This window comes from Homo sapiens, chromosome X (genome assembly GCF_000001405.40).
Source record: "Homo sapiens chromosome X, GRCh38.p14 Primary Assembly".
NCBI lineage: Eukaryota > Metazoa > Chordata > Mammalia > Primates > Hominidae > Homo > Homo sapiens.
In genome coordinates this window covers 154565239-154809031 of record NC_000023.11, presented here as the reverse complement: position 1 = coordinate 154809031, position 243793 = coordinate 154565239, and the positions used below count along the sequence as shown (strand labels likewise).

Below are 243793 nucleotides of genomic sequence, written 5' to 3'. Positions count from 1 at the left end.
GAGAATTGTCTATTCATTCCTTTGCCCACTTTTTGATGGGGTTATTTTTTTCTTGCTGATTTGTTTGAGTTCCTTGTAGATTCTGGATATTAGTCCTTTGTCATCAGATGCATGGTTTGCAAATATTTTCTCTCATTCTGTGGGTTGTCTGTTTACTCTGCTGATTATTTCTTTTGCTGTGCAGAGGCTTTTCAGTTTAATCAGGTCCCACCTATTTATTTTTGTTTTTGTTGCATTTGCTTTTGGGTTCTTGGTCACGAACTCTTTGCCTAAGCCAATGTCTAGAATAGCTTTGCCAGTGTTATCTCCTAGAATTTTTATGGTTTCAGGTGTTAGATTTAAATCTTAGATCCATCTGGAGTTGATTTTTGTACAAGGCGAGGGATGAGGATCCAGTTTCAATTATCTACATGTGGCGTGCCAATTTTCCCAGCACCATTCGTTGAACAGGGTGTCCTTTCCCCATTTTATGTTTTTGTTTGTTATGTCAAAGATCAGTTGTTTGTATTTGGCTTTATTTCTGTGTTCTGTATTTTGTTCCATTGGTCTACATGCCTATTTTTATACCAGTACCACGCTGTTTTGGTAACTACGGCCTTGTAGTATAGTTTGAAGTCGGGTAATGTGACCTTAGATTGTCTATTTGTGCTGTTTTAGACTTTTTGATATGGGCATTTAATGCTATGAATCTTCCTCTTAGCACCACTTTTGCTGTATCCCAGAAGTTTTGATAAGTTGTGTCACTATTATCATTCAGCTCAAAGAAATTTTTGATTTCCATCTTGATTTCATTGTTGACCCAAATACCATTCAAGAGCAGATTATTTAATGTCCATGTATTTGTATAGCAAAAGTCCTATCCTGAGGGTCTGTTTTCTGAGGCCACCCCATTTCTGACACCTGTTTTCTTAGCCTATGTTTGGTAGAAAGCAAAGCCTGGAGCAAAACATATGTGGTAAATCTTTAGTGAAGGATGCAATCCCATGGGTGTAAGAGTGAGGGAATAAATGAAGTGAGGTAGGGAAGGATGGAAACAAAATATACTTTGGTGTGCTACTGAGTTCGCCACTGTTACTCAAGAAAACACAGCTTATCTCACAGTCTTCCTGAATGCTTCCAGAAGAGTTGTATAGAATCACACCATCTTGAAATGGTTGAGGAAAGGAATTGATCTGCCTACGGGTGTTTGTCTCATTTCTGTCAGTGGTCAAAGTTCACCCTATTAGGTGTTTGTTAGTTTCCTCACACCTCTGAGTTGTGTTACCTTGGTCCTGGTAGTCAGTAGGAAAGCCAGATCCCACACACCACAGTTCAATCCTGAATCCAAAAGTGGTAGGAGTCATCAGAGCCTCCATGGATCTGGTCAGGATGAGCTTGAGTGCAGAAGCTCCTGCTGCAGTGAGTGCAGTAGAGGTCATTTCAGAACCTAGCCCTCACTTTAGAAAAGTGAAGGAGTCAGAAGTGTCAGGAGATGTGAAAACGTCAGTGGCAGTCAGGGATTTCCATTGATCAAGTGCCTGATCGCCTGGGAAGTAGATAAGGCTGAGAAAATATGGAAGGAGTATAAATTGGAGCAAGGCCATCCATACTATGGTTTTCGTACCTGGACAAACAAGGCAACTCTAGTCCTGAATATTTTGCAGATGCACAGAGGGAGACCTGGAAGGTTACAGACCAAACTGGGAATAGTTGTTCCCTCTAGGAGCAGAATTGCTGGCTCAGAGGGTAGATGTATGTTCAACTGTAAGAGATAATGGAAACCCGTTTTCCTTACAACTGGTACCAATTTAGACTCCCACCAGCAATATTCAATAAATCATATGGATTCACATCCTCCCCAACACTTGGTACTGTTAGACTTTTAAATTTTTGACAACTGAATGGGTGAACAGTGGTATTTCATTGTAGTTTTGCTTTGCATTTTCCTGATCACTAATGATGTCGAACATCTCTTTATATGTATGTTTATTGGCCATATGCGTCTCTCTGTTGGTGAAATGCCTATTCATGTGTTTTGCCCACTTCTTTACTGGATTGTGTTTTTCTTAATAATTTGTAGTCCTTTATATATTCGCAATTGGAATTCCTTGCCACTTATCTGTATTGAAAATATTTTCTCCCAATGCACAGCTGTGTTTTTTGCTCTTTATGGTGTCTTCATAAATTAAAATTCTTAAAGTCAAAGTTACCACTATTCCATTCTATGGTCAATGGTTTGTCTACATTGTTTAGAAATCTGTATCCCAAAGTCTAAAAGTTCCTTGCCTATGTTTCCTGTCAAGAGCTTTAAGGGTATGTTTTTGACATTTAATTCCTTAATCCATCTGGAATAGATTATTATTATTTTCCATATCACATGAATGAGGATTCCAATTTCATCTTTTCCAATATAAATAACCATTTTCCAGCGTCAGTTAATAAAATGTCCCTGTTTACTTACCTAACATGCCACTTCTATCATATACCACATTTCTATACTTGCATGGTTGCGTTTCGGGGTTCTCTATTCTATGCCATTGCTCAATTAATCTATCCATGCCTCAATATCACAGTCTTAATTTCAATCTCTCCCCCCCCACCCCACCCCCCCCTCCCCCCCCGTTCGTTTAGAGTGATCTTGAGGAAGGGAACCGTCATTCACATGAGTTCGGCCTCTTGGTAGAGAAAACTGGGCAATGCAGCTCTAAACTGTTGCCCTTGGATTTTCTCCTCTTGGCTATGAGCTCCTCCTTCCCAGGAAGCTTTGAGGAAGGTCAGAATAAGATTACATGTAGTGATGAACTGCTTCTAATACTGTGAGGCTACTAGCTTGGGGTAGGGGACCAAGAGCCGTACAAGCCCATTAAATGTTTGTTTTGTTCAGAAAGCCTTCCATCGCTGTGACTGGTGTTTGAATGTCTCCAATGCGTTAGGATGCTAAGGAATCCTCCTCTAGGGTTACTAAGGAATGTTTGCTGCCTTTGCTTTCGCTGAGCCGGAAAAATTTTGTGGCATTTACAGCAGGAGATCTGCCCTAAGTAAAAACAGTTTGGTTTTGAAGGCAATAAGATGTTTCATCATCAAACAGCACACAACAATTAAATGACAGGGTGCAGCAGCACAGCAGCCTTAAAGGCATTTTCGCAATGTCCAGATCTCAAAGGGTAATGCTGCGCCCGCATCAATTTATGGGAAGAGTCTAGAGTTCACCTACATCTTTTGAACTCCACTAAGCCGGCCGATTCTGATTTCCCTTGTTGCCTCCCTGCAATCCCCACGAATTTGGCCAGGGCACCCGGGCGGCTCAGGCCCAACGGGGCGTGGGCCGTGTGCTCAACCACCCAGAAGCTGGGGGCCCCCTCCCCTTTCTTATCTTTCTGGCATTCATCTCACGCGGCCACCTACAGCTACGACTTCCTCAGGCCCTTTAAGGGCCGCTTCTCGGAGCGCAGGGAGCCGCGGAGTCCGGGGCGTGGGAGACTTCCATGGGCGGAGCGAGGGCAGGAGTGGGCGGGCCGTAGGCGGAGCTCCGTCCGCGCCCTCCCGGCGCACCGCCTGCGGGGCGGTGACTGGCCCAGCCGCACCGCGTCTCCCGCCTTCTCCGCAGCCCCGCAGGCCCCGGGCCCTGTCATTCCCAGCGCTGCCCTGTCTTGCGTTCCAGTGTTCCAGCTTCTGCGAGATGACCCTCAAGGCGAGCGAGGGCGAGAGTGGGGGCAGCATGCACACGGCGCTCTCCGACCTCTACCTGGAGCATTTGCTGCAGAAGCGTAGTCGGCCAGAGGTGAGCGGGCCCCGCTAGTCCCAAGGGCGCTGGGCCGGGGCTCGGCCATTCATCTCGGGACTTTCCCTGTCCCGGTCCCTGTCCCCGGGGGGCCTGTCCTTGCGGGTCCTGGCCATAGGTCGGAGACCGCGATAGCCGGCGGGGTGAGGACAAGGCCAGCGCGCGGCCGGGTTCGTACCGGGCTGCTGGTGCAGTGGATCCTTGCCCCCAGCAGTCCTTCCAGTTGGAAATCAGGAGAGGCAGCGGCCTGGACAGTGCGCTTATTAAGGGCAAGGAAAACTTCCTCGTGGACGGAAGTCAGAGTAACAGAAAGTCTTTAAGGAACACATCAAGGAGTAGGTCTGCCTGGTTGTTGTTGAAGTGCTTGTGTTTGGGTCAGCAGAAATGATTGTAAAAGCCAGCTTCTGGTTCTAAAGAGCTCACTCACTGTTCCTCTTCATTTAGGCAGGTCCCCTTGTGCTATGGTGCAAAGAGGGTGGCCAGTGTATATTTGCGGGTGGAACAAGGAATCCAGATTCCAGGGATGGATGGCTGGTAAATAGCTATTAACCTCCGTCCTCAAAGATGCCCTAAGGGTAGGTTGTGCTTATCTGTTACTGGCAAATCTCTCCCAAACTCGCTGGTTTACAACACTGAGCATTTTCTTGTCTCTCATATTTCGTTTTGATTGGGCCCAGCAAGGTGGTCGTCACTCAGGGTCTGTCAGGTGGGGACACGGCTCACTTACTCATTTGGAGCCATGAGCCATGAGCCAGAAAATCAACCAGCAGCCTCTCCCTGTGGCTTGGTCTTCCTCACAGCATGCTGGCCAGGTCCCAAGGGGAAAATGTCCAGAGAGAACCAGAGAGCCAGGCAGAAGCTCAGAAGTCACAGCATGAACCTCCTTCCTAGACTGCAAGGTCTTCTAGGGCAGGGCCGTGTCATACTCACTTCTTTAAGTGCCCAATAAGTGGGTCCTCAGAAATGTTTGCTAAATTAATAAATGACTGAAGAGATGGACATTTGGGATTTACAGTAACCCTCCGATTTCACAGATGAAAAAACTGAAGGTCCCTGCAACATAAGGCAAGCAGTAGAGCTGTAGACTCTTTGGGCTAAGTGGCATTAACTCAAGGAAACAAGTAATGGGCATCAGAACTGAGGCTAGATTTTGTGTCTGCTGCACCGCATTGCCTTACCCTTTATATTCCACTCGAGTGAGGCATTCACACCTGCCTGTCATTTCAAATCAGGATTGCAACAGCCTGAGTTTAAATGAGTGCAGAAATAATACAGGCATGAAAGATGCTATTGTTATACAGATGATGAGACAAAATTACAAGTTCTGTTACCTGATTCCCCATAAACTTGGACTTGTGATTTTTTTCTTCCCCACAATCAGTACTCACTTGGCTGAGCCTCAACTATTTTTAAAAAATCTATTTATTTCTGGAAGTCTTATTGAGGTACACTTAGCATACAGTAGAATTCATGAAATTTAATTGTGTAGTTTGATGACATTTGACAGATGTATATAGTCATGTAACGACAACCACAATCATGACAAAGAATAAACATTTTCAAGGTTCCAGGAAGTTCCCCTGTGACCCTTGGCAGTCAGTCACCTTCCTCCACCTGGAACATGGCAACCACTGATCTGTCACTATAGATTTGCCTTTTCTGGAATTTTATATAAATAGAATCCTACAGTATGATGTATTTTGTGTCGGGGTTCTTATGTAAACCTATGTGTTCCCTTATGGGCATGCTTGAAAGACTGTGCCTTTTTGAAAAGAGGCCCTGTCACCACCAGTGTTATGTTGTGGGCACAACCTCTGAGTAAACAGCACGTTTTGTGGGGCTGTGAGTTTATACTGTAATATTGGAGATAGTCTACCAGTTAGCTAATTTGTTTGGTTTTTACTAACGGATTTGAAGAAGATCAAATAAGAAAACTTACTGAATCCCTGAATGAAATAGTATCCAGCTGTGCCAAAGTGAGCATCTGAGGGAGACTCTTCACACGATGAAGTGTGGCTTGACTCCACAACCTGCGGATTCTTATTTCTTTAGGTTCACCTTCCCTTTGGGGCTCTTACCAGTCTTTGCTGCAGCAGCAAGCTCTGCCTTTCACTTGCTGCATGGTTTTGGGCAAGCTGCTGAAGCTCTCTGTGCCTTAGGTTTCTCTCCTTTATGAAACTGGCAAGTTTGGAAGGTTGTGGCAACATTTACATGAGATAATGCTTGACAAGGACCTTGAGCCACACTGGGACATCCAGGGTAATGACCCAGTATCTCCCTAGGAGCTGCCTGCCCAGTAGTAGCAGTCAGAAAGTTTTCCTATAATGGCAAGATTTGAAGCAGGAAAACCTGTGAGGAAGTTGTTGGCTTCAATAGAAATTATAAAATTATTTTGCTGAAAGTTTCATTTAAAGGTGTCACTTTATGGAAAAAGGCTACCGATTCAAAACAAAGTTTCACTTCCAATTATAATCCACATTTAATACTGAAAGAATATTGTCTAAAGGTAATTTTGCAATAGGTTTGAATGTAGCCTATCTCCCCTATTTAAGTATATCTCCTTCCTTGGATAAACTAATTTTTTTTTTCTTTTCAATGTGGTCTAGGCAGGTTAATGGAGAAACTAATTTTATTAGCTCTCTCTGGCCTTGTTCTTCACAGCAGTATCCATTAATGCACATAAAAGTAGTTGTAAAATTCCCAATACTGCTTTTCTCTTCGGGCCTGTTTGAAGCAACACTTTCCCCAGGACCTGAAGCAATTGGTTGAGAATCCCTGAAAATTCTCTTGGGCCTATCCCACATCAAAAAAAAATCACCTAACAGATAAGTCAGGCTCCAGGCAAATTTCCACCAAGAAAACCTGTTTCTTGGTTCTTAGGCCATCACATGCAGCATTACTCCCCGCTGGTGGTCACTGAGTGTGACGCAGTGTTGTTTGTTGCCTACTCCAGGTCTGCTGCTGGAACTAAGAGGCAAATAAGGAAGGACGCAGACATGGAAACAAATACAGTAGTGTGGTGGTGATGTGATAGAAGCAGCTGTGGAGCGCTGTGGAGCAAGGAGGGGCACCCAGCACAGTGGGCTCTTGCATTTCGCAGTACCTAGGCTGTAACTGGCAGGTGGTACCTGGGCAGAGGGAACAGCCTGTGCACGGACACCAAGGTGCATGCCGAGTGCGGCACCTTCTGCGATGGCAGGAGGTTGAGTCTACGGTGTGCATGATCACTGACTCTGCTTCTGACTAGTTATAATTTCACCTGAGAAAGAACTTTCGCTGCAGACTTGGATCTTGCTGTTTCCTTTGCAAAGGAAATGGTTCCGTTCAAGGCTTTTCTTTTCACAGAACTGATACTAGAAAGTAAAGTGTAATTTTCAAATTATTTAGTCCTCTGCCCAATTTCCCCAGTATGTGGTGTGGTCTCAGCCAGTCTGCCTTTCCTGTCCTTCACTTCCAGGAACTTCATGACTTTTTTCTGTTTTTTGTTTTTTTTTTTTTTTTTTTTTTTTTTTTGAGACAGAGTTTTGCTCTGTCACCCAGGCTGGAGTGTAGGGGTGTGGTCTTGGCTCACTGCAACCTCTGCCTCCTAGGTTCAAGCGATTCTCCTGCCTCAGTCTCCCAGCTAGCTGGGATTACAGGCGCCTGCCAACACGCCTGGCTAATTTTTGTATTTTTGATAGAGACAGGTTTTCGCCATGTTGGCCGGGCTGGTCTCGAACTCCTGATCTCAGGTGATCCGCCTGCCTCGGCCTCCCAAAGTGCTGGGATTACAGGTATGATCCAGCGCCCTGGGCCTTTCATGACTTTTTTTTCAAAACTGGAAGGGCTTAGGATACCTTGCAGATAAGAATCTGCTTTTATTGTGGCTAAGCAGATTTGAGTTTCATCATGAACGTTCTATTCTTTTCTAACTCATTTGTTCTCCCTACACAAGACACTGAAGTATAATAGAATACCAGGAACAGATATTTCAGGTTAAGATCAATTCCCTTAAATTGGAGTTTGCCAACCTGGGCACTGTTAACACTTTGGGTCTGATAATTCTGTTGTAAAAAGTAATACCTCGCCGCTAAGTTGTGACAATCAATAATGTCCTGAGACAGTGTCAAGAGGGGAGACAAAATTAGTTGATGCAGAGATTTTTCTCCTAAGCAGTGAGTTGTCTCTAACCTTTCAGTGTTGCTAAAAAAGAACTCTGGGTGTGGAGTGTAGAAAGGCAAGACTAAATAGCCATATTTCCAAAATTGGCTGGGGTAGGGGAAGTGACGCCAGAGGAGGGGAAGAGGAACTTTCGTAACATAGTCTTGCTTTTCTTTTTTTCTTTCATATGAAGAAATATACATGAACAAAACACATAATAGGTTTTCCCTCAAAAGTTATCTTCCTTGCGAGGCCTTTTCTGCTTTATTTTCCTCCTTAGCACCTGCCATCATCTCTGAATATTCTGCACAGTGCAGAGGCAGCCTTTATGTGAGGGACACAGCACCTGCATTCTCTCCATGTACCTGCACAAACTCCAAAGTCCATGCTTATAGTTTAACTTCTGGAGTCTGAGGCTTACTCATCCTTTAAGCTCAGACAGGTTTCTGAACCATTTCATGTCTTCAAATATTGACCACAGAATGGGGATGAGCATTTGATTTAACGAGTGTTGTTATTTGCACACAGCTCCGGCACTGGTTTAATGGCAGTGTGGGGACTCAGTGCCAGGTATCTGCAGCCCTGTGTTTCTGCTGTGTGGAACGGTGCTACTTGAGTTTCCTGTTGTTTTTTTTCCCCAGTGGAAGCAAAAGCCTTTGCATGTGTACTGAGAGCATGGGGTAGAAAAAGCTCGTTGGGAAGGGATCTCTAGAGACTTGGCCTTTAGGTTGATGTATGTGTTCCCAGATGGATTTAGTACCTGAGAAGCAAAGCACCTGGTTAATGTATGATTTTAAGACAGTACCTGCCAGAATATCCTGGCTCTTAGGCCTTCCTCTCTCCCTAGTTCCTGTCATTTGTGGTTAAACAGTGCTAATCTCTTTCTAATACTTCAGAATACCCTTGGCTTTCTCAGTTTCTCTTGTTTTTTCCCAAAGTGGAATAGGATACTGCCCATGCAAAGAGAGGGAATTTGCGAGCACCTGGGGCCAGGGCTTGCTGGGCAGCTGTCTGGCATCATCTCGCCTTCTTGGACTTGGCTTTCTAAGTCTCCACGTGGGAGCAGTTGGCAAAGAGCCTAACAGTAGGCTGAGCAAATATTTGTTCTTTCCTATGTTCACTGTCACTTAATCTAATTGTTTGGATTAGAAAGCCAACTTCAGTTGCCCCTGCTCTATTCACCCCCGCCACCGCCCGCCCCCCGCCAAGTTTGTTTTTCATCTCTTTTTAAATTCCAGCTTCCTTTGAGCAACTGCCTCTGCCCTTTGAACCCTGCTGCAGATGTTTCCTCTGAAGGGGCTTTCAGAGCGGCAGGCATTGCCACTCCAGCACTTTGTCTGATTAAAGGCCAGAGGCTGCAGAACAAAGGCCAGACATGGAGTCCTGGGTGAGTGTTTATTCCCTGGCTCCTCCTGAATCCCAGCAGTCATCCTTAACAGAGCCACTTCCGCCCTGCCTTGTCACTGGTCAGGGGCAGGCCTGCCATAGCTCTGTGGCCTCCTATATCCACTACAGATGATGGTGGCTGCTTTGAGAGGATGATGTGGAGGTTGTGAACTGAACTCTGAGAAATAGAATCTAGTACCTTTGACCTTTATTATTTGTTCAGCATTACTCATGTCACTGACAGTATATGTCTGCATATCTTTTCTCCTATGATGTGTCAGTAATGAGGAGACATGGGGACTAGTTGAAGGAGTTCTGTAAGATGAGGTCACAGAGAGCTGACCCTCCCTTTCTGAGAGTCTCATGAAGACAGGGTGGCTCAGGGACAAGTTCACGGTGGAGAAAATTGTGCTTTGCTTTTGGAAAACTTACTGTTGCAAGTGTGTACTTTAGTTACCACGTTGGAAGTTTCCGTTTTTCTTAGTCATCATTTGCAACTTCTGGGTAAGCGTGATAGTGACTCTTAGTCATCGTAAAGAGGAACGTCTTGTTGGATAAGCACATCTGAAAGACCAACCTTTGGGATGGCAACTCTTGAACTTTTCCAGCTGGAATGGTTCTGCCTCTAGTAAGCTTTGCTGAGTCTTTAATTTAAAGGCTGACATGTAAAAAGCAATCACTGTAATAAAGCTGGATAAGAAGAATATGACATAGCTAGGCATGGTGGCTCACACCTGTAATCCCAGCACTTTGGGAGGCCGAGGCGGGCGGATCACCTGAGGTTGGGAGTTCAAGACCAGCCTGGCCAATGCGGAGAAACCCCATCTCTACAAAAAATACAAAATTAGCCGGGCGTGGTGGTGCATGCCTGTAATCTCAGCTACTCGGGAGGCTGAGGCAGGAGAATCGCTTGAATCCAGGAGGCGGAAGTTGTGGTGAGCCGAGATCGTGCCATTGCACTCCAGCCTGGGCAATAAGAGTGAAAGTCTGTCTCAAAAAAATAAAATAAATAAAATAAAATAAAATTCCTCTAGCCACCACCACAATGAAGATAGAGAACTGTTCCATCCCCACAAAGGCCTCTCTCCTGCTGTCGCTTTATAGTCACACTTGTCTTCCTCCCTACCCCATCCCCGCAACTCCTTGCAGTCACTACTCTGTTCAATGTCTCTATGATTTTGTCATTTTAGGAATGTTATATAAGTGGAATCATATAGTATGTGATGTTTTGAAATAGATTAGCTTTCTTTCAGTCAGGATAATGCCTTTGAGCTGGATCCCAAGTTGTTTTAGTATCAATAGTGTTTTTTGTTTTAATTGCTGAGAAGTGTTCCATGGTATGGATGTACCACGCTTTAACTGTTCACCTGTATTTTGGTTCTTTATAGATTTTGGCTGTTATAAATAAAGCTGTTATGAGCATTCATGTACAGGCTTTTGAGTGAACATAAATTTCCATTTCTCTAGGTGAATATCCAGGAGTGTCATCCCTGGGTTTTATGGTAGTTGTGTGTTTGGTTTTTTAATAAAGTGTTCAACTATTTTCTATGGAAGCCATATCACTTACATTCCCACCAGCAATGTATGAGATGCCCAATTTTCCCTCAGCTTCACCAGTTATGAGTATTGTCACTATTTTTTTATTTCAGCTATTCTGATAGATGTGTAGTGATATATCATTGTTGTTTTAATTTGCATTTCTCCCTGATGGCTAATGATGTTGAATATCTTTTTATATCCTCATTTGCCATCTTTATATATCCTCTTTGGTGAAATATCTGTTCATGTTTTTTGCCCATTTTCTAATTAGATTGTTCGTTTTTACTGTTGAGTATTGAGCACTCTCTTTTTATATTCTATATACCAGTCTTTTATTGGATATGTGGTTTGTAAATGTTTCTCCCGGTCTGTAGCTTGTATTTTCACAATCTTCATGTGGGCTTTCACAGAACAAGAGTTTTTCATTTTGATGAGGTCCAATTTACCAATTTTTCCTTTAATGGATTCTGCTTTTGATGTCATGTATAGGAACTTTTTGCCTAGCTCTAGATCCTGACAAGTTTCTTCTATTTTTTTCAAATATATTTTCTAGTTTTGCACTTTACATGTAAGTCCATATCCATTTTAGAAGGTAAGGTTCAGGTCAGCATTTCCCTTTTTGGTGATGAGTTTCCAATTGCTGCAGCACCATTGAGTTGCTTTTGCATCTTTGTTAAAAATCAACTGGGCATATCTCTGTGGGTCTGTTTCTGGGTTCCCTATCCTGTTCCCTTGATCTGCATGTCTATACCACATAGTCTTTACTGAGACTATACTACAGTAAGTTTTGAAACTGTGCAGACTGAGTCTTCCTACTCTCTTGTTTTTCAAAATTATTTTAGCTTTTCATGGGTCTGTACCTTTCCATCATGTATACGTGCTTTTAGTGTAACCTACATGGACCAAGTGAGTGAAAGCACTCGTGTATGAGAAAAATAACACCCCAGATATAGGGTGATCGGTAGCCAACACTGGCTTCTGGCTGAGGCATCAGTAAGGAATGTGAGAGCTGGGGCCACCTGGAGAGCGATGCCAGATCTTCTGATACTTTAAAAAGAAGTTGGAGTCCCCTGATTTTTACTAAACAAAACAGAGACATGTGGTCGAAATAAAACAGTTTGCAACTTCTGCTTTGGAGATTTTTTCTTTTCTTTTTCCAGAGATAGAGTCTCGCTCTGTTGCCCAGGCTAGAGTACAGTGGTGCTATCATAGCTCACTGCAGCCTTGACCTCCTGGGCTCAAATGATCCTCCTGCCTCAGCCTCACGAGTAGCTAGGACTACAGGCACATGCCACCACACCTGGCTTGGAACTTTATGTAATGCATTCACTCCTTCATTTATTGTCCAACCAATGCAGATCCTACTTCTTGACTCCCCACTTTGTAACAGAACAAGATTACAGGCCTCTTCCTTTCGATTTTTCTCCCCTTTTTACCTGCCAACTTCCTATCATGGACATGTGTACCTTAATATTGTCATGGTGCTGATATTTACAGTCTGTTATTTGTTTCATGATTTGTTTCTAAGTGAGTTCTAAAAAGTAAAAATCAATAAGTGGTTTTTAGATTATTATAACTGGTTGCCAATCCAACATCCCACTTCTCACTTACATATCCCTGATCTTGTTTGGGATGGCAAGATGCTCAACTAAACTAATCTTCCCAGCCTCTTTGGCTGGTGCCTCCTGTATGCACATTCTAGGCTCTAGCTGTCTCAACTCTCCTTGGTCATTCCTCCATCTGCTTTCTGTCTTCTGGAAAGCTATTGAAATCTTGGCCGGGCATGGTGGCTCATGCCTGTAATCCCAGCAGATTTGGGAGGCCGAGGCAGGTGGATCACTTGCGGTCAGGAGTTCCAGACCAGTCTGGCCAACATGGTAAAACCCCGTCTCTACTAAAAATACAAAAATTAGCCAGGTGTGGTGGCGCTTGCCTGTAATCCCAGCTACTCGGGAGGCTGAGGCAGGAGAATCGCTTGAACCCAGGAGGCGGAGGTTGCAGTGAGCCGAGATCACGCCACTGCACTCTAGACTGGGTGACAGAGTGAGACTCTTTCTCAAAAAAAGAAAAAAGAAAAGAAAAGAAAAGGAAAAAAAACAAAGAGAAAGAAATCCTTCAACCCTGATGACTTTTTGTGGGTTTCTATTTCCCTCCTCCCGTTTACTCTTACTTAAACAGGGTCAAGGTTGAGGCAGGACAAGATCCACACAAGTACTTGAACCTGAGTCCCAATCACTTTGGAAAATTCTTTTACTAATTTATTTTATTAAAGTAACACAAGCACATAATACATAATTTAAAAGGTATAACTTGATACACAGTGAAAACAATTTCCTTCTCACCCCATCTTATAGCCACCCAGTTCCTCTCCCTAGAAGCAACCACTGTTTCTTATGTCTCCTTCCAGACATAGTTTATGTATTTTCATTTATTTTATTTTTTGAGACAGGGTCTCACTCTGTCACCCAGGCTAGAGTGCAGTGGTGTAATCACAACTCACTGCAGCCTTGACCTCCCGGGCTCAAGCAATCCTTCTGCCTCAGCTTCCCGAGTAGCTAGGATTACAGGTGCACGCCACCATGCCCGGCTAATTTTTTTATTTTTTGTAGAGACGAGGTTTTACTATGTTGCCTAGGCTGGTCTCGAACCCCTGACCTCAGGTGATCCTCCCACCTCAGCCTCCCAAAGTGCTGGGATTACAGGTGTGAGCCACTGAACCTGGCCAGTTTATGGATTTTTAAGCAAATATGAATATAATCATTCTTTCACTGTTTATGATGAAGCTAGTATACCCTTCATCACATTATTATTATTTTTTGCTTAACAATAAATCTTCAAGATCACCCTCAGAACCTCCTTTTCCTACCTACATGGTGTATCCCGGGTATCATAAGTCAATTTTTTAAATATAAGCCTATCTTAGACAATTTTGTTATAACAGCAATGCCATATGACTTGGTGTCATGTGAGTTTTTTGAAGTTCTAGTTGCTAGAGAAGGCAGTTTCTCTTTCTCAGTACTTCCCTCATTTGAGGTCACCTGATAGCGAATACTACTTCAAACCTCACCATGTTTTTTGTTTGTTTGTTTGTTTGTTTGTTTTTCTGAGACAGGGTCTTCCTCTGTTGCCCAGGTTGGAGTGTAGTGGTGTGATCATGGCTCACTGCTGCCTCCAACTCCTGAGCTCAAGCAATCCCCCTGCCTCAGCCTCCTGAGTAGCTGGGACCACAGGCTTGCACCACCACACTCAGCTAATTTTAAAATTTCTTACAGAGGCAGGAGTTTCACCATGTTGCCCAGGCTGGTCTCAAACTCCTGGGCTTAAGCGATCTCCCCACCTTGGCCTCCCAAAGTGCTGGGATTACAGGTGTTAGCCACTGCACCTGGCCCAAACCTCACCATCTTATCAAAGTTTCTACTTAGAAATCAGAGTCCCTTAGAAATGATGTAAGCCTCTACTCCAGACTTCCTTCTCTCTCATCTTCTAGTCCTTTTCTAGGCCTTGGGCAGGCCAGTGGACACTGCTCAGGCATACCATCTATTCCCATCTAGGGACCCTTCTCCTTCCCCACACAGTGAATGGCACACTCCTCACAGTTCTGCCTATTGGGAAGATCTTCCCTCCCTACTGTCTTTGAGGGTCACCTCTGGGTGTGACTGGAATGCAGCTATCCCCTATTTTCAGCAGACCCTTCCATAAGCCCACTTCAGGCCTATTCCTCCTCCTCGTCCTCCTCCTCCTCCTCCAGGTGGCTATATCATTTTTGATTTAATATTTTATCTGGGGTGGGCAGGGAGCATTTTCAGAGGTTTCCATAGTTTTTCCCCATTGTGATTGCTCTTACCCAGATCAGTAAGATGAGGAAAGAACAGCAAAGCAAACTGAGAAGGAGCATTTTAAGGAGAAGAGAGTGATCACCTGTGAGACTGATCCACAGGTGATCTACCATGGAGTGGTGTAGCAGTAGCCATTCATTGCCATTGATGTAGGGTATCCACTTGGATATGCTTCAGTTTATCCATTCTACTGTTGATGGACTTTTGGGCTATTTTCAGGTTTGGGCTTTTAAGAGTAGTGTTGTTCTGGAAAGGGCACACCACTACTTTCCTGGAATTCCTGCCAAAAATGCAAAATCCCAGTCTAATCTTGAAAAAACATCAGATGATAACCCCAAACTGAGAGACATCTACAAAATAACAGGTGTGTACTCTTCAAGAATGTCAAGGTCATGAAAGAAGAAAAAGAAAGGCTGAGGAAATTTTCCAAATTAAGGAAGAGTAAGGAAATGTGAAATGCATGATTGGATTCTGGTCTTAGATTGGATTCTGGGACCAAAAAGTCCTAGGTTGGATTCTGGACTGGGGAAGAAATATATAGCTATAAAGGACATTCTTGAAAGGGTTGGCAGATGACAATATTGTGTCAATGTTAAATTTTCAGTTTTGAAAATGCTCGTTCCTAACATATAGAGACATCTATGGGTAAAGGAGAATGAAGTCTTCAGATTACTCTCAAATGGTTCAAAAATTAAATTTTATAATATTTTTTAAAGAGTACTGGCTGCTCTTGGAATGGCGCCAAAAAGATGAAAGAATTTTATAGTGACACCCATATAGCCACACCTCCTAGATTCTACAGTTAACATGTTGCTGTGTTTGCTTTATCACATTTCTATCCAAAAACTGCCCATCTATCCACCTTCTTTTTCCTGGTATTTCAAAATAAGTTTCAGATATCAGAGCACTTTACCCCTGAAAGCTTCAGCATGCATATCATTGGCTCAAGTTCAGGATTTGTTTATGGTTCTTTTCATCCTGTTATTAAATTGTAAGAGTTCTTTATATGTTCTGGATACAAATCCTTTGTCAGATGTAAATATTGCAAATGTTTATTCTCAGGCTGTGTCATACCTGTCTAGTTTCTTATGTAAGATGTTTGAATTTGATGAAGTCAGTTGTTTGCTTGTATGATGATTGCTCCGTGTCTCGTCTACTAAATCTATGCTTATCTCAGTGGAGTTTTTTGATGAATAGACTTCTTACTTTTAAAGTGTTTGTCTTTTTAGTTTTCATTTTATACTCGGGACCTTTTATGACATTTATCGTGCAGACCATTTTTCCCCGCTGCACTGCAGTGTCACCTGACTATAAATGTGTGGCTCTGTTTTTGCACTCTCTGTTCCATTACATGGGTCGTTTGTCTTTCTTCTTACCACAGTGCCTTAAATTACTTTAGATTTATAATAAAGAGGCCTTGCTGCCTGGTAGAGTAACTCATTTAGCTTTGCTGTCTTTGAGATCAGGGGAAGAAGTCACAGTGGCAATGTATTATTGTTATCACCGCGGTTCGGGGCCCAGTCCTAAGTGCCTAATTCTACAGGTAGAAGTTCTTTGTAGCCTAAGGGGTGATTCATGAGAAACTGATGCTAACCTGAATTACCTTTATTGCTGTGTGACCGAGAGCATCAGGTTGTTCAAGGAAATACAAAGGAGAAGAGAACATGCCAGAAACCCTTGGAGCCTGAGGTGCCGCAGGATTCAGAATCTTTCTAATTTTGTTATATATTATGTAATACCCCAAGCAGGATCCAGGAGAGCACCATGTAAATCAAGGCACATTAATATTTCTGCAGCAACCTAGATAAACATGTCTATTTTATTTATTTTTAGAGACAGGGTCTCACTCTGTTGCCCTGGGACTGTAGCTGGGACTACAGGTGCACACCACCACACTTGGCTGACATGTCTATTAAGTTGGAGAAATAAAGCTTACAAACAGCTTCATGTCAATTCAAATAAGAATGAGGCCAAACTTATGAAATAAGTTTTCAGAGCCTCTTGAATGTTAGAATTGCAGATTGTGGACTGGCTGTGGGCCTTGCTCCTGATTTCATACGTTGCTTTGTTGTTTTGGCTTGGCAGGCTGTATCGCATCCATTGAATACTGTGACCGAGGACATGTACACCAACGGGTCTCCTGCCCCAGGTAGCCCTGCCCAGGTCAAGGGACAGGAGGTGCGGAAAGTGCGACTCATACAGTTTGAGAAGGTCACAGAAGAGCCCATGGTAATCCCCCGTCATATTGTCGCCCACCAGTTACTCTCTGCCCCATGAGTCACTGGGCCAGAAGAGTCAATGCAAGAGGCTGCTCATGGAGTTAGGGAATTGGCCAACCCCAAAATTGTCTTTTCATTCTTATCTCAAATTCCTCCTCAAAGCAGGCTTCATGCCTGTTCTAGTTGAGGACTATCCTGGGTATAAATGGAAAATATTTTCCTGAGAAATTACCGTAAGTTCTTTCTAAAATAACCTCAGAAAGAGCTTAAAATAAAGCTTATTGTGCCGTCGCCTTTATTTCAGGGAATCACGCTGAAGCTGAATGAAAAACAGTCCTGTACGGTGGCCAGAATTCTTCATGGTGGCATGATCCATAGACAAGGTACTCTGTGGGAGCTCTGGGTGGGGTTTGATTCAGGGATTAATAATTTACTCCCTGTTCAGTGGTGTGGGGCATGAAGCTTATAATCCTCCAAACTGGTAGCATTTTTGTGAGTGTGCCAAGAGACTTTTTGTGGCTTAATAACTGGCTCTGTAGAATCAGTACATGATAAGATCTCTATGTGAATTGCCCAGTGCCACCATCTCCCTATCTGAGCCTTCTTTCACACCTATTTATACCAATATTTTTCTAGTAAGTTAATATTTGAGCAATTGCCACATGCCACCCATTGCATTAGACTTGGAAAGGACAGCAGTACCACTTGGTAGCATTTTGGGGTTTGAGCTAAACAACAAAGAAACATGGAGCTTGCTGGTGAAAGAGGAGTACTGAGTTCTTTGCCTTGCTTTGTTATTCTTTTTAGTGTATACATCTGTGTCATAGTCTGGAGTCAGTAGCCACTCTAGTTCCAGGAATTTGAGGACAAGGTGTTTTATTGTGCTGTTGGACTACTGAGGCCAAGGAGGATGAGACCATCTTAAACTGTCAAGTCAAATGTTTTCAATCCTGAGTATTTGACACAATCTGTTTCATAACATGCTGTAAATCCTGGTTTCTCTTCTATGGTATCTTGAGTTACATTGACAGCTCCTGTTTGAACTTTTGTTCTTTTGTGGATTGATTTTTCATTTCATGGCAGGCTCCCTTCACGTGGGGGATGAGATCCTAGAAATCAATGGCACAAATGTGACAAATCATTCAGTGGATCAGCTGCAGAAGGCGATGGTGGGTATTTTCTATGCTAGATGAAGACCTTCCATTGTCTCCATAAGTGTTGATCCACATTGGTATCAGTGACCTCATCTCTCTGTCAAAGTATTTGTACCTTCTTGAGGGGGCTCTTTTCACTGCTAGTCTTTAATCTGTGTAAGAAATGATAATTTTCTGCCTTTATTTAGTAAAATTCTAAAGCAGGGCAAATAACCCAGAGCATCAATCTGGTGTTCCATGAAGTAATGCCAAATGAAGTAAAGCAAGCTATAACGTATATAGTAGAATCCCATTTTTGTTAAAAACAAACAATACATATGTATGCATAATGTATGTAAATATTTGTAATGCTTTTGTTGGTATGGGGAAAGGCGTGGATATATATGCGCCATAGTTCATTTTTAGGAACTTCTTCAGGACTTTTTGGGGTAAAGAATGGGGAAGAAAAGTCTTTTTTTTTTTTTTTTGAGATGGAGTTTCGCTCTGTCACCCAGGCTGGAGTACAATGGCGTGATCTCGGCTCACTGCAACCTCCGCCTCCTGGGTTCAAGCGATTCTCCTGCCTCAACCTCCCAAGTAGCTGGGATTACAGGTACCCACCATCACGCTGGCTAATTTTTGTATTTTTAGTAGAGACAGGGTTTCACCATGTTGGCCAGGCTAGTCTTGAACTCCTGACCTCAGACGATGCGCCCACCTCAGCCTCCCAAAGAGCTGGGATTACAACAGGCGTGAGCCACCGTGCCCAGCTCGGAAAAGTCTTTAGTTAGCTTTTCTTTGTTACTCTTTGCATGTCTTCATATTGTTATGCTGATTTATGGGGCACATGACACTTTTGTATTAAAGGAGGAATTGTCCTACAAAATCTCAAAATGTAAAGATGGTTGTTGGGGAAAAAAACCTGGGACTTTGAATGAATGATCACATCATTCAACTTAGTTTTCTGTACAATTTTATGTCCATTTTTTTTAATAGAAAGAAACCAAAGGAATGATCTCATTAAAAGTAATTCCCAACCAGCAAAGCCGTCTTCCTGCACTACAGGTGGGTGGCACCATTTTCTCTGTTGTCATGATGGCAGGAGTCGGGCCATGTTGTCTTATATTCTTTGAAATTTGATTATAAGGGATGTGAGTCTAACTTTAAGTTCTAAGTATCTCGCAAGTGTGTAGCTGCTTGGCTCAGGGTCCCATTATTCCCTGCCTGGTATAAAATACAGGAGCTCATTCCCCTTTCCTCAATGGAGAACATAGTGACGACAGGAGTAGAGAATGAATGAGCCTTTGCTGCTAGTGGTCAGGTAGGAAGGGAGAGGGTAATTTTATTCTACAGATGGTAAGGAATCAATACAGCTCCAAGAGGAAAATGGGTAAAGGGAATGAAGAGATCATTCACAGGAGGAAAACTACAAATGAGCATTGAACATATGAAAAAATATTTTATCTTACCGATCATCAAAGAAATGCAAATTAAAATATGCATGAGACACCAGTTTTCACCAAGCAAATTGGCAAATACTTTTTAAAATAGCAATAATAAAGCCCCGTGATTGATAGTGGCAAAGTAAAGAAAGAAACAAAAGATAGATAGAATCTGTTGAGCACTTATTCACAATTTATTGAGGGTCTACCATGTACAAAGTACTGTGCTAGAACATGGAGGTGATATAAAGAGAAATGGTTCCCAGTTCACACATAGCTCATCAGCCAGTAGAGGAATAGATTGGACAGGGCCATGGCAAGTCAATGTGGAAGAAGGAGATATTTAAAAGAATAAATCTGAAGTTTCTATTGCAGGTTACTTGTAGTGTGACGGTATAATTTTCTTAAGTAAACTTTTAAATTGCAGTTTTGGCATATATGGGCATATATTCAACAAAGGGCACAAATCACAAGTATAAAACTGGATGAATTTTCACAAACTGAGTACACCCATGCCTAAGACCGCCGCCCCCTCACCATGCGTGTTTCCTCAAGGCCCACCATAACCCTGACTTCTAACAGCAGGGATGAGTTTTGCCCCCTTTTGAAATGTATTAACGTTGAATTATACAGTATGAATTCTTTGGTGTCTTATTTTATTCGCTCAGTATTATGTTTATGGGAATCATCTATATTGCTTCATTCTCATTCATTCATTGTATGAACATGCTACAATTTAATCTATTCTGTCAGCTTTTTTGGTCTTACATTGAATGGCTGCCATTCACCAAACAGGATCTAATTCAGCAATATGAGAAGATTTACTGCCTGAAGGGCAATAAATTCACCACGTTAACAGAAAAATGGAGAAAAATCATATGATTTTTGTGCATGTGTTTTGTGGATACATCTATGCCTTTCTTTTGAGAGTAGAATTGCCAGGTTGTAGGATATATGTGTCTTCATCTTTAGGTGATATTGCCAAATAGTATTCCAAAGTTGGTGAACCATGTTACATCCCCAACTGCACAGTATGACAGTTCTGGTTGTTCTGTATTCTCACCAATACTTAGCATTGTCTGATTTGTTGGGTTTTTTTTCACCCTTTGGCCATCCTGATGGTGGTATCACATTGTGATTCTAAAAATTCTCTAATGACTAATGAGGGTAAACTCCTTTTTATATGTTTTTTTCCACTTGGATATCCTCTTTTGTAAGATACCAATTCAAGGCTTTTCTTACTGATTTGTAGCAGTTCCTCATATATTCTGGATAAGAGTCCTTTGTCATATGCATCCCAAGTATGTTCTCTTCTTCTGTGGCTTATTTTCTTCATGGTTCCTGTTAATGACTAGAAACTCTTAATTTTAATGAAATCCAATCTACCACTTTTTTCTGATTAGCACTTTTTATGTCTTGTTTTAAAAGTTTTTACTTACCACAAGGTCAACAAGATATTCTCCTGTGTTTTCTTCTAAATGCTTACTTGTTTGATTTTTCACATTTGGATCCACAACCCATCTGGGATTGATTGTTATATACATTGTAAGGTAAGAGGTCAAGATTCCAGTTTTTCCATATGGATACCAATTGAACCAGTATCATTTACTGTACACTGTCACTTTTGTCATGGTAATATTTACAGGTCTATTTTGGAACTTTTTATTCTTTTCTTTTGGACTGTTTGTTTATCCCTGTGTCAAACCTACATATCAGTTTGGATAAAAGAGGCATCTTCACAGTATCCCAGTGGAAGTGATGATAGCAGACATCTTTGTTTATTTTTCCATCTTAAAGGGAAAGCTGGCCAGGTGTGGTGGCATGCGCCTGTAATCCTAGCACTTTGGGAGGCCGAGGCGGGTGGATTGCTTGAGCCCAGGAGTTCGAGACCAACCTGGGTAACATAGCAAGACCCATGTCCTTTGAAAAAGGCAGGGAAAGCTTTTAATCTTTCACTGAGAAGTATGACGTTGGATGTAGGGTTTCTGTAGGTATTCTTTCTCACAGTAAAGAACCTCCCTTCTATTCCAAGTTTGCTAAGAATTTTAATCTTGAATGGGTTTTGAATGTTATCACAGGCTTTTTCTGCATCTATTGAGGGGATCATATGATCTTTTTCCATTTTTATGTTAACGTGGTGAATTTATTGCCCTTCAGGTAGTAAACCTTCTTATATTGCTGAACTAGATCCTGTTTGGTTGTGATTTATTATACTTTTTATACATAACTAAATTTGACTTGCTGATATTTTGTTTGGGGTTTTTACATCTCTGTTGCAGAGAGAAATTATAAGATTCTTGTCAGATTTGGGTATCATGCTTATAATGAGTTGGGAAGTGCCATCATTTTCTATAATCTGTTTTCGTATGAGATTAGCCTTCTTTCTTCAAATGATGCTTGGAAAATTTGTCAATGAAGTAATGAGGTAGGTGTGTGTGTGTGTGTGTGTGTGTGTGTGTGTGTGTGTGTGTGTGTTTGGGAGCAGGAGAGGAGAATTTTCAATAATAAATTCAAGTTCTTTGATAGATATGAGTGTCCATATTTTCAATTGTGAAAACAGTTGTTCAAAGAGTAGCTGCCCTGTACTGAGACAGACGACCCAGATCCAGCAGTAACTGTGGACACGTTGACGTGGAAAGATATCTCATGCCTTCTTTTTTTTTTTTTTTTTTTTTTTTTTTGAGACGGAGTCTCACTCTGTCGCCCAGGCTGGAGTGCAGTGGCACAATCTCGGCTCACTGCAAGCTCCACCTCCCGGGTTCAAGCGATTCTCCCGCCTCAGCCTCCCGAGTAGCTGGGACTACAGGTGCACGCCACCACACCCAGCTAATTTTTGTATTTTTAGTAGAGACGGAGTTTCACCATGTTAGCCAGGCTGGTCTCCAACTCCTAGCCTCATGTGTTCCACCCGCCTCGGCCTCCCAAAGTGCTGGGATTACAGGCGTGAGCCACTGCGCCTGGCTTCTCATGCCTTCTTGTTAAAGGGATTCATTCTGACCCCTCCGCAAACACAATCACTTCAGCGTTTCAATTTCTCTTTCTTGGGTGCTCCCCCACCATTCTTACCTCCCTGTTGTTCATTCCATCCTGACCCCATTTGTCTACAGCAGGACATGCTCTGATGCTGGTGTTTCTTTTGAAGCTGCCGCCTGCAGTTCCTTTTACCTTCTTTTTAGATGTTCATGAGAGCGCAGTTTGACTATGATCCCAAAAAGGACAATCTGATCCCTTGCAAGGAGGCGGGACTGAAGTTTGCTACTGGGGACATTATCCAGATTATCAACAAGGATGACAGCAATTGGTGGCAGGGACGGGTGGAAGGCTCCTCCAAGGAGTCAGCAGGATTGATCCCTTCCCCTGAGCTGCAGGAATGGTGAGCCATTTTTGTGCAGGTGGAAGGGCCATGTGCCTGCCACAAATAACTTAGCTTCAGAAAATCTGTCATTTTGTTTGTAGTTTCTGTTTCTCAACCAAGGAGACCTCCTAGATTTCCTGGCATAATGGGTGGGGGAGGGTTAACCATGCGTTGATAAGCTGGACTGAGAGGCAACCACAGGCAAGGGAGCCCAAATAGCTCTTCATTCTTATGTGGGCCTCTTGCTTCCTTAAACGTTTTCCCCATAGTTACCAAGCACGTGACAGTGCTGGGACTGAGCCCTCCCTGGTCTCCTGTTTCCCAAGCTAGTGCGCTTCTACCAGCCATGCTGTTTCTGGGATTTCCTTGGAGTCCTGCAGAAAACAGTCGCATTTAAGTATGTGTCCTTTAGGCACATTCCTGGTACATGGAAGAAATAATTCCTGTCCCCGAGTCAGATTGCTCACTTAGTCCTGGTTACATCATAGGAATGGCAGAAAAATTCACAAAACAGTTCCAACTGATAAGACATCCAACACTGAGCCTCCCTCTGCCTGTGCAAACTTACCCCAGTGTAAAGATTACAACCATTGTGGGGTTGACACTGAATAGAAATATTAGAATATATTACATGTAGTAATACAAGTTATTGTTTTGTGAAGCAGTTGTTTTAGATATATATGTGGGGTGTGTGTATGTGTTTTGTTTATAGATGTATGTGCAATAATGGCTTGCAATGTACAGTGTATTTCTTAGAGTGAGGTAGGGTCATAAAGGTTTGAGACCTTTATGGTCTAGACCAAAGAAAGAGAGTTGTTTGTGGGTTGTGTCCAGAATGTGCTGACAGGTACTAGATGACACAGACTCAAGGAGCCAGGTCCCTGACTGAGGGCAGGGCACAGTGCAAGATGCACCAAACAGTGTATGGGGTGCTTTGCACACATTATCTCCCACTGTAATGGACACTCAGAGAGTGAAGGGGGTGCCATTAGAGACTGAGTGGCTGGGGGGGGTATGAGGGGAGGGGGAGGAAAGCTGACCCCTTGATTGTCTTTTCCTACCAGGCGAGTGGCAAGTATGGCTCAGTCAGCTCCTAGCGAAGCCCCGAGCTGCAGTCCCTTTGGGAAGAAGAAGAAGTACAAAGACAAATATCTGGCCAAGCACAGCTCGAGTAAGCTTTCTGAGCCTTCTTGCCCCAGGTTCCTGGCAGCATTCACGTGTTTCCCAGTCTCTGTAACCAGCAGAAAAGGGGAGGTGGTGCAGTGCGCAGCAGAAGGCGCATTCTACAGAAAGCATGTCATTTCTTCTGGTTTCTTTTTATTGAATCCATCTTCACAAGCTTGCTGCAGTCAGGCCAGTGGATGTAAAGGAGGACTAGTGGTGAGCCCACACCTGCTCATCACCCCACCCCTCACACAGAAGTAGATGTGGTGGGAGAGGGGAAGTGAGGCAAGAACACAGGCCAGAGGGAGAGGCCAGGGCCAGGTCATAGGGAGCTTCGTGCACCCTCCCTAGCGTTTTAAATTTTGCACTATAGACTGTGGAGCTGGTGAAGGGTTTTGAGCAGAGAATTCGCACGGTCAGCTTTCCATCTGCATTTCTCTTTTCTGAGACGTCACGTGCACACCACCAGCCAGGGAATGATCGTGGCAGTCTTGGGTTGTAGGCAGGTAAGGGGGTGGAGAGTCAGGATGACACCAGGTCTCTATCTTGAGCAGCTGGGTCAATAGCACCACCATCTTCTAAGATAAGGGACATTCAGGCAGAACCGAGATAGCATTGGCATTCTTCAGCTCTAAGTGCCAAGGGAACATCTGATACTGAAACTATGGAGAAGAGATGAGGACAGGAGACAAGAAAAGTTGGCTCAGAGAGATAGGGCAAGGAGGAAGAGAGGGTGCAAAAGTTAGATAAACTCCCTTGCTCAAAATTCCCTCACCACACTAAAAATACAGTCCAAAGTCCTTCCTCCACACCAACCTCCCTCGTCTCATCTCTAGTCACTTCCTCCCTGCTTGTTGAGATGTCGCGAGGCTGTTTCCCATTTCAGAGTGTGGACCACTGTTCTCCCTAGCTCTGGAAATGAACACTGCTTGGTTTTCTTTGTCTCTAGTTTTTGATCAGTTGGATGTTGTTTCCTACGAGGAAGTCGTTCGGCTCCCTGCATTCAAGAGGAAGACCCTGGTGCTGATCGGTATCTTCTCATTGCCCCATTTGCACATTTCTGTCTTTGTTTTCCTGCCTGCATCACGTGCCCACCCCCAAAAAAGGCAGTGAGGAAGAAAAGAACTGAGGTCTCTTGGGTTCTCCATATAGAGCAGGTGTAAGGAATTTTCTGAATCCTCACGTGCACCCCACCTGGGTCCACCTCACAAATGAAACTAAACCTTACAAGTTTCTCTACTATTTAGCAACGAATTATTTTTGGTTAGGTTTCATGCTGTCTGCTGGCAGTGATACGCTTTGTAAATCTCCCTTCCCCCAAGCAGTGACTCTGACCTGAAACAGAGTAAGTCCTTGCTTCAAACCCAGGTATGTAGGCTTTGCCTCTGGCGGACTGCTCACCTTCCTGTCTTTAGAGTTGACCCCAGCCCAGATGCAACCCCAACTCATGTTCACCTGTTGGCAGTTTTGAGTGCCGAGAGAGGAAAATCCGTATCTTATCCTCGCTCCTCTCCCCCCTTTCCAAAAGATGTTCTTCTCTCTCTACACAGGAGCCAGTGGGGTGGGTCGCAGCCACATTAAGAATGCCCTGCTCAGCCAGAATCCGGAGAAGTTTGTGTACCCTGTCCCATGTAAGTAGCTCTTAGGCACCTTGGAGGGGAGGTGACAGGCTGGTACCACTCGCCATCTGAAATACCATAGTGTTATTTTATTATTTTTTAAATTATTTTATTTTAAATGATTATTAAAACTAAACAAAATATGGAAAGATAAAAATTTGTGCCCACAATTCCTCCACCTAACAGAATAACTGTTTTCTTATTGTTATTCGTGCTGTTTGTCTACATAACAGAAGCTATAGTAAACATTTTGATACTGCCTTAAAAATTACTAAGTATTAAAGTTTATACATATAACTTTGTCATTTTACTTTTTAAACATTTTCTCATGTTCCTCTGCAATTTGCCTAATTCTCTTTGAGAACTATCCCACTCTTGATGTTCAGGCTGCCTCTCATTTTCATGGAATGTCTTCTAAATCAAAGCAGTGCCTAGGAAAGGCCCAAACGATCTCAACAGCAGTCCTAGATATGGAGAAGAGTAGCGCCAGTGATCAGGTGGAGAATTTGATAACTCTTCCATTCCCAGAAGTGATGCTGCATGGTATAGTTGTGTATGTTCCCAGAAAGAAATACGGTGATTCCTCACTTAATATTGTCAATAGGCTCTTCGAAGACTGTGACTTTAAGTGAAATGACATATAACAAGAACCAGTTTTTTTACTCATCAACAATACAATGAAATGAAGTTGAACTAAACCATGTTAGTCAACGACCAGCTGCATGTGATTTCACTTAAAGTCACATTTTCTAAGAACCTACTGATAATAATATTAAGTGAGGAATTACTGTACTGCTAAGCAAAATAGAAAACCAGATTCTAAACCTCATATTACTATTTTTTAATTCTTTCTTCATTTTGCTTTTTTACACATGGATCATTGAGAGTTGTCTCGTTGCTGGAGGGACATAAGAGTTATTCCAGTGTCACATTAGGAGCAGAAAGAGATGGCCCCAGGAGTGAGTGGGGAAGCAGAAATAACCAGTACAGGCTCCTCCTTCAAGAGAATCACATGTGGTTGTAGATTGAGGGGAAGGGGCCAGTTGAGAGACAAGTGTGATCCGGAAGGCAAAGGAGACAGTCAATGGAAGATGGAAAGAGGGGAGGTTGGGAGGATTGTGTTTCAAGCTACAATATCTGGAGCATATTTTACTGATTAGACAATTTATATGAGTAATAGAAAATAGTCCAACTTTTAACAACATGAGCTGAAACTAAACCAAAGTACTCTTCTTTCCAAGTCATGAAAAGGAAACCTTAAATATATTTCCAAGAAATCCTGACCATAGTCTGTAGATCTGTTTTTAAAATATTTTCCGCTATCTTCATTTCTAAGTTTCAATATTCCTAGATTTGGTAGTTTGAGAGATGTAACTTCATTTAGGGAAAATGATAATAGGAATTTTCTATGTTAGGCTTTGCCCCTTAAAAATTAAATGTGTCCTGGGCAGATGGAGGGATTTCCTGGTGTGCATCACTTTCTAGCATCAGCTCTTCAGGAGCCCACGGGAGGAACCCCTGTATTAAAGTCAATGCACCAAAGGCAGCTAGGGTTTCCATACAGACACCATGGTCCAAGCCCTCATGAAAGGGTGAGGACCTGGAGTTTGTCGGGGATTTGGGTTCTTGTACACAGATACAACACGGCCGCCAAGGAAGAGTGAGGAAGATGGGAAGGAGTACCACTTTATCTCAACGGAGGAGATGACGAGGAACATCTCTGCCAATGAGTTCTTGGAGTTTGGCAGCTACCAAGGCAACATGTTTGGCACCAAATTTGAAACAGTGCACCAGATCCATAAGCAGAACAAGATTGCCATCCTTGACATTGAGCCCCAGGTGGGTAGGCATGGAAGGGCAGGGACAGATGGGCTCAGCCACACAAGGGATGGCGAAGACAGTGCTCCTTGGGAATCTTCTGGGGGCTCAGGATTGCTTCAGCCTTTTAATGGGGTCAGCCTGGAACAAGAACAGTAGTACTGGGAATGATGGAAAGTTGTATTGGGGTAAAGCTCAAAGCTGCTTATTAGAAGGAATCCATTATGACAGCTATGTAGGTTTTTTTTTTTCACTTTCCTTTTCTTCCTTCCCCCCCCTCCCCGCCGCCCTTCTTTTTTTTTTCTAGACCCTGAAAATTGTTCGGACAGCAGAACTTTCGCCTTTCATTGTGTTCATTGCACCTACTGACCAGGGCACTCAGGTGAGGAGAGGTTGTGCGCGATGGGTAGTTCACTTTCTCCGGGCCTGCCCATACTGGGACCTCAGTCCAGGTCATTGGCCAGAGTGCTGGCTGGAGGTCACAGCTCCAGCTGGGCTTCTTCCTCCAGGGCCAAGAAGCCAAAGGGTATGCACATTCGTTCCAGCTCTTAAGCCACTAGCTAGGCCAGTGCCCATGCTACCTAACAGGGACAAAACAAACCAGACCCAGTCATCGTCCTGGAGGCACACAGTTCCAGGGGCAGAGATGGACAGTTGAGCAGATCCTGATACTGGTGGGATGCAGGCTCTGGCAGGGGAAGCTGTGATGGACAGAGGTGGCACTGAACCCGCCCTGGGGTGCAGTATGGCTGTGGGGAAAGACAGAGAGGCCAGGAATATATCAAAAAGCCTACCCTGCTCCTCTGCCCAGCCCTACCCATGCACTTTGCTGCACTGTGCTTTTGCATTGAACAATGGACACCTTTCCCTATCAGGGTGTGAGGAACTCTTTTTCTCTATAGCTGCTTGGTCTTCTGCTGCATGCATGTGTAATACTGCAGTCAATAGCCCTGTGCATATAGCACATGTGTGCAAATATATCTGTAGGAAAAACTCCAAGTAGGATCACTGGGTCCAAGAGCACACACACTTAGAATTTGGACAGGGACCGCCAACCACCTGTGAGACTGCTTGTTTCTCTTTGCCTGCAGCATGTTGTCAAAATTTTCTTTTTTTGCCAGTCTACTGGAGGGAAAAATAGTATCTCATATTTCTTTTTTACTAAAAGAGATGATCAGGTACTTTTTCATATGAAGAGCAATTTGTATTGCCTTTTCTGAGAATTATCTGGTCATACCCTTAGCTCATTTTTCTGCTGAGTTATTGACCTTTGATTTATAGGAAGTCTATATTAGGGTAATTAGCCCTTTGTAATATCAGCTGCAATTTTTTTCCAATTTGGCATGTCTTTTTGCTATGCAGACATTTTTACTTTTATGTAGTTACATGATTTGTCTTTCATGGCTGCTTGGTTTTAGGTCAAAGACAGAGTCCTGAGATATATATACACACACATTTTTAAATTTTGTTTTTTGTAGAAATGGGGTCTCACTGTGTTGCCAGGCTGGTCTTGAACTCCTGTGCTCAAGCAATCATCCTGCCTTGGCCTTCCAAAGTGCTGGGATTACAGGTGTGATCTGGGATTAGAAGTCACCTTTATCTGACTGGGTGCAGTGGCTCACACCTGTAATCCCAGCACTTTGAGAGGCCGAGGCGGGCGGATCACCTGAGGTCTAAAGTTCCAGACCAGCCTGGCCAACATGGCAAAACCCTGTCTCTACTAAAAATACAAAAATTAGCCAGATGTGGTGGCGCATGCCTGTAATCCCAGCTACTCGGGAGGCTGAGACACGAGAATTGCTTGAACCCGGGAGGCGGAGGTTGCAGTGAGCCGAGATTGTGCCACTGCACTCCAGCCTGGGCCACAGAGCAAGACACTGTCTCAAAACAAAACAAAACAACAAAATCACCTTTATCTTCGTTTTAGGATTGCAGCTCTGGTGGTTGTTGAAATGGCTCTTCCATGTTCAAAGGGCATTAAGTGGGAGATGCTGGTGAAGTCCATGCTGTCTCTGCATAGCTATTGGTCCTCCAGAGGACTCTGATTAGTCAGGGTTAGCTTGAGATCCTCTGAGAATTGCCATGGTCTTTTGAGATTGCCTCTTCATGCCCTACATTAACATTCTTTCACAATGTCTTCTGAATTTGACTCGTCAAGTATGATGCACAGCTGAGCAACGCTAACAATTGCTGTTTAAAATCTGTCACTGGCCTCTCTGGGCTGGGGGTGGTGCAGCTTGCTTCATCTGTGGCTTTCTTCTTTGCAGACAGAAGCCCTGCAGCAGCTGCAGAAGGACTCTGAGGCCATCCGCAGCCAGTACGCTCACTACTTTGACCTCTCACTGGTCAATAATGGTGTTGATGAAACCCTTAAGAAATTACAAGAAGCCTTCGACCAAGCGTGCAGTTCTCCACAGTGGGTGCCTGTCTCCTGGGTTTACTAAGCTTGTAGAATGGGGGAACCCACTGTATGCCCCTCTCCAGCATTTGGAATTCCACCCGCCTTGCTTTAAGACAAACAGGGCTGCTCCAACTAGTTTTGTGTCAGCTTCCAGCTCTCTGCAGCTATCCTAATTCAGCCAGTAAGGTTCAGTCTTCTTGCTCAGGCTCCTGAAGGGTTGATTCTCCTGATAGATGGGGCCCCACTGATCTGGATTTGAAAAGGATTTCTAGAAATTGGGGGTAAGAAGTACTACCAAAATGTAACTGCTAATCAAGGGTGATGCACAGCAAAAGCAATGGACCCCATCCCTCTAAAGCCTGCCCTCCTTTGCCTTCAACTGTATATGCTGGGTATTTCATTTGTCTTTTTATTTTGGAGAAAGCGTTTTTAACTGCAACTTTCTATAATGCCAAAATGACACATCTGTGCAATAGAATGATGTCTGCTCTAGGGAAACCTTCAAAAGCAATAAAAATGCTGTGTTGAAATGCCAATGACCTTGTAACTCTGGGTTTCCACACAAAAAGAAATGTGGCCCATTTCACTTAAGCTCCTGGACAACAGCATTAACACAAGATGCCTCTCTTGTGTTCAGATGATAAACACTGGTGCCCTGGAAGAGTCCCCATTCTCTGCCCCCACTGCAGGGCTCTACTGGCTAGTGCCCATGTAGAAAAACACCCTTAAGGTTGTTGTAGCTAGTGGAGCGCTCATTGTGGGCACATATTTAGAACGAGAGAAAATCCAAGCCTGGGGTCCCGTGGTACAGTGGAGGCCGGTCGCTGAGCCAGGGCTGGGGCCCACCCTGCATGCCTGGCTCATGATATGGCTACAGCTCAGGGCCTCGCCTCGCTGCATCCAAGAGCGCTTTTTTTTTTTTTTTTTTTTTTTTTTTTTTGAGACAGTCTGTTTTGCCAGGCTGGAGTGCAGTGGCAGGATCTCGGCTCACTGCAACCTCCACCTCCCAGGTTCCAGGGGATTCTCCTGCCTCAGCCTCCCGAGTAGCTGGGATTACAGGCACACGCCACCACACCTGGCTAATTTTTGTATTTGTAGTAGAGATGGGTTTTGCCATGTTGGCCCAGGCTGGTCTCAGACTCCTGACCTCGGGTGATCTGCCCGCCTCAGCCTCCCAAAGCACTGGGATTATAGGTGTGAGCCATTGCACCCGGCCTCTTTCTTGGTTCTTAATACCAAATCGGAAGCAACCCTAGACCTTTCTTCCACTAATCTGTCACCAAGGCCTTCAGATTCCTGCATGTCCCCACCCTCAGCTTCGTTCTCCCGACTCACCCTGCCCCCCGCTCCTGCCAGGCCCACTATGTATAAATACATTAACCCTCTCCTTCTCTGTTCTTCTAGAGATCAGTGGTTTTGTGGTAATCACTGCCTCTGAGTACTTGATCTCACATCAGATGACAGGGCCCAAGGTGGATTGTGTAAGATACAGAACAAAAATGTAAAAACCAGAAAACAAACATAAAAGCATCACATTTCAAATAGGACATAAAGGTCCCTAGATTTTTAATCAAAATATTTTACAATTTTTGCTCTGCTAGCATGAGATCAACAAGAAAACCCAACAGGAATACATAAAAAACTTAACAAGTTGACTTTAATAAGTAAAAATTACAACATTCTTCTCCCAGCAATGAACAATTTCATTTTTTAAAAGTAAACGAGGCCTAAAACAAGAGGGCACAGGAACAAGTAGTCAGATGGATTTAGGTGAGCACTGTACACAAGCTTTGAGGAAGTGCAAAGGACTGACCTCTAGGCCAGAACAAGATGGAAAACTACCAGGCCCATCAGGCCTATAACCCAGACACCAGCATGGACAAAACTCAGTTATACTGAATTCAGAGACAAAATTCAGTGACACTCTTCTACCACTTATTTAGGGTTCTACAGCATTTCACTGAGCAGACTTAGTTTTTTGTTTTTGTTTTACAAACCTTTTAAACAGAGGGGATTTAAAAAATGCAAACTAGGACTACGATGTTAAGACAACCACTAGCAGACAGCTGCGGACAGTTACTGGGTCTGAAGGTGAGGCTTCCCAACTCAAACAGAGAAGTCATTGGGATAAACTCTGCCTCTTTCATCTTTCACCACCCATATCCTTAAAACAGGACAAGATGGGATGACCACACCAGGTAACATCACCGAGGTCTCAAAGTAGCAGCTAAAATGTGCCAGAACTCTTCACCCTGTCTAGGACCTATGTTCCACTCTCTCAGCAACAAAAGGATCTATAACATGTTTTCTCAATAAGGCTTTAGTTTCTCCTCCAGCTTCAAGTGGCCTTCACTACTCAGAAACCAATTCTACCTCTTTTGCTTTCTTCTTCTTCTTCTTCTTCTTGGTGGTATCACTGTCCTAGAAAGAAAGAGAATGAAAGCTCACAGATACCATCCACTAACAAAGCTATGACTCTCCCAGAAGGAAATCTGGTAAAGGTCCACAGTCAAGCAAGCCTTTTTCAGGACCTGTAAGGATATTTTGGGTTAAATGCTGCATGTGACACAAAGTTCTGTAAACCTTTCAGTGACACCCTAGTGGTCTACTTTTGGAAGTGGAAACATTCAGATCACCATCCTACACATCCTCTCCACCCACCATCAATAGAGCTCTAAGTATAAGTGGTAGAGGTCGGGTGCCTCTATCTGTCCATTCCACAGGGAGGGCAAAAGCACTCCAGGAACATGGGGAAGCACTAAAGGCACTCGGTGGCATCCCACCCCCAGGCCACAGCTCCTCCAAGAAGAGTAACAAAGCTGGTACCACCTGGGTAATTCTTTCCCCACGCAGGGACTAAGCCAGCCCAAGGAACCTGAACGTGTTTCCACACACCCCATCTCCAGGCTCGGCCCCGCTCTCCAGACCAGCTTTGGCCTTCTTGTCCTTCTTACTCTTCTTCTTTTCCTTCTTGATCAACTGAGGAGCTGCTGGAGGAGTCTCGTCACTTTCACTCTCACTCTCTCGCTTCCGCTGAGATGAAAGCAATTGGTTAAGTGTTAGATCTTGGGCAATAATGGACAAGAAAGGTTCAGTGAGTCAAAAGGTAGCAAGGCACCAAGAAAGATCCCAACTGAATCTAACAGGACGTTTTCTGACTACAAACCCGGACAGGGCCTTAGTTTACTGAGGATTTGAAGACAGTCTCATCCCCCAAATCCAAGAAGCCTTGAGGCAGGCACAAGAGAAGGAGCACAGCAGCAGCACGGGGCTTGGGGTGGAAAGGCCCGGAGGAGCTGTTTCTCTCATGACTGCAAGGACCTCTCACAGAAAGCAGGCAAAGCAGGAATTCACATCTGACAAGTCAGAAGCTCCTCCCACACAGCCTGTGCAGGATACTCAGTACCGCCCCCGGTTTCTGAGTGCAGACCTGTCATTCTGTGCTCTAATGCCAGCAGCTCCATGGGGTGGAGTTGCCAACCCATGCTTGACTGACTCTTTCAACACTGGGTGGTGCCAGGTTAAGATGCAATTCTGCTCTCTGCTGAATTTTGTATGGCCTCGAATGTCCAACAGCCATGGCCTCTGATTTCAACACATCTGTCCTACCATTTGACCCAGGGCGGGGGCCAGAATTGACACACACACCACCACCCATTCCATCACTGTGTTGCTGCCATAGCTGAGGTAGGAGTCGAGGCCCATCTGATTCCTGAGCCCACATTCCTCCTCCCAGCAGATAGGACAGAGAATACAAATCAGAGGAGCCTGCAGAGCCCAAACAAGCACCCCAGGGTATGAGGCAGCATTACCTGTGTATGCGCTGCACCTCTGATGCTAGCGTATATGGCTGGACTGCGGACAGTCACAAAGTAAGACGAATGCCAGTGCCTCTTAGGATTATCTCCCTAAGCACATTCCAAACTGAGGACAGCATGCCACTCACCTTCGCAGTTTTTGCTGCTTCGGCAACTACCTGCGGGGCTTTTACCACTTCAGCAACCACCTCTTTTTTGGCAGACTCACTGAAAAAGAGGTAGCAATAGGTCAAATTCACTGAATGGCTTTCCAGGGCAGTACTGATGTTATGTAGTGTTATCTGGCAAGTCTAAAGCCACCATCAAAATACTGACGCTGGACAGAAGAACTCACCACTTACTGTTGCAGACTGACTCCCTCTAGAGTCCCACGAGCCAGACTAGAAAGGGATAACTGTCTGCCGTGCAGGCCCACACCCCTAACTGGCCTGGGCAGCCAAAATCTCACGGGAGCTGAAGAGCTGGTTCCTGTGGTCCTGCATTTAGCAAGTTTGCCCCAAACCAAGTGACTCCCCCTCCCCTGGGCTCTACAACCTCCATGCTCACCTGTTCCTCACCTGTTGTCCATGTACTCCTGCGTCCAGATGGCAAGTGGGCTCTACCTTCCCATCCTCACCTGTTGTTGACATACTCCTGCATCAAGGCAGCAAGTGTGCCGTCTCTACCCACCCCGGCTCTGAAACATCCTGCCCTCACCTGTAGTCAACATACTCCTGCTTCCAGGTGGCAGGTGTGCTGTCTGTGGGCTTCCCATGCTTGTCCAGAAGGCCCTGCTTGATCATCAGCTTCTTCTGACTTGCCTGGTGGAACATCAAGGTGTCAACATTAGAATGGTGTCAATGCTGGAAGCGGGCATGGTGACTACAAAGAATAGAACAAGGTTCCTCCCTGGTGTATTCTCAGCAGGGCCTCAAACTCCTCTCCAGAGCATTCAGAATTTGCCCACTAACTCCAACACACACAGGACTTGTTGAAGATCACAAAGCTTATTAGTGAGAGCCTCTGCAGACATAACGTCCCCACCGCAGCCACTCTACTTTTTTGCCTTTGCACATGCTGCTTGCTCCCAATGCCCTGAACTCTCCCCTCCCCTCTTCACTTCACCAACACCTAACCCACTCTTCACACCGGTGTGGCTTAACAGACAATCCCTTGACCAGACTCCTTGACCACTGTGGACACTCCAGGTGACAGACACCTCTCTGCACTCCTTGGTAGCCACTAACGTGCATGAAATTCGCCATTCCACTGTGTGATTACGTGAGTAATGCCCAACTGTTTCCCCTCATTAGACTGAAATCTCTAAGGCCCAAGACAGGGCCTGTTTCCACTCATCGACAACCCAGAGCCCAGCACAATACAAGGCTGTGGTGGTGAAACACACCAAGAGCTGCCCAAGTATTCAACAATGCCAAACAAAAGAACCTGGCAGGAGCCGCCCCATCCGGGAGGGAGGTGGGGGGGGGTCAGCCCCCCCGCCCGGCCAGCCGCCCCGTCCGGGAGGTGAGGGGCGCCTCTGCCCGGCCGCCCCTACTGGGAAGTGAGGAGCCCCTCTGCCCGGCCGCCACCCCGTCTGGGAGGTGTGCCCAACAGCTCATTGAGAACGGGCCAGGATGGCAATGGCGGTTTTGTGGAATAGAAAGGCGGGAAAGGTGGGGAAAAGATTGAGAAATCGGATGGTTGCCGTGTCTGTGTGGAGAGAAGTAGACATGGGAGACTTTTCATTTTGTTCTGCACTAAGAAAAACTCTTCTGCCTTGGGATCCTGTTGATCTGTGACCTTACCCCCAACCCTGTGCTCTCTGAAACATGTGCTGTGTCCACTCAGGGTTAAATGGATTAAGGGCGGTGCAAGATGTGCTTTGTTAAACAGATGCTTGAAGGCAGCATGCTCCTTAAGAGTCATCACCACTCCCTAATCTCAAGTAATCAGGGACACAGACACTGCGGAAGGCCGCAGGGTCCTCTGCCTAGGAAAACCAGAGACCTTTGTTCACTTGTTTATCTGCTGACCTTCCCTCCACTATTGTCCCATGACCCTGCCAAATCCCCCTCTGTGAGAAACACCCAAGAATTATCAATAAAAAAATAAATTTAAAAAAAAAAAAAAAAAAAAAAGAACCTGGCAGGGCACGCAACCCAGTACCACTTACCTTTGGACCTAAACCCCACTTCCGAGGGTAAGTGTCTCTCTCCATGATCACTCTCTTGATCTTGGCTACTATACCATGGTCGCAGGTAGAGATGACCGCTGTGGTCATTAATGCAATAGCTACAGGCATTGAATAAAGAAAAGAATTATTTGAAGGGTGAAAGAATTGATAATTGATGAGCCCCAATTCTACTGTTGTATGCCACTTTAAAACTTTTAAAACTCTGAGCTACTACTTTAATTGGGGTTACCTTTGCTCAGGATGTGCATATGGAGGAAATACTCCATTATGAGAAGGAGGCCTTTGAAATGACGTTAAACTTCTGAAGTTAAAAAACACCTAACCAAAGCACCTAACGATACACATAACAGGCTTGCAGCTCAAGACGTCTATAAGAACGGCATGCACACTCCCTTTGGGGCCACAGAACCTTTGAAGTTTTAAGGATTCCTTTTCTGCTGCTGTCCATAAGCCGTGGCTGCCTTGCCTGCTCACAGAGCTAAGGAATCCTGATGACATGCTTACTTCTGGTACAAATTAGACCCATTAAATGAATAGCTCTAAGGTTCATTCACTAAGAGGGTGCGCAGAGCATTTAAAGTCTTAAGAGACAATCCAACAGTAGCTAAGCTTTCACAAGTTAAAAAACACTGGTACTTTACATGGAACCACAAAAGACTCAAAATAGCCAAAGCTATCCTAAGCAAAAAGAACAAACCTGGAGGAATCACATTACCTGACTTCAAATTATAGTATAGAGCTACAGTAACCAAAACAGTATGGTACTGGCATAAAAACAGGCACATAAACCAATGGAACAGAATAAGGAACCCAGAAACAAATGCACACACCTACATTTAACTCATTTTTGACAAAGGTGCCAAGAACATACACTGGGTAAAAACCAGTCTCTTCAATAAATGGTGCTGGGAAAACTAGATATCCATATGCATAAGAATGGGAGAAAATATCCGCAAACTACCCATCTGACAAGGGATTAATAACCAGAATATATAAGGAACTCAGCACTATAGGAAAAAAAATCTAATAATCTGATCAAAAAACAGGCAAAAGATTTGAACAGACACTTCTCAAAAGAAGACAAATAAATGGCAAACAGGCATATGAAAAAGTGCTCAATGCTGATCACGAGAGAAATGCAAATCAAAACTACAATGAAATATCATTTCACTCCAGTTAAAATGGTTTATATCCAAAAGACAGGCAATGACAAGTGCTGGCAAGGATGTGGAGAAAAGGGAACCTTTGTACACTGTTGATGGGAATGTAAATTAGTATAACCACTATGAAGAACAGTTTGGAGGTTCCTCGAAAAACTAAATTGAGCTACCATAGGATCCAGCAATCCCACTGCTGGGTATATACCCCAAATAAAGGAAATCAGTGTTATCAAAGAGATCACAGTAGCCAAGATTTGGAAGCAACCGAAGTGCCCATCGACAGATAAATGGATAAAGAAAATGTGGTACATATACACGATGGATTACTATTCAGCCTTAAAAAAGAATGAGATCCTGTCATTTCCAACAACATGGATGGAACTGAAGATCGTTATATTAAGTGTAATCGGCCAGTCACAGAAAGACAAACATTGCATGTTCTCACTTATTTGTGGGAGCTAAGAATCGAAACAATTGAACTCATGGACAGAGAAGAGTAAAAGAATGGTTACCAGAGACTGGGAGGGTAGTGGGGGGCTGGCAGGGAGGTAGGGATGGTTAATGGGTACAAAAAAAAAAAAAATCAGGCCCGGCATGGTGGCTCACACCTGTAATCCCAGCACTTTGGGAGGGCAGATCACCTGAGGTCAGAAGTTCGAGACCAGCCTGACCAACATGACAAAACCCTGTCTCTACTAAAAATACAAAAAATTAGCCAGGTGTCATGGTGTGCACCTGTAATCCTAGCTACTCGGAAGGCTGAGGCACGAGAATCGCTTGAACCTGGGAAGCAGAAGTTGCAGTGAGCCGAGGTCACGTCTCTGCACTGCAGTCTGGGTGAAAAGAGCAAGACTGTCTCAAAAAAAAAAAAAAAAAAAAAACACCACCACCAAAAAACCAAAAGAATGAACAAGAAGAGTGAGACTATTTAATAGCACAACGGGGTGACTATAATCAATAATAACTTAAGTGTATATTTTAAAATAACTAAGGTGATAAATAACTAACAGTAAAATAGGATTGTTTGTAACACAAAGGATAAATGCTTAAGATGGATGCCCCATTCTCCATGATGTGATTATTATGTATTGCATGCCTGTATCAAAACATCTCATGAACCCCATAAATATATACACCTAGTATGTAACCACAAACATTTAGAATTTAAAAAATAAACATCCCCTCTTACCCATGCAGATTGCTTCTCCTTTGGTGGTGATAACCACAATCTCCTGATTGACCTCAATGCCGTCCTCATATCGAAGAACACCTGGAAGCATAATCTTGGCCCCATAGCAGATGGCATTTACCTGCAGAGATGGCACCAAGTGTAAGGGGCCCAGCTGCTGCCCTCCACCCCACTCCCACACCAGAGTAAAGGAGGACAACAAGGGAGTGGGGCCTGACACCAGGAAACAGGGATGACACTTATAGCCCACTAGCTGCAAGGGGCATGAGTGGTACTCAGAAGAGCCACCTCACTGTGCTATAGGTACCACTCTCCGCACATTACACACGACTCAAAAGTAGTAAAGAAGACTTTCAGGTTTTCAGGTTCTAGAGACTCACAAGTATTTTCTTTTTTTTTTTTTTTTTTTTTTAATTTTCAGGCAGAACCTCCCTCTGTTGTCCAGGGTGGAGTGCAGTGGCACATTCTCGGCTCACTGCAACCTCCATCTCCCAAGTTCAAGTGATTCTCAGCCTCCCAAGGAGCTGGGATTACAGGCACGTGCCACCACGCCCAGCTAATTTTTGTATTTTTAATAGAGACAGGGTTTCACCATATTGCCCAGGCTGGTCTCAAACTCCTGAGCTCAAGCAATTTGCCTGGCCCGGCCTCCCAAAGTGCTGGGATTATGGGTGTGAGCCACCGCACGTGGTCCATATTTTCATTTGAAACATAAAAATAGCCTTGGCATTCCTTAATTACTCCTCTCTCCTCCTTATGAGGAGAAAGAACAGATTTACTGGAGATCCAGGCAATAACAGGCTCTTAAAGAACTTGAAAACAAGATTACTGAGCCCTGTTGAACCAATCACACAAAAGTCTTGGTGCAGAATTTATAGGTCAGTGGGTACAAGTTAAGGCTACCTCTCCAGAGGTTCAATGGTACCCAATGCACCCATCTGCCTCATACCATCTCCACTCACCTAGACCTCTTTTGATCACATTCTCCCCTCCCTTTACATTCACCCAGAAGCCAATGGTTTGATAAGGAGAGGACATCACATTTATGTTGTCCACTGTTTTGTGACTGAGTTTTTTCAACTATTATGGTGCCATCTTTCAGTATTTATTACAGCCTATACACATACAAAAAATGTGAACATCTATACAAGATTTGAATATAAATAATTACCAACTACAAACATTTTAAATATCCAGAAATTTTTATCCCTCAAGTTAGAGAAAAAGACAATGTTTTAATTTATAAAAGGCCAACTCTCTGATCATCATAAAAACACAGCTCACAGCCTTGATCTCCTGGGCTCAAGCTGGTCTCAAACTCCTTCCTGGACTCAAGTGATCCTCTTGCCTCAGCCTGCCAAAGTGCTAGGATTATAGGCATCAGCCACTGTGCCTGGCCTAATGTGCCTTATTTTTAAGTATGCCTACCATTAAACTTTTACTTTAAATTAATATACTTGGTTTGGACTTGAAAAAAATAAAATAAAACCCAAGGAAAACAATAAAAAGAGCAAGCCTCATCTTTGGAGTACGTTCTTTCCAAATATAAACTCCTAACCCGGAACTTACTGCACTGTCTTTCATAACCAGCCGTTTATGAGATGTCAACAGCTTTTCCAAAGGGTAAACAACTCGCCGCAGGTAACTCTCATCCTTGTGGTTATCATACAGCCACTGAGCATCAAGCACATCATGCATTGTCACCATGTGGTCCTGAAAAGCAGCCATGTATGAAAATAATTCAGTTTATTTGTATCTCAGCCCATCAGACCCCAAACTTCCTAAAACTGAATGTCACTTGTTTACTAGTCCAAGCTCATTATGTCTTCAGCCTCTTCAGTCCTGGCTCTTCCAGGCATCTTTTTTTTTTTTTTTTTTTTTTTTTTGAGACGGAGTCTCGCTCTGTCGCCCAGGTGGGACTGCGGACTGCAGTGGCGCAATCTCGGCTCACTGCAAGCTCCGCTTCCCGGGTTCACGCCATTCTCCTGCCTCAGCCTCCCGAGTAGCTGGGACTACAGGCGCCCGCCACCGCGCCCGGCTAATTTTTTTTGTATTTTTAGTAGAGACGGGGTTTCACCTTGTTAGCCAGGATGGTCTCGATCTCCTGACCTCATGATCCACCCGCCTCGGCCTCCCAAAGTGCTGGGATTACAGGCGTGAGCCACCGCGCCCTCTTCCAGGCATCTTTAACCGTTGAAGTATTAGACCCCAAGCAGGCATTTTTGTAGGCTGGGAGGCAAATGAATAGAATAATACTTTCTACCCAATCATCTCCCTTAGCCCATTTTAATGTCCCAAAGTTTAATTAACAGAACAGGGAAGCTGCCCTGGACTGAACTCAACACTTTGGAAAGCATCTTTCCCACGACATGAAGCAAGTGGAGTGCCATCAAAGGCTGGCAGATGGTAAGAACCAGCTCTAAAACTTCTAGCCCCGTAACACATACCTTTTCACTCATGACTCCAGAACGAACCCTCCGAAGCTCCTGCATCTGACCACCAACTCCCAATAACAAACCAAGGTGCACACATAATGTCCGAATGTAGGTGCCAGCCTCACAACTCACCCAAAAGATTCCTAAGATACACACACACAAAAGAAAAGCAGCACCTACTGTAAATACATCACTGGTTGAGAAATGCAGTTATCCTTCATCTGAGCCACCAAGACTAGAGGTGACAGACACACTTCTTAAAATATAAGCATTTGCTGTAAAGATCTGTAATTCTGGCCAGGCACGGTGGCTCACGCCTGTAATTCCAGCACTTTGGGAGGCAGAGGCGGGTGGATCACGACGTCAGGAGATCAAGACCATCCTGGCTAACATGGTGAAACCCCGTCTCTACTAAATGTACAAAAAATTAGCCGGGCATGATGGCGGGCGCCTATAGTCCCAGCTACTTGGGAGGCTGAGGCAGGAAAATGGTGTGAACCCGGGAGACAGAGTTTGCAGTGAGCCGAGATCATGCCACCGCACTCCAGCCTGGGCGACAGAGCGAGACTCCGTCTCAAAAAAAAAAAAAAAAAAAAAAAAAGATCTGTAATTCTGATATTAGCAGAATTTTTAACACTTAAGTTGCAGGTATATTCAGCATGGTATGTTTCATGGATGGGAGGAAAATTGGCATTGTCTTAAATTTACTTCTGACAACAGAAACTTCTAAGCAGTCAAAATTGCAACAAATAAAAAACACATGCAAAACATACTTTGGTGAAAACACTTACCTTTGAACAAAGCACCGAACTACACAAATGCAGAATGAAAACATTTCAACTCCAGCAGAAGCAGTCATCATAAAAGGTGTAAAAGCCATCTCACTTTACTAGGCACTGTTCACTTTTTCAACAAAAGATAACAAAAACTATCGCCCACAGACAATATCCCAGCTGTAGGGCAGGTTTTAGAAAGTCTTCAACTTCAAGGGCATCTACTTTTAATAAGAGAACAGAATCCTGAAGAATGTGTTCATACCCACTCACAGGCCTAATGACTCACCTAATCTTCTTTCAGGATCGTATTCAATCATTTTGCTCTCGTAGATGGTCCTCACTCGGAGCTGCCTCTTTACTGCAGCAATAAGTGGGGGTCGCTGGAATAAGGCACCTGTCAGAGTTTCTAGGGCCTAAGAACAAACACAAATGAAAACAAACACCTCATCAGAATGTACATGTGCAGTCACTGGTCCAGGCTGGCTGCAGCAGCCGACTGAAAAGGGGACAAAAGGAGTCAGTCAGGACAGCTAACCCATCTCCAGATGTTTAGGGGCTCAGAGATCCAAGTCAACAAAGGGTGTCCTCCCTACAATTGCAGACTTACCCTAGAAAGCTGGGTCCCCCCTTCAATAGCATTGTGCAGCCGGACAATCCCCACATACTCTTTGCCTGAAAAATGACAAAAGAGTAGTCAGGTGTGGCCACTGAGTTTTCTGTTTTCCATATTTCTTATATGCTCAGTCACTCCCATTTTGCACAGCAGGAAAAGCGGCAGTTTGACCTTGTGTTTCTATAAAATTTGCATTAAGAGAGATTTCATGGTGATGATGTGGGAAAGAATGAAGACACTTTCTCACTGGGAATTCAATGTACTAACAGGGACAGTTGGGAGTACTCAGTGTAGAAGCTGCGTGGAAAAAGCCTTGCAAGATAAGCAGGCTTTTCTCAGATAAAAATGAACGAAGGATACTTTAGGCAGAAGCGGTAGCACAGAGTGAGAAGCCTGGAGTGACAAGCTGAGAGCTGAACCCGGACAAATGGATCCAGTCAGCTTGATGAATACATGCTTAGTATGTGGAATTCCAAAAAGCGCGGACCACCAAGATCTGGCAGGGGACAGAACGTACACAGAAACCAAAACAATATCCTTGCTTTAGGATTTTTTTTTTTCTTAATGAAGAAATAGTTTCCAGCAGACAAAACATAGAAGGGAAATACAGAAAGCTTTTCACTCTAGCCAGTCCTTCCCTCCCTCTCCCACATACCTGCACTCTGTTGTGACTTCACCAAGCGAGTGGCTCGTTCTATGCACACGATTAAACAACCAGTCACCTTGGGATCCAGCGTACCACTGTGCCCTGTCTTCTCCACCCGAAGTATCCGTCGAATCCAGGCTACCACCTCATGGGAAGAGGGGTTAGAGGGCTTGTCAAGATTAATGAAACCTGTCCTGGAATGGAAAAAAAAAAAATTAATGTATCACCCACTCTTAATGCTCCAGTGAAACAACAAATCTGAAAAGTTAAAAAGAAAAATAATTCACTGCGGGTACAGGTTATATATTCAAGACAAAGCTATTCTGGCATGCCACTGCCTTCCTGAATAGCTGATGTGAAAGCATTTTCAAAAGAAAGTAAGTTTGCACAGTGCCTCCTCCCAACACTTACCTGATATAGTCCCCAATCTCTCTCTTCAGAGGATTTGAACCACATGCAAGAGGTGTATAGTGTGTTGTCCTTACATTCAGCTTATCAAAATTCTACAAAGCAACGACACAACACAAAACAAAATACCATGTCGTGAGCACATGTAAAAAAAGAGTCAGTACCACTATGTGGCCCACAAACTGGCATAGGTCTGCAAGATGGACTAAGTACAAAAACTGAGAACTGTTGACAAACTCAGCAATTTAACATTGTGGGGACATGTGTTCTACAACAGTGTTGAGTGCACTGCCAATTTTTTAAAAACTTGGTTCTCATTTCAGATACCTTAAGGAATCCTGCTTTAAACTGTATCAGTGGGCACTTCCCAAAGTCAAGGATGCCAGCAGTAAGCATTCTCAATCAATTGTTTAACACTTGGAAATAACGTAAAAGCAGGCATTCATCTGATGCACGATTTTAACCACATACCTTTAGCAAAAGGGGCCACTGAGACGTGTCCAACTTAGCAACTTTGGATTCAGGTTTGATAAGAAATTCTTCAGCGTGTTGTATTTCCTTCGACAGGACAGAAATATAACCTATTAAACTTCCCACCCGATTTTGAACAATTCCATTACTGCCATGGAAATGTATGCCTTTTAAACAGAAAACAAGGCTTCCTATGCCTTTTCACTGGGACCTCCAAGGGAAAGAGAGAGAAGAAATGAACCAGGAGTACAGAGGGGAAGTGAAATGTCACTAAGATGGGTCCAAACATTTAAAGAGAAAGGGGGATGGCGGGTCTGTGGGTGGCATAAGGAAGACAAATTCAGAGACAGCAGTTGGTAAGGCCAGCACCATTTAGTAAGCTATGCCTGAAGGACACTTGGACTGTCTGGGGCTGTGTCATTTCAGTGCTTTTTCGAATCTACACAATGACTACCAATGCTGGCCCATTCCTTGGAAACCTTTAAAAACACTTCTTTCCTTTAGTTTGTTATTTAAGTAAACTTTCTTTTTAGTCAAAGTGAAGTCAAACACATTACTACTCACGGCTACATCTTCTTCTGGCAATGACTTCCGCTCCTTTTTCTTCTTATGTTTCTTTGGCAAAATAATTACTAAAAAAACAAACACAGGATTTGGGAATTTTCCCCAAGAATAAATGAAACAAGGGTTTAAAATAAAGACCGAAATTAGGGCAGGTAGGAAATGGATTTTAGGTCTACAATTACAGTCACATGCCACATAATGTTTTGCAAGTACAGACTGCGTATGTGATGGTGGCCCCCATAAGATTATAACAGAGCTGAAAAATTCCTATCTCCTAGTGATGTCTTGATGATCCTGACCCTGTGTAGGTCAAGGCTACTGTGTGTGCTGTGTTTGTGTCTTAGTTAACAAAAAAAAATTTTTTAAGAAAAAAATTAAAAAATTTTAAAATAGAAAACTTATAAATAAGGAGATAAGCAGAGAAAATATTTACGTACAGCTAAATAATGTGTTTGTTTTAAGCTAAGTATTATTACAACAGTCGAAGTAAAAAGTTTATAAAGTTACAGTAAGCTAAGGTTGATTTATTCTGAAGAAAAATATATTTTTATAAATTTAGTGTAGCCTAGGTGTACAGATTATAAAGTCTCCAGTAGTGTAATGTCTGAGGCCTTCACATTCAGTCACCGACTCAACCAGGGCAACTTCCAGCTCAGCAAGCTCCATTCATGGTAAGTGCCCTCCTCTACGGGTGCACCACTTATAACCTTGTGTACTATATATATATAATATACATACATATAATACATACATATATAATATACATATATACACACACATATTTATATATATATATAATTTTTTTTTTTTGAGACGGTCACACTCTTTCCCCAGGCTGGAGTGCAGTGGCAGAAACTCGGCTCACTGCAACCTCCTTCTCCAGGTTCAAGCAATTCTCCTGCCTCAGCCTCCCGAGTAGCTGGGATTACAGGCGTATACCACCACGCCCACCTAAATTTTTTGTATTTTTAGTAGAGACGGGGTTTCACCATGTTGGCCAGGCTGGTCTTGAACTCCTGACCGCAGGTGATCCGCCAGCCTGGGCTGGGATCACAGGCCTGAGCCACCGCGCCCGGCCCTGTGCTATATTTTTACTGTCCTTTTTCTGCTTAGACATGTTTAAGTACACAAACTCTCGACGCTGTGTCCCAACTGCCTACAGCATTCCGCACAATACCATGCTGTCCAGGTTTGAAGCCTAGGAGCCATACGCTACACCATATACAGCCTAGGTGTGTAGTAGCCTATGCCACCTAGGTTTGTGTAAGAGCCCTCTGATGTTCACACAATGATGAAATCGCCTAACGACCCATTTCTTAGAACGTATATCCGTAGGTAAGCGAGAAAACAAGGTGTGTAAGGCCAAATGTATGGGTCCCATGGCTGGGTAACTGACTGTAGGCTACTGCACGTGTCGGCTTCCCTTCCGGTTCACCACGTGGCTATGGCAGAGCTTAAACATCCCACAGAAGCGCTCACGCAGGGGGCCGGAAAGTTCCATAAGCGACCACTCGACTGTCCCCGCGGGCTTGTGGCCTCTAGAACTTTCTTGCAACTCGGAGCTCTATCCCTGCTCCGGGGTCCCTCCGCTCCTTTTCTTCTCGGCCCGTTTCCACTACCCTTGCTCCCCTAGTCGCATGGAGCTGTAACGGCGGCGTCCGGGCTGGCAGCAGCACAGACACTGCCACGTCCCACGCCACCGCGGGGTGGGCAGCACGGCAGATGTCTTTCGACGGCGACCCGGACCCCAGGGAGGTGAGAGGGCCGAGCCCCATCATGCCAAGTCACCGCGAGGGGCTCCCACTCTCGCGCCCTTGCCACGGAGCCAGGGCCGAGAGACAAGGCCGGCTTAAGGCCGGGCGGTGAAGAGGCCGACACGCCGGCGGGAACCAGAGGGAGGCGTGCGCGGGCCCCGATACCATCCCCCCACCCCCGTTCCCCGAGTCGCCCGGAGTTAGCACGGCCCGGAAGCCTGCAGCCCTTACCTTCCGCATCCGCCATGTTACCCTGCACCGCGTGCGTGCCGCCCGGTCCACAGCCGAGGGAACGACCGCAGACTCCCGCCGCCTTGGTCCCGTCAGGCCGCGCTGCTAGGACCCACCCACCCGCGCACTGCCCTGTGCGTGCCTTGCCGCGGGGCGGGAGGAGGCGGGGCCATCCCGGGGGCGGAATCCGAGGCGCCCGCTGGTCGTCTGCGCAATGCGATTTGCTGGCTCGGCCAGTACGGAGGGCGAGACCGCGCATGCGCTTCGAGCCTCAAGCAGCCTGGTTGGCCCAGGCTGGAAGCGCGAGTGCCGCCCGCCCCGACAGCCCGGAGTCTGTGGGCGTGGCCCCAGCTGTAGTTGCTTCACCTCCGGGTTTAGCTCCGCGCCTGCGCCTGGGCTCACGGCTGAACGCTCCGTAAACAGTACCTCTTTCTTTGCTTTCTCACACCGACCCTTTCAGGTTGCTGTTGGATCAGTCCTGATGCATAAGTGAACATGTTGAAGCTCGGAGAGGTTGAAAGGCCTTTGCTGCTTGCAGTTCCCATCCAGCTAGAGCAGATGGCCAATAGGAGTAGTGTGCGTGCCACATGTTGACTTTTAAATTTTCCAGCAGCAACATGAAAGAAGAGTAAAAAGAAAAAGGTGAAAATGATTTATAATGAATTTTTTTAACCCAGCGTATCCGAAATATTATCATTTCCACATATAGGCAAAACACAACAGTATGAATGGGGTATTTTACATTGGTTTTTTTTTTTTGTCCCCGCAAAGACTTTCCGGTGTGTGCGTTTATGCTCACAGCACACCTCAATTTGAACTCTACGACCGGGCTTCACGCCAAACAGCAGAGACAAAGCACTGGCACTAAATCTCATAGAAACAGGATGAGCCTGGGTATCATGATAGGCAGCAGGGCTGGAAGCTGGAACCAAACTGATTTCTCCCCAGGGATCTTTGGTGGTGTCTAATTGATCACAGTGTCCTGTAGTAAGCCATCATGATCTGTATAACCCCGGTAACTCTAGGTCTGGCTAAAGGCATTCTGCCTTGAATCACCACAATGGAAAATCATGGTGCCTCATCTAATTCCCAGATCTAGTCAGTCCACAGGCCAGAGCCCGTGAGGTGAGCCTGTAAAGGTGAGGCCAGGCACATGTAACGCTACAAGTGTGTACTTTCAGCCTGCCTCCTCCCTTCTCGTGGGACCCGTGGCCATTTACCAGGGGCTTGCACTAGCCCGTGTGAATCACTGGGGAAGTAGAATGCCACTTGGTCCAATGGTCAGAAGTGGAGTCAGCCCACGTCCCTTTCACTATCAGCCACCCTGTGGCTCTTTCCCCGGTTCTTGAATCCATACTTGTAATAAACACAATTGGTAGCTGGATAAATTCCCAGAGGGGCTTCCTGACTCAAGGACTGAGGGTGATAATGGAAGGAAAGAACAAAGGAAGCCTCTGGCACATTATCATAATTGAGTCCCTGGGAACTGATTTGATCATCTCACTGTACCCCAAGACATCATGCTGAGTGGACCTGATGCATAGGAAGTGGCAAATATTTCACCACAAGGTGAGAGAGAAGCCCCTTGAAAATTCAGGGAGGTGATACCTCAGTGAACTTCCTGGGCATGCAGTGGGCTGAGGCATGTTGAGACGGTCCCTCCAAAGAGAAAGACAAGTTGCCTTACTTGGAACCCTCTGCTTGCTAAAAAAGAAGCATGACACTCAGTGGGCCATTTTCTGGAGATGGCATACCCCATTAGGATGCTACACAGAGCCTTTTCCAAGCTTTAATAAGAGACTCACAGTTCAGCCCTCTGGAATTTGAAATAAACTTAAAGCTAAGACCTCCACACACAAAAAATAATAATTTGCCAGGAGGAAAAGCTCCTGGCTTGCTGTAATTATTTACTGAAACGGAATGACTGTGATACATGTGGTCTTAAGACCTGACCTGCCCATGATAAACTGGGTGTTGTCTGACCAAACCATGAGTACCATCAAGTACAATGATGCAGCCACTTTAGAAAATGGTCTGGCAATTCCTTGAAAGGTTAAACACAGAGTTACCATATGACTCACCAATTCTACTCCTAGGTATAGACCCAAGAGAATCGAAAATGGATTTTTAGATAGATGGTTGTACACATATGTTCATAGAAGAACTGTTCACAATAGCCAAAAGGTAGAAACAACCAAAATGAACAGATGAATAGATAAACAAAATGTGGTCTATTCATACAATGGAGCCGTAAAAAGGGATGAAGTACTGATCCATGCTACAACATGGATACAACATTGAAAGCATTATGCTGAGTGAAAGAAGCCATTCACCAAAGGCCACATTTTGTGTGATTCCATTTATAGGAAATATCCAGACTAGGCAAATCTAGAGACAAAAAGCAGATTAGTGGTAGCCTTGGCCTAGGAATTTAGGGGAACATGGGGAATGACTGCTAATGGGCACAGAGTTTCTTTTTGAGGTGATAAAAAAAGGTTCTAAAATTACATTTTGGTGATGGTTGCACAGGATTTCAAGAATTGTGGGATAGGATGGCCACTCATGATGGTTTGGGATCATCTAAATGACAGCCAAATTCCTCGAATTTTTGGTTTGGGTCACAGAGGGAATTTCTATAACAATGCTTAAGGAATTACTTATCTTTTACAGGCACAAGAATAAAACAACTAAAAACCAAACTTTAAAATTTTGACCCATCACCTTTCCAAATTACAAAACTCAGTGAGTTCGCAGCCTTCTCAGTTCTCTTAGTAAAGGTTGGGGCCACGATCAGAAAAGCATAGAACACTGGGATTTGAAATGGGAGTAAATTGGAGAATTGGGAGTCCCCAGAATCCCCAACTCTTACTGAGCCTCCATTGTTAAACAACCCCCACGTTTATCTGATTGCAGGTTCCCTTACTGTCTCATGAGGGAATTAGCAGGGAAGCAAAGGCACTTCCCTCCTACTCTCCCACCCCAATGTCTCCAGGCCTGTAACTAGAGTTAACCTCTACATTGCCTCAACTGAACAATTTAAGTCATGCAGCAGGAGAAAGCTTGCATATGAAAACAGTAGTAGGAGTTTGCAAACATGTACCAGGAAACAGGTAATATTTATGTAAATGATATGTGAAGGTTCTTGACCCAAAAAGAGAGAAGATCATTTTAAATCAGGCTGATTTCTTGGTATAGACGCTGGAATAGAGGTTCATGTGGAGGTGATGCCTGGACCAAGAAGCCTATCCCAGAGCTTTAACTGCAATGGACGATAGAGTTCAGGTGAGAGTGTACAAGGATTGAAGGAGGTGTTTTGCTAATAAATGCTGTAAGCTACTAGATTCCCATCCCAGATTATTTTTCACCACATTGTTTTCACCACATCTAGCCAGGTAACCAAAACAAAATTCTTGCATTTGTCTGAATGCAAGACTCATGGAAGACTTTGCTTCTAGTACCAAATCTTGTGCCACTTAGAAATGTTTTGTTTGGAAGTACAAGAAACAGACTGTTATTATTGGAAGGGTATTATAGACTGTGGGACTCAATAAAGAACAGGTTTAAAGAGTGGGGTGAGTGAACATTAAGGGTAGGCCTCAAAATTGTTTATGTCTCATCTCTCACCTTCACAGCACCACACCACACCAAGTTATACCATTAAATAAGACTTTAGTGGATGTTGGCAGAGGTAAAAACTGAAAATCACATTTAAAGAAAGGCATGTGAAACAATAGCTCTAAATATCTTTTTGTACTCTAAGAGAAAAGCCCCTAACAATGCCCTGCATGGATGCTCTTTAGTTCCCAGCCTGCTCTCCTGCCCTCAGGTCCTGTAGGGTTATACTGCTTCTAAAACGTTTCACTAGGTCATGTGTGGTAAGCACTGTTAGTTGGCTGCCTAACAGACATCCCTTTCCTCTTCTTTCTCCATAACAGAGCCCCAGTTTTGGCCAGGACAGCACTGTGCCCAGCAGCAGGGCAAGCATCACAGTCGCTCTAAGCCAGTCAGATCCTTTGTCACATCATTTACTGGCCTCTCTTGCAGTTAGGGTGGCCATGCGGCACAATTCTGGGCAACGAGTTGTAACTGGAAGTCAGCTGGAGAGGGGAGGATTGGGTAATGGCAATGAGGAGCCAGAAGTGGCCAAGTGGCTCTGTTTGCAAGTTAGTGGAGCGATTCTCATAAGTGGAAGCATGTTTTTCTTGGGTACTAGAATCTAAACCAGCCAGGTACAAAGTCATGAGGTTGAGAAGCAAAAATTCTGAAGGCAGATTATTCAGCATGTCTGTGAGATATGCCATTCCCCACCTCAACTCTGTTTTCCAGACCTCTTATATTCTGACCATGAGAAAAACTGCACCATTTAATGGTTTCTAGTTCAGCGTATGGTCCAGATCCTCACAAGAGTGTTGTGTCCCAACTAGGAACACAGCAGAATCTTCAACAGGCCATTTTATCATTGGCCAGATCAACGGCTGCCTACAGAATGTTGGAAGAGGTATGGAATTGTTTTAGCAAATAGATCACACCTGTAACCGTAGCAGCACTTGAAATAACCACCTGATTATGCTTTCAGTAATCCACAGTCGTTTAATGTCCACAGTTTAGGTTTCTACTGCTGCATAACAAACCATCCCCAAACTTAGTGCCATTAAACAGCCATTTCATTGTGCTGACAGGTTCTTCAGGTGAGAAATCAAGACAGGACACAGTGAGAATGGTTTCTCTTTGCTCTGTAATGTCTGAGGTCTTGGCTGAGATGACTTGATGGATAGGGGTGACAGGATGGCTGGAGGCTATAATCTTCTGGAAGCTTCTTCACTAACATGCCTGTTGCCTATACTAGGATGGCTGGAAGGCTGGGTTCCACTGGAACTTGAGCACCTACTACACACAGCCTCTCTTTATGGCGTGGCAGCCTTAGACTAGCTGGAGTCTGTACTTGGTGGCTCAGGACCTCCAAAGCAAGGGTTAGAGTGAAAAAGGCAAAAAGCTGCATCACCTTTTATGACTCGGCCTTGGAAGTCTCATCATGCCATTTTTGTTGCAGTCTATGGTTGAAGCAGCCACAAGCCTGCTCAGGTTCAGGGGGAGGGAACATTAACCCCACCTCTCAGTGGGAGGAGTGTTAAGAATTCTGGAGTCCTGGTTTAAAACTGCCACGTTGGCCGGGCGCGGTGGCTCACGCCTGTAATCCCAGCACTTTGGGAGGCCGAGGCGGGCGGATCACGAGGTCAGGAGATCGAGACCATCCTGGCTAACACGGTGAAACCCCGTCTCTACTAAAAATACAAAAAATTAGCCGGGCGTGGTGGCGGGCGCCTGTAGTCCCAGCTACTCGGGAGGCTGAGGCAGGAGAATGGCGTGAACCTGGGAGGCGGAGCTTGCAGTGAGCCGAGATCGCGCCACTGCAGTCCGCAGTCCGGCCTGGGCGACAGAGCGAGACTCCGTCTCAAAAAAAAAAAAAAAAAAAAAAAAAAAACTGCCACGTTCACCAAGACCTAACCACCTGCTGTGCAGGCCAAACGGATGAATTAAATGAGGGTGTGATAGGAATTTCCTTCCCTGCATTTTTCAAGTCTTTGATGAGGGAACTAATTTCTGAAATTGCTCCTAAGTATGTGGTATTATTTGTTTTGATTTACACTTTGTGAGAAGGGGAAACTCTAGGGGTTTCCACTTGGGCCTTTCTGTCATGATGGCCTCATTCTGTAGGTCAGGAAATCATTGTGGGAATTTTGTTTTGTTTTCTTTTGAGACAGAGTCTCACACTCTGTCAGTGCATTGGTGTGATCACATCTCACTGCAGCCTCAACCTACTGGGCTCAAGTCATCTTCCCATGTCAGCCTCCCAAGTAGCTGAGACTACAGGCATGCACCATCATGCCCAGCAAATTTTTGGGTTTTGTGTAGATACACGGTCTCAATATGTTGCCCAAGCTGATCTTGAGCTCCTAGGTTCAAGCAATCCTTCTGCCCTGGCCTCCCAAAGTGCTAGGATTACAGGCATGAAGCCACCGTGGCTGGCCCAATGTGGGGATTTTGCTGACTTTTTTTTTTTTTTTTTGAGACAGAGTCTTGCTGTGTCACCCAGGCTGGAGTGCAATGGCTCAATCTTGGCTCACTGCAACCTCCACCTCCCAGGTTCAAGTGATTCTCCTGCCTCAGCCTCCCTATTAGCTGGGATTACAGGCACGCACCACCACGCCTGGCTAATTTTTGTATTTTTAGTAGAGACAGGGTTTCACCATGTTGGCCAGGTTGGTCTCAAACTCCTGACCTCAGGTGATCTGCCTGCCTCAGCCTCCCAACATGCTGGGATTACAGGCTTGAGCCACTGTGCCCGGCCAGCTGACTTTTTTTTTTTTTTTTTGCCATTTAGATGAGTAGGTAGTGGTGGTTTTAATATGCACTTCTCTAATAGCTAATGATGCTGAACCTCTTTCTATGGGCTTATTTGATACCTGTATATCCTCTTCAGTGAAATATCTCTTCATATCTTTTGTTTATTTTCTATTTGGATTTTTTTTACTGTTTATTTTTGGTAATTCTTTATATATTCTTGATATGAGTCCTTTGTTAGATCCATGATTTGTAAATATTTTCTCCCAGTCTGTAGCTTGTCTTTTTATACTTTTTTTTTTTTTTTTTTTTAGACAGAGTTCCAGTTTTGTTGCCCAGGCTTGAGTGCAGTGGCATGATCTGGGCTCACTGCAACCTCTGTCTCTGTCTCTGTCTCCCAGGTTCAAGCAATTCTCTTGCCTCGGCCTCCCGAGTAGCTGGGATTACAAGGGCCTACCACCACGCCCAGCTAATTTTTGTAATTTTAGTAGAGACGAGGTTTCACCATATTGGCCAAGCTGGTCTCGAACTCCTGACCTCAGGTGATTCATCTGCCTCGGTCTCCCAAAGTGCTGGGATTACAGGTGTGAGCCACCATGCCTGGCTGTCTTTTTATACTTCTTAACAAGGTATTTTGTAGAGCACAAGTTTTAATTTTGATGAAGTCCAATTTATCACTTTTTTCTTTTTTTTTTTTTTGTTTTTTTTTTTTGAGGTGAGGTCTTGCTCTGTCACTCATGGCTGCCTCAATCTCCTGGGCTGAAGCCATCTTCCAGCATCAATCTCCTGAGTAGCTGGGACTACAGGTGTGCACCACCACACCTGGCTAATTTTTTTAAAAAATATTGGTGTAGAGACACCGTCTACCTTTGTTGCTCAGGCTGGTCTCAGACTGTTGGGCTCAAGTGATCTTCCTGTTTCGGCCTCCCAAAGTGCTGGGATTCCAGGCATAAGCCACTGCACCTGGCATCAAGTTTTTCTTTTATGGATTGCATTTTTGGTGCCATGTCTAAGAACTTATCACCAGGTCGTAGGTCCCAAAGATTTTCTCCTATTTTATCTTCTAAAAGTTTTGTAGTTTTACATTTTATATGTAAATCTAGGATCCATTTTGAGTTCATTTTTGTATAAGGTGTGAGGATTGGGTTGAGGTTTTTTGTTTGGTTTCGGCCTATGGACGTCCAGTTGCTACAGTTTGTTGAAAAGACTATCCTTCCTCCATCGAATTGCTTTTGCACCTTTGTCAAAAACCAGTTGGACGAATTTATGTGAGCCTATCTCCAGGCTCTCTATTCCGTACCATTTATCTATATGTCTATCCTTTCACCAATACAAAAAGTTTTGATTACTGTAGCTTTATAATAAGCCTTGAAATCGTATAAAGAGATTTATGTGTTGACCTTGTATCCTGCAACCTTGCAAAACTCACTTATTAGTTTTGGGAGTTGTTTTTGCATATTCCTTGAGATTTTCTAAGGAGACAATTATCTTCTGCAAATTGAGACATTTTCTTCCCAATCTTTATGCCATTTGTTTCTTTTTCTTATCTTATTGTACTGAACTAGGACTTTTAGTACTATGTTGAATACAAGTGGTGAGAGTGGATATCCTTGCCTTGTTCCCAGTCTTAGGAGGAAAGTGTCCAGGTTTTCACCAGCAAGTATGATGTTACCTGTAGGTCTTCTGCAGATGTTCTTTAATAAATTGAGGAAATTCCCCCATTTTCTGAGAGTTTTCTGAGAGTTTTTGTCATGAGTTCTGTCAAATGCTCGTTCTGCATCAACTGATAAATCATGTGATTTTTCTTCTTTTGTCTGTTAATGTACTGTATTGCATTAATTGGTTTTCAAATATTGAACAAGCCTTGCATCTCTGAGATGCATGGTGTATAATTATTTTTATGTATTTGTGGATTCTATTTGCTAGTATTTTTCTAAGGATTTTTGTGTCTATATTCATGAGGCATATTGGCATGTAGCCTTCTTTTTTTAACTTTTTCTGGTTTTGGAAGTATCAGAGTAATACTGGCTTTATAGAATGAATTGAGAAGTGTTTGATTTGGACTTATGACAACAATTTTGTGCAATCTCTTATTTATTTAGAGATGAGGTCTTCCTATGTTGCTCAGGCTGGTCTCAAACTCCTGAGCTCAAGGGATCCTCCTGCCTCATCCTCCCACAGGGCTGGGATTACAGGTGTGAATCACCATACCTGACCAATTTTGGGCAATTTTAAATACAACAATAATGGATATGATGAAAGACTATCACTGATAATAATAAAGTCAAATTTCATATTCCACATGAAAATTAGATGATTTTAACTCATAGAGAAGTCGTTTATGGATGCCTATAGAGGAAAAAGAGTGTTCCCCTATCTGAACTTGTGCCATGGCACTCCAGGCCTTTAATTCACATACTTCTTAGATTTATTAAATCAAGAGGTGGGTGGGAGGTGGGAGATATAGGAAGGTGCAGTCCTTTTCCTCATTACTGACTCTCACACACATTTGAAGCTGTTTCCCCTGCCTGTCTATGATCCAGAGTTTTCTTTTCAAATTTTCTTTTCATAGCAAATAAGTTAGATGCATAGTCACTTTGACTCATCATGATGAAATTGAGATAGAAACTCTTCTGTAATAGTAGGCATTTATTTTCACAAGTTTGTAGTTATAAGATTTACAGAAGTTAATGAACTGTGAAACAAAGTGTATTTTAAACAAAAAATAAATGGGGAAGCCACAAAGGGAATGCAGGTGCCAAAAATCACTTGCTATTCAAATTCTCTCCTCTCCCCAGGCTAGAGTGCAGAGAAGCTAAGATGGGTTTCCATGAAAGGAACAATTTCGATTTCTCTGGCAGTGAGAACAGGGTACCCTAAAAGATACGGGAATAGTTACTCATATCACATCTTTATTTAACCCATCTGGCTAGTCTGGAGATTAGTAGTGGGTAATTGTAGAATTAATCAGGCTGTGATTCGAACTGAAGCTGCTATTCCAGATGATGCTGTTTTCCTACAGCAAATCAACATAGCCCCCTGGCACCTGGGATACAGCTATTCCTTTGCCAAATGTTATTTTTTCCCATTCAGCAGAGAACACTAGAAGCAGCTTACTTTCATCTAGCGGGAACAGAAGTACAACCTTAGGACTATATCTATTCTCTGGCTCACTGTCATAATCCACGTTGAATGGAGCTTGATTGTTGTGAATGTTGTGCTGGTTTATTACACTGATGACATATGTACTGGACCTGATGATCTAGAGGTAGCGAATACTCTAGATGCTTTATTAAGATACAAGTACACCACAGGGCAGGAGATAAGCCCCATGAAAACTCAAGAGCCTGAACCTCAGCAAAGTTTTTAGATGGTCTGGACCACGTTGGGTATTCAACATGTTGTTGTACCGCTTACCACCTACCACTCAGAAAGAGGCACGGCATTTGGTGTGGATGTTTGAATTTTGTAGGCAACATATGCTACATTTAATTGTGCCGCACCAATGCACTCAGCAAGTCATCTGTAGGGTTGCATGTTTTCGGGGAGAGATCCAGGGCAAGAAAAGGCTCTGTGACAGGTCCAGGCCACTTGACCCTTATGACCATGTAGATTCAACAGGTACAGGACCTTTGACACACTGGGAGGCTACACGGAGCCTCTGGCAAGTCCCAGTAGGAGAAACACACAGCAAAGCCCTAGAGTTTTGAAGTAAACCATGCCCTCTACCACAAAAGAAGTATTTTCCTTTTGACCAACAGCTTCCAGCTTGCTCCTGGGCTGTGGCAAAGTCTGAATGCTTGACCATGGGGCACCAAAGAACCATGGAACTTCAGCTGCCACTGATAAATTTGGTGCTATTTCATCCTCTTTTGGAAGTGGAATATTTGAGACCAGACTCAAGCAGGTCTGGAAGGTACAGGAAAGTTGCTAGAGCAGGTGGCTCACATCTTTGTGGCCCCTGCTGCTGCATGATCACCATTCCCTGGACTTACACCCAGAATGTCGTAGGGAGTTCCTCATGACCAGGTCTATCGGTCAAGGTTTCAAAAGGAAGCAAACAGTAGACTCAAGGGGTTGAAATGAGGAAAGTATAATTAAGGGATTTTTTTTTTAACAGAGGTGTAAGCAAGACTTAGAGAATTAGCAATGCATAGTGGGGCTCTCAGGGACTGGCAACAGTTGATATGGCCACAGCCACTGCTAAGTGCTCAAGCTGCCCACAGGCAGAGACAAACAATGAACCCTTAATAACAGCATTCCCTGGGGGGACCAGACAGCCACCTGGACTGCCATCTGGAAGGGGCAGCAATTTTTTCTCACTTGAACAGGTACTAATTTTGTACATGGATTCGCTTTTTTAAAATTCACATTTCTGCTGGCACTCCTGCCCATTGACTTACTGAACCCATTATTCACACTGACATTATCTCACACAAGAAAATCATTATAAGCCAGTGTGCGCATGCTGATGGACTCCACTGGTGTTACCATGTTAGCTCATCACCCTGAAGCATCTGGCCTGATAGGATGGGAGGTTGGTCATTCTGTTGAAGATGCTAGCAAACGTCACATAGATGATACCCACAAAAAGCAGAGGGTGGTGCTTAAGTGGATGGGCTCTTGACACAGCTCTGGCTGCCTATGGATGATTTTCTCGTGTGGCTCTCGACAAGTGACACTGTCATCCTGTTTTTCATTTTAGTAACCTGCAAAATTGAGATAATAATAAGAGCCCTTTGACAGGGTGTTGTGTGGATTCAATGAGATAACGCCTGGAAAGTGCTTAGCACAATCGCTGGCATGGTGTTAGCTTGGCAGTAAGGAAGGTCACAAGTGTTAGGTGCTCATGATTGTTATTTTTACTTAGCGTGGTCAGCACACTAGTTGGCACAATCGACTTTAGATCCATCTTTTAAAACCTTCGAGTCAAAGAGATTGCAAACAGCACTACCTTTTGAGTTTGGGTCATTTGGGTTCATTAAGACATTTAGACCGTTTAGCCGGCAAAGCTTATCACTGAATACAACGATCTTTGGGGGAGGGACATAGAAAACACACTACTGTGCAAGCAATCAAGTGGAATAGGGAAGTCCAAGAGGAGTCTTGCTTTTGTTTCTCCGTGAACTATGCACATGGCAGATGCAGGTGGTACTTGGGTTTCAGCTCCAGGGTCCCTGAGACCCAGGGACCAGCCCGTTTGGCGTGGCGGATTGGGGATGGGGCATGAGGGCAACAGGTTCCAGGCTGTGCTCCCATTAGGTCGCAGGGCTCCTTCCGAGCGCTTTCTCGTGACCCTGGGTGAGAGTGGCAGGCGCCCTGCTGCGTAGGCTCCCCCCCCCACACCCCCCCCCCGGGCACAGCCGCTGGCGGAGCTGCAGTTGCTCGAAGGGGCTTCCCAGGCTTCGCTGCTTGCTTTTCCCGCCGTCTTGGGTTGCGGGCGGCGTCGGTTCCCTCCCCGGGGGCCGCGGCGGCCGGAGGCGGGGGTCGCAGCGGCCGCTCGGGGCGGCGCTGGGCGGGCGGGCGCTGGGCCCGCCCCGCCGGCATCCTTGGCCCGACTTCCTTCTGCCGCGGGCGGCTGGCCCAGCTGGAGGAAGCGGCGGCGGCGGCCACGATGAGTGCGGGCGACGCAGTGTGCACCGGCTGGCTCGTTAAGTCGCCCCCCGAGAGGAAGCTACAGCGCTACGTGAGTAGGGGCGCCGCCACCCGCCCGGCCTTCGCGTCCCGGGGCACCCGCCCGCGGGGCGGCCGCGGGGAGCCGCTGGGCTCCGGGCGCGCCAGGCGCAGCCGCTCCCAGCGCCCGGGACTGCGGGCGAGGCCGACGGACGGAAACCGAAATCGCACGTCGAGCCAGCTTCGCCGCTGTGCTAGGCAGCGGGCCGGAGACCAGGTGGCGCCTGCCCGCGGGGCTCAGGGACTCCAGACCGCCGCTGACTCTAGCGGAGGGAGGCGGGTTGGGGCTGAAACCTCAGGCGCCACTCTCCGTACAGGAGCGGCCAGGGAGACATCTCGAAAGCGTGCCCCTTTCTTTGGCTGGGGGTGGCTCTGAGACCCATCGCCCCGCGAAGGAGACGCGGCAGGGGATAGGGAGACTGACAGCCAGAGGGGAATTGCCTGCATTCCCCCTGGACCGTAAGGAGTAAGGAGTGCTGCTCTTGTAGCTGTCATCGGACACTGCTGTCTGGAACCCTACACAGTGTAACTCGTTTCTCATCGTGTAACTCCTTTCAGCTTCTTCTTAATGCTGACACCGCGCTTTTATAGTGCCAGCTGGACAACTGACTTTTACTAATATGAAATTAGGAATACTTGGAAGAGCGAATCTTCCTACCTATTCCATTACCGTTTTAAGATGTACTATCGACACCTCAAACGTTCATTATCTCCATCAGCGTCCTCACGATAAGGTCTTAAAAACATTCTGCTTAAAGACCTGATTGCTACTCAGTGTTTTTCAGCCATTAGGAAGAACCACTTCAGTCCCCAGGGAGTTGCATATAAATAGCTATTAGGACTTCTTGCTTTTTTTAGGCTGGGAGTAGCTGGATGGATTCATCTTGTTCTTAATTCCTAATTTCTCTGCAACTTCACTGCACGGTGGTAGGAACAAACTCGCGCATGTCTGCGCTCATCCAAAGCAGCCCACCCCAAATGTGGTTCAGCCTTGTGCTCTTGTCTATACAGTGCTCTCAAACTGCTGTCCTCTTCTGGCCAAATTTCACAACTGTTTTTGTTCCCACATAGATGAGGCACATATTGTGTGGAAGTTCAAGAGGTGGGATTATAAAAAGACTTTAATAATGTATGAATACTTCCAGAATGTGTGGCAGGAGATTTTCCTGAACATAGAGTTGCTCAAGCCCTCTTTCCCCATTCACATCGGGCTAGACAGTGTGTGTTTCTCTCTTAGGGGTCTTTGAAAAGATTTTTGTTGTTTGTTCTGCAGAACAGAACTTTAGAGGAAGGTTGTTCTATTTAGCACGTGAATATCAGGAGTGCATAAATACTGAGATTTCTCTAAGTGCCAGTGTGTCCCTACATCATTTGCTTTTGAGTCCAGGAGTCCATAAGCACAGGGTCCAATATCTCTTGGCCTCTGCATTATCCAGCTGCTTCCTTAACTGTGAAGCTACTCAAAGGAGGCAAGAGAAGAAAACCTGCTCCCATCACCTGCATGAGCAGGTGAGGCTTTTGTCACACAGTAGTGCTTGCAGTGTTGACTCAGGATGGGTTTCCTTGTTGTCCTTTGGAATGACAGACATTTTAAAGGTTCACTATACAATTTCAGTAGATGATACAGAAAGATGCCCCTGGAGGGCAAAGATTATAGAATATTTTATTTCCCAGTCTTTTTTTGTATCTTAAGCAGACTGGCTTAGGGAAGTTTATTAGTATTTCATCAACTTTGGGAAGGCATGAGTGTGTGTGCCTATTATCACACGCGGTTCATTCCTTTAGGGGATGTGGCAAGAGTGGACACTGCGCAGCTTAGAGATATGTGGGGCGTGTGATGATGGGGCAGTGACTAGACTTAAGACACAAGAGTACCTAGGTGTCATCTTACCAACACTCCAAGACATAAACCTTGATGTTTGGGAACTGTCTCTAAGAAAGATCATATCTAGTCAATGCTTTTTTCGCTGACAGGCATCTGTCCCTGGAACACACCACAGAAAGAATTCTTTTTCCTCTCATAGCTAAATTCTGCAGGAATCTTTTTCACCACTAGATGGTGATCATGTGTCACTTCGACGGGGCCTGGATAGGGCTGTTACAGCTGCTTAAATTCAATTCCTGTCACTCCCTCCCGTTAACGGAGCGCTAACTCCGAACTAGGCCCTGTGTTACAGGCTGGGAAGACAGAAAAAAAAGACTTGATTCCAGTTTATAGTTTAACATTTATAATAGTAACATAGCAAAACTAGTTATTGGCACAACCAGGACAATAACTCAGTTATTCGTGCTGCCAGGCCAGCAAGCAGCACTCCATCAATGTTTGCTGTTACAAATGGAAGCTCAGGCAGTTTTTAGGTAAACCTTTCAGTCCAAAGTAGGCTTGTACTTCATCCACTTGAATCCATCAGTGAAGACAATCAGAAAGTTATTTTTTATCACTGGTCTTTTAAAAGATAGTTATTTTCATCTGTATTTTTTGTTTCACAAGAAATATATTCTTATGTTAATAAATAGAATGAAAAGTGAAGACCCCCTTTAAATTTCCCCTACCCCGCTACCTTCCCTTTGCTCTCCTCCTTATTCCACTCCCCAACCCAGGGATAACAACTGTGAGCCGTTCAGTGAGTACCATTCTACAAAATTTTTCAGAAAATATATAATTTTCTTTTTGCACAACTGGGATCATATTCTACTAACGGTCCTGCAATTTGCTTTGTTCACAAACATCCTGGACATCTTTCCAGGTTAGTACATATAGATTTACTTCATTCGTTAAAGCATTGTCAAATATTCCTTGTAATACATATAATATAACAATTTCTCTATTGGTGAACATTTGGCTTGCATCTATTTTTATCCATTTTAAAGAGTCCTATAATAACAGTGATAATAAAGCTATAATAGTTCACTTTTATTGAATGTTTATATGTGCCAGGCACTACACTAAGAACTTGTATTAACTCATTTAGTTTTCAAAACAATGCCAAGAGCCAGGCACTGTTTTTGTCCCTGGATATAGGTTCTCTGGATATAGGTTCTTTGTTGCATATTTAATTTGCAAATATTTTCTAGCAGCCCATAGTTTTTGTCTTTTCATCCTCTTTTGAAGAACTAAAATTTAAAAATTTTAATGAAATCCCCAATACAATTTTTCTTTTATGAATCATGGATTTAATGTTAAATCTAACAACTCTTCATCTAGCCTAAGATCCTTTGTCACCCAGCCTTGACCTCTTGGGCTCAAGTGATCCTCCCACCTCAGTCTCCTGAGTAGCTGGCACTATAGCTGCTCCCCACCATGCACTGCTAATTGTATTTTTTGTAGAGAGGACAGGATTTCTCCATGTTGCCCGCAGGCTGGTCTCCAACTCTTGGCCTCAAGTGATCCTTCCACCTTGGCCTTCTAAAGTGCTGGGATTACAGGCGTGAGCCAATGTACCTGGCCTCTGAAAGTTTTATAATTTTATATTTTATATTTAGATATTTTATATTTAGATCTATGATCCATTTTGAGTAAATTTTATAAAAGCTGTGAGGTTTGTATCATGGTTTCTTTTCTTGCATACCGATTTCATTTGTTCCAGTACTATTTATTGAGTAGACTGCCTTTATTCCATTGATTTACTTTTGAAACATCATCAAAAACCAATTTACCTGAAGGGCACAGTGGCTCACGCCTATAATCCCAGCACTTTGGGAGGCTGAGGCTGGAGGATCTCCTGAGGTCAGGAGTTCAAGACCAGCCTGGCCAACATGGTGAAACTCTGTCTCTACTAAAAACACAAAAAAAATTAGCCAGGCATGGTGGTGGGCACCTGTAATCCCAGCTACTTGGGAGGCTGAGACAGGAGAATTGCTTGAACCCCAGAGGTGGAGGTTGCAGTGAGCTGAGATCACACCATTGCACTCCAGCCTGGGCGACAAGAGCAAAACTATCTAAAAAAAAATCCATTTACCATATCCATGTAGATCTATTTCTGGATTCTCTAGTCTGTTCCATTGATCTATTTGTTTTATGCCAACAACATGCTGTTTAATGACTAATGACTGTAGCTTTACAATAATTCTTGAAATCAGGTTATTTTAGCCCTCAAACTTTTTCTTTCTCAGAGTTGTTTTGGCTATTTTAGGTCCTTTGTTTTTCTATGGCAATTTTAGGATTGGTTTGTCAATTGATTTCACTGACCTCATATCCCATAGCCTTGCTAAACTCACTTATTAGTTCTAATAGCCTTGTCTGTAGTTGCAACCTGCAATACTATAAATGTTGCATAGAAATGACGAGAGCAGACATCCTTGACTTTTTCTTGATTTTAGAGGGAAAGCATTCCATTTTTCACCTTTTAAGTATGTTAGCTGTAGGCTTTTTGTAGGCACCTTTTACCAAATTGAGGAAGCTCCCCCATCTTGCTAGTTTGCTGAGGCTTCTTCTCATGAGTTGGATTTTGTTGTGTTTCCTGCATCTATAAAAATGATGATATGTTTTTTATTTTTTAGTCTGTTACTATGGTGAATTACACTGCTTGATTTTAAATGTTGAACCAACCTCGAACTTATGGGATAAACTTCAGTTGGTTGTAACATATTATTCTTTTCATATATTTCTGGATTTGCTTTGCTGATAGTTTGGCTGAAGATATTTGTCTCTGTCCATGAGGGATATCGGTCTGCAGTTTTCCTTTTTTATGCTATCTTTGGTTTTGATATTAGCATAATGCTGGCATCATAAAATGAAATCAGAAGTTCTCCCTCCTCTTGTATTTTCTGAAAGATGTTGTGTAGAATTGGTATTCCTTCTTCCTTAAATGATTGGTAGAACTCACCATTGAAAACATCTGGGCCTATACTTTTCTTTTTGGGAAGGCTATCAACTACAAATTTTCTTTCTTTCTTTTTTTTTTTTTTTTTTTTGAGATGGAGTTTCACTCTTGTCACCCAGGCTGAAGTGCAGTGGCACGATCTTGGCTCGCTGCAACCTCCACCTCCTGGGTTCAAGAGATTCTCCAGCTTCAGCCTCCCGGGTAGCTGGGATTACAGGTGCCCACCACCATGCCTGGCTAATTTTTGTATTTTTAGTAGAGACAGGGTTTTGCCATGTTGGCCAGGCTGGTCTCGAACTCCTGACCTCAGGTGATCCACCCGCTTCGGCCTCCCAAAGTGCTAGGATTACAGGTGTGAGCCACTGGGCCTGGCCAAATTTTATTTCTTTAATAGATATAGGGCTATGTGGGTTATCCATATCTTCTTGAATGAGTGTCGTTAGTGTCTTTCAAGGCTTTTCTCTATTTTGTCTAAGTTCTTGAATTTATTGGCAGAAAGTTGTTCATTATGTTCCCTTATTATCCTTTAAATGCCTGTATGATTTGTAGTGATGCCTCAGTTTTCATTTATTACATTAGTTTTTAGGAACCATCCTTTGGTTTCGTTTATTTTCTCTACTTTCTCCCTGCTTTCAATTTCATTAATTTATCCTCTTATCTTTATTATTTTCCTCCTTTTGATTGCATTGGGTTTAATTTAATCACTTCTTTATCTAGTTCCTTAGGGAGGAAACTTAAATTACTGATTTGAGACCTTTCTTATTTTCTAATATAAGCATTTAGTGCTATAATCTTCCTTTTTTTTTTTTTCTGAGACTGAGTCTCGCATTGTCACCCAGGCTGGAGTGCAGTGACACAATCTTAGCTCACTGCAACCTCTGCCTCCTGGGTTCAAGCAATTCTCCTGCCTCAGCCTCCTGAGTAGGTGGGATTACAGGCACCTGCCACCATGCCTGGCTAATTTTTGAATTTTTAGTAGAGATGCGGTTTCACCATATTGGCCAGGCTGGTCTTGAACTCTTGACCTCAAGTGATCCAGCCCACCTTGGCCTCCCAAAGTGCTGGGATTACAGGCGTGAGCCACCACACCTGGCCAATCTTCCTTCTAAGCACTACTTTAGGTGCATCCCACAAAATTGGATATGTTGCATTTTCATTTTAATTCATTTCAAAGTATTATTTAATTTTCCCCTGAGATTTCCTCTTTGATCCAAGGGTTTTCTGGAAGTTTATGTAATTTCCCAATATTGGAATTTCTAGATATCTTTCTATTATTAATTTCTAGTTAAATTCCATTATGATCTAAGAACAAACTCTATATGATTTATATTCTTTAAAATTTGTTAAATGTATATCATGGCCCACAATATAGTTTCACTTCATGTACATAAGCACTTGAAAAAATATGTATTCTTCTGTCATTGGGTAAAGTGTTCTATAAATGTTAATTAGGCCAGGTTGGTTGATAATGTTATTCAGTTCTTCTGTATCCTTACTGATTTTCTGTTCACTTTTACTCTCAGTTACTGAGGGAGGAATGTGAAAGTTTCTATCTGTAATTGTAGATTTGTCCACAGTGTCCACATTTCTACCTCCAGTTCTATTTGTTTTTACTTCACATATTTTGATGCTCCATTTCTAGTTATACACATTTGGAACTACTATGTTTTCTTGGGGAATAGAAGCCTTTTTCATTATTTAATGTCTTGCTTTGTCCCTGATGCTATTCCTTGTTTTGAAGTCTATTTTCTTCTTTCTATTGTCTTTTTGATAATAGCTTTCTTTTGATATGTGCTTGCACGGTGTATCTTTTTCCATTCTTTTACTTCTAACCTCTCTGTGTCTATATTTGATGTAGGTTTCTTATATACAGCATAGAGTTGGGTCTTGCTTTTTAACGCCTTTTTTTTTTTTTTTTTTTTTTTTTTTTTGAGATGGAATCTCACTCTGTCACCAGGCTGGAGTGCAGTGGCACGATCTCGGCTCACTGCAACCCCCGCCTCCTGGGTTCACAAAGTTCTCCTGCCTCAGCCTCCTGAGTAGCTGGGATTACAGGCACGCGCCACCACATCTGGCTAATTTTTGTATTTTTAGTAGAGATGGGGTTTCACCATGTTGGCCAGGATGATCTCGATCTCTTGACCTCGTGATCCGCCTGTCTTGGCCTCCCAAAGTGCTGGGATTACAGGTGTGAGCCACCACACCCAGCCTCTCACCTTGTTTTAATTGGCATATTTAGTTCATTCACATAAAGTATGATTATTGAAATGTTTATATTAAAATACACCATCTTGCTAGCTGTTATTCATTTGTTCTATCTGTTCTTTGTTTCTTTTCTCCTCAGTTTCTGCCTTCTCTTGGGCTAATAGAGCCTTTTTTATTATTCCATTTTATCTCCATTGTTAACTTACATTTCATAACTTCATATTTTTGCAGTTACCCTGGAGTGTAAATTATACATCTTTAATTAGTTGCAGACTTCCTTTAAATAATATTATATCATTATAATATTAGTAGTATAAGGACATTGGAATAGTATATTCCCAATTCCATTCTTATATTCTTTGTGCTGTTGTCATGCATTTTACTTTTACATGTGCTATAAACGTATGATACACTACTACTAATTTTGCTTTAGACAACCAGTTATCTTTTCAGTCAATTAAAACAAAGAGAAAAAACTAAACTTTTATTTTTCTTTTATTTATTCCATTTCCGTCACTCTTCATTTCTTTATGTAGGTTCAAGTTTCTGTCTGCTATCATATTCCTTCTGCCTGAAGAACTTCCTTCAGCATTTCATGTAGTTTAGGTCTGCTGGCAGTGACTTCTCTGTTTTGTTTGTCTGAGAAAGTCTATTTCTCCCTCATTTTAAAAAATATTTTCACTGGGCATAGAATTATGGGTTGACAGTTTAAAAATTTTGTTTTGTTTTGTTTTGTTTTTCTTTTCAGCACCTTAAAGATGTCACTTTATCAATCAGGAAATACACACACACACACATTAATACATTTAGCTTGATCCAATATTATATTCTGTCTTCCTTGGCTTAACATCCTGGGAACCCATTCCACAGATTTCAGTGGTTTTTAAAGACAGCTTTATTGAGGTATGTGTGTGTGTATGTGTGTGTACATATATATATATATATATATATATGTACACACACTATAGAATTCACCCATCATAAGTGTACAGTTGGTTGACTTTGAGTAAATTTATACAGTTATGCAACCATCACTGTGGTCTAGCTTTAGACCATTTCTATCCCCACAAAAAATTCCCTTAGCCTATTTGCAGTCACTCCTCACTCCTATCTCTAGCCCCAGGCAGCAACTGATCTGCTTTCTGTCTCTATAGATTTGCCTTTTCTGGAAATTTCATATAAGTGGAATGATAGACTATGTGGTCCTTTTATGTCTGGCTTCTTTCCCTTAGCATTGACCCCACAGCAGCCAGTGTACTTTCTGAAATTCATTTAAAGTAGAAGCTGTGGCCATTGATATGAGATCTTTCTTATTTTCTAATACAGATGGTTCCTGACTTACGATGGTTTGACTTATGACTTTTTTTGCTTTACGATGGCATGAAAGCAACACTCATTAGTAGAAACTATACTTCAAATTTTGAATTTTGATTCAAAATTCCTTATAACTATTATAAAATAGGCTTTGTGTGAGATGATTTTGCCCAACTGTAGGCTAATGTAAGTGTTCTGAGCACATGTAAGGTAGGCTAGGCTAAGCTATGAAGTTCAATAGGTTAGGTGTATTAAATGCATTTTTGACTTAGGGTATATTCAACTTATGATGGGTTTCTTGGGATGTAACTCCACTGTAAGTTGAGGATCAACTGCATAGACATTTAGTGCTACAAATTTCCCCCTTGGCACTGCTTTAATGGCATTCCACAAATTCTGGTGATATGTTGTATTTTTGGTTTTATTCACTTCAAGATATCTTCTAATTTCCCTTGTAGTTTTTTTCTGTGACCTGCGGGTTATTTAGAAATGTATTGTGTAATTTCCAAATATTTGGGAATTACCTAGATATCTTTCTGTTTTTTACTTCTAATTTCAATTTGTGGTTGGTTGAACCTATGGTTGATGGAACCCACGAGATATGGTTTGGCTCTGTGTTTCCACCCAAATCTCACCTTGAATTGTAATCCCCATAATCCCCACATGTCAAGGGCAGGACCAAGTGGAGGTAATTGATAATCAGATTATGGGGGCAGTTTCCCCCATGCTTCTCATGCTATCGAGTGAATCTCACGAGATATGATGGTTTTATAAAGGTCTGGCATTTCCCCTGCTTGCACTCACTTCATCCTGCTGCCCTGTGAAGAGGGTACCTGTTTCTCCTTTGCCTTCTGCCATGATTGTACATTTCCTGAGGCCTCCCCAGCAATGTGGAACTGTGAGTCAATTAAACCTTTTCCTCTTTTCCTTTTTTTTTTTTTTTTTTTTTGAGATGGAGTCTTGCTCTGTTGCCCAGGCTAGAGTGCAGTGACATGACCTCGGCTCACGGCAAGCTCCGCCTCCCAGGTTCAAACAATTCTCCTGCCTCAGCCTCCCGAGTAGCTGGGATTACAGGCGCCTGCCACTGCACCCGGCTCATTTCTGTATTTTTAGCAGAGATGGGGTTTCACCATGTTGGCTAGGCTGGTCTTGAACTCCTGACCTCGTGATCCACCCGCCTCGGCCTCCCAAAGTGCTGGGATTACAGGTGTGAGCCACCATGCCCGGCCCAACCTTTTTCCTTTATAAATTACCCAGTCTTGGGTATGTCTTCATGGCAGTGTGAGAACGGACTAATACACCACATATATTAGTCTGTTTTCACACTGCTAATACAGACATACCAGAGACTGGGCAATTTACAAAAGAAAGAGGTTTAATGGGCTCAAAGTTCCACGTGGCGGCGGAGGCTTCACAATCATGGTGGAAGGTGAAAGGCACGTCTCACATGGCAGCAGACAAGAGAAAGAACTTGTGCAGGGAAACTCCCCTTTATAAAACCATCAGATCTTGTGAGACTTATTTGCTATCGTGAGAATAGCATGGGAAAGACCTGCCTCCATGATTCAGTTATCTCCCACTGGTCCCTCCCACAACATGTGGGAATTATAGTATAGGAGCTACAATTCAAGATGAAGTTTGCATGGAGACACAGCCAAACCATATCTCCGTGGATGCATTCTCTAGTAGGTAGAGGCCAGGGATGCTGCTAAATGTTCTGCAATGCACAGGACGGTCCTCCACCACAATGAATTTGGCCCAAATGGGTCCAAGTGGTGCCAAGAGGGAGAAATTCTGTTCCAGATTGAACAGTGAATTCCTTCAGCTTAAGTGAGAATTCTGTTGATAGATATCTACTTTAATTCTTTCCTGTTATGGTGAAGAGGAAGGCCAGGGACCTGGGTTGGCTATACAGGTAGCTTGTTTTCTGGGTCGTGGGCTACCTCAGCAACTGGAAGTCTCTGTGCTTAGGATCACCACTAAGGGAGGGATCTCCTCCATGAGTCCTATATACCGTGGGAAGGGATTGTCATCCCTCTGTGGAAGTCAGATCACTTGGGCGCCTTGTGACCTCCACTCTCTGATGGGCTCAAGAAAATGAAGATTTTGTGTTTTGTCCAGCTTTTCTCGTCATAGTGGGAAGGATGTTCTTTGCATCTTTTTACATTCCTAGAAGCGGAGAACCCTTATATTTCTTTTCTGAGACAAGTTTCTTGATTTTCTTTTCAGATATATTCCATGCATATACAAGCACATATACTTCCCCATTTTTTGCACAAATGGTAGCACACTATACTCACTATTTTGTAACCTCCTTTCTTAGTAATGTATTTTGGAGATTGGTCCATATCAGTCCATAACAGCTTCATAATATTTCACTATGTGGAGATACTATGATAGAACTTCTCTTGTTTCCAGTCTCATGCTGCTGTAAACAATACTGTGGTAAATATCTTTGTACATTGGTCTTTGTGGTTATGTGCAATTATGCTTGTAAAAAAAACTCTTAGAAGTTGAATTGCTGAGTTGAAGTGCATGTAAACGTATAATGCCAATTTTTACTCTCAGCAACAGAGTATGAAAGTGCTTGTCCTCAAATACAGTGTACTGTTAAATGTTTTTATCTTTGAAAAATCAATAGATGATAAATGGTATCTTGTTTTAATTAAATTTCTTTGTGAGTGAGGTTGAACATCTCTTCAAGTATAAAAGCCATTTATATTTCTGTTTCTAGAAAATTATCTTAAATGTAACCTAAATCTTAAATCCTTCATTGGGTCTGTTTTGGGGCAGTTTTGTTGATCTTCCTGTCAATTCTTCTACTTTTGACTTAGTTTTAAAAATTGCTACCAAATAGGTAATGCAGTCATGTTTCAAAAATTAAAAAATATATTTTAAATGTTTGATGAAAACTTCTTCCACCTCTGTCTTCATCCACCCTATTTACCCTTACCCCCAAATAACCATTTTTTAATTTTTTTCTTTAATCTTTTCAGTATTTCTTTATATGAACACAAGGAAATACATATACAGCTTCTTATTCCTCCTTTTCTTACACAAAAGATACACAATGTTCTGTACATTAGTCTGTTCATTTAAAAATTTATCCTAGAATTGTCTCCATGTCAGTGGCCAGAGTTCATCTTTTTTCTTTTATTGATTTCACTTAATATAATAACCTCCAGTTCCATCCGTGTTGCTGTGAATGACAGGATTTCATTCTTTTTTATGGCTGAATTGTATTCCATTGTGTGTATGTACTACATTTTCTTTTTCCATTCATCCATTAATGGACACTTAGGTTGATTCTGTAGCTTGGCTATTGTGAATAGTGCTGCAATACACATGGATGACGTGAGTATACTTTAAGTATGGTGTAAATATGTAAAAGCAGCTTCTGTTAATGAGTTTCAGGGCATGGTACTGAGAAGCTTTGTTTTTTTAAATCATATATCTTTAATAAAAACTTTAATTTTTGACACTGGGCTCCCACTCCCCACTCCCTCAAAACCTTATCTTTAGTGGGCATGTCATTTCAGGTAACTAGATGATGATTTAATTAGGCAGATAAAAAATACTGTTGTGGGATCTGCCGAAGCAATCTTGAGGTTAAACTGTCAGGAAAGACGATCAGAATCTGTACCTTCATTGTAATGGAGACTGGAAAAGAAAGGATCCATCATTTCTTGCTTCTATAACTGGAGTTGGGAATTCCCCAAATATAGAAAAAGGTGCAGATGCTGGGTGGCCAAAACAACTGACAATGTTACTCCAGATTGCCACTTAGATTCTGGAAGTCAGGTTGATTGGGATGGTATTTGAAGATATCCTTTTTAAAAAAATCTTTCCTAGGCAAGGCGACTTAGTCCAGGGTAATAATGTGAATGCAGCAGAAGGGAAAATATGAGAATATTTTAGAGAAATAATCAATGGGAAATGTTGATTGCTTAATTATAAGGTATGTGAGAGAGGGCGTAATTAAAGATTTTGAACTTGACAGGAGTAGGGACGAGGAGAAGGGTGATTAGCCCAAGATGAATTACAGCAACTCCAATGCTGGCCACATTTTTGCCAGCCATTTGTTATCTGGACACTTCCAATGACAGGAAACCGGTTACATAATATGCTGCCCAAATAATCGTGTGATAGTTCTGACTGCAAGAAATTGGTCCTGGTGTTAACCTCCTTAGAATATACAGAACACCTCTAATTCTTTTTCAATTTGAGAGCCCTGCAAATATCCAATCTAAATGTTGCCAGCTTACTCAGTCATTCCTTAGGATAGAACAGAGTTCTGAGTTCCCTCACTGTCCTGTATATTTCCTCTGAACTGGTACCAGAACTAAATAAACTCCTCCAGGACCATCATTGCTCATCTGGACATCGTGCTTCTGAGAAAGCAGCTGGAGATTCCATTAGCTTTGTTCTGGCAGCCACGCCACACCGTTGACTCACACTGAGCTTCCTGTCAAACGGACTTAGATTTCCTCTGTGTTTCAGCTAAGCTATCTTTTCTCCAGTCTGTTCTTGTGCTATTGCTGTTTTGCTTAAGCCCAGGAACAGGACCTACATTATTACTGTTGAATTTCATCTTTTATTTATTTATTTTTGTAATTGATTCTTTTTTATTTTTTTGAAACAGGATCTCACTCTGTTGCCCAGGCTGGAGTGCAGTGGTGCAATCTCAGCTCATTGCAACCTCCACCTCCCAGGTTCAAGCAGTTCTCCTGCCTCAGCCTCCTGAAAAGCTGGGATTACTGGCGCCTGCCACCATGCCCGGCTAATTTTTGTATTTTTAGTAGAGACGGGGCTTCACCATGTTGCCCAGGCTCGAACTCCTGACCTCAGGTCATCCTCCTGCCTCGGCCTCCCAAAGTGCTGGGATTACACTGCGCCTGGCCTGTAATTGATTTTTTACGCCACATCTTTCTGGACACTGACTATGTCATACAAACACTGTGAGCAAGAGCATGGGAGAAAAGACCCAGTTTGGGGGCAAGCCAGTGAGACTGGTACGTTCAGGCTGGCACATACCGAGTTTGAAGTAACCGTGGGTAAATTTGTCTAGAGCTGAGGGGAGGGACCTGGGCTCCAGATGGAGTTTTGGTGGTTACTGGGGTATAGGAAGTAGTTAAAGTTATCGGGGTGGATGAGATTATCCAAGGAGGGTGTGATGAGTAAGAAGGAAAAGGACCTAGGGCAGAATTTTGGGAGATACCGCAGTTAGAGAGTAAGAGGAAAAGTGTCAGCAAAACTGAGAAGAGATAAGAGGAGAGACCATTAGAGGCGATGGATAACCCTAAATACCTTGCAGTGGTAATGCCAGTCACCCGCCTTTCCTCCCAGGGCTCTGACTGATAGGGCACAGAGAAGGAATGGACAAGGGGCACAAGATAAGGAAGATGGATGCAAAACAGCTGTTTCATCACTGAAAAAGCTGAATTGGAGACAGCTACTTGGGCCTGAAGTCTAAGTGGGGCTTCCGAGTCTTTCTGGTGAAGTGGATTCCCAATATTAATGGTTTAGGAAGAAATGGGTAGCAACGACAGCAAGAAGTGTGGCAGTGGAAGAGAAAGGAGATGAGATGGTAGTTAAAAGTGAAAGACACAAATGGGAGGAAAGTATTTATTCATTTGCAGTGTCAACCAGAAAACCAGTGACCCAGGCTATCAGACCCAGGCCTGATAAAGAAAGAAATACAACCAAGTGATGAGATGGACTCGAAGTCAACAATTTTCCAAAGGGCTAACTACATCTTTAGGGCCTGAAGTGTGTGTTTTAGATGAGTTCTGCCAATAGGTATTTGTGAGATTGAGGATAAAGTGCACAGGTTAGAAGTCTTAATAGGAAAAATCCTTGGACTGGTTCCTCCACAGGCCAAATGCTTTGGGACAAGCTCTCTAAATGGCAGAGAGGTCACTCAGGTCCAACCCTGGCTTATTCTCCCTGCCCCTGCATTTGATGAATACCTTAAACCTTTACCGTGAATCGGATACAAGACTTTAAGATCTTAGCACCAAAATACGTACACACCACAGAAAAGCAGAAAGAAAACTTCAAGTCTAGCATTTTACTCTTTTTAAATTGGAAGATGGCAGTATGTGGATCCACTTGGCTCTAGATGATAACAGTCAGCACTCAAATATGTTGTTATTTTCTGAGAGAATAATATAATGAACTCTTCCTAGGTGGTATTATTGTACTTCCATTAGGAGGAAAATCGTATCTGGTTGTCTCCCTTTTTGTGATTGTAGCAGCCACTGATGCTTAATGCTTAAATTGATTAATTCATTAAGGATTACAAATGGTGAGATTCTATTTCTCATTCGCTCCTAATCAAGTGTTTACTCCACCACTCCATCAAAACTGCTCTTGTCAAGGTTGACTAATGTCCTGCGTCATGGGTTTGTTGTGAGGATGAAGTGAGTTATATGTAATGCACTTCATAAGTAGCCAATAAAGGTGACCAATTCATATTGTATTACTAGCACCGCTAGTACTAGTACCACGGAAAGATATTGGAGGATGTGCTCCTCTTCCCCCACTTTGGGGGGCTTTCACTTCCAACAGCGGCAGCTCCTGTTTGGGAGATTGCTATTGGCCTACTAGAGACCATTTTGCTTGCATGTTAGAGAGCTGAAAGTGTCTGGGAATGGCATACCCCACTCCTTAATCATGGGAGGGGATGGACAATGTACAGCCTCTGAAGCAGGAACACGCCTGGAATGTTCCAAGAGCAGTGAGCTTGGCTGCAGCCCAGGGAGTAAGGAATGGAGCAAATGAGGTCAGAGTGGTGATGTGAGTAGAGGCCTTACTTTAGCCTTTGGCTTTTCGTCTGAGTAAGGGAGGAAGACACCAGAGGGTTCTGAGAACAGAACTGACATGATTTGATGTGAATTGTAACAGGATCACTCTGGCAGCTGCCTGCAAGCTGTAGGGGCCAGGGCAGAAGCAGGGAGACCAGGTGAGGGGCTAGTGCAGTGATACAGGTGAGATGCGTGGAGAGGGGTATATTCTAAAGGTAGAACCGGTAAGATTTTCTGATGGATTGGTTATTCTATGCAAGAGAAAGAAAGGAGTCGAGAATTCCAGTGTCTTGGCCTGAGCAGCTGGAAGGATAGAGTTGCCATGTACTGAGATGTGAAAGCCCCAACTACCCCCATGGGCTCCATTCTGGGAAGATGTCTTGTGAACAGTCTGCATTTAATTGTTTTGAAAATTTGCTTTTGGAGTTATAGACTTTTCATTTCACTCCGACTTGTAAATGGGATGAAGGGAATGGCACTCAAATAATCACAGCACATGAGAGTGCGGAGATTGCCAAAATATAAGCGTAGACTGGGGTGGAGGGGCTTATGTGTGTGGTTTGCTTATTCATACCATAATTTATTCAACCTTTTGATAGATATTTAGTTTCTTTCTGATTTTTAGTTATTATGAAGAATGACATTAAGATACATTGCACATGTTTGAACATTTTTGCCAGGCTTATATACAAAGATGTCTCATTTAAAATTAGATATGGATATATAGTTTGGGGCCATTTCTGTTTCTTTTTCTGTGAAATACTGATTCATATATTTTGCCCATGTTTTTCTATTAATTAGGTCATTCATATTTATCTTAACGTCTCATAGAAGCTCTTTTTGTGCTTTGTTTATTACATACACATTTATGTGTAATTCAACATAGAAGATTAAAAGAAAACATAGGAAAATATTTTGATAATCTTGGAGTGGAGAAGGCTTCCAGATCGCATAATAGGAGGTTAGCCCCCACTTCAGTCAGACTGGATGTGCTCAAAGCATGCTGGGAAGCCTTGGCTGGGGTGGCTCCAGATCTGCTGTCTCTGTAGCTAAGGGCAAGCGTTAGAGTGGAAACAGCGATCAAAGTCAGTTTCCTTCCCTTGCAAAGCAGCCCCTCTGTTTACTTGTCTGTCTCCCTCCCTGAGCGCCTTGCTCAGCGCTGTCTCCCCAGGGCCTGCAGTGTGCTACATCAAAGTCGGGGTTCCTTCCCTTGTGGGTTGTGCCCAGTGCCTGAAAACACAGTGTCTTCCTGCCAAGTAGAGCCTTGTAAGAACGTCCCACTGACCTGCAAAGTGTGTGGGCGAAAACCTTCCCATCCTCCCTCTTAGGCCCTGGACTTCCCTCTGTTACAACATTAGCATTCTGCACAGTGATTATTTGTTTGACTTACTCATATTTGTAGCCTTTCACTGGAGAATTTCTATCCAAGTAATTCAGCCTATTTTGCCTTCTTTGCACATAAGAACGTCACCATGCTCTAGACCAAGCTAAAGCTTTGGCTATTACTTACTAAAAGGCAACAGCAGCAAAGTGACAGCTAGGCCCCCAAAGGGGAATGGCTGCTTTTCTGTCCCCTCCTTTTCTTTAGTTATTTCACCACTAAGTCATGACTTCCTGTTAGAGGCTTCCAGTTCTGGCAGTATTTGGTTCCTATTTCACAAGAAGCCAGTCTGTTACATTGTGGCTTTTAGTGCTAACAAGAAATCAGTGGTTTAGGGTCTTTGGCCAGGAGAACAGTGTAATTAGAAGTTAAACTGAGGTTTAAACAGTAATTTAACCCCACCCAAATTTTCACACCAAATGAGAATTCTAACATCACCTTGCCAAAAAAAAGGTACACTCTTCAAAGTGTTAGCCCCTAAAATGTTAGACTGATCAACATTGTAAGTAAATATAAGAGATGAAAGTTATTGTCAGATAATTACCTCCAGGACAGATAACTGACTCGGAAAGTCTTTAGATTTGAGATCTCTTGAGCTATGACCCTTATACCAAATTAGGTAAAGAGCTTACGGTACAAAAAAGAAAATTGTAGATCAATCTCACTTAACGCAGATATGAGAGACAAATTCTAGATATATGTTGTATTTAAATGTAAAGAAAACGAAATAATATAATTTCTAGAAGGGACAATGTTATTGAATCTCAATCTGATCGTGGGGTTGGGAAAACCTTTCTAAACATGATAGCAGAGGAAAAACCATAAAGGAGGAGAGAAGGATTTTTGCTACATGAAAATAAAACATATCTCTTTGCTCATTTATTTATTCAGTCGGTTCTCCAACAAATAATCTAGTGAGTGTCTCCTATATGCTGAACACTATTTTAGGTACTTCAAAAACAATACCAACTTATAAGGCAAATGACAAAATGCGAAAGTTTTTCACATCATACGAGGCAAGCAAAGAGTTCATATTCTTCACTTTTATGAGTAATCCTGATCAATGATTAGAAAAAGATCAGCATCACAATTGGAAAATGGGCAACATACATGAACAGCAGTTCACAGACAGTTCACAGCAGTTCACAAAGGGACGTGACACATAAAAAATAGCATACATTGAATTGCAAATGAGACTGGTTGGTGTTGTTGTATCTGAGTGTGCATATTGACATATTCTGGACCAGTGCTCACTGATTCATTCAGCAAACATTTTCTGAACCCTAACTTGCACATGTATTCTTGGGAGGAAAGAAAGGGCATTTGGGTCAACAGTGAAGAGGCCAAGAGTTTGTCTGGAACTGTAAGCAATAAAGAGTTCTTCCTTCTAGCAGATGTGCTTTGAGCCAAGCAAGTAATGAAACCAAGTTGAAATTGAGAGTGTTCTTTTCCTCTCCAAGTACCTGGGGATAAGTCAGCAGGCAGATGCCCTCTGGGGTCTTAACTTCTCCCACGCTGAGACAGGAGCTTAAGTAAACACTGGTGCCCTGTGGTCTCTGATGGAGCAGCTTCTATTGACTCAAGGTTATGTGCTGGCCGGGGGCTCGGAGGTGGTTTTGGCAACTTCCTCCAGCCAGAGGAGTACTTAGAACTGATGAACCACCCTGAAAAAATTCATTTGGGGCTGTAGCTGACTGCTGGGTTTCCCACTGACCCTGGGGTGCTGGGACCCTTTCTAGAACGGCTCACTCCTTCCCCTGTCATCTCTTTTCTTCCCTCTCACCCTTAGACTCACACACAACACTTAGGTGTTTCAAGCATTTCTACTTTTTAGGAATTCATATATGGTTAGAAAGCCTTCCCAGCTGCCAGTATTACGTAAGTGTCCACCTCTATTTTTTCAGTACTGTCAGTTTCTTTATTTCAATGTAAATGTTTAATCCAGGAAGAATTTATTTTTATTATATGTGGAATGAGATAGAGATTCATTAATTAATTCAACAAGATTTACTGAGTCCCTGTTAGGCACCAGGCACTGTTGGGACATTTGAGAAAGACTTTCTTCAGTATTAAACGTCAGATTATATTATGTCCGATAACACCAGATACAAGGTTTTCTGAATGCTTTCCAAATTCATGTATTTTAGGAAAAAAAATAGGAGGACCTCTTGCTAGACTATGAGCTCATTTTTACAAAATGATGTTGTATTTTTCTCCTCTCCTAGACCTTTTAACCTGAATACACACTCTTCCACAATCCCAGTCATTCAGCTCATGCTTTTCTTCATGTGGAATGAGGTTCCTCTTTGACTCCTCACCCACTGCTCACTCTTCTGATGTGCTAAGCTCTTTGACCTACATAGCTCTAGTCAGCGGATGACAGCTTCTCGACATCACACATAGTCTGTGATTAGGAACCAGACCGAAGCAGACGATCTGATTTCATGGCCACCTCTGCTACATATTCGCTCTTGCCCGACCGCAACTTGCTCAACCTCTGTGTGCCTCAGTTTCTGCATATGTATAGAATGCCCTAAAAAGAGTATTCACTCACATGGGGTCTGTGTGAGCGTCAAATGATTTAATTTAATTTAAAGCATTTAGAATAATTCCTGGGATATACGTGTTAGCTATTAATATTGCTATTGCATATTTTGAGGGATCTGTGTTACTTCATGTTTGTCTGTGACTCTGGTACTGATATCTTCTCATTGTTAATGGACTCCTTTAGAGACAATCCCAGGAGCCACCACACCTGTGCACTCAGCTTGGGCAATGGGGAATGTCCCTAGCGGACACCCATGGGTGTGAGGGTAACATTTTTCATTACTTTTCTTGTGGGAAAAGATGCATAACATAATATTGACCATTTTAATCACGCGTAAGGGGACAGTTCAGTGGCATTAACTACTGTACCTTCATAATGTTGTGTAACCATCACCACTAATTATACCTAACACTTTGGAGTTATTCTTAATGTTTTGCAAGTACCTCTGCTTAGAAGAGCCTCCCCTCAACCACATTGGTCTCACACAACTGGTGAGTTCAGCTGCGCCGTCACTTCCTCTATATTGCACCTTCCTTGATTCTCCATCCAGACTTGATTACCTCCACTGCACCTCAGACACTTAATGTATCACAGAACTTACCAGAGTTTAAAATAACTTTATTCCTGAGTTGGTTTTGGCCCATGGTTTCAACCCGTAATTTTGCATCCTGATCCTGACCTAACATATTAGTGACCCTCCCAGGTTTGTAAACACTTGCAGATTTGATTAGCTGGTCTTAATGACCTCAAAGATTCTGCCACACAAGAAATAATGAGAAACTGGCCAGGATATTCAGTGGCACTTTGGTTGACAATACATGAGGAAGGTCAAGTCCATGTCATGTATGTACTTGAACACAGACCTCTTGGTGTACTTATCTTTGCTGAACATTTCTCCTCAGGATTCTCCCTTCCAAGGCCCACCATACTGTAGAGATACAGGACTTTTCTGCTTCTGTTGACAAGCTATAGAAGCAGATCCTGTGGGCCAGGCCATCTTCAGGACAATCACAGGAAGTTATTCCACGCCTTGGACAAGTCCCAACTCTATCTGGCAGGGAGCAGAAGGTTACAGGCCATCAGGCTGAAAGGTCACCGGCAATCCCAGGGCTAGTGGCATTGAGCCAGGATAGAGAGGAGAAGTGTGTAACCTGCTCCTGGAAACTCCCAACCTTTGTGGCCCCCCTTGGCAAGGAAGTAGAAGGTGGAGGGAAAGGGCCCTCTTGAGTAAAGCTCAGCAGAAAATAGAAAATTAACCAGATTTCTGTTTCTTTAATGATGCTTACCTTTTGCAACACATAAACAACCCCCAGCCTCGTGAGTGCGTTCAAGGTGTAGCTACTGGGCAGAGAACGGGAGATCAGCTTAGAGGAGCAGGTCTTGGGAGGTTACCAAAAATCTCTAAGTTGTTACCAAATGCTTTATTTCATTTCATGTTCTGGGACCACATCCAAAATTCCTAGGGGCCTTGCAAGTGGCAGTCAGTAATTGAGTTGTTAGGTTTTCTAAACAGTAACTAGAATCTACTAAGTATATGTCAATAGCAACACAAGAACAAGAAAAACACGGTAGGGGAAAGTTGTCCATAGTCAGAGGAACAGGGGTGAGGAAGGGTGTCAAAGGAAATGAAAAGTCAGTAAATCAGACAAGAGCAATTCTTATTCCTCTTTCCTTCTTTTCCTCTGTGTCTTCTGGACTCCAAAGAATGTTTGCACATGAAGGGACAGAAATATCCAACTTTGCAATACAGAGCTAAATCAGAGGAAATAACTTTGACAGTTCCATGTGATAGAACAGTGCCCAAAGTGCTCTAGCACATGACTGTTTCCCTGCAGATACCCCCACAGCAAACTGCAGAGCGTGGCAGGAGCAACCAGCTTGAAAACTTGCCTGGTAAAGTTCTAAGCTATCTTGAAGGGTCATCAACCAACTTGAACGGGCACATACCCTCTCCTTACTGTGGCTCTGTTTTCTCTCTTCTTTAATTTCAAATAATTTGAAACAATGTTGTTGAACACTGAATGGGGGAGCCATGGGTTCAGATTCACTGTTACTCAGTGAGAAAGCCACTTCATCTGTCTGAGTACCAGTTTCTTTTTCTGGAAAGTTAGGGTAGTAGCTGCCCTGACCACTGCACGAGATTAGGAATGTCAATTGATAAAAACTTGTAGGAGAAAGAAATGTCATCAGTGAAAGCTCATTTGCCCTTGTTCCATGAGGCCCTGATAGCATGTTACACAATAGTATTATCTGCTAATTGCAAACCAGAACCCTGTGATTCAGTCTGAATCCTTTCCTCTCCCTGGTGGCCCACATGCATTTGGTGACCCAGTCCTGTTAATTCTCCTTGCAACTTGTCTGCTACTGCCACATCTCTAGCTTCATCTTCCGTCACTCCAAACCTCTGGCAGTTACGAACTCATCCAGGTGGCACTCATTAACAGCATTTGGCCCAGTTCTTGGTTCATTGCACCGAGCATCATAGGAGCAGGGCCTGGGTCATATTCTTCGCTGTTTCCCTTGCAACCAACCGGGCTTGGTTCACAGTAGGCATTGGATAAATGTCTTTTCACAAGAGCATTGAGTCCATTTACATTTAAAGTAATCATGGGTGCCTTTGGATTAAAGTCAAGCATCTTATTGTGCTTTTTATTTGCCCTATCTTTTCTAGGTTTCTTTTTCTGCACTTTTAAAATTTCCTTTGGATTGAGTGTCTTTTTGTAAACTTACTATTTTGAAATCACTAGATTCACAGGAAGTTGTAAAGAAATGTCCAGGAAACCAGTGCACCTTTTCCCCCCAGTTCCCTCAGTGTCGCCATCTAGCATAATTCTAGTTCGGTCTCACAACAGCAAATGACATTGATACCCTCTAAGAGCAGCTGTAGATGTCACCCCTTACACGTGCATGTGTGTGCATGTGTAGCTCTGTGTGATTTCATCACCTGTGTAGAGTCATGTACCCACCACTGAAACCAATACTGAACTGTTCCATCACAAAGATCCCCTGTGTTGCCCCTTTATAGCCATACTTTAGTCAGTCATGCTGTCCACAACAACACATTGAGTACGTATTGTATGCCAAGACTGTTAAAGATGTTGGAGGTACTTTAGGGACCAAGATGGGCAACGTCCTTGCCTTCACAGAGCATACAGTTTAGGTCAGCACAGGCTAAGATCCCAGGGAAAGTTGGAGCCAGTTGCTGTTTACTGGGTGTGGCTTGGTTTCCAGGATTTCTGTGTTCTATCTGTAACTCCAACTGCTCCCCAAGCTAGTTCCATCTCCAACGTCTCATCAATTTACATTCAACTTGAAAGCCTTTCACAGTTGGTTCAGGTAGGATCTTAGCAACATTTTTTTTTCTCCTTGTTGTCTTTTAATCTGAGGCATCTCCTATACCTGGTCAATAAGGCCACTGAAAAAGCAGCGCAGAAGGAGACCAACACCTGTAAGCAATCAGAACAATCAGAATCTGAGCACCAAAATCCTGGCGCTCTAGGCGCTCTTGGCCAGGACAGTATGAAGCACGTCCATGGGTCAGGAGGGGAAGAGGCCCACACAATTCCTTTTGGCAGATTCAGTCAAAAAGTGTCATTGCTGAAATGACAGCAGTATTGAAGGATCAAAACGTAGAGCTCCAAATGCAGATAGGTATAGGTTCTCCTCCCTCAGCCTGAGTTGGAAAGCCTGGCTCTGAAGGCAGGTTGCTGACCCCTCCTGTGCACATGTGAAGGAAATGATTTCACAGCTTTGGGATTTCACCACCGCAGAGGGGGCAGAGGGCCAATTCTGCTGAAACAAAGGGACAATAATCACTCTCACCAGAAAAGTAGTTTAAATCAGAGGTGTCTCTTTACAGCCTCAGAGATTTTCAGGATGTTTCTCAGTTCATTTCTGTGTCTTTTGACAATGGATACAATCCAGGCGGGCCACTTCAATTTTATTGGAGTGAATTCTGGAGCCAAAGAAGTGAAACTTGCTATAACCCAGCCAGGTTTATTTTACTGTGCAAGTAGAATTGAGTGCAGGAGGAACGTGTCCAAACTTCTAAGCCTTGTTCGTTGTTCAGTTTAATCCTGAACAACATGCTGCAATATCTGGATAGAGTATTTGCTGGTTTTGAGTTAAAACTCTGGTATGATGCCTTGCCTGACAGCCTAAGTTCCAGCTTGGAGACTGTGTCTATCTGGTTCACTGTTACATCTCCAGCTCCTAGCACATAAATATGTGATGAGTACATTCTGGTGATTAGGTTTGCTATAAACTACAATACTAGTCTTGTTCCTCAAGAGTAGTGTTTTAAACCTAGGTCTATGATATCATGAAATCACATGTACAATTCATTCATTCAACAAGTATTTACTGAGCAACTATCCTGTGCCAGGCACTACTAGGCCCAGAGGATAAAACAGTGATCAAGACAGACAAAGTCTCTACTGTCCGGGAGCTCACATTCTAGTGCTGGAGGCAGAGAATGACTGTGGCTGGCCACTTCAATATGGATGATCAGAGAGGGTCTCTCTGAGAGATGACAATTAAGTTCAGGTGTCAATAACAGGAAGCAGAGATCTGCATGGCAGCCATGCAAGGATCTGTGTGACAGAGTATTCCATGGAGAAGGAACAAGTAAGGCAAAGCCCCCAAGATGGAGAGGAGATTCTACATGTTCAGGAACAGCAAAAAGACCAGTGTGGAAGAGCAAGAGAGTGGCTGAGATGTGAAGTGGGAGAGACAGGCAGAGCCAGTTCATGTGGGACGTTCTAGGCTATGTGAAAGAGTTTGGGTTTTGTTATTAATTTATTGGGAAGCCTTTGGAGGGTGCTAACCAAGGGAACAACATGATCTGATTTATGATTTTAAAATGTTATTGACTTCTTTGTTAAGAATGAATTTATGGGGGGAGTTGAGAGTGGATGTGGGAAGACAAGAGGCTATTTCAATTACTCAGGTGAAAGACAATGGTGACTTGGACTAGGGTGGTTGTGGGGCAGGGGTGGTGCATGGAGAGAAGTGGATTGATTTGGAATGTTTTGAAAGTAGAGTCAACAGAACTCACTAGTGGTTTGGATATGGAGAGTGGAAGCAAAGATCACTCCAAAGTTTTTGTATTTACAGAATGGAAGGATGGCGATACCATTGGGAGGTACTGAGAGGCTGGGAGAGGAGAGGGTTAAGTGGCCATGAAATAAAAGCTGCATTTTGGCCCTGTTAAGTTTGACAGACCTCTTAGATATGTAAGTGGAGATGTCAGTTAGATGGTTGGCTATATGGGTCTGAAGTTCATGGGAAAGATCCAGATTGGAAACATAATTTTGTAAACCATCATCAAATAGATGGTAGTTAAGGGAAATGAGACTGGATGAAGCCTCTTTTATTTTCATCTGTGGCCGCTTACTTTTATGCATCGTGATCTGCACCTCTGCACCAAGTCAGGCCTGGTGAATTAGGATCTCTGGAGGTGAGGTCCAGGAATGTGCATTTTTAACAGCTCTCTGGGTGATTCTGGTTATTCCTCTCTTCCCAGGCTTTTCTATCTGTGCTTCAGGTTTGATGATCACTTCTTCAGAGTCTGAGATGTTATTATGCCCATCTAGTGTATTTTTTTTGTTTCAGATATTGTATTTTTTACCTACACATGTTCCATTTTTTTCTTGTCTGTAACTTCCATTTCTCTCATTATGTTCGTATTTTCCTTTAAATCTCAAATGTTATAATAGCTGTTTCAAAGTTGTCTGCTTATTCTATCATCTCTGTTATTTCTAGGTTTCTTTCTATTGACTGATTTTTCCTTTGGTTATGAGTCATATTTTTATGCTTCTTTGCATATTTAGTAATTTCTTGGGTGTTTTCATTGTAAATATTATATTGTTGAGTGTCTGCTTTTGTCTTTCCTTAGAGTGTTGAATTTTTGTTTTGGCCAGCAATTCATTACCTTGCTGATGAACTTGATCATTCCAAGCCTTCTTTTTAAGCTTTCTTAGGGCAAGTCTAGAGCAGCCTGTACTCTAGGGCTAGTTTGGCCTTACTCCTGCTTCTAAGATGTGGCCTCTCTTTGAGTCTCTACTGAATGTTCCAGGTCTCTCCATTATGGCTGATCAGCACTCAAACATCTCCCAGCCCTGTGTGAGCTCTGGCAGTTGTTTAGATTGGGGGTCTTCAGTAGTTGTTTTAGGATGCACCTCATAGGGTTTCACTCTACACACATGAATGTTAGTATTCAGCCAAAGTCTCATGGGGAAACACCTATGTAGATTTGTAGAGCTCTTTCTCTACATAACTGTGTTCTCTGTGGTCCTTTGTCCTGCAAATTCTAGCCACCTCAACCACCCAGAATTCCGATCTCTGCTTTCTCAACTCTGTGAGATAGCCATGGTTGAGAAAGTGCTTACAGGATGAAAGCCAGGGTGATCAGGGACTCACCTCTTTTGCTTTCCTTTTTATAGAGGCCATAGCTCTGCACTGACTGCCATCTAATGTCTATTTCATGTATTTATTTGGTCTAGTTTTCTAATTGGTTTTATGGGTAGGAGGCAAGTTCAGTGTCCAGTACACTAATGTGGCTGGAAGTGGAAGTCCTTCCAGGTGATTCAGATGCATAATAAAGGTTGCAGAGTGTATTAGTTTCCCAGGGCTGCTGTAACAAAGTACCACAGACTGGGTGGCTTAGACAAGAGAGGTCATTATAGTCTCACAGTTCTGGAGGCTGGACATCTGAAATTGAGCTGTCAGCAGATTTGGTTCCTTCTCAAGGCTGTGAGGGAAGGATGTGTTCCAGGCTTCTCTCCTTGACTTGTAGATGGCCATCTTCTCTCTGTGTCTTTTCACGATGTCTTCCTTCTATGCATCTCTGTGTTCCAATTTCCCCTTTTTATGAAGACACCAGTCATATTTGATTATGACCCCACTTTAACTTGCTAAAGACTATTTCCATATAAGTTTATATTCGGGGATACTGGGGGCTTAGGAGTTTAACATATGAATTTGGGGGGGCGGTGACACCTGCCATTGCATAGGACCCACTTCAGCCTTGCAGGTACTCGCACCTTTGTTCACTCCATTAAGAAACAAACTTGGAGATGTTTGTTAACTATGTAATCAGCAAGTTGGATTGTTTTAAGATGAGAACAATGTGTAGCTTTTACTCTCAGAAGAATGGGATTAAACTGTTCTCTAACAATTTTTTAAAAACTAACAAGCCTGTGACCTAAACACACCTTCCTGGAGGAGACTAGAAATTAGCACAAACACCTTTCCACAAGGTTACAGGATATTGCAGGGTTTTGTTGTTAGAGATGATACTGGTCGGTGGTAATGAGTCAGCTTGGTTGCTGTGGCAGGAAAGGCTGATGGGAAGTGGATCTTTCGATGGTCAGAGCTGGAAAAGCCCTCAGAGCTCATCATTGTATAGTATGGAGACATGGGCTCCAGAAGGGGAGAAGCAGTTTCCCCAAGGCAAGTGATGCCATGAGCCCTGGGGGCCAACAGTCACATTGTCATTTTATTTTTATTTATTTATTTATTTATTTATTTATTTATTTATTTATTTAAGATGAAGTCTCACTCTGTTGCCCAGGCTGGAGTGCAGTGGCCCAATCTCGGCTAACTGCAACCTCCACATACTGGGTTCAAGCAATTCTGCCTCAGCCTCCTGAGTAGTTGGGATTACAGGTGCGTGCCATCACACCTGGCTAATTTTTGTATTTTTAGTAGAGACGGGGTTTCACCATGTTGGTCAGGCTGGTCTCGAATTCCAGACTTCAAGTGATCCACCCGTCTCGGTCTCCCAAACTGCTGGGATAACAGGCGTGAGCCACCGCACCCAGCCCACATTGTCGTTTTATAAGTTACTTTTACATTGATAATGTTTTGCCATTGTTTCTCATTGGTTCACTACAATCATACCATAAGGGTGACAGGCCAGGGTTTACTATTTACATTTACAGATGACAGGACTGAGGTTTGCAGAAGTTGAGTTACTCAAGTACTGTGTGCTCAAAGTCACACAGAAAGTAGAATCGGAATTCAAATTCAGGTCTCCTGACTTTCAATTCAGTGCCTCCCCCTGCCCATTTTTGTACTCCATTTCTCTAAGTTACTGTTATGGATACTTGTTTGCATAGTGATTCCGCTTTCTATATCCTCTTGACCCAGGCTCATCTTCACAGTCTATCGTGAACTCTTGACCTCACCCTTTTCCATCTTGGCTTCCCAAGCTGCTCATGACCTACCCAGCAGAGAAGGCCTGAGGGGAGAAGGTGAAGTCCAGTGCAGCTACTTGAAGCCAGCAAGCCTGCAATTTTATGTTTCCATAAAATGCAAACATCTCAGTAAGAAGAGAGGGCAGCCCTCAGGTCCTAACATCCCCACACCCTCTATTCTGAAGTGTTCACCATCATCTTTTGTACTCTTTACTTCCTGACCCATCTCTGAACTTCTTAGGTTCAGACCCCTCTACTTATCTCTTATTTATACTCTGACTCCCTCTCCTCACATCTGGTAGTTGATGCTGGACATTGAGCATAAACCTCTGCTTTCCTTCCTCATCCTGTGAGCTTACGAACTCCCTGATAAACATAGCACCCTTTTTCTTTACATGCACAGTGTCTGGCACATAGTGGACACTCGGTAAATATTGATTGAATGAATCCACAAATGTGCCCTGTACAGAGGAATTGTTTTAAGATTTTTTTTGTCATAAAAGAAAACACAAGGCCGGGCACGGTGGTTCACGCCTGTAATCCCAGCACTTTGGGAGGCTGAGGCAGGCAGGTCACCTGAGGTCAGGAGTTCGAGACCAGCCTGACCAACATGGCGAAACCCCATTTCTACTAAAGATACAAAAAATTAGCCGGGCATGGTGGTGCATGCCTGTAATCCCAGCTACTTGGGAGGCTGAGGCAGGAGAATCGCTTGAAACTGGGAGGTGGAGGTTGCAGTGAGCCAAGATCACACCACTGCCCTCCAGCCTGGGCGACAAGAGCAAAAAACTCTGTCAAAAAAAAAGAAAGAAAAGAAAACACAAATATTGCAAACCACATAAAACAAATGTATTGACAAATAGAACTTTGCCACCCACAACAGAAGTCCCTCCATGTGTCCTTCTCGATCATAACCTCCTTCTTCTCCCCATAAATAACTACCATCCTGACATGTATAGAAATATCTTCTTTGCATTTTTAATGTTTTTATCACTCAAATGAGTATCTGCTAGGCACACTTAAACATTTTGATGTGTCTTTTAAGTATCATTTAATCCATAGATATCTCCTCTGTCCCTTTTTCTTTTCTTTTTAAAAGTAAATTTTATTGTATATAATTTGGAGTTTACAACATGACCTTATAGGATACCAATGGATAGTAAATGGTTACTATAGTGAAGGAAATTAACATACAATCTCACATGTTTACTTTGTGTGTGTCAATAGCAGCAAAAATCTACTTATTTCACAGAAATCCCTAAGGCAATACAATTGCATTAGATGCTGGTTGGATCTTTAGCTGCAGTCCTCATGCTGTACATTGGATCTCTCGACTTGCTCCTCTTACATATTTGCTACTTTGTATCCTTTGACCTACATCTTCCCATTTCCTCCCATCTTGTCCCTGGTAACCAGTTTTTTTTTTATATATTTATAAATATACCACAGTACATTTGACCTTTTCCCCCCACGTACAAAACAGATCATTCAGTATTTGTCTTTCTGTGTCTGGCCTGTTTCACTTAACATAATGTCCTCTAGATCCATCTATCTTTTTGCAAATGGCAGGATCTCCTTCCTTTTTAAGGATGAATAATATTTCATAGTGTGATGCGATGCACATGCCACAATATCTTTATCCACTTATCTGTCAACAGACACCTAGGTTGTTTCCATATCTTGGCCATTGTAAATTAATGCTGCACTGATCATGGGAGTGCAGATATCTTTATGAGAGGGTGATTTCACTTCCTTTGGGTCTATACTCAGAAGAGGGTCTGCTGGGTCAGGGTCTGCTGGGTCATGTGGTAGGTCTAATTTCAACTTCCTTAGGAACCTCCATAGTGTTTTCCATAAGGGTTGTATGAATCTACATTCCCACCAACAGTATACTAGGGTTTCCTTTTCTCCACACCCTCACCAACACTTGTTATCGCTTGTCTTTTTGATAATTGCCATTCTGATGAATATGAAGTGATATCTCATTGTGGTTTTCATTTGCATTTCCTTGGTGATTAGTGATATCGAGCATCTTTTCATATACCTGTTGCTATACTTGAATGTGTCCTCCAAAGTTCATGTGTTGGAAACTTAATCCCTAATGCAACAGTGTTGGGAGGTGGGACCTTTAAGAGATGGTTAGGTCATGAAGTCAGCCCTCATGAATGGGTTTCTGTCAGTGTCAAGGGAGTGGGTTTGTTATCAAGAGAGTGGGTTTGTTCTAAAAGTAAGTTCAGCTCTCTCTTGCTCTTGCGTGCACTCGCTTGCCCTTCTGCCTTCTGCTATGGGGTGACACAGCAAGCAGATCCTCACCAGATGCTGAGCAGATGCTGGTGCTATGCCTTTGGACTTGCCAGTCTCCAGAACCATGAGCAAAATAAACTAATATTGTTATAAATTATCCAATCTCAGATATTCTGTTATGGCAAAAGAAAATGGACTAAGATACCTGCTAGACATTTTTATGTCTTCATTGGAGAAATGTCTGTTCAGATCCTTCACCCATTTTTTGTTTCTTTTTCCGCAATTGACTTGTAAGAGTTCTTTGTAAATTTTGAATATTAACCCCTTAATGTAGTTTGCAAACATTTTTTCCCAGTACATAGGTTGCCTTTTCATTTTATTGATTGCTTCCTTTCCTGTGCTTTTCTTTTTCTTATAACCTATCCATTGAAGAACCTGGGCTTTTGACCTGTAGAGTTTTCTACAGGCTGGCTTCTGCTGATTGCACCCTCATATCAGGCTATCAGAGGCACAAAATGTCTGATTGTTTCTTTTCCCAAGTTAGCAGCTGTTGATGCTTAATGGCTATACCTATTAATTCACTGGGGCTAGCAAATAGGGATATTCTAATTCTGTCATTTGTTTTTCCATTACTGATCAGAATACATTCATAAAGAGACATTCCCTTCATCTACCCAAGTGGGACAGTTCACGTAGAGGAAAGGTTGGATAATGCTTGATTCTTCCCTTTTACTTAAGTAGTTTTCAAGGAAATGAAGTAGTTCCCTTACATCCTCTGAAGATGACAAATTCTTTTGCTTTTTTTTTTTTTTTTTTTTTTTGAGACGGAGTCTCGCTCTGTCGCCCAGGCTGGAGTGCAGTGGCGCGATCTCGGCTCACTGCAGGCTCCGCCCCCCGGGGTTCACGCCATTCTCCTGCCTCAGCCTCCCGAGTAGCTGGGACTACAGGCGCCCACTACCTCGCCCGGCTAATTTTTTGTATTTTTATTAGAGACGGGGTTTCACTGTGTTAGCCAGGATGGTCTCGATCTCCTGACGACAAATTATTTTTCTAATATCATAATGAACTCATGGATTTAAGTGTATTTGATGGATTTCAAGCTACTATAATTATTACACAATCATGCATCATTCAATGACGGGCATATGTTCTGAGAAATGTGTCATTAGGTGATTTAGTCACTTTGCAAACATCACAGGGTGTACTTACACAAACCTAGCTTACTACACACCTAGGCTATATGTTATAGCCTGTTGCTTCTGGGCTACAAACCTGTACAGTATGGTACTATATTGAATACTGTAGGCAATTGTAACACAATGGTAGGTATTTGTGTATCTAAACATAGAAAAGGTACAATAAAAATATGGTATTAAATCTTTTGGGATTCAGATGTCTCGGAGGATTGAAAAAAAATCTTATAGGACCACCATTGTATATTTGGTTCATTGTTACTATTATGTCATGCAGCATATGACTATTTATGAAAGCAAAAATTCTTTCATATATGGCCAGTGGTAGCCTCTTCAGGTTAGCCCCTAAGTCCTTTTGACATGGCCCTCGTCATTCCTTGTGGCATTGTTTCACTGTAAAAAGCTTCACTTTAGTGCTGGCAGACTGACTGCTTTCAGGGGCTTTGTCACATGTCTTCCATTTTCCAGAAGCCTGTAAGCCTGGTGGAACAGAACTATATGTGGCCTCTGGTTTTACCTACTTAGCAAAGAGCTCCAAGAACACCTCACTTCTGTTTTTGCATAATCAAAACTCTTATGTAGAGATTTAAAAACCTAAGGGATGACACACTGGCGATTTTGCATGATTCAGCATCAAGACTATGCTACGTCCTATTTAAGTTACTGTGTGACTGTTCTTTTTCCTTTCCACCCTCATGCCTGCCTTCCAGCCCTGCTGAACTACTTACGCAAAGTTTTGAGCCTTTCCACCTTAATGCCTTTGTGCACGCTGCTTCCTCCTGCCCCACTTTAGCCTTAGCTTAGTCACCACTTCTTCCTGGAAGCCTCCCCAGACAACTGATCTGAGAGAGATGTCTCTTTTGTTTGTTCCCATAGCATCTTGGTTTTGCCTTATCGTAGCACTTATCTCACTGATTGCAATCGTCTGTTTATCCATCTGCTCACTCCCTTGTTGCCCATGAGACTGTGAGTGGCAGGGCATGTGGCTTGCTCACTTCATCTTCCCCAGTATCTGCACAGTGTCCAGCATATTAGTGGGCTATCAACAGGTAATTGTTGAATGAATGGATAAAGCCCAAACTTCTTCATGTCACTCTTCCCATTGCACTCCCACCACTCCTGGTTCATTCTTCTGCTAGACCGCTCACTACGCTGAGTTGAAATCTACCCATATCATAATTCTACCCTTCTCCCTATCCCAGCTAGAGAGTGAGGTCTTTTAGGGACCAGCTCTAATCCCCTTTTCTAGCTTCATTGTCTAGCAGGATGCACAGTGCAGAGTAGGCACTCAAATAAACTCTTGGTGTTACTTCTCTTCCAATATTGTTATTAAAAGATAAGAAATCTATTGTCTCCATAACACTAAGAGCGGTTAATGTGAAACTTGTTTCTGTGCTTAGTTTGACTTCCTCTTTTAGAATCATTTTTGGGAAGTGCAACAAAGTTCCTCTTTACATTTCCCCCACCAAAGTGGCTTTTGGAAAGTTTGGAGCACCCCATGCTCCCTCCCCATGAAAGCTTTCCTCAGCAGGCACAAATGGCATTCTCTCATCCCCTGAGCCCCTTCCCTGGACTAGGCCTTATGTTCCTGTTTGCCTCAGTTGATGCCAGAAGCCCAGGTTTCCCACTTTCAAACCCCACAGCAAAACTTGAGCTCCTTCTCTTATGTTTAGTGGCTCTACTCCCATCCAGTGCCACGTTTTTGCAACAGGAATTTACTGAATCAATTTTTCTCTCCCTCTTGGGTCACCCCCACGAGCATACAAACATGCTGTTATTTTTCCTGTCTTAAAAACATGGACTTAATCACACCACGTTGTTTGTCTCCTGAGATGGTCTCCTTGTTTGACTCATGGCCAGACCTCTTTTCAAAGCTTTATACTGTCTGTAAAGGCAGGAGCAAACCAGGGTTCACCTGCCCCAACCTGACATGGAGTGACTGCCTTCCTTCTGCTTGCTGCCCCTTGCCTCAGTCCTGGAAGGGCTTTTTATTCTAAGGCATAATTGGAGGTCAGTGCTTCTTTGGATTCTCTGCCATCTCAGATTCATGTTCTCTGAGCAGGGAGGGAGCTGAGAATACTCCAAATAGTGTCTTTTCCTTTTTCCCTGGCCTCTTGGTCAAAGCTGGTGGGCTTAAAAAGTATCACACATAAATGAAGCTAGAGATACAAAAGACTTCCTGTCCCAGGGGTCGCTGTACCTCCTGGCAGAACCCCACACTTCCTGCTGTCACACATGCTACCGCATGGGAGAGAAAAACCACAGAGCTATAAATCTCCCTGCGGTCAGCCGTCATCCTTCTCTGTGCTCAATTCCCAACTGGGGCTAATGCCATAGTTCCCTACCGCAGAAAGTAAGGATACGCTATCCATGCAGGCTGGCCTATCTGGCCCTTCGATGAACAAAGGGCACCTAAATGTAAGACAAGGAACTCAAACATTTCCTTCCCCCTGGCTCCATGAGAGGGCAGGGAGGTTTACAGATCCAGGGGACTCCCTAGGGCTTTGGTCAATTGTAAATACCTCTTTCCCCAGGCCAGAGATCTGCACCCTTTCTTTGTACTGAGCCAAGATGGTACTGTCTACATCAAAAATTCTAAGTCAATGGTGAGTGGGAAGCCAAGGAGCCCTAGGTCATTCTCAGTTGTTCTCAGGGCACAAAAAGAGACCTGTCAAATCTTGGCACTGGTTTCTGTGGAATATCATTCTCTTTTCTTTTCTGAGCATGGACTGAGCTTTACCTGTTCATCTGACTTCCAGGCTTGGCTCTTTCCAAGATTCCTATTCCATTAAGGAAAATTCCTTTTTGTTTTTACAGTGTTTCAAAACAGGGGCACTGATAGCTTTAGGCCAATCCTGCCATGCCCCACCCCCCACTCCATCTCCAGCCTTTATAACAAGCAAAACCCACATATTTTCAGATGCTCCCGAGAGGAATTATACCATCCCTGGTTGAAAAACACTGTGACTTAGGGGGTGAATGCTTAAGAGTCTCCCATCTTTAAAAAATCCCTTGACCCCAGAGCTTTCCCCCTTTACAGTCAGATGTTTCTGGAGAGCTGGCTACACTTCCTCTCTCTCTTTATTTTTTAACTTCACATCCATTACCGATCCTTCCATCCCAACCTGAGTTCAAATTCATTCCTACAGTTGTTTAGCTATGTGACCTTGAGCACATTACTTAATCTCTCTGAACCTCAATTTTATCAGACATAAGATGGAGATAGTAATAGTTACCCCTCCCATAGTATAGTTTTAGGGATTAAATGGGTTACAGTAAAGCGCTTAGACAAGGGTCTCTTACATAGGAAGTGTAACTAGCCAAGCTAGTTAATTCTCTGAGAATTCTATTAGTGTTTTAATCATCATTGGGGGTTTTATGGAAGACAATTTGTCACCTTCAGACACTGGCAATCTTCTCTCCTCCTCTCCAATGTGTATGATTTTCCTTCTTGGCCAGTTGTGTAGAACTTAAATAGCAATGTTGGAAGATACTGGGGCAGTGGTGAGCATTTGTGATTTTCATCTGATTTTAATGTATGATATTGGCTCTTGAACTGAGATACATAATAGTAAGAAAGCTTCCTTCTAGTTCTTTATTGCTAAGATTCTTTTAAAGCTTCAGCATATGTTAAATTTGTACTACATTCCTTTGCTGCATCAATTTCAATGATTGTATAATTCTGGCCCTTCAAACTGTGGGTGTGAATCCCATTACTAGACTCTCCAATCCTGACCCGTCCTTAAAATCATCCAATAAAGCGGACTTGAAGATGGGCACTAGTCCTGTAATACAAAGCGTTTCATCATTAGAATGGCTGATTTGTTTCCTTCCTGCTGTCCTTGTCATGACATGGGTTCTTGGCATAGCCTGAGAAACAAGAGAAATTGGTCCAGTAACTCCTTATTGAATTGCCTTTCTGCAGGCCTGGCGCAAGCGCTGGTTTGTCCTCCGGCGAGGCCGCATGAGCGGCAACCCCGATGTCTTGGAGTACTACAGGAACAAGCACTCCAGCAAGCCCATCCGGGTGATAGACCTCAGCGAGTGTGCAGTGTGGAAGCATGTGGGCCCCAGCTTTGTTCGGAAGGAATTTCAGAATAATTTCGTGTTCATTGTCAAGACTACTTCCCGTACATTCTACCTGGTGGCCAAAACTGAGCAAGAAATGCAGGTGTGGGTGCACAGCATCAGTCAGGTCTGCAACCTTGGCCACCTGGAGGATGGTGCAGGTAAGAGCGGAGTTGGGGCTCCCATGTGCTAAGGGGTATCCCAGGACTGGAGGGTTACTGCAGAAAAACAGTTCAAGATGCCAAGCCTGCCTCCTTGAGGGTGTTTTGGCAGGCTAATTTATATCAGAACTGTTCCTACCAAATACAATACTGGAAATTGCCCTCTTTTACCCAGTCCAAATGTGGGAAGGCAGAGTCCATGAGCACACTGAGCATTGCAGGTTACTTTAATGGCTTTAAAACCCCTTCATGTCTTTGCTCTCATTCAGCCACAGTGAAAGTCAAATGTGGATGAGGATGTCTTCCCATGATGCTGACACTCATGACCTTCTAGAAATATCAAATATTGCCATACTTCAAAATATTGTGGAACTCCAGCATTTCTGGTGCCTATTGGGTTGTTCATCACTAAATGGTAGAAAGAGAGAACTTGGCTACTTATCGTAGGCAAGAAAGATTTCCTGATACCTCCAAATGTCTCAAGTTCTCTGCAGAGGAAATTAGTTGTAAGTTTGCTCTGGGCCATTTCTGGGCAGTGGGAGCAATTGACCCATGAAGAGTACCCCAGAGTCTCTCTCTCTCTCTCTCTCTCTCTCTGCCACACGCACACACGCACACACGCACACACACACAACTCATCCTATGTAATTTTCCAGGTATATTGTAACCTAGGGTTACAATTAACTTCCCTTCATGGATTTTGTTGTTGAGCCCCTGACATTATTGCAACATGTCCTATTCCTCAAAATATGAGATTTTGAATCTGGTTTCTTTTAGCCTCTTAGTCTAGTAGACAAAACTTTGCCCCTAAATCCTGTAATCTATAGTTGCTTCAACATTTTAAGAGTTACTGCATGGTTTCCACCATCTGCCACTGAAATATCCACACTCTAACGCTAGGTGGCAATGGAGAGTCAGAATTGAATCTCCCTCCAGGACAGGCACAAGAGTGTGCTTTCTGAGAACACATTCCTTTTCGTTTCATGAACCAGGGAAGCATATTAAGTGAGGCTATTCAATAATATTGCTGAGCATTGGGAGCACTCAAATAAAAGGAAATGAAGTGATGGCAAGTTCTTTATCCTTGGTACAATGGACAAAACTTAATTGGAAAAGCAGCATTAAGTAGGTTCTGGCTAGAGTCTGACATTATGCAAATCAAGCAGAACCTCCCTGACCAACTAACTTCTCCAGCCTTGCTGCTGGCTCTTTACCACCCTGTTGTGCACCTTCAGCCTTAACTAGGTATATCGTCGTATACTGTGTTATATATCTCCTCTGTTTCTTTCCTTATCCAGGAGTTATCCTAAAACATACATATATAATATGTTTCCCAATAACCCAAGAGCACCAGGAATGAGTAAGGCACCAGGCCGAAACTGGAGAGCCTGTCCCGGCATGAAGTTGGAGGAAGCCAGAAAACTCACCTATGACCCTTTCCATTCTCTGTAGCCCCCCGCCTCAGTTTTTAGAACCACATAAGAGCAGGGTCCTCTTCATCTGAGAATTACACCCAAAGGGCTTTCTTGTGACTTTTCACAGAGTGTTTGGTTCTGTCTCCAGCAACCATATAGTAGTCAACACATTGTGTGTGTACCCTGGCCAGGATCTCTGTTGAAATGCTTTTGTATATTAACTTGTCTCATCCCCACAGCAGTTCTATGGCCTATGTGTGATTACTATCTCCACTTTATAGAAAAGGAAACTTGGAGAAGGCAGGCCATGTAGTAATGGCTATGTAGTAGAGCCTGGACTTGAACCTAGTTAGTTCTGGGTCATCCTGACTCAGGAATCCTGGACTATTAACTTGGTTCAAAAGGGAAATAAAAGCAGGCTTTTCATTGGCTGTTTCTGATCTGGAGTTCTCATTGATTCCTGATTCAAATTCATCTTAAGGACCATGTTCTCAGGTGATGGGGAGAATGTTATGCTCCTTGAGAAAAAGAAATGGACTTTTCCAGCCACCACAGCACTGTGTTTCTTTCCTTCCCTTTACTTATAACAGTGATGAACAGGACTCTTTATTTATGTGTTATTTGTCTGTCTTCTCTGCTAGAATCTAAACTTCAATAAGGGCAGGATCTTTGTCTTGGCTGTATTGAGGGTTAGTGGCATTCTGGGCACATGGTAGATGTAATAGGTATTCTATATAGACATATACCTATATAATAAACATGTATAGGTATACATACATATATGCACAAGTACATATATAACTATATGCATGTACTTGTTATGCATATATATATATATATATATATATATATATATATATATATATATGTTTGTTAGTTGAGTGAAAAAACAATGAGGCAAGGCTGCTGCTGAGGGCCATAAAGAAGCTGTGCGTAGATTAACTGCAGATTTTTGGGCCAAGAATGCTGGGTTTTTTACTCTTAATTGATTCAACACTTTGCTCTTGAAACATTGGCCTTCTTTCCCAGACATTGTTTATAGCTTGGGGAAATGGTCTTCTCCATCAGTACAAACACCAGCTGTGATTTGCATCTTCTGTTTGGCTTCTTTGATGCTGTTGGAGAAATTTTGAGTGCGTGTTATAGCCATTCTTAAACATTAACCTGGGAAATGATTTCTCCAGCAGATTCCATGGAGAGCCTCTCTTACACGCCCTCCTCCCTGCAGCCATCCTCTGCCAGCTCCCTTCTTACCGCCCATGCTGCCAGCTCCTCTTTGCCAAGAGATGACCCAAACACTAATGCCGTAGCCACTGAGGAAACCAGAAGTGAGTCAGAGCTTCTCTTCCTTCCAGATTATCTGGTTTTGTCCAACTGCGAGACTGGAAGACTGCACCATACCAGGTATGCTTATGCCCAGGACTCTGTCTGAGCTGGGCCTGCTAGCATGCTCTCTAGAGTCACACTGCCTCCTCTTGCAGTCCGTAGCTGAGATGTGTTCAGTGTGCTTCACCAAATTAGTCCATTTAGTGGTAGCATTTTCTAGTGGGTGTGTCTGCTGTCACCTCTCTTCCTGCCAATGTCAAGGCAGGAACAGATTGCTATGAACCACTGTGAAAGATGAAGCATGTAGTATACTAAACAGAATGAGTCATGCTTTTCAGCATTGTGGTTTTCACTTCTAGCCTTGCATTTTCATGTGTATCTGATGCTTAGAGGATGAAAAAATCAACAAACCATTTTTCTTTTGCCACACCAAGGGGTTGGTGTAACTGAGTGTTGTAGAGGGAATGTGGCTATGCAAGTAGCAAGCAAGGTGGTACTGGGGAGATGGGAATGAGGCCAGCGTTGGTTTTGTGGTGGGTGGATGGCTGCATTTTAGTCCAACTTACATGCTTTTCTTCCCCAGTCTACCCACCAGATGTGATAGCTGGTCAAACTCAGACCGTTCATTGGAACAGGCTTCATTTGATGATGTTTTTGTTGACTGCCTGCAGCCGCTCCCCTCCAGTCATTTGGTCCACCCCTCATGCCATGGCAGTGGAGCTCAGGAGGTGCCATCCTCGAGGCCTCAGGCTGCCCTGATCTGGAGTAGAGAAATCAATGGGCCACCCAGGGACCACTTGTCTTCTTCACCATTGCTGGAAAGTTCCTTAAGTTCCACCATTCAGGTAGATAAAAATCAAGGTTCCTTACCCTGTGGAGCAAAAGAACTAGACATTATGTCCAACACTCCACCTCCCCGCCCCCCTAAGCCAAGCCATCTGTCTGAACGGCGCCAAGAGGAGTGGAGTACACACAGTGGTAGCAAGAAGCCAGAATGCACTCTGGTTCCAAGAAGAATCTCCCTCTCTGGTTTAGACAACATGAGAACCTGGAAAGGTAAGTGTTGGGTCCTAAGATTCAGGCGCCAAGAAAACCCGGGCTCCTCTTCACTCTTTGTGCCCATGTGAGGTCATGCCAATGGACCAAAACGATGGGGCTGGGTTAGAATTACCTTGATGTGTGCAGCTTGGTAAAAAGCCACATCAGTAGTGTGTACTTGTGTACATATGTGCTTGTCCCTTGTTCAGGCTGGCCTGATCTTCTAATGGGGCTGGATCCTTGGTGGAAGCATATACCCTGAAAGCAGCACTCTTCTGTTCCTGGATCCCCCCAACCCCTCCTTTGAGCCTGACCACCAGGAGAGACATTTAGGTCCCCATAGATGCTGCAATAGGTTGGAACCCTGGTCCCTTGTGATGGGCTTGCCCATGCAAGTCCTTGCCCATGTGGTAAGCTTCCCACCTGAGTCTGAGCTCCTAGTGTTTTTTGGAGTCACTCAGGGACCCACTTGGTACAAAAGTTGATGTCTTTTGTCTTAACTCAGTCCCATTCCCTTCTTTGCCTCTCTCTCACATACATAGAGAGTCCTGAGACCACAGACCATCACTGCCTTCTATTTTTTAGCAATCCCATCAACCTCATTCATCATCCCACTAGACTTGTTCTTTCCAAATTCTAAGTGGCTGTACAAAGGGCCCTCCCACAGCCCTCTTTTGCCCTTTTCTATAAGGCCATTTATCCTCACGAGGTTATCTTGCAATTCTGCTTGCAGTTCCATCTTCCTCCACCTGTTTCTTTCCACCTGGGCCTCTCTGGCCTTCAGAAGCTGTTTGGTGAAAGCCAATTCAAGCCCATTCATTGTGGTTTTTCAGTAACCTCTTCTTTACTGCTTTGCTGAGCCACCTCATCTTTCTGCCATGAGCCAACCAACCTTAGCATTTTGCTCTTCTTTCTTACATCAGTCTGTATCTCTCAGATACACAGACAGACACAAAAACTAGTTGTCTATCTCTGTGTCTTTCTCCTTTTTTCTTTCTTCTCTCTCTTTCTTTCTCTCTCCATTGAAATATAATCACCCACACATCACTACTTATTTAGGCCATGTTTTCAAGGAATTATGGAAAGTGGAAGGAGTGCAAATTTATTTTCAAATTGTACGAATCTCTCATTCTGACTGAGAATTAAGTCACTAGTAAAAACCTTCCCTAATGTCCCTAATGATGTTACCATTATGTATGTTGCTTCCTTTTGACAGTCCTTATGAAATAGATGTATACTGATTACACAAATGATCTGGATATGCTAACATGTGTGAACAGTTGACAAAAAGGGAAAAATGAAAGTGGTTAAGCAGATTTTAGGAAGTGAAATGAATAAAACCAGTAGAATAATAACATATGAAAATGAATTAAAAGTCTTAAATTGAAGAACAAAAACTTGAAATAATTTGAAATTTCAACACAAACATAAAACAATTAGGTTGTGTTCTTTTACATGAAGGCAAACAAAGATTAAAACTAAGTAAAATAGAGGTTTTGACCATGAAACAAAGACCAAACAACAGTGGTGCCTAGAAGCAAAATGGCTCTGATAAAGCTGAGGGAATGCATAAAGTTTATTGTTCTGCCTTTCCCACTGAGATTTGCCTGGAATCTGTGTTGGTACGTGGTGGCAGAGTGAGGTCAAGGTTCGTTTTTGTCCATCTGGATCTCCATCCGATGACCCTGCAAGGCTGTCCTGTCCCCATGGCTCTCCAGCGCCCCCTCTGCCATAGATGAAGTGCCCATGTATGTGAGGGTCTGAGTTTCCTTTCTGCTTTCTATCCCTTGGAGCCTACTTGTCCAGCTTGCACCAGTGCCACACTCTCTTAATTACTGTACCATTCTGTCTTAATATCCAGTAGGACAAGTCCTCCTGCCTTTGGGAATATAATGGCTATTCTAGGGTCAATTTTACAGTCAGCTGGTCAGGTTCTAGACACACATATATAAATATATTGGGGATTTGAGGAGGATTGCATCCGATCTGTAGATCGGTTTGTGAAGATTTGACTACAATGTTGAATTTTCCAATCCATGAATAGGAAATATGCTTCCATTTCTGTAGGTCTTATTTTTGTATTTTAAAATATTTAATTGACAAATAAAGATTGCACATATTCAAGGTGTGAATGCATATGCATCAGAACATGATGATTTGATATGCATATGCATTATGTACTGATTATTACAATCAAACTAATTAACACATCCATGGCCACCCATGCTGTACATTGGATCCCCCAGACTTGTTCACTTATCACTGAAAGTTTGTACCTTTTGACCAACATATTCTCATTTACCTGCATTCCCCAGTCCCTGACAACCACCATTTTACTATTGCCATGAGTTTGACTTTTTTAGATTCCACATATAAGTGAAATCGTGCAGTATTTTTTTTTCTGTGCCCAGCTCATTTCACTGAACATAATCTCATCCTGGTTTACCCATGTTGTCACAAATGACAGGATACCATTCCTTTTTAAGGCTGAGTAATATTCCATTCTGAATATATACCACATTTTTTATATCCATTATATCCTTTATCCATTCATCCAGTGATGGACACAAATTGACTACATGTTGTATTAGTCCATTCTCAGTATGAGAATGGACTAAAGAACTATTTGAGGCTGGGTGCGGTGGCTCAGACTGTAATCCCAGCACTTTGGGAGGCGGGGGCGGGCAGATCACAAGGTTAGAGGTTCAAGACCAGCCTGGCCAATATGGTGGAACCCTGTCTCTACTAAAAATACAAAAATTACCCAGTGTGGTGGCGGGTGCCTGTGGTCCCAGCTACTCGGGAGGCTGAGGCAGGAGAATCGCTTGAACCTGGGAGGCAGAGTTTGCAGTGAGCCAAGATCACACCACTGCACTCCAGTCTGGGCGACAGAGCAAGACTTCGTCTCAAAAAAAAAAAAAAAACTGCCGGAGACTGGGTAATTTGGGTAATTTATAAAGCAAAGAGATTTAATTGACTCACTCACAGTTCCACAGGCTGTACAGGAAGCATGGCTAGGGAGGCCTCAGGAAACTTACAATCATGGAAGAAGACAAAGAGGAAGGAAGCATGTCTTACATGGCTGGAGCAGGAGGAAGAGAGTGAAGGGGGAGGTGCTACACACTTTTAAACAACCAGATCTCGTGAGAGCTCTATCACAAGACAGCACTAGGGGGATGGTGCTGAACCATTAGAAACCACCCCCATGATCCAATCACCTCCCACCAGGCCCTACTTCCAACATTGGGAATTACAATTCAACATGAGATTTGTGGGGGACACAGGGCCAAACCATATCACATGTTGTGGCTATTGTGAATAGTGCTGCAACAAACACAGGAGGGCAAGTATCTCTTTGACATACTGATTTCATTTCTTTTGGATATGTATCCAGAAGAGAGATTGCTGGATCATAAGGTAGTTATATTTTTAGTTTCTGAGGAACCTCCATACTGTTTTCCATAATGGCTATACCAATTTACATTCCCACCAACAGTGTACAAGGGTTCTCTTCTCTACATGCTCTCCAACACTTGTATTTCTTGTCTTTTTTGATATTAGCCATCCTCACAGGTGTGGGCCGATACCTTGTGTGGTTCTGATTTGCATTTCCATGATGGTTAGTGATGTCGAGCATTTTTTCATATACCTGTTGGCCATTTGAGAAATGTCTATTCGGATCTTTGCCCATTTTAAAATTGGGTCATTTAGTTTTTTTGCTACTCAGTTATGTGAGTTCCTTATATATTTTTACTGTTAACCCCTTTTATATGATTTGCAAATATTTTCTCTCATTCTCTAGGTTGCCTTTTCATTTTGTTGATTGTTTCCTTTGCTGAGCAGACACTTGTTAGTTTGATGTAGCTCCGCTTGTTTATTTTTGCTATTTTTGCCTGTGCATTTGGAATCATATCCAAAATATCATTGTCAATCAATACCAATGTCAATGAGCTTTCCCCCTATATTTTCTTCTAGGGGCTAAATGGTTTTAGATTTTAGATTGAAGTCTATAATCCATTTCAAGTTAATTTTTTGTATATGGTATAAGAAAAGGGCCCAAGTTCATTCTTTTGCGTGTGGATATCCAGTTTTCCCAACACAATTTATTGAAGAGACTCTCCTTTCTCCATTGTGTATTCTTTGCTCTCTTGTCAAAGCATAGTTGACCATGTACATGTGGGTGTATTTCTGGCCTCTCTATTCTGTTCTTTTGGTTTATGTATCTGTTTTTATGCCAGTACAACGTAGATTTTATTTAATTTGTGTATATAATGTTTTATAGTTTTTAGTGTAGAAATTTTACATATCTCTTATTAATACATTTCCGTGTATTTGCTATTTTTTATGTTATTGTCAACTGTTTTTTGCTGTTGTATGAAAACTTAAATTGAGTTTTGGATTTTGATTTTATATCCAGCTTTTTAAAACTATGGATTATTTTGTCTTTTCTTTGCATATAATTATATTGCCTGCAAATAATAATAGCTTTGTTTTTTCTTTAACAACCCTTGTATTTTTCATTACTTTTTCTTATGTCACTGCATGGGATAAGAAGTCCAGGACGTTACTGAATAGTCCTGGTGACAATACGGATCCTTGTATCATTCCTGATCTCAGATAGAAAGCTTCTAATATTTCACCGTTACAATGTGGTTTGCTGTGGAATATTGTAGATATCATTCATTAGATTAAAGTCATTCACATATTTTCTACTTTGCTAACTGTTATTTTCTAAAGTCATGAATAGATGTATTTCTTTTATTTTTAACTGACAAATAATTGTATACATTTATGGGATACAATATGATGTTTTGATATACATCTATATCATGGAATGATTAAAATCAAGCTAATTAACAAACATTACCTAATATAATTATCATTTTTTGTGGTTGAAGCACTTTATAATCATATTATTTTTATCATGTTAATGTCAAGAAATTCACTGGATAATTTTTTTAGTGCTAAACTAACCTTGGCATTTCTGGAATAAACCCAACTTTATCATGATACCTATCCTTTTTATAAATTACTAGATTTGTTTTGCTCATATTTTGTTTAGAACTTCAAAAAAAATCTGTGTTCATGAGGGAGATTGTCCTGTAACTTTCTTTTATCATGACGTCTTTGGTTTTGGTAAAAATGTTATGCTGACGTCATAAAATATGGATTTATTTCTGGGTTCTCTATTCTGTTCCATTGGTCTATGTGTCTGTTTTCATACCAATATCATCATGCTGTTTGGGTTATTGTAATTTTGTATATTTTGAATTGACGTAGTTTGATGCCTCCAGCTTTGTTCTTTCTAATTTTTTTTTTTTTTTTCAGAAACAAGGTCTCATTCTGTCACCCAGGCTTCAGTGCAGTGGTGTGATCATAGATCACTACAGCCTCAAACTTCTGGGCTTAAATAATCCTCCCACCTCAGTCCCCCAAGCTGCTGGGACTACAGGCTCACGCCACCACACTTGACTAATTTGAAAAAAAATTTTTTTTTTTAGAGGCAGGGTCTTGCTATGTTGCCCAGGCTGATCTCAACCTCCTGACCTCAAGCGATCCTCCCACCTCAGCTTCCCAACGTACTGGGATTACAGGCATAAGCCACTATGTCCAGCCCAGATTTGTTCTTTTTGCTCAGTATTGCTTTGGATGTTCAAGGTCTTTTGTGGTTCCATATACATTTTAAGATTGTTTTTTCTATTTCTGTGAAGAACGTAATTGATATACTGATATTTTGATAGAGAGTGCATTAAATCTGTAGATAACTTTGGATAGCATGTTCATTTTAACAATGTTAATTCTTCTGATCCATGAGCATTTTTTTTTTTTTTGAGATGGAGTCTTGCACTATCGCCCAGGCTGGAGTGCAGTGGTGCGATCTTGGCTCACTGCAACCTCTGCCTTCCAGGTTCAAGCGATTCTCCTGCCTCAGCCTCCCGAGTAGCTGGGATTACACGCATGCCCCACCATGCCCAGCTAATTTTTGTATTATTAGTAGAGATGGGGTTTCACCATATTGATCAGGCTGGTCTCGAACTCCCAACCTAAGGTGATCTGCCTGCCTCGGCCTCCCAAAGTGCCAGGATTACAGGTGCGAGCCACTGTGCCCGGCCAGATCCAGAAGAATATTAATTCTTCTTTCCATTTGTTTGTGTCCTCTTCAATTCTTTTTATCAGTGTTTTGTAGTTTAGTTTTCATTGTACAGGTCTTTCACCTCTTTCATTAAATTTATCCCTGGGAAATTTTTTGTAGCTATTGTAAATGGGATTGCTTTCTTCCTTTCTTTTTCAGCTAGCTCATTGTTTGATGTATAGAAATGCTACAGATTTTTGTATGTTGATTTTGTATCCTGCAAACTTACTAAATTCATTTATCAGTTCTAAGAGTTTTTTGGTAGCATCTTTAAATTTTCCTGTATTTAATATTATGTCATGTGCAAATAGAGAGAATTTGTCTTCCTCTTTTCCAATTTGGATATCTTTATTTCTTTCTTTTGCCTGATTGCTCTGGCCAGGACTTCCAGTAATATGTTGAATAAAAGTGGTGAAAGTGGGCATTCTTTTCTTCTTCTAGTTCTTGGAGGAAAGGCTTTCAGCATTTCCCCATTCTCTATGATGTTGTCTGTGGGTTTGTCATATATAGCCTTTATTATTTTGAGGTATGTTCCTTATATGCCTAGTTTGTTGATAGTTTTTTTAATCATGAAGGGATGTTGAATTTTATCAAATGCTTTTTATGCATCTATTGAGATGATCATATGGTTTTTATCCTTGATTCTGTTGATGTGATGTGTCTCATTCTTGCATCTCTGAGATTAATCCCACTTGATCATGGTGTATTATCTTTATGATGTATTGTTTGACTCAGGTTGCTAGTATTTTTTAATTTTTTAATTTTTTAAACTTTTATTTTAGGTTTTGGGTACATGTGCAGGTTTGTTACATAGGGAAATGCATGTCACTGGGTTTGTTGTACAGATTATTTCATAACCTAGGTACTAAACCTGGTATTTTGTTGAAGATTTTGCATCTATGTTCATCAGAGATACTGGCCTGTAGTTTTCTTTTTTTTCTTGTGTCCTTGTCTGGTTTTGGTATCAGGGTGATGCTGGTCTCGTAGAATGAGAGGGAATTCCCTCTTCATTTTGTGGGGGATAGTTTGAGAAGCATTGGTGTCACCTCTTCTTCATTTTGTGGGGGATAGTTTGAGAAGCATTGGTGTCACCTCTTCTTCAAATGTTTGGTAGAATTCAGCAGTAAAGCCATCAAGTTTCTGGGCTTTACTTTGTTGGAAGACCTTTTTTTATTATTGATTCAATCTCATTACTCATTATTGGTTTGTTCAGGTTTTCTAGTTCTTTCTGATTCAATCTTGGTAGGTTTTACGTGTCCAGGAATTTATCCTTTTCCTCTGGGTTTTCAAATTTGTTAATGTATAATTGTTCAAAACAATCTCTAATAACCGTTTGTATTTCTTTGGTAACTATTGTAATGCCTCCTTTTTCAGTTCTAATTTTATTTATCTGAGCATTCTTCGCTTTTTCTTACTCTAGTTACTGACTAAGTGACTAAACCACTTAGTCTAGTGGTTTATTGATTTTGTTTATCTTTTTGAAGAACGAACTTTTTCTGTAGTTCTGATGTGATCTTTATTATTTATTTCCTTATACTATTTTTCAGTTTGGTTTGCTCTTGCTTTTATAGTTTCTTATTTCTTTTTAATTTTTGTGGGTACATGGTAGGCGTATATATTTACAGGGTACATGAGATGTTTTGATACAGGCATACAATGTGAAATAATCACATCATGCATTTGTTCTTCATGTTACAAACAATCCAATTACACTCTTTTTGTTATTTAAAAATGTACAATTAAGTTATTATTGACTATAGTCACCCTGTTGTGTGGTCAAATATTAGGTCTTATTCTGTCTAATGAATTTGTGTATCTATTAACCATCCCCACTTCCCCCACAGCCCCCCACCCTGGCTACCTTTCCCAGCCTCTGGCAACCATTCTTCCACTCTTTATGCCCATAAGTTCAATTGTTTTGATTTTTAGATTCCACAAATAAGTGAGGACATGTGACATTTGTCTTTCTGTACCTGGCTTCTTTCACTTAACCTCCTTAATGACCTCCAGTTCAATCCGTGTTGTTGCAAATGATGGGATCTCATTCTTTTTTATGGCTGAAGAGTACTCTATCGTATATATGTACCACATTTTCTTTATCTATTTATCTGTCGATGGGCACTTTGGTTGCTTCCAAATCTTGGCTACTGCGAATACTGCTGCAGCAAACATAGGAGTGCAGGTATCTCTTTGATACACTGATTTCCTTCCTTTGGGGTATATACCCAGCAGTGGGATTGCTGGATCTATGGTAGCTCGATTTTTAGTTTTCTGAGGAACCTCCAAACTTCTCCATAGTGGTTGTACTAATTTACATTCCTGCCAACAGTGTACAAAGGTTCCCTTTTCTCCACATCCTCACAAGCATTTGTTATTGCCTGTCTTTTGGATATAAGCCATATTAACTGGGGTGAGATGATAATCTCATTGCAGTTTTTAAATATATTTTTTATTTTAACTTTTGTTTTAAGTTCAGGGGTACATGTGTAGGTTTATTAAATAGGTAAACTTGTGTCATAGGGGTTTGTTGACTATTTCATCACCCAGGTATTAAGCCTCGTATCCATTGGTTATTTTTTCTGATCCTTTCCCTCTTACCATTCTCTGCCCTCCAATAGGCCCCAGTGTCTATTGCTCCCCTCTATGTGTCCATGTGTTCTCATCATTTAGCTCTGACTTTTATAAGTGAGAGCATGTGGTATTGGGTTTTCTGTTATTGCGTTAGTTTGCTAAGAACAGTGGCCTCCAGCTCTGTATATGTTCCTGCAAAGGACATGATCTCATTATTTTTTATGGCTGCATAGTATGCCATGGTGTATATGGACCACATTTTCTTTATCCAATCTGTCATCGATGGGCATTTAGGTTGATTCCATGTCTTTGCTATTGTGAATAGTGCTGAAATGAACATATGCGTGCATGTGTCTTTATGTTAGAATGATTTATATTCCTTTGAGTATATATCCAGTGATGGGACTGCTGGGTTGAGTGGTATTTCTGTTTTTAGGTCTTTGAGGAATCACCACACTGTTTTCCACAATGGTTGAACTAATTTACATTCCCAAAAACAGTTTATAAGCATTCCCTTTTCTCTGCAACCTCACCAGCATCTGTTATTTTTTGACTTTTTAATAATAACCATTCTGACTGGTGTGGGATGGCATGTTATTGTGGTTTTGATTTACATTTCTTTAGTGATCAATGATGTTGAGCTTTTTTGTATCCTTGTTGGCTGCATGTATGTCTCTTTTGAGACAGTTTTGATTTGCATTTCTCTGATGATCAGTAACATTGAGCACCTTTTCATATGCCTGTTTGTCATATGTTTGTCTTCTTTTGAGAAATGTGTATTCAAATCTTTGTTCCATCTTTTAATCAGATTATTAGACTTTTTTCCTATAGAGTTGTTTGAGCTTCTTAAATATTCTGTTTATTAATCCCTTGTCAGATGGGTAGTTTGCAAATATTTTCTCCCATTCTGTGGGTTGTCTCTTCACTCTGTTGATTGTATTCTTTGCTGTGCAGAAGTTTTTCAAGTTCATGTGATCCCATTTGTCCATTTTTGCTTTGGTTGTCTGTACTTTTGGTGTACTGCTGAAGAATTTTTTTGTCCAGGCAAATGTCTTCGAGATTTTCCCTAATGTTTTCTTGTAGTAGTTTTATAGTTTGATGCCTTAGCGTTTTTTCCCTAATGTTTTCTTGTAGTAGTTTTATAGTTCGATGTCTTAGATTTAAGTGTTTAATCCATTTAGATTTGATTTTTGTATATGGTGAGAGATAGGGGTCTTAGTTTAATTATTCTGTGTATGGATATCCAGTTTTCCCAACACCATTTATTTATGTGCCTATCTTTTTCCCAGTGTATGTTCTTGGCACCTTTGTCAAAAATGAGTTCACTGTAGGTGTGTGGATTTGTTTCTGAGTTCCCTATTCTGTTCCATTGGTCTATGTGTCTGTTTTTATGCCAGCACCATGCTGTTTGGTTACCATAGCTCTGTAGTATAATTTGAAGTCAGGTAATGTGATTCTTCCAGTTTTGTTCTTTTTGCTTAGGATAGCTTTGGCTATTCTGGGTCTTTCATGGTTCCATACAAATTTTAGGATTTTTTTTCTATTTCTGTGAAGACTTTAATAGGTATTTTGGTAGGGATTGCATTGAATCTGTAGATTGCTTTGGGTAGTATGGACATTTAAATAATGTTGATTCTTCCAGTACATGAACATGGAATATTTTTCTATTTTTTGGTGTACTCTTCAATTTCCCTCAATATTGTCTCATAGTTTTCATTATAGAGGTCTTTCACTTCTTTGGTTAAGTTAATTCCTAGGTATTTAAGTTTTTGTGTGGCTATTGTATATGGGATTACTTTTTAATTTCTTTTACAGATTGTTCACTGTTGGCATATAGAAATGCTACTGATTTTTCTATGTTGATTTTGTGGCCTGCAACTTTACTGAATTTGTGTATTAGTTCTAATAGTTTTCTTGTGTAGTGTTTAGGTTTTTCCCAATATAAGGCAGAGGAGCCTCACTCCATAGCTATCACCACCCCAGGCCATGGGGAGTACTGTCTGCCCATGTTCCCTTAAGGCCCAAGGGCATTTCAGGAAGCTTGCAATGAATGCTGTCATATAAGAGAAAAAGTGCCTTCCTTTACTCTGATCCCATCTGCATTCTATCTGTCACAAATCTCTTAAATTATCTGGCACATGGATTATACCTATGTCTTTGATTCAGAGTTTTCTCTATATTTATGTTATTTGATGGCTTTAAAAGGGTCTGGTAGTGGAAAGGGAGTTAAGGGCTTGTGCTCACACATGCAAGTCCCACAATGAGAAATTATTCCATAATAGTTTCTAAGAATTATTAAGTACTTTCTGTGTTCTAGGCAGTGTTCTATGTCCTTTCCAGAAGTCCTATGAAATAGGTTATATTATTGGCTTCACTTTACAAATAGGAAACTGAGACATAGAGAGGGTAAGTAACTTGTCTAGTGCCATACAGCTAATACATGGTGGTGTAGGGATTTATAACTAGACAGTCTGACTTCAGAGTAGTTTTTAACCAGTACTTGTACATCTTTAAACATATGTAAGCATAGATATATACATATATACATACACATATATGTATATATAATATATATGCTTAATTCCATCAGTCTCTGTCACATCTTTTCCGAGCTGGGAGTTGTCCTTGCATTTTAAGATGTTGTCGAATTTTAAGTTTATTTCTTAGAGGCCTCCTGACTTTTCACACCTCCAAGCTCTTGAGGGCTGAGGGCTGAGGGCCACTTTGCTCTGGCCACCACATGCTGGGAGCACTTGCTGAACTTCTCTGCACCACTCAACACTGTTGGCCATTCTTTCCTTCCTGAGGCTTTCATGGCACCATACCCCCAAGTTTCCTCATTAATCTATGGTTGCTCTTTCTCAAGATACTTCACTGACTTATCTCTTAGTTCTTTGAGTCTTAGGATTCTCTAGAGTTTTGTATTTTTCTCAACACTTGCAACCTAGATAGTTTCATCTACTCTTATGGTCTAAATTATTCTAAATTTTAATATCACACTGTTTCTTGCATCCATCTGATGAGTTTCTAATCCTGGATAACTCCAAATGTCCTTTCTCTCCATGCGTCTACCTGAGTAGCTTTTCTGGTCACAGACCTCAATTGGGCCCTTAATGCTGCTCCACAAGGCAATCGTTTCTCTGTTCACCCTGTTCTCCTGCTCGTTACAAGGAATATTTCAAACCTCTCTCCTCTCCTCAAACCTCCAGTTCTGCCTCCAGTTCAGAAGATTTATGTAATAAATGCAATAAGAATTTGTTAATTACTTGCTATGTCTCCTCCTATTTCACAGAGAGAACTCAAACCATTGGCTAGAAACTTCTTCAAAATCTGGTCTGATTTTTCATCTGTTGGGGAAATGTGTTCTGACTGCCCAGCTAGACTCTAATAGCAACTGTTGTGTTATGCTTCTCTGCCTCTCTGGACTCTAGTTTCAGTTGATATTGTTCTGCATTTCTCACCACCTTGGCTTATTTCTTGCAGCTGATGTAGAAGGCCAATCCTTAAGACACCGAGACAAGCGGCTTAGTTTGAATTTGGTAAGTTCAACATTCAGGTTCTTTTAAGCATCAATTTTACCAAAAACAGCTTGATCTATGTATATTCCCTTGAAATCTTTAAGATTCAGCACTCTGAGTCTCTGAGGAATCTTCCAGTCTCCCCTGAAGACTTGAACTTGCTTGGGAACTACAGGACTTGGTGTTCTATAAGGGCCTTATTGGTTCTAATGGTTCAGACACTTGCTCAACTTGGTATAGCTACTTAAGGCATCACTTTATGCTTAAAGCATTTGCATAAACTCATAACCCTCTGTCTTCCAGTGTCAGATCTTGGAGACTTATCGCCTATACTAAAACGATAAGTCCAGAGGCAGAACTTGAGCTAGAGGCTTGTCTGACTTTGCTGAGGAAGTTCAGAGTTATACTTGGATAATTTGGAACTGAAACCATATGTACAGCTTTGGCCGCCCTCTGATAGCAGTTTCCATGACTGGTCTGTGGTTCCCAATCTGTATCTATTCTTTTGCAGCCATGCAGGTTCTCCCCGATGTACCCCACAGCTTCAGCCAGTATCGAAGACAGCTATGTGCCCATGAGCCCCCAGGCTGGTGCCTCTGGTCTTGGACCCCACTGCAGCCCTGATGACTACATTCCAATGAACTCAGGAAGCATCTCAAGCCCGTTGCCTGAGCTGCCTGCAAACCTGGAACCTCCCCCAGTGAATAGAGATCTCAAGCCTCAGAGGAAATGTAAGCACTTGACCAGGCCTGCTGTACAGGGGTAGGGGAGCAAGGTTCCGGTGGTTGCATAGAAAAGGTTTCTGTAAAGGAAGACCTAGAGAAACCACCCCAGAGGGCCGGAAAGTGTAAGGTCAGGAAAGAAGTGGCTGGGTTGGAATAGGAAGGGCTGGGGCACCTTGCTGCCCCAGATTGTCATGATAATAGGAGTCAGGAGACTTACAGGCACTGTGGCCTTGCAAATACAGCTGACAAAGCCAAGTTCATTCCAGAGGGCTCGTCTTTGGCTGTTTCCCTAACAAAGGCCCAGGAATAAGTGATGGTGGATTAGAATGGAATCCCACCTGGCATCTCCTCATTAGACAGCACTTGAATGTAATCATAGTGCCAGCCTCTGTAAGGCAGTCAGGAATAGCCTTTGACACCAATTCCTGAAGGTCAGACCCAGTCACATGCAGTTTATCACTCATCGTTCTGTGCATGCCCGTCAGCAGAGGTATTCAGGGATAGAAGAGGATTTTGGCAATGAGCAGGCTGACTCCTCTGTGCACGGGGTGCCTTGCAGCTTCTGTCTTACTCCCAGGCAGCTTCTCTGGTTTGCTAAGCAGCACAGACAGACAGAGAGATAGATAGGAAAAGAGGGAAAGAGGAAGAGCAGGTCAGAGTGACTTTTTAACTTCATTCTTGCTCATCCTCCCCTTCCCAGTTGGCTGTGTGATTACAAGGAAGCATTGGTAGAATGACTGATCTCTCGTGCATTCCAACTTCTCTTTGCCCTTTAGAAAGCAAAAAAAGTCACTTCAGGTGGCTGTGCCCAAAGCTGCCAACTAAGACCCCTACTCATGCCTGGTCTACTCCAGGCATATTCCCTTAAATTTCAGTCAAAATACATTTATACATTTACAATGCATGCGCTGCATATGTATTGCTGTGGTGGGCACTGGGTGGGATACAAAGATGAGGGAGCAAGGAGGGTTCTTCAGTCTGAGGGGGAGGAAGATATGTAAAATCCACCTGGACCATGAAATAGAATTATGAAATCAGTGCTAAATAGGAGAACAGACCCTGTCTTATGAGGTTCAGAGGAAATAGCCATTAATTCTGGTCAGAAACAATTAAACAACAACAGAACTTTCTGTGATGTTGGAGATAATGGCTATTGAACCCTTGAAATTTGGCTAATGTGACTGAGGAACTACATTTTAAATTGTATTTAATTTTAATAAATGTACATATATGTCTAAATGGGCACGTGTGGCTAGTTGTCACGACAATGGACAGTGCAGCTCTGCAGGACCTTGTGATAGGCAACAGAAGATGTCTGACAGACTCAGGGTTGGAGATTTAATGAGTGGATGCAAAGGTGGATACCTGAGCCAGGACTAACTCAAGAAGATGGGCCACTGAGGTGGAATAAGGGTTGGGGCAGATACCAAGTGCTTTTCTAGGTGCTGAGACTACTGCAGTGAACAAACCAGATACACCCCTATTCTCCTGGAGCACAGTTTAGGTCCAGATAAATCATAGATGAGTGTATTATCACAAACTGGGGCTGTGCTGTGAAGGGTAAGTACAAGAACTTGAGAGCCCAGGCTGTGGGGCCTGATCTTGTCTAGAGGCAAAGAGATGGGATAGAATGTTCTAGGCAGAAGGATCATCAGGTGGACAATGGATTGTAGGTGGGGAAGACTAGGACCTGGGTGATCATCTCTGCCTGTGATAAGAAAGGTAACATTTCCACTTCAGACACATCGGGTGTGAGGTAATAGATGTTGCAATTCCACAAGGTCAGAGACTTTCATCTGCTTTATTCATCCTGTGCCTTCGACACCTAGAAGCACGCGTGATATACAGAGACTTCTTAATAATGCCTTGCCACGTTGTTACCTCCAGCAGGTAATGTGACCATTTGCTCAGTATTTGTCTTTACTCCCAGTGAGGCAGGGAAGAGGAGGACAGTGAAATTCACCCTCATCATCAGTGCTGCCTGTTAGTAAATGTGGATTTGGTGTGCTGGGAAAGTGAAATGTCATAGTTTTACAGTCTTTAGACTCTGGCCTTGACCTCCTGGATGTTGCACACTGTCTTGTAGCACGGCCACCTCCTCTGGACCTGAGAAACCTCTCGATCATCCGGGAACATGCATCTCTTACCAGGACCCGCACTGTGCCTTGGTAAGACTGATTGCTCAAAAGAGCCTCATCCAGCACAGACACCCCGGTGTGTGTTAGGCCTCTGATTAAATGTAGTTGAAGCCCATCTGATCTAGCTTAAGCCAAAGGAGGGGTGAGGTTTATTATCGAGAGCAAGAGCTGTTTTATGGATCACAAAGGAAGGAATATGTCTGGGTCTCCCAGGATCCTGGAATCAGGAACTAGTGTGCTGTTGGGAACCCAAGGAATCTACTCACTTCTGCTTCACTCTTCACATCTGTGCATTCCTTTGTCTTTGCAGTATTCTTTTCTATTGCACAATCCTCATGGTCAAAGATAGCTGTACCATACCCCCTGAACTTGTTTGCATGCTACAACTCCAGTACCAACAGATGGGCTCTTTTTCAGTGCCAATTCAGATTTCCTGGGGAGAGAGAATTGTGTTCCCCAGTCTCAGTGGAACTGGCTATGGCCCAAGCCCAACTTTGTGAATGGGGTAGGACAAGGGAGTTCCCAGGTTCACGGGCTGGGTAGACAGACTTCAAAATGTAATTGCACCCTTTCATCTCACCTTTTAGAAGTTGCATTTTTAGTCCTGAGCTTGGCTCAGGAGTTTCTCGGTTCACTCTAAATGCCACAAAACACAATTGCATTGTAAAGCAGAATTCTGCAATGAGCTGTATTTCCAGCCAAGACTGTGACTCAGCTCATGCTTCTGACTCAGGAGAAGGATGGGAGTTGATTGGCAGTCTTGTGTCCTATCAGAGGAATGGCCATACTTCCTCACTTTTCCTTACATTGAATAGAAACAAGAAGGCCCCAAAGGAGTATTTTTTTTTTTTTTTTTTTTTTTTGCTAAATGATATGATGCCCTCGTCCGTTTAGAAAGCTCATGAGCTGTGTCACATAGAGGGCCTGAGAAAAAGCAGCCTTTGTGAATTGGGAGCCATTTGCCCCAAAGTGGAGCAGAAACTGTTGGGCATTTTGTGCCTCTTCAGGAATTGCTTTGGCCGGAAGGAAGTTGTGTCTGGAAGAGGAGGGCTGAAACCCCATGAGGGCCATGTTAGTTCCTGGCCAGCTTTCAGAGCAGCTGTAAGACATTGCTTTGACCTCATCTATATTTTTATTCTTAGCAGTCGAACCAGCTTTCTCTCTCCAGAAAGAAATGGTATTAATTCTGCAAGATTTTTTGCTAATCCTGTTTCCAGAGAAGACGAAGAAAGCTACATCGAAATGGTAATCTTATATTTTTCACACTCTTCTTATCCTTCACCCCAATCTGTAGTCTTATGAGCTCATTGTAAAGGAAACACATCCTTCAGTAAGCCCTGTGCAATTTTAAAACAACCACTTGATCGTAAAACCAGGCCACAAGCTTTTCTAGACTTGGAACAAATCAATTTGAAGTTGGCTTTCTTTCCTGCAACATTCAACTCCTCATACCATTTTGAGATTGCAGTATTTCAAGATAGCTCAGGGCTGAGGCTTGCTTAATTTGAAAATGGAAATGCCAGCAATTCTTTTCACCAAGGCTGTGATGTCCTGTTTGACCCCAATAGGTTTGTAGTTCTCTGGATGTCCAGAGTTCAAATTGTAAAAACTCAACATATTACATGGTCCCTTCCACCAGAACACCTGGTGGCCCTGTCCTGACTGCTTCTGAACCTTCCTGGAGGATGAATCACTTAGAGTCCCATTGGGAAAGGTACAGTGCCCTGGACTGTGAGTGTATCTTAGCCTCTGGAAGATTCCTATTATGGGTCTTTCTATAGACCTGAGTGGATGGAGACTTGATTAACCATTTGCAGTTAAAGAGTCCTGATGTTTCCCTTCTAGCCTGTTGTTCCTTCTATTCTCTTCATCTTGGATGCTATTGAGAACATGGGCTTTTTGAAGATGGAGAGGAACTTTTAGCACCTCTGGCAATTAGCAGACACTTTAGCCATGACAGTGCCTGTTCTGCAATTTAGAAATGTAGGGAACTCAAGAGAGAGCTTCTGTTTGAACTACGAAATTTTGAAAAGAGATCTTAGAAGGACAATGTTCAAGGCTCTGTGACAATATACTCTTGAGAAGACAATTCTGCCTTCCTATATGCAAGGATAATCAGCAACTGAAAATCTAAAAATAGTAATCTCCAGTTAAGCTATAATTAAATGCTTCATTTTACCTTCTTATTTTATTCAAATCATGCTGTAAGTGCACTTAACCGTATGCAGATGCAAAGTGACTCATATACAAATCTGTTATGGTCTTCCCAATATTTCTGACACTTAGTAATGGCCCTTGGGAAATTTCTAGAAGAAAACACTCTTATAAAACGATGCTTAACAGCTGTGCTCTGTCTCCAGAGAACAGAAAAAGGAAGTGAATCTAAAACCCAATGGAAGCAAGTACAGAGTCATTCCAGATACCAACAGTTCATTTCTGATCTTTGATGTTGTGAGAAAGATCAGTGTTGGCTGGGCGCGGTGGCTCACGCCTGTAATCCCAGCACTTTGGGAGGCTGAGGCGGGCGGATCACAAGGTCAGGAGATCGAGACCATCCTGGCTAACACGGTGAAACCCCTTCTCTACTAAAAATACAAAATACAAAAAATTAGCCAGGCGTGGTGGCGGGCGCCTGTAGTCCCAGCTACTTGGGAGGCTGAGGCAGGAGAATGGCAGGAACCCGGGAGGCAGAGCTTGCAGTGAGTCGAGATAACGCCACTGCACTCCAGCCTGGGCGACAGAGCCAGACTCTGTCTCAAAAAAAAAAAAACAGAGAAAGATCAGTGTTTCATTAACAACAAAGCTAAGAATCGTTTGTTTACCTAGGTTTATAATCACTGATCAATGACTGTCTCTGTGTATTAGTAGGCAACATGACACAGCAGATTAAGAACCCAGAACACTGGCTGATAGTAGCTATGATCTGGGAACTGTCGTATAAAAATGTTTAAAGGCTATCCCATCTTGTTCAATTGTGTTTTTTTAAACTTTAGTAATAAGACAGTTTCACATGACTTTGATTTACGTTATTTCACTTGTGCCACATAACAGCCCAATATGGTAGTCAAACCTAGTATGATTTGACTTTGATTTTGTGCATAAGTATATATGTTAATTTTTTTTTTTCTCTTTAAGGGCAAGTTCTGATCTGAATGTAGTGATTAAGGCCAGGGGCTGAAACACGGTTTTGCTTTACTGAAATACAAGTTTTGCCATATATCCTTCTTTAAATGTTTGTGAAATTATAGAAAATTTAGAAGAATAAACATAATTTTATTATATGGGATTTCTTCTCTATCACTTTTTCAAGCCCTTTGATTTCAACAGCTTTGTAAGGCTTTTATAGTAGAGTTCTAGCCTCTTAAATCTCACATTAATTTTTTGATTATGGTATTACAATACTTTTACATTTTTAGATCATTTTTACATCATACAGTGAAATTGACTTTCTCTTGGTGTGCAGTTCTATGAGTTTGAACATATATAGAGATTTGCGTAACCACCACCATGATCAGAGTACACAACGGTTCCAAAATCCCTCATGCTACCTCTTTAGAGCCACATCCTCCCTTCACCTGTAACCCCTAGCAACCATTGATCTGTTCTTCATGACTATAGTATTGTCCTTTCAAGAATGCCACAAAAATAGAATCATACGGTACCTTTTAAAACTGGCTTCTTTCACTCAGAATGGTTTTTTTGAAATTCATCCATTGTTACATGTATTAACAGCTCTTTCCATTTTATTGCTGAGCAGTGTTCAAGCATATGGATGTGTCATATCTTGTTTGTCCCCTCACCCATGGAAGACATTTGGATTTTTTTCAAGTTTTTAGGCAATTAGAACTGTTAGATGCTTTCTTTTACAGTTTTTGAAAAATATTTTTCTTGTAGTAAAGCTCTACTTTCTGTCTCTATGAACTTACCTGTTCTAGGTACCTCATATAAGTGAAGTCATACAATATTTGTCCTTTTGTGTTTGTCTTCTTTCATTTCATCTAGTGTTTTCAAGATTCATCCATATTGTAGGATCCAACAGAATTTCATTTCTTTTTAAGGCTGACCACATTTTGTTCATCCATTCATCTGCTAATGGGCATTTAGGGTTGTTCCTACCATTGTCTATTATGAATAATGCTGCTATAAACATTGGCATACAAGTGTATGCTTGACTTCCTGCTTTCAATTTGTTTGTATATATATATGTAGAAGTGGAATTTCTGGATCATATGGTAATTCTATGCTTAACTTTTTAAGGAACCACCAAACTTGTTTTCCACAGTGACTGCACCATTTTACATTACTGCCAGTAACGCACAAGGGTTCCAATTTCTCCACATCCTCACTAACAATTTTTATTTATCTTTTTTTTTGGAGACAGAGTCTCGCTCTGTTGCCCAGGCTGGAGTGCAGTGGCGCAAGCTCGGCTCACTGCAACCTCTGCCTCCCAGGTTCAAGCAATCCTCCTGCCTCAGCCTCCTGAGTAGCTGGAATTACAGGCGTGTACCACCATGCCCGGCTAATTTTTGCATTTTTAGTAGAGATGGGGTTTCACCATGTTGGCAAGGCTGGTCTCGAACTCCTGACCTCATGTGATCCGCCTGCCTTGGACTCCCAAAGTGCTGAGATTACAGGCGTGAGCCATCACACCCGACCTATTTATCATTTTTTATAATGGGTATCCTAACGGGTGTGAATTGGTATCTCATTGTGGTTTTCATTTGCATTTCCCTAATGATTAATGAACATCTTTTTATGTACTTATTGGCCATTTATATATCTTCTTTGGAGAACTGTCTATTCAAGTCCTTTGCATATTTTTAAGTTAGGTTGTTTCTTTTTTTGTTGTTGAGTTATAGGAATTTTTAAAATATATTCTGGATGTTAACCCCTTATCAGATACATGATTTCCAAATATTTTCTCTCATTCTGTGGGTTGTCTTTTCATTCTCTTGATAGTGTCCTTTGATGCGCAGAAGTTTTTTATTTTGATGAAGTCAAAATTTTCTTTCCTTTTATTGCCTTGCTTTTGGCGTCATATCCATGAAATCATTGCCAAATCCAATGTCATGAAGATTCTCTCCTATGTTTTCTTCTAAAAGTTTTATAGTTTTAGCTCTTATGTTTAGATCTTTGATCTTTTTTGAGTTAATTTTTGTATGTGGTATAAAGTTAGAGGCCAACGTCATTCTTTTGCTTGTGGACATTCAGTTTTCCCAGCACCATTTGTTGGAAAGTCTAGACTATCCTTTCCATGTCGAATGGTCCTGGCGCTCTCATTGAAAATCTCGTTGAAAATCAATATATGCAAGGGTTTATTTCTTGGTCTATATGTCTATCCTTATGCCAGTACCACAATGTTTTGATTAGTGTAGCTTTGTAGTAAGCTTTGAAATCAGAAAGTATGAGTCTTCCAACTTTGTTCTTCTTTTTTATGATTGATTTGTCATTTAAGGGTCACTTAATATTACACGTGAACTTTAAGGACAGGGTTTTTTATTTCTGCAAAAAAAGACCATTGGAATTCTGATGGGGAATGCTTTGAATCTGCAAACCGTTTTGCATAATATTATCATGTTAACAATATTAAGTCTTTCAATTCATGAACACAGATATCTTTTCATTTACTTATGTCTCCTTTACTTTCTTTCTTACAGTTTTCAATGTATAAGTCTTTGCCTCCTTGGTTAAATTTATTCCTAAGTATTTTGTTCTTTTTTTTCTTTTTTATTTATTTATTATTATTATACTTTAAGTTTTAGGGTACATGTGCACAATGTGCAGGTTAGTTACATATGTATACATGTGCCATGCTGGTGCGCTGCACCCACTAACTCATCATCTAGCATTAGGTATATCTCCCAATGCTATCCCTCCCCCCTCCCCCCACCCCACAACAGTCCCCAGAGTGTGAAGTTCCCCTTCCTGTGTCCATGTGTTCTCATTGTTCAATTCCCATCTATGAGTGAGAACATGCGGTGTTTGGTTTTTTGTCCTTGCGATAGTTTACTGAGAATGATGATTTCCAATTTCATCCATGTCCCTACAAAGGACATGAACTCATCATTTTTTATGGCTGCATAGTGTTCCATGGCGTATATGTGCCACATTTTCTTAATCCAGTCTGTCATTGTTGGACATTTGGCTTGGTTCCAAGTCTTTGCTATTGTGAATAATGCTGCAATAAACATACGTGTGCATGTGTCTTTATAGCAGCATGATTTATAGTCCTTTGGGTATATACCCAGTAATGGGATCACTGGGTCAAATGGTATTTCTAGTTCTAGATCCCTGAGGAATCGCCACACTGACTTCCACAATGGTTGAACTAGTTTACAGTCCCACCAACAGTGTAAAAGTGTTCCTATTTCTCCACATCCTCTCCAGCACCTATTGTTTCCTGACTTTTTAATGATTGCCATTCTAACTGGTGTGAGATGGTATCTCATTGTGGTTTTGATTTGCATTTCTCTGATGGCCAGTGATGGTGAGCATTTTTTCATGTGTTTTTTAGCTGCATAAATATCTTCTTTTGCGAAGTGTCTGTTCATGTCCTTTGCCCATTTTTTGATGGGGTTGTTTGTTTTTTCCTTGTAAATTTGTTTGAGTTCTTTGTAGATTCTGGATATTAGCCCATTGTCAGATGAGTAGGTTGCGAAAGTTTTCTCCCATTTTGTAGGTTGCCTGTTCACTCTGATGGTAGTTTCTTTTGCTGTGCAGAAGCTCTTTAGTTTAATTAGTTCCGATTTGTCAATTTTGGCTTTGGTTGCCATTGCTTTTGGTGTTTTAGACATGAAGTCCTTGCCCATGCCTGTGTCCTGAATGGTAATGCCTAGGTTTTCTTCTAGGGCTTTTATGGTTTTAGGTCTAACGCTTAAGTCTTTAATCCATCTTGAATTAATTTTTGTATAAGGTGTAAGGAAGGGATCCAGTTTCAGCTTTCTACATATGGCTAGCCAGTTTTCCCAGCACCATTTATTAAATAGGGAATCCTTTCCCCATTGCTTGTTTTTCTCAGGTTTGTCAAAGATCAGATAGTTGTAGATATGCGGCGTTGTTTCTGAGGGCTCTGTTCTGTTCCATTGATCTATATCTCTGTTTTGGTACCAGTACCATGCTGTTTTGGTTACTGTAGCTTTGTAGTACAGTTTGAAGTCAGGTAGTGTGATGCCTCCAGCTTTGTTCTTTTGGCTCAGGATTGACTTGGCGATGCAGGCTCTTTTTTGGTTCCATATGAACTTTAAAGTAGTTTTTTCCAATTCTGTGAAGAAAGGCATTGGTAGCTTGATGGGGATGGCATTGAATCTGTAAATTACCTTGGGCAGTATGGCCATTTTCACGATATTGATTCTTCCTACCCATGAGCATGGAATGTTCTTCCATTTGTTTGTATCCTCTTTTATTTCCTTGAGCAGTGGTTTGTAGTTCTCCCTGAAGAGGTCCTTCATATCCCTTGTAAGTTGGATTCCTAGGTATTTTATTCTCTTTGAAGCAGTTGTGAATGGGAGTTCACTCATGATTTGGCTCTCCGTTTGTCTGTTGTTGGTGTATAAGAATGCTTGTGATTTTTGCACATTGATTTTGTATCCTGAGACTTTGCTGAAGTTGCTTATCAGCTTAAGGAGATTTTGGGCTGAGACAATGGGGTTTTCTAGATATACAATCATGTCGTCTGCAAACAGGGACAATTTGACTTCCTCTTTTCCTAATTGAATAGCCTTTATTTCCTTCTCCTGCCTAACTGCCCTGGCAAGAACTTCCAACACTATGTTGAATAGGAGTGGTGAGAGAGGGCATCCCTGTCTTGTACCAGTTTTCAAAGGGAATGCTTCCAGTTTTTGCCCATTCAGTATGATATTGGCTGTGGGTTTGTCATAGATAGCTCTTATTATTTTGAGATCCGTCCCATCAATACCTAATTTATTGAGAGATTTTAGCATGAAGGGCTGTTGAATTTTGTCAAAGGCCTTTTCTGCATCTATTGAGATAATCATGTGGTTTTTGTCTTTGGTTCTGTTTATATGCTGGATTACATTTACTGATTTGCGTATATTGAACCAGCCTTGCATCCCAGGGATGAAGCCCACTTGATCATGGTGGATAAGCTTTTTGATGTGCTGCTGGATTCGTTTTGCCAGTATTTTATTGAGGATTTTTGCATCAATGTTCATCAAGGATATTGGTCTAAAATTCTCTTTTTTTGTTGTGTCTCTGCCCGGCTTTGGTATCAGGATGATGCTGGCCTCATAAAATGAGTTAGGGAGGATTCCCTCTTTTTCTATTAATTGGAATAGTTTCAGAAGGAATGGTACCAGCTCCTCCTTGTACCTCTGGTATTACTAGATTTTTAAATTTTCTACCTTCTGATGGATGTATATTGGTATCTCAGTGTGGCTCTAACATGTACTTTCCTAATGGTAAATTATGTTGGACATATTTTGGTGTGTTTACTTGCCATCCATATATTTTCTTTGGTGGAGTATCTGTTCAATCTTTTTGCCAATTTTTAAATCAGGTTGTTTGTTTTCTTACATTGAGTTTTGAGAGTTCTTTATATATTCTGTGTACAAGTCCTCCAAAGGGGCCAGCCATGGTGGCTCACGCCTGTAGTCCCAGCACTTTGGGAGGCTGAGGTGGGAGGATCATCTGAGGGCAGGAGTTCGAGACCAGCCTGGCCAACATGGTGAAACCCTGTCTCTACTAAAAATACAAAAATTAGCTGGGCTTGGTAGCACGTGCCTGTAGTCCTAGCTACTCGGGAGGCAGAGGCAGGAGAATTGCTTGAACCCGGGAGGCAGAGGTTGCAGTGGGCCAAGATCATGCCACTGCACTCCAGCCTGGGTGACAGAGTAAGACTCTGTCTCAAAAAAAAAAAACAAAAACAAAACAAAAAAAACCCAAGTCCTCCAATGGATATATAGTTTGCAAATATTTTCTCCGTATCTGGAGCTTGTCTTTCCATTCTCTTCTGTCTTTTGCAGAGCAAACATTTAAAAATTTAATTAAGTCCAATTTATTGATTTTGTTTCCTTAATGGATTGTTATGTCTAAGAACTCTGCCTAACCTTAGTTCATTAGAATTTTCTCCTTTATTTCCTTCTAAAAGAATTATGGTTTTACATTTAGGTCTATGATCCATTTTAAGTTTATTTTTGTATGAGATGTGAGGTGAAGTCGAAGCTGACATTTTGCATATGGATGTCCAAATGTTTCAGTACCATTTATGGAAAATATAATCCTTTCTTCATTGAATTTTCTTTGCACCTCTGTAATAAATCAGTTGGACATATTTGTGTAGATTTTCTATTCTGTTCCATTGTCTCTTTGCCTATGCCATACAGTCTTGATTATTGTAGCTTTGGAGTAAATTTTAAAATCAGGAAGTTTATTTTCTCTAACATCATTCTTGTTTTTAAAACTTGTTTTTGTTATTCTACTTCCTTTGCCTTTCCATGTATAATTAGAGTCAGATGTTCTTTATCTACAAAAATATCCTGCTAAGACTTTTTTTTTTTTTTTTTTTTTTTTGAGACAGAGTCTCGCTCTGTCACCCAGGCTGGAGTGCAGTGGCGCCATCTCGGCTCACTGCAAGCTCCGCCCCCCAGGTTCATGCTGTTCTCCTGCCTCAGCTTCCTGAGTAGCTGGGACTACAGGCGCCCGCCACCACACCTGGCTAAATTTTTGTATCTTTTTTAGTAGAGACGGGGTTTCACCGTGTTAGCCAGGATGGTCTTGATCTCCTGACCTTGTGATCCGCCCGCCTCAGCCTCCCAAAGTGCTGGGATTACAGGCGTGAGCCACCACGCCTGGCCTAACACTTTTTTTTTTAGTTGGAATTGCATTAAATCTATACATACATTTGAGAATTGAGTCTTTACTATTCTGAATCTTCCAATTACTGAGCACAGTATATCTTTCCATTTACTCAGATTGGTTTTTGTTTTTTTTGTTTTGTTTTTTTCTTTTTTTTGAGATAGAGTCTTGCTCTGTCACCCAGGTTGGAGTGCAGTGGCACAATCTCGACTCACTGCAACCTCCCCTTCTCGGGTTCAAGTGATTGTCATGTCTTAGCCACCCAAGTAGCTGGGATTACAGGCACACGCCACCAGGCCTGGCTTACTTTTTTGTATTTTTAGTAGAGACAGGGATTCACCATGTTGGCCAGGCTGGTCTCGAACCCCCGACCTCAAGTGATCCGTCTGCCTCAGCCTCCCAAAGTGCTGGGAATACAGGCATGAGCCATCGCGCCTGGCTCATTTATTCAGATTTTCTTTGATTTTTTTCCCCTCATAATTTTGTAATTTTTACATAGATCTTATGTGTGTCCTATTAGATTTATATCTAAGTATTTCATTTTTGGAACTATTATAAATAGTATTTTTTAAATTTCAGCTTCCAATGACCCATTGGTGGTATATAGAAATATGATTGGCTGAGTTCAGTGGCTCGCACCTGTAATCCCAGGACTTTGTGGAGGCTGATGTGGGAGAATGGCTTGAGCCCAAGAGTTCAAGACCAGCCTGGGCAACAAAGTGAGACCCTGTCTCTACAAAAATGTTATTAAAAATTAACCATGCATAGTAGCTGTGCCTATAGTCCCAGCTAATCAGGAGGCTGAGACAGGAAGATCCCTTGAGCCCAAGAGTTTGAGATTGCTGAATTAACTTATTAATTATAGGAGGTTTTTATTTTCCTCAGATTTCTTGGGATTTTTTTTTTTTTTTGGTAGAGACAGGGTCTTACTATGTTGCCCAGGCTGGTCTTGAACTTCTGAGCTCAAGCCATCCTCCCACCTCAGCCTCCTAAAATGCTGGGATTATAGGCATGAGCCACTGTACCAGGCTTTAAGCCAGTCTTGTATTCTCTAGATAAACCCCATTTGGTCATGGTGTATTATTTCCTTGTATATATTGCTGCATTTCATCTGCTAATATTTTGTTGAGGATTTTCATGTCTGTGTTCCTAATGGGTGTTGATCTTTAGGTTTTTGTAGTGTCTTTGTGTGGTTTTGGTATTAAGGTCATGCCGGGCTCCTCAGGAAGTGTTCTCTCCTCTTCTAGTTTCTGGAACAGATCGTGTAGAATTAGTTTTGTTTATTCTTTAAATTTTTGGTATAATTCACCAGTGAAACCCTCTGGGTGAATTCAATTTCTTTAATACAGGATCATTATCTATTTGATCTCGGGTGAATTATGGTTATTTCCTAGGAGTTTTCTAGTTTTACCTTCACATTTGGATTATACCACCTTGAATTAACTTGTGTGTGCTGTGAGATAGGGGTCAAGACTCATTTTTCCCCATATGTTTATCTAATTGGTTGGCACCATTTATGTAAAATGACTATCATTTACTGACAATTCGGCAGTGCCATCTTTGCCATAAATCAAATATCCATATATGTACGGGTTTTTTATGGACTCTTAATTCTATTCTGTTGGTTTCCCTGTCTATCTTTGAACAATACAAACTCCCTTAGTTGCTGTAGCTTTATAAGACTCAATATCAAGGAAAGTAAGTCCTGCTTTGTTTACCTTCCTCTAGGTTTTTTTTGTTTTTTTTCTTTGACTTTTCTACTCCCATAAAAATTTTAGAAACAATTTTTTAATTTCTACCAAAAAAGGAAAAAAATATTGTTCTCAGCAGGAAGGGTGATCAAAATTACTTTATTCAACATTACTGGAGGTGAAACTACATTTATTCTATTTTTAAAATTTGATGGAACACTTTGGTAGGCAAGATAGCATGAAAAACACCTCTTATTATAAATATGATACATTTTTAAGTCTAAAACTCAGCTGACAAGAAGGGAAGGGAAAAGAAATCTCTGGGGCCAAAAATATTGAGAAACAGCAACCCCCCAAATTAATAAGAATTACAAACAATAGAATCAAATATGGAAGTAGGCAGTTTTTGGAAACACTGGATTTTGAATATAAAATAAGTAGTTTTACTATATTTAAAGAAATAAATGAGAAATTGAAAGTTGGATTAAGTAATGAGATACTATTAAAAATGGCCAAGTAGATTGTAAAAGACCATTTACAACTTGTAGAAATAAAAACAAGAATGAAATTAGAAACTCAATGGATGAGATAAACAGACTAAGCACAAAGAGTGATTTAGTGAGCTGGAAGATAATTTATGAATAAGTTACTAATAAATCAGAACGAGGAGTTAAAAACATGGAGAATATGAAAGAAATTTGGGACATGGAAGATAGAATAAGAAGGTCAAATATTTGTATAGTCAGAGTTGCTGAAGAAGATTATAGAACCATAGGAGAGAGGCAATATGTCAAGGGATAATGCTAGAGTTGCTCACAGTTCATGAAAGGTACCATTCCTCCACAAGCCCAAAGACTTACAAGCAGGTTAGTATAATAAAATGTTAGTGGAGTATACATGGTGGGTATATTTTCTTTAATTTGGCTGATTGCTGGAAAAATTTTATAATAATAAGTTTAGAAAAACCCTACAAAAGTGAAAGAATAAAGGCAAAAGCAGAAACTAACAAAATAACAAAATCAGAGAGGATCAATACAGCTGTAATTGGCTCTTTAAAAAGACTAAAATTTAACAAAACTAATACAAAAGATATGAATACAAATAAGTAATATTAAGAATGAAGAACAGATAATAATTACAAATACATGAGAGATTAACTACCTAAGAGAATTTTGTGAACAACTCTGTACCAATAAATTTGAAAACTTTTGTGATAGGCAAATTCTCTGGATTAAAAAAAAATCAGAAATTGACTCAAGTAGAATTAGAAAACCTGAATGTTTATGTACCTATTAAAGACACTGAATCAGTAGGAAAATTTGTACTACAAAGGATCATAAGGCCCAAAAAACTTTACAGATAGTTTCGACCAAAAAGAAGAGATAAGTGCAATCTTATATAAACACCTACCAGGAATGGGAGAAGAGAATATTACCCACCTTACTTTATGAGGCTAAAATAATTTGATAAAACAAATAGCAATTACATAAGTAGAAAGCTGTAGGCCAATGTTACTGGTGGATGCGGATTTTAAAATCCCAAAGAAGAATATGTCTAACCAAATACTCGTACACAAATGTTCATAGAAGCATTTTTTCATAATAGCCAGAAAGGGAAAACAACTCAAATGATCATCGACTGATGAATGTGTGAATAAAATGTAGTATAATATATAATAAAATGTAGTATAATATTCCATTGTATTATGCAGCCACAAAAAGAAATAAAGTGCTGACACATGAACCTCAAATGGAAGATTGACCGCAAGCTTCCAATTTCTCTCCATCCCCAAACACCCTCTAAAATAACAGTAAAGAAATCTGTTAAAGGCATAAACCCACAAAGATATGAAGAATTGGAGAAGAAAATAGCAGTAACATATTGGAAACTAGAATGCAGGTAGATATGTAGTAAATGACTTACAAGACCCCTCCCCCCCACAAAAAAATTAAATCTTAAATGTGGTGGAAGGAAGGCAAGAAGCAACTTGACTTATACTGCAGACTACCCAAAGAGTTCAGGAATTGTCCACAGTAGGTAGTTCTGAAGTAGGGTTGAAGGGAAAGTAAAAGAAGCAGTAATGGTCAAAGGCATCAGGTAAATTCCAAGATCCCTTCCCTCACTCCATGGAGGTGAAACACTGTGACTTTCCATCCCCCATCTCATAGAAAAGTTGAAGTTCAGTCTCTCTGGAGAGAGTAAAACAAAAGGTCTCTGCACTGGGGGATACTAGACATATTTGACCACGAATACTATACTAACGACAAGGTGATTAAGTAAATAGGCATAATGGATATGAGAACCATTCTCAAGCCCTTTTCCAGAATGTTGACAACCAGACCATTACAATTGAGTTTGGAGATTAGAAAATATTTCTCTGGGCTATTTGAGCAGCCCAAGTGGCAAAACGTAGTTCCTAATATTGGGGGTTACTCAAGATAACCACCCAATGGGATCACCCTGCAGAAAACTCCAGAGCTGACAAACACCATCCATGTACACAAAGCTCCACGTTAGCTTTTTGGTCTTTCGCTCGTAAGTATAAGCAACAGTCAGTGATTTCATGTGACATTTCAGGAGAACTCTAGCATGAAAGATTGAAATCAAAACAGATTGGAGGAAATAAGAACTATGCCAGAAGGAAAAGTCTTTTTATTTATTTATTATTTTATTTTTTTGTGAGGCGGAGTCTCACTCTTTCACCCAGGCTGGAGTGCAGTGGTGCAATCTCAGCTCACTGCAACCTCTGCCTCCCGGGTTCAAGCAATTCTCCTGCCTCAGCCTCCGAAGTAGCTGGGACTACAGGCATGCGCCACCATGCCTGGCAGATTTTTGTATTTTTAGTAGAGACAGAGTTTCACCATGTTGGCCAGGCTGGTCTTGAACTCCTGACCCCAAGTGATCCGCTCGCCTCGGCCTCCCAAAGTGCTGGGATTAAAGGTGTGAGCCACTGCGCCCAGCTAGGAAAAGCCTTTTTAAAACTCTATTATTACCAATATTCTCAGAGAGATGAGCTATTACAACCATAAACCAGGAATATCTATTAAGTCAACCAAGCACATTAACAGATTAAAGGAGAAAAATGATATATTATCTTACTAGATGCAGAAAAAGCATTTGATAGAACTCAACATCTATTCATGAAAAAATCTATTAGTAAACAAGGAATAGAGGAATTTTCTCTAACCTCATAACAAATGAAAAATGAATCTTATAGAACCTGTAGTAGATATCATACTCAGTGGTTAAAAGCTAAAAACATCTCCTAAAGAAACAAAATGAATAAGAATTGGAAAGGAAGGAAGAAGACAAAGAGTGATTATTCTTAGATGAAGCGATAACTCAAAATAATCTGCTTATATGAATGATAACTCGAAATAATCTACTTAGAAATAATTAGAATTACTAAGTTAGTAAAATAAATAATTACAATTAATAAAAGATATCAAGATTGATGGATATAAAATCAATATACACAATCCAGTTCACTGTCTAGATAATGGTAACAAACAGAAAAAAGAATTTAAACAAAACTTACCATTTACAGTAACAACAAACTCTAGGCATTTAGCGATAAACCTAACAAAAAATATTGTGGAGAAAATTATTAAAACTTATTGAAAGACATTAAGGAGAATGAAATAAGTGGAAAAGTAGACCATGTTCCTGAATAGGAAGACTCAAATATTAAAGACATTATCTAACCAATTCCCTAACAGAGATTTTTGAGGAACTTTGAAGCTGATTCTAAAAGGGTCAAGATCACGCAAGACATTCTGGGGGAAACCAGGTTATCCATGTTGAGTAAAAACAACAACAAAAATGGAATGAATTTTATTTCTATTGCACCACCATATACAATATTAAAATCCATTCAAGTGAGATTATTGCTTAAACGTGAAGCAAATTATTGCAAAACATTATAATTTCAGGAAAAATATAGAGAAATAAATTATGACCTCAGCATAGGGAAGGATTCCTTAAACATAATGTAAGCCATACAGGAAAAGATCGACATTACATTAAAAGTATTTCTTAGTCAAAAGAAATACCATAAAAAGAAATGAAAAGACAAGAAGCTAGACTGTGATGAGCTATCTGCAACATACATGATAGCAAATGATTACTCTCCAGGGCAGAGGAAAAAGTACTAAGGGTAAGTAAGAAAAATATACAAATAATTCAATACAAAAATTAACCAGAAACAAGGCAAAAAAAAAAACCCAAAAAACAAAACAAACCCAAACAGGCAATTCACAGAGGAGAAATAAACAAATGACCTTTCAACATATGAACAGGTGCTCATACTAATTAATAATCAGGGGAATGGAAAATCAAACCACAGTAAGATACCATTTTACCTGTCTCAGGTAGGAAAAATGTTAAAAACTCTGACAATACCAAGTGTTGGCCAGGATGGGAAGCAATAGAAATTCTTATACACTCCTGGTACACGTGTAGATTGGTTCACTCTGGAAAATAGTTTGGTGATATTTAGTAAAGTTGAAGATACTCATATCCTATAACCCAGTGATTCTATTCCCAAGTAAATGCCCTAGAATTTCTCCCACAGGTGCATGAATGCCCATGGCAGCATTGCTTACAATAGCCCCCAAACTGGGAGCAACTCAAATATCCTTTGATGGCAGAATGATTAAATAAGTCATGCAATGGAATATCTGACCCACTGCAAATGAGTGAAATAGGGCTAATGCTTCGACACAAGTGAATGTGGAGTACCTAATATTGAACACAAAACTGAAGCCGCCCAAAATGCATACAATGTGATTCTGTTGATATGACATTCAAAAACAGGCAAAATGAAATAGTCTGTTATTTAAGGATACTTGCATACTCATAAAACTATATTTAAAAGTAAAAGGAGTGGTAAGCACAAAATTCAAGATAGTGCTTTACCTCTTGGGAGGAGAAGGAAAGATGGTACAGGGGAAACAGCTTCAAAGATATGGATTGGTAGCATTGCACTTCTGAAGCTGGGCCCTGATTTTCATCTGTGTTATAACTGTTTGTATTGTGCAAACTATATTTAAGTGCATTTGGGATGCCTTCACGAGAACTTTAATAAGTATAGTTGATCTTGTTAGGGTTTAATCTCTGAAGTATCACAGGCCTGTCAGATTCGTGAAGCAAATTCCTTTTTGAGTGAATTTTGGCAAACTGTTCCCATGGTGAATAATGGTATGGTTTCATTGCGAAGGCCAAATTGGCTATATTCTGTTTGAAATTACAGTTCTCACTCAGATATGCAGGCTGATTGACTCAGGTCTCATCAGACTATTCTGTTACGATCTGATGGCAGCTGCTTGGGTGAAGCCACAACTTGCCCTCCTTCCCTTGAGCAACCAAGATAGACATCATTAACCTGACTCCTGTGATGTTGGTTCCTAGGAGGAGCACCGAACAGCCAGTTCCCTGAGCAGTGGTGCCCTTACGTGGACAAAGAAATTCAGCCTAGATTATTTGGCCCTGGACTTCAATTCAGCATCACCAGCCCCCATGCAGCAGGTAGGAAGGGCTTTGTGTCTAAGAATTCCCAGGTGATTCCATCTCTGCCTAGACTTTTCTGATTATCAAACCATGCATATTCTCCTTAGAAAGTGTTAAAAATGCAGACATGTATAATGAAGAATATTAAAATCGGCCCTCATCCTGCCTCCCAGAGAGAATGAAATCTTGGTGTATTTCCTTCTAGGGTGTGTTCTTTGTGTGTGTATGTATAAATAGATGTGATATTCACACTTCAAAATTTGGACCAAAAAGTTTATAGAAAAATATCTCAGGCAGAAATGAGGGTCGGGTAGAGGACCCTCCAGGTGTAGGAACATCCTGTTTAGGGAACAAGTAATAGTCTAGTTTGGTTAGACTTGAGGGAGCAGTGGAAAGAACTGTAAGTTGGAAGTAAGGGGCCTTGAATGCTGAGTTGGGCAGCTACCCCTTTGGGTAGAATTCTCATCTGAAAAATGGGAATCAGAAATGACAACACTTATGTCAAGGGCTGTTGTGAGGATTAATTGAGTTAATACATGTAAGTTATCATATCTGTGAACTAGTATCACCCACTGTACAGCGTAAGGAATGAGTGCATGGGAAACAACTGAGGACTTTCCTCCTCTTTTGCTGAGGTAACTCCTACTTGTTTTCTACTTTTAATATCGTTCCAAAAACCTGATATGAGACTGGAGAAAAGCTGGTAAGAAGGGTGGGAGCAATAAGTATAAAAGGAGCATTAGTCAGTTTTGGTAGACAAACAACCCCCAAATCTCATCTGCTTTCAACACAAAGGCTCTTTTATTGCAGGCCAGAGCCTTTGTGTTCCAGGTCATCTCCAGTCCAGGGCCGAGGCAAGAGAAGCAGCCCCCATCTGAAGTGTGCTGGCCTCCTGGCAGAGGAAAAAGAGAGATTGCAGAATCACAGAATACCTCTTTCTCCTTAGGATTGGAACATGTCACTTCCTTTTTGTTATTATTGTTTTGTTTTCTTGAGTCAAGATCTCACTCTGTCACTCAGGCTGGAGTGCAGTGGCATGGTCATAGCTCACTGCAGCCTCGATCTCCTGGGCTAAAGTTATCCTCCCATCTCAGCCTCCCAAGTAGCTGGTACTACAGTTGCACATCATCACCCACGGCTGTTTTTTATTTTTTAATAAAAAATGATCTTGATCTCCTGGGCTCAAGTGATCCTCCTGCCTTGGCCTCTGTATTAGTCCATTCTCACACTGCTATGAAGAAATACCTGAGACTGGGTAATTTATAAAGGAAAGAGGTTTAATTGACTCACAATTCAGCGTGGCTGGGGAAGCCTCAAGAAACTTACAATCATGGTGGAAGGGGAAGGAAACACATCCTTTTTCACATGGTGGCAGGAAAGAGAAGTGCAGAATGAAATGGGGAAAGCCCCTTATAAAACTATCAGATCTCTTGAGAACTTACTATCATGAGAACAGCATGAGGGTAACTATCCCCTTGATTCAATTACCTCCCACCAGGTCCTTCCCAGGGCACATGGGGATTATGGGAACTACAATTCAAGATGAGATTTGAGTGGGGGCACAGCCAAACCACATCCCAGCCTCTCAAAGTGCTGGGATTACAGGCACGTGCCGCCATGCCAGGCCATGTCACTTCCACTTACATTATATTGATCAAAGCAAGTCAAGTGGCTAGAGCAAAGTTGAGGGAAGCAGAAGCACGTGCGTGCACACACACAAGCACACATACAAAGTACAAAGTTTCCACACAGAGGAAAGGGCAACAAATATTTAACAATTTAATACAAAAGGGTAAACATTTTCCTGACATTTTAAGTTAGATGTAATGAAAACCTTTTTGTTCTCCTCCTTCAGAAACTTCTCCTTTCAGAAGAACAAAGAGTAGACTATGTCCAAGTGGATGAGCAGAAGACACAGGCTCTCCAGAGCACAAAACAGGAGTGGACGGATGAAAGGCAATCCAAAGTATGAGAGGTGCGGGCTTGTGCCATGTGTGAAACAGGGAAGCTTGGGGCTCAGTTTGAGTTTTTTCTTTTTTTTTTTTTTTTGTCCACTAAAAACACACTGATGGTCAACACAGGTCAAAACCAAGAGAGAATGTGTAGTTTTCAAGGTCTTGGCCAGAACCTTTAGGAAAGAAGACCTGTTTATACATTGAAGGAAGAAAAGAAGGAAGCAGTTGCCTTCCGGAGGGGGCTCTGAGAGAATCTAGCCTCCCCTCTGTCCTATTGGAGCAAAGATTGGAGTGAGTGTTGCCACCAACAGGATTTTATCGTTTGACTCCAATACCTGAAATTCTGACTTCTCTCCTGTGCTTCAATGAGAATGATAAATTATCCTAGCAAAGGGGCCTCTGGAGACCATCTTGTTCCAGCCTCTGAAGACAGTTGAGGAGATCAAGCCCAGCAATGGTGGCAGAATCTTACTCCACAGACTTCAGCAGACTAGTCATTTCAATACCCAAAGAAAGACAAGTGACAGGGGCAATGGATCTCAGGCTCTGAGATAAGTATATCAGATGACACTGGTGGCTCTAAGGATATTGCAATTAAGCAGCTACCTGTAGCCAGGTATTCTGCTGCTCTTGGCCTTTTCCCACGCATCGTCTCGTGTCTTCTCCGAAAGACCTTGGAAGATAGGCCTGGAAGAGACTGTTGATGCCACTTTGAAGAAAAGAACACTGAGAACTAGAGGAGGGAACACTTTGCCCAAGATTACTCACAAAGCCAAGACCCAGAGTCCAGCTTAGAGAATAGAGTTGTTCAGGCTGCCAATTGCAAGCTCATTCCTCTACCTCATACTTCCTCTGAGGATTTTGACAAAATGGATTAATTGGGTGAGCCTTGGAGACATGTGGGAAACACCTGCAGACACAAAATGAGTAGTCATCCTGTCTCCCTTTCAATAGGGATCTGAACAGGTGTTTTGATACTTGAAAGATGTGCATGTCAAGTGAGGGTTTCTTTCTGCGATGTTCAACTGGAACTCTCCCATCAGTAGTTACAATTAGAAATACCTACTGATGGTTAGTCTGAAGGCCATTCTCATGGTCACCTATACAGTGTGTTTCCCTGTGAGCTAGCAGACACAATGACCAGGAAAAAACCTATGAATTCCATTCTTAGGTTTCCCAGCCAATTGCTCCCTTCTGCTTTAGAAGTGACTAGGTACTGAGAGTACAAACACTCCCACTTTATAATGAAGGCGTCATGTCACCCCTTCCTTTACAGGTCCTGGGGTCCAGGAGACCCAGAATGAAGGTGTCAGTTGGGCATGAAGTGTTATTTAGTGTCCATTCTTGATCCTTCTGAGCACCTACAGCTGGAAACTAAGCAGATACTGGTCCTGCATTCTGACTGAGATTGTGTCTTCTTTATGAGGATAGATCAAATTGGCAGTCAGGCCCATGATAGTCAGTGCAGTTGGGGCAGTTGTAGACTTTGCTACAGGATTTCAGGGTTTCCAATCACCCCACAGGTAAGTGAATGCCAAAGTCTTCTTTTTTCAGACCATACAAGAAGTCATTTTGATTTTCAAAGAAGCCGTTTTGATTTTCAAAGAAGCAGGTTCTGGTGACATTATTTTCTTCCTTGGACAAAGTGGGGGGAAATTTCTAAGTATTTTAACTGAGTTCAGGGTCCTTAGTGAGCCTGGACAGAGCAAGGAGAGGGCTCCCCACTCCCTAAGCCCCACAGCCAGCTCTGCATCACCACACACAGCCAGAGCCTGTGAGGAGCTGCCTTCTTCCCCATGTGACTTGCAAAGAGTCTCAGGCAAGAAACCAGGGCTTCAAACTGCTAGTTCCCATGGAGGGTAGTTCCCTCGTGTGGAGCACTTGTGTTAGGATCACTGATTATCTGACAAAGGCTGGTGCAGAAAAAAAATTGTAGGCCCAAGTGTCAAGAACCACACCAGATTGGAGATAGAAAAGAATAGCTGAAATTATGTCAGTAGTGAAATGTCACTCCATTGACCCACCGAAAAAAGAAAAGAAATCTGTTTCTACCAAACATTTCCAGAAACGTATTTATAGCATGAAGAAACACACATGGGTAGTGTGACCTGTTTGGATGTGATTACTTAAAAATGGAATGCTCTGAATAGGCACTCTCTACATTAAAGGTATGGAAGGCGATAGGGGTCAGAATTTTAAAAATTTAATTTTGAAAAAGGTGACTCACCCCTCATTTCCAGAGTGTAGGCAATTATGTCCTGCTTTGATAAAACTGCTAGAGGATGGCTATGCAAAAGCATAACGATTCAAGGAAACAAAGTACAGGTAGTTTTTGAGCTGACAGCAGCAAAGGCACCATAAGTCAAAATATTGGTTTTGGTGGAGATGATCGATGTGTGTGTGTGAGAGAGAGCTATGTTTCTAACCAAGGGCCTAATGTTTGTTACAGAAATGATCCCAGAGACCTACAAGATGTGGGAATCAGCATAACAGGGCAATGCAGCAATTAACCCCACATCGTTTTCTGTAGTTCCTTTTTGTTTCATTTTCTTCTGTCTCACCTCGTTAGAAAATTCCTCCCAGTCAGGGGTCGTCCAGTGCAGGACGGGGGACCCAAGGGTCTCAAGCCTGCAAGTCCAGAAGGTGACAAACCCAGGAGCACTGGGAGTTAAGCTTTCCTTGGGGAGGGAAGAGCCTTGATGTCCAGCACACAGCCTGGCTATAAAGACACGAAGCGACCTACCCACTGTACAGTCCACTTCACAGGATCAGCTGAATCATGACCTTTAAAAGTTCCGAGTTGAAACTGAAGGCTCTCCTCAGACCTGGCTTTTTCCTCAGTCCCTGTTCATACCATCTCTGCACCCACAATCACACTGATTTTTCAAATTCATTTTGTTTTTGCTGTTTCATTTCTGGCATTAATAAAAGTCTTATAAGGAGAAATCGTGACTTAAGTTCTTTTTTATTTAACTGATGACATCCAATATAAATAAGGAACATGTTTTGAAAGCGGAATATTTGAAAATGGACTTCATAACCACTTTTACGTTGAAGTACAACAAACTTAACCTGATTCACGTGCATGTTATTTCACTGCAAACATTTGAGCAGGTGTCTGTAATCAGTACTGCTTCGGCTCAGCCAAACCATATCTTGTCATTTTCTTAATTTCTTCGTTGGAAACTCGCTTTGATAATTGACACTAAAATCAACTGCTCTCCCTGACACCATGTATAACATGACCTTCGTGATTACTTGCATGAGAAGGTAACTGCCCTACGCCTGCCTGCCCCAGCAGGCATCTCTTTTGCCACCACCTCCCTTTTCTCCATAGCTGAGTCTCCCAGATGCCCTGGGTGCTGGGTCAGTGGCATCTCGAGGCCGTGAAACAAGGAAAGGACAAAGAAAGTAGGGAGGGGGCGGGCTCAGGTTTGGGGGAAACAGGCCAAAGGCATAGAGAGAACAGGCCTGGGGGATCCTGGGACCTAGAGAAAGGACAAAAAGCCACATTAAATCCCTCACCCCTGGTGAAGTATGAGGCCAATCAAGAACACTTTTTCCCTACACACACACTCTAGACCAAATCTCTGACCCACAAAACAGCAGGTTGGCCCATAAGGCCAACTGAGAGACTCCTTAACCGGGTCCCCACCAGCCACATCAGGATGCCTTTCTCATCACCCATGGAATACACAGAATAAAATGGGATGGAGGACATTTATTAATGATAAAGGGTTCAATTCATGAAGAAGACACAATAAATATGTGTGCACTGAATATAACAGAGCTTCAAAATACATGAAGTTAAACTCATAGAAAAAAAGGAATACATAAACCCACAGAGGTGAATATTTTCACACTCCTTTTTTAGTAACTGATAGAACAATATTTTAGAAAATCAGATATAGAAAAGCAAACTAGACTGTGCACAGTAGCTCATGCCTGTAATCCCAGTGCTTTGGGAGGCTGAGGTGGAAGAATTGCTTCAGGCCAGGAGTTTGAGACCAGCCTGGGAAACATAGTGAGACCCTGTCTCTACAAAAATAAAAATACAACAAATTAGCCTGGCATGGTGGCACACACCTGTAATCCTAGCTACTTGGGAGGATGAGGCAGGAGGATAACTTGAGCCCAGGAGTTTGAGAATGCAGTGAGCTATGATCATGCCACTGCACTCTAGCCTGGGTATTAGAATAAGCCCCTGTCTTTAAAAAAATGAAAAGAAAACAAGAAATAAGAATAAATTATAGTCTAAATATAGGAATGATCTCAGCCATGTAGAAGAATAGGAGTTCTCCAGCTTTACTCTCCCAAACAGAAATCCAACCAGTAACTATCAAAAGGCAAGACCACCATTGTGAGCACCACAGAACTCAGAAGTGAATGTGAGACACCCCTTTGAACTACAGAATCTAGAAAGCCCACAATCAGATGGTAAGAGGAACAATTCTTTCTAACCTTGCTGCCCTTCCTCCAGGCTGGCACAGTACCGCACACAGAATTTTTCTGAGCTCATAGTTTCTACTGTGGGAGCAGTGAGTTGGAGGCTGACATTTGTCTTCCCCACCATTCTGAACCCCTTTCAGGAGGCTCAGTCTTGTCACATACTTCAGGGAACATTGGGAGTGCCAGCAGGGCTGGACACCTGGGGTAAGTTGGAGATGGAGGATTGGGGTGGAGCTTACAGTGACAAGGGAACAGATTTTGGTGGTTACTCTGCATTCTAGCCAATGGAGGCACCATGCTGGAGAAACTAGCCAACGGCATCACACTTTAGGAAATATAATACAGATTCCAAACAATAGTACCACATGGCCTGGGAAGACAACTGCAACCCTGCCTAATCAGAGTTGATTGCAGAGCCCAGCCAGCAGCCCCACCTGACAGTGGACTCCAGCCAGTGGTCTCATTGGACCATGGTGCAGAGGCAGCACTACCATTCAACCTCAGAGCGCAGGAAGCAACTCAAGAACATGACACCAAAGACTGCTTGTATATGGTTGCAACCAGCTGGCTCATTCAGAATCTCAGGTTAGACTAAATAGTAAAGGTCTATTATCACCAAAGAATACCTGCAAAGAATGAAAGACGTGGCTAGGTCCTCAAATGCACAGGCATCAATGTAAAAACACAAAGATTATGAAAAAATCTGAAAAATACAACACACGAGAAGAAACTAATAAAGCTTCAGTAATGGACCCATTAGAGAAGGAGATCTATGAAATAACTGACAAATAATTCAGAATAACCCTCTTAAAGAAGTTCAGAGAACTATAAAAATACAAATAGATAATCAAATAAAATAAAAAACAATTCATGAACAAAATGAGAAATTTGACAAAGAAATGGAAACAATCATCAACAACAACAACAACAAATCAAATAGAAATCCTAAAGATGAAGAATACAATCACTTGTGGAGCTTGGTGGCTCACGTCTGTAATCCCAGCACTTTGAGATGCCAAAACAGGTGGATCAATTGAGCTCAACAGTTTGAAATCAGCCTGAGCTACATGGTGAAACCCTGTCTCTACAAAAATTGCAAAAAATAGGCTGGTGTGGTGTCTCAAGACTGTGGTCCCAGCTACTTGGGAGGCTGAGGTGGGAGAATTGCTTGAGCCTAGGAGGTTGCAGTGACCAAGATTCCACTACTGCACTGCAGCCTGGTTGATAGAGAGATACTCTGTCTCAAAAAAAATTGTAGAATACAACAATTGAACCCTAAAACATCAATAGAATGCCTCAACATCAGAATAGACCAAGAAGAAGAAGATGAAGAAGAAGAAGAAGAAAGAAGAAGAAGAAGAAGAAGAAGAAGAAGAAGAAGAAGAAGAAGAAGAAGAAGAAGAAGAAGAAGAAGGGGAGGAAGAAGAAGAAGAAGAAGAAGAAGAAGAAGAAGAAGAAGAAGAAGAAGAAGAAGAAGAAGAAGAAGAAGAAGAAGAAGAAGAAAGAAGAAGAAGGGAGCTCAATGACAGGACATTTGAAATTATCCAATCAAAGGAGCAAAAAAAAGGATCATAAAAAGGAATGAAAAAAGCTTAAGGGATTTATGAGATAGCATCAAAAGGGCAAGTGTTTGGGTCATCAGAGTTCAAGCAGGACTGAGAAAAACAACTAGGTAGAAAGCTTATTTAAAGAAATAATAGCAGAAAATTTCCAAAACGGGAGAAAAATATAAATATTCAGGTACTGGAAGGTCAAAGGACACCACTCAGATTGAATCAAATAAGACTACCCCATGACATATTAGAATTAAATTGCCAAATAACAAAAACAAAAAGAGAATTCTGAAAGCAACAAGAGGAAGGAAGCAAATAACACATAAGGGAGTTCCAATATGTCTGGTAACTGACTTTTCAGTAGAAACCTTATGGGCCAAGAGGGAGTGAGATAGTATATTCAAAGTGCTGAAGGAAGAAAAGAACTACCTACTAAGAACACTATACCCAGAAAATCAAGACAATAGAGACTTTCTCAGAAAAACAAAAGCAGAGACGATTCATAATCAATAGACCTATCTTATAGGAAATGCTAACGGGAGTTCTTCAAGCTGAAAGAAAAGGATGCTAATGAATATAACATCTGAACTTATAAAACTCACTGATAAAAGTGAGTACACAGTTCAATTTACAATATTACAGTAATGATGGTGTATACTTTGCTTACATCTTTAGCATGAAGGTTAAAAGACAAAACTATTAAGAATAATGACAATGGGGCTCCATTCCAAGATGGCCTAACAGGAAGAGCTCCGGTCTGCAGCTCCCAGTGTGATCGATGCAGAAGAAGGGTGATTTCAGAATTTCCAACTGAGGCACCTCATTCATCTCATTGGGACTGGTTGGACAGTGGGTGCAGTCCACGGAGGGTGAGCCAAAGCAGGGCAGGGCATCACCTTACCCGGGAAGTGCAATGGGCCAGGGGATTTCCCTTTCCCAGACAAGGGAAGCCATGACAGACTGGACCTGGAAAAACGGGACACTACTGCCCAAATACTGCACTTTCCCCATGGTCTTAGCAACCAGCAGACCAGGAGATTCTCTCCCATGCCTGGCTTGGTGGGTCCCATGCCCACAGAGCCTTGCTCACTGCTAGCGCAGCAGTCTGAGATCAACCTGCGAGGCAGCAACCTGGTGGGGGGAGGGGCATCCGCCATTGCTGAGGCTTGAGTAGGTAAACAAAGCGGCCAGGAAGTTCGAACTGGGCGGAGCCCACCACAGCTCAGCAAGTCCTACTGCCTCTGTAGACTCCACCTCTGTGGGCAGGGCATAGCTGAACAAAAGGCAGCAGAAACTTCTGCAGACTTAAAACGTCCCTGTCTGACAGCTCTGAAGAGAGCAGTGGTTCTCCCAGCACAGCATTTGAGCTCTGAGAACTGACAGACTACCTCCTCAAGTGGGTCCCTGAACCCTGTGTAGCCTAACTGGGAGACACCTCCCAGTAGGGACTGACAGACACCTCATACAGATGGGTGCCCCTCTGAGACAAAGCTTCCAGAGGAAGGACCAGGCAGCAATATTTGCTGTTCTGCAGCCTCCGCTGGTGATACCCAGGCAAACAGGGTATGGAGTGGACCTCCAGCAAACTCCAATAGACCAGCAGCTGAGGGACTTGACTGTTAGAAGGAAAACTAACAAACAGAAAGGAATTGGATCAACATCAACAAAAAGAACATCTACACCAAAACCCCATCTGTAGGTCACCAACATCAAAGACCAAAGGCAAATAAAACCACAAAGATGGGGAGAAACCAGAGCAGAAAAGCTAAAAATTCTAAAAACGAGAGTGCCTCTTCTCCTCCAAAGGATTGCAGCTCCTCGCCAGCAATGGAACAAAGCTGGATGGAGAATGACTTTGACGAGTTGACAGAAGTAGGCTTCAGAAGGTCAGTAATAACAAACTTCTCTGAGCTAAAGGAGCATATTCTAACCCATTGCAAGGAAGCTAAAAACCTTGAAAGAAAGGTTAGATGAATGACTAACTAGAATAAACAGTGTAGAGAAGACCTTAAATGACCTGATGGAGCTGAAAACCATGGCACGAGAACTTCGTGATGCATGCACAAGTTTCAATAGATGATTCCATCAAGTGGAAGAAAGGATATCAGTGATTGAAGATCAAATTAATGAAATAAAGCAAGAAGACAAGTTTAGAGAAAAAAGAGTAAAAAGAAAAGAACAAAACCTCCAAGAAATAATATGGGACTATGTGAAAAGACCAAGTCTAGGCTTGATTGGTGTACCAGAAAGTGACAGGGAGAATGGAACCAAGTTGGAAAACACTCTTCAGGATATTATCCAGGAGAATGTCCCCCCCAACCTAGCAAGGCAGGCCAACATTCAAATTCAGGAAATACAGAGAACACCACAAAGATACTCTTCGAGAAAAGCAAGCCCAAGACACAAATTGTCAGATTCACCAAGGTTGAAATGAAGGAAAAAATGTTAAGGGCAGCCAGAGAGAAAGGTCAGGTTACCCACAAAAGGAAGCTCATCAGACTAACAGCAGATCTCTCAGCAGAAACCTTACAAGCCAGAAGAGAGGGGGCCAATATTCAACATTCTTAAAGAAAAGAATTTTCAACCCAGAATATCATATCCAGCCAAACTAAGCTTCATAAGTGGAGAAATAAAATCCTTTACAGACAAGCAAAAAACATGCCAAATTGTAAAGACCATAGATGCTATGAAGAAACTGAATCAATTAACGGGCAAAATAACCAGCTAACATCATAATAACAGGATCAAATTCACACATAACAATATTAACCTTAAATGTAAATGGGCTAAATGACCCAATTAAAAGACACAGACTGGCACATTGGATAAAGAGTCAAGACCCATCAGTGTGCTGTATTCAGGAACCCATCTCACGTGCAGAGACACACATAGACACAAAATAAAGGGATGGAGGAAATTCTACCAAGCAAATGGAAAGCAAAAAAAAGCAGGGGTTGCAATCCTAGTCTCTGATAAAACATACTTTAAACCAACAAAGATCAAAAGAGACAAAGAAGGCCATTAGATAATGGTAAAGAGATCAATTTAACAAAAAGAGCTAACTATCCTAAATATATATGCACCCAATACAGGAACACCCAGATTCATGAAACAAGTCCTTAGAGACCTACAAAGAGACTTAGACTCCCACACAATAATAATGGGAGACTTTAACACCCCACTGTCAATATTAGACAGATAAGAAAGAAGGTTAACAAGGATATCCAGGACTTGAACTCAGCTTTGCACAAAGAGGACCTAATACACATCTACATAACTCTCCACTCCAAATCAACAGAATATACATTCTTCTCAGCACCACATCGCACTTATTCTAAAATTGACCACATAATTGGAAGTAAAGCACTCCTCAGCAAATGTAAAAGAACAGAAATCATAACAAACTGTCTCTCAGACCACAGTGCAATCAAACTAGAACTCAGGATTGAGAAACTCATTAAAAATCACAAAACTAAATGGAAACTGAACAAACTGCTTCTGAATGACTACTGGGTAAATAACAAAATGAAGGCAGAAATAAAGATGTTCTTTGAAACCAATGAGAAGAAAGACACAATGTACCAGAATCTCTGGGACACATTTAAAACAGTGTGTAGAGGGAAATTTATAGCACTAAATACCCCCAGGGGAAAGCAGGAAAGATCTCAAATCAACACCCTAACATCAAAATTAAAAGAACTAGAGAAGCAAGAGAAAACACATTCAAAAGCTAGCAGAAGGCAATAAATAACTAAGATCAGAGCAGAAGTGAAGGAGATAGAGACGCAAAAAACCCTTCAAAAAATCAATGAATCCAGGAGCTGGATTTTTGAAAAGATCAACAAAATTGATAGACTTCTAGCAAGACGAATAAAGAAGAAAAGGGAAAAGAATCAAATAGACCAGGCGTGGTGGCTCAGGCCTGTAATCTCAGCACTTTGGGAGGCTGAGACGGGCAGATCACGAGATCAGGAGATCGAGACCATCCTGGCTAACACGGTGAAACCCTGTCTCTACTAAAAATACAAAAAAAAAAAAATAGCCGGGTGTGGTAGCAGGCACCTGTAGTCACAGCAACTCAGGAGGCTGAGGCAGGAGAATGGCGTGAATCCAGGAGGCGGAGCTTGCAGTGAGCCGAGATTGCGCCACTGCACTCCAGCCTGAGCGACAGAGTGAGACTCTGTCTCAAAAAGAAAAGAAAAGAAAAGAATCAAATAGACACGATAAAAAATGATAAAGGGGATATCACCACCAATCCCACAGAAATACAAACTACCATCACAGGATACTATAAACACCTCTATGCAAATAGACTAGAAAATCATGGACACACACACCCTCCCAAGACTAAACCAGGAAGAAGTTGAATATCTAAATAGACCAATAACAGGCTCTGAAAATGAGGCAATAATTAATAGCCTACCAACCAAAAAGAGTCCAGGACCAGATGGATTCACAGCCAAATTCTACCAGAGGTACAAAAAGGAGCTAGTACCATTCCTTCTGAAACTATTCCAATCAATAGAAAAAGAGGGAATCCTCCCTAACTCATTTTATGAGGCCAGCATCATCCTGATACCAAAGCCTGGCAGAGACACAACAAAAAAAGAGAATTTTAGACCAATATCCCTGATGAACATCGATGTGAAAATCCTCAATAAAATACTGGCAAACCGAATCCAGCAGCACATCCAAAAGCTTATCCACCATGATCAAGTTGGCTTCATCCCTGGGATGCAAGGCTGGTTCAACATACACAAATCAATAAACGTAATCCATCACATAAACAGAACCAATGACAAAAACCAATGATTATTTCAATAGATGAAGAAAAGGCCTTCAACAAAATTCAACAGCTCTTCATGATAAAAACTCTCAATAAACTAGGTATTGATGGAACATATCTCAAAATAATAAGAGCTATTTATGACAAACCCACAGCCAATATCATACTGAATGGGCAAAAACTGGAAGCATTCCCTTTGAAAACTGGCACATGACAAGGATGCCCTCTCTTACCACTCCTATTAAACATAGTGTTGGAAGTTCTGGCCAGGGCAGTCAGGCAAGAGAAAGAAATAGAGGGTATTCAATTAGGAAAAGAGTAAGTCAAATTGTCCCTTTTTGCAGATGACATGATTGTATATTTAGAAAACCCCATCATCTCATTCCAAAATCTCCTTAAGCTGATAAGCAACTACAGCAAAGTCTCAGGATACAAAATCAATGTGCAAAAATCACAAGCATTCCTATACATCAATAGCAAACAAAAGGAGAACCAAATCATGAGTGAACCCCCATTCACAATTGCTACAAAGAGAATAAAATACCTAGGAATACAACTTACAAGGGATGTGAAGGACCTCTTCAAGAACTACAAACCACTGCTCAACAAAATAAAAGAGGACACAAACAAATGGAAGAATGTTCCATGGTTATGGATAGGAAGAATCAATATCGTGAAAATGGCCATACTGCCCAAGGTAATTTATAGATTCAATGCCATCCCCATCAAGCTACCAATGACTTTCTTCACAGAATTGGAAAAAACTACTTTAAAGTTCACATGGAACCAAAAAAGAGCCTGCATTGCCAAGACAATCATAAGCAAAAAGAACAAAGCTGGAGGCATCATGCTACCTGACTTCAAACTATACTACAAGGCTACAGTAACCAAAACAGCATGGTACTGGTACCAAAACAGAGATATAGACCAATGGAACAGAACAGAGCCCTCAGAAATAATGCCACACATCTACAACCATCTGATCTTTGACAAACCTGACAAAAAGAAGAAATGGGGAAAGGATTCCCTATTTAATAAATGGTGCTGGGAAAACTGGCTAGCCATATGTAGAAAGCTGAAATTGGATCCCTTCCTTACACCTTATACAAAAATTAACTCAAGATGGATTAAAGACTTAAATGTTAGACCTAAAACCAAAAAATCTCTAGAAGAAATCCTAGGCAGTACCACTCAGGACATAGGCATGGGCAAGGACTTCATGACTAAAACACCAAAAGCAATAGCAACCAAAGCCAAAATTGACAAATGGGATCTAATTAAACTAAAGAGCTTCTGCACAGCAAAAGAAACAACCATCAGTGTGAACAGGCAACCTACAGAATGGGAGAAAATGTTTGCAATCTACCCATCTGACAAAGGGCTAATATCCAAAATCTACAAAGAACTTAAACAAATTTACAACAAACAACCCCATCAAAAAGTAAGCAAAGGATATGAACAGACATATCTGAAAAGAAGACATCTATGCAGCCAACAGACACATGAAAAAATGCTCATCATCACTGGTCATCAGAGAAATGCAAATCAAAACCACAATGAGATACTATCTCATGTCAGTTAGAATGGCGATCATTACAGTGTCAGGAAACAACAGATGCTGGAGAGGATGTGGAGAAATAGGAACTCTTTTACACTGTTGGTGGGAGTGTAAATTAGTTCAACTATTGTGGAAGACACTGTGGCGATTCCTCAAGGATCTAGAACTAGAAATACCATTTGACCCAGCGATCCCATTACTGGGTATATACCCAAAGGATTATAAATCATCCTGCTATAAAGACACATGCACACATATGTTTATTGTGGCACTATTCACAATAGCAAGGACTTGGAACCAACCCAAATGTCCATCAATTATAGACTGGATTAAGAAAATGTGGTACATATACACCATGGAATACTATGCAGCCATAAAAACGGATGAGTTCTTGTCCTTTTCAGGGACGTGGATGAAGCTGGAAACCATCATTCTCAGCAAACTATCACAAGGATAGAAAACCAAACACCGCATGTTCTCACTCATAGGTGGGAATTGAACAATGAGAACACTTGGACACAGGATGGGGAACATCACACACCAGGGCCTGTTGTGGGTTGGGGGGCTGGGGGAGGGATAGCATTAGGAGAAATACCTGAGGTAAATGACTAGTGAATGGGTGCAGCAAACCAACATGGCACATGTATACCTATGTAACAAACCTGCACGTTGTGCACATGTACCCTAGAACTTAAAGTGTAATAATTAAAAAAGAATAACGACAATGGTTTATTTTAAAATATGCAATATGAAAAGTTGTAAATTGTAACATGAAAAACTCAAAATGTGGGCTAGATGCAGTGGCTGCCACCTGTAATGCCAGAATTTTGTGCTGAAGTGGAAGGATTGCTTGAGCTCAAGAGTTCAAGACCGCACTGGGCATCATGAGGATACCTCGTCTGTAGTAAAAAGAAAAAAAATTACCTCGGCATGGTGGCTTGTGCTTGTAATCCCAGCCTCTGGGGAGATTGAGGCAGGAGGATCACTTGAGCCCTGTTGGTCGAGGCTACAGTGAGCTGTGATCATGCCACCTCACTATAACCAGGTCAACAGTGAGTTCCTGTCTCAAAAAAATGTGTGTGGAGGGAGTGGAGTAAATGTGCAGAGGTTTTTATTTTTGTGATCTAAGTTGTTACCAGCTTAAAATAACCTGTTATAACTTTAAGATGTTTCTTTTAAGCCTCATGGTAACCACAAAGCAAAAAGCTATAACAGATAAACAAAAAATAAAAGACAACGAACCAAAACATACTACGAGAGTGATCACTTAACCACAAAGAAAATCAGTAGGAGAGGAGAAAAGGGAGAATCGACAAAGCAACTAGAGAACAATTAACAAAATGGCAGTAGTAAGTTCTTACTTATCAATAATTACCTTGAATGTAAATGGGATATATTGTCCAATCAAATGACATAGACTAGCTAAATGGATTTAAAAATTAAGACGCAGACATTTGCTACCTACAAGGGACTCATTTCACCTGTAAAGACACATAGAGTCAAAGTGAAGGGATGAAAAAAGATATTCCACGCAAATGAAAACACAAAGAGAGCAGGAATAGCTATAGTTACATGAGATAAAATAGACATTAAGTCAAAACCTCTAGAAAGAGACAAAGAAAATCACTATGTAATGATAAAGTGGTCATTTCAACAAAAGGGTATAACAATTGTAAACATATGTGCACTCAATATTAGAGCACCTAAATATATAAAAGAAATATTAATTAATCTGAAAAAGAGACAGACTGCAATACAATAATACTAGGGGACTTTAACAACCCTCTTTCAGTAATGGACAAATCATCAAGACAGAAATAAATAAGCAAACAACAAGCATATACTACACTCTAGAGCAAATGGACCTAACAGATATATACAGAAAAATCCATCCAGTAGCTGCAGAATACACTCTCTTCTCAACTGCACATGGAACATTCACTGAGATATATAGTATGTTGTGCCACCAAAGAAGTCTTAACAAATTCAAGAAGACTGAAATCATATCAAGTATCTTTTCTGATCACAAAATGGTATAAAACTAGAAAATGAGGGACTTCGGATAATCCACACATATATCTGTATTAGTATGTTCTCACACTGCTGGAAAGACATGCCCAAGACTGGGTAATTTATAAGGAAAAGAGGTTTAACTGACTCACAGTTCTGCATGGCTGGGGAGGCCTCAGGAAATGGTGGAAGGGGAAGCAGGCACATCTTACATGGTGGCAGGTGAGAAAGAGTGAGTAAGAGCAGGGAAAACTGCCTTACAAAACCATCAGATCTTGTGAGAACTTGTTAGCAGTGGCAGAAATTTGAGTTACCCCATGTTACTGTTGGCCTATCTGTATGGGTCCGTAGCAACTTCAGCCCTTGCCTCCTCAGAAGAAAGAATTCGACTGCAGGGCATAAAGCAGTAAAAGAGACCGAGGCAAGTTCCAGAGCAGGAATGGAAGTTTATTTTAAAATGCCTTACAACAGGAAAGCAAGGTGCACTTGGAAGAGACCCAAGGGGGCACATGAAGGTTTAATTAAAGAGAGAAGGTCAAATGCCCTGTTTAACTGTGATCCTAGGACATTTATAAGCTTACCTCTTTCCCATGATTATTCCCTTAGGGTGGGCTGCCCACATGCATAGAGCCCTCCTTACCCTTGGGAAGTGAGCATGCCCAGTGTGTCTAGGGAGTTATACATGCATGCCCACCTGAGGCTTTCTTCCTTTCTCCAGTGGAAGATCATACTTCACCATTTTTGTCTCTTACTATGCATGCCCAGAAAGTTTCTTCTCCCTGGGGCCTGCATCCAATTAACATTTTGATGTTAACAGGTGTGGACCATCAGGAAATGGCCTGTCCCCCTGGCATGGTCAGATTATCACTCTCGGAGAGGCAACATAATAATTGGTGAACCATCACCCAGCATTTCTGGTGGATGGGTGAATGCCATTCTAGTGAATGGGGACTCTCTATGTGTGCTCCAACCCCACATATCCCTTCTACACTGCCCTAGCAGAGGTTCTCCATGAGGGCTTAGCCCCTACAGCAGACTTCTGCCTGGATGTCCAGGTGTTTCCATGCATCCTCTGAAATCTAGGCGGAGATTCCCCAACCTCACTTCTTGACTTTCGTGAATTCACAGGCCCCATACCACATGGAAGCCACCAAGTTTTGGGGCTTGCACCCTCTGAAGCCACTGCCTGAGCTATACTTTGGCCCCTTGTAGCCCCAGCTGCAGCTGGTGCAGCTGGAATGCAGAACACCAAGTCCCAAGACTTCATAGAGCAGCAGAGGCCCTGGACCCGACCCAGGAAACCATTTTTCCCTTCTAAGCTTCTGGGTCTGTGATGGGGGGGAGCTGCTGCCAAGATCTACGACATGCCCTGGAGACATTTTCCCAATTGTTTTGGTGATTAACATTTGGCTCCTCCAGCATCAGGATAAATAGCTAATGTAGGCAGGGCTTAATACCTAGGTGATGTGTTGATAGGTGTAGCAAACCACCATGGCACACGTTTACCTATGTAACAAACCTGCACATCCTGCACATGTATCCCAGAACTTAAAATAAAATAAAAATTTTTTAAAAAGCCTCCTCATTACTTATGCTAATTTCTGCAGCTGACTTGAATTTCTCCCAAGAAAATGGGTTTTTCTTTTGTACCGCATCATCAAGCTGCAACTTTTCGAAACTTTTATGCTCTGCTTCCCTTTTAAACGTAAGTTTCAGTTTCAGATCATCTCTCTCAAGTTCAAACTTCCACAGATCTCTGGGTCAGGGGTAAAATGCCTCCTGTCTCTTTGCTAAAGCATAGCAAGAGTGACCTTCGCTCTAGTTTCTAAGAAGTTCCTCATCTCCATATGAGACCACCACAGCCTGTACTTCATTGTCCATAATACTATCAACATTTTGGTCAGCCGGGCACGGTGGCTCACGCCTGTAATCCCAGCACTTTGGGAGGCCAAGGCAGGTGGATCATGAGGTCAGGAGATGAAGACCATCCTGGCTAACACAGTGAAACCCCGTCTCTACTAAAAATACAAAAAATTAGCCAGGTGAGGTGGCAGGCGCCTGTAGTCCCAGCTACTCGGGAGGCTGAGGCAGGAGAATGGTGTGAACCCCGGGGCCAGAGCCTGCAGTGAGCCGAGATCGCGCTACTGCACTCCAGCCTGGGCGACAGCTAGACTCCGTCTCAAAAAAAAAAAAACATTTTGGTCAAAGCCATTCAACAAGTCTCTAGGAAGTTCCAAGGTTTCCCACATCTTCCTGTCTTCTTCTGAGTGCTCCAAACTGTTCCAACCTCTGCCCAATACCCAGTTCCAAAGTTACTTCCACATTTTCAGGTATCTTTATAGTAGTGCCCCATTCTCTGCAGTACCAGTTTACTATATTAGTCTGTTCCCACACTACTATAAATATACTACCCAAGGCTGCGTAATTCATAAACAAAAGAGGTTTGATTGACTCACAGTTCTGTGTGGCTGGGGAAGCCACAAGAAACTTACAATAATGGCGGAAGGCAAAGGAGAAGCAGGCACCTCTTTGTAAGGCAGCAGGAGAGAGAAGAGAGAGTGAAGGAGGAACTTCCAAATTCTTATAAAACCATCACGTCTCGTGAGAATTCACTCACTATGAGGAGAACAGCATGGGAGAAACTTCCCCAATGATCCATTCACCTCTCACTCAGTCCCTCCCTTAACACATGGGGATTATGGGGATTACAATTTGAATCGAGATTTGGTTGGGGACAGAGAGCCAAACCTTATTAATATCTAAATTTAAAAATATGCTTCTGAACAATCAATGGATCAATTAAGAAATTAAAAGGGAAATTTAAACATTCCCTGGGAGTAAGGAAATTGGAAAAAAATATCAAAACCTATGGAATACAGGAAAACCAGTTCTAACAGGGAAGTTTATAGCAATAAATGCGTACACCAAAAAGAAGAAATATCTCAAATAAATGACCTAATGTTGCATTTCAAGAAACTAGAATCACAAGAACAAAGTAAGCACAACATTAGTAGAAGGAAAGAAATTACAAAGATATAGCCTTATGTGATATGTAGAACACGAACTCTAGCTATGAAGCACCTACCCAGTGTGGTAACAGTAGTCACTCTGTTGGTTGTCGGGGGAGTGTGCATGTGTAAACTTTCACTCCATCTCAGTCATTTCTGCAGTGTTGAATTACTTTCCACGGGGTCAGATTATCTGGGGAATGAAAGCAAAGACTTAAGTTGGCTACAACTGAAGGGAAGCCAGCCTGGTCTGACCCCTCGACTCATGCTCCGGCCTAGGTGCAGAGGGCCCTGTGGTTTTGGCTCCGGTTCTCTGGCTGCAGGTTCCTCCTGAACAGGCCTAAGAAGAGAAGAATGCTGCCTGCAGAGGGCAAAGTGTCGGAGAACAGGACGTAGATACGGTGTCAGCCCCAGGGGTAGGCTCTCTGTGGGGACCTTGCTCGGTGAGATGCTCCCTCAAGCCACAAGCCACTCCAGACACCAGGCACCCTCTTCCTCCCCCAACACCTTCCTCACAGACAAGACAGGTTGGTGTCTTTTGTCCTGATGTCTTTGAGCTGACAGACCTAGTTTTGGACACATAGATAGGTAGGTATGCACGAGCTGGTGGCCGCAGGCTTCCACACAGCTTGGGCTGACTCTGCAAACAGGGAGACTGGAGACACAGCTACGGGAAGGATGACACAACATGGTCTTCACCACACCGAGGCTGATCTGGGTACTTCTGCCGTGTACCCAACGTAAAGCAACGCTTATTAGGTTGTCACCTCAAGGGGAGCAGCCAGCTGCCTGGTGGAAAGTGGATTATATTGGACCCATTCTCTCATTCAGGGAGCAGGAGGATTTTTGTCCCAGGAATAGAGACATTTTCTGTATATGTATCTGCCCTCCCACCTGCCACAGTTTTGCCAGCAAAGCCATCTATGGATACCCTAAAGGCTGATCCCCATCACTTTCTCCCAAAAAAGGTTCTGTTCAACAGGAGATGAAAGATTTGCCTGGCCATTTGAGGCTCCTCATTGTATTGAACCAACAAGTCTTCCTCCATTAAATCTGAAACCTGCCTACCTAGTCATTAGTCCATCCCTCATCCCCTCCCCCCCTTGTAAGTTGGGACTCCACACCTAGACCCTCATCTGACTCTGAGTTGCATACTACAGGTGCAGGGTTCTGTGCGTGGTTCCAAGCAGCTGCGGAATGGGACCCTAGTGTCCCAGTTTCTTCTGAAAGGCCTGAGGGACAGCAAGGCTTGGAGGCCCCTGCTGTTCACCACCTTTCTGCTAATCTACATAGTGGTTGTGGTTGGGAGCCACATGTTCACAGTGGACTACCGACGCCACACTCCCATGTACTTCTTCTTGGGCGGCCACTCGCTGATGGATGCCGCCTGTATCTCCAACATGGTGACTCAGGTGCTGGTGCATTTGCTGGCTCAGGTAGGGCCCGTACTTTATTGTGCTTGTCTCATCCAGATATGCTTTCTCCACTTCCTGGCACCCTAGGAGTCCTTCCTCCTCACAGCCGTGGCCTATGATTCTATGCAGCTATCTGCCAGCCATTGCACTACTTTGTCCTCGTGGGCCGACTGACCCACACGGGCCTCACTTCCATCTCCTGCCTGCTGGCCTTGGCCAACGCATTCACCTACAGCATCCTCACAGCTCTACCCAAGTTCTGCAGGCCTTGCCTCATCACCCACTTCTTCTGCGACCTCCGTCACTGCTCAGACTCTCTTGCTTCAGCACACGTACCAATGAACTTGCCCTGTTCTTCAGTTTTCTGGTGGCTCTTGCACACTGCGTCCTGGTCGTGGTCTCCTATGGACACGTTGTGGCTGCTGTTCAGGATTCATTCCACCCAGGGCTGAAGAAAAGCCTTTTCTACCTGTGTTGCCCATCTCACTATGATCGGTCTTTTCTACGTCACTTCAGTCCCCTGCTACATCCTTCCCAACTCTGCATACTCTGGCTTGGGCGACTGGGTGCTCTCTGTGCTATGTGTGGTCCTCACTCACATGCTAAACCCCATCTTCCCCAGCATGCTGGGATGACAGGCATGAGCCACCGCACCGGCCAGGAAATATTTCTTGAAAGAAAGAATGAGAGAGTACCTCGTGTCTCCCCATTATGGGGTTTGGCACTGGGGATACAGAAAAGCTCCAGACAAGCTTCCTGCCTTTATGGAGCTCACAAAGTAGGCTGGGCTATTAGGCACTAAGACAATTCACTGTCATACAATGGTTACTCGCCATTCCTTCACAGGAAAGGGTCACTCACCCCTACCACCAAACCTAGGAACGGCCACATGCTGCTCAAAGGGTCAACACAGCTGCCTTTCACTGTTCTCAAGTGATGGCGGGTGGGCGCTCAGAGAAGACCAAAGGCTCAAGGCCAGGACACTAGGCCATCCGGGGCTTCCCAACAGACCCCCATCCCGAGTCCCGCACAAGAGCCTGCAATGACCCCCACAGGGCGAAACAAGCCGTGCTCATCAGCCCTGGTAGGTATGGCTGGGCCCTCCCCCTGGGCCATATGAGGCCAGCCTACATCATCCCCACTTAGACCGCCCCACTCAGGCCAAATTCCTAGGAAAGGGGCCGGGAATCTGTGTAGACCGGGGGAGATTGTTCTCATCATATAGGTGAGAGATGATGCCGACCTGGCCTAGGGAGGGTGGAGAGGACACATTGAAGGAAACTGACTGGACGGAAGGTGAGATGACAGAGTGCGGGACCATGGAAACGCGTGTCGCCAAGACAGAGAATGAAGCAGAGGGAAGCCATTCCGGGAGTCGGGGGACAGGCAGTGAGGTCAGCTGGGGGCAGGTTGGGTTGGAAGTACCTACAGGCCATCCAAGCTCACATGACTGTGCTGGTTTGAAACTCTGGAATTCAAGCAAAGAGATCCCTGCTTAACTTTAATTCAATGGCCCTCTTTGAATATAGACATCCTGGCCCTGTCACCTCTGAAGCTTCACCATTCCAGATGATGCCTAATGTGATTTCAAATACATTTCATCCATTCCAAGCAAGTCTTCTCTGATTCGGAAACACAAAGACTGTCTGCCAGCGTGTGTGGACCAGGACCGGCCCTCTGGAGGGGAGGGGCTGTTATGGGCCTCGGTAGGTTTTGTGTTTAAGCACACATGTGTTCTTCATGAGTACCTCCAAGGTGCAGAAGAAAAAAAAAATCTCAGTGTGTAATAGTGACAAAATGCTGATGAAGCAAACTATCAACAGCCCTCTGGAGGAATAACTTTCAAGGTAGGATGAACTGTGTGTGTGGAATTTGGAAACAATTGTTTTTTGGAAGCGGCTGAAAGCCACAGAGATGACCAGGAGAGCCGGGCGACATCTGCCCCGTGGTGTCTAGCGTGGGCCCCGAGGCTCGGTGACTTCAGAGACTTCATCACGGCACCGTCCGCCTCATTACATCAAGAAAAGGTGCCAATTAGAACAAGTTTCAGAGGAAAAATATGGCCTCCAATGAATTGAACAGGCTAATTTAAACTTTGGCAAACTGGCTCACTCCAGAGCTAATTAGAAATTTTCCTCAACAGCAAGTAATGAATAACTTTCTTAATCGCTTTCTGCTTATAAATGTAATACATGTTCACTGCAAAAGAAGAGGAAATATGGGCAAGTTCGGAAGAGAAAATAAAAAACCAACCGTTATCTCACCGCCAAGGATAACGACAATGAAAATGTGGTGTATTTCTGGATAAATGAGCCAATTCTTGTCTAGTGCTTACAACAGTGGCTTGGGACATGGTGACCACCCAACAAATGTTATTGGTTATTATTATTCTCATTGCTAGTAGGCTTAGAAAAGTCTTTTCCAATGCTATCCCTCCCCCAGCCCCCCACCCCCAACAGGCCCCGGTGTGTGATGTTCCCCTCCCTGTGTCCACATTGTTCAACTCCCACTTACGAGTGAGAACATGCGGTGTTTGGTTTTCTGTTCCTGTGTTAATTTGCTGAAAATGATGGTTTCCAGCTTCATCCATGTCTCTGCAAACGACATGAACTCATTCTCTTTCATGGCTGCATATATTTCATGGTGTATATGTGCCACAGTTTTAAAATCCAGTCTAACATTGATGGGCATTTGGGTTGGTTCCAAGTCTTTGCTATTGTGAAGAGTGCTGCAATAAACATACATGTGCATGTGTCTTTATAGTAGAATGATTTACAATCCTTTGGGTATATACCCAGTAATGGGATTGCTAGGTCAACAAGTTGATGGGTGCAGCAAACCAGCATGGCACATGTATACCTATGTAACAAACCTGCACGTTGTGCACATGTACCCCAGCACTTAAGGTATAATAATGAAAAAAAGGAAAGAAAAGAAAGAAAGAAAGAAAAGGAGAGAAAGAAAGAAAGAAAGAGAGAAAAGTCTTTTCCATTCCAACAATCAAATAAAGTTCATCTAAATTTTCTTCCAATGTTTTTACTTTTATTGTGTATATATTAGGTCAATACATTCTAAACACTTCAGATACTATAGAAATATTTCTCTATATAGCATTCCCCCGTGCTTCTACTGAGATATGTATCGGCAGCCTGAGAAGTCGGCATTCCTTTGTCCACACCCATCCCCGTGCATCCGTTTCATTTCATTCGCTCCACAGTCAGCCGCACCTCAGAGTTGTCCTTCAAAGGGTGAGAGACTAAGACTTTTATCCAGTGACTCTTGGCCCCATCGGTGGGGGGCTGTGTCCAAGGGTACAACTTCCCCAGAGCTTCCAGGCCCACCCTGTGCAGGGCGCAGGAGAAAAAGCAGATGTGTTGTGAGCTGCAGGAGAGGCGCTGGCACAGGGCACAGAGGTCCCCACCCCAGCAGCCGAGAGGCAGAAGGCACGTGCAGGGGGCCCAGAGGCTCAGCAGGATCTGAGATGTGAGAAGATGTCTACGAACACAGAGGCGCAGGAGGAGGCCGGAGATGACGGTCACTGGAGGGGCTCTGAGACGTGCACAGAAAACAGGACAGAGCTTGGCAGCAGCACTCATTTGTCGCCCTGCCACACACAGCCTGTGTTTTCTCCTTGACAGCATCTCAGTAGGACCCAATAATGCCAACGCCTGGAGATCCCTCTGGACAACCGTCTTCATCCTCCACATCTGGTCCTCCCCTACACCTGGGGCCTGGACCTGCTAAGGAGCTCTTTCCAGTTTTCTAGACACCTGTGGAATCCCTTCACCCACCCTTACCCATCGGTGTGGCTGCTCTCCAGCTCACTCTCGTCCTGCTCTCCCCAACTGCCTCGGCTCCAGGGGGACGAGGCTTTCCCTGGGCTGCTGCCTTCCCTGCCCCCTTCCCAGTCCCCAGAAGGGTGCCAGCCTCAGAGGCCTCCAGAGCAGAGCCTTGCTCACCGCAGCAGCTCCAGCTGGAGGAGGTTCCCCCTGCCTCCTGCACCCTGACCCCTTCTTAGAGCAGCAGAGGCAGAAGCAGGAGCCTGCTTTGGAAAATGACATGTTTTTATTGCTATGTCTGCAGTGGCTTTTTAGCACAGTAGAATGTCCCCGCAGGCCCGCCACCCTCACCCAGCCCCAGCCCTGCAGCCTCTGTCTGGGTGTCGGGGAAGCCTTTCTTGGGGTCACTCAGCCGTCTGAGGACTGGATGTGGCACAGACATACATAGGTTAAAGCTGCTACACGGAAGACTGGAGATGCGGGAAGTGCATTCGCTTTAAGCCTAGAGGTGGTAGCCGTGTCCGGGGTCCCTTCCTGGGGGTGTGCCTGTTACCGAAATACCAAGGGTTTGGTCTACGTCCTGCTGCTGGCCGCACAGAAAGCCAATGACTGACTGAGACGAAGAGCATTACCAGGGAAGACGGCTTTAATTGGGTGCTGCAGCCGGGGAGATGGGAGTTAAGTCTCAAATCCATCCCCCTGACTAAAACTAGGGGTTTATATAGCCAGGAAGAAATGCACCAATGTGTAGGAAAACAGGAACTCGGGAGGGCCCAGAAAGCAATCCTGATGAATTTGGGGGGTCCAGCATCTCATTGTCTGGATGTGGTTATCTGGTGAGTTTCAGTTCTTTGATATTTTGAGAGGCCCGAAGGTCATTTCCTGAGGAAGGAATTCAGATAAAACAACTGTAAGGTTCAAGCTTGAAGACCAGAAGGGTCAGTTTCTATGTGTATCAAAAAGAACAGCCTATGGGACGATTGGATCGGTTTCATGCCCAACCCAGGGTACAGGATGTGGGAAGCCTGAGCCGGCCTGGTGAGCAGCCCAGACACCCGGGATGGAGTATTGCAGCCTCTCGCCCCACAGACTTGTGAACAGGGCGTGGGGACAGACACCCAGCTCCTAGGGCCATGCCACCCCCACCCCTGCCCGCCTCTCGCAGCACCTTTCCTGTGGATCTGACCCCCTTCCAGACACAGAAGTAAGCCAGCACCCAGCAGACACAGGGTCACCTCCCAGCTCCCTACCAGGCAAGAGCGACCAGGGCAGGGACTGATACTGCCGAACCCAGGAGCCAGGCCCGACCCAGCCTCAGGTCCAGCAGGTCCCGCCTGTCCACCTGGGCCAGGCCTAGAGCCCGGGAGCCCCTGGCTGGTGGGAGGCCACCCGCAACCCACCCCACACGCAGCTCCAGCTCCCCCACCAGGCGGGGCGACTAGGACAGGGACAGAACCCGTTGAACCCAGGAGTGAGATCCGGCCCCGGGTCCCGCTGGGCCCTCCCGTCCACCTTGGCTGGACCTGGCGCCTGGGAGACCTTGGCTGGCGCGAGGCCACGCCCACCAGACATGCAGTTCCAGCTACCCCACCAGCTGGGCGACCAGGACAGGGACGGAGGCTGCTGAGCCCAGTTAGAGGCCTGCCCCCCGGGGTCTGTCCTGGGCGCTCCCCCAAGGACGGACAGGGCAGACAGGGTCCGGGACGATGGCCGCACAGTCCCGGCCCCGTGTTCCCAGGCCCGTCTTGCTCCTCGATGTGAGGGAGACCCGGGGGATGGGACAGGCTGGGCCCCGCAGTGCCTGACTCCCTGCAGGGCTCCCGGGACAGGGGTCCGGCGGACAGCCGGCTGCTCAGGGGTGAGGGGTCCAAGCTGGCATTGCGGCCACCTTCCGGCCCGGGCTCTCTTGGGGAGGGGCGGGGTTGGTGAGAACCGGTCACGTGCTCCGGGGCTCACTCGGGGTCTCCCAGGGCCGGAAGTAGGGCCCCTGTGCGCAGGCGCCCTGAGGATCCCGGGCTGCCCATCTCACGCCAGGGGGCGGAACTTCCTGCAGCCTCTCTGCCTCCGCATCCTCGTGGGCCCTGACCTTCTCTCTGAGAGCCGGGCAGAGGCTCCGGAGCCATGCAGGCCGAAGGCCGGGGCACAGGGGGTTCGACGGGCGATGCTGATGGCCCAGGAGGCCCTGGCATTCCTGATGGCCCAGGGGGCAATGCTGGCGGCCCAGGAGAGGCGGGTGCCACGGGCGGCAGAGGTCCCCGGGGCGCAGGGGCAGCAAGGGCCTCGGGGCCGAGAGGAGGCGCCCCGCGGGGTCCGCATGGCGGTGCCGCTTCTGCGCAGGATGGAAGGTGCCCCTGCGGGGCCAGGAGGCCGGACAGCCGCCTGCTTGAGTTGTATCCTGTTCTGTTCTGTTCTAGGAGGTTCTGGTGGCGAGGTGGGGGCCGTGAGACGGAGACAACAGGGTCAAGAGGTGGGGGGCAGGGCCAGGAGGTGGGTGAGGGCAGGGCCAGGTGCGGAAGGTGGGGTTTGGGAGATGGGGGTAAGGCGCCGGGTGGGGTGGGGGTGGGGGCTGGGAGTTGGAGGTCGAGGGGTGGCTCAGAGGAAGGGAGTAGGTAGGGGATGGGAGGTGGAGCGTGTGCACAGTTGGGTGCTGGGCGATGGGGTGAGGGGCAGGGGGACAGGAGACAGGGGTTCTTGGGTGTGTGAAGGGATCAGGAGTTGGGGGGAAGCGTGCAAGGTGGGAGCCGGTGGCTGGGGTGTGGGCTGGATGGGGGTGGTGTCAAGCGATGGGGAGAGGTCCCGGCTGATGCGGCAGGGGGCATGGTGGGGAGGGCCTTGGAAGGGCACGCAGGAGTCAGCTTGAGGTGCAACAGAGGAAAGTGGGGAATCAAGACAGCTGGGTGGGGTTGCTGCAGGACCTGGGCCAGTGCGTGGGGAGACAGCCTGAGGGGATGAGATGGGCACCGGCCAAATCCTAGGAGATGGCACCTTAACTGGGTCCCCACCAGGCACATCACGATGCCTTTCTCGTCGCCCATGGAAGCGGAGCTGGTCCGCAGGATCCTGTCCCGGGATGCCGCACCGCTCCCCCGACCAGGGGCGGTTCTGAAGGACTTCACCGTGTCCGGCAACCTACTGTTTATGTCAGTTCGGGACCAGGACAGGGAAGGCGCTGGGCGGATGAGGGTGGTGGGTTGGGGGCTGGGATCCGCCTCCCCGGAGGGGCAGAAAGCTAGAGATCTCAGAACACCCAAACACAAGGTCTCAGAACAGAGACCTGGTACACCAGGCCCGCCGCCACCCGAGGGAGCCCAGGGAGATGGGTGCAGAGGTGTCGCCTTTAATGTGATGTTCTCTGCCCCTCACATTTAGCCGACTGACTGCTGCAGACCACCGCCAACTGCAGCTCTCCATCAGCTCCTGTCTCCAGCAGCTTTCCCTGTTGATGTGGATCACGCAGTGCTTTCTGCCCGTGTTTTTGGCTCAGGCTCCCTCAGGGCAGAGGCGCTAAGCCCAGCCTGGCGCCCCTTCCTAGGTCATGCCTCCTCCCCTAGGGAATGGTCCCAGCACGAGTGGCCAGTTCATTGTGGGGGCCTGATTGTTTGTCGCTGGAGGAGGACGGCTTACATGTTTGTTTCTGTAGAAAATAAAGCTGAGCTACGATTCCGTGTCTGAGTCTCTTTTCGGCGAGCGAAGGCACCTTCGGACTTGCATGCCCTTGTCCTCGGGTTGTAGGGGAGGCTCTGGGATTCACAGATTGAAGTAGCACAAGGTAACGGGAGGCAATTTGGGAAATGGGGGAAAATGAAAAGCCACTGGGTCCCGCCATTCAGCATTAACTACTGTGGACATTTTAGAATATTTTCCTCAATATACTTGCATTTATATGTTAAATATATGACAGTAGCATATATAATGTTTTTCCAGGTCAGCATTAAATTTTTTCCCAAATTGTTTTCATTGAACATATGAGCTTTTGTGCTTTCTAAAAATGCTTCAAAAACATGTACTTGAATAGATGCATAAAACCAGCATTATTTCACTGTTAAACATGTGATATGGGCCGGGCATGGTGGCCCACACCTGTATTCCCATTGTTCTGGGAGGCTCAGGTGGGAGGATGGCTTGAGACCTGCAGTTGGAGGCCACCCTGGGCAATGTAGTGAGATTCTATCTCTATAAGAATCATTTAAAAATTAGGGGTGGAGGGAGTGGTGGCAGGAACCTGTAGTCCCAGGTACTCAGGAGGCTGACGTGGGAAAGTGGCTTGAGTCCAGGATCTCGAGGCTGCAGTGAGCTATGAATGCATCCCTGAGCTCCAGCCTTGGCGACAGAGCGAGACCCTGACTCTAAAGTAATAATAATAGTAAATGTGAACAGCGTAAAATGTTTGTAAACACGTAATGTTAACACAGATTCTCTTACTGCTTGCAGAGTCTAATGAACAAGAGCAAGGTTTCCTGTAAAGAAACTGACTTTCTGCCATGCTTGGTTTAGGGGAAGACGTACAGGCTCCTGCCTTTAAGAGCACTGCTTCCCATTGGGGGCAGAAAGCAGGGCCTTTTAAAGGAGGACTTGGCGTGAATGGTAGGCAGGGGAGGGAGCAGGCAGCTGTGGGGTCTGCATGACATGCTGAGGTGTCTTGTCTGCCGGGAGGTCACGCTGGCACCATCTTGGGCAGAGCTAGGTTGGAAAGGGGCTGTTTGTCAAAGCAAAACAGACATATGCTTGAGCTGTGTTCTGGGATGCTCTTAAGTTGCTCGGAGACAACTTGATCCCTTTGAGTTTTGTTTTAGCATTTGCTCGGTGGGAACATAGCAGATTTTAATGTAAGATTAATAATATTAGTTGACAATCTCCAATGCTTGGCAAGGCTGTAGTTGGAAACGAGGACTCATACACTGTCAGTAGGAGTGGTAGTAACATCTATCTGGACATTTATTTGGCATTTTCTATTAAGGGAAAGATGTACATTCCCTTCCACCCACCTTGAGGAATCCATCTGAGAAACTCCTGGATATGCAAATGAGGTAGAATCCACCAGCATCTTAATGACACCACCACGTAAATAGTTTTTAGAATGTAAATGTCCACCAGCTGCGGAAAGGCTGAACAAATCACTGCACAACTGAGGAAGGCGAGGGGGGTTGGTACATCCAGGCTGTGCCAAAGCCGGTTCTGTCTCAGAGCAGAGGAGTTTTTCCAAGAGACGTGGGCACGCTGTGAGGAAGTCCCAGCAGGAAGCCAGGCGAATGCCACCTCCGCATGCCTGCCCCGGAGGGTGTGAGCGGCTTCCTTCTCCTCTGGATCGGTGGTGTGTTAGGAGAGGCCCGGCTCTCTGTCAAGGCCAGGGACGGATGGAAGCTGAGAGAGGACGCTGAGACCTGGGGAGCTTCCTGGAATGCAGGGACGCAGTGAACTCGCTCTGTTTCAGCCCGAGGTGCGCAAAGGAAAACTGAAAGACCAGCAGCAATGTCAGAGAGACCTTCCTGTCATGCCAGCGGGATTCCTTGGGAGCCAGTGAGCGCTCCAGCCCTTGAGGGCTCTGTCACAGCTGGTGGGAGCATGGGTCAGGGCTGTGGCAGAACACACCCCAGCCTCAGGTGAAGAGGTCCCTAATGCTTCCCTCTAGCCCTCATATTCCAGAATTCCAAGTCAAGTCTGAAGAGTCCACTTAACTTCCGTCCTCTCAAACATGCAGAGTGGTCGTCACACGCGGTTAGAGGAGTTTGACTCCTGGTGAAACGGGGAGGCCCGGGCAAACCTGGCCACGAGTCCAGCATGTGCCCGCCCCAGCAAGGTCACCGTGCCCCAGGGGAAGCAGCACCGGGAGAGGTCACCATGCCCCAGGGCCGCGACCCTGGCCGGGCTGACTCAGAAGTCCAGCTGCATTGCAGCTGTAACTGCATCCAGACAACTTTGACCAGGTGCTGAGCCACTGGCCCCTGCAGCCAACATCACGGGCACAAAAGCAGAAGCCCAGGGAGCAAAGATGAAGATCCAGGAGCACAGTAACTGTCAGGTAGGGACCTGCTGGCCCACTGAGTCTGGGAGCAACACCACAGGCGCTGCAGGGAGACCCCCGGAGTGACCCGGGGCCTGTCTCCAGAGGGCGGCCCTTCCTTAATTGGAGCTGCCTCTTCCCCTCCTGCCCTAGGATGTAAACCCTGCTTGGCTGAGGTATTGAATTCACGGGGAATCTGACCCCGCTCTGCCCATGATGCTCATCTGTCCTCTGGGGCCTCATTCCCTGAGCTTCCCAGAGCGGCCTCCTTTGTTTGGCTCAGCTCTGTGTCTTCCTTCCTGAAGCTGTGTCTCCAGTGTGTTAGGCTTCCCCTCTCTTCCCTCAAGTGGCCTCAAGGGCCCAGGAGGAAACGCAAGAGGGCAGGAGGGCTCCCTGAGGTGGAGAGCAGACAGAGAGCAGGTTCTCCTTCTGCCCTGTCTTGAAAGATGCCCCCAATTTACACCCACACGGGCGCCGGAATGGCCAGGTTGGTGAGGAGGGGGAATGGGCGAGGCTCCCATGCAGACACCCAGAGAGGTGAGTCCCTGAGATGGAGAGAAAGGAGTATCCGCGAGCGCACTGCCCTGTGGGAGAGGGAGAATCTCGCTGTTTGCAGAGTCAGCCGTGTGGAAGGCTGCGGCCATCTGTTTTTGCGTGTGTACCTACCGAGGCAAGAAGATCGCTTGGGGTCGAGAGTTTGAGACCAGCCTGGGCCACAGAGCAAGACCCTGTCTCTACAAAAATAAAAAAAATTTTTTTGTTTTTGAGACGGAGTCTCACTCTGTCGCCCAGGCTGGAGTGCAGTGGCACTATCTCAGCTCACTGCAGGCTCTGCCCCCCGGGGTTCATGCCATTCTCCTGCCTCAGCCTCCCGAGTAGCTGGGACTATAGGTGCCCGCCACCACGCCCGGCTAATTTTTTATATTTTTAGTAGAGACGGGGTTTCACCATGTTAGCCAGGATGGTCTCAATCTCCTGACCTCATGATCCGCCCACCTCGGCCTCCCAAAGTGTTGGGATTACAGGCGTGAGCCACCCCACCCAGCCAAAAATAAAAAATTTTTTAAAGTGACATTTGAGACGTACTTTTAAGTGAAGCTGATGTGTTTGGTGTTATTTTCTTGCAGAAAGTGAGGGGCATTAGTGTAAAGGATTTTGGAAGTGTTTAAAGAAACAAAAGGGAGTGTTGAGACGCCATCCACCCCTGAGAGAAGCTGCGTGGTATTATGGCGGGTGGGGGCACCAGGATGGGTGGTCCCACTTCTGGCCTCTGACTTCCTGAGCCTCAGGCCCATGTGGGCCCAGGCAGGGCCCGGCAGGCCGGGCTGCCCAGCTCCCCTCCACTGTCCCCTCTGCCACCAGATGCCATCCGGCAGAGCAACCAGATTCTGCGGGAGCGCTGCGAGGAGCTTCTGCATTTCCAAGCCAGCCAGAGGGAGGAGAAGGAGTTCCTCATGTGCAAGTTCCAGGAGGCCAGGAAACTGGTGGAGAGACTCGGCCTGGAGAAGCTCGATCTGAAGAGGCAGAAGGAGCAGGCTCTGCGGGAGGTGGAGCACCTGAAGAGATGCCAGCAGGTAGTCGGGGCAGGGCCAGGTTCTGAAAACCCGCGGTGACGCCAGTGTTCCACAAGGGAACCCGTGGTCGGGGTCCCCCAAAGCACCCTGGGGCTCAGTGCTGTGCCGGGAGGGCTCGGAACTCAGAAAAGCCGTCACACTCCCAGTTCCGGTTTATTACAAGGAAAGGACACAGGTTACGGTGAGCGAAGGCTCAGGGCGCACAGGGCGGGCTCCAGGAGAGACCAGGCGTGAGCTTCAGCGGCTCCTCGCCCAGGGGAGTTGTGCAGACGGCACCTGTTTCTTTCGGCAACAGTGTGGGACAGCGAGCACGGAGTCACAACCGGGAAGCTCACCCCAGCCGTGGCGGCCGGGGTTTTCACGGGGGGTGGGCCGCGTGGGCACCGAGCGCCTGCGTGGCCAACCCTGGTCACTCGGCTGTAGCCACCAGAGGTCCAGCTGTGTGGCCCAAGGCTCCCCCCATAAATCGTGTCATTAGCACAGACCGCCTGGTTTCAGGGTCTTTGTGTGTGGGCTTGGCTGATCGCAGGATCCTGGCGATGGTAGTCAGGAAGGGGCCGTGCTCCCTTTGAGGGGCAAGGTGGAGAGAAGTGCTGGAGAGGAGACTTGCTGGCGGGTACCTGGCACTTGCCACAGCCAGGCTCCACTCCCCTGGGGAAAGGCGTGGATGGTGGGCTGTGCACGCCGCTCCACTCAGGGCTTAGAGCGCCTGGCTTAAGGCGTTGATTTCCTGTGTGGGAAGTGGATGAGTTTTCTACAGCTGCCGTGACCAAGCACCACAGACTGCGGGGCCGAAGCCACAGAAACGCGTGGCCTCCCGCTTCTGGAGGCCTGGAGGCTGAGCTAGCGGTGGTGTCGGCAGGGTGGGCTCCCCGCCAGGGCCGCGAGGGAGCTGCCTTCCAGGCCTCTCCACGGCGCCGGGGGCCGCCGGCTGCACCTCTCCAGCCTCCATCTCCGTCATCCTGTGGCCTTGTCCCCGCGGGCCTCTGTGCCTGTCCTCCTCTTTTGACAAGAACACCGGAGATACACAAAGGTACACAAAAGCGGGCCTTTGTTCAAGCTGGCAAAAGAGATCTTCTTCAGAAACCCCTGCTTGCGGGGGAGAGAGCTGAGCTCCGTTCCCGCCCCAGCAGAGGCGGCCTGGCCTTGCGAAGGGAGAAGGAGGGAGTCGGGAGGGGGCGAGTGCAGGCTCAGGTGAAAGATGACGGGGCAGCCAGCGTCCTTGCCGCGAGGCCAGCCGTGTGTGGGAGCTGCCGGTGCTTACCAAGGTTGGGATGCTTCCGTCCCGTGGAGACTGGGAGACTGGGCCCCGCGCCTCCTGAGGTTTCCGTTTCCAAGGAGTGGCTGCGGGGCCCTCGGGAAAGCCCCTGGGTTGTGGGTGCTACACAGATGTCTCAAAGGGACAGGGTAAGCCCTTTGTAGTAAATGCTGTCAGAAAGGGAGGTCAGGTGTTGGCCGGAACAGACAGTACATGCTCTGGGCAGCCCTGAGCGTTTCCAGACGGGAACTCACTCAAAAGGGGGCTGGGGCGTCCCAGGGGCGCGGCCTTAGGCTCCCAGAGGCCCCGCGAGGTGGTGGCCGGGTGTCTTCGGGCAGGGGTTTGAGTGCAGTGTGCCTGCCGAGAGGTTCTGCAGTTCCCAGTGTTTAACAAAATTCAGTGTCCACTCTTGATCTGCACAAACTCTCCCATCCTGGCGGCCCCGGGTGTGGACTGGGGCCTGTGTTTACTTTGCCCTATTCGTGTCTGGCCTCCTTTTGTCCCAAGTCTCAGAGAGACGGAGAGAGATCCCCTGCTGGGGCTGTAGCTGCAAGGCCACCGGGTTCAGCCCTCGAGGCCTGCTTGCCGGGGCAGTGACTAAGCCGTTGACAACCTCAAGGCAGCTTTGTGCTCCTTCGTCTCTTTGGGGATCTCTTTTTGCCCCATCTGTGTGTCACCCTGTGGCAGAGGGTTAAGGTGGGCAGCTGGGGAGGGTTGGGTGGCCCTTGGGCTCATGAGGCCCTAGGGCACCCAGGTTTGGGGGTGCCGAGGGCAGGAAAAAAGGCCTCATGGCGCGCAGGCCTCAGCCGCTTGCGGGTTGCCCCGGGCTTGCGGATGGCAGGAGTGGGCCGCTGGGGAGAAAGCAGTGCTGACAGGAAGTGGCTTTTTATCCTGCAGCAGATGGCTGAGGACAAGGCCTCTGTGAAAGCCCAGGTGACGTCCTTGCTCGGGGAGCTGCAGGAGAGCCAGAGTCGCTTGGAGGCTGCCACTAAGGAATGCCAGGCTCTGGAGGGTCGGTGAGTCGGGGGAGCCGGCTCCGGAGACCCCTTGCAGGGTTTCCAAAAGCAATGAGGTGGGTTTAGGGGCCTCCAGGGTGCTCCTTGATGAGGATAGACCGGGGCAGGCTGCGTAAACACGTCGGGGCAGACGTCGGGAGAGGTCTGGGCCAGGCATCCGGGACCTGGGTCCCAGCCGGCTCTCCGCACTCTGTGACCCTTTGATGGAGTTTGGATTATTTCCTTAGGAGGCATTCTGGGGGCCCCGAGCCCACACCCACAGTGTCTAGTTCTCTGGAAGGACTTCTGGGACCGGCGCACAGTCGCCCTCGTGGCTGAGGTTGATGACAGGGAAAAAGGCACAGGGCAGGAGCCGCCAGGGCAGGAGCCGTGGGGGGAGTTGGAGAAGCCCTGTCCCAGCCTCCCGCTGCCCTGCGAGCGGCACAGTGAGAAGCGCCTCCCACACGGGCCATGTTCCTGCCCAGGGATGCCCGCTAGAGACTCAGCGCCCTGGGTGTTTACTGGGGGCAGGTCCTGTCAGCGCCCTCTGCCAGGCAGGTACCTAAATCCCCGACTCCCAGCAGCAGAGCGGGTGCTCACGTCAACCACGTTCTTCCTACAAATGGCCTAGGTGCAGGGACCGACCTGACCACTAGAGAAAGTGTCACTGTGGCAAGGGAACTTCACCAGCCAAGGGCCAACCTTGCCAGCCGGTGGCCTCAGGCCTGCTGGTTACTCTCTTTTGCAAAGGGGTCTTGGTTCTTGTGAGTGGGACCATTGGGTCAAAGGGCAGGGAGGTTTCTGTGGTTCTCATTCGGTCCTGCTTCTGCCCTCCAGACAGATGGATCAGCTGCCAGGGGGGCCCCAGCCATCCCAGCACAGTAGGCGGTCAAGGTGCACTTGGGGCAGCCAGCAGGGCAGAGGGGAGGGGAGCTTGACCCAGGCTCTGATGGGCAGAGGGAACCCGTGCAGGGTGTGGGGGCAGTATGCAGGCAGGCGCGGAGGGGAGAGCCAAGCAGCCAGGCCTGCCAGGCAGAGTTGGGGTGACTGGAGAAGGGCCGTGTCTGCCTGTGGCCAGAGGCCACCCAGGACCTGGACAGATGCACCCACCATTGTCCCTGCAGTGAGGCTGTGGAAGGGCTTGGTGTGGTGGGATGAGGCCAGACCCTGGAAACTGGAGGTTAAGGGAGCTGTAGGGGGGCAGGTGTGGGAACTGAGCATCCGAGCAGGTCGTCTGGGACTCCAGCAGAGCTCTGGGCAGCAGCAGGGATGGGGCCGAGGCCCGGTCTGCATTGAGCTCAGTGCTTGCACGCCCAGGTGGGCAGTCTCTCATTTTTGGAACAGCAGTCTCTCCTGACCCCCTCCACTGAGACTGCTTTTGCTGGGGCCCCCAGCAGTCCCCCAGTGGAACTCCACGGGCAGTTCCGAGGGCTCCTCTCACCTGGCCCCAGCACTGCGGGATGCAGGCGACCCCATCCTTTTCTCGGACCACCCCCTTCCCCTGGCTTCCAGGTCTCCTTGCCATCTGTACTTGGTCACCTGCTGGGCCCCTGCATTGAAGCAAACACGTCTTAAGCAAAGCTCCTCACCTGCTGCTCCCACCTGGCCCCCTGCAGTTGTCCTCGTGTCTGTTGACGGTGCCTCCACCCTGCCGCCTGGCATCAGCTCGCAGTCACAGGGTGTTCAGAGCCGACCCCCACCCCCCGCCCACGCCCTGCGCATAGCCCCTCCCGTCCCCCCGTTCGTCCTCCCTGAGTCTGCTCTTTCCCCGTGCCAGGGCCCGGGCGGCCAGCGAGCAGGCGCGGCAGCTGGAGAGTGAGCGCGAGGCGCTGCAGCAGCAGCACAGCGTGCAGGTGGACCAGCTGCGCATGCAGGGCCAGAGCGTGGAGGCCGCGCTCCGCATGGAGCGCCAGGCCGCCTCGGAGGAGAAGTGAGTCAGCGGGGGCGGGGCCGCACCGCAGGGTCTGTGGTTCTACACTTGATCTTAGCCGAAAGGCTGAGAAGTGTCGGGTCCATGGTTCTTTCTGCCTTCTGAGGACTCCTTCAGATTCTGCCTGTGGCTGTGGGCCCATTCTGTCCCTTAGCCTTGCTAACGGTAGAGGCGACCATGATGACACCCGGTTTGTCTTTGATACAGTCATGCCATCTGCTCTCCAGACCACGTTTCACTGCGTGTCCACACGTGGCCTTTTTTGTAGTTTTTTTTTCCTAGCCACTAGGTCATCAGGGGACTTGTCCTTTAAAACCCCTTCTAGGCCAGGTGCTGTGGCTCACGCCTGTAATCCCAACACTTTGGGAGGCCAAAGTGGGTAGATGGCTTAAGCCCGGGAGTTCCAAGACCAGCCTGGGCAACAGAAAGACAACAAAAATACCCCCAAACCCCCCCGTCTACCAGCATCCAATCTGGGACCTCAGGTTCCTGTCCTTGGCGTGCCTTTTCAGTCTCCTTTAATCTAGAACAGTTCCCCTGCCTTTCTGAGCTGTTTGTGAAGTTCACAGTTTTGAACAGTGCAGGGTAGTTCCATTGTATTATTACTATTATTTTCAAGACAGGGTCTTGCTCTACCGTCCAGGCTGGAGTGCAGTGGCATAATCTCGGCTTACTGTACCTTCCGCCTCTTGGTCTCAAGCGATCCTCCCAGGTAGCTGGGACTATAGGCGCAGGCCAGCACACCTGGCTAATTTTTGCATTTTTGGTAGAGGTGGCGTTTTCCTATGTTGCCCGGGCTGGTCTTGAACTCCTGAGCTCAAGCGATCCTCCTGCCTTGGCTTCTCAAAGTGTTGGGATTATGGGCGTGAGCCACCGCGTCTGGCCGCGATTTTATTATAAACATTAAAAATACTAGCTTTTAGGAAAACGATATTAACTGCCTGGTGACCAGCCCACCAAAGCCTGCTTTAGAGTTGACGGCCTCAGGAGTCCTCACACAGCCTTGGAAGACCCCATTCCAGGCCTGTGATGCGAGGGAGGGAAGGAAGGGGGTAGAGTTGGAAGCAGGCAGCACCGTGGCTGGACTGGCATGAGGTGGTTTCTCCAGCAAAAGCTCCCTTTCCTCAGGAGGAAGCTGGCCCAGTTGCAGGTGGCCTATCACCAGCTCTTCCAAGAATACGACAACCACATCAAGAGCAGCGTGGTGGGCAGTGAGCGGAAGCGAGTGAGTGCGACCACTGGGGCTCTAGGGCTGGCCTTGCCTCTTCCTCTCCCCGTGGCCCTGAACCTTGAGAATGGGTAGACCTGCCTTAGACTTGCCTTAGACCTGTGTCAGGCTGCAGCTGCGACAGCTCAGGGAAGCTGTGGGGAGATGGCAACCCCAGGATGTTGCTCTCAGGAGTGTCAGCAGGCCATCTTAATGGGGGGCTGGGCCAGAGCCTTGGGGTGCTCCCTCTGTGGGGCTGGGGACGTCTTGTCTCCATGGACATTCCCTCTTGCCAGCCATCGCCATCTGGCACCTGGCTCAGCTTCCCCCAAGCCAAGGTAAGCCCGACAGCATTTCCACCCCAGTGTTGGCTGGGAGCCTTTTCCTAGTTTGTCCTCATCAGACCTAAGCTGGGGTGCAGTTTGCTAGTGATCACATTTTAGCAGGACACCGTCAATCGTAAGTGTACCCAGAGGAGATTTATAAGGACAAAGCCTGAAGCCAGGTCACATGGGGAAGAGTTAGCTACAAAACTGGCCACTTAATCTCTGGAGGGGGGCGTTGGTGGGGTGTGTCTGTGTGTGTCTCAGGGGGCTGGAGATGCCTGCGTGGGAGGAGTGCACCTCTGACCAGGTGGCAGAGTGGAAGGACTGAGGGCTCTCAGCTGAGCTGTGCACATGGCGGGCACAGGACCGGCTGGCTGTGAGTGGGTGTGGCCTGTGGCCTGTGAAGGGTGGGAGGAGGGCTGTGGAGCTGGGGATTCTGGGAAGGGAATGTCGGCCCAGCTGGGAGGTTGTACCAGATGACCTCAGCGGCCTCTTCAGTCCTGAAAAAAACCTCAGCATCTCCTCTGTCGTTTTGGGCCGTGACAGGACGCAGCCATCTCCCTGTGCACGCTGAGATCCTGCAATGGGCCCTCAAATCAGGGGCTGGCATCACCCAGCCTGGTCAGCCAGGGCCACTCTTTCATCCTTCTCAGTTCTTCTCAGCCAGCCTCGCCCTGGGCTGACGAGGCTCCGTCAGCTCCCCTTGCCCGTCCTTAGGGAATGCAGCTGGAAGATCTCAAACAGCAGCTCCAGCAGGCCGAGGAGGCCCTGGTGGCCAAACAGGAGGTGATCGATAAGCTGAAGGAGGAGGCCGAGCAGCACAAGATTGTGATGGAGACCGTTCCGGTGCTGAAGGCCCAGGTGAGGGCCCTCCTCTCTGACCCACCCTGGCACTGGGACCTGGAGAGTCTCTTTGGCGTCTTTTTTTTTTTTTTTTGCTTTTGCTTTTTGAGATTGAGTTTTGCTCTTGTTGCCCAGGCTGGAGTGCCACTAGTGGCACGATCTTGGCTCACTGCAACCTCTGCCTCCCGGGTTCAAACAATTCTCTTGCCTCAGCCTCCTGAGTAGCTGGGATTACAGGCGCCTGCCGCCATGCCCGTCTAATTTTTGTATTTTTAGTAGAGACAGGGTTTCACCATGTTGGCCCAGCTGGTCTCGAACTTCTGGCCTCAGGTGATCTGCCCACCGCAGTCTCTCAAAGTTCTGGGATTACAGGCGTGAGCCACCGCACCCGGCCTCTTTGGCATCATTTTGTAGTGGCCTTTCGTAAGCTTCTGAGCCACTTGTGCTGCTCCTTAGACCTCTCGGTGAGCTTGGCATTACTCGCCGACGTATCTGTTTCCTCTGCGCCGCTGGGGGCTCTGGGAGGACAGCAGTGGGTTCTGCTTTGTTCCTGTGGTGCCTGGCGCAGTGCCTGGTGGGTGGCTGGCTTGTGGCGGGCACATCCCTTTCTGTTGGATTTGCCAGGCGGATATCTACAAGGCGGACTTCCAGGCTGAGAGGCAGGCCCGGGAGAAGCTGGCCGAGAAGAAGGAGCTCCTGCAGGAGCAGCTGGAGCAGCTGCAGAGGGAGTACAGCAAACTGAAGGCCAGCTGTCAGGAGTCGGCCAGGTGGGCCTCTGAGAGCGTGCCCGTGTGAGCAGTGGGTGCGACACTGGGGGGTCGCCAGTGGTGACCCCGCAGTGGGTGCGACACTGGGGGGTTGCCAGTGGTGACCACAGGAGACGGATGGCTCCTGGTGTTCTGGGTTAGGGCTCACTGTGGTCCCTCTCCTCTCACCTGAGCTTCCAAGAGCTGCTTTGACACTAGTCCAGCCAAGGAGCTTTACAGAAATGCGTGGCTTGACTGGACGGTTTCTGTTTCCAAAGGATCGAGGACATGAGGAAGCGGCATGTCGAGGTCTCCCAGGCCCCCTTGCCCCCCGCCCCTGGTGAGTGAGCGAGAACTGGGCCTGCGGGAGGAGGTGGGTGGGGAGGGCAGGTGCTGCGCCGCGGGAGGTCACAGTTCGACCTTCCTGTTGCTCTCTGGAGACTTGACGGCGGGAGCTCGTGTAGGCCACCCCATCGGTAGCCCACCCCCTTCCCCGAGGCTAAGGGAGGCATGCCGTGGTAGCGGCGGCTCCTGGTCTTACATGAGTGGCCTGTGAGACCAGGCCTGCCATTGACAGTCCTGCCAAGTCTCCGTCCCCCTCCATCCTCCCCTTCCCTCTGACTCTTCTCTTTTCCCAGCCTACCTCTCCTCTCCCCTGGCCCTGCCCAGCCAGAGGAGGAGCCCCCCCGAGGAGCCACCTGACTTCTGCTGTCCCAAGTGCCAGTATCAGGCCCCTGATATGGACACCCTGCAGATACATGTCATGGAGTGCATTGAGTAGGGCCGGCCAGTGCAAGGCCACTGCCTGCCGAGGACGTGCCCGGGACCGTGCAGTCTGCGCTTTCCTCTCCCGCCTGCCTAGCCCAGGATGAAGGGCTGGGTGGCCACAACTGGGATGCCACCTGGAGCCCCACCCAGGAGCTGGCCGCGGCACCTTACGCTTCAGCTGTTGATCCGCTGGTCCCCTCTTTTGGGGTAGATGCGGCCCCGATCAGGCCTGACTCGCTGCTCTTTTTGTTCCCTTCTGTCTGCTCGAACCACTTGCCTCGGGCTAATCCCTCCCTCTTCCTCCACCCGGCACTGGGGAAGTCAAGAATGGGGCCTGGGGCTCTCAGGGAGAACTGCTTCCCCTGGCAGAGCTGGGTGGCCGCTCTTCCTCCCACCGGACACCGACCCGCCCGCCGCTGTGCCCTGGGAGTGCTGCCCTCTTACCATGCACACGGGTGCTCTCCTTTTGGGCTGCATGCTATTCCATTTTGCAGCCAGACCGATGTGTATTTAACCAGTCACTATTGATGGACATTTGGGTTGTTTCCCATCTTTTTGTTACCATAAATAATGGCATAGTAAAAATCCTTGTGCATTAGTCGTGCGTATCTTTGGCATAGATTCTGAGAAGTGACACCACTGAGCATGGGCGATGGCGTAGATGGTACCTGAGCCCCCTTCCTCCTTGGAGCTTGGTTTCCCATCTCTCCCCACCCCCTATTTCCCTAGCCTTGCCAAGGAGGAGGTGGGAAAGCCCGTTTGGGTTTTTGTCATTCGCTAGGCCATGCAGTTCTCTGTTAAGAGTGAGCTTAAACATCTTTCCTGAGGCTTTAAGGACCTTTTTTAGTTCTGCTTCTGAATGGGCTGCTCATATCATATATATATATGTATATGTATAGTTGTGTATATGTATGTGTGTGTGTGTGTGTGTGTGTGTGTGTATTTTTTTTTTTTTTTTTTGAGACAGAGTTTTGCTCTTCTCGCCCAGACTGGAGTGCAGTGGCGTGATCTCAGCTCACTGCAACCTCTGCCTCCTGCGTTCAACCTATTCTCCTGCCTCAGCCTCCCTAGTAGCTGGGACTACAGGCGCCTGCCACCACGCTCGGCTAATTTTTGTATTTTTAGTAGAGATGGGGTTTCACCATGTTGGCCAGGCTGGTCTCGAACTCCTGACCTCACGTGATCCACCTGCCTTGGCCTCCCAAAGTGCTGGGATTACAGGTGTGAGCCACTGTACCTGGCCAATTTTTGTATTTTTAGTAGAGATGGGGGTTTCAGCACTTTGGCCAGGCTGGTCTCAAACTCCTGACCTCAGGTGATCTGCCTGCCTCGGCCTCCCAAAGTGCTAGGATTACAGGTGTGAGCCACTGCGCCCCGCTGGGCTGCTCATATCTTTTATCCGTTTTTCTACTGGGTTATCTTTTGTTGCTCAGCTTTTAGAAACTCTTTGTCCATGAGCAGGATTGGGTTTGTGGCTGTGATAGAAATTGCAGATATCTTTTCCTGCTTTGACCTCGCTACTAGTGTTTCTTTGTTTTTTGTTTTGAGATAAGGTCTCTGTCACCCGGGTGGGAGTGTAGTGGCACAATCAGAGCTCACTGCAGCCTTGACCTCCTGAGCTCCAGCAGTCCTCCTGCCTCGGCCTTGCGAGTAGCTGGGATCACAGGCGTGCGCCACCACACCCTGCTAAACTACTGGTGCTTCTCAGCCTCGAAGTTTTTTTTTCTTTATGTAGTCACATTTATCCATTTTTTCCCCCTTTTACTGCTTTGACTTTGGAGTCGTCGTGACCACCTTGTGGTCTGTGGGAGGGATGCTTCACACATGAGCACTTTTCTTTTTCTAACACCGAAGCGTGCTCTTGTCTTCACCAAGAGTGTTGTTGCCCAGTGTGACTGGTGATGGCTGTTTCATCATATTCCAGAAGTTTGTGATGCCATTTCCCACACTGGCCCCAATTAGGAAGAACAGACGACTCTACTTGTTTTGCAAGATTCTGGAAATTTCCCGGGGTGTCAGAGCCCTGGGCATTAACCCTGCAATTGTAGCAAAGGAAACAAAGTTGGAAGTTGACTCCCCAGCACCCGGGCCTTCCTTCCTGCCCTCCTCCAAGCTGCCCTGGTTGGGAACGGGATATTGTGAATCCACCCTGAGGCTTCCTCACAGGGCTTCCTGCTATTTGACAGTGTGAGGCTGGCTAGAATTGGGATATGAGGCCTTCTAAAAATTAACCTGGCCTGAGGGCTTTCTCAGCATCTGGGGGCGGGGTGTGGGGGCGGGGAGTGACCTTTCCCCTTCTTCAAGCCAGGTGCCCATCAGATTCTACTTGGGAAAATGTGAAAGGCACAGACAGCTTGTCTGCTCACGGGTGCTGCACTTAAATCCTAATCTTGCAATTTTTCTACAAGAGCACTTTACATTTTTTTTTTGGAGGGAGGGTGTATGAGTAGACGGTGGCTGCTGTAACAAAGGACTGCACACTTGGGGCTTAAAACAACAGAAACTCCTTCACAGTGTTGGAAGCCACAGTCTGCAATCAAGTTGTCAGCAAGGCTGGTTTCTTTTTTCTTTCTCTTTCTTTCTTTCTTTCTCTTTCTTTCTTTCTTTCTTTCTCTTTCTTTCTTTTTCTTTCTCTTTCTCTTTCTTTCTTTCTTTCTTTTTTCTTTCTTTTCTTTCTCCCTCTCTCTCTCCCTCTCTCTCTCCTCTCTCTCTTTCTCTCTTTCTTTCTTGTTGGATACAGTCTTGCTCTGACACCCAGGCTGGAGTGCAGTGGTGCCATCTCAGTTCACTGCAACTTCCGCCTCCAGGGTTCAAGCAATTCTTGTGCCTCAGCCTCCCGAGTATCTGGGATTACAAGTGCCCGCCACTATGTCCGGCAAGGCTGGTTTCCTCTGCAGGTGCCAAGAGAATCGTTTACAGGTCTCTGTCTTAGCCTCTGCTGGTTGCTTATAGAGCCATCACCCTAGTCTCTGCCTCTGTCATCACACAGTCTCTTCCTCTTCGTCTGTGTCTTCCCTTTTGTCTCATAAAGGACACCAGTCATTGGATGTAGGGCCCACCTGGATAATCCAGAATGATCTCCTCATCTCGGCATTCATTACATCTGCAAAGACCCTTTTCCCAAAGAAGGTCACACCCATAAGATATGCACGTATCTCTTCAGGGCCATCACACAACCCAGTATGGGGACATGTTCCAGTGCACACAGATGAGGGCAAATGCAGCAGCAGTGCCTGGGAGCTGGAAAAACACCCCTGCTTGGGCCCCCTGGACCAACCGAGTCAGAATCTTGGTCTAGACCCACCAGGCATTGGTCTAGACCCACCGCCCTGCCCGGAGGTGGGGCTGCCTCCTCCCTCCTCCGGTAGCACAGTGTAGGGTTGACCGTACACCAGACACCAAGGATTTAAAACCATACCATTTGCGCAGAAGTACGGCATTCCAGTGTTTTCCTTTTCGGCTTTACTTAGGTTGAGCTTCCAGAACAACTGGTTGGATTACTCTTGGGAGGGAACCAGCCTGCCTGCCCTATTGGCTGCGGCCCCTTGATCCACAAACGAAGCCCATCCCTGCCGGAGCTTGTGGCGTTCTCTGGTGTTCATGCGCGCTCCCCCTCCTGCCGACCAATGCACAAGAACAGTGCGGGCGACCAGTAAGCACAGTGAGAAAGCATTTCACCCTCATCAGTAACTAAAACAACAGCAAGTCTGACGGCAAGCAAAAAGTGATCTGAAAATGGCAACCGATGAAGCCCTAGGTGAGCGCTCTGCTGGCAAGGTGCAGGACAGCGGCCCTTGCAATGCTGCCCTTTCCGAGGGGGCCATTTGCTGGGATGGAGCAAGCCCGTAGGCAGCGTCCTCAGCCCTGGTGCGTAACCCTAAGAGAGAGTCGGGCACTCAGCGATGACTCTGGCATTGGGAAGGTGCTTCACTTCGTCATTTGTAGCTGCCAAAGGTCGGGGTGAGATAAGAGGCTGCGTATGTAACGATGTGGTCCGGCACAGCTGGCATTTTGAACATCTCCTCACACGCAACATGCCTTGTAGCATGTTGGTGTGAACAGGCCAGGTGACAAACTTATGGATAAAGCGTGACCCCAATAGAGAAGTAAAAGCTCTGAGTGCATACCCTGCTAACATTTGGACGGACGTGAGTAGCTGGGTGGCCAGTAATGAGAAGTTTTCCTTACATGTTAGTACCTTTCCTAAATGCCTATCATTTGCACGCATTCCTTTGATACACAGAGAATACGTCTTCCCACACAGTCGCTCGGGTGGTAACGCAGCTTGGTTTTCTTCTGTGCCAGTGGCAGGGAAGAGCCCGCTGTTGACACAGCCTCTCAGCAAGGCACGGGGCAGGGGCTGACTGTGTCTCCTGGGGCTGCCGTGACCAAGCACCACAGACTGCGGGGCCGAAGCCACAGAAACGCGTGGCCTCCCGCTTCTGGAGGCCTGGAGGCTGAGCTAGCGGTGGTGTCGGCAGGGTGGGCTCCCCGCCAGGGCCGCGAGGGAGCTGCCTTCCAGGCCTCTCCACGGCGCCGGGGGCCGCCGGCTGCACCTCTCCAGCCTCCATCTCCGTCATCCTGTGGCCTTGTCCCCGCGGGCCTCTGTGCCTGTCCTCCTCTTTTGACAAGAACACCGGAGATACACAAAGGTACACAAAAGCGGGCCTTTGTTCAAGCTGGCAAAAGAGATCTTCTTCAGAAACCCCTGCTTGCGGGGGAGAGAGCTGAGCTCCGTTCCCGCCCCAGCAGAGGCGGCCTGGCCTTGCGAAGGGAGAAGGAGGGAGTCGGGAGGGGGCGAGTGCAGGCTCAGGTGAAAGATGACGGGGCAGCCAGCGTCCTTGCCGCGAGGCCAGCCGTGTGTGGGAGCTGCCGGTGCTTACCAAGGTTGGGATGCTTCCGTCCCGTGGAGACTGGGAGACTGGGCCCCGCGCCTCCTGAGGTTTCCGTTTCCAAGGAGTGGCTGCGGGGCCCTCGGGAAAGCCCCTGGGTTGTGGGTGCTACACAGATGTCTCAAAGGGACAGGGTAAGCCCTTTGTAGTAAATGCTGTCAGAAAGGGAGGTCAGGTGTTGGCCGGAACAGACAGTACATGCTCTGGGCAGCCCTGAGCGTTTCCAGACGGGAACTCACTCAAAAGGGGGCTGGGGCGTCCCAGGGGCGCGGCCTTAGGCTCCCAGAGGCCCCGCGAGGTGGTGGCCGGGTGTCTTCGGGCAGGGGTTTGAGTGCAGTGTGCCTGCCGAGAGGTTCTGCAGTTCCGAGCACCATCATTTTCTCCTCCTCAGACCCCTTGGTTCTCCTTCCACGTCCTGGCAGCTGCTTCGCAGGCTCCTTGCTGGTTCCTGTGTCTCCGAGCTGACTCCCGAATTCTCTTCCTCTCCTTGCTCAGACACTGCCCCTTTGTGACCTCGTCCATCTTCAAGGCCTTGATGCTGATGACAGATTTCTGTCTTCCAGTCCTGATCTGTTCCTTCACGAAAATGAGCCCAGTAGCCCGTCCAAGCCAGAAATGGACTTTTAGCCCCCACCCCCTGCCAACTCTGCCCTTTCCCTCATCCCCAGTTGCTTAAACCAAAACGGATTCCTCTTCCTCTCATGATCCAAACTCCTGAGTCCCTTCACCTTTTGCCTACACTATCACAGTGACCTCCTTGCTGCTTTCACACTGGAGAGCGTGGGCTCCCTGTGATCTACTCTCCACATGGCAGCCAGTGTCATCTGGTAAACCTTTGCTGAAACCCTGCCATGCCCTTCAGTTGCCCTGGAAACCTGAACTCATCCTCAGCCTGGCTCGCAGAGCCCTCATGCCGCTGGGACGTCACGTTATGTCCCTCTCCTGCTGGCCCGCTGCACCCAGCCGCACCACATGCCGGCCGCACCTCACACACGCTGGCCTCTTGGCCCTTCCTCGAACACACGGCGCTTGTCCTTGTTGTCCCCTCATCTTTGCATGGCCGATTTCTTTTTCTCATTCAGCTCTAAGTTTAAACTTTCAACAGTTCTAAGCGTATCACCTTCTTCATCTTAAAGTCCTCATCCTAAATCACACTGCACTGTTTTAACTCCCAGCTTGGCAGTCCAAACGGCCTCATTTATTCTGCTTTGTTTTCTCTCTCCTTCCACCAGAGGGAGAGCAGAGGCCTCCTCCAGCTCAGTCAGGCACCATCCCCCGGAACAGCGGTCTCCAACCTTTTTGGCACCAGGGACCGGTTTTGTGGAAGACGAGTTTTCCACAGACGGGGATGGGGCGTGGGATGACGGTTCGGGGATGAAACTCTTCCACTTCAGATCATCAGGCATTAGTCAGATGCTCCTAAGGAGCACACAACCTAGATCCCTCGCACACACAGTTCACAATAGGGTTTGCGCTCCTGTGAGAGTCTGAGGCCGCTGGCTGATCTGACAGGAGGCAGAGCTCAGGCGGTCATGCGAGCAATGGGGAGCAGCTGTACACACAGATGAAGCTTCGCTCGCGTGCCCACCACTCGCCGCCTGCTCTGTGGCTCAGTTCTTAACAGGCCACAGACCAGTATCGGTCCGTGGCCGGGGGGTTGGGGACCCCTGCCCTAGAACGATGCTCGGCACAGCTACACTCGGTGCACATTTCTTGGTGGCCTGAGCTTGTCTTGAGCTCCATCAGGATTTCTCTGTCAATATTTTTGTAGACCATACCCTGTCACCATAAATGGTGCTTGGTAGAAATGACTGTATGCATGTGATAGGGATAACACAGAAAACCCATGGTAGAGAGCATGGCGACTAACTTGGAGGGACTTCTTTTTGTCTTTTTTTTTTTTTTTTTTTTTTTTTTCGTTTTTGCAGAGATGCAGGTATTGTCATGTTGCCTGGGCTGGTCTCAAACTCCTGGGTTCAAGCAATCCTCCCACCTGTGCCTCCCTAAGTGTTGGGATTACAGGCATGAGCCGCTGCCTCCCCGCAGCATGGGGGGACTTCTTATAAGCATTTTTATTTATTTATTTGGAATTCGGATGGATAGATCATGTTGGCCTGATAATGTATGTGCAAGAGCACAGACTCTGGGGTCTCATGGACAAGCCCCACTCTGCCCCTTGCTTAATGTCTCTGAGCCTCAGTTTCCTCATCTGTAACAAGGGCAGAAATGCCATCCGTGTGCAGCAGAGTACCGACGAAAGGATGGATGCAATGCTCTTACGGCAGTGCCCCACCCAAGGCACAAGGAAAAACCACGAAAGCAATTCCAGTTTACACCACGTCCCAAACTGGATTTTCCATTCGACTATAATTCCTCCCAATAAGGGCTCAAAACGTTGTCTAAGGAAAGTCGATTGGTTGTTGCCCAGGGCTGGAGGAGTTGGGGGAAAACGGGGAGTGACTGCTGATGGAGACAGAGTTTCCTTTTGAGATGATGAGAATGTCCTGAAGCTGGTCATGCTGATGGTTGCACGTATCTATGAATATACTAAAAACCATCGAATTGTACACTTTAGACATGTGAATTGTGTAGCATGTGAATTAAACCTCAAGTCGTTATTTTAAAAATGTTGTCTAAGACACCTGGGCGCCTCCTGTAAGCTCCCATGAAAATGCAAATGAAGACACAGAAGAAGACCAACATTGAACATTTACATCCTCTCCTAAAGCTATGTTTGACAGGTGACCTTTTTTTCATCCTTCCTTCCTTCCTTCCTCTTCCTTATTCCTTCCTTCCTTACTTCACTCCCTCTTCCTTATTCCTTCCTTCCTTCTTTCCCTCTTCCTTATTCCTTCCTTCCTTCTTTCCCTCTTCCTTATTCCTTCCTTCCTTCTTTCCCTCTTCCTTATTCCTTTCTTCGTTCCTTCCTCCCTTCCTTCCTTCCCTCCTTCCTTTTTTCCTTATTCCTTCCTTTCCTCCCTTCCTCCCTCCCTCCCTCCCTCCCTCCCTCCCTCCCTTCCTTCCTTCCTTCCTTCCTTCCTTCCTTACGTTTTTTAACAGTAGAGACAGGGTCTCACTGTGTTGCCCAGGCTGGACTCGAACTCCTGGAAATCAAGTGATCCTCCCACCTGGGCCTCCCCAAATGCTGGGATTACAGGCTTGAGAACTGGCAGGGAGAATGGGCGACTTTGTGTTGTGAAGCAGAGTGACCCTACTCTGTCCTTTCCTCAGAGACCCAGGGTTGGTACCAACCAGGAGACTAGCAGCTGCTCTTCTACCCGGCCCAGGTTGCTTTCTCTATAGTCATTGAGAGGGAAACCCTCAAACAGAAAGTGTGTCAGCAGGGGGCAGGCAGCTGATGGATGTCATTGTACCCTTGGAGGAACAGAACTCAGCGGTCACAGGAAGCGGGGAGATCCAGGGATTCCATCGGTCGCGTTGGTTCCGAGTGTCGCAGGCCTGAGGGGAAGGGGTGAGATTTGCTTTCTCAGTCTAGGAGAGCCAAAGTCGACAAATGTGTGCTATAGCTGGAAATAAGTCTTCTCCCGCACCTAGCGGGCGGTGGTCAGGGTGGTCTGTCTGTCCATCCCCGAAAGCACTGCAAGACCTGCCATCTGTTTCTGGTGATGCTGGGTGGTATTATTGAGACAGATATTTCTGCTGAAAATAACTGCAAATGATAGATGAAACAGTTTGAGACTGTTCAAAACAGCTGAGAACCAACAAGAGAGCAAAACCTGAGAGGAAGTGGGAATCCAAGAAGAAGTACGCCACTGAAGCTGCTTATTTCCCGAGGACGCTGGCCGACCTGGGCAAACTTGGGTTTTGGTTCTGGAGGCCGTCCAGGCAAGGGAGACAGCAGGCAAGGCCCAAAGCCTTTGTGAAGTGTGGGGAGTTGTATAGCAGCCCCCGCTACATTAAGGAAACCCCACCCCAGCTCTGCAGATTGCGGGGAAGCAGGAGATGAAAGGAAAGGGAAAACACCCCTGTGCAAAGTTGTGGCCAAGGGCCAGGTTCTGTGCAGACTTGCAGTCTAGGTTTTCCTGGTGGGGCCGTTCAGTGGCCCTCGAGTCCTAAATTTGGTCTGAGGTGGTCCTGGGCCGACAGTACCCATATTAGTTTTCTAGGGCTGCCGTAAGAAATGGCCACAAACTGGGTGGCCGAAAACAACAGAAACGGATTCTCCCGTGGTTCTGGAAGCTACAAGTCTGGAATCCAGCTGTCAGCAGGGTTGGTTCCTACTGGAGGCTCTGTGGGAGAATCTGTTCCATGCCTCTCTCGTAGCTCCAGGTGGTTTCTGGCAATCCCTGGCACTCTCTGTCTCATAGAGACACCGCTCCAATCTCTGCCTCCTTCTTCGTGGGGTCATCTTCCCAGTGTGTCTGCCTCTCTCTCTTATGAGGACACTAGTCACATTTGATTAGCGCCCACCCCAATCTAGTATGACCTTAACTTGATTACATCGGCAAAGACCCTATTTCCAAATCAGGTCACATTCCCAGGCACCCAGGTGTTAGGACTTGAACATACCTTTTTGGGGGACACAATTCAACCCACAACGGTTACCCCAACGGATGTGTGGATTCGTGGGAGCCTGGGGTTGAGATGCAGTCTCCACAAAAGTTCCTGAGTGAGAGCATGTCCTTTGCAGGAGCGTGGATGGAGCTGGAGGCCATTATCCTTAGCAAACTGACGCAGGAACAGACAACCAAATACCACATGTTCTCACTTATAAGTGGGAGCTAAATGATGAGAACACACGGATACATAGAGGGGAATGAAACACACTGGGGCCTTTTGCAGGGCGGAGGTTGGGAGGAGGGAGAGTATGAGGAAAAATAGCTCATGGGTGCTAGGCTTAATACCTAGGTGATAAAATAATCTGTACAGCAAACCCCCATGACACAAGTTTACTCATATAACAAACCTGCACATGTACACCTGAGCTCTTAAAATAAAAAGAGCGATGTATTAATATAACAACTTTAGGAGCACTGGGGGAAAAAAGTTCTTAATGACACTGAGCAGTGCACATAAAAACTAAGCACACCCAGGGCAGGAAAGAGACCATGAGACTAAGAGTTCAGATGCTGGAGGCTGGGTGCAGTGACTCACACCTGTAATCCCAGCACTTTGGGAGGCCGAGGTGGGCAGATCACAAGGTCAGGAGTTCTAGACCAGCCTGGCCAATATGGTGAAACCCCGTCTCTACTAAAAATACAAAAATTAGCCGGGCGTGGTAGTGGGCGCCTGTACTCCCAGCTACTCGGGAGGCTGAGGCAGGAGAATCACTTGAACCTGGGAGGTGGAGGTTGCAGTGAGCCGAGATGGCACCATTGCACTCCAGCCTGGGTGACAGAGAGAGACTCAAAACAGATGCTGGAGCACCACACAGATGACAGAACAACTGAACTTTAAAAACTTAAAAAAAAAAAAAAAGGCTTGTGAATATCCACAGGGAATAGGGAATATATATATCCAAAAAGTAAAAGCTGTCTAACTTTTTATTTCTTTGTTTGTTTGTTTATTTATTTGAGACAGGGTCTCACTCTGTCACCCAGGCTGGAGTGTAGTGGCACGATCACAGCTCATTGCAGCCTCAACCTCCCGGGCTCAAGCGATCCTCCCGCCTCAGCCTCCCGAGTAGCCGGGACTACAGGCGCGTGCCATCACGCCCGGCTAATTTTTTATTTTTTCGTGGAGATGGGGTTTCGCTATGTTGTCCAGGCTGCTCTCGAACTCCTGGGCTCAAGCCATCCTCCCACCTTGGCCTGCCAAAGTGCTGGGATTACAGGCGTGATGAACTCAATTTATTTTTCTCTTTCTAAAAAATACCCATTTGCTTTCTCTGTCCCCTGAAAAGCCTTCAAAGCAATGCTAATGCCATTGCAGCTGGCACCAAGACTATGGACTGAAGTGCTCCCTCTGGAGGTAAATCTGAGACATGACCACAGCGTTTGTCAGGAGGACACTGCTGCCAACCAATTTGAGTTGCCATTGGCTACGAATGGAGCATCAGAAGGAATAATGGCCCTTCCTGCCGGCTGCTCTGCTGGTCTTCCTTCCTGCCTCTCTTCCTCGGTCCTGTCCTTCTCCCCCTCTTCTTCCAAAAGCCCCTGGGATTGGGGGCCCACTCAAGGAAAGCGTGGAGGGCAGCTGGGGACCAGTGTGAAGCACGATCCTCCGCTGAGCGCAGCAGTGTCCTGCACAAGGAAGTTTTGTGGAGTAAGGAAGGGAGTCGGCGAGGGTGACTGTGTCCTGGGGAGGGGTCAGGGGTCCAAGAGAGGAACGTGTGCCAAGTTGGGTGGTGACCTGATGGGCTCAGATGGTTGACTGGCTTTGCAGTAAATATATGAATGATGTAGGGACCTGGCTTTCTCACCGTTTGGAAAAGGAGTTGCAGATATGAAAAGAGAGAAGGCTTGAATGTGGATTCGATTTGGAGTTGTTGGTGTGAATTCATTGATCTAGTTTGGATGTTTGTCCCCACCCACATCTGATGTTAACTTGTAATCCCCAGGGCTGGAGGTGGGGCCTGGTAGGGGGTGTTTGGGTCATGGGGGTGGATCCCTCATGAATGGCTTGGTGCTGTCTTCGTGATAGTGAGTTCTCGAGAGATCTTGTCATTTTAAAGTGGGTGGCATTCCCCCCGCCCCGACACACACACTCTCTCTCTCTCTCTCTCTCTCTCTCTCTCTCTCGCTTGCTCCTGCTTTCGCCATGAGATACACAAGCTCTTGCTTTGCCTCCCACCACAAGTAGAAGCTTCCCGAGGCCTCTCTAGAAGCTGGGCAGATGCCAGCACTAGGCGTCCTGCAGAGCCTGCAGAACCAAGAGCCCATTAAACCTCTTTTCTGTATAAATTACCCAGTCTCAGGTATTTCTTTATAGCGGTGCAAGAGTGGCCTGATACACTGATGGCTTTCAATATACAGATAGGTATAGAAATAAGCATAGCTGTAAAATAGGGCTGTGTGTATGGGTATTTCTCAGCTCCATCACTTAGAAGGCCTGGGACCATCTCAATAGCAGTGAGTTGACTTAGTGCCTGGGTCTCGATTTCTAAACAACCGTCTTGATTAAAAAGAACAGAGCTCACTAGAGAAATGACTGATTCCAGGGCTAGGGCAGAGAAAGTCCAAGATTAACTGGATCATCTTGTTGTCCCAGAAAAATAAGGAAGTGCTTAAAGAGCAACGGAGACACATTTAGCTGGACTAAGACAGAGAGAGCGAGGACTAAAATCAGAAATGAAAGTAGCCACATTACTACTGACCTTACAGAAATAAAAATATGCATGAGAGCACGGAAACGTATGACTTCCTTTACTTCATTCTCCTCCTTTACTTCTGAGTTGGTCAAGAATTAGAAGCAAGAGTTTGGGAACACTTTGCTAAAGGGGTTTCTATTCACTGTTGCAGATATAGCTAAGCTATAGATATAGATATAGATGATAGATAGATATAGATATAGATATAGATAGACAGATATATAGAGAGAGACCAGGTCTCACTTTGTCACCCAAGCTGGAGTGCAGTGGCATGAACATGGCTTATTGCAGCCTTGACTTCCTGGGCTCAATGCCATCTTCCCACGTCAGCCTCCAGAGTAGCTGGGACCACAGGCGTGCGCCACCGCGCCTGGCAAATTTTACAATTTTTTGTAGAGAGTGGGTACAGCCATGTTGCCCAGGCTGCTCTCAAACTCTTGGGCTCAAGCAATCTGCCCAGCTCGGTCTCCCAGAGTGTTGGGATTACAGGCATAAGCCACCATGCCCGGCCAATTGCAGCAATAATATTCTTTTGCAAAAAATTTGTTCATCGTTGGTACCGAAGAGCTGTTGAACATCCTATTATTGCACAGGAGGCATTTATCGTGGTACAGGCCAGGGTTTTCTGCCCCAATCAGGGTCTGATGTTACGAGGTACGTGGAGAGATGGGTAACCTTAACAGTGTCACCTTTTTCTTACTTTTCCCCAACAACTCATCTCATTTATTCATGTTTGTGTTTTGCAGACAATTGGAAATAACACGTCACAGTTACAAGCACCATTACATATGATGGTGGTATTTCTGATCCTAGACAAAGACCACTTGAGTTCATTACAACCCCTATCAGCCATGGTACTTTGGGCCAGTCACTCAGCCTCTCTTAGTTTTAGCTTCCACGTCTATGAATAGGATGACAATAATATTCTGCATGCTTGCTCTGAGGATGGAAAAGATAATTTCCCTTTTTTTAGAGTCAAGGTCTCGCTCTGTCGCCCAGGCTGGCAGGAGTGCAGTAGTGCAATCACAGCTCACTGGAGCCTCGACCTCCTGGGCTCAAGTGATCCTCCCACCTCAGCCTCCCGAGTAGCTGGGACCACAGGCATGAGCCACCATGCCTGGTGGGAAAGACAGTTTTTATAATGACTTTTATCCCTTTTATTTTTTGACAAAACCATGTTTTTGTTCACTACTTCAAGGTGAATGATGTCCTCCCAGTTCCAAATCTAGTGTCTGATTTGAGGGCTAGCTAGCCACTGGATCAACATTGGAGGAAAAACAGCTGTTCTCTGATTTGATCTTATGCTTAAGCAGATTTGCTGGAAGCTTGCACACCTGTTATCTTTGAAAAAATAAATTGGTTATTGGTTAATTTTTTCCCCAAACCGTGATACAATGAGTTATGATTATAGCATGACATACGTGTACACCTCAAAATCATTGTGTAGTACAAATCGCAAAACTTATAGGAAAAATGGGGTTAGGGACACAATACTCAAAACCTTTGTCAGTGACACATAAAAAAACGAAGATAGGAACCTAATGAAAATGGTAGCACAATTCTATGCATGTTAAATGGTTAAAAAATACCTAAGTGCTGCAGCAAGTACGGCACTTCACCTTGAAAAAGACCTGAAGTTTGCTTGTGGAAATGGCGGTGGAAGGGTTGCAGGTCATGAATTGGTGAAAGGAGGGTGTTCTGAAATTGGACAGAAAGTTGTAACACCAGATGCGGACTAGTGTGGCTTATAATACGTGTGCTGAGCCGAGGGAGTGGAGTAAGGTGGGAATCCCCTGGGAATTTAAGTGAACACTGATCAAAATGTTTGTTTCAAACCAATTCTCTTGTATTCATTACGTTGGCATTTAGGAATGAAGTGATGTTTCCATGACCTATGTTGATTGAAAGACCAAAGATTTTGTACCTGTTGAGTCTATGTCTTTACAGTGCAGTAAATTTGTACTTCTGAGTTTAAAGATTAGGTCAACAATTGGGTATTTAGCAAGGCACTCTGGGAAACAGAAAAACTGTAAGACAGTCTCTGCCTCCGGGCGACCAACTACTTTTTAAAAATTCAACTGGAGTCTATATAAAAGAGGAAATGAAGGCGGCCTGGTGCAGTGTGGCTCACGCCTGTAATCCCTACACTTTGGGAAGCTGAGGCGGGAGGACTGCTTGTGTCCAGGAGTTTGAGACCAGCCCGGGCAACATAGTCAGACGCCATCTCTACAAACAATTTTAAAAAATGAGTCGGGCGTGGAGGTGTGCACCTGTAGTCCCAGCTACTTAGGAGGCTGAGGTGGGAAGATGGATTGAGCATGGGAAGTCGAGGCTGCAGTGAGCTGTGATTGCACCGCTGCACTCTGACCTGGGTGACAGAGTGAGACCTTGTCTCCAAAAAAAACAACAACAAAAAGAAGAAATGAAAATCTAGAAAAATACGTGAAATCTTTTCCTGTCAAATGTTTCCCCCTAAGCTTTAATGATCCTATTTCATTAAAGGAAATATGGGAGAATATTGATGACTGGCAGCACGTAGTGGTTAAGAGCACCGGACTGGGAGCTGGAAGAGTCTGTGATTCTTGAACTCCTGGGCTCAAGCGATCCTCCCACCTGGATCTCCCAAAGTACTGGGACTACAGGCATGAGCCAACATGCATGGCCGAGTCTGTGATTCTTTACTGGAATGGAGTGACGTGTGTTTTCTTCTTAAATGACATCGTGAATTTCCAAGGTCCTTGAAATCTCTTTGCATCTCTTTCCAATTTGCCATTGCTATGCCTGAAGTTCAGTTGGAATGCTTATATTTCAGCTTATCACATTACCTATATTCTGATCAAATATGTTATGGCATCGAAGCTAATTTTGAGACATGGTCCCTAGGCCGTGGGACCTAATGACCAGAGATGGAAGTCTATGTGCTGCTTCTGTCCCAAGGGAGATGAGTATCTGTTAGGGGCTCACTCGGGACTGTGTGGTGCTACCTGAGTGCGACACAGATGCTGGAGACTTGAGAAGATATCACTGTAGACTCCAACCCTGTTATAGCTGATGAGGAAAAAACTGAGAGTATTTATTATTGCCCCCACAAAATGCACATATTTTATTATATTGATAAGATGTGAACAATATGTTATTCCTCAATATTCTGCAGGTTGCCTTTTCATTTTGTTGATTGTTACTGAATTCTTCTACCCCCAAAAAGGATTACATGAGAAGATTGTGAACAATTGTTTGCCAACAAATTAGATAACCTAGATGAAGTGGACAAATTCCTAGAAATGTACAAACCATGAAAACTGACTCAGGAAGAAATAGATTTCATTTCCTTCAGATCTATACCCAGAAGTGGGAGAGCTGGATCATATGGTAGTTCTATTTTTAATTTTTTGAGGGTCATTCACAGGCCTGGAGGCTGAAGAGGGAAGAATGGTTTTTTGGACCCAGCCCAGAGCCCTGCTGGCCTGAGCACCCTCGGGACACTGCTATCTGCGCCCCAGCTGCTCCAGCTCCAGCCATGGCTACAAGGGCCCCAGATACGCCTCCGGCTGCTGCTCTGGAGGGTGCAAGCTGTAAGCCTTGGTGGCTTCCATGTGGTGTTAAGCCTGCGGGTATGCAGAGGGCAAAAGTTGAGGCTTGGGAACCTCTGCCTAGATTCAGAGGATGTATGGAAACGCCTGAATGTCCAGGCAGAAGTCTGCTGCAGGGGCGGAGCCCTCCTGGGGAACCTCTACTAGCGTAGTGCAGAAGGGAAATCTGGGGTTGGAGTCCCCACTGGGGCACTGCCTAGTGGAGCTGTGAGAAGGGGGCCACCATCCTCAAGACCCCCGAATCATAGATCCACTGACAACTCGCATTATACTCCTGGAAAAGCTGCAGACATTCAATACCAGCCCAGGAAAGCAGCCGAGGGGGCTGTACCCTGCAGAGCCACAGGAGCGGAGCTGCCCAAGGCCTCAGGAGCCCACCCCTTGCCTCAGTGTGGCCTGGATGTAAGACATGGAGCCAAAGGAGATTATTTTGGAGCTTTAAGAATTAATGACGATTTTCTGCTCCGCCCGCCCACAGATGTAGTTTCCTCCGCACGTGCGCACCTTCCCTCCTCCCCGCCTGCAGGGTCCATGGCCTCCATGGCGTTTTAGGGGCAGCAGTGCCTGTGGCAGCCTTGGCCTTTGCAGCGGTGGCAGCAGCACCAGGCTCTGCAGTGGCATCCACCGGCGGCTTAAGCCGTAGCACTTCTCACAGCATTCAGCAGCAGCATTGCTGTAACCGACAAAGACACCTTCGAATTAAGCACATTCGTTGATTCCAGCAAAGCACTGCACCATGACCGAGATGAGCTTCCTGAGCAGCGAGGTGTTGGTGGGGGCTTGATGTCCCCCCTTGACCAGTCAGGTTTGGGGACTGAAGAAAGCCTAGGTCTCTTAGATGACTACCTGGAGGTGGCCAAGCACTTCAAACCTCATGGGTTCTCCAGCGACAAGGCTAAGGCAGACTCCTCCGAGTGGCTGGCTGTGGATGGGTTGGTCAGTGCCTCCAACGATGGCAAGGAGGATGCTTTCTTTGGGACAGATTGGATGTTGGAGAAAACTGATCTGAAGGAGTTCGACTTTGATGCCCTGTTGGGTATAGATGACCTGGAAACCATGCCAGACGAGCTTCTGGCCACGTTGGATGACTCGTGTGATCTCTTTGCCCCCCTAGTCCAGGAGACTATTAAGGAGCCCCCCCAGTCCAGGAGACTATTAAGGAGCCCCCCCCAGATGGTGAACCCGATTTGCCATCTCCCAGAAAGTTTAACCCGACCAGGTTGCCCCCTTCACCTTCTTGCAACCTCTTCCCCTTTCCCCAGGGGTCCAGTCCTCCACTCCAGATTATTCCTTTAGTCTAGAGCTGGGCAGTGAAGTGGATATCTTTGAAGGAGCTAGGAAGCCAGACTCCACTGCTTACATTTCCAAGATCCCTCACTGCACAAAGGAGGAAGACGCCCCCTCAGATAATGATAGTGGCATCTGTATGAGCCCAGAGTCCTATCTGGGCTCTCCCTCTACCTCCAGGGGCTCTCCGAGTAGGAGCCCGCCATCTCCAGGTGTCCTCTGTGGCTCTGCCTGCCCCAAACCTTATGACCCTCCTGGAGAGAAGATGGTAGCAGCACAAGTAAAGGGTGAGAAACTGGATAAGAAGCTGAAAAAAAAATGGAGCAAAACCAAACAGCAGGAACTAGGTATCGCCAGAAGAAGAGGGTGGAGCAGGAGGTCCTCACTGGTGAGTGCAAAGCGGTGGAAAAGAAGAACGAGGCTCTGCAAGAGAGGGCGGATTCCCTGGCCGAGGAGATCCAGTACATGAAAGATTCGATAGAAGAGGTCTGCAAGGCAAGGGGGAAGAAAAGGGTCCTCTAGTTGAGGGTAGTCAGGAGCGTCAATGTGCTTGTACATAGGAGTCTCGCGCTGTAGCTGTGTGTTCGAATAAATTATTTTGTAGTGGAAAAAAAAAAAAAAAAGAATTAATGACTGTCCTGTTGGGTTTTGGACTTGCATGGGGCCTGTAGCCCCTTTGTTTTGGCCGATGTCCCCCTTTTGGAAAGGGAGTATTTACCCAATGCCTGTACCTCAATTTTATCTTGGAAGTAGCTAACTTGTTTTAGATTTTACAGGCTCATAGGCAGAAGGGACTTGCCTTGTCTCAGTTGAGACTTTGGACTGTGGATTTTTGAGTTAATGCTGAAATGGGTTAAGACTTGGGGGACTGTTGAGAGGAGATTATTGTATTTTGCAATGTGAGAAGTACATGAGATTTGGGAGGGGGCAGGGGTGGAATGATATGATTTGGATTTGTGTCCCCACCCAAATCTCATGTTGAATTGTAATCCCTAGTGTTGGAGGAGGGGACTGGTGGGAGGCGATTGGATCATGGGGGTCGATTTCCCCCTTGCTATTCTCGTGATGTTGAGCTCTCACAAGATGTGGTTGTTTAAAAGTGTATAGCACCTCCCCCTTCACTTTCTCTTTCTCCTTCTCTGGCCATATAAGATGTGCCTCCTTCCTCTTTGCCTTCCGCTATGATTGTAACTTTCCTGAGGCCTCCCCAGCCATGCTTCCTGTAGAGCCTGCAGAACTGTGAGTCAATTAAACCTCTTTTCTTTATAAATTACTCAGTCTTAGGTAGTCCTTTATAGCAATGCGAGAACGGATTAGTACCGTCAATATTGATGAGAATGTTGAGCTATGTGTATGTACGCTGACACATTATGGTGGAAGCGAAAATTGGCTCAAACCACTTGGGAAAACATGGCATTATCTAGTAAATTTCGAGATATGTATTGGCTGTGATACAGCAATTCCAAAAAAAAACTTGGACATGTGCTTCAAGAGACCTGTACAAGCATGTTCATAGCCAAGGGCTGGAAACTATCCAAATGCCTGCCCATCATCAGCAGAATGGATAAATTAGAGGACTATAAAACTCTGCCGTAATGTAATAGGTAGTTTCCAAGAAATCCAATCGCATACAATGTGAAAATGTGTTACTGTGGGGTTAATGAAATGAATGAGGCAAGCCCGCTGGACCATCCAAATCTGTCCTGCTCCCGGCTGGAGTTTGATGCCATCTAGTGGCAGACGTTGCTCTGGCTGAAATATTGATGGAGATTTCCGGTCCAGTGGCTGGCTGAGACTTCCAGGACAGTGGCAGTATCTCCAGGAATCTCTCAATCAGTTAGGACTTCCTTTCTTGACTTGATCTGAGGATAATAGGCCGGGAAAATAATGGGGACCCGGAGACCCTCCCTCTGTCTTCCTGCTTCCTAAGACAGGGTCACATGCACTTTACTCTCCCTTCCCTGACCTGTTGAAGGTAAGAACTTTAGCCTGCCTCTGTCTGAGAATGGGGAGACTGAGCAGAGGACGACAGGAAGGATGGCAATCACTAACCGGGTTATGTCTGATTTTCAGCTATTCCAGGTGTTAACAAGTTGTGTTCTCTGGTTTTTAAAATTCATCATTTAATGAAATATATGTAATGAAATACAGCAGTGAAAATAATAAACTGGAGGTACACGCAAGAGCTTGGGTGAATTTTTCTTTTCTGTAAGTAAAAACATTTTTAACTGATGTATGATAACTCTGCATATTTATGGGATACATGTGATATTCTGATACATGCACACGCACACACGATGTAATGATCAAGTCGGGGTATTTAGGATCTCCACCACCTCAAGCATTTATCATTTCTTTTTTTGGGGAACATTTCCTATCTTTTAGCTATTTTGAAATATACAATAAATAATTACCTATAGTCCCTCTACGGTGCTATCAAACACTAGAACTTAATCCTTCTATGCAACTATATGTTTGTCCCCATTAACCTCCCCACCCTCCCCACCTTTCCCAGCGTCTGGTAACCATCATTCTGCTCTACCTCCAAAAGATCAACGTTTTTAGTTTCCACATGAGTGCCAATATGCTTTTCCCAGGTGCAGAGGCTGCTGATTCCTGGATTTGGAAGGTGGGGGAGAGTGGTTTGGATTTCAGTACCTCCCCCTTCCTCAGGGCTAGGCCCTGTCTGGTCACCTCCTGTTGCTACAGGTGTGCCTGGCACAGACATTCAGCTCCCGGGGCCGTGCCGCCCTCACCCCTGCATGCCTCTAGAGGTACCTGTCCCGTGGATTTGACCCCCTTCCAGACACACAAATAGATCACCACTGAGCAGACACAGGGTCACCTCCCAGCTCCCTACCAGGCAAGAGCGACCAGGGCAGGGACTGATACTGCCGAACCCAGGAGCCAGGCCCGACCCAGCCTCAGGTCCAGCAGGTCCCGCCTGTCCACCTGGGCCAGGCCTAGAGCCCGGGAGCCCCTGGCTGGTGGGAGGCCACCCGCAACCCACCCCACACGCAGCTCCAGCTCCCCCACCAGGCGGGGCGACTAGGACAGGGACAGAACCCGTTGAACCCAGGAGTGAGATCCGGCCCCGGGTCCCGCTGGGCCCTCCCGTCCACCTTGGCTGGACCTGGCGCCTGGGAGACCTTGGCTGGCGCGAGGCCACGCCCACCAGACATGCAGTTCCAGCTACCCCACCAGCTGGGCGACCAGGACAGGGACGGAGGCTGCTGAGCCCAGTTAGAGGCCTGCCCCCCGGGGTCTGTCCTGGGCGCTCCCCCAAGGACGGACAGGGCAGGCAGGGTCCGGGACGATGGCCGCACAGTCCCGGCCCCGTGTTCCCAGGCCCGTCTTGCTCCTCGATGTGAGGGAGACCCGGGGGATGGGACAGGCTGGGCCCCGCAGTGCCTGACTCCCTGCAGGGCTCCCGGGACAGGGGTCCGGCGGACAGCCGGCTGCTCAGGGGTGAGGGGTCCAAGCTGGCATTGCGGCCACCTTCCGGCCCGGGCTCTCTTGGGGAGGGGCGGGGTTGGTGAGAACCGGTCACGTGCTCCGGGGCTCACTCGGGGTCTCCCAGGGCCGGAAGTAGGGCCCCTGTGCGCAGGCGCCCTGAGGATCCCGGGCTGCCCATCTCACGCCAGGGGGCGGAACTTCCTGCAGCCTCTCTGCCTCCGCATCCTCGTGGGCCCTGACCTTCTCTCTGAGAGCCGGGCAGAGGCTCCGGAGCCATGCAGGCCGAAGGCCGGGGCACAGGGGGTTCGACGGGCGATGCTGATGGCCCAGGAGGCCCTGGCATTCCTGATGGCCCAGGGGGCAATGCTGGCGGCCCAGGAGAGGCGGGTGCCACGGGCGGCAGAGGTCCCCGGGGCGCAGGGGCAGCAAGGGCCTCGGGGCCGGGAGGAGGCGCCCCGCGGGGTCCGCATGGCGGCGCGGCTTCAGGGCTGAATGGATGCTGCAGATGCGGGGCCAGGGGGCCGGAGAGCCGCCTGCTTGAGTTGTATTCTGTTCTGTTCTGTTCTGTTCTGTTCTGACAGTTCTGGTGGCGAGGTGGGGGCCGGGAGATGGGGAGGGCAGGGCCAGGTGGGGGAGGAGGCGGGGGAGATGCGAGTAAGTGGTTGGGTGGGGGTGGGGGTGGGGGTTGGGAGGTGGGGATATGAGAGGCCAGCTGCGAGGAGGGGAGGAGGTAAGGGCTGGGAGGTAGAGGGGGTGGGGGTGGGGGAGAGGGGCTGGGTGATTGGGTGAGGGGCACCGGGTCATGCGGGGAGGGGAGCAGGGGCCAGGAGATAGGGGGACCCAGGTGTAGGAGGGGATCAGGAGGTGGGGGGAAGGGGGCAAGATGGGAGCGGGTGGCGGGAGGTGGTTGGGATGGAGGGTCGAGTGATGAGGAGGGGGCCGGGTGATGCCACAGGGGGCAGGGTGGGGAGGGGTCTTGTAAGGGCATGGAGGAGTCAGCTTGGGGTGCAGCAAAGGAAAGTGGGGAACCAAGACAGCTGGGTGGGGTGTGCTACTGGGCCAGTGCCTGGGGAGACAGCCTGGGGGGGATGGGCTGGGCAATCCGGGGTAGGGGGGAGGGGTGGGGGAGTGGGGGAGGGGGAAGCTGGCCTGGGGTAAGCAGCAGGCCGGAGCCACAGGCCAAGTCCTAGGAGAGGATGCCTTAACTGGGCCCCCACCAGCTACCTCGCCATGCCTTTCGCGACACCCATGGAAGCAGAGCTGGCCCGCAGGAGCCTGGCCCAGGATGCCCCACCGCTTCCCGTGCCAGGGGTGCTTCTGAAGGAGTTCACTGTGTCCGGCAACATACTGACTATGTCAGTTCAGGACCAGGACAGGGATGGGGCCTGGGTGGGTGGCGGTCACAGCGTGGCAGGGTGGGGGCTGGGATCCGCCTACACCCCACGGTCAGGCTGCTAGAAACCTGGGAACACCCCAGCACAGGGTCTCAGAACAGAGACCTGGTACACCAGGCCCGCCGCCACCCGAGGGAGCCCAGGGAGATGGGTGCAGAGGTGTCGCCTTTAACGTGATGTTCTCTGCCCCTCACATTTAGCCGACTGACTGCTGCAGACCACCGCCAACTGCAGCTCTCCATCAGCTCCTGTCTCCAGCAGCTTTCCCTGTTGATGTGGATCACGCAGTGCTTTCTGCCCGTGTTTTTGGCTCAGCCTCCCTCAGGGCAGAGGCGCTAAGCCCAGCCTGGCGCCCCTTCCTAGGTCATGCCTCCTCCCCTAGGGAATGGTCCCAGCACGAGTGGCCAGTTCATTGTGGGGGCCTGATTGTTTGTCGCTGGAGGAGGACGGCTTACATGTTTGTTTCTGTAGAAAATAAAACTGAGCTACGATTCCGTGTCTGAGTCTCTTTTCGGCGAGCGAAGGCACCTTCGGACTTGCATGCCCTTGTCCTCGGGTTGCAGGGGAGGCTCTGGGATTCACAGATTGAAGTAGCACAAGGTAACGGGAGGCAATTTGGGAAATGGGGGAAAATGAAAAGCCACTGGGTCCCGCCATTCAGCATTAACTACTGTGGACATTTTAGAATATTTTCCTCAATATACTTGCATTTATATGTTAAATATATGACAGTAGCATATATAATGTTTTTCCAGGTCAGCATTAAATTTTTTCCCAAATTGTTTTCATTGAACATATGAGCTTTTTTACTTGGGAAAAATTCTTTGAAAACGTACTTGAATAGATGCATAGAACCAGCATTATCATATCACTGTTAAGCATGTGATATGGGTTGGGCATGGTGGCCCACACCTGTATTTCCAGCGCTGTGGGAGGCTTGAAGCGGGAGGATGGCTTGAGACCTGCAGTTGGAGGCCACCCTGGGCAATGTAGCGAGATTCTGTCTGTAGAAAAATCATTAAAAGGCCGGGTGCGGTGGCTCATGCCTGTAATCCCAGCACTTTGGGAGGCCGAGGCGGGCGGATCACCTGAGGTCAGGAGTTGGAGACCAGCCTGGCCAACATAGTGAAACTCCATCTCTACTAAAAATACACACACAAAAAAAACAACAACAAAAAAACATTAGCCAGGCGTGGTGGTGTGCGCCTGTGATCCCAGCTACTTGGGAGGCTGAGGCAGGAGAATCACGTGAACCTGGAAGGTGGAGGTTGCAGTGAGCCGAGATGGTGCCACTGCACCCCAGCCTGGGCAACAGAACAAGACTCTGTCTCAAAAAAAAAAAAAAAAAAGAAAGAAAAGAAAAGAAAAAATTAGCAGGGTGTGGTGGTGTGTGCCTGTGATCCCAGCTACTTGGGAGGTTGAGGTAGGAGAATCACTTGAACCCAGGAGGTGGAGGGTGCAGGGAGCCGAGATCATGCCACTGCACTCCAGCCAGGTTGACAGAAAAAGACTCTGTCAAAAAAAAAATTTTTCTTTAAATTAGGTGGGTGTGGTGGCAGGCACCTGTAGTCCCAGTTACTCAGGAGGCTGAGGTGTGAGGTGGAAGGATGTGTTGAGTCCAGGAGCTGGATGCTGCAGTGAGCTATGAATGCACCCCTGAGCTCCAGCCTGGGTGACAGAGTGAGACCCTGCCTCTAAAATAATGATAATAGTAATTCAAATAATCTAAAATCTTTGTGAACATGTAATATAACCAAAACACAGGTTCATTCCCTCATCGCTTGGAGATCCAATTAACAAGAGCGTGGTCTGCTATAAAGAAACGGACTTTCTGCCATGCTTGATTTAGGGGAAGACGTACAGGCTCCTGCCTTTAAGGGTGCTGCTTCCCACTGGGGGCAGAAAGCAGGGCCTTTTAAAGGAGGACTTGGCGTGAATGGTAGGCAGGGGAGGGAGCAGGCAGCTGTGGGGTCTGCATGACATGCTGAGGTGTCTTGTCTGCCGGGAGGTCACGCTGGCACCATCTTGGGCAGAGCTAGGTTGGAAAGGGGCTGTTTGTCAAAGCAAAACAGACATATGCTTGAGCTGTGTTCTGGGATGCTCTTAAGTTGCTCGGAGACAACTTGATCCCTTTGAGTTTTGTTTTAGCATTTGCTCGGTGGGAACACAGCAGATTTTAATGTAAGATTAATAATATTAGTTGACAATCTCCAATGCTTGGCAAGGCTGTAGTTGGAAACGAGGACTCATACGCTGTCAGTAGGAGTGGTAGTAACATCTATCTGGACATTTATTTGGCATTTTCTATTAAGGGAAAGATGTGCATACCCTTCCAGCTGTAGGGAAAAGAAAGAGAGATCAGACTGTTACTGTTGTCTATGTAGAAAAGGAAGACATAAGAAACTCCATTTTGACCTGTACCCTGAACGATTGTTTTGCCCCGAGATGCTGTTAATCTGTAACTTTGCCCCAACCTTGAGCTCACAGAAACATGTGTTGTATGGAATCAAGGTTTAAGGGATCTAGGGCTGTGCAGTATGTGCCTTGTTAACAAAATGTTTACAGGCAGTATGCTTCGTAAAAGTCATCACCATTCTCCATTCTCGATAAGCCAGGGGCACAATGCACTGCGGAAAGCCGCAGGGACCTCTGCCCTGGAAAGCCGGGTATTGTCCAAGGTTTCTCCCCATGTGATAGCCTGAGATATGGCCTCGTGGGGCGGGAAAGACCTGACCGTCCCCCAGCCCAACACCCGTGAAGGGTCTGTGCTGAGGAGGAAGGCCTCTTGCAGTTGAGATAAGAGGAAGGCCTCTGTCTCCTGCCTGCCCCTGGGAACTAAATGTCTCAGTATAAAACTCGATTGTACATTTGTTCTCTTCTGAGATAAGAGAAAACCCGCCGTGTGGCGGGAGGCGAGACATGTTGGTGGCAGCAATGCTGCTCTGTTACTCTTTACTCCACTGAGATGTTTGGGTGGAGAAAAGCATAAATCTGGCCTATGTGCACATCCAGGCATAGTACCTTCCCTTGAACTTATTTGTGACACAGATTCCTTTGCTCACATGTTTTCTTGTTGACCTTCTCCACACTATCACCCTGTTCTCCTGCCACATTCCCCTTACTGAGATAGTAAAAATAGTAATCAATAAATACTGAGGGAACTCAGAGACCGGTGCCAGTGCGGGTCCTCCGTATGCTGAGCACCAGTCTCCTGGGCCCACTGTTCTTTCTCTATACTTTGTCTCTGTGTCTTATTTCTTTTCTCAGTCTCTCGTCCCACCTGACGAGAAATACCCACAGGTGTGGATGGGGCTGGCCCTCTTCATTTGGCGCCCAACGTGGGGCCTTTCTCTAGGGTGAAGGTGCGCTAAGACCGTGAGCATTGAGGACAGTCGATGAGAGATTCCCGAGTACGTCCACGGTGAGCCTTGCGGTAAGCTTGTGCACACGGAGGAACCCAGGGTAACAATGGGACAAACTGAAAGTAAATATGCCTCTTATCTCAGCTTTATTAAAATTCTTTTAAGAAGAAGGGGAGTTAGAGCTTCTACAGAAAATCTAATTATGCTATTTCAAACAATAGAACAATTCTGCCCATAGTTTCCAGAACAGGGAACTTTAGATCTAAAAGACTGGGAAAAAATTGGCAAAGAATTAAAACAAGCAAGTAGGGAAGGCAAAATCATCCCGCTTACAGTATGCAATGATTGGGCCATTATTAAAGCAGCTTTAGAACCGTTTCAAACAGAAGAAGATAGCGTTTTGGTTTCTGATGCCCCTGAAAGCTGTGTAATAGATTGTGAAGAAGAGGCGGGGACAGAGTTCAAGAAAGGAACGGAAAGTTCACATTGTGAAAATGTAGCAGAGTCTGTAATGGCTCGGTCAACACAAAGTGTTGACTACAATCAATTACAGGAGGTAATATATCCTGAATCACCAAAACTGGGGGAAGGAGGTCCAGAACCATCGGGGCCGTCAGGGCTAAAACCACGATGGCCACCTCCTCCTCAGTCGAGTGAGTGCTGGGGGAGGGAGCCTGAAACCAGGCTGGCTGCAACTCGGCTCGCGGTGCCCATTATTGCCCAACCGGCAGTTCACTGCGGTGAAGGAGCAATTCAGACTCGCCCTGTAGCATCCTGTCTGGGTCAAACAGTGGCCGCTCCCTAAGGAAAAGTTAGGGGCGCTACATAAAATAGTTAAAAAAACTATTTAAAAAAGGACATGTTTCACCCACTGTCTCTCCTTAGAATTCGCCAGTGTTTGTAATTCAGAAAAAATCCGGCAGATGGCGCATGCTAACCGACTTAAGAGCCGCTAATGCCGTAATTCAACCCATGGGGGCTCTCCAACGCAGGCTGCCCTCTCCGGCCGTGATCCCCAAAGGTTGGCCTTTAATTATAATTGATCTGAAGGATTGCTTTTTTTTTTTTTTTTTTTACCATTCCTCTGGCAAAACAGGATTTTGAAAAATTTGCTTTTGCTATACCAGCCATAAATAATAAAGAACCAGCCACCAGGTTTCAGTGGAAAGTGTTGCCTCAGGGAATGCTTAATAGTCCAACTATTTGTCAGACTTTTGTAGCTCAAGCTCTTCAACCAGTTAGAGACATGTTTTCAGACTGTTATATCATTCATTATGTTGATGATATTTTGTGTGCTGCAGAAATGAGAGACAAATTAATTGACTGTTACACATTTCTGCAGACAGAGGTTGCCAACGCAGGACTGACAATAGCATCTGATAAAATTCAAACAACAGCTCCTTTTCATTATTTAGAAATGCAGGTAGAGGAAAGGAAGGTTAATCCTCAAAAGATAGATAGAAATGAGAAAAGACACATTAAAATATGAAATGACTTTCAAAAATTGCTGGGAGATATTAATTGGATTCGGCCAACCCTAGGCATCCCTACTTATGCCATGTCAAATTTGTTCTCTATCTTAAGAGGGGATCCAGAATCAAATAGTAAAAGAACATTAACTCCAGAGGCAACTAAAGAAATTGAATTAGTTGAAGACAAAATTCGGTCAGCACAAGTAAATAGAATAGATCACTTAGCCCCACTCCAACTTTTGATTTTTGCTACTGCACATTCTCCAACAGGCATCATTGTTCAAAATACAGATCTTGTGGAGTGGTCCTTCCTTCCTCACAGTACGATTAAGACTTTTACATTGTACTTGGATCAAATGGCTACATTAATTGGTCAGGCAAGACTACGAATAGTAAAATTGTGTGGAAGTGACCCAGATAAAATCATTGTTCCTTTAAACAAGGAACAGGTTACACAAGCCTTTATCAATTCTGGTGCATTGCAGATTGGTCTTGCTGATTTTGTGGGAATTATTGACAATCATTACCCAAAAACAAAAACCTTCCAGTTTTTAAAATTGACTACTTGGATTTTACCTAAAATTACCAGACATACACCTTTAGAAAATGCTCTGACAGTGTTTACTGATGGTTCCAGCAATGGAAAGGTGGCTTACACCAGGCCAAAAAAACGAGTCACTGAAACTCAATATCACTCAGCTCAAAGAGCAGAGTTGGTTGCTGTCATTTCAGTGTTACAAGATTTTAATCAGCTTATTAACCTTGTATCAGATTCTGCATATGTAGTACAGGCTACAAAGGATGTTGAGACAGCCCTAGTCAAATACAGTATGGATGATCGGTTACACCAGCTGTTTAATTTGTTACAACAAACTGTAAGAAAAAGAAATTTCCCATTTTATATTACTCATGTTCAAGCACATACTAATTTACCAGGGCCTTTAACTAAGGCAAATGAACAAGCTGACTTGCTAGTATCATCTGCATTCATAGAAGCACAAGAACTTCATGCCTTGACTCATGTAAATGCAACAGGACTAAAAAATAAATTTGATATCACATGGAAACAGGCAAAAAATATTGTACAGCATTGCACCTAGTGTCAAGTCTTACACTGGCCCACTCAGGAGGCAGGAGTTAATCCCAGAGGTTTATGTCCTAATGCATTATGGCAAATGGATGTCACACATGTACCTTCATTTGGAAAAATGTCATTTGTCCATGAAGACAGTTGATACTTATTCACATTTCATATGGGCAACCTGCCAGACAGGAGAAAGTACTTCCCATGTTAAAAGACATTTATTATCTTGTTTTGCTGTCATGGGAGTTCCAGAAAAAATTAAAACAGATAATGGGCCAGGATACTGTAGTAAAGCATTTCAAAAATTCCTAAATCAGTGGAAAATTACACATACAACAGGAATCCCCTATAATTCCCAAGGACAGGCCATAATTGAAAGAACTAATAAAGCTCAATTGGTTAAACAAAAAAAGGAAAAAGATAGTAAGGAGTATAACACTCCTCAGATGCAACTCAATCTAGCACTCTATACTTTAAAATTTTTAAACGTTTATAGAAATCAGACCACTACTTCTGCAGAACAACATTTTACTGGTAAAAAGAACAGCCCACATGAAGGAAAACTGATTTGGTGGAAAGACATCAAAAATAAGACATGGGAAATAGGGAAGGTGATAACATGGGGGAAAGGCTTTGCTTGCGTTTCACCAGGAAAAAAGTCAGCTTCCTGTTTGGATACCCACTAGACATTTAAAGTTCTACAATGAACCCATCGGAAATGCAAAGAAAAGCGCCTCCGCGGAGACAGAAAACCCGCAATCGAGCATCATCGACTCGCCAGGTGAACAAAATGGTGGTATCAGAAGAACAGATGAAGTTGACATCCACCAAGGAAGTGGAGCCGCCGACCTGGGCCCAACTAAAGAAGTTGACACAGTTAGCTGAAAAAAGCCTGAAGAAAACAAGGGTAACACAAACTCCAGAGAATATGCTGCTTGCAGTTTTGATGATTGTATCAATGGTGGTAAGTGTCCCCATGTCTGCAGGAGCAGCTGCAGCTAATTATACTTACTGGACCTATGTGCCTTTCCCGCCCTTAATTCGGGCAGTCACATGGATAGATAATCCTATTAAAGTATGTGTTAATAATAGTGCATGAGTACCAGGCCCCACAGATGATTGTTGCCCTGCCCAACCTGAAAAAGAAGGAATGATGATAAATATTTCCATTGGGTATCATTATCCTCCTATTTGCCTAGGGAAGGCACCAGGATATTTAATTCCTACAACCCAAAATTGGTTGGTAGAAGTACCTACTGTCATTGCCAGCAATAGATTTACTTATCACATGGTAAGTGAAATGTCACTCGGGCCACAGATAAATAATTTACAGGATCCTTCTTATCAAAGATCATTAAAATTTAGGCCTAAGAGGAAGCCTTGCCCCAAGGAAATTCCCAAAGAATCAAAAGGCCCAGAAGTCTCAGTTTGGGAAGAATGTGTGGCTGATACTGCTGTGGTATTACAAAACAATGAATTTGGAACTATTATAGACTGGGCCCCTCAAGGCCAATTATATTATGATTGTACAGGCCAGACTCACTGATGTTCACAGGCCCCATCCATCTGGCCCACTAATCCGGCCTATGATAGTGATTTAACTGAAAGGCTGGACCAGGTTTACAGAAGGTTAGAATCACCCTATCCATGGAAATGGGGTGAAAAGGGAATTTCATCACTTCGAACAAAGTTAGTTAGTCCTGTTGTTGGTCCTGAACACCCAGAATTATGGAAGCTTACTGTGGCCTCGCACCACATTAGAATTTGGTCTGGAAATGAAGCTATAGGAACAAGAGATCGTAAGCCATATTATACTATTAACCTAAATTCCAATCTGACAATTCCTTTGCAAAGTTGTGTAAAACCCCCTTATATGTTAGTTGTAGGAAAAATAGTTATTAAACCAGATTCCCAAACTATAACCTGTGAAAATTGTAGATTGTTTACTTGCATTGATTCGACTTCTGATTGGCAGCACCATATTCTGCTGGTGAGGGCAAGAGAGGGCGTGTGGATCCCTGTGTCCATGGACCGACCGTGGGAGGCTTCCCCATCCGTCCATATTTTAATGGAAGTATTAAAAGGAGTTCTAACTAGATCCAAAAGATTCATTTTTACTTTAATTGCAGTCATTATGGGTCTTGTTGCAGTCACAGCTACTGCTGTGGCTGCTGGAATTGCTTTACACTCCTCTGTTCAAATGGTAAAATATGTAAATAATTGGCAAAAGAATTCCTCAAAATTGTGGAATTCTCAGACCCAAATAGATCAAAAATTGGCAAACCAAATTAATGACCTTAGACAAACTGTCATTTGGATGCGAGATAGGCTCATGAGCTTGAAATATCTTTTTCAGTTACAGTGTGACTGGAATACGTCAGATTTTTGTATTACACCCCGAGCCTACAATGAGTCTGAGCATCACTGGGCCATGGTTAGATGCCATCTACAAGGAAGAGAAGATAATCTTACTTTAGATATTTCAAAATTAAAAGAACAAATTTTTGAGGCATCAAAAGCCCATTTAAATCTGGTGCCAGAAACTGAGGCAATCGTGAAAGCTGCTGATGGCCTCACAAATCTTAATGCCGTCACTTGGGTTAAAACTATCAGAAGTTCCACTATTGTAAATTTCATATTAATCCTTGTATGTCTGTTCTGTCTGTTGTTAGTCTACAGGTGTATCCAACAGCTCCGAAGAGACAGTGACCAGCGAAAACGGGCCGTGATGATGATGGTGGTTTTGTCAGAAAGAAAAGGGGGATATGCAGGCAAGAGAAAGAGAGATCAGACTGTTACTGTTGTCTGTGTAGAAAAGGAAGACATAAGAAACTCCATTTTGACCTGTACCCTGAACGATTGTTTTGCCCCGAGATGCTGTTAATCTGTAACTTTGCCCCAACCTTGAGCTCACAGAAACATGTGTTGTACAGAATCAAGGTTTAAGGGACCTAGGGCTGTGCAGGACGTGCCTTGTTAACAAAATGCTTACAGGCAGTATGCTTGGTAAAAGTCATCGCCATTCTCCATTCTCGATAAACCAGGGGCACAATGCACTGCGGAAAGCCGCAGGGACCTCTGCCCTGGAAAGCGGGATATTGTCCAAGGTTTCTCCCCATGTGATAGCCTGAGATATGGCCTCGTGGGATGAGAAAGACCTGACCGTCCCCCAGCCTGACACCCGTGAAGGGTCTGTGCTGAGGAGGATTAGTAAAAGAGGAAAGCCTCTTGCAGTTGAGATAAGAGGAAGGCCTCTGTCTCCTGCCTGCCCCTGGGAACTAAATGTCTCGGTATAAAACTCTATTGTACATTTGTTCTCTTCTGAGATAGGAGAAAACCCACCCTGTGGCGGGAGGCGAGACATGTTGGTGGCAGCAATGCTGTTCTGTTACTCTTTACTCCACTGAGATGTTTGGGTGGAGAAAAGCATAAATCTGGCCTATGTGCACATCCAGGCATAGTACCTTCCCTTGAACTTATTTGTGACACAGATTCCTTTGCTCACATGTTTTCTTGCTGACCGTCTCCGCACTATCACCCTGTTCTCCTACTACATTCCCCTTACTGAGATAGTAAAATAATAATCAATAAATACTGAGGGAACTCACAGACCGGTGCTGGTGCAGGTCCTCCGGATGCTGAGTGCCGTCTCCTGGGCCCACTGTTCTTTCTCCATACTTTGTGTCTTATTTCTTTTCTCAGTCTCTCGTCCCACCTGACGAGAAATACCCACAGGTGTGGAGGGGCTGGCCCCCTTCATCCACCCACCTTGAGGAATCCATCTGAGAAACTCCTGGATATGCAAATGAGGTAGAATCCACCAGCATCTTAATGACACCACCACGTAAATAGTTTTTAGAATGTAAATGTCCACCAGCTGCGGAAAGGCTGAACAAATCACTGCACAACTGAGGAAGGCGAGGGGGGTTGGTACATCCAGGCCGTGCCAAAGCCGGTTCTGTCTCAGAGCAGCGGAGTTTTTCCAAGAGACGTGGGCACGCTGTGAGGAAGTCCCAGCAGGAAGCCAGGTGAATGCCACCTCCGCATGCCTGCCCCGGAGGGTGTGAGCGGCTTCCTTCTCCTCTGGATCCTTTTTTGATCTCCACCTCAAAAAAAAAAAAAAAAAAAAAAGAAGTCTGGAAAGATTATATATAACTATAGGTATAGCAGAGATTTGAAAAACAATAAGATAAATTCACTGTAGTAAATTTAAAAAACGATTAACTGGACATTGTGCTAGGAAAATATAATGAATTCGAGAAATAGAAAACATTTTTCTTTTTGGCCAAGACCACTCTCCAGGTGGGACTGTGCTTTCCCATTACATTGCACCAGGAAGTGCACCACATCTTTCTTTGTCTTTATTGTGATGCTATTTAGGTTCAGGTGGCGTCAGCCTGATCACTTTTTTTTTTTTTTTTGAGACAGGGTCTCTCTCTGTCACCCACATTGGAGTGCAGTGGTGAAATCCTAGCTCACTACAGCCACATTTTGTTTATCCATTCATCCGTTCATGGATGACACTTGGATGGTTTCCACCTTTTGGCTATTGTCAATAATGATGCAACAAACATTGGCACAGAAGTATCTGTTTGAGGACCTGTGCTTTTTGAGCAGCCGCCAAACAGTTTTCCATAGTGCCTGCACGATTACATTCCAGTCGGGAATAGATGAGGGTTCCAACTTCTCCCCATCCTCGTCAACTCTTACTATTTTCTATTTTTTAAGTAACCATCCTAGTAACTTAACTGTGAAGTGGTATCTCATTGTGGTTTTGACTTGCGTTTCCCTAATGACTAAGGATGTTAAGCATCATTTCATGTGCTTACTGGTCATTTCTGTATGTTTTTTGGAGAAATGTCTAAGTCTTTTGTCAATTCTTTAACTCAACTGTTTATCATTTTGCTTGAGTTTTAGGAGTGTGTTGTATATTACGAGTTGAGTTTTAGGAGTGTGTTGTATATTATGGATACTACACCCTTATCAGATATGATTGGCAAATATTTTCTCACTTTCCTCAGCTTGTCTTTTCACTTTTGTGTTGAGGCTTAATATTACCATGCTGACCTGGCATCCATTTTGTTGTCTTCACATGAGTCCCCAGATGCCACACAATGCCCTTGGTTAATAGCCTAAGCCCAGTTCCCAACCGCTGCCCTTCGATTCCACTTTCCTTCCCCTAAAAGCCATCTCACCAGTACACACACACACACCCAGCTGCCTGACCAAATGTAAAGTTAGATTAGGTCCACGTGGTGGGAGCCCCTTTTTGTGGGCATTTGCTTTGAATCCTCCAATCTTCTCACCCCCTACTGCGATGCTCTGACCATCTCCCTGGACCCAAATAGAGGCAAGTGCCCCAGGTCCACACACACCCTCTGCACATGTTGAATGACCTCCGTGTAGCCTCCATAACCTGTGAGTAATAGAAGTTCTTTGTTTCCATCTTCTGGCTCTTCTAATCACTGAAGGAGTACTCTCCATTTTAAAGGAACTAAATTAAAACAACTTTCTTGATAATGTTCTTGAATGCACAAAAGTTTTTCATTCTGATGAAGTCCAGTTTAACTATCTTTTCTCTGGCTGCATGTACTTTTGGTTTCATATCTAAGAAGCTATTGCCAAATCCAAGGTCATGTAGATTCACCCTGTGGTTTCTTTGAAGAGTTTTATGGTTTTAGCTCTTACATTTAGGTTGCTGATCGATTTTGCGTTAATTTTTACTTACTGCATTACATGGGGGTTCAACATCATTCTTTTGCATGAGTAATTCCACTTGTTCCAGCGCTGTTTGTTGAGGAGACTGCTGGATTGGCACTCTCGTCAAAAATTATTTAACCGGGGATCATATCAAGTTAAAAAGCTTCTGCACAGCAAAGGAAACAATCCACAAAGTGAAGAGACAACACACAGAATGGGACAAACTATTTGCAAACTACCCATCTGATAAGGGATTAATGACCAGAATACATAAGGAACTCAAACAACGCTGTAGGGAAAAAAAAGTCTAATAATTCAAGTAAAAAAGAGGCCAAAGAAGCAAAGGAACAGGAGGGGTATAAGGAGGGTTGAGGGGGGGAGGGGATGGGGCAACCAGAGACAGGATGGAGATTTAAGGATCCCTGTGATTCCCGAGATGACTCTGAGAGCATCAGCTGGGGAACCGGATGAAAATTCACAGCAGACGTGCATTGTTTGGAAGGAGGTGAGGAGCCAGAAACGGTGAGTTCTTCACTGAAGGAGTGACCACTTGATCTGTTCTTTGGCTGACTGCAGTACCTGAGACACGGTCTGCTCCATAAGAGGGACATCTTCATCCCCTTATTTAAAAAAAATTTTTTTTGAGACAGCATCTCCTCTGTTGCTCAGGCTGGAGTGCAGTGGCACAGTCAAGGCCCACTGCAGCCTCCACCTCCCCAGGCTCAGGTGATTTTCCCACCTCAGCCTCCCGAGCAGCTGGGACTACAAGCACGGCATACATTGCCTGGCTAATGTTTTCTGTTTTTAGTAGAGACGAGGTATCACCATGTTGCCCAGGCTGGTCTCAAACTTCTGGGCTCAAGCAATTCTCTCACCTTGGCTTCCCAAAATGCCGGGATTACAGGTATGAGCCACCTCGGGGAGCCAGAATTTCTTTCTTAAATGTTTGATTCATTAACCAATAGAGCACCCAGCCTGGAGTTTTCTATGTGGCAAGGTTTTTAATTATGAATTTATATGGGTAATTGATATAAAACTCCTTTTTTTCTTGTGTCAGTTTTAGTAATATGTGTCTTTCAATGAAATTATACATTTCATCGAAGTCATTGAATTTATAGTTACAGAGCTGTTAATAGCATTCTTTTTTTTTTTTTTTTTTTGAGACAGAGTCTCGCTCTGTCGCCCTGGCTGGAGTGCAGTGGCGCGATCTCGGCTCACTGCAAGCTCCGCTTCCCAGGTTCACGCCATTCTCCTGCCTCAGCCTCCTGAGTAGCTGGGACTACAGGCTCCTGCCACCATGCCCGGCCAATTTTTTTGTATTTTTAGTAGAGACAGGGTTTCACCATGTTAGCCAGGATGGTCTCGATCTCCTGACCTCGTGATCCACCCGCCTCAGCCTCCCAAAGTGCTGGGATTACAGGCGTGAGCCACCGCGCCCGGCCAATAGCATTCTTTACTAGCCTTTGACTTGTTTCACTGATGTCTGCTTTGTGATTTATTAGGTCCTCCTTCTGCTTGTCTGGGGCTAACTTTCTCTTTTCCTCTAGGGTGCATACCCTTCCACCCACCTTGAGGAATCCATCTGAGAAACTCCTGGATTTGCAAGTTAGGTAGAATCCACCAGCATCTTAATGACACCACCACGTAAATAGTTTTTAGAATGTAAATGTTCATCAGCCGCAGAAAAATTAAATAAATCACTGCACAACTGCCCCAGGGGAAAAAGTGTGAGGAAGCTAGAGAGAGAGCATGGTAGATAGTTGGGTACTAGCATAGAAAGAGGTTAAAACAAGTCACCAGATCTCTGCATATAGGCTATGGCACACTCTTGTTTTGGCAGTGTGCTCCCGCCACGTGAGCATGTAGGGATGTGCACAGTAACTCCCTGGAAAGCCACCTCCACGCTCAAGAGTGCTCATCGCTGGACAATAGCTTTAGGGAAATAAAACCTTCACCTTTTAAATCTCAGACTTCCATGTTGAAATATTTTCATCAAGCATGTATTACTTTGGAAATACACGCCTTTACTTTATAAAAGAAGAGTCTGCTCGAATAAGAAACCATCTCTCCTAGTCCTGTTCTTTCAAAACATTGGAAGTGGATTTTGAGTGTGTTGAAATGTCTGTGCCACAGCAGAGGGCACCTGTTGGTTTTGTCACCCAACCTCTGTTCCCCTGTACCAGTGTGCATATTTCCCCTAGAACCACTCCCTCCCTTTCCCTTCAGCAGTTTTGATTCTGCTGGAGTTGACTTCACCCCAGATTCCAGGTGGAATGACTCATCCTTCCTCTCTCACTATGTGATGCCAGCTTTCCGCCAGTTCCTGCCAGAAGTAGATGTGGTCTGAGGCCCTCACCAGAAGCAGATGCTGGCACCACCCATCTTACAGCTGCAGAACTATGAGCCAAATAAAACTCTTTATGAATTTCTCAGCATCAGGTATTCCTCTATAGCAATGCAAACAGACTAAGACAGGGATTGAGTCCTTGCTGAAAAGCTCTCAAAAGCTGCGATGGTAGAAAAAGCAGCGAATGAGTCTTCTGTGCATAAGAATCCAAATAGGGAGGAGTGAGCCTGCAAGGGAGTCCCAGGAGGAAAGGGAGGAGGAGAACGGGCACAGGGACCAGCTCTTTCCAGATAGGGCTCCCCAACCTGGTCCACAAGTGCGGGCTTCATTCACCCAGAGCTTGAGTCTTTAGTTTCATTGTCCCGTGACCCCGTCCCGCCACCTCTGCCCAAACATGGCCCAGGTGCAGCCGGCCACCCTAGCCCCATGGCTGGATGGCTAGAGCTGGCGGCTTTTAAACCCAAGTCAGGTGGCCCCAGTCCTCTGCTCTAAGCTGTCCAGTGGGCTTCCCTCACTCACAGTGAAAGCCAGAGCCCTGATGGCAGCCTACAGTCCCGACATGATCGAGCCTTTCCTCTCTGGCCTTCTCACCTCCCACACTTGCCCTTGCTCACGCTGATGCAGCCACACAGGGCCCCTGGCCCTTTCTGGAACACACCAGGCACACTTCTGCCTCAGAGCCTTTGCTTGTAATCCCAGCACTGTGGGAGGCTAAGGCAGAAGGATTGCTTGAGGCCATGAGTTCGAGACCAGCCTGCACAACACAGTGAGACCGCCATCTCTACCAAAAACATGTTTTTTAAGTTAGCCGGGCATGGTGGCATGCGCCTGTGGTCCCAGCTACTGAGGAGGTTGAGGCAGGAGGATCGCTTGAGCCCGGGAGGTGGAGGCTGCAGTGAGCTATGGTCGTACCACTGCACTACAGCCTGGGCGACAGGGCCAGACCCCATCTCTCAAGAAATAAAAATAAATAAATAAATAAATAAATAAATAAGAATAAATGCTTGTTGAATGAATGTCTGTTTCTCATTTCTGCATTTTCTACAGTTAGTGCAGGGTCAGGCATAGAGTGAGAAGAGCAGAGGGCAAAGGGCGAGCCAGGTCGCCGAGTGGGAGTGACGGGGACAGAGTTAGGAGAGAGTCAGGGAGGGAATGGTCTCAGGACAACAGGGGCTCAAGCACCTGGTGTGGGACCACACCCTTGGCTGGTCTGTTTCCCTGGCATCCCTCGGGGAGGCGTTTGTTTCCTCCTTCCCTTGGCAGGACCTGGTGTTTCGCCTGCTATTTCTCCCCGTGCGTCCCTCTATCCCAGCAATCTTAAAAGATTCTCGAAATTCAGCAAAGCAAGAATCAAGGAGAGTTCAGTGCCAGTGGAGCTGTCAACTGCAGGAGCCATTTCTACTAGGACCACTGATCCACAAAGTGGGTTCAGCGAAAGCAGAAAACCCATTTTAATCATGGTTTTGCTCAGCATAGGTGGTGACTGTGATTCCAGCTTCCCAGCCACTTTCGCGTTGCACTGAGGATTACTTGGTTGTTTTACTTACCTGAAGGGCACCTGGAGTCTTTGAGCTGGACAGGTCCCCAGAGGGCCACGTGCCCACTCCTCGCCTTAGAGCTCTGGGTCAGGAAGCCTTCTTCCTTGGATGACCCACCTCCTGCTACTGCCCCCGCCACTGGCTCCTGCCCCAGGTCCCCTGTCCCGACGGAGCCCAGCCCAGCTTGGGCTTCCCCTCTGGCATCTCCTCTCGCTATGGTCACAGGAGCCCAGGGTGGAAGGACTGGCAGAGGGAAGGGTGACCGGCCTCCCTCCAGACAGGGGTTCCCTCCAGCGAGAGCCCAGCCCCCTCCTGCGACCCAGCCCAGCCTCCCCCAGCCCCTCCATTGTCCCTGGCCGGCCCTCCCTGCGGGTAGGCAAGAACCTGCTTTCTGGGTTCATGTGTGTCTTCCTTGGACTCGTGCCCTTGGCTATAGCTTTGCCACGTCAAATCATGTCCACTCTTTTCTCTGCACCATGCTGCGGAGACATGGTGTGTGTTTTGTTTCCTTTGGGCCCTAAACCTTGAAAACACTGAAAGACACAAAAAGGAAGGTAAAAGTCACACAGCATGCAGACGCTTGAAAAGTAAGACATGAAAGTCAGAGTGAAGGTTCCTGCTCCTTCCGTCTTTCCCCACTCTCCAGAGAGAACCATTCTTAGCTGCCAGGGACATTTTCTTCCCTGCTTGGTACTGTGCATGCAAACACGCACTCACACACTCACGCACTCACGCGCACACACGTGTTCACACACACGCACGCACACACACATACACACACGTGCATGTGCACAAACACCACACTCACCCACTGCAAACATTCAATGGGATCATAGTCTACAAACTTCCCACCCTTATTGCAGTAATTTAATTTGTTACTTAACGAAATGTCTGGGAGCGGTTTTCAGTCAGCACTTACTGGCTTACTTCATTCTTTGTAGCTGCTGCATTCCGCAATATGAATGCGCTCTAATTTAACTAATTATAGATTAATACTAATAACAGAAAGTAATAATACACATAAACAAAAATAAAATCTAACTAAAATAAATCATAATTTCATCAGTCTTTGAGTACTTTGCTGTTGAAGTGGCTTCTGGCATTTCTTTTTTACCACAGCCCATGGCACAGAGCACATCCTGGCATAGAGCACGGCATGCCCGGCTTTTCTCACTCCCCTGAGCACCCCTGGAGAGGAGGCCTGGGGTGACCTGGGAGGGGCAGAAATCCAGAGAGCAGCCCCGTCTAGGAGACTCTTCCGTTGAGAACCATCTGCTGTCAGTGAGAGTAGCCCATCCTCAGGTGAACAGTGGCGGGGCCCAGTGGCTTCCTAGAGCTCAGACAGTGGCTTTCCAGCCTGTCTGGACCACAGGGAGCAGCCCTCAGAAGAATTTGCTGGCAGCTCTTAGGAAGGGAGTGTCCTTCGAGGAGTCACCAAGGTCTGCAACTTGCCTTAAATAGAGGCGAACACGGGACTCAGAAAGTCCCAGGAGAGGCCAGGAAGGCACCGGCCGGCCGTACTGGGACTCACCCACCGAGGGGAGTGACTTCACCAGGTCACTCAGTTCCTCAGGTTCCCAGCGGAACCCAAACCCTGACCGTTTATGTCTTATGTGCCAACCCTAGAGATGGCATAGGTCTGGGCAATGTTGCTTCAGTCAGATCTGCTGAAAAGGCAGCTCCTGCTATGCAATTACCAGCGTGTGAATGGGTCTCAGGCTGACTCCAGAGGCCAGAAACTTAGAGGGTTGGCTTGGGTGGAATTCCGTGACCACGCCTTGCTAGAGAGACATGTAAAGTGGGCAATGGGGCCTGAGATTGGTGGCCTTTGAAACACTGCTCCCCTTGCCCCGCCACCACACACACACACACACACACACACACACACACACACACACACACACACAGAGAGACTGGGCTGGGATTCTGTGCTTCTTTGTAATAACTCGGAGAGGGCATTCTTTGGGGCCCTCAGGCCTCCACATTTAATCTGCGAAACCACAGTCATCAAAGTGAGTGAGTCATCTTCAGGGAGTGAGATGGGGAATCAGAGTCAGAGAACCCGAGAATGCTACCACTCAGCTGACCTAACCTTCCACCTAATCCCATCGTCACCCCAGGCGAGTGTAGCCACATCCCAATGACTCCTGACTGGGGTGCAGCCCAACGTCCAGCCTGCACCACGGTCGCCCTCTCAGTAGAGCAGGACGGAGGTCACCGCTGCCCAGTCCGGTCAGGACGCTCCATCATCCCCTGCCTGCCAGCTGCAGCCACTCTAGGCTGCCAACTCCGCGTCTGCCACCACTGCCCTTTCCAGGTATACCAGTGCACAGGCCAATGCCACTGCCAGGCCTCAGAAGCTTCCAATCCTTGGAAGGCCAGCTCGGCTTCTTACGGGAAACCACAAAACAGGAAACAGGACCCCCAGACAGCTCTGTCTGAGCTTAGAATCACACACTCTCCCTCGAATCACTCCAGTAGCTTCTGCCTCTGCCTCCACCCCCAGAGGGGCTCCCAACACCGCACGGTGGTGCCTTTCCAGCCCCTCCACCTTGCTCTTCCCCCTTCCTCCTCTCAGGCACCCATCTCACGTCAGCCACAGTTGCTAAAGCAGAGCTCTTCTGCTTATAATGGAGGCACAGGCCGTGGAAACCCTATTGTTCTCAGCACCCAGGGAACAGGCTTTGGGAGGTGCCCTATGAGGGATCTTGCCTTGCAAGTGGGAAGCATGCGGGACTGTTCCAGAGTTGCTGAGACTTCCTGAACTAAGCCAGCCAACAGCAGAAACCCAAGGACACTGTGGGAGACAGATGGCCTGGAGGCCCAGGTGGCATTGGCCCATGCACTGGTGTACCTGGAAAGGGCAGTGGTGGTGGACGCGGGGTTGGCAGTCTAGAGTGGCGGTGGCCGGCAGGCAGGGGACGATGGAGCGCCCTGAGAGTGCCTGCTCAGGGAGACCTTGGGGCGCCTTCGGCAGGCAGCTTTCCGGCCAGGATTGCCTCGGCATAGGGCCCCGAGGGAGGAATGGAAAGGGAAGAAGATTCCAATAGAAACCGAACATTTCGAAAGAAAGGCACCGCAAATGACACCTCAGTAACTGTGGCTGTTGCCTTTGCAAATTTCTAGACATCCTAAAGCAGCGATAGCTCAGGTACCACAGCTCTCAAAATTACCCAGACTTTCTACACCTCCCTCAACTTAGATACCAATTAGAGATCACCGATTCTGATAGGGTCTGGGGCAACGTGGGACTGAGTTCTGGGAACATAATTCTACTGGGATGGGACACTGGCTTGTCTTCTACATTTGGTGGCTATAGGGCCGGGGCTAGATATTCCTGTGCATCCTATGAACTCTTTAAAGGGGAAACTCACAGTGAGTTGGCATTTAAATAACCCAACTGCCGAGGCACTGAATAAACAGCACCCATTCCTGTGGATGGTGGTCTAGACTGCAAACCTCTGGGCCCACAAGCCATCGAGAACATCTAGCTGAGTGGGAGCAGAGAGGAGGTTGGAGAGAGTGATTGGGGACTTCAGTTTCTTCCAACATAGCTCACAAGATCAAAAGACTTTGGGGGGTGGGGGCGGAGGTGGGGGGCACGGCCTTCCTCTAATGCCTTTGAGCTTCAGCTTGCCGGGAGATTTAATTTTATTTTATCTTATTTTTTTGAGAAAGGGTCTGGCTCTGTCGCCCAGGCCAGAGTGCACTGGCACGATCACAGCTCACTGCTGCTTTGCCCTCCCAGGCTCCAGCGATCCTCCCATCTCAGCCTTCCAAGTAGCTGGGACTACAGGTGAACACCTAGCTTGTTGGGAGAAAAGCTGAGTGTTGGGAGACAAGCTGAGGCAGGGCTTGCATGTCTGATATAATGTAAAAGTCTTGGAACATGTCCGGGGTCCAGGGTCTAAAACCCCTCGTGGCCTTTGGAACACCAAGCTCTGTGGTAAAGGGTAGAAGGCTACCCTGATGCACCATAATCTCAGCCCAGGGCATAAAACCCCTCGTGGCTTGGATAGAATCCAGGGCTCGTGGCTCTGGAATGTGTCTAGACTTGCTGGCTCCTTGCTCCTTGCTCTCCCAGGATTGATTGTATCTTGAGTTAAAAGAACCTGTTCTCCATTATCTCAAGTAGCAGAGCATATCCTAAACCATCACAGCTGTAAATCTTGTGCTTAATGCAATGCGCCCTTTCAACCCCACATTCTCACCACCTGTTTCTTTGATCACCAATAAATAGTCTGGGCTTCCAGAGCTCGGGGCCTTCACAGCCTCCATACTTAGCGATGGCCCCCTGAACTCACTTTCTCTCTCAAACTGTCTTTTCTCATTCCTTTGACTCCGCTGGACTTCATCACGCCCACGGCCTGGTGTTGAGTCCGATCACCCCAACACCGGCTAATTTATTTTTATTTTTTTGTAGAGACAGGGTCTCCCTATGTTGTCCAGGCTGATCAGGAGAATTTTGAACTTTATTGTCTCTGCAGGTAATTCTTCATGGGAGAGGGTTTACATTTGGGACATGTGCTATGTTGGACTCTCATTGTTAGAATATCTCATAGATGCCATTTGACCTTGTTGCAGAACCTCTGATGAGATATGTTGGGCAACGATGGCCAGAAATAATTTGGGATGAGGAAACAGAGTAAGGGGTAAACTTTTGGCTGTGGGTACACCATAGACTTACTAGTTAAGCCCAATGGGTTAAGAGGTATGTATCTGACCATTTTCATACTGCTACTGTTGTAGGACTTTCTGCTCAGTTCAGCTAAAAACTGGGTTCTTGTCACATGACCAGGAAAGATTTGGCACACAGACATTTTGAAGGGTGAGGGGTTATGGAATATATTGGGCAAAAAGGAAAAAGACTCTCAGCAAAGCCAGAGGGGTTCCTGTTAACAGGCCCCCATCTCACAGGTTGAATCCCAGGTTACCGCACAGGAACAGGAGGGGCCAGGCTCCTCCCGCCTGGAAATGGCACAAACTTCCATGGCGCTACCCTGTTCTCCCAGTGCCCTAGCCGGTTGGAGCTTCTCCAGGGCCCCTTTCTACTTGGCTGTTTCACTATGAAGAAATACCCAACACTGGGTAGTTTATAAAGAAAGAGAGGTTCAATGGACTCACAGTTCCACGTGGCTGGGGAGGCCTCACAATCATGGCGGAAGGCGAAGGATGAGCAAAGGCATGTCTTACATGGCGGCAGGCAAGACAGCGTGTGCAGGGGAACTGCCCTCTGTAAAACCATCAGATCTCGTGAGACTTATTCACTACCGTGAGAACACCATGGGAAAGACCCGCCCCCATGATTCCATTACCTCCCCCTGGGTCCCTCCCATGACCCGACCCGTGGGGATTATGGGAGCTACAGTTCAAGATGAGATCTGGGTGGGGACACAGCCAAACCATATCAAGGTACAAAAATTTGGGAAACATTAGGTGTGCATGTTAGGGCGGTAACTCTTCTCTCCCCCAGTCTCCTTGAGGAAGGATCAAGTGGTTAATTTGTCAAAAGTTCTCACTGTGGGAGATCTGGCCTCTTTTTCCTTTCCTTCCTGCCCAGTTTGGTGGCAGGCAGCAATATTGGGGATGTGAACCTGTTCTACAGACCCAAAACCTTCCTCCAGTGGACCGCTCTAAGTCTAGACTAGGGGGCTTGTGAGGAATTAGCAAGCCCATTTGGCTCTTCTAACAAGCCCTGTCCACCAAGGCTGCTTCCCCATCTGCTGGCACGTTTGTGGAATTTCTCAGTTGGTTAGGAACCCTGGCAGGCAGGGAAGAGGTGCTATTTATTGGCCCCTCCCTACTCCCCCAGATTCTCAACTTCAGTGCTAATGCTTGTAAATTGCTTAGGAATTCTGGTGCTAAATATGCAGGAATGCAATTCTGGTTGCAGGGGAAGGCGGTGAGGGGGGAGGCTCAGAATTCCTCTGGCTTCTTAACTAGCACTTCTGGTTTCTACGGTGAACTCTGGCCCCCCTCCCCTCACCATGGTGCTCCACCCCTGCCTGGAGGGGATGAGGAAGCCACAGCTGCACCCACAGCCTCAACACTAAGCTCTGCTCAATAGAACCCTCTGCAAGTACCAGGTTGAGATATGATGAAGCAATCTGGTTGATCATTTTTTTGTCTCACTTGAGCTTACTCATTACAGTCCATTTGTGTTTTGAAATGGTTAGCTACAGATTTATAGATGATTTTTATTACCTTGTTTTGTAGTGGAGGCAACCACAAAGAATTCCATAGTTGCAATTGCCTGAAGGCAGGTAAGTATTGGAATTCTGGGTCTGCCAGGTGCCCACTCACTTCCCTCAGATGCTAAGGCTCTGCAGATCTTGGAGCAGGTGCGGGAGGGGTGATTTGGTCTCAGCCACTCCAGATTTTGGAGTTCATGTGGATATCTTGTCACCACTTAGTTTTATTGTGGATGCTGCCCTCGGGTTTTGGTTTTGCTATCCTATTTCTCTCTCTCTCTCTCTGTTATGAATATACAAAAATGATGTTACAATCATTGATGTCATCTCAGAATGTAGAAATTGCATCACTTCCATATCGGAATAATTCATAAGGATGTTTTAACTTTAATACAAGAAAACCATAAGCATTAGAACTTCTGGGTAAAATAGTGACCAGAGGGCAAAGATTTTTAAGTCCTCTCCCCAGAGTTATGCTGAAATGACAAATGAAGCAAATGAAATGTAAACTATAAGGGGAAGCCAGTTCATCAGCTAACTAGGAAACAGCAGCAGCTCCTCACCAGGATCTCTGAGGAATTTCTCTCTCTCTCCTCTCTCTCTCTGTCTCTCCTCTCTCTCTCTCTCCCTCTCCTCTCTCTCTCTCTCTCTCCTCTCTCTCTCTCCTCTCTCTTTTCTCTCTCCTCTCTTCTCTCTCTTCTCTCTCTCTGCTCTCTCTTTTCTCTCTCCTCTCTCTCTTCTCTCTCCTCTCTCTCTCTGTCTCTGTATCTCTCTCATAGTTCCAATCTATCATGGACTGGTACTTTTGTTAAAACAATAAAATTTATCATACAATTAACTGAAAAAGACATACCAAGTCCAAGCCCATCTACTTTATTGTTAGAGTCAACAGACACTCTGATTCAACAGATTTACTCTGCCTGCGTATACACTCAATTTCTGTACTTATTACAGGCTGGAAGCAGTTTCTGGATCACCATCCACTTGCAGACTGTATTCATTTATTTAGGGCCATCAGAACAAAATAACACAAACTGCATGGCTTAAAACGACAAAAATGGATTTTCTTGCAGGTTCTGGCATCCACTAGTCTGAAGTCAAGGTATGGGCAGGGCCGCGCTCCCTCCAAAGAGGCTCCCAGGGAAAAATCGTTCCTGGTCTCTCCTAGCTTCGGGTGGCTGGTGGCATTCCTTGATGTTCTGTGGCTTTTAGATGCTTAGACACATCACTCCAATCTCTGTCTCTGTCATCATATGACCTTGTCCCTGTATGTGTCTGTTTCCAAATTTTCCCCTTTTTAATTAAGATATGAGTCCTGTTGGATTAGGGCCCACTGTAAGGACTTCATCTTAACTTGATTACATCTGCAAAGACCCTATTTCCAAATAAGGTCGCATCGACGGGTCCTGGGTCAACATGACTTTTGGGGGACACAGTTCAATCCACTACGTGGAGCATCCTCATTTTGTGAACTTCACTTTCTGTGGCTCTCATGGAGAGGGTGCAAGACTAATTTAAAGGCAGGGGCAGCCTGTGGCTCCCTGCCTATGAAAACACAGCGTCTTGGGGAATTGCACCCACTAACTGAGAGGGGCCTGGGTTGGAAGCAAGGTTGAGTTCTGCAGCAGCTGGAGGAAGGAGATACATCTGGCCCCACCAGCGCCCCTGGAAGTCCAGCTTTCTGAGAAGTCCACAGGAGTCTCTACTCCTGCCTTATACTGGTTACATGTGGCAGCACCATGGAAAGGGCTGGCCACTGTCATGATCTCGCTTTCTGAGGGGGAATGTGCCAGGTCAGGGGGCACCATACCACCTCTCTGCCGCCATTGTCTTGGGCTCTTCACATTTTACCAGATCTCTTAGCTGGCAAAGTAGAACCACAGAGAGTCTAGACTTTTTCCCTCTCTCTTCATCCTGCCCGAAAGATTGGAACACAGAGTGTCTGATGGAGCCTCCTTAACTCCCAATATTGGAAGACAGAGACCTTCTTCTGTAAGGATGAGTGTCTTAGTCCATCTGTGTTGCTCCAAAGGAATACCCGAGGCTGGGTCATGGATAAAGGAAAGAGGTTTATTTGGCTCAGGCTTCTGCAGACTATACAGAAAGCATGGTGGTGGCATCTGCTCTGCTTCTGGGGAGGGCCTCGGGCTGCTTCCACTCATTGTGGAAAGTGAAGGGGAGGTGGCATGTGCAGAGGTCACAGGACAAGAAAGGAAGCAAGAGAGAGAGAAGGAGGTGCCAGGCTCTTTTTAGGAACCAGATATTCTGGGAACTAAGAGAGGGAGAGCTCACTTGCCACCATGAGGACAACCCCAAGCCCTTCATGAGGGATCCACCCCCATGAGCAAACACCTCCCACCAGGCCCCACCTCCGACATTGGAGATCAATTTCAACATGAGGTTTGGAGGGCACAAAACATCCAAACTGTAGCAGTGATCAAGCAGATGTGGCAGCTGGGATTCTGTGGGTCAAAAGAAGCAGAAAGCAACTCCACCAAGGTCAGGAAAGCATGGGACCTTCTAAAGTGAATACCAGGTTTATGGGATGCAGGGTGGTTGTCTCTCAGAAGCCCAGGACAGGACTGCAGCTGGGCCTCAGGAACAAACTGAAACCAGAGACTCAGACACCATCAGGACTTCCTCCCTCCCTGTGTCTTTCAGCCCTGTGGATCTGCTCCTTTCTTCCTTTTCTCTGAAGACAAATGTCTTCTGCACCTTTTCCCAGGATGACCGCAAGCAGCTCCCAAATTTACAGGTGTATTAGGCCATTCTTGCACTGCTATAAAGAAATGCCTGAGGCCGGGTCATTGATAAGAAAAGAGGTTGAATGGGCTCACGGTTCTGCAGGCTGTACAAGAAGCACAGCAGCATCTGTTTCTGGTGAGGCCTCAGGAAGCTTCCAATCATGGCAGAGGGCAAAGGTGGAGTTGGACCATCACATGGCCAGGGCAGGAGCAAGGGGGTGGGGAGTTGCCACATGCTATTAAATGACCAGATCTCGTGTGAACTCAGAGCGAGAGCTCGCTCATCACCAAGAGGATGGCCCAAGCCATTCTTGAGGGATCTGCTTCCATGACCCAAACACCTCCCACCAGGCCCCACCTCCAACACTGGGGATCACATTTCAACATGAGATGTGGAGGGGACAAATATCCAAACTCTATCCCCAGGTGACAGTCGAGGTGTGGAGTAACTTGAAAACCCTCCTGCTCTAAAACATCATCAGGACTCTGTCTCTGAGTCTCCCATATCCACTAAGAAGGAGCCAGAAGGGCCTTCTGGATGTGGTCTACATTGCAGTGTCGGCCGATGAGACAGATAGATAGGAGAGGATGATGGGAATATGGATGTTAGCCAGTTCGAGCAAAGCACCGGCTCATGTATATGACAATGATCTCCAGATGCAGTACCTCTGTGGAGACCTTGGTCTGTCTGGCTGCCTTCTTGCCCTTCCCCTGTGGTGTTGTCTCAGTGGTGAAAGCTAGCTCAATTACACCACCCCCTCATGCCAGGCCACCAAAAGGAGACACAAGAAGAAAGGGACATGGCATGGAAAGCCAACCTAAGGGTAAGGAAACGACTTCCTCAGGATTGACCAGCAAACATGTAGCACCTTTATTCTGCTGACTCTTTCCATGTTTCTCTCTAGCCCATGAGCTCTCCAGTCTGGGATGAGCATGTGTTGAGTGGCGGCAGCTGGGTCCCTAGTGTCCCCAGGAGTTTCTGCAATTGGGCACATCTCTAGAGCCTGGCCCCAGTGTCTGCTGCTTCATAGATGCTGAATAAATGGTGGTTGAATGAACACATATGAAAGCCAATGTGCTAATGCGGCTGTGGGGTGGAAGGATGGTGTCCTTCGGATCTGAGCGTGTATCTCCAGGAAAGGCTTTCCAAACAGGACAGACACTGAGCGTGGGTTTGGGAGAAAGGCCAAGTGTATTAGTCTGTTCTCATGCTGCTAATGAAGACATACCCAAGACTGGGTAATTTACAAAGGAAGGAGATTTAATGGACTCACAGTGCCACATGGCTGGGAGGTCTCACAATCATGGTGGAAGGCAAAGGATGCACAAAGGCACATCTTACGTGGTGGCAGTCAAGAGAGCATGTGCAGGGGAACTCCCCTTCATGAAACCGTCAGATCTCATGAGACTTATTCACTATCACGAGAACAGCATGGGAAACATCCGCCCCCATGATTCAGTTACCTCCCACCAGGTCCCTCCCATGGCACGTGGGAATTATGGGAGCCACACTTCAAGATCAGATGTGGGTGGGGACACAGCCAAACCATATCATCAAGTTTTACCAAAGCTTCCTTCAGGTTCCCTGCAGCTCAGGCTGTTCCACAGTCCTGACTTGCTCTCTGCAGCGTACAGGGTGAGACCCCAGGAAACTCCTCAATTAAAACACAGGACAAGGTGCTCAGCATACCTGCCTGTCCTTTCTCTTCCTCCAGTACTTTCTGCTCTGGCCAGAGGAGATTCCCCGGCCATCTGGACCCTCCCTTCTCTACCCTTGTCTTACATTGCTGCCAACTTGCCCTCCAATATACACCGTCATCAACAGCCTATGACAGTGTCGCTAGCCTCACATCCTTGCTGAACTGATGGGAATTATTTAAATTTTTGCCAATCAGATGGAAAAAAAAATCATTGTTTTAATTTTTCTTTAAAAACTAAAGAAGGAGGCCGGGCAGGGTGGCTCACGCCTGTAATTCCAGCATTTTAGGAGACCAAGGTGGGTGGATCATTTGACGTCAAGAGTCTGAGACCAGCCTGGCCAACATGATGAAACCCCGTCTCCACTAAAAATAAAAAACTTAGCCGGGAGTGGTGGTGCACACCTGTAATCCCAGCTACTCAAGAGGCTGAGACGGGAGAATCATTTGAACCTAGGAGGCGGAGGTTGCAGTGAGCCAAGGTTGCACCAGTGCACTCTGGCCTGGGTGACAGAGCGAGACTCTGCCTCAAGAAGAAGAAAATAAAAAGCTAAAGAAGGAAATGAAAATTATTTAAAAATTAGTGAAGCTGAGCATCTTTTCATGTGCTTATTTGCTTTTGTATTTCTTTTCATGTATTTCTTTAGTTGCCTCTGGAGTTAATGTTCTTTTACTATTTGATTCTGGATCCCCTCTTAAGATAGAGAACAAATTTGACATGGCATAAGTAGGGATGCCTAGGGTTGGCCGAATCCAATTAATATCTCCCAGCAATTTTTGAAAGTCATTTCATATTTTAATGTGTCTTTTCTCATTTCTATCTATCTTTTGAGGATTAACCTTCCTTTCCTCTACCTGCATTTCTAAATAATGAAAAGGAGCTGTTGTTTGAATTTTATCAGATGCTATTGTCAGTCCTGCGTTGGCAACCTCTGTCTGCAGAAATGTGTAACAGTCAATTAATTTGTCTCTCATTTCTGCAGCACACAAAATATCATCAACATAATGAATGATATAACAGTCTGAAAACATGTCTCTAACTGGTTGAAGAGCTTGAGCTACAAAAGTCTGACAAATAGTTGGACTATTAAGCATTCCCTGAGGCAACACTTTCCACTGAAACCTGGTGGCTGGTTCTTTATTATTTATGGCTGGTATAGCAAAAGCAAATTTTTCAAAATCCTGTTTTGCCAGAGGAATGGTAAAAAAAAAAAAAAAAAAAGCAATCCTTCAGAACAATTATAATTAAAGGCCAACCTTTGGGGATCACGGCCGGAGAGGGCAGCCTGCGTTGGAGAGCCCCCATGGGTTGAATTACGGCATTAGCGGCTCTTAAGTCGGTTAGCATGCGCCATCTGCCGGATTTTTTCTGAATTACAAACACTGGCGAATTCTAAGGAGAGACAGTGGGTGAAACATGTCCTTTTTTAAATAGTTTTTTTAACTATTTTATGTAGCGCCCCTAACTTTTCCTTAGGGAGCGGCCACTGTTTGACCCAGACAGGATGCTACAGGGCGAGTCTGAATTGCTCCTTCACCGCAGTGAACTGCCGGTTGGGCAATAATGGGCACCGCGAGCCGAGTTGCAGCCAGCCTGGTTTCAGGCTCCCTCCCCCAGCACTCACTCGACTGAGGAGGAGGTGGCCATCGTGGTTTTAGCCCTGACGGCCCCGATGGTTCTGGACCTCCTTCCCCCAGTTTTGGTGATTCAGGATATATTACCTCCTGTAATTGATTGTAGTCAACACTTTGTGTTGACCGAGCCATTACAGACTCTGCTACATTTTCACAATGTGAACTTTCCGTTCCTTTCTTGAACTCTGTCCCCGCCTCTTCTTCACAATCTATTACACAGCTTTCAGGGGCATCAGAAACCAAAACGCTATCTTCTTCTGTTTGAAACGGTTCTAAAGCTGCTTTAATAATGGCCCAATCATTGCATACTGTAAGCGGGATGATTTTGCCTTCCCTACTTGCTTGTTTTAATTCTTTGCCAATTTTTTCCCAGTCTTTTAGATCTAAAGTTCCCTGTTCTGGAAACTATGGGCAGAATTGTTCTATTGTTTGAAATAGCATAATTAGATTTTCTGTAGAAGCTCTAACTCCCCTTCTTCTTAAAAGAATTTTAATAAAGCTGAGATAAGAGGCATATTTACTTTCAGTTTGTCCCATTGTTACCCTGGGTTCCTCCGTGTGCACAAGCTTACCGCAAGGCTCACCGTGGACGTACTCGGGAATCTCTCATCGACTGTCCTCAATGCTCACGGTCTTAGCGCACCTTCACCCTAGAGAAAGGCCCCACGTTGGGCGCCAAATGAAGAGGGCCAGCCCCATCCACACCTGTGGGTATTTCTCGTCAGGTGGGACGAGAGACTGAGAAAAGAAATAAGACACAGAGACAAAGTATAGAGAAAGAACAGTGGGCCCAGGAGACTGGTGCTCAGCATACGGAGGACCCGCACTGGCACCGGTCTCTGAGTTCCCTCAGTATTTATTGATTACTATTTTTACTATCTCAGTAAGGGGAATGTGGCAGGAGAACAGGGTGATAGTGTGGAGAAGGTCAACAAGAAAACATGTGAGCAAAGGAATCTGTGTCACAAATAAGTTCAAGGGAAGGTACTATGCCTGGATGTGCACATAGGCCAGATTTATGCTTTTCTCCACCCAAACATCTCAGTGGAGTAAAGAGTAACAGAGCAGCATTGCTGCCACCAACATGTCTCGCCTCCCGCCATAGGGCGGGTTTTCTCTTATCTCAGAAGAGAACAAATGTACAATCGAGTTTTATACTGAGACATTTAGTTCCCAGGGGCAGGCAGGAGACAGAGGCCTTCCTCTTATCTCAACTGCAAGAGGCCTTCCTCCTCAGCACAGACCCTTCACGGGTGTTGGGCTGGGGGACGGTCAGGTCTTTCCCGCCCCACGAGGCCATATCTCAGGCTATCACATGGGGAGAAACCTTGGACAATACCCGGCTTTCCAGGGCAGAGGTCCCTGCGGCTTTCCGCAGTGCATTGTGCCCCTGGCTTATCGAGAATGGAGAATGGTGATGACTTTTACGAAGCATACTGCCTGTAAACATTTTGTTAACAAGGCACATACTGCACAGCCCTAGATCCCTTAAACCTTGATTCCATACAACACATGTTTCTGTGAGCTCAAGGTTGGGGCAAAGTTACAGATTAACAGCATCTCGGGGCAAAACAATCGTTCAGGGTACAGGTCAAAATGGAGTTTCTTATGTCTTCCTTTTCTACATAGACAACAGTAACAGTCTGATCTCTCTTTCTTTTCCCTACAGCTGGAAGGGTATGCACATCTTTCCCTTAATAGAAAATGCCAAATAAATGTCCAGATAGATGTTACTACCACTCCTACTGACAGCGTATGAGTCCTCGTTTCCAACTACAGCCTTGCCAAGCATTGGAGATTGTCAACTAATATTATTAATCTTACATTAAAATCTGCTGTGTTCCCACCGAGCAAATGCTAAAACAAAACTCAAAGGGATCAAGTTGTCTCCGAGCAACTTAAGAGCATCCCAGAACACAGCTCAAGCATATGTCTGTTTTGCTTTGACAAACAGCCCCTTTCCAACCTAGCTCTGCCCAAGATGGTGCCAGCGTGACCTCCCGGCAGACAAGACACCTCAGCATGTCATGCAGACCCCACAGCTGCCTGCTCCCTCCCCTGCCTACCATTCACGCCAAGTCCTCCTTTAAAAGGCCCTGCTTTCTGCCCCCAGTGGGAAGCAGCACCCTTAAAGGCAGGAGCCTGTACGTCTTCCCCTAAATCAAGCATGGCAGAAAGTCCGTTTCTTTATAGCAGACCACGCTCTTGTTAATTGGATCTCCAAGCGATGAGGGAATGAACCTGTGTTTTGGTTATATTACATGTTCACAAAGATTTTAGATTATTTGAATTACTATTATCATTATTTTAGAGGCAGGGTCTCACTCTGTCACCCAGGCTGGAGCTCAGGGGTGCATTCATAGCTCACTGCAGCATCCAGCTCCTGGACTCAACACATCCTTCCACCTCACACCTCAGCCTCCTGAGTAACTGGGACTACAGGTGCCTGCCACCACACCCACCTAATTTAAAAAAAAATTTTTTTTTTGACAGAGTCTTTTTCTGTCAACCTGGCTGGAGTGCAGTGGCATGATCTCGGCTCCCTGCACCCTCCACCTCCTGGGTTCAAGTGATTCTCCTACCTCAACCTCCCAAGTAGCTGGGATCACAGGCACACACCACCACACCCTGCTAATTTTTTCTTTTCTTTTCTTTCTTTTTTTTTTTTTTTTTTGAGACAGAGTCTTGTTCTGTTGCCCAGGCTGGGGTGCAGTGGCACCATCTCGGCTCACTGCAACCTCCACCTTCCAGGTTCACGTGATTCTCCTGCCTCAGCCTCCCAAGTAGCTGGGATCACAGGCACACACCACCACGCCTGGCTAATGTTTTTTTGTTGTTGTTTTTTTGTGTGTGTATTTTTAGTAGAGATGGAGTTTCACTATGTTGGCCAGGCTGGTCTCCAACTCCTGACCTCAGGTGATCCGCCCGCCTCGGCCTCCCAAAGTGCTGGGATTACAGGCATGAGCCACCGCACCCGGCCTTTTAATGATTTTTCTACAGACAGAATCTCGCTACATTGCCCAGGGTGGCCTCCAACTGCAGGTCTCAAGCCATCCTCCCGCTTCAAGCCTCCCACAGTGCTGGAAATACAGGTGTGGGCCACCATGCCCAACCCATATCACATGCTTAACAGTGATATGATAATGCTGGTTCTATGCATCTATTCAAGTACGTTTTCAAAGAATTTTTCCCAAGTAAAAAAGCTCATATGTTCAATGAAAACAATTTGGGAAAAAATTTAATGCTGACCTGGAAAAACATTATATATGCTACTGTCATATATTTAACATATAAATGCAAGTATATTGAGGAAAATATTCTAAAATGTCCACAGTAGTTAATGCTGAATGGCGGGACCCAGTGGCTTTTCATTTTCCCCCATTTCCCAAATTGCCTCCCGTTACCTTGTGCTACTTCAATCTGTGAATCCCAGAGCCTCCCCTGCAACCCGAGGACAAGGGCATGCAAGTCCGAAGGTGCCTTCGCTCGCCGAAAAGAGACTCAGACACGGAATCGTAGCTCAGTTTTATTTTCTACAGAAACAAACATGTAAGCCGTCCTCCTCCAGCGACAAACAATCAGGCCCCCACAATGAACTGGCCACTCGTGCTGGGACCATTCCCTAGGGGAGGAGGCATGACCTAGGAAGGGGCGCCAGGCTGGGCTTAGCGCCTCTGCCCTGAGGGAGGCTGAGCCAAAAACACGGGCAGAAAGCACTGCGTGATCCACATCAACAGGGAAAGCTGCTGGAGACAGGAGCTGATGGAGAGCTGCAGTTGGCGGTGGTCTGCAGCAGTCAGTCGGCTAAATGTGAGGGGCAGAGAACATCACGTTAAAGGCGACACCTCTGCACCCATCTCCCTGGGCTCCCTCGGGTGGCGGCGGGCCTGGTGTACCAGGTCTCTGTTCTGAGACCCTGTGCTGGGGTGTTCCCAGGTTTCTAGCAGCCTGACCGTGGGGTGTAGGCGGATCCCAGCCCCCACCCTGCCACGCTGTGACCGCCACCCACCCAGGCCCCATCCCTGTCCTGGTCCTGAACTGACATAGTCAGTATGTTGCCGGACACAGTGAACTCCTTCAGAAGCACCCCTGGCACGGGAAGCGGTGGGGCATCCTGGGCCAGGCTCCTGCGGGCCAGCTCTGCTTCCATGGGTGTCGCGAAAGGCATGGCGAGGTAGCTGGTGGGGGCCCAGTTAAGGCATCCTCTCCTAGGACTTGGCCTGTGGCTCCGGCCTGCTGCTTACCCCAGGCCAGCTTCCCCCTCCCCCACTCCCCCACCCCTCCCCCCTACCCCGGATTGCCCAGCCCATCCCCCCCAGGCTGTCTCCCCAGGCACTGGCCCAGTAGCACACCCCACCCAGCTGTCTTGGTTCCCCACTTTCCTTTGCTGCACCCCAAGCTGACTCCTCCATGCCCTTACAAGACCCCTCCCCACCCTGCCCCCTGTGGCATCACCCGGCCCCCTCCTCATCACTCGACCCTCCATCCCAACCACCTCCCGCCACCCGCTCCCATCTTGCCCCCTTCCCCCCACCTCCTGATCCCCTCCTACACCTGGGTCCCCCTATCTCCTGGCCCCTGCTCCCCTCCCCGCATGACCCGGTGCCCCTCACCCAATCACCCAGCCCCTCTCCCCCACCCCCACCCCCTCTACCTCCCAGCCCTTACCTCCTCCCCTCCTCGCAGCTGGCCTCTCATATCCCCACCTCCCAACCCCCACCCCCACCCCCACCCAACCACTTACTCGCATCTCCCCCGCCTCCTCCCCCACCTGGCCCTGCCCTCCCCATCTCCCGGCCCCCACCTCGCCACCAGAACTGTCAGAACAGAACAGAACAGAACAGAACAGAATACAACTCAAGCAGGCGGCTCTCCGGCCCCCTGGCCCCGCATCTGCAGCATCCATTCAGCCCTGAAGCCGCGCCGCCATGCGGACCCCGCGGGGCGCCTCCTCCCGGCCCCGAGGCCCTTGCTGCCCCTGCGCCCCGGGGACCTCTGCCGCCCGTGGCACCCGCCTCTCCTGGGCCGCCAGCATTGCCCCCTGGGCCATCAGGAATGCCAGGGCCTCCTGGGCCATCAGCATCGCCCGTCGAACCCCCTGTGCCCCGGCCTTCGGCCTGCATGGCTCCGGAGCCTCTGCCCGGCTCTCAGAGAGAAGGTCAGGGCCCACGAGGATGCGGAGGCAGAGAGGCTGCAGGAAGTTCCGCCCCCTGGCGTGAGATGGGCAGCCCGGGATCCTCAGGGCGCCTGCGCACAGGGGCCCTACTTCCGGCCCTGGGAGACCCCGAGTGAGCCCCGGAGCACGTGACCGGTTCTCACCAACCCCGCCCCTCCCCAAGAGAGCCCGGGCCGGAAGGTGGCCGCAATGCCAGCTTGGACCCCTCACCCCTGAGCAGCCGGCTGTCCGCCGGACCCCTGTCCCGGGAGCCCTGCAGGGAGTCAGGCACTGCGGGGCCCAGCCTGTCCCATCCCCCGGGTCTCCCTCACATCGAGGAGCAAGACGGGCCTGGGAACACGGGGCCGGGACTGTGCGGCCATCGTCCCGGACCCTGCCTGCCCTGTCCGTCCTTGGGGGAGCGCCCAGGACAGACCCCGGGGGGCAGGCCTCTAACTGGGCTCAGCAGCCTCCGTCCCTGTCCTGGTCGCCCAGCTGGTGGGGTAGCTGGAACTGCATGTCTGGTGGGCGTGGCCTCGCGCCAGCCAAGGTCTCCCAGGCGCCAGGTCCAGCCAAGGTGGACGGGAGGGCCCAGCGGGACCCGGGGCCGGATCTCACTCCTGGGTTCAACGGGTTCTGTCCCTGTCCTAGTCGCCCCGCCTGGTGGGGGAGCTGGAGCTGCGTGTGGGGTGGGTTGCGGGTGGCCTCCCACCAGCCAGGGGCTCCCGGGCTCTAGGCCTGGCCCAGGTGGACAGGCGGGACCTGCTGGACCTGAGGCTGGGTCGGGCCTGGCTCCTGGGTTCGGCAGTATCAGTCCCTGCCCTGGTCGCTCTTGCCTGGTAGGGAGCTGGGAGGTGACCCTGTGTCTGCTCAGTGGTGATCTATTTGTGTGTCTGGAAGGGGGTCAAATCCACGGGACAGGTACCTCTAGAGGCATGCAGGGGTGAGGGCGGCACGGCCCCGGGAGCTGAATGTCTGTGCCAGGCACACCTGTAGCAACAGGAGGTGACCAGACAGGGCCTAGCCCTGAGGAAGGGGGAGGTACTGAAATCCAAACCACTCTCCCCCACCTTCCAAATCCAGGAATCAGCAGCCTCTGCACCTGGGAAAAGCATATTGGCACTCATGTGGAAACTAAAAACGTTGATCTTTTGGAGGTAGAGCAGAATGATGGTTACCAGACGCTGGGAAAGGTGGGGAGGGTGGGGAGGTTAATGGGGACAAACATATAGTTGCATAGAAGGATTAAGTTCTAGTGTTTGATAGCACCGTAGAGGGACTATAGGTAATTATTTATTGTATATTTCAAAATAGCTAAAAGATAGGAAATGTTCCCCAAAAAAAGAAATGATAAATGCTTGAGGTGGTGGAGATCCTAAATACCCCGACTTGATCATTACATCGTGTGTGCGTGTGCATGTATCAGAATATCACATGTATCCCATAAATATGCAGAGTTATCATACATCAGTTAAAAATGTTTTTACTTACAGAAAAGAAAAATTCACCCAAGCTCTTGCGTGTACCTCCAGTTTATTATTTTCACTGCTGTATTTCATTACATATATTTCATTAAATGATGAATTTTAAAAACCAGAGAACACAACTTGTTAACACCTGGAATAGCTGAAAATCAGACATAACCCGGTTAGTGATTGCCATCCTTCCTGTCGTCCTCTGCTCAGTCTCCCCATTCTCAGACAGAGGCAGGCTAAAGTTCTTACCTTCAACAGGTCAGGGAAGGGAGAGTAAAGTGCATGTGACCCTGTCTTAGGAAGCAGGAAGACAGAGGGAGGGTCTCCGGGTCCCCATTATTTTCCCGGCCTATTATCCTCAGATCAAGTCAAGAAAGGAAGTCCTAACTGACTGAGAGATTCCTGGAGATACTGCCACTGTCCTGGAAGTCTCAGCCAGCCACTGGACCGGAAATCTCCATCAATATTTCAGCCAGAGCAACGTCTGCCACTAGATGGCATCAAACTCCAGCCGGGAGCAGGACAGATTTGGATGGTCCAGCGGGCTTGCCTCATTCATTTCATTAACCCCACAGTAACACATTTTCACATTGTATGCGATTGGATTTCTTGGAAACTACCTATTACATTACGGCAGAGTTTTATAGTCCTCTAATTTATCCATTCTGCTGATGATGGGCAGGCATTTGGATAGTTTCCAGCCCTTGGCTATGAACATGCTTGTACAGGTCTCTTGAAGCACATGTCCAAGTTTTTTTTTGGAATTGCTGTATCACAGCCAATACATATCTCGAAATTTACTAGATAATGCCATGTTTTCCCAAGTGGTTTGAGCCAATTTTCGCTTCCACCATAATGTGTCAGCGTACATACACATAGCTCAACATTCTCATCAATATTGACGGTACTAATCCGTTCTCGCATTGCTATAAAGGACTACCTAAGACTGAGTAATTTATAAAGAAAAGAGGTTTAATTGACTCACAGTTCTGCAGGCTCTACAGGAAGCATGGCTGGGGAGGCCTCAGGAAAGTTACAATCATAGCGGAAGGCAAAGAGGAAGGAGGCACATCTTATATGGCCAGAGAAGGAGAAAGAGAAAGTGAAGGGGGAGGTGCTATACACTTTTAAACAACCAGATCTTGTGAGAGCTCAACATCACGAGAATAGCAAGGGGGAAATCGACCCCCATGATCCAATCGCCTCCCACCAGTCCCCTCCTCCAACACTAGGGATTACAATTCAACATGAGATTTGGGTGGGGACACAAATCCAAATCATATCATTCCACCCCTGCCCCCTCCCAAATCTCATGTACTTCTCACATTGCAAAATACAATAATCTCCTCTCAACAGTCCCCCAAGTCTTAACCCATTTCAGCATTAACTCAAAAATCCACAGTCCAAAGTCTCAACTGAGACAAGGCAAGTCCCTTCTGCCTATGAGCCTGTAAAATCTAAAACAAGTTAGCTACTTCCAAGATAAAATTGAGGTACAGGCATTGGGTAAATACTCCCTTTCCAAAAGGGGGACATCGGCCAAAACAAAGGGGCTACAGGCCCCATGCAAGTCCAAAACCCAACAGGACAGTCATTAATTCTTTTTTTTTTTTTTTCCACTACAAAATAATTTATTCGAACACACAGCTACAGCGCGAGACTCCTATGTACAAGCACATTGACGCTCCTGACTACCCTCAACTAGAGGACCCTTTTCTTCCCCCTTGCCTTGCAGACCTCTTCTATCGAATCTTTCATGTACTGGATCTCCTCGGCCAGGGAATCCGCCCTCTCTTGCAGAGCCTCGTTCTTCTTTTCCACCGCTTTGCACTCACCAGTGAGGACCTCCTGCTCCACCCTCTTCTTCTGGCGATACCTAGTTCCTGCTGTTTGGTTTTGCTCCATTTTTTTTTCAGCTTCTTATCCAGTTTCTCACCCTTTACTTGTGCTGCTACCATCTTCTCTCCAGGAGGGTCATAAGGTTTGGGGCAGGCAGAGCCACAGAGGACACCTGGAGATGGCGGGCTCCTACTCGGAGAGCCCCTGGAGGTAGAGGGAGAGCCCAGATAGGACTCTGGGCTCATACAGATGCCACTATCATTATCTGAGGGGGCGTCTTCCTCCTTTGTGCAGTGAGGGATCTTGGAAATGTAAGCAGTGGAGTCTGGCTTCCTAGCTCCTTCAAAGATATCCACTTCACTGCCCAGCTCTAGACTAAAGGAATAATCTGGAGTGGAGGACTGGACCCCTGGGGAAAGGGGAAGAGGTTGCAAGAAGGTGAAGGGGGCAACCTGGTCGGGTTAAACTTTCTGGGAGATGGCAAATCGGGTTCACCATCTGGGGGGGGCTCCTTAATAGTCTCCTGGACTGGGGGGGCTCCTTAATAGTCTCCTGGACTAGGGGGGCAAAGAGATCACACGAGTCATCCAACGTGGCCAGAAGCTCGTCTGGCATGGTTTCCAGGTCATCTATACCCAACAGGGCATCAAAGTCGAACTCCTTCAGATCAGTTTTCTCCAACATCCAATCTGTCCCAAAGAAAGCATCCTCCTTGCCATCGTTGGAGGCACTGACCAACCCATCCACAGCCAGCCACTCGGAGGAGTCTGCCTTAGCCTTGTCGCTGGAGAACCCATGAGGTTTGAAGTGCTTGGCCACCTCCAGGTAGTCATCTAAGAGACCTAGGCTTTCTTCAGTCCCCAAACCTGACTGGTCAAGGGGGGACATCAAGCCCCCACCAACACCTCGCTGCTCAGGAAGCTCATCTCGGTCATGGTGCAGTGCTTTGCTGGAATCAACGAATGTGCTTAATTCGAAGGTGTCTTTGTCGGTTACAGCAATGCTGCTGCTGAATGCTGTGAGAAGTGCTACGGCTTAAGCCGCCGGTGGATGCCACTGCAGAGCCTGGTGCTGCTGCCACCGCTGCAAAGGCCAAGGCTGCCACAGGCACTGCTGCCCCTAAAACGCCATGGAGGCCATGGACCCTGCAGGCGGGGAGGAGGGAAGGTGCGCACGTGCGGAGGAAACTACATCTGTGGGCGGGCGGAGCAGAAAATCGTCATTAATTCTTAAAGCTCCAAAATAATCTCCTTTGGCTCCATGTCTTACATCCAGGCCACACTGAGGCAAGGGGTGGGCTCCTGAGGCCTTGGGCAGCTCCGCTCCTGTGGCTCTGCAGGGTACAGCCCCCTCGGCTGCTTTCCTGGGCTGGTATTGAATGTCTGCAGCTTTTCCAGGAGTATAATGCGAGTTGTCAGTGGATCTATGATTCGGGGGTCTTGAGGATGGTGGCCCCCTTCTCACAGCTCCACTAGGCAGTGCCCCAGTGGGGACTCCAACCCCAGATTTCCCTTCTGCACTACGCTAGTAGAGGTTCCCCAGGAGGGCTCCGCCCCTGCAGCAGACTTCTGCCTGGACATTCAGGCGTTTCCATACATCCTCTGAATCTAGGCAGAGGTTCCCAAGCCTCAACTTTTGCCCTCTGCATACCCGCAGGCTTAACACCACATGGAAGCCACCAAGGCTTACAGCTTGCACCCTCCAGAGCAGCAGCCGGAGGCGTATCTGGGGCCCTTGTAGCCATGGCTGGAGCTGGAGCAGCTGGGGCGCAGATAGCAGTGTCCCGAGGGTGCTCAGGCCAGCAGGGCTCTGGGCTGGGTCCAAAAAACCATTCTTCCCTCTTCAGCCTCCAGGCCTGTGAATGACCCTCAAAAAATTAAAAATAGAACTACCATATGATCCAGCTCTCCCACTTCTGGGTATAGATCTGAAGGAAATGAAATCTATTTCTTCCTGAGTCAGTTTTCATGGTTTGTACATTTCTAGGAATTTGTCCACTTCATCTAGGTTATCTAATTTGTTGGCAAACAATTGTTCACAATCTTCTCATGTAATCCTTTTTGGGGGTAGAAGAATTCAGTAACAATCAACAAAATGAAAAGGCAACCTGCAGAATATTGAGGAATAACATATTGTTCACATCTTATCAATATAATAAAATATGTGCATTTTGTGGGGGCAATAATAAATACTCTCAGTTTTTTCCTCATCAGCTATAACAGGGTTGGAGTCTACAGTGATATCTTCTCAAGTCTCCAGCATCTGTGTCGCACTCAGGTAGCACCACACAGTCCCGAGTGAGCCCCTAACAGATACTCATCTCCCTTGGGACAGAAGCAGCACATAGACTTCCATCTCTGGTCATTAGGTCCCACGGCCTAGGGACCATGTCTCAAAATTAGCTTCGATGCCATAACATATTTGATCAGAATATAGGTAATGTGATAAGCTGAAATATAAGCATTCCAACTGAACTTCAGGCATAGCAATGGCAAATTGGAAAGAGATGCAAAGAGATTTCAAGGACCTTGGAAATTCACGATGTCATTTAAGAAGAAAACACACGTCACTCCATTCCAGTAAAGAATCACAGACTCGGCCATGCATGTTGGCTCATGCCTGTAGTCCCAGTACTTTGGGAGATCCAGGTGGGAGGATCGCTTGAGCCCAGGAGTTCAAGAATCACAGACTCTTCCAGCTCCCAGTCCGGTGCTCTTAACCACTACGTGCTGCCAGTCATCAATATTCTCCCATATTTCCTTTAATGAAATAGGATCATTAAAGCTTAGGGGGAAACATTTGACAGGAAAAGATTTCACGTATTTTTCTAGATTTTCATTTCTTCTTTTTGTTGTTGTTTTTTTTGGAGACAAGGTCTCACTCTGTCACCCAGGTCAGAGTGCAGCGGTGCAATCACAGCTCACTGCAGCCTCGACTTCCCATGCTCAATCCATCTTCCCACCTCAGCCTCCTAAGTAGCTGGGACTACAGGTGCACACCTCCACGCCCGACTCATTTTTTAAAATTGTTTGTAGAGATGGCGTCTGACTATGTTGCCCGGGCTGGTCTCAAACTCCTGGACACAAGCAGTCCTCCCGCCTCAGCTTCCCAAAGTGTAGGGATTACAGGCGTGAGCCACACTGCACCAGGCCGCCTTCATTTCCTCTTTTATATAGACTCCAGTTGAATTTTTAAAAAGTAGTTGGTCGCCCGGAGGCAGAGACTGTCTTACAGTTTTTCTGTTTCCCAGAGTGCCTTGCTAAATACCCAATTGTTGACCTAATCTTTAAACTCAGAAGTACAAATTTACTGCACTGTAAAGACATAGACTCAACAGGTACAAAATCTTTGGTCTTTCAATCAACATAGGTCATGGAAACATCACTTCATTCCTAAATGCCAACGTAATGAATACAAGAGAATTGGTTTGAAACAAACATTTTGATCAGTGTTCACTTAAATTCCCAGGGGATTCCCACCTTACTCCACTCCCTCGGCTCAGCACACGTATTATAAGCCACACTAGTCCGCATCTGGTGTTACAACTTTCTGTCCAATTTCAGAACACCCTCCTTTCACCAATTCATGACCTGCAACCCTTCCACCGCCATTTCCACAAGCAAACTTCAGGTCTTTTTCAAGGTGAAGTGCCGTACTTGCTGCAGCACTTAGGTATTTTTTAACCATTTAACATGCATAGAATTGTGCTACCATTTTCATTAGGTTCCTATCTTCGTTTTTTTATGTGTCACTGACAAAGGTTTTGAGTATTGTGTCCCTAACCCCATTTTTCCTATAAGTTTTGCGATTTGTACTACACAATGATTTTGAGGTGTACACGTATGTCATGCTATAATCATAACTCATTGTATCACGGTTTGGGGAAAAAATTAACCAATAACCAATTTATTTTTTCAAAGATAACAGGTGTGCAAGCTTCCAGCAAATCTGCTTAAGCATAAGATCAAATCAGAGAACAGCTGTTTTTCCTCCAATGTTGATCCAGTGGCTAGCTAGCCCTCAAATCAGACACTAGATTTGGAACTGGGAGGACATCATTCACCTTGAAGTAGTGAACAAAAACATGGTTTTGTCAAAAAATAAAAGGGATAAAAGTCATTATAAAAACTGTCTTTCCCACCAGGCATGGTGGCTCATGCCTGTGGTCCCAGCTACTCGGGAGGCTGAGGTGGGAGGATCACTTGAGCCCAGGAGGTCGAGGCTCCAGTGAGCTGTGATTGCACTACTGCACTCCTGCCAGCCTGGGCGACAGAGCGAGACCTTGACTCTAAAAAAAGGGAAATTATCTTTTCCATCCTCAGAGCAAGCATGCAGAATATTATTGTCATCCTATTCATAGACGTGGAAGCTAAAACTAAGAGAGGCTGAGTGACTGGCCCAAAGTACCATGGCTGATAGGGGTTGTAATGAACTCAAGTGGTCTTTGTCTAGGATCAGAAATACCACCATCATATGTAATGGTGCTTGTAACTGTGACGTGTTATTTCCAATTGTCTGCAAAACACAAACATGAATAAATGAGATGAGTTGTTGGGGAAAAGTAAGAAAAAGGTGACACTGTTAAGGTTACCCATCTCTCCACGTACCTCGTAACATCAGACCCTGATTGGGGCAGAAAACCCTGGCCTGTACCACGATAAATGCCTCCTGTGCAATAATAGGATGTTCAACAGCTCTTCGGTACCAACGATGAACAAATTTTTTGCAAAAGAATATTATTGCTGCAATTGGCCGGGCATGGTGGCTTATGCCTGTAATCCCAACACTCTGGGAGACCGAGCTGGGCAGATTGCTTGAGCCCAAGAGTTTGAGAGCAGCCTGGGCAACATGGCTGTACCCACTCTCTACAAAAAATTGTAAAATTTGCCAGGCGCGGTGGCGCACGCCTGTGGTCCCAGCTACTCTGGAGGCTGACGTGGGAAGATGGCATTGAGCCCAGGAAGTCAAGGCTGCAATAAGCCATGTTCATGCCACTGCACTCCAGCTTGGGTGACAAAGTGAGACCTGGTCTCTCTCTATATATCTGTCTATCTATATCTATATCTATATCTATCTATCATCTATATCTATATCTATAGCTTAGCTATATCTGCAACAGTGAATAGAAACCCCTTTAGCAAAGTGTTCCCAAACTCTTGCTTCTAATTCTTGACCAACTCAGAAGTAAAGGAGGAGAATGAAGTAAAGGAAGTCATACGTTTCCGTGCTCTCATGCATATTTTTATTTCTGTAAGGTCAGTAGTAATGTGGCTACTTTCATTTCTGATTTTAGTCCTCGCTCTCTCTGTCTTAGTCCAGCTAAATGTGTCTCCGTTGCTCTTTAAGCACTTCCTTATTTTTCTGGGACAACAAGATGATCCAGTTAATCTTGGACTTTCTCTGCCCTAGCCCTGGAATCAGTCATTTCTCTAGTGAGCTCTGTTCTTTTTAATCAAGACGGTTGTTTAGAAATCGAGACCCAGGCACTAAGTCAACTCACTGCTATTGAGATGGTCCCAGGCCTTCTAAGTGATGGAGCTGAGAAATACCCATACACACAGCCCTATTTTACAGCTATGCTTATTTCTATACCTATCTGTATATTGAAAGCCATCAGTGTATCAGGCCACTCTTGCACCGCTATAAAGAAATACCTGAGACTGGGTAATTTATACAGAAAAGAGGTTTAATGGGCTCTTGGTTCTGCAGGCTCTGCAGGACGCCTAGTGCTGGCATCTGCCCAGCTTCTAGAGAGGCCTCGGGAAGCTTCTACTTGTGGTGGGAGGCAAAGCAAGAGCTTGTGTATCTCATGGCGAAAGCAGGAGCAAGCGAGAGAGAGAGAGAGAGAGAGAGAGAGAGAGTGTGTGTGTCGGGGCGGGGGGAATGCCACCCACTTTAAAATGACAAGATCTCTCGAGAACTCACTATCACGAAGACAGCACCAAGCCATTCATGAGGGATCCACCCCCATGACCCAAACACCCCCTACCAGGCCCCACCTCCAGCCCTGGGGATTACAAGTTAACATCAGATGTGGGTGGGGACAAACATCCAAACTAGATCAATGAATTCACACCAACAACTCCAAATCGAATCCACATTCAAGCCTTCTCTCTTTTCATATCTGCAACTCCTTTTCCAAACGGTGAGAAAGCCAGGTCCCTACATCATTCATATATTTACTGCAAAGCCAGTCAACCATCTGAGCCCATCAGGTCACCACCCAACTTGGCACACGTTCCTCTCTTGGACCCCTGACCCCTCCCCAGGACACAGTCACCCTCGCCGACTCCCTTCCTTACTCCACAAAACTTCCTTGTGCAGGACACTGCTGCGCTCAGCGGAGGATCGTGCTTCACACTGGTCCCCAGCTGCCCTCCACGCTTTCCTTGAGTGGGCCCCCAATCCCAGGGGCTTTTGGAAGAAGAGGGGGAGAAGGACAGGACCGAGGAAGAGAGGCAGGAAGGAAGACCAGCAGAGCAGCCGGCAGGAAGGGCCATTATTCCTTCTGATGCTCCATTCGTAGCCAATGGCAACTCAAATTGGTTGGCAGCAGTGTCCTCCTGACAAACGCTGTGGTCATGTCTCAGATTTACCTCCAGAGGGAGCACTTCAGTCCATAGTCTTGGTGCCAGCTGCAATGGCATTAGCATTGCTTTGAAGGCTTTTCAGGGGACAGAGAAAGCAAATGGGTATTTTTTAGAAAGAGAAAAATAAATTGAGTTCATCACGCCTGTAATCCCAGCACTTTGGCAGGCCAAGGTGGGAGGATGGCTTGAGCCCAGGAGTTCGAGAGCAGCCTGGACAACATAGCGAAACCCCATCTCCACGAAAAAATAAAAAATTAGCCGGGCGTGATGGCACGCGCCTGTAGTCCCGGCTACTCGGGAGGCTGAGGCGGGAGGATCGCTTGAGCCCGGGAGGTTGAGGCTGCAATGAGCTGTGATCGTGCCACTACACTCCAGCCTGGGTGACAGAGTGAGACCCTGTCTCAAATAAATAAACAAACAAACAAAGAAATAAAAAGTTAGACAGCTTTTACTTTTTGGATATATATATTCCCTATTCCCTGTGGATATTCACAAGCCTTTTTTTTTTTTTTTAAGTTTTTAAAGTTCAGTTGTTCTGTCATCTGTGTGGTGCTCCAGCATCTGTTTTGAGTCTCTCTCTGTCACCCAGGCTGGAGTGCAATGGTGCCATCTCGGCTCACTGCAACCTCCACCTCCCAGGTTCAAGTGATTCTCCTGCCTCAGCCTCCCGAGTAGCTGGGAGTACAGGCGCCCACTACCACGCCCGGCTAATTTTTGTATTTTTAGTAGAGACGGGGTTTCACCATATTGGCCAGGCTGGTCTAGAACTCCTGACCTTGTGATCTGCCCACCTCGGCCTCCCAAAGTGCTGGGATTACAGGTGTGAGTCACTGCACCCAGCCTCCAGCATCTGAACTCTTAGTCTCATGGTCTCTTTCCTGCCCTGGGTGTGCTTAGTTTTTATGTGCACTGCTCAGTGTCATTAAGAACTTTTTTCCCCCAGTGCTCCTAAAGTTGTTATATTAATACATCGCTCTTTTTATTTTAAGAGCTCAGGTGTACATGTGCAGGTTTGTTATATGAGTAAACTTGTGTCATGGGGGTTTGCTGTACAGATTATTTTATCACCTAGGTATTAAGCCTAGCACCCATGAGCTATTTTTCCTCATACTCTCCCTCCTCCCAACCTCCGCCCTGCAAAAGGCCCCAGTGTGTTTCATTCCCCTCTATGTATCCGTGTGTTCTCATCATTTAGCTCCCACTTATAAGTGAGAACATGTGGTATTTGGTTGTCTGTTCCTGCGTCAGTTTGCTAAGGATAATGGCCTCCAGCTCCATCCACGCTCCTGCAAAGGACATGCTCTCACTCAGGAACTTTTGTGGAGACTGCATCTCAACCCCAGGCTCCCACGAATCCACACATCCGTTGGGGTAACCGTTGTGGGTTGAATTGTGTCCCCCAAAAAGGTATGTTCAAGTCCTAACACCTGGGTGCCTGGGAATGTGACCTGATTTGGAAATAGGGTCTTTGCCGATGTAATCAAGTTAAGGTCATACTAGATTGGGGTGGGCGCTAATCAAATGTGACTAGTGTCCTCATAAGAGAGAGAGGCAGACACACTGGGAAGATGACCCCACGAAGAAGGAGGCAGAGATTGGAGCGGTGTCTCTATGAGACAGAGAGTGCCAGGGATTGCCAGAAACCACCTGGAGCTACGAGAGAGGCATGGAACAGATTCTCCCACAGAGCCTCCAGTAGGAACCAACCCTGCTGACAGCTGGATTCCAGACTTGTAGCTTCCAGAACCACGGGAGAATCCGTTTCTGTTGTTTTCGGCCACCCAGTTTGTGGCCATTTCTTACGGCAGCCCTAGAAAACTAATATGGGTACTGTCGGCCCAGGACCACCTCAGACCAAATTTAGGACTCGAGGGCCACTGAACGGCCCCACCAGGAAAACCTAGACTGCAAGTCTGCACAGAACCTGGCCCTTGGCCACAACTTTGCACAGGGGTGTTTTCCCTTTCCTTTCATCTCCTGCTTCCCCGCAATCTGCAGAGCTGGGGTGGGGTTTCCTTAATGTAGCGGGGGCTGCTATACAACTCCCCACACTTCACAAAGGCTTTGGGCCTTGCCTGCTGTCTCCCTTGCCTGGACGGCCTCCAGAACCAAAACCCAAGTTTGCCCAGGTCGGCCAGCGTCCTCGGGAAATAAGCAGCTTCAGTGGCGTACTTCTTCTTGGATTCCCACTTCCTCTCAGGTTTTGCTCTCTTGTTGGTTCTCAGCTGTTTTGAACAGTCTCAAACTGTTTCATCTATCATTTGCAGTTATTTTCAGCAGAAATATCTGTCTCAATAATACCACCCAGCATCACCAGAAACAGATGGCAGGTCTTGCAGTGCTTTCGGGGATGGACAGACAGACCACCCTGACCACCGCCCGCTAGGTGCGGGAGAAGACTTATTTCCAGCTATAGCACACATTTGTCGACTTTGGCTCTCCTAGACTGAGAAAGCAAATCTCACCCCTTCCCCTCAGGCCTGCGACACTCGGAACCAACGCGACCGATGGAATCCCTGGATCTCCCCGCTTCCTGTGACCGCTGAGTTCTGTTCCTCCAAGGGTACAATGACATCCATCAGCTGCCTGCCCCCTGCTGACACACTTTCTGTTTGAGGGTTTCCCTCTCAATGACTATAGAGAAAGCAACCTGGGCCGGGTAGAAGAGCAGCTGCTAGTCTCCTGGTTGGTACCAACCCTGGGTCTCTGAGGAAAGGACAGAGTAGGGTCACTCTGCTTCACAACACAAAGTCGCCCATTCTCCCTGCCAGTTCTCAAGCCTGTAATCCCAGCATTTGGGGAGGCCCAGGTGGGAGGATCACTTGATTTCCAGGAGTTCGAGTCCAGCCTGGGCAACACAGTGAGACCCTGTCTCTACTGTTAAAAAACGTAAGGAAGGAAGGAAGGAAGGAAGGAAGGAAGGGAGGGAGGGAGGGAGGGAGGGAGGGAGGGAGGAAGGGAGGAAAGGAAGGAATAAGGAAAAAAGGAAGGAGGGAAGGAAGGAAGGGAGGAAGGAACGAAGAAAGGAATAAGGAAGAGGGAAAGAAGGAAGGAAGGAATAAGGAAGAGGGAAAGAAGGAAGGAAGGAATAAGGAAGAGGGAAAGAAGGAAGGAAGGAATAAGGAAGAGGGAGTGAAGTAAGGAAGGAAGGAATAAGGAAGAGGAAGGAAGGAAGGAAGGATGAAAAAAAGGTCACCTGTCAAACATAGCTTTAGGAGAGGATGTAAATGTTCAATGTTGGTCTTCTTCTGTGTCTTCATTTGCATTTTCATGGGAGCTTACAGGAGGCGCCCAGGTGTCTTAGACAACATTTTTAAAATAACGACTTGAGGTTTAATTCACATGCTACACAATTCACATGTCTAAAGTGTACAATTCGATGGTTTTTAGTATATTCATAGATACGTGCAACCATCAGCATGACCAGCTTCAGGACATTCTCATCATCTCAAAAGGAAACTCTGTCTCCATCAGCAGTCACTCCCCGTTTTCCCCCAACTCCTCCAGCCCTGGGCAACAACCAATCGACTTTCCTTAGACAACGTTTTGAGCCCTTATTGGGAGGAATTATAGTCGAATGGAAAATCCAGTTTGGGACGTGGTGTAAACTGGAATTGCTTTCGTGGTTTTTCCTTGTGCCTTGGGTGGGGCACTGCCGTAAGAGCATTGCATCCATCCTTTCGTCGGTACTCTGCTGCACACGGATGGCATTTCTGCCCTTGTTACAGATGAGGAAACTGAGGCTCAGAGACATTAAGCAAGGGGCAGAGTGGGGCTTGTCCATGAGACCCCAGAGTCTGTGCTCTTGCACATACATTATCAGGCCAACATGATCTATCCATCCGAATTCCAAATAAATAAATAAAAATGCTTATAAGAAGTCCCCCCATGCTGCGGGGAGGCAGCGGCTCATGCCTGTAATCCCAACACTTAGGGAGGCACAGGTGGGAGGATTGCTTGAACCCAGGAGTTTGAGACCAGCCCAGGCAACATGACAATACCTGCATCTCTGCAAAAACGAAAAAAAAAAAAAAAAAAAAAAAAAAGACAAAAAGAAGTCCCTCCAAGTTAGTCGCCATGCTCTCTACCATGGGTTTTCTGTGTTATCCCTATCACATGCATACAGTCATTTCTACCAAGCACCATTTATGGTGACAGGGTATGGTCTACAAAAATATTGACAGAGAAATCCTGATGGAGCTCAAGACAAGCTCAGGCCACCAAGAAATGTGCACCGAGTGTAGCTGTGCCGAGCATCGTTCTAGGGCAGGGGTCCCCAACCCCCCGGCCACGGACCGATACTGGTCTGTGGCCTGTTAAGAACTGAGCCACAGAGCAGGCGGCGAGTGGTGGGCACGCGAGCGAAGCTTCATCTGTGTGTACAGCTGCTCCCCATTGCTCGCATGACCGCCTGAGCTCTGCCTCCTGTCAGATCAGCCAGCGGCCTCAGACTCTCACAGGAGCGCAAACCCTATTGTGAACTGTGTGTGCGAGGGATCTAGGTTGTGTGCTCCTTAGGAGCATCTGACTAATGCCTGATGATCTGAAGTGGAAGAGTTTCATCCCCGAACCGTCATCCCACGCCCCATCCCCGTCTGTGGAAAACTCGTCTTCCACAAAACCGGTCCCTGGTGCCAAAAAGGTTGGAGACCGCTGTTCCGGGGGATGGTGCCTGACTGAGCTGGAGGAGGCCTCTGCTCTCCCTCTGGTGGAAGGAGAGAGAAAACAAAGCAGAATAAATGAGGCCGTTTGGACTGCCAAGCTGGGAGTTAAAACAGTGCAGTGTGATTTAGGATGAGGACTTTAAGATGAAGAAGGTGATACGCTTAGAACTGTTGAAAGTTTAAACTTAGAGCTGAATGAGAAAAAGAAATCGGCCATGCAAAGATGAGGGGACAACAAGGACAAGCGCCGTGTGTTCGAGGAAGGGCCAAGAGGCCAGCGTGTGTGAGGTGCGGCCGGCATGTGGTGCGGCTGGGTGCAGCGGGCCAGCAGGAGAGGGACATAACGTGACGTCCCAGCGGCATGAGGGCTCTGCGAGCCAGGCTGAGGATGAGTTCAGGTTTCCAGGGCAACTGAAGGGCATGGCAGGGTTTCAGCAAAGGTTTACCAGATGACACTGGCTGCCATGTGGAGAGTAGATCACAGGGAGCCCACGCTCTCCAGTGTGAAAGCAGCAAGGAGGTCACTGTGATAGTGTAGGCAAAAGGTGAAGGGACTCAGGAGTTTGGATCATGAGAGGAAGAGGAATCCGTTTTGGTTTAAGCAACTGGGGATGAGGGAAAGGGCAGAGTTGGCAGGGGGTGGGGGCTAAAAGTCCATTTCTGGCTTGGACGGGCTACTGGGCTCATTTTCGTGAAGGAACAGATCAGGACTGGAAGACAGAAATCTGTCATCAGCATCAAGGCCTTGAAGATGGACGAGGTCACAAAGGGGCAGTGTCTGAGCAAGGAGAGGAAGAGAATTCGGGAGTCAGCTCGGAGACACAGGAACCAGCAAGGAGCCTGCGAAGCAGCTGCCAGGACGTGGAAGGAGAACCAAGGGGTCTGAGGAGGAGAAAATGATGGTGCTCGGAACTGCAGAACCTCTCGGCAGGCACACTGCACTCAAACCCCTGCCCGAAGACACCCGGCCACCACCTCGCGGGGCCTCTGGGAGCCTAAGGCCGCGCCCCTGGGACGCCCCAGCCCCCTTTTGAGTGAGTTCCCGTCTGGAAACGCTCAGGGCTGCCCAGAGCATGTACTGTCTGTTCCGGCCAACACCTGACCTCCCTTTCTGACAGCATTTACTACAAAGGGCTTACCCTGTCCCTTTGAGACATCTGTGTAGCACCCACAACCCAGGGGCTTTCCCGAGGGCCCCGCAGCCACTCCTTGGAAACGGAAACCTCAGGAGGCGCGGGGCCCAGTCTCCCAGTCTCCACGGGACGGAAGCATCCCAACCTTGGTAAGCACCGGCAGCTCCCACACACGGCTGGCCTCGCGGCAAGGACGCTGGCTGCCCCGTCATCTTTCACCTGAGCCTGCACTCGCCCCCTCCCGACTCCCTCCTTCTCCCTTCGCAAGGCCAGGCCGCCTCTGCTGGGGCGGGAACGGAGCTCAGCTCTCTCCCCCGCAAGCAGGGGTTTCTGAAGAAGATCTCTTTTGCCAGCTTGAACAAAGGCCCGCTTTTGTGTACCTTTGTGTATCTCCGGTGTTCTTGTCAAAAGAGGAGGACAGGCACAGAGGCCCGCGGGGACAAGGCCACAGGATGACGGAGATGGAGGCTGGAGAGGTGCAGCCGGCGGCCCCCGGCGCCGTGGAGAGGCCTGGAAGGCAGCTCCCTCGCGGCCCTGGCGGGGAGCCCACCCTGCCGACACCACCGCTAGCTCAGCCTCCAGGCCTCCAGAAGCGGGAGGCCACGCGTTTCTGTGGCTTCGGCCCCGCAGTCTGTGGTGCTTGGTCACGGCAGCCCCAGGAGACACAGTCAGCCCCTGCCCCGTGCCTTGCTGAGAGGCTGTGTCAACAGCGGGCTCTTCCCTGCCACTGGCACAGAAGAAAACCAAGCTGCGTTACCACCCGAGCGACTGTGTGGGAAGACGTATTCTCTGTGTATCAAAGGAATGCGTGCAAATGATAGGCATTTAGGAAAGGTACTAACATGTAAGGAAAACTTCTCATTACTGGCCACCCAGCTACTCACGTCCGTCCAAATGTTAGCAGGGTATGCACTCAGAGCTTTTACTTCTCTATTGGGGTCACGCTTTATCCATAAGTTTGTCACCTGGCCTGTTCACACCAACATGCTACAAGGCATGTTGCGTGTGAGGAGATGTTCAAAATGCCAGCTGTGCCGGACCACATCGTTACATACGCAGCCTCTTATCTCACCCCGACCTTTGGCAGCTACAAATGACGAAGTGAAGCACCTTCCCAATGCCAGAGTCATCGCTGAGTGCCCGACTCTCTCTTAGGGTTACGCACCAGGGCTGAGGACGCTGCCTACGGGCTTGCTCCATCCCAGCAAATGGCCCCCTCGGAAAGGGCAGCATTGCAAGGGCCGCTGTCCTGCACCTTGCCAGCAGAGCGCTCACCTAGGGCTTCATCGGTTGCCATTTTCAGATCACTTTTTGCTTGCCGTCAGACTTGCTGTTGTTTTAGTTACTGATGAGGGTGAAATGCTTTCTCACTGTGCTTACTGGTCGCCCGCACTGTTCTTGTGCATTGGTCGGCAGGAGGGGGAGCGCGCATGAACACCAGAGAACGCCACAAGCTCCGGCAGGGATGGGCTTCGTTTGTGGATCAAGGGGCCGCAGCCAATAGGGCAGGCAGGCTGGTTCCCTCCCAAGAGTAATCCAACCAGTTGTTCTGGAAGCTCAACCTAAGTAAAGCCGAAAAGGAAAACCCTGGAATGCCGTACTTCTGCGCAAATGGTATGGTTTTAAATCCTTGGTGTCTGGTGTATGGTCAACCCTACACTGTGCTACCGGAGGAGGGAGGAGGCAGCCCCACCTCCGGGCAGGGCGGTGGGTCTAGACCAATGCCTGGTGGGTCTAGACCAAGATTCTGACTCGGTTGGTCCAGGGGGCCCAAGCAGGGGTGTTTTTCCAGCTCCCAGGCACTGCTGCTGCATTTGCCCTCATCTGTGTGCACTGGAACATGTCCCCATACTGGGTTGTGTGATGGCCCTGAAGAGATACGTGCATATCTTATGGGTGTGACCTTCTTTGGGAAAAGGGTCTTTGCAGATGTAATGAATGCCGAGATGAGGAGATCATTCTGGATTATCCAGGTGGGCCCTACATCCAATGACTGGTGTCCTTTATGAGACAAAAGGGAAGACACAGACGAAGAGGAAGAGACTGTGTGATGACAGAGGCAGAGACTAGGGTGATGGCTCTATAAGCAACCAGCAGAGGCTAAGACAGAGACCTGTAAACGATTCTCTTGGCACCTGCAGAGGAAACCAGCCTTGCCGGACATAGTGGCGGGCACTTGTAATCCCAGATACTCGGGAGGCTGAGGCACAAGAATTGCTTGAACCCTGGAGGCGGAAGTTGCAGTGAACTGAGATGGCACCACTGCACTCCAGCCTGGGTGTCAGAGCAAGACTGTATCCAACAAGAAAGAAAGAGAGAAAGAGAGAGAGGAGAGAGAGAGGGAGAGAGAGAGGGAGAAAGAAAAGAAAGAAAAAAGAAAGAAAGAAAGAAAGAGAAAGAGAAAGAAAAAGAAAGAAAGAGAAAGAAAGAAAGAAAGAAAGAGAAAGAAAGAAAGAAAGAGAAAGAAAAAAGAAACCAGCCTTGCTGACAACTTGATTGCAGACTGTGGCTTCCAACACTGTGAAGGAGTTTCTGTTGTTTTAAGCCCCAAGTGTGCAGTCCTTTGTTACAGCAGCCACCGTCTACTCATACACCCTCCCTCCAAAAAAAAAATGTAAAGTGCTCTTGTAGAAAAATTGCAAGATTAGGATTTAAGTGCAGCACCCGTGAGCAGACAAGCTGTCTGTGCCTTTCACATTTTCCCAAGTAGAATCTGATGGGCACCTGGCTTGAAGAAGGGGAAAGGTCACTCCCCGCCCCCACACCCCGCCCCCAGATGCTGAGAAAGCCCTCAGGCCAGGTTAATTTTTAGAAGGCCTCATATCCCAATTCTAGCCAGCCTCACACTGTCAAATAGCAGGAAGCCCTGTGAGGAAGCCTCAGGGTGGATTCACAATATCCCGTTCCCAACCAGGGCAGCTTGGAGGAGGGCAGGAAGGAAGGCCCGGGTGCTGGGGAGTCAACTTCCAACTTTGTTTCCTTTGCTACAATTGCAGGGTTAATGCCCAGGGCTCTGACACCCCGGGAAATTTCCAGAATCTTGCAAAACAAGTAGAGTCGTCTGTTCTTCCTAATTGGGGCCAGTGTGGGAAATGGCATCACAAACTTCTGGAATATGATGAAACAGCCATCACCAGTCACACTGGGCAACAACACTCTTGGTGAAGACAAGAGCACGCTTCGGTGTTAGAAAAAGAAAAGTGCTCATGTGTGAAGCATCCCTCCCACAGACCACAAGGTGGTCACGACGACTCCAAAGTCAAAGCAGTAAAAGGGGGAAAAAATGGATAAATGTGACTACATAAAGAAAAAAAAACTTCGAGGCTGAGAAGCACCAGTAGTTTAGCAGGGTGTGGTGGCGCACGCCTGTGATCCCAGCTACTCGCAAGGCCGAGGCAGGAGGACTGCTGGAGCTCAGGAGGTCAAGGCTGCAGTGAGCTCTGATTGTGCCACTACACTCCCACCCGGGTGACAGAGACCTTATCTCAAAACAAAAAACAAAGAAACACTAGTAGCGAGGTCAAAGCAGGAAAAGATATCTGCAATTTCTATCACAGCCACAAACCCAATCCTGCTCATGGACAAAGAGTTTCTAAAAGCTGAGCAACAAAAGATAACCCAGTAGAAAAACGGATAAAAGATATGAGCAGCCCAGCGGGGCGCAGTGGCTCACACCTGTAATCCTAGCACTTTGGGAGGCCGAGGCAGGCAGATCACCTGAGGTCAGGAGTTTGAGACCAGCCTGGCCAAAGTGCTGAAACCCCCATCTCTACTAAAAATACAAAAATTGGCCAGGTACAGTGGCTCACACCTGTAATCCCAGCACTTTGGGAGGCCAAGGCAGGTGGATCACGTGAGGTCAGGAGTTCGAGACCAGCCTGGCCAACATGGTGAAACCCCATCTCTACTAAAAATACAAAAATTAGCCGAGCGTGGTGGCAGGCGCCTGTAGTCCCAGCTACTAGGGAGGCTGAGGCAGGAGAATAGGTTGAACGCAGGAGGCAGAGGTTGCAGTGAGCTGAGATCACGCCACTGCACTCCAGTCTGGGCGAGAAGAGCAAAACTCTGTCTCAAAAAAAAAAAAAAATACACACACACACACACACACACACATACATATACACAACTATACATATACATATATATATATGATATGAGCAGCCCATTCAGAAGCAGAACTAAAAAAGGTCCTTAAAGCCTCAGGAAAGATGTTTAAGCTCACTCTTAACAGAGAA

General features: G+C 45.7%; 6 protein-coding genes, 3 long non-coding RNA genes, 3 other non-coding genes and 4 pseudogenes across 38 annotated transcripts, besides 19 other annotated features; 8 read left to right on the top strand and 8 right to left on the bottom strand.

The window, feature by feature from the left end:
* Positions 3423-3582: a silencer, noted in NCBI's record as "silent region_21119". NCBI's record gives its function as "represses an Ori minimal core promoter by ATAC-STARR-seq in GM12878 lymphoblastoid cells {active_cell/tissue: GM12878}" and the evidence as "EXISTENCE:reporter gene assay evidence [ECO:0000049][PMID:35858748]".
* On the top strand, positions 3547-30348 carry MPP1 (MAGUK p55 scaffold protein 1). 9 transcript variants are annotated; one of them, NM_001166462.2, is made up of 13 exons: positions 3547-3760; positions 9139-9287; positions 16747-16890; positions 17185-17263; positions 17964-18049; positions 19010-19078; positions 22632-22828; positions 23875-23981; positions 24924-25004; positions 25525-25605; positions 27230-27432; positions 27719-27793; positions 29679-30348. In NM_001166462.2, the coding sequence occupies exons 2-13, from the start codon at positions 9276-9278 to the stop codon at positions 29853-29855; spliced, it is 1311 nt and encodes a 436-aa protein (NP_001159934.1). In that variant the 5' UTR covers positions 3547-3760; positions 9139-9275; the 3' UTR covers positions 29856-30348. The 9 variants fall into 9 exon arrangements, with proteins under 9 accessions (NP_001159934.1, XP_047298079.1, NP_001159932.1 ...); XM_047442123.1 differs by lacking the exon at positions 9139-9287 and adding an exon at positions 4205-4335; NM_001166460.2 differs by lacking the exon at positions 9139-9287 and having other exon boundaries at positions 16747-16839.
* Positions 31343-46168, bottom strand: DKC1 (dyskerin pseudouridine synthase 1). 6 transcript variants are annotated; one of them, NR_110023.2, is made up of 15 exons: positions 46051-46168; positions 44066-44133; positions 43502-43588; positions 43034-43125; positions 42632-42816; positions 41971-42035; positions 41650-41776; positions 40230-40730; positions 39722-39865; positions 38153-38273; positions 35783-35901; positions 34327-34430; positions 33759-33837; positions 32708-32845; positions 31343-32233 (listed from the first exon to the last, which is right to left on the bottom strand). NR_110023.2 is itself a non-coding variant. In NM_001363.5 (15 exons), exons 1-15 carry the CDS (start codon positions 46064-46066, stop codon positions 32165-32167), a joined length of 1545 nt encoding a protein of 514 aa, NP_001354.1. In that variant the 5' UTR covers positions 46067-46168; the 3' UTR covers positions 31343-32164. The 6 variants fall into 6 exon arrangements, 3 of the variants coding, with proteins under 3 accessions (NP_001354.1, NP_001135935.1, NP_001275676.1); NM_001363.5 differs by having other exon boundaries at positions 40600-40730; NM_001142463.3 differs by having other exon boundaries at positions 34342-34430; positions 40600-40730.
* On the bottom strand, positions 33906-34034 carry SNORA56 (small nucleolar RNA, H/ACA box 56). Its single transcript, NR_002984.1, has one exon. It is a non-coding gene; the product is annotated as a small nucleolar RNA, H/ACA box 56 (small nucleolar RNA).
* Positions 40373-40504, bottom strand: SNORA36A (small nucleolar RNA, H/ACA box 36A). The gene has a single exon (NR_002969.1). It is a non-coding gene; the product is annotated as a small nucleolar RNA, H/ACA box 36A (small nucleolar RNA).
* MIR664B (microRNA 664b) lies at positions 40376-40436 on the bottom strand. Its single transcript, NR_049842.1, has one exon. It is a non-coding gene; the product is annotated as a microRNA 664b (primary transcript).
* Positions 45638-45737: an enhancer, noted in NCBI's record as "active region_30069". NCBI's record gives its function as "activates an Ori minimal core promoter by ATAC-STARR-seq in GM12878 lymphoblastoid cells {active_cell/tissue: GM12878}" and the evidence as "EXISTENCE:reporter gene assay evidence [ECO:0000049][PMID:35858748]".
* Positions 46088-46387: a silencer, noted in NCBI's record as "silent region_21118". NCBI's record gives its function as "represses an Ori minimal core promoter by ATAC-STARR-seq in GM12878 lymphoblastoid cells {active_cell/tissue: GM12878}" and the evidence as "EXISTENCE:reporter gene assay evidence [ECO:0000049][PMID:35858748]".
* Positions 46488-46547: an enhancer, noted in NCBI's record as "active region_30068". NCBI's record gives its function as "activates an Ori minimal core promoter by ATAC-STARR-seq in GM12878 lymphoblastoid cells {active_cell/tissue: GM12878}" and the evidence as "EXISTENCE:reporter gene assay evidence [ECO:0000049][PMID:35858748]".
* Positions 57466-133783, top strand: GAB3 (GRB2 associated binding protein 3). Of its 13 annotated transcripts, XR_938505.2 has the most exons (12): positions 57955-58078; positions 92703-93006; positions 95606-95825; positions 96331-96803; positions 108973-109028; positions 109519-109738; positions 111819-111900; positions 113013-113115; positions 128784-128900; positions 130738-130848; positions 130964-132360; positions 133287-133783. XR_938505.2 is itself a non-coding variant. In XM_047441835.1 (11 exons), exons 1-10 carry the CDS (start codon positions 57535-57537, stop codon positions 130852-130854), a joined length of 1695 nt encoding a protein of 564 aa, XP_047297791.1. In that variant the 5' UTR covers positions 57466-57534; the 3' UTR covers positions 130855-130857; positions 132114-133783. The 13 variants fall into 13 exon arrangements, 11 of the variants coding, with proteins under 11 accessions (XP_047297791.1, XP_047297790.1, XP_011529407.1 ...); XM_047441835.1 differs by lacking the exon at positions 57955-58078 and adding an exon at positions 57466-57540 and having other exon boundaries at positions 95609-95825; positions 130738-130857; positions 132114-133783; XM_011531105.2 differs by lacking the exon at positions 130964-132360.
* Positions 58000-58079: a silencer, noted in NCBI's record as "silent region_21117". NCBI's record gives its function as "represses an Ori minimal core promoter by ATAC-STARR-seq in GM12878 lymphoblastoid cells {active_cell/tissue: GM12878}" and the evidence as "EXISTENCE:reporter gene assay evidence [ECO:0000049][PMID:35858748]".
* Positions 58250-58309: a silencer, noted in NCBI's record as "silent region_21116". NCBI's record gives its function as "represses an Ori minimal core promoter by ATAC-STARR-seq in GM12878 lymphoblastoid cells {active_cell/tissue: GM12878}" and the evidence as "EXISTENCE:reporter gene assay evidence [ECO:0000049][PMID:35858748]".
* Positions 77984-78278: a silencer, noted in NCBI's record as "tiled region #13577; K562 Repressive DNase matched - State 15:Elon". NCBI's record gives its function as "represses a minimal TATA promoter and a strong SV40 promoter by Sharpr-MPRA in K562 cells {active_cell/tissue: K562}" and the evidence as "EXISTENCE:reporter gene assay evidence [ECO:0000049][PMID:27701403]".
* Positions 89384-89678: an enhancer, noted in NCBI's record as "tiled region #12525; K562 Activating DNase matched - State 5:Enh". NCBI's record gives its function as "activates a minimal TATA promoter and a strong SV40 promoter by Sharpr-MPRA in K562 cells {active_cell/tissue: K562}" and the evidence as "EXISTENCE:reporter gene assay evidence [ECO:0000049][PMID:27701403]".
* Positions 93827-93936: a silencer, noted in NCBI's record as "silent region_21115". NCBI's record gives its function as "represses an Ori minimal core promoter by ATAC-STARR-seq in GM12878 lymphoblastoid cells {active_cell/tissue: GM12878}" and the evidence as "EXISTENCE:reporter gene assay evidence [ECO:0000049][PMID:35858748]".
* Positions 149371-150299, top strand: OR3B1P (olfactory receptor family 3 subfamily B member 1 pseudogene; annotated as a pseudogene).
* On the bottom strand, positions 153663-155297 carry LOC105373387 (uncharacterized). Its single transcript, XR_938543.3, has 2 exons — positions 154028-155297; positions 153663-153941 (listed from the first exon to the last, which is right to left on the bottom strand). It is a non-coding gene; the product is annotated as an uncharacterized LOC105373387 (long non-coding RNA).
* CTAG2 (cancer/testis antigen 2) lies at positions 155453-157055 on the top strand. Of its 2 annotated transcripts, NM_172377.5 has the most exons (3): positions 155453-155785; positions 156401-156535; positions 156765-157055. In NM_172377.5, exons 1-3 carry the CDS (start codon positions 155517-155519, stop codon positions 156901-156903), a joined length of 543 nt encoding a protein of 180 aa, NP_758965.2. In that variant the 5' UTR covers positions 155453-155516; the 3' UTR covers positions 156904-157055. The 2 variants fall into 2 exon arrangements, with proteins under 2 accessions (NP_758965.2, NP_066274.2); NM_020994.5 differs by having other exon boundaries at positions 156401-157055.
* On the top strand, positions 160757-169641 carry IKBKGP1 (inhibitor of nuclear factor kappa B kinase subunit gamma pseudogene 1; annotated as a pseudogene).
* Positions 161135-162904: a meiotic recombination region, noted in NCBI's record as "meiotic double-strand break mapped by DNA meiotic recombinase 1 chromatin immunoprecipitation followed by single-stranded DNA enrichment and sequencing in the germ cells of some male individuals with the PRDM9 A/A and PRDM9 A/B genotypes". NCBI's record gives the evidence for it as "EXISTENCE:chromatin immunoprecipitation-seq evidence [ECO:0000229][PMID:25395542]".
* Positions 161713-161881: a mobile genetic element, noted in NCBI's record as "direction; forward".
* Positions 161730-162608: a non allelic homologous recombination region, noted in NCBI's record as "IKBKGP1 NAHR recombination sub-region recombines with either the IKBKGP1 upstream recombination region or the IKBKG NAHR recombination sub-region within the IKBKG recombination region". NCBI's record gives the evidence for it as "EXISTENCE:nucleotide sequencing assay evidence [ECO:0000219][PMID:19603533]".
* Positions 161999-162610: a mobile genetic element, noted in NCBI's record as "direction; forward".
* Positions 173422-174300: a non allelic homologous recombination region, noted in NCBI's record as "IKBKGP1 upstream recombination region recombines with the IKBKGP1 NAHR recombination sub-region within the IKBKGP1 recombination region". NCBI's record gives the evidence for it as "EXISTENCE:nucleotide sequencing assay evidence [ECO:0000219][PMID:19603533]".
* Positions 173691-174299: a mobile genetic element, noted in NCBI's record as "direction; forward".
* Positions 175850-176562, top strand: FAM223B (family with sequence similarity 223 member B). Its single transcript, NR_027402.1, has one exon. It is a non-coding gene; the product is annotated as a family with sequence similarity 223 member B (long non-coding RNA).
* ATF4P1 (activating transcription factor 4 pseudogene 1) lies at positions 185252-186692 on the top strand (annotated as a pseudogene).
* CTAG1B (cancer/testis antigen 1B) lies at positions 189750-191423 on the top strand. The gene is made up of 3 exons (NM_001327.3): positions 189750-190082; positions 190759-190893; positions 191133-191423. The coding sequence occupies exons 1-3, from the start codon at positions 189814-189816 to the stop codon at positions 191269-191271; spliced, it is 543 nt and encodes a 180-aa protein (NP_001318.1). The 5' UTR covers positions 189750-189813; the 3' UTR covers positions 191272-191423.
* Positions 211359-211946: an enhancer, noted in NCBI's record as "H3K27ac hESC enhancer chrX:153825347-153825934 (GRCh37/hg19 assembly coordinates)". NCBI's record gives its function as "activates a minimal SCP1, AML or CMV promoter by ChIP-STARR-seq in primed H9 embryonic stem cells {active_cell/tissue: H9 hESC(primed)}" and the evidence as "EXISTENCE:reporter gene assay evidence [ECO:0000049][PMID:30033119]".
* On the bottom strand, positions 222216-223899 carry CTAG1A (cancer/testis antigen 1A). The gene is made up of 3 exons (NM_139250.2): positions 223557-223899; positions 222746-222880; positions 222216-222506 (listed from the first exon to the last, which is right to left on the bottom strand). Exons 1-3 carry the CDS (start codon positions 223823-223825, stop codon positions 222368-222370), a joined length of 543 nt encoding a protein of 180 aa, NP_640343.1. The 5' UTR covers positions 223826-223899; the 3' UTR covers positions 222216-222367.
* On the bottom strand, positions 226946-228386 carry ATF4P2 (activating transcription factor 4 pseudogene 2; annotated as a pseudogene).
* Positions 237072-237784, bottom strand: FAM223A (family with sequence similarity 223 member A). The gene has a single exon (NR_027401.2). It is a non-coding gene; the product is annotated as a family with sequence similarity 223 member A (long non-coding RNA).
* Positions 238463-239262: an enhancer, noted in NCBI's record as "H3K4me1 hESC enhancer chrX:153798001-153798800 (GRCh37/hg19 assembly coordinates)". NCBI's record gives its function as "activates a minimal SCP1, AML or CMV promoter by ChIP-STARR-seq in primed H9 embryonic stem cells {active_cell/tissue: H9 hESC(primed)}" and the evidence as "EXISTENCE:reporter gene assay evidence [ECO:0000049][PMID:30033119]".
* Positions 239334-240212: a non allelic homologous recombination region, noted in NCBI's record as "IKBKG downstream recombination region IKBKG NAHR recombination sub-region, recombines with the IKBKG NAHR recombination sub-region within the IKBKG recombination region". NCBI's record gives the evidence for it as "EXISTENCE:Southern hybridization evidence [ECO:0000078][PMID:11590134, PMID:10839543]".
* Positions 239335-239943: a mobile genetic element, noted in NCBI's record as "direction; reverse".

Excerpts from the sequence above, each read along its gene's own strand:
- MPP1 (NM_002436.4), top strand. The coding sequence starts at position 3,659 with ATGACCCTCAAGGCGAGCGAGGGCGAGAGTGGGGGCAGCATGCACACG. Across the intron at positions 3,761-16,746 it reads AGAAGCGTAGTCGGCCAGAG|GCTGTATCGCATCCATTGAA; the intron begins GTGAGCGGGCCC and ends TTGGCTTGGCAG. Across the intron at positions 27,433-27,718 it reads TCCTTGACATTGAGCCCCAG|ACCCTGAAAATTGTTCGGAC; the intron begins GTGGGTAGGCAT and ends TTTTTTTTCTAG.
- DKC1 (NM_001363.5), bottom strand. Across the intron at positions 42,817-43,033 it reads GAGATTGGGGACTATATCAG|GACAGGTTTCATTAATCTTG; the intron begins GTAAGTGTTGGG and ends TTTCCATTCCAG. Across the intron at positions 42,036-42,631 it reads GAAGTCACAACAGAGTGCAG|GCAAAGAGTATGTGGGGATT; the intron begins GTATGTGGGAGA and ends GTCATTTTTCAG.
- GAB3 (XM_011531103.2), top strand. The coding sequence starts at position 58,007 with ATGAGTGCGGGCGACGCAGTGTGCACCGGCTGGCTCGTTAAGTCGCCC. Across the intron at positions 93,007-95,605 it reads CCACCTGGAGGATGGTGCAG|CAGATTCCATGGAGAGCCTC; the intron begins GTAAGAGCGGAG and ends TGATTTCTCCAG. Across the intron at positions 95,826-96,330 it reads GGAAGACTGCACCATACCAG|TCTACCCACCAGATGTGATA; the intron begins GTATGCTTATGC and ends TTTCTTCCCCAG.
- CTAG2 (NM_020994.5), top strand. The coding sequence starts at position 155,517 with ATGCAGGCCGAAGGCCGGGGCACAGGGGGTTCGACGGGCGATGCTGAT. Across the intron at positions 155,786-156,400 it reads GACAGCCGCCTGCTTGAGTT|GCACATCACGATGCCTTTCT; the intron begins GTATCCTGTTCT and ends GGTCCCCACCAG.
- CTAG1B (NM_001327.3), top strand. The coding sequence starts at position 189,814 with ATGCAGGCCGAAGGCCGGGGCACAGGGGGTTCGACGGGCGATGCTGAT. Across the intron at positions 190,083-190,758 it reads GAGAGCCGCCTGCTTGAGTT|CTACCTCGCCATGCCTTTCG; the intron begins GTATTCTGTTCT and ends GGCCCCCACCAG. Across the intron at positions 190,894-191,132 it reads TCCGGCAACATACTGACTAT|CCGACTGACTGCTGCAGACC; the intron begins GTCAGTTCAGGA and ends CCTCACATTTAG.
- CTAG1A (NM_139250.2), bottom strand. The coding sequence starts at position 223,825 with ATGCAGGCCGAAGGCCGGGGCACAGGGGGTTCGACGGGCGATGCTGAT. Across the intron at positions 222,881-223,556 it reads GAGAGCCGCCTGCTTGAGTT|CTACCTCGCCATGCCTTTCG; the intron begins GTATTCTGTTCT and ends GGCCCCCACCAG. Across the intron at positions 222,507-222,745 it reads TCCGGCAACATACTGACTAT|CCGACTGACTGCTGCAGACC; the intron begins GTCAGTTCAGGA and ends CCTCACATTTAG.